The sequence below is a fragment of the Jaculus jaculus genome, chromosome 1 (genome assembly GCF_020740685.1).
Source record: "Jaculus jaculus isolate mJacJac1 chromosome 1, mJacJac1.mat.Y.cur, whole genome shotgun sequence".
NCBI classification, from domain to species: Eukaryota; Metazoa; Chordata; class Mammalia; order Rodentia; family Dipodidae; genus Jaculus; species Jaculus jaculus.
In genome coordinates, this window is record NC_059102.1 from 292,673,903 (window position 1) to 292,962,260 (window position 288,358).

Consider the following 288,358-nt stretch of genomic DNA (forward strand, 5'->3'; position numbering starts at 1 on the left):
CTCCTACCTCTCTCTACCTCCCAAGAGCTGGGATTAAAGATGTGCACCACCACACCCAGCTTAAATTTTTTAAAGACATGAACTCAGAAGTAGGCCTATTTGAAGTATGAGGAGACCCTGGGAGGGTAAAGGGGGATAGAATAGGATGATGGTGGTGTGTGATAATAATTGAAGTATATTATGTATACGTGTGTGAATACAGTATAAAACCCATTTTTTTTTTACACAAATAACCATACACTAAAAAATAGTTGCCAGACATTTCCACCATGTCCAGAAAGTTCCTGTGTTAGTCAGACTTTTTTGTTACTGTGACAAAAACATGAGTAAAGGGGCTGGGGAAATGGCTCAGTGGATCAAGCACTTGTCACTACAACTCTGAGTACATGAGTTCAGATCCCCAGACCCCCCATATAAGCCAGGAGCACATGTGGGCTTCTGTAATCCCTGTCGATCTATGACACAAGGGAGTGCAAAGACAGGAGAATTGCCCAGAAGCTTGTGGATGAAGCGGGATGCACTACAAGAGACCCAGCCTCAAAATGGGATGAACAGAACTTACCCAAAAGTTGTCACTTTCACCTCCACATGTGTGTTGTGGCATGTGCACACCTGCATTCACACACACACACACACACACACACACACACACACACACTAAATAAATAATAAAAATAATTAACAAAAATGACTACCTTAGCTGGGCCTGGTGGCATGAGCTTGTGACCCCAGCTGCCATGTGGGAGCCTGCACCCAGCCATAGTTCTCTGTCTCACCACAAGCCCAGAAACAACATGGGCAAAAACCATGAGCTAAAATAAACCTTTCCTCCTTTGAATTGCTTCTCTACCGTGCTGGCCACAGTGACAGAATGTCTATGAGCTTCTTGGTGCCCTCCTCCAGGTCCCTTCCTCTACAGGCAATCTTGCTCTGGTTTCTATCACTACCGATTAATCTGCTCTTGAACATCACACAAGACAGACAGTGCCACAAGTCGTGTGACAGCCTTGACAGAACCTTTTTTCTTCTTCTTTTTTTTTTTTAATTAAAAATTTTTTTTTTGGTTGTTATTTTATTTATTTTAGAGCGACAGGCAGAGAGAGAAAGAGGCAGAGATAGAGAGAGGGAATGGGCGCGCCAGGGCTTCCAGCCTCTGCAAACGAACTCCAGACGCGTGCGCCCCCTTGTGCATCTGGCTAACGTGGGTCCTGGGGAATCGAGCCTCGAACCGGGGTCATTAGGCATCACAGGCAAGCGCTTAATGGCTAAGCCATCTCTCCAGCCCTCTTCTTCTTCTTTTCCTCCTCCTCCCCCTCCCCCTCCTCCTCCACTTCTGGAGCGCTGGGGCTCCAGAAGTGTGTCACTGCACCTGGTTTATGGGGTGCTGGGGACCTTATACAATAAATAAATCTTCCGTCATGCTAGGCAAGCCCTGCTGACTGAGCTACGTTTCTATCTCCGACAGGAATCTTCGAAGCTGGAATGGAGCTATTTGGGCAGCAGGGTCACCCAGGCATGGAAAGGGATCCGGCGAGAGAAGGGTTCATCGTGGCCAATGCTCTCAAGCAGCTCCTGTGTGAGAAGAGTTTACCTCCTTGCTATGGCATCAGGCAGGGCTGGAGGCCCTGTTATCAGCGTGACCACTGGCCATGCTGCATGGTGGGCTCTCAGACCTGGTTTCTTTTCAACTTTTGCCCTTGCAATAGACTGAGGGAGCAAATGTAGGTTACCAAGAAATAAAAGTAGATGGTTTGGTTGAATTGCGGCGAATTTCATAGCTACCAACAACGCCACACAGGACTGCCTGTCTTCTTGGAAAAGACTGGAGGCGTTGATCAGAGTTGGGGAAGGGTGTTAACCTGGCAGTAGCTTTGGTGGGCATCTTGTCTTCTTTATCCATCCAACAAGACTTAGGCCACAGTGACACTTTCATCCACCTCTTGCTAAAGAAGGCTCTATCATTATAGACAGATCAATTGTTTTCTTTATTGTGTGAGGTCCTTTTTTTATTTAGCGATACTTCAAAATGGCTCTTTCTATTGCAGTTGCCATGGCGTTAGTATAGGTGCCTGATATGACTGGAGCAGGATGAAACAGTCCCTTGTTCCAAGGAGCCTGCTCCCGGTATAGACCTCCCAGCTCTGAAAGAGCGCCTCAGAGGGTACACTGTTCTCCAGATTGTATTTTATCCCTTTGCACTGAATGGGAGGAAGATAAAACGATTTAGTAAAAATAATAAAGTCAGTATGAAAAATAATAAAGTCAGTATGATTACTAGTTTTCCTTTGTTGATATTATTATATAGTAGATATTACTAATGGATTTAATTCTTCTCAGACAATGCCACTCTTTAATGAAAGAAAAAAATATAACATTTTTTCCTACTTTGCTGCCTATGGCCAATGCTACGGAAACAATAGTTTGTGTGTTCTTTATAAAACTTTTTTTGAAAAAAAAAATATCTTTTTGGTTTTTTGAGGTAGGGTCTTGCTCTAGCCCAGGCTGACCTGGAATTCACAATGTAAGCACAGGTTGGCCTTGAACTCGTGGTGATTCTCCTACCTTGGCCTCCCAAGTGCTGGGATTGAAAGTGTGCCCCACCATGTCCAGCTAAAATGTTTTTTTTTATATTTTATTTTTATTTGAGAGAGAAGAAGAAGCAGAGGGGGAAAGAGAGAGAGAGAATGGGCATGCTAGGGCAACCAGCTGCTGCAAATGAACTCCAGACACATGTGCCCCCTTGTGCATCTTGCTTATGTGGGTCCTGGGGAATTGAACCTGGGTCCTTAGGCTTTGCAGGCAGGTGCCTTAACCACAAAGCTATCTCCCAAACCCCTTTATAAAATTTAAATGACTTGTCATGGAATTCTGTTTCTAATATAAGTATATATATTTCCATGATAATATAGCCTTTTAGGGCTGGAGAGATGGCTTAGCGGTTAAGCGCTTGCCTGTGAAGCCTAAGGACCCCGGTTCGAGGCTCGGTTCCCCAGGTCCCACGTTAGCCAGATGCACAAGGGGGCGCATGCGTCTGGAGTTCGTTTGCAGAGGCTGGAAGCCCTGGCGCACCCATTCCCTCTCTCTCCCTCTATCTGTCTTTCTCTCTGTCTGTCACTCTCAAATAAATAAATAAAAATTTAAAAAAAAAAAAAAAGAGGGGAGACTTCCGGTAAAAAAAAATATATATATATATAGCCTTTTATACATGAGTATAAGTAAAAAGTAGCATTTTTAAAAATATTGAAAAAGAAACTCACATAATAATTATATATTATATGTATCTTTTAGTCTGCTTTTTAAAATTTTTGTTTTATTTATTTATTTATTTGACAGAGAAAGAGGGGCAGAAAGAGAGACAGAGAGAAAGAGAATGGTCACACCAGGGCTCCCAATCACTGTAAATGAATTCTAGACACTTGCACCCCCTTGTGCATCTGGCTAACATGGGACCTGGGGAATTGAACCTGGGTCCTTTGGCTTTGCAGGCAAATGCCTTAATTGCTAAGCCATCCCTCTAGCCCTGCTATTTTTTTTTTTTTTTTTTGGTAAGGCAGGGTTTCTCTCTGTAATATCAGGCTGACTTTGAATTCACCATGATCCTACTGAGTGTTGAGATTATGTACACCACCACACTGTGCCCAGTCTCTCTCTCCCTCTCTTCTCTCTATCAAATAAATAAATAATTTAATTCATCTAGTAGTTTAGAGATTTGTGGTTTTGCATGAGTACCATTTCATTTAGTTACTGTGTAATATCATTTGTATAAATATACCATAGTTATTTTTAATTCATAATCCTGTTGATGGACATTGGAGCTTGTTTCCAATTTTGACTATTAGAAATGAAGTTGCCATTGACTTTCTTTTTGTGAATATTCATTTTCATTTTCTTGGGTAAATACTTAGGAGTGGAACTGCTGACCATAGGTATGTGTATAGTGTGATAAGCTCTCCCCTTGCTATACCAGTTTAGGCCTGGAGAGATGGCATAGCAGTTAAGACACTTGCCTGCAAAGCCTAACAACCAGGATTTGACTCCCCAGTACCTATGTAAAACCAGATACACAAGGTGGTACATGCATCTGGAGTTTGCAGTGGCTAGAGGCCCTGGCACACCCATTCTCTCTGTTTGTCTCTCTTCTATCTCTTTCTCTGCTTGCAAATAAATAAATAAAATATTATTTATTGGGCTGGAGAGATGGCTTAGTTGTTAAGAAAGAAAAGAAAGGGAAAGAAAGGCAGAAAGACAAAAAGAAGAAAAGAAGGGAAAAGAAAGGGAAGAAAAAAAGTTTAATAAAATCCTCAAATAGAAAGCTTAATCCAATAATGTATAAAAATTATACTTGATAATGAAGTAGGATGTATTCTGGGTACATAAAAGTGGCTCATCATTTAAAACTTAAATTTTTTTAAAAACATTCTTTTTTGGTTCATTATTTACTTATTTATTTATTTGAGAGCGACACACAGAGAGAGGCAGATATATATATAGAGAGAGAGAGAACGGGCACACCAGGGCTTCCAGCCACTGAAAACAAACTCCAGATGCATGCGCCACCTTGTGCATCTGGCTAACGTGGATCCTGGGGAATCGAGCCTCGAACCGGGGTCCTTAGGCTTCACAGGCAAGTGCTTAACTGCTAAGCCATCTCTCCAGCCCTAAAACTTAAATTTTTAAAAACTTTGTTATTTGAGGGCTGGAGAGATGGCTTAGTGGTTAAGGCACTTGTCAGCAAAGCCAAAGGACCCTGGTTCAATTCCACAGCACCCATGTAAAGCCAGATGTACAAGGGGGTGCATGCATCTGGAGTTCATTTGCAGTGGCTAGAGGCCCTGGAGTACTCATTCCCCTGCTCCCTGTCTCTCTATCTGCCTTACTCTCAAACAAATAAAATATTAAAAATATTTATTTATTTATTTGTGTGTGTGTGTATGGGTGTACCAAGGTCTTTTACCACTGCAAATGAATGTTAGATGCATGTAATAGTTTTTGTGACTGGCTTTACATGGGTATTAGGGACTTAAACCCAGGCCAGCTGGCTTTACAAGTAAGCGCCTTTTAACCACCGAGCCATCTCCCCAGCCCTCTCCCACTTTTATCTTTTTTTTTAAAATTTTTATTTATTTATTTATTTATTTATTTATTTATTTATTTATTTATTTATTTGAGAGCGACAGACACAGAGAGAAAGTCAGATAGAGGGAGAGAGAGAGAATGGGCATGCCAGGGCTTCCAGCCTCTGCAAACGAACTCCAGACGCATGTGCCCCCTTGTGCATCTGGATAACGTGGGACCTGGGGAACCGAGCCTTGAACTGGGGTCCTTAGGTTTCACAGGCAAGCGTTTAACCGTTAAGCCATCTCTCCAGCCCCCTCTCCCACTTTTAAAATTATATATATTTTAAAAACTTGTAGTTAATTAATGTGGTGGTTTGAATAGAATAGATGGCCCCCAATATATTCAGTTGTTTGTAGTTTGCATCTGCTGACTACCTGGCTGAAGGCAATGTCACTGGGTGATCTTAAGGTGTGGTGATGGGTTTCTGATTTCAATCTAAAGATATGTAAAGTGTGCCTAGCTGGAGTCTCTGAAGTGTGCTCTGACTTTTGACCATTAGGCTTGTACTTCTCTCTCTGTCTGCTTGGGCCTGTGAAGGCAGGCCAGCTTCTTCTGACATTATGGAACTTCCCTTGGATCTGTAAGCTTCAATAAATCCCTTCCTCCATAACTGGTCTGAAAGTTCATCTCAGTGAACTGGAAGCTGTCTGCTACAATTAACTTAAAAAAATTTATCTGAGAGAGAGAAGGAGGCAGATAGAGAGAAAGAGAGAGAATGGGCATTCCAGGGCCTCTAGCCACTGCTAATGAGCTCCAGACGCATGAACCAACTCGTGCATCTGGCTTTATGTGGATACTGGGGAATTGAGCCTGGGTCATTTGGCTTTGCTTGCAAGTGCCTTAACCCCTAAGGCATCTCTCCTGGGTGCCGGGGCTCCATTGAATGAGCTACTTCCCCAGGCCCCCTACTATTCTTAATTGTCCCTGAGAGGGGTAAAGTTGGTTTCTGTACGTGTAGCCAAGTCAGAAACTAGAAAATCAGTGTTATATTTCCACTGTATTATTGTTGATTCTTCAGTAAAGCCTTGATAAATATGGTGATGAATCGAATGTTTATGTCCTTCATAATTCATGTGTTGTTATACTAACCCCAAATGTAATTAAGTTGCCTTTGGAAGGTAATTAACTTAGAAGAATCTAAGGCTCACAGCAATATTAGTGTCCTAACAAAAAGGACCCCAGAGCGCTCTCCCGCCCACTTTCTACCATGTGAGGATACAAGAAATGAGCAGTTGGCAATTCATAAGCATCTCCACTCGAACCTGTACACACGGGCACCCTGATTTCAGATTTCAGATTTCAAATTTCAGATTTCAGAGTTAGGATAAGTTTCTGTTCATCATAAGCCATCCATCCAGTCTATGGTTTGGTTTTTCTGTTTGTTTTTGAAACAAGGGTAGTAGTTACCCTCTCCTCTTGTTGCTGGGATAAAACCACCTGACCAGAAGCATGGAAAGAAAGGGTTTATTTCTCACTTAAAGTATGGGGGGAAGTTTCATCGTGGTGGAGGGAAAGCATGGCAAAAGCAGACAACTGGGCATCACATCTTCACACTAGCAAGGAGGAAGTAGAGAGTTTGAACTAGTTGAGGGCAGCAGACCTGAGCTATAATAATGCCCTAACGTCTGCTCCCAGCAACACCTGTCTCCCAGCAAGACTCTACCTCCCAAAGGCTCCACCAGATGGGGATTAAGTATAAAGCTTAGTCAGAAACATATGAAGCTATGAGACATTTTTACATTCAAACCTCCACACAAGGTTTCACTTTGTAGCATTGGCTGGCCCAGAACTCACCATGTCAATCAGATTGGCCTCAAACTTACAGCAATCTTTCTACATCTCCCTCAAAAGTACTTGGATTATAGGTACATACCACGATGCCCTGCACAGTCTCTGGTATTTGTTACATTACCCCAGCCTACTAAGAGAAGTATTATGACCTTCACTTAGTTTGTCCATGGAGAATAAATAAAAGAAAATATCTTAATAAATAATGGAAAAAGATATAATGAAGTTCACACAGTGGTTGCAATGGTTGGAAGATTAGGCTAAGTGCTCAGTTTTCAGAAAGAATTCTCTAAATGTTTCATAAGCAGGTCAAGAGAGGAAAATCATGAAAGGTCACTAGAAATTAGTGTGCCCATTGCAGCTCTGAGACAGGACAGAAGTTATACTGTGACCATGAATCAGTTATCAGCCCCAGGGAAAGACTTGAACCAAGATTTCAAACTTGAGCCTTGTACTTCTGAGACTGAGAGGTTGAATGGTTTATCAATTACATAAAAATGCTTTGCCATCTGTAAGGTCAAACGCAATGTTTGAAAAGAGAGAAAAGAAGCCAGGCATGGTGGCACATGCCTTTAATCCCAGCATTTGGGAAGCAGAGGTAGGAGGATTGCCACGAGTGCAAGGCCACTCTGAGACTACACAGTGAGTTCCAGGTCAGCCTGGATTAGAGAAAGACTCAACCTCAACGCCCCCCCAAAATAAAAAAAACAAGAAAAGGGAAAAAGGGGACTGGAGAGATGGCTTAGTGATTAAGGCACTTGCCTACAAAACCTAAGAACCCATGTTCAATTCCCCAGTGCCTGTGTCAGTCAGATGCATAAGGTGGCACATACATCTGGAGTTTGTTGCACTGGATAGAGGCCCTGGTGTGCCCATTCTATTTCTTTTCTTCTTTCTTTCTTTTGTTTTTGTTTTTGTTTTTTTAGGTAGGGTCTCACTCTGGCTCAGGCTGACCTGGAATTCACTATGTAGTCTCAGGGTGGCCTCGAACTCATGGTGAGTCTCCTACCTCTGCCTCCTGAGTGTTGGGATTAAAAGCGTGCACCACCATGCCTGGCTCATTCTCTCTATCTAACTGCCTTGTTCTCTCTCTCTCAAGTAAATAAATAAAAATAGAATGTTAAAAAAATTTAAAAAGAGGGAAAAGGGAATAAGAAATTCTCAAGTCCATAAACATTTTATGTTGAAAACAAAAATAGCACTGCATTGGTATATATTCTAATGGAGCTCACAAGTTTCTAAAGGAGATAAGCAGATGTGTGGCCTTCAGTGCAGCCATTCTGCTGCAGAGCATAAGTGAATTGCTCAGGTTGCTGAGAGGATGAGACAATTTCAGACAAAGGAATGTAAGTAAGCCTCAGACCTTGAAGGAAGTACAAGATTTTGATAAGGGAACAACAGGACATTTTAGAAGGGAGCCAGGTGGAAAGATAGCAGAGTTACATTGTATGGTTTATTTGGAGAGTTGTAGAAGGTCTACAATGGGTAACAAAAAATTGGTGAAAATATAACGCTGAAGAAGTTAATTACTATTATATTATGTGTACTTTATTAAATATGAGGCTAGGACTTAAATTTTACACTTGTAAAGTACATTTGAAGTTTTGGAAGAAATGGCAAAGTATTTCTTTTGTTCTTACTGTTTTAAGACAGGTTCTTGCGTAGCTTAGGTTGCCCTGTATCCAATACGTAGCTGAACTGACCTTGAACACTTGGTCTTCCTGCTTCTAGCTCCCAAATGCTAAGATTGCACTTACATGTTACCAGGTCCGGCTGCTACTCTACTTTTATATTGCACTATACTTGAGGTGGGTTAATGGCTCCTACTTAAAGGAACAGTAAAAGAAAGATGACACACATTTGTTAGAAGGGCTTTAGACTAGCTTAAAGTACTTTTCTTTTTTGTTTTTCTTTTCTCTCTTTTTTTTTTTTTTTTCTGAGGTAGGGTCTCACTCTAGCCCAGGCTGACCTGGAATTCACTATATAGTCTCAGGGTGGCCTCAAACTCATGGCAATCCTTCTACCTCTGCCTCCCAAGTGCTAACATTAAATGTGTGCACCACCATGCCTGACGATAAAGTTGTTTTTGTTATAAGAATTAATCATCAGAGGTAAAAAGAACATTGACAAAGAAATTAGAAAATCCTATAGTAGTAAGTAGAAAACATAGATATGGCCTGGAATGGTGATGTGCACCAGAAATATCAACACTGAGGCAGGAGGAATACAAATTTGAGGACACTCTGGGGCTACTTAGTGAGTTTCAGGTCAGCCTAGGCTATGAGACTCTGTGTTGAAGAAAAAGCAAGGAAGTGGCCTGAAGAGATGGCTTAATGCTCTTGCCTATGAAGCCTAAGGACCCAGGTTCCATTCCCTAGTACCCACGTAAGCCAGATGCACAAGGTGGCCCATGCATCTGGAGTTTGTTTGCAGTGGCTGGTGGCCCCGGTGCACCCATTCTCTCTATCTGCCTCTCTCTCCCATAAATAAATAAATATTTTTTAAAAATCTTAAAGAAGCCAGGTGTGGTGGCACATGCCTTTAATCCCAGCACTCGGGAGGCAGAGGTAGGAGGATCGCCATGAGTTTGAGGCCACCCTGAGTCTACAGAGTGAATTCTAGGTCAGCCTGAGCTAGAGGGAGACCCTACCTCAAAAAACTGAAAAAAAAAAAAAGGAAAAAGAAAAAGCAAGGAAGGAAGGGAGGGAGGGAAACAAAAGGAAAAGAAAAGAACAAAATAGACCTGAGCTCAGAAAAAAGAAAACTGGTCATCGGCTAAGAGCTGAAGAACATAAAGATCCTGATAGACAGAGGGCATAAAGAGACAAGGAGAGGCTACAGAGATGGCTTTGTGGTTAAGGCACATGCCTGTGAAGCCTAAGGACCCAGGTTCGATTCTCCAGGATCCATGTAAGCCAGATGCACATGGTGGCACATGCATCTGGAGTTCATTTGCTAGAGGCCCTGGTGTGCCCATTCTTAAAAATAAATGAATAAATAAAAATAAACTAATTTTTAAAAATTGTTGGGAGCCATAGAGCAAAAGCCTCTCCATTTTGCCTGGGCCTGCTCATAAGCTGACTCATTACTCAGAAAGCTGGTCCATCCAGCTTTCTGTTAGGTACTTCTGGAACCGGTCAGAAGACTGCTTACAGAATCTTATCTTTTGCAAAAGGCCAGTTTATGGTCAGGATGTGAAGCCTGGTGCAGTCAGGATGTTAAGCCAGTGAGGCAAGATTAGATGAACACCTAATTACATCCCCTCTAGGTTACCTGACAAGTCCTTGCCCTGGCCATATCCCCTTCCCCCTAAAACTCCTTGCCCTGACCACGTCCCCTTCCCCCTACAACCCTATATAAACCTACATGTAAGAATAAACTCTTGAGGCCGTGACAAACATCTAGCATGGTCTCCTTCTTGTGTCTGTTTGCCTTCTTTCATTCTGGTTAATTTTCCCCTCATTTCCTTGTTCTACTCCCCGCTGGCTGGGGCAAAAAAATTTTTTAAAATAAAAGAAAAAGAGACAAAGGGCTGAGGTTTGGGGGAGGTTTGCTTTTGTGCAGTGTGGGGAGGAAGAATAAATGGACCAGAAAATAAAAGACGTCACAAAGAAGATCTACATTAAGCTTATATACTTAAACTATATTAACCCATCACTCTGAAATATACTACCAAAATGTTAACTGAGAAAAGTGAAAGAAAGTAGTTTGAGTTTACTCAACCTTACATGCTAGAAGAAAAGTTTGCAAGAGAAACACTGAACAGGTATAATTTTTTTTTTTTTTAATTTGATGTAGGGTCTTATTCTAGCCTAGACTGACCTGGAATTCACTATGTAGTCTCAGGCTGGCCTTGAACTCAGTGATCCTCCTACTTTGGCCCCTGGAGTTCTGGGAATAAAGGCATGTGCCACCACACCCAGGAGAAAGAGAGACAGAATGAAAGGGTGTGTCAGGGCCTCTAGCTGCTGCAAATGAACTCGATGCATGTGCCACTTTGTGCATCTGGCTCTAAGTGGGTCCTGAGGAATAGAATTCACGTCATTAGGCTTTTTACCAGCAAGCACCTTAACCACTGAGCCATCTCTCCGGCCCAAGATGTGTAATTTTTGAATCAGATTTCACAAACTAGGGTTGAAAAGTGGGTCCCACAGCTTTCTCTGGAGTTACAAACTGTAGTGCGCTGTTCATTGACTGCCTGTGAAGTTCTGGTTGAAATACCTCAGATGTTCCTAGAGTACTAGCCCTAGCCACCATTCTGTCCTGACAGCTGTGGCAAATGCCAAAGAAACCAGTCCCCGGCTCTCCGCCACTCCCCGGTCACCTGCACCCCGTCTGTGCCCAGCCATTCTGGTAGAAGGCCCGTTGTGGAATTCACGAACAGTTCCATGGATTTGTGTTGCATGTTGGATCTGTCTTTTGACAGCTGGATTCTTTTCTTTTCTTTTTTAAATTTTGTTTATTTTTATCTATTTATTTGAGAGTGACAGACAGAGGGAGAAAGAGGCAGAGAGGGAGAATGGGTGCGCCAGGGCCTCCAGCCACTGCAAACGAACTCCAGATGCGTGCGCCCCCTTGTGCATCTGGCTAACATGGGTCCCTCAAACAGGGGTCCTTAGGCTTCACAGGCAAGCGCTTAACTGCTAAGCCATCTCTCCAATCCTGTATTATTATTATTATTATTTTAATTTTTATTAGCATTTTCCATGATTATAAAAAAAAATCCCATGGTAATTCCCTCCATCATCATTATTATTATTATTATTATTTTGGTTTCTCGAGGTAGGGTCTCACTCTGGTCCAGGCTGACCTGGAATTTACTATGTAGTCTCAGGGAGGCCTTGAACTCATGGCGATCCTCCTACCTCTGCCTCCTGAGTGCTGGGATTAAAGGCGTGCACCACCACGCCCGGCTTAATGTCTCTATTTTGATGTCATCATTTTTTTTTGCCTTCATATTATGCGGGTCTTCTGTCAGCCACTGTGAGTTCATGGATGCAGTGGCCACTTTGGGTCTGGAAGACATGTCCCACAGCATTCCTCATCTTTTGACTCTTCCATTCTTTTTGACACCTTTTCTGAAATGGTCCCTGATCCTTGGAAGATGTGAGAGAGGGGTGTCTCAGTGACAGCTTGATTCTTCATAGGTGGCAGTCAACACGGGTCCCCTGCTCCATCACAGCCGATCTCAATATGAACTCTTAATGCAAGCGAGAGGAGGGAAGTTGTAAAATATCGTTCATTCGTTGCTTTGTAGGGCTGCTCTCTCATGTGGACCCACTGTGAACTCAGCTGAGGTCACACATTCCAGAGAGACAGTGGCGGAGGTGTTTCCCGAAAACAGGCTTGTGGAGAAGCTGCAGCCACTGCTGAGACTGTTGTACGGCGGTGTCCCTCAAGGTCTGCACGCTGGGCACCAGGTCTCATCCTATTCCGGTCTGTCTGCGTCATGAAGCCAGGCTACCTTAGGCTTGTCGGGGCTGACCAAGGGCCCCCGCCTCTGCCCAGATTTAGGGCTTCAGAGTGTGTGTGCTGGGGGGCAGGGGGTTTTGAGTATGATCTCACTTCCTCCTGACTGCTCTTGAACATCTCAGTGAAAATGTTTTTCATCTCAGCTCATCGCTGCCAAATATACTATATAATTTATTTACTATATTCATTTTCTACTTTCCTTTGCTTCTCATAAGGGCAGGGATTTTTTTTGGTCTTTTTTTTTTTTTTGCTTCACTTTTTAAAATTATTATTATTTAGAATGATGCCTGTGGAGAGATGGCTTAGGGGTTAAGGTGCTTGCCTGCAAAGCCTGAGGACCCAGGTTCAATTCTCCAGGTCCCACGTAAGCCAGATGCACATGGTGGTGCATGCATCTAGAGTTTGTTTGCAGTGGCTAGAGGCCCTGGTGCACTCTCGCTCTCTCTCTCTCTCTCTCTAAAATAAATGAAAGAGAGAAATCTATTTGAAAACATGTAATTTAGTACAGCATTGGCATTTGCTTGGTTCAAATCACACAGTGGCATGGGTGGTCAGACATCCAGCTTCTGGATACCTTTGTCAGACCTGCTGCTTGGCCACTTCAGCATCTCCCCTAGGCAGAGTACATCTGGGGGTCTCTCTCACATCTCACATGCTTTGGGGCGGTACCCATTCAAGGTTGATGCCTTTGCCCTACAAGTTATTTAAAACCCTTTGACTATTATTCTTGCTATTGGTGGTAAGTAATCTGGCAAGAAATGAGCAGAGGGAATCGCTGGGCAGCGGAAGGGGCTCTGCTGAGGTGAAGAGTGAATCTTCAGAGAGCCATGTCAGCAGTTAACAGCTCAGAATGGCCGCCGGCAAGTGATAGCTGAACCGAGGTGATCAGAGAGAAAACCACGCGTGGGAGCATGGAGTGGCTCGTGTGCTGTGTCAGCACTAGTGGTATTTAACCAGGCAAACCGGTGGAAGGACTTGGGAGGGCTCCTGGGTGGTCACCACCTTACAACATATTGGGGAGAAAAACAAATTGGCTATTATCCTCATTGGTTCAATTTTGTAAAGCCCTGAAAATTAAAGTGATGAGAGATGAACACAGTGGACCAAGCTCTTTAATCCCAGCACTCAGGAAGCAGAAGTAGGATGATTAAGAGTTTGAGGCTAACATAGGCTGCATAGTGACACCCTGTTTCATGTTTTTAAAAACTAGCAAAAGACAGATTTAATCACTTATAGTTCACAGAAAAATGTGACTTAATGATTTCATTAGATTGCAATACACACACACACACACACACACACACAGAGGAGAAGAAAGAAAGAAAAGGCACTTACAGGAAAGCAAGTAATTTTTTTGAAAGGACTAATGGGCTCTTGGGAGATTAGATGGGAGATAGGACAGTTCTGTGACAATGACTGTCCCTGTGTGATATGGAGACCTGACAATAGAGTCAATCTTCCGTGATTGCTCCCAGGGAGGGATCTAGGGAGGCAGTTTATGAAAATTGATTTCTTTGCAGTTCTTTTGGGCATCTTTGCTTTTAGGCAGGCAATTCAGGAACTCAAAATTGTCTGCCCCAAAGAATTTTTATGCCACAGTGGTTGGTATCGCTTTAGTCCCTAACTCCTTTTGAGTGTTGGAAATAAAAGAGCAGAAAGATGAAGAGCTAAGTTTAATTACTTTTTCTTACCAGCTGACATGTAGCTTTGAGGACCTTGTCATTTCAATATTAAATTGAGATGATACTTATTTATCATGGATTAAATTGGAAAAGCCAGACTAGACATCATGTATGCCCTCAAGATGCTTATCATCTGGGGAGAGAGGCACAAGTAATGTTTGTCAAACATGTCACTTGTAAGATTATATATTAGAGGGCTGGATGTGTAGTTCAGTGGCAAGGCCCTGGGATTAAGCCCCAGCACTACAAAGGAAAATACAATAGATTACAAATGTAAATTAACTGTAACTTCTATGAAACCAATAAGAAATATAACATACAAAAAATATATAAAATAAAAAATAAAAATAGTAAGTCATTGTCAGCATTCTATCATTAGCAGGTATTATGGTTTTAACTTCCCTAGAGAATTCTTCCTACCAGTGAAAGGGTTACCTTGAGCTGGGTGTGGTGGGTCACGTCTGTAATCCCAGTACTTGGGAAACTGTGGAGGATCATTCGAAGTCAGCCTGGTATGTATCCTAAGATCCTGTCTCAAAAAAATTATATATACACACACACACACACACACACACACAGTGATTTCTGGAACTTGTGAAATGCCCAAACCCATTTCAAATTGAATGCATCTTATACTGTGTTGATTAGTGAACTCATGCAAGCTCCTAACCACACAGTTCCAAGTTTCCTTTTCAGAAAGAGACACCCTGATAGTATTTTTCCTTTGATCCACCAATTATTTCTATGCCTCCCTTTAATTTTTAAGAAATGTTATTTGTTTGGGGTTATGTTAGTAGCAATATGTAGCACACAGATCCTGCTTGATTTCTATGCTAAGTCATGTAGTATGTGTGTGTTTAACCAGTGGCTGTTTTTCAGTCTAGACACACATTGCCTTGTAATGACAGGTGACATCGACTCTGCATGGAAATATGCTTTCTAGACACTTGTGGTTGAAAGCACCATGTTTTGGTGAGGCACAATGTAAAGAGAGCTCTGTTTGCATGATAGAAGGTCACGGGGGAGGGAATGATATATTTCTTCCTTAGCTTATTATAATTAGAGATATTTGTATGAAAATAGAATCACTGTTGCTTAAGTGTTGCTCAGCTCTGTGATGGGTTCTCACTCACTGGCAGTGTCCTTTGTGATATAATAGTTAGTTGCTGTGGAGATGATTATCCTGTCATGGAGAAAAGAGACTTATGAATTTAAATGAAGAGCGAGCAGCAGGAGCAAGAGAAGCCAAGCACTTCATCTAATTTAATTTTCTCTTGCCTTTTTAATATATGATATATCATAAAGTTGGAGGTATCAGCTTAAATAATAGTTTCAGGATTAATGATGAATAACATCAAAAAGAAATTTCCAAGGAAAAGGCCAGATAGATCGCTGCCATCCTACAGAGAAGCAAGAGCGAGTTCAGATTATAAAAAATTCAGCAATGATAAACATTTGCTATTGAACCCATCCTCCAAGATTCAAATAAACAAGCTTTTTGGATAGTTTCATTGCAGTTTAATTTTTTAAGGGAAAAGAGATGTTTAGTTTGTTTTATTATTATTTTCTTTACTTTCAAGCAGAGAAAGCAAGACTGAGGGAGAGAGAAAGACAGAGAATGAATGGCTATGCCAGCACCTCGTGCCAACAAATTCCAGACATATGCACTACTTTGTGCATCTGGCTTTACATGGGTACTGGGGAATCAAACCCAGGCTGTTATGCTTTTTTTTTTTTTTTTTTTAATTTGAGAGTGACAGACACAGAGAGAAAGACAGATAGAGGGAGAGAGAGAATGGGCGCCCCAGGGCTTCCAGCTTCTGCAAATGAACTCCAGACGCATGCACCCCCTTGTGCATCTGGCTAACATGGGACCTGGGGAACCGAGCCTTGAACCAGGGTCCTTAGGCTTCACAGGCAAGTGCTTAACCGCTAAGCCATTTCTTCAGCCCTGTTATGCTTTGTAAGTAAGAACCTTTAACCACTGAGCCAACACTGAGTTAACTTGGGTGTCATTCACCAAGTAGGAAGCAGAGTGTTGAGCTAGAAAGGCAACAGGCTTGGTATCAAATAGCGCCAAATTAAAACCCTATTCTGCCATTTGTAAACTGTGTGTTAAGCAGGCCAGTTGATACTCCTTGAGATTTAGTTTCATTAGTTTTAAAGTTGAAATGAGGGCTTGGGATATGGCTCAGCAGTTAAAGGCACTTGCTTATAAAACCTGATGGCCTAGGTTTGATTCCCTAGTATACCCATAAAGCCAGATGCACAAAGTGGTATATGTACCTGGATTTCATTTGCAGTGGCAAGAGAACTTGGTGTACCTATTCTCTCTCTCAAATAAGTAAAATATATAAAAAAGGCTAAAAAGTTAGGGGCTGGAGAGATGGTTCAGGGCTTAAAGACACTTTCTGGCAAAGCCTCTACCAGCCCCAATTCAATTCCTCAGAACCCACGGAAAGCCAGATGCACAAAGTGCTGCATACCTCTGGAGTTCATTTGCAGTGGCAAGAGACCCTGGCACACTTAGTTCCTCCCTCCCTCTCTCTTTCTCTATCATCTTTATATCTATCACTTATATCTCCTTGCAAATGAACAAATAAAATATTTTTATGAATATAATAAAACTGGGATGAAGTTGTAAGTCATTTTTTTTACTTTTTTTTATTAATTAGTTTTGTACTCAGTGAATACAGTCAAGTTGGTACCATTGTTAGCCTCCTCCCTGTCCTGCCCCCTCCCCCCAGCCCCTCCTTGTTGAGATATATGGGTCATGCATTGTGGAGTTAGCCCTCAGTTATGGGTAGGAGGAAATGTCTCTGTGTATCATGACCCAAAGTGTGGCTCTGACATTTTTTCTGCCCCCTCTTCCACAAATTCCCCTGAGCCATGTTGGGTTCATTTTTGGTCTGCTTCAGTGATGAGGTGTTGGGAGCCTCTGTGTCTCTGGATCTCTGATTTGGAGTTGATTGTTTTCTGTGTCAATCTCCTTCACCCTTGTGCTGGTTCACCAAGAAAACAGCACACTGCTTGTTTTGCCAATTATTCTTAGTTTCATCTGGGGCCCTTTTGAGGTATGATGGGGTGGTTTTATCCTTAAGATCTGCATCTATCTGAAAAAGAGAAGCAGATTCTCCAACGGAGAGTAAAGTTAGCACCAGATAAATGGGATAACCCTTATTTTTTAGAGAGAATTTAATAGGTGTAGGCCCTCTTGTAGTCCATGATTAATGGTAGCTTGATAATGGAGAGCGGGCTCAATTTTGGATCTGGTTCTGACATGTTTCCCAGCTCCAGCTATGGGTCCCATTCCACTGAGGGGATCACTTAGCCAAATCAAGAGCAGTTGATTTCCCACCATGGCTGTGCACCACTATTGCACTTGTGTGAGCATCATGACAGGTTATTTGCTGCTAAGTAGGTTAGACCATGAGTTGCTTGGAGAGAGATATTGGTCATTTTCCCCCAGTAGCCCATGTAGCACCTTCTGGCACTAGATATGCTGACTGTCTGGGGACTGACTCTCTTCCAGCCATGCCATTCCATTTTACGTGTCAACTGCATATGGTGTCTTCAGCAGTAGGGTCTTACCACTAACCTTTGGTGGGTCATCAAGTACTCTGACAGAAATCTGTCTTTTAGTACTCTGATCAAAAGCTCATTGTGGATGATAGCCACCTGCTGGTACTGGGAGTTATAGGTCAGTGCCATGAAGAGAAGGAAGAAAAAGATAAGCAATATAAAAGAGTTAGAGAGAAGAGGGAGAGAAAGAGAGAGAGAGAGAGAGAGAGAGAGAGAGAGAGAGAGAGAGAGAGAGAAAGAGGCTGTAGAAGATTAAGGTCAGTCTTCATCGTAGCCTCTCCAGGGCCTTGTGACTCAGGTGATCCCTCTAAGTGCCTGGTGAAGGTTCAACCATTTGGTCTGTCTTTTAGGATGTAGAATTTTATGGTACCATTGCCATTTGGGTCCAGATTTGTGTCCCCCATCCCCTCCCTCCCCACCCTCCCTATTATCTGGTCCTCCAGATGCTTGCTGGGTATGTCAGCATCTTGGGTAGATTCAGGTTAGGTGCTGTAGATGAGTGAGACTATGCGGCGATTATCTTTCTGTGATTGGGTAATTTCTCTGAGAATGATCTGCTCCAGGTTCAACCATTTTTCTTCAAATTTCAGCTGCATGTGCCACTTTGTATATTTGGATTTACATGGACAGCAGGGAATTGCACCTGGCTGTCAGGCTTGTAAGCAAGTACTTTAACCATGGGGCCCTAGACTTCAATTCTTAGAGGTTCTCTCACCTCTCAATAATGCCAGCCTAGGGATTGAGCCTTTACCATATGGGTCCTTGGAGGGCAGTTGAGGTCTAAGTAGTGGTAGAGAAGTCAATGTATAAATGCAATACTATCTACAAAATACAGTTAATTTAAAAATAGAGTAACAAAGTGAGGTGTTGATTTTCAGTACCCATACCAACAACAACAACAACAAAAGAATGAAAGAAAAGAATGAGAAACTCTGTAGAACTCAGCAGAGTTAATTCTCTGTGGACAGTTAAAGAATGCTTTGGCTTAGGTTCAGGTACAAGATCACATTTAACTACAGAACTAGTTTTGGACACAGAAAATTTCCACACAGTTGCTTATACACTAGTACCAGGAGTAGTCTGGGTGCCATGGAATGAAATGTAGATGAGGAAAGATATGCTGTGGAGTTTCAGAGAAATGCCGGGCAAGACTGGGAAGGCAGAGCTCAGGCATTGCTGTTACCCCGTGAGAGCTAGATGAGGGAGACAATTACGCATTGCTGTGTTCATACCAAAAGCTTACATGTGCTGGGTGTGGTGGCACACGCCTTCAATCCCGGTAGGAGGACCGCCCTGAGTTCAAGGCCAGTCTGACACTCCATAGTGAATTCCAGGTCAGCCTGGGTTAGAGTGAGACCCTACCTCGTAAAACAAAACAAAACAAAACAAAATAGTTTACATGTGCCTTTGCATTACATTTACAATTTTAATCGTTATCTGTTTATATGTTATCTGTATATAGTTTAAGCATATATAAGGTTTTGTTGTTGTTTTTCAAGGTTGGATCTCATTCTAGCCCAGACTATCCTGGAACTCATGTAATTTTAGCCTGGCCTTGAACTCATGGTGATCCTCCTTCCTCTGCCTCCTAAATGCTGGGATAAGAGGCATACACCACCATGCCCAACTTTCTGTGTAAGCTTTTTTGAGACATAACATTTACATATGTTTATGGGATACATATATTATAATAATTCGGTACTTATTTAAATCTTAATATTCTAAGCATTTTCCATAATGTGAAATAATATTTAAAACACAATTTGTAAGAAAAATACCACAATTTGTAGTGTATAAAAAATAGTACTGGGCTGGAGAGATGGCTTAGCAGTTAAGTGCTTGCCTGTGAAGCCTAAGGACCCCGGTTCGAGGCTCAGTTCCCCAGGTCCCACGTTAGCCAGATGCACAAGGGGGCGCACGCGTCTGGAGTTCGTTTGCAGTGGCTGGAAGCCCTGGCGCGCCCATTCTCTCTCTCTCTCCCTCTGTCTTTCTCTCTATGTCTGTCGCTCTCAAATAAATAAATAAATAATAATAAAAAAAAAAATAGTACTGAATAAGATTTAATTAATGAAGCCGGGTGTGGTGGCGCACGCCTCTAATCCCAGCACTCAGGAGGCAGTGGTTAGAGGATGGCTGTGAGTTTGAGGCCACCCTGAGATTACATGGTGAATTCCTGGTCGGCTTGGGCTAGAGTGAGACCCTGCCTTGAAAAAAACAAACAAACAAACAAATGAAATTTAATTAATGGGATTTAGGGCAATAAAGGCATGACAGAGTGAAAATTTTCTTTACAGAAACTGTTACCAAATGAGTTTTTTCATGAATCTAGCATGCATGAAACCCTGGGTTTGAACCTCAGCCCAGCATAAACTTGAGTACATGCCTATAATCCCAGCATTCGGGAAGTGAGGCAGGAGGATCAGAACGTCATAAATTCAAGGTCAATTTTTTTTATTTTTAATTTTATTTATTTGAGAGAGAGAAACAGAGAGAGAGAGAGAGAAAGAGAGAGAGAGAATGGGCACAACAAGGCCTTCAGCCACTGTAGATGAACTCCAGATGCAGGTGCCACCTTGTGTATCTGGCTTATGTGGGTCCTGGGGAATCGAACCTGGGTCCTTTGGCTTCATAGGCAAATGCCTTAACTGCTAAGCCATCTCTCCAGGCCTCAAGGTCATTTTTGCCTGCATAGCAAGTTCAAGGCAGTCTAGGCTACATAAGATCTTGTCTCAAGAAAAGACAAAAAGAAATGAGTTAAAAAAATTAATTTGTGTATCACTATATGTTTTGGGAGAAATAAAAAACCTGCCAGGATTCAGCAAATGATGCTCACTAAATATGTATAGCTCATCAGCTAAAACACAAATATGATTATTATTTCAAAAATAGTTTAAATGTTTTCTGAAGGTAATAAAATTACTTTAAACTAATAGCACATTATAAGTAATGACTCTAATGTAGTCTAATTTATATGTTCAGCTGAGCCAAGCTATTAACACAGGAGCTGCCTTAATTTGCAATTTCCAATAAAAATACCAACTCTCCATGATTGTGCTAAAATGAAAAGCAGCTTAATACTAAGAGACACAATCTCACACTGTTAGTAGCATCTAGAGCTGGGCTGCAGCTCAGTGCAGTATATCTGTCTGGCATGTGCAAGGCCTCCAGTTCCACCTCTAGCACAAGAAAAAAGTATGAAAAGAAGAGCATATAGGCTTCTGAGTCAGAAAAAAAAATGAGTTTATAGCAAGTACTATCATTTTTTAAAATTAATTTACTTATTTGACAGAGAAAGAGGAAGAGAGAGAGAGAGAGAGAGAGAGAAAGGGCATGCCAGGGCCTCCAGCCACTACAAATGAACTCTAGACAGGTGCACCCCCTTTTGCATCTGGCTAACATGGATCCTGGGGAATCGAACCTAGGTCCTTTGGCTTTGTAGGCAAACACCTTAACCGCTAAGCCATCCCTCCAACCCAAGTACTATCATTTCTTAGCTATTATTTATTTATTTTTGACAGTCTCCCTATATAGCTCAGACTGACCTTGAACTTGCTATGTGGTAAGAACCCTCCCAGAACAAAGGGCCAGCAACTGTGTAGCAACTTTGAAGTGTAGAAAGTACCCTGTAGCTAGAACGCACATGTAGCAAGCCAGAAGTATAACATAAGCAGTCGGAATATATGTTACCATGGAGAGGAGACAAATGGGGGCTGGGATATACAGGGAAGTTAACGGAGGGTTTAAAAAACAAAGCCCTGCTGGCGGGGCTCAGCCCTTAGAGGTGAATCCGCTGAGCCTTTCCTGGCACAGACAATAAACGCTGCTTCCCGCTGCAAGCCAGCGTGTCCTGCCTCTGTTCGAGAAGGCTATTACACTTATATAGTGCAGGCTGCTTTGAAGTACAGCCATTTTGCCTCAGCTTCCCAGTAGTGGACTTACAGGTGTGGGTCTCCATGCTTGGCAGGGATAGTCACTGAGCTTTTTTCAGCTTCCTTTCCCAGAAGTATAAAAGTATAAAATACAGATGTCTAAATTTACTTTGAGATTTAGGACAATGAAGAAATGATGAAAATGAAAGTTTTCTTTATAACAGTAACTGCTAAGAGATGTGTCTTCAGGGGCTGGAGCTGTATAGAGGTTGTAAGAGTTAAAAGAGAATATATTTTTGGAAATGACAAGACATAGTAGATGGTGAGTAAATGTTACTGATCTCATTATTAAGTGTCTTGTTGGTAGACAGACTAGTGACCTGTATTTGTAATTATCTGGCTAGTGTGGACTCATCATAATTTGACTGTATACTCATATATTGCTTACTTGTTAGAAACTGTCATTCTCATTAGAGCATTATAAGGTGTGAAGTAAACAATCTGTATTTTGTTATTTTCTGCTAACCTTAATCTAAACCTGGCTCCAGATAATGAAAAAAAGAAAACAAAGACAAAAGGCCATTAGAATATGGAATAACTTTTAGATAATTTAGAGGAAACAGATTGTTTCAAGGCTGACTTCCTCTTGAAAATAAGAAAAAGCATTAGATATATACAGGGAATTTTGTGCTTTGCGTAGACATGGCTTAATGCTAAACCCTTTACTATATTTTATTTAACATCCTCGTATTCTGTGAAATGGCTAAGTGACTGGATTTTTACATATTTTGTGCAGCAAAATGAATAGAAATTTAAGTGATTTTTTTTTTTTTTTTTAGATAGAGTTTCACTCTAGTCCAGGCTAACCTGGAATTCACTATGTAGTCTTAGGGTGGCCTTGAACTCACGGCGATCCTCCTACCTCTGCCTCCCGAGTGCTGGGATTAAAGGCATGTGGCACCATGTCCAGTTTAAGTACTTCTTAATGTGTGAAATATTATACTTTTAAATGGCCACTAGCAAGTGTCCTTCATTTAGTTAATTCTCTTATTTTTCTCAGGTAGGGTTTCACTCTTGCCCAGTCTGACCTGGAATTCACTAAGTAGTCCCAGAGTGGCCTCGAACTCATGGCGATCCTCCTACCTCTGCCTCCCAAGTGCTGGGATTAAAGGCATATGCCACCACGCCTGCCATGAATTTAGTTAACTTTTTAAAAAATATATTTATTTTTATTTATTTATTTGACAGAGAAAGAGGGGGAGAGAGAGGGAGGGAGGGAGAGAGAAAGTGAGTGTGCCAGGGCCTCTAGCCACTGCAAAAGAGCTCCTCCAGACGTGTGCCCCCTTGTGCATCTGGCTAATGTGGGTCCTGGGGAACTGAACCTAGGTCCTTTGGCATTGCAGTCAAATGCCTTAACCACTAAGCCATCCCTCTGGCCTAATTTAGTTAATTTTTTAACAGAGTTTCATGTACCCTAGACTAGTCTCAAACTCACTACGTGGCTGAGAATGACCTTGAACTCCTGATCCTTTGCCTCTATCTCCTGAGTGCTAGGATTACAGGTGTACATCACCACATTGGGTTTACGTGGTGCTGGGGATTGAACCCAAAGCTTCCTGCATGCTAGGCAGATACTCTACCAACTGAATTCTCATCTCCTAGGCCACCTGTCTATTGACCATTTACCTCATTAATAAAAGAGCATATTTGGGGCTGGAGAGATAGCTTAGTGGTTAAGGCACTTGCCTGCAAAGCCTAAGAAACCTAGGTTCTATTCCCTAGTTTCCATGTAATCCAGATGCACATGGTGGCACATATATCTGGAGTTCATTTGCAGTGGCTAGAGGGCCTCATGCACTCATTATTTGTCTGTCTCTGCCTCTCTCTCTTTCAAATAAATAAAAAATAAAATGTTCTTTAAAAAGCATTTTAACTTTCTTATTAACAACTTCCATAATTATAGACAATAATCCATGATAATTCCCTTCCCTGCCTCACTTTCCCCTTCACAAATCCACTCTCCATCATATCCCCTCCCCTTCTAAATTAGTCTATTAGTTTATTTTGATGTCATCATCTTTTCCTACTATTATGAAGGTCTTATGTAGGTAGTATCAGGTATCGCAAGGCCATGGATATCCAGGCCATTTTGTGTCTGGAAGATTGCACTGTAAGCAGTCCTACCCTTCCTTTGGCTCTTATATTTTTTCCACTACCTTTTCTGCAATGGACCCTGAGCCTTGGAGGGCATGATAGAGATGTTTCAGTGCTGAACACTCCTCTGTAACTTCTTCTCAGCACTATGGTGCCTTTTGAATCATCCCAGAGTTGAAAATAGAAGGTTCTCTAATCCAAAAGTGAGAGTAGGGGCTGGAGAGATGGTTTAGCGGTTAAGTGCTTGCCTGTGAAGCCTAAGGACCCCGCTTCGAGGCTTGGTTCCCCAGGTCCCATGTTAGCCAGATGCACAAGGGGGCGCAGGCGTCTGGAGTTCGTTTGCAGAGGCTGGAAGCTCTGGCGCGCCCATTCTCTCTCTCTCCCTCTATCTGTCTTTCTCTCTGTGTCTGTTACTCTCAAATAAATAAATAAATAAATTTTTTTTAAAAAGTGAGAGTAGTGTTAACATATGAGTATGGACGTTAAGCAAAGTGCTTACTGGGCAGTTGGGTGAGCATAAGATATGAATTTAGCCAGATACCAGCAGACGTTACACCCCTAGGGCTCATGACCTCCCCCATCATAGGTTTTTAGTACCAGGCATATATTCCCTCCTATGGAGCAGACCTCCAGTCCAATTAGTAAGTGGTTGTTTTCCCCCATAACAGATGTACACCTGTTGGCTCATTTGGCCTGGCTGGCCCAACTCAAGTCTTGCAGTGTCCACTGTTGTTTATCTCCACTGATGACTTCTCTCTCCCCCATAGGACTGCATGCAACATAGCTTTTTCCAGGTTTCTGTCAGCTGGTCTACAGGGAGGAGCTCCAGCTGATTTCTCAGTGACCTTGCAGCCCAAGCATGTGGAGTCATCAGCAATAGGGTCTTACCATCTATTCCTGGTAGGAATCCAAGAACAAAAAGAGCATGTTTGCTTTTTGGTAGCCATATAATTTTGTGTTTGTCTTTTCCTCTCTGTGACATAAAGCTGGATGAAACAACTTCAAGGAGGAAAAACTTGCTTTGGCTCATGGTTTTAGAGGTTTCAGTTCATGATCTGCTGGCACCATTACTATGAGGAGCACATGGTAGAGCTCATCTCATGATGGGCAGGCAAGAGGGCGGGGTGGAGAAGTAAGGAGCCTGGGATAAGATGTATCATTCTAGGGCATGCATTCACTGACCTGCACCCCAAACTAGCTCCACCTATAAAGCCACCATATTGTGAAAGATAAATTATCAGAAATTAAGAAGGCACGTGTGTGCGTGTGTGCATACACACACACACACACACACACACACACACATTAAATATTTTATTTACTTATTTGCAATCAGAGAGACATAGACAGAGAGAGAGAGAGAGAGAGAGAGAGAGAGAGAGTGAGAGAGAGAGAGAGATTATGTGCACACCAGGACCTCTAGCTACTGCAAACAAGCTCCAGATGGATGTGTCACTTTGTGAATCTGGCTTTACATGGGTTCTGGGGAATCAAACCTAGGTCATTAGACTTTGCAGGCAATCGCCTTAATTGCTGAGCTATCCCTGCATATACACATATATATTTGAGACAGAGTCTTATTATGTAGCTCATGCCAGTCTCAAACTCAAGACAACCCTCCTGCCTCAGTCTCCTAAATGTTGGGATTATAGGTATTTGCCACAAGTCTCTGCTTATAAGGACATTATATATTAATAAAAGGTTCAATATATTAAGAAGATATAAAAACTATAACCATTTATACACTTTCTAGTAGACTACCAAAATATGAGAAGCAAAAATGGACAGGATTAAAGGGAGCAGTAGGCAGCTTGATAATGCTCAATGCTCCACTCTCACCAGATAGAAGTTACGTTAAGAATTAGGGGACTTCAGCAAGCAATGAACCAACTGGATGTCATTGACATCGGATTAGATTTCCATCACTGTAAAAGTAGCTCAGAAAAACGACTTAGATGGGTGGATTATTTTATTACGTCTCATGATTTCAAAAATTTCATCCCCAATTCTTACCCTTATTTCTAAGTCCATGGTGAGAGAGTGTGGCCGAATTTCCCTTCCTCACGGTGAACAGGAAGAAGAGAGGAGTATTCCTCACTACCTGTCTTCCTCTCTCTCTCCCGTATGCAATCTTGGCCTCTAGCTTATTGGACGGTGTTGCCCATATTAAAGGCAGGTCTTCCCCTTAGAGAATTCTCTTTGGGAACACCCTCAGAGACACACCCAGAAGAGTACTCCATCAATCTGTGTGTATTCTCAAGCCAAATAAACTTACACTCAAAGGAAAAACAAAAAACGAGCAGGAGGTAAAGTGCTTGCTGTGCAAACATGAGAACCTGAGTTTGGATTCTAGCACCAACTGTGGGACCCCGTGTTCAGGTTCAGGGGGTGGAAACAGGAAATCCCTAGGATGACTGGCTAGCTAGTTTAGTCAAATCAGTGATCAGCTCATCAAGAGACCGTGCATCAAAGAATAAGGTAGAGAGTAATCCCCCCAAGATGCCTGATGTTGAAATCTGGCCTTCATAGCAAGGGGGTACATGCACACTCACCCTCATGTATGAACATGCATGTACACACACAAAAATTTGGCTCTGCGCATTCAAAAATGTTTAATGGGCTGGAGGGATGGCTTAGCAGTCAAGGCATTTGCCTGCAAAGCCAAAGGACCCTGGTTCCATTCCCCAGGACTCACGTTAGCCAGATGCACAAGGGGGTGCATACGTCTGGAATTCGTTTGCAATGGCTGGAGGCCCTTGTGCACCCATTCTCTCTCTCTCTCTTTCTCTGTCAAATAAATAAATAACTAGAAACAAAATAACAATGTTTTATTACTGCATGGGGTGCTTAAGGGTGATTTTTTTCCATGCTCTGGACCTCTTTTCTCTTCACCCTCAAATTCTCTACCCCTTCAAGAATGGACTGTTGTGGTCAGGTTCACATTGCTGGCAGGAAACAACCTACCAAGGGCAGCTTTGGGGGGAAAAAAAGGGCTTTATTTTGTACAGACTCAAGGGGAAGCTCTATGATGGCAGGGAAAATGATGGCATGAGCAAAGGATGGACATCACCTCCTGGCCAACATCAGGCAACAACAGCATCAGGACAGTGTGCCAACCACTGGCAAGGGGACACTGGTTATAACACCCACAAACTCACCCCCAACAATACACTGTCTTTAGGAGGCATTAATTACCAAATCTCCATTAGTTGGGAGCATAGCAGAACACCCAAGTTTATGGGGGACACCTGAATCAAGACACCACAGTCACCTTCTTGACAAGGCTGTTAGCTCTTCTCTGTCTCTCTGGCAGAATAAGCTTTTTGTCCTTGCCTAAAGAAAGATGTCTTGGTCCATTCAGGCTGCCATAACTCAGTATCACAGACTAGGGGCTTATGAATGGCAAAAACGTATTTCTCATAGTTATGGTGGCTGAGAGTCCAAGATTGGGGTGCTAGCATGGTCGGATTCCAGTGAGACTAAGGGTCCTCTTCCCAGTTGCAGACTGCTGAATTCTGAGGGCACCATCACATGTGGATAGATGGTTAGAGAGTCTTTTACTCCATTCCTGGGTATTATACTCTCCTGGCCTAATCACCTCTCAAAAGTTCCACCTTCTGGGATGGAGAGGTGGCTTAGTGGTTAAGGCACTTGCCTGTGAAGCCAAAGGACCCAGGTTCGATTCCCCAGGACCCACTTAAGCCAGATGCACAAAGTGACACATGCGTCTAGAATTCCTTTACAGCAGCTGAAGGCCTTGGCACACCCATTTTCTTTCTCTCTCTCTTCCTGTTTCTCTCTGTCTCTGTCTCTTCCTCTTTCTCTCTCTCTCTGTCAAATAAATAAAATTTAATTTAAAAAACATTAAAAAAGTTCTACCTTCTGATATCATCACCCAGGCAGTTAGGATCTCAATATGGGAATTTTGGAAGAACACAAACATCCAGTCTATCATTGTTGCAGTTACCTTCATGCGGCTGGGACAAAACACCTGACCAAAGAGCAGCTGATAGAAGGAAATATATATATATATATATATATATATATATATATATATATATATATATATGTATGTATGTATGTATATGTATATGTATATGTATATATATAATAAATATAAATAATATAAATATAAATAAATGTAAATATATATATATTTAAATCAACTCTAACATCTGAAGTCTAAGGTCTTACCTGAGACTCAAGGCAATCTCTTAACTATAAGCCTGTAAAATTAAAACACAAGTTAAAAAATCATAATGGCACAGAATAAATAATTCCACTGCAAAAGAAGATGGAACCAATCAAGATCTAAAATGAACTGGGCAAGAATCAAATCCTGTAGCAACTCCCTGTGCGGTGTCTGGTATGAAGTTTCTGGGATTCCTATTCTGGCCCCTCCCCCGCCCCGGCAGGCCTGCGCACGCCTAGGGAAAACTCCATCCCAAACCCGCAGCTCCCCTTGTCAGCCATCTTCTGGCATCTCCAAAATCTTAGGGTCTGTACTGCAACAGATGGCTCCACTGGGCCTCTTAATTATCTATCTGTCTGTCTGTCTGTCTAATTATCATCTATTGAGAGAGATTCATGGCTTGTGTGATGAGGGATGGAAAAAAAATTTCAAATTTACATACAGGCTACAAGGCTGGAGACTCAGGCAAGAGCTGATGTCATCTTGAATCTGAAAGCTTTTGGGGCAAGCCAATAAAAACGTAGGCAGGATGCGCATGTTAAAGTTTTAAAGCAAAATTCCTTCTTTTTCAAGAACTCTTTTTTGGTGTTAAGTTTTTCAACTGGATGAATGAAATTTGCCTATATTTTGAGGGTGATCTTTACATGGAGTTAATTACTGATATCACACCTACAAAATTCCCTCAGAACAATGCTGTCGGGTACCACAGCCTGTCCCACATACACATGAAGTCGAATCATCACAGAGACTCTAGTGGCTGTGTTCATTAGCAGAGGATGGCAAGGGGTAAATTGAGGGTTTTACTGACAGTTTTATGTTCAATTGTGGAAAGGCTGATAATGTTGTCTGCAACCATCTAGTTATGAATGTTATAACTTGAGAAAATACAGCATATTAAGGTGGAAATAGAGAACAATAAATGATGACAAATGTTTTATGAGAAGATACTTGTTAGTTATTGCTGTTGGCATTTTAACATTCATCTGTTATATTCCTTCCATTACTGGAGATGGTCCAGCTTAAATGCTTTTTATGGATAATTTTGAATAACAAATTAAAACCCAGAGGGGGGGAAAAAAAAAGTCTTTTACTTTAAAATGTTGTTACCTCACTAGTCAGGACTGGTGAGAGCTAACCTTTAGTGAGGCTGCTCCTTGCTGGAGCACTGCCCTGCGCGCGCTCCTGCTTTTTTCATCCGAGGAAGCGCAGAGGGCGAAATAGCTGCGCCAGGTCCTTGGTGGGATCAGAGCCTGAACCCACAAAGCCCAATGCCAGAGCTTGTCCTCCTGCAGAGGGACCTTTAAAATGTCCTGAAATGCTGAGCCCTTACCACATGCATGCGTATGTCACATTTCAAGTATCAAAAATAAAGCCGGGCGTGGTGGCACAAGTCTTCAATCCCAGCACTGGGGAGGCCCAGGTCGGAGGATCCCTGTGAATTCCAGGCTACCCTGAGACTACATAGTGAATTCCAGGTCAGCCTGGGCTAGAGTGAAACCCTTTTTCAGAAAAAAAAAAAAAGCCAATATTTATATAGTTCAAGATATTTAAAGACATTCAAGCACGTATAGTGGAAGAAAACTTCTCTTGAAGCCTCATCCTCAGAGGACCAATACACTCGTGTGTATGTCCAATATACTTTCATGGGTATGTCCAACACACGTTCATGCATACGTCCAATACACTTTCATTGATGTCAGACTACCAGGTGACCCATTCTCTCACAAAAAATGTACCCTCAAGCCGGGCGTGGTGGCGCACACCTTTAATCCCAGCACTCGGGAGGCAGAGTAGGAGGATCCCAGTAAGTTTGAGGCCACCCTGAGACTCCATAGTGAATTCCAGGTCAGCCTGGGCTAGAGTGAGACCCTACCTTGGGGGAAAAATGTACCCTAGATACCTTTTCCTTTAATTTTTTTCTTTTTCTTTTTGGTAACAGTGTTTCACCTTGTAGCCTAGGGCTGCTTTGGCCTTGAATTGATTATCTTTCTGTCTTAGCCTCCTGTGTGCTGGGATTACAGGCATGCACCATAACACTTAGCTTATAAATCTTTTGATATTTTTAGTTTTAGATTTTTCTTTTTTTTCTTTTTTTTTTCGGTTTTTCGAGGTAGGGTCTCACTGTGGTCCAGGCTGACCTGGAATTAACTCTGTCATCTCAGGTTGGCCTTGAACTCATGGCAATCCTCCTACCTCTGCCTCCCAAGTGCTGAGATTAAAGGTGTGTGCCACCACGCCGGCTGTTTTCTATTTTTTAACATAAAATGTTTCATCATGTTCTTTTTAAAATGTTTGCCTAGTCATCCATTGTATAAATGTCTTAAATTTTATTTTATTTATCTGTCTAGTTAATGTGCATGTAATATTTCCCCAAATATTTGTTGTTTAGTATTTGTATTTCTTATACTGTATGTATAACAACAAATTTCATTTTCTTGTTTAATTTTGAATTTGTGCTTTTTATAAAAATACAACCATGTTTACAAATCATTATATTAAAGATGTTATGTTACAAAACACTTTTTCTCTCTCCCAATCTGTTCTCCAGCCTTCCTGTCACAGGCAACCAATGTTGTTTCTAGAATATTCTTCCAGAGGTATTTCTCCATATCCTTATTTTATGCAAATGTCAGCATAATACACATATTGAATCTTGCTTTTTTTGAAAAAAAATACTAAATTATGAAGATCTTTTCATATCAAAAGTTATAGGGCTGGAGGGATGGATTAGCAGTTAAGGCATTTGCCTGCAAAGCCAAAGGACCCAGGTTTGATTCACCAGGACCCACGTTACAAGGGGGCACACATGTCTGGAGTTCTTTTGCAGAGGCTGGAGGCCATGGCACAACCATTCCCAATCTCTCCCTCTTTCTCTCTGTCAAATAAATAAATAAAAATAAAAAGAAGCCAGGCATGGTGGTGTGCGCCTTTAATCCCAGCACTCAGGAGGCAGAGATAGGAGTGAGTTTGAGGCCATGCTGAGACTACATAGTGAATTCCAGTTCAGCTTGGACTAGAGTGAGATCCTACCTCAAAAAACCAAATAAATAAATAAATGAATAAAATTTAAAAAATAGGAAAAACGTTCCTTTTTAAAAAACAGTTACATGCTACTCAATTGTATGATCACACTAACATTTATCTAGCCAGATTAGCATTTACTTAGCCAACCTCTTCATGGTACTCTAATCCAATTAAAAAAATCTGTGTACTATTCACAACACCTAAACTATAGATCACATCAGCCTAGTTGCTTATCCAAGGATGAATGGACAGAGAAAATACAAGTATTATTCATCTACAAACGAGAATGGAATGATGTAATTTTAAAAATGAATGGAACCTGAGAACATTGTGTTAAGCAAAATAGGCTAGACACTGAAAGATAAGTATAGCATATTTTTGCTCATATATGGAATCCAGAAATGGCTGCATCCCCTTCTGGAGGCTCTAAGAGAAGGCAATTTCTTTGCTTGTTGGCGCTTGTGGTGGCATTCAGTTCCTTACGGTTGTGGCGCAGAGGTCCCCACTTCCTGCTGGCTGTCAGCTGAGGGCATCACCCGTTCCTAGGGGCACCTGCGTCCTTCTGCAGGTGTGTGCTCCCTCCACCTGCCAGCCCTCCACGGTCTGAATCTCTTGTCCTTCCATCTCCCAATCTTTTGCTTTGACCAATAATGTTACAAAACTAACTTTGTACAAATACCATCTTACTATTGTACAAATAACACTACAGGATGCATTCCTAAAACAGAATTGCTGTCTCAAGTGAGATGAATATTTTTAATGTTCTTGAATATTGTCAAATTACTCTGGCCAGAAATATATCAGAGGCCTATTTTCCCACTCTCCTCAGCAAAAGATTTGAAACAGAAAGAAAAAAATAATAATATCAGTGTGGCTTTAATGCTATATGCAATCTTTATGAATAAGTTGTTTTTTAAAAAATGTCTTATTTCTTTATTTGCAAGCAGAGAGCTATATAGACAGAGAAAAAGAGAGAGAGAGAGAAAAGAAAGAAAGAGAGAGCACACACAGAACGGCCATGCCAGGGCCTCTTGCAACTGCAAACCAACTCCAGATGGTTGTGTATCTTATGTGGGCATTAGGAAATTGAACCCCGACCATCATGCTTGGTAAACAAGCAGCTTTAACCACTGAGTCATTTCTATAGCCTGAATAAGTCATTTTTAAAGGCCTGTTTTGTACTATTTTCATTTTCTATTTTGCTGGTTGTACGTAAGTGTCTGCAAAGCCCAACGACCTGGATTTGATTCCCCAGTTGCAATGTAAGGCCAGATGCACAAGGTGGTGCAAGCATTTGGACTTGTTTGCAGTTTCTTGAGGCCCTGGTGCACCCATTCTACCCCCCATCTGTCTCAAAAATAAAATACATAAATAAATATAATCTTTAAAAGTAAAATAGATTTTGATATTCCCTATATGTGTTAGAGAAATAAGCCCTTCATCTCTTTTTTCAAATTACAAACGTTCCTACTTTTTATTTGCCTTTTGACTTGTTATAGGCTTTAATGAAGATTTTTCTTTTCTTTTTCTTATAACCTTGACTGACCTGGGACTTATGTAGCCCAGGCTATCTCTGAACTTGAATCTTTCTGCCTCTACTTTCTGAGTATTAGGATTACAGGCATGTACCATCACACAGGGATGAATGAAGGAGTTTAAGTATTTATATAGGTTTGTCAACCTGCCTTTTAATGGATTTTAGGCTTATTTATTTATTTTTTAAATTACTTGGAAGCAGAGAGAATATTTTGATACAATAAATATGACATTATGGTTCTAATGGCAGTGATGTGGATGCACTCTAGATTGGGGAACACTGTTTTCCCCTTTAGTGGAGTTGACCAAGACCACCTTCACTCCTCACCAAATCCTGTGGCTGACTTGTATCTGGGTCCAACCACCTGCCCTTCCCTTGAATAGTGGTGAATTCCACTCAATCCAAAGCCACGGCCAGTCCTGACACATGACTGCATCTCATCCTCGCTTGTCTTCTCAAGAGCTCTGAGTCTTGTCATCCCCATCTTTCTACTGGGTCATTTCATTAACAGTGTAAGGTACCTTCCTTAGTCCTCCAGCAGTATTCTACAATTTTTTTTTCAAAGTTAAGGTTCACTCTAGTCCAGGCTGACCTGGAATTCACTATGTAGACTCAGGGTGGCCTCAAACTCACAGCGATCCTCCTAGCTCAGCCTCCCAAGTGCTGGAATTAAAGGCATGCGCCACCATGCCTGGCCATGGAAAAAATTTAAAAAGCCATGTCTTCATTTCTATGCCTTCTCTCAACCTCATCTGAATGCACTTCAGTCAGCTTTTATTCTCCACTTTTCCATTCCCATGACAACAAGAACTGATTCTTACCATGGCTGCCTATAGACTCCCATGCACCCAGACTCATCTGTGAGGCTCTCTCAGGCGCCTTTCCCTGGAAGAGCTCACAGATGCCCCAGGCTCTGCCCTCAGTCCACTTCCCTACCTGCATTCTCTCCCTGGTGGCTTTAAAGGTCACCTAGTTGTCAATGACTTGCAGATTAGCATCTCCTCTCCTGACCTCTGGCCTGAGGTCAATACTTACTTATACAAATATCATTAGGCACTTCTGCTTGAAGATCTAATGGAAGTGTCAGATTTAACATGCCTTTTCCTGCCCTCCCAATTTGCTCATCTTCATGTCTTCTGGGATCACTGTAAGTGACTTCTTCATTTGTCACTTGGGCACATGCATTGAGTTCAAGACCTTTAGGTTCTTTCAAATGTGCCTGTGTCCAGCTGCAGCTCACTCTCTCTGCTGCTACACCCTCTTTCAAGTGATGGCCATCTCTCAGGGTCCTCTCTTGCCTCACCCCTGGTCTATTCTCTACTCACCTGAGTGACATTTCTAAAATGGAAACTCGGCCGGGCATGGCGGCATACACCTTTAATCCCAGTACTCGGGAGGCAGAGGTAGGATTGGTGAAAGTCCGAGGGCACCTTGAGACTACAGAGTGAAATCCCGGGCAGCCTAACTAGAACAAGGTACTACCTCAAAAAATAAAAATATTAAAAAAAGAAAAAAGAAAATTAAGGGCCAAGGATACGGTTCAATGTATTGCTTAGCAGATCTGGAATCTTGGCTGCAAATAAAAAATACAATGAAAATTAGATTGTATGATTCCTGTCCTCAAAATCTTTGTGTGTATGAGTGTGTTCATGTGTGTGCAGGTAGATACATGTTGCTTATGGGCACATATGTGTGCATGAGTTGTGGAGGCCAGAGGACAAGCTGGGCTGCCCCACGTGCTATTTATCCCTGTCCCCACCATACTAGAAAAGTTTTTGTTTGTTTATTCGCAAGGAGAGAGAATGAGAGAGAATGGGCGCACCGAGGCTTCTTGCCACTGCAAACCAACTCCAGACACACGTGCTACTTTGTGTATCTGGCTTTACCTGGGTACTGTAGAATTGAGTCTGGGCCATCAGGCTATGCAAGCCCCTTTAACCCCTGAGCCATTTCTGCAGCCCTGGGAAAGCTTTTGTTAAGATCCCATCAGCTGTGTGATGTGCTTCTGACATCAAGTGCCTTCTTCTTCGGCAATGTGGTCTTTCTTTAGTGACCCAGGAATCCTTTGTTCTCGTCACGATCTGGAAACAGCTGTGGCCAAACTTGGAGGCGGTGTCAATGGACTTAATGCCAGTCCTCACCAGAAGCCACCATTTGTTCTGCTCCATCAGGGGCTTGTGCGGGAGAGCACCTGCTTCTTGCTTCCCACCACACAGCCTTTCAGCATGACAAAGTCACTGGTCACTTCAACACAGGGAACAAAGTCAAGGGGGGGGGGTTAGAGCTCTTGTGAGACAGGTCATGGTTGGCAGGGGTGTTGTTCTTGATCAGCTGGTCATCCTTGGGAAGCAGCCTTGACCAATCTTGTAAATCTTTCAGCTGGCCTCGGTATAGCGATGGCAGCCTTTCTGTCTGGTTGGAGCCACAGAGATGACCACATGGACACAGTGCTAGGCTCCAATACAGGCAACCTTGCACAGCCCTCAGCGGGTTGCGGGGCAGCTCTTGGCAGCAGCTGGTGACTCCTTTGTAATCTTTGCCCTTGGTCACCCCCATGGCATCGGTTATCTTGTCCTGCTCAAACATCAGGTTCATGGCCATCTGCTGCGCTGGCCTCTCCTGAGCCGGGTCTAGTGTCTTGGTCCCAGTGTCCCTATCAACCCGGATCTCTATCAAGGGCCTTGAGGAAGCAGGTGTGTCTGGGGGTGGGCAACGATGCAGATGAACTGTTGAAATCTTTCTCCGGCTGCATCTTGTGTGCCATCCTGCTATTTCTTTCAGTACTTAGGGAAAGCTTTCCTCTTAGGTTTGTGCCTTCAGGGGCAGAGCAGAGTCGGGGGAGAGGCTGGGTGCAGGCCTTCATCACTCCTCAGAGAAGGAGAGGAAGGCAGGCCCCATCGCAGAACTTCTGCACCTGGAATTTGGACTCCCTCCCTCCATCTCTACATGTGTTTCTTTTTTATTTTTTGTTTATTTTTATTAATTTATTTGAGAGCGACAGAAAGATAGACAGAGAGAGAAAGATGCAGAGAAATAGAGAGAGAATGGGTGCACCAGGACCGCCAGTCCCTGCAAACGAACTCCAGATGCATGCGCCACCTTGTGCATCTATCTGGCTTACTTGGGGCTTTGGGAATTGAGCCTCGTACTGGGGTCCTTAGGCTTTACAGGCAAGCGCCTAGCCACTAAGCCATCTCTCCAGCTGACATCGTGTTTCTTCATTACGTTGTCATGACAGTTCTGGGTTGAGGAATGCAGTTAAAATTACTCGAGTCTCTCTCCATTGTGCAGTAATCTCTGCCTCATTGTTCTGTCTTTTCATGGCATCAATTATCAGGACCTGAAACCAACTTACTCTTCATTTTCCTGTTTCTCATCATTCAGCTTCTTGGGCTGGGGAAATGGCTCAGTGGTTAAAGGCTTTTGCTTGCAAAGCCTGCTGGTCTAGGTTTGATAGCCCGGTCAGGACCCATGTAAAGCCAGATGCGCAAAGTGGCACATGCACCTGGGATTAGTTTGCAGGAGCGAGAGGCCTTGGCATGCTAATTTACTCACTCTCTCATAAATCAGATTATAAGGTCCTTGAAGGCAGGATTTTGCCTCGTGCTCTGGTGAGTCTCCATTGTCTGAAATAGTGCCAAACAATGGCAACTTGATAAGTGTCTGTTAACTGATTTACTGCCAAACAGAAACCTGGCGTTCTTCTAGGCTCAATCAATAACGATGAAAATAATTGTGCATGTGGTAAAACAAAAACAAAACAAAACAAAAAACAAGCAACCAGCAACAGAACCGACATTACCACCACCACCGCCAGTGGGAGCATGAGCGATGTGGTAGACTGGCGCTGCCTCCCACTTGTTTTTCAAGGCAGGAACTCACTCTGTACCTCCAGGCTGGCCTCCAACTCACGATGACCCTTCCATCTCAGCCTGTCTAGAGTGCTTGGATTAAAGGTGTATGCCACTATGCCCAGGCTATCTCTTTTTAAATTTTATTTTTATCTTCTTTTTTTTTGGTGAGGTAGGGTCTTGCTCTAGCCTAGGAGGACCTGGAATTCACTGTGTAGTCTCAGGGTGGCCTTGAACTCCTATCTCTGCCTCTCTAGTGCTGGGATTAAGGATGTGCGCCACCATGTCTGGCTAATCTTTGTTTTTAAAAGCAGGTTTTCATACTGTCTTGACTATTTCTTCAACCTTACTTATTTTATCTACATAGGCTCTGTTGCAGTCAGGTTCACATTGCTTGTAGAAATCACCCAACCAAGAGCAGCTTGTGGGAAAAAGAGGTTTATTTTGGTTTACAGGCTCGAGGGGAAGCTCCACGATGGCAGGGGAAAACGATGACATGAGCAGAAGGTGGACATCACCCCCTGGCCAACATAAGGTGGACAATAGCAACAGGAGGGTGTGCCAAACACTGGCATGGGGAAACTGGCTATAACACTCATAAGCCTGCCCCCCAACAATACCCTCCCTCCAGGAGGCGTTAATTCCCAAATCTCCATCAGCTGGGAACCTAGCATTCAGAACACCTAAGTTTATGGAGGACACCTGAATCAAACCACCATGGGCTCCTTCTGAATTCAAGTTATTATAATTCTTATGGTAAGAATTCTAGAATTAAGTGATATACTTTATATGTTCTAGCTTTAATAATACTATGTTAAACATAGGCTTTAAGACTGCAGAATTTCTGCCAATGTAATTTATTTCAATCTCAAACCCTGCAGTGCTTCCTAATGTAATTGTACCGACAAGCTAAAACACAACTTTTTGAATATAATTTTTAAATGAATAAAATAAAAGTAAATTGAGACCATATATATATTCAGGTCATGAAGTGTGCAAGCACTGTTGGTTCTCTTGCCAAAATTTGAGCCAGCTGCCTTTCAGCTAGAATTAGTATATGCATATAGTCGATAACTAATCAAATGTCTAGAACAAAAACAAATCATTTTCCAACTGACTATAAAGAATGACAAACAACTATGAAAAATAAGTGGTCATGCATTGTGGAAACTGCCACTTGCTGGCTTATGCTGTAAATCCATTATAGAAAATGACATCTGCTTATATTTGCTTCAATCAGCTATATAAAAGAATAAGCACTATATTTAAGACATATTTGTCAAAGGGCTTGTGGTTGGAAAGTGTAATGGCTATATATTTATTTTGTGATGGCTAATCTTCACTGTCAACTTGACTGGATTTAGAATCACCATGGAAACACACTTTTGGGTGTGTCTTTGAGTATGTCCCTAAAGGTGTAAAGGGAAGACCCGCTGTGGATGTGGGTGGCGCAACCCCATGGACTGGAATCTGGGACTGAATAGAAACAAGCTTTCACCTGGCTCTGCTTCCTGATTGTAGACACAACAGGACAACTGCCTTGTGCTCCTGCTGCGCGTCCTCCCTGCCAGGGTTCCTGTACACTTCAACTGTGAGCCCGGTGGATATGCTGTGCTTTCTAAATATTCATGTTTACACCTTTTGGCCAGAGAAGCTTCTTTTTGAAATGGTGGCAACTACCGGGGAGACTCAAAAACCTGCAGTGTTGAGAATTATTGACTGTTGCATGCTCAGTCCCACATGGGACGTTTACATCGCCCCCTCCAAGGCTCAGGGCCTACTGTGGAAGAGGGAACGGACGTAGTAGAAAACCTAGAGGATGGGGTGGAGTGTTGTGGAATGCTATCTTCTGGACACAGCATGGTCGTTGGACTCATGAGCTCATAGTGGATTTCATTACCTGTGCAAGACCTGCAAAGGACTAGTCCCATTAACACTTTATCTTGGGTGGTGGAGGATCTCCTCAGGCCCCCACCTCTCAATGCAGACTTACTGGCAATTAATAGTTGCTGAGGAAGGGGGAGATATTTTTTCAGTGGTATAACTCCTGGTAAGTTACCCGTTCTCACGCAAGCAATACTAATTAACCTCCATGTATCTCTGTCTGTCTCTCTCTCACACACACATACACACAAACATGCATGACATCGAAGATCAGAGTGGGGGCCTGAGGGATGGCTTAGCAGTTAAGGCATTTGCCTGCAAAGCCAAAGGACCCAGGTTCGATTCCCCAGGACCCACGTATGCCAGATGCACAAGGGGCACTTGTGTCTGGAGTCCGTTTGCCATGGCTGAAGGCCCTGGCACACTCATTCTCTCTGTCTTTCTCTCTCTGGCTCTTTCAAATAAATAAATAAATAAATAAACAGAATGAGAAAACAGGAAGGGGTGAGAGTTTGACACAATTTATACAAAAAAAAAAAAGATCAGGGCTGGAGAGATGGCTTAGCGGTTAAGCGCTTGCCTGTGAAGCCTAAGGACCCCGGTTCCAGGCTCGGTTCCCCAGGTCCCACGTTAGCCAGATGCACAAGGGGGCGCACGTGTCTGGAGTTAGTTTGCAGAGGCTGGAAGCCCTGGCGCGCCCATTCTCTCTCTCCCTCTATCTGTCTTTCTCTCTGTGTCTGTCGCTCTCAAATAAATAAATAAATAAATAAATAAACAAATAAATAAATATAAAAAAAGAAGATCAGAGTGAAGTGAGATTAGCTGGGAAGAAGAGTAGGAGTAGGGGAGGAGGACAAAAGAAGTTAATGAGAGGTAATTGTGTTCAAAATACATTATAGACATGTATGAAAATTGTCAGTAGCCCGGTGTGGTGGCGCATGCCTGTAAACCCAGCACTCGGTAGGCAGAGGTAGGAGGATCGCCAAGAGTTTGAGTCCACCCTGAGACTCCATAGTGAATTCCAGGTCAGCCTGAGCTAGAGTGAGACCCTACCTAGGAAAAAAAAAAAAAGTCAGTAAATAAAATAAAATAAATTTTACAAAAACCTGTGAGCCAAAGTAAACTTTTCCTTCCTTTCATTGCTTTTGTCAAATATTTTGTCACAGCAAGGAGGAAAATAACCAGTACAGAAAAGAACACAGAAATCCACTTTAAATGTGCTTAAGAAAAAATTAAAAAAAAAAAATAAGGCTAGGTGTGGTGCTGCATGCCTTTAATTTGGGAGGCAGAGGTAGGAGTATCTCTGCAAATTCATAGCCATCCTGAGACTACATAATGAATTTTAGGTCAGCCTGGACTAGAGTGAAATCCTACCTCCTGGTTCAATTTCCCAGTACCCACCTAAAGCCAGATGCACAAAGTGGTGCAGGCATCTGAAGTATGTTGGCAGTGGCAAGAAGTCTTGGCATGTGTCTATTCTCTCTCTCTCTCTCTCCAAAATACATAAAAATATTTTAGAAAATCACCATGTGGAGAAATTCTACACAAAGGTACTGACAAGATGTCCTTTTTCATCCTGTTAGACCAGCCCTTCTGTTCTCAAATCCCCTTGAGGGTTTCCTCCGATTTCCCCATTCAAACACATCATATTAGAAGTCACAAACCCTGTGTGCTGACACCTGACTAGGAAAATTCACAAGTTGTTGATTTCCTCTGTGAAACGAAGAGGAGACTGGGGTGGTAAGAAAAACGGAAAATGCCATTCTTTACAAAATAAATTAAAATTAATATCAAAATGTATGTAATCCACAATAAATAAAGATGATTCAAAACCAAATAAAGGCTGTTACAGGGCAGTAATTCATTTGTGATCTGAGGAAACTATCTTGAATGTCAGTATTTGTACCTTGACTAATGGCCACTGCCACTCACTGGGGCACAGGCAGGTGAATTTCATTGGGACTGACTCCGCCTGGGGGCACTAGCCCGGCACAGAGCAGCACCGGCCGTCCAGCAGGTGGCGCTCTTCCCTTTGTGCACTAGTACCACAAGCTTCTCCAATACAAGGTGGGTCAGAACTTTGCCTTCCGGAGATCCAGTAGAACTTGGCTCCCCATGTCAACAATGTGGCTGTATCTCTTAGGTGTCTGTGCTAATCTACATCTTTCTGTTAAAATTCTCTTTCCCATCGTTAAGCAGACGTTGGCTAGTCTCTCCTACCTGTACCCTCTAGAAAAGACTGCAGGTCAACTTTCTATTTTTCAAATATATATATTTTTTGTTTTGTTTTTTCAACGTAGGGTCTTGCTGATCTGGAATTCACTATGTAGTCTCAGGGTGGCCTCGAACTTATAACAATCCTCCTACCTCTGCCTCCAACCTCTGCCCCTCGAATGCTGGGATAAAAGGCATGTGCCACCTTGCCTGGCCAAATAATATTGTTAATTTAATTTAATTTATTTATTTTAGAGAGAGCATGAGAGAGGGAGAGAGAAAGAGAGAGAGAGAGAGATAATATGGGTGCGCCAGGGGCTCTGCCACTACAAGTTCCAGACACATGCTCCACCTTGTGCATTTGGCTTCCGTGGGTGCTGGGTAACCAAAACTGGGTCCTTAGGCTTTGCAGATGAACGCCTTAACTTCAAAACCATCTCTCTAGCCTGACTTTTATTGATTGATTTTATTTTATTTTTAGTTATTTATTTACTTGACAGAGAAAGAGGGAGAGAGAGAGAAAGTATGCCAGAGCCTCCAGCCAATGCAAAGGAACTCCAGACGCATGCGCCCCCTTGTTCATCAGGCTAACGTGGGTCCTAGGGAATCGAACCTGGGTCCTTTGGCTTTGCAAGAAAGCGCCTTAACATTTGCCTGCAAAGCCAAAGGATCCCAGTTCGATTCTCCAGGACCTATATAAGCCAGATATACAAGGCGGTGCACACATCTGGAGTTCATTTGCAGTGGCTAGAAGCCCTGGCATGCCCATTCTCTCTCTCTCTCTCTCTCTCAATTTCTCAAGTAAATAAATAAATAAAGTATATTTTAAAAAAACAGAAAAAGAAGAAAGTGCCTTAAGCGCTAAGCCATCCCTCCAGCCCAAGTTTTTTATTTTTTAAATATTTTATTTATTTATTTGAGAGAGAAAGAGAGAGAGACAGAGGAAGAAGCAGAGAGAAAGAGAGAATGGGCATGCCAGGGCCTCTAGCTAGTGCAAATGAACTCCAGACTCATGCACCCCTTTGTGCATCTGGCTTATGTGAGTCCTGGGGAATTGAACAGGGCTCCTTTAACTACTAAGTTATTTTTCCCAGCCCTATTTTTATTTTTTATTAAGTAGAAACTTTGTTGGTACCATCCTTTCCCTCCTCCCTGCCTCCCCTCCACTGAGGGCCCTCCTTAGTAGGTTTCTTTTCACTTTTTGTTTTCCAAATATAAAATTAAAGACTAATAGATTTATGGCACTGATCACTGGGGTGACTCAAAACACACCGAAAGCTGGGCCTGGTGGCGCATGCCTTTAATCCCAGCACTCAGAAGGCAGAGATAGGAGGATTGCCATGAGTTCGAGGCCACCCTGAGACTACACAGTGAATTCCAGGTCAGCTTGAGCTAGATTGAGAACCTACCTCGAAAAAAAACAAAACAAGTATATGAAGAGAAACAATTGACATCAATAAAACCAGCCAGAGTACCTTTTCATGCCAGCTTCAACTACTGAATCCTAAATATACGCTAATTGTATAAGAAAAATGTGCATTATGCATATGATCTCAGCTAATTTTCACAGATACTCCTTTTGAAGATATGAAATTTGAGCCTTGGAAAAAACGGAGTTATGTTTTATATGGTGGTGACTAGATGTGTTGTCAGCATTTGGAAGGTGGAGGCAGGAGGATCAAGAGTTTAAGGCGATCATCCTTATCTAGAAACTTGGAGCCCAGTCTGAGCTATATGAAAACCTCTCAAAAAGTAAAATCAAACAAAAAAGCTCAAGGCCCCAAACAAAATAAAACAAAACAACCCCCCACCAACCAATCAAACACAAATAAAGCAAACAGAAAGAAATAAAACTGAAGTTATTTCTCAGAATCATCAAGCAAGTCATTATCAGAATCAGGATTGGTGCCTACTTTTTTTTTTTCCCACCCTGAAGCTTGTATTCTTAACAGAATTAATTAGATCATTACAACAAACTGTGAGGCAGCTGCTAAGTAGAGGAATTCCTTTAAAAAAAAGACATAAAATGATTTTCAATGCTTAATTTCTGTTGTATAAAAACCTCACGTACAACTTGTATGAGATAGTGACTATGCTAGGCACTCTTTAGAAATTACATAAAGAGAAGAGGGACACAGGAAAATGGGACGGTGCCAGGGACAAACTTAATTGATTTTTATAGTTGGCCTGTGGTGAGCCCAATATTCACAGGAGAAAATTCAATAAACAGCACAGGGAAGCTTGTTTTAATAAGAAAAGTATGTTTAATTGGCAATGTATGTTATAGCAAAAGTGTGAATGTTTTCAGTATTTATATAGAGATCTTCCAAGCCAGTAGAAAAACAGAAATATGCAAGATAAGACAATTCAAAACTAAGGAAAATGTGTAGAAAAATCAGCCATAAACTGGGTGTGGTGGTGCACGCCTTTAATCCCAGCATTTTGGAGGCAGAGGTAGAAGGATTGTCATGAGTTCAAGGCCACCCTGAGACTACATAGTGAATTCCAGGTCAGCCTGAGCTAGACCCTTGAAAAACCAAAAAGAAAAAGAAAAAAAAGGAAAAAATCAGCCTTTTCAGTCATCCAAATTGACACATACTAAAAAGAATAATGATAATGATTATAAACTAATAAAAAGTATATAAAAATGTGCAGCGTGATGGAGGAGTAGGAACAGGAGTGCACATGCATTGGTGGTGAGTGGATGAACAGAGCTTCTTCATTTATACAACAAAATACCATTGCTCTGGATATAGATATTTATCTAATTGGAACTATTTCAGACGTGAAATTATCACACAGATATCAGAATGTATAAAGAACACCATCAAAGCTAGCTGTGGTGCTGCACGCCTTTAATCCCAGCACTCAGGAGGCAGAGGCAGGAGGATAGCAGATAGCAGTGAGTTCGAGGCCACCCTGAGACTACATAGGAAATTCCAGGTCAGACCCTACCTCAAAAAACCAAAAACAAACAAACAAACAAACAAAACCCCAAAAAATCATCTATTTGAGAAAATAATTACTGTAAGTTTATGTGTAAATTATAAATCATAGTTGCACATACAGTTATATATAAATCTGAGGGAATTTATTTATTCCAAACTGGCAATTGGGATTGTCTAAAGATGCTGACATTGGGATTTGGGTGGTTCTCTTCCTCCCTCTTTTTAAAAATATATTTTTTTATTTATTTTCAAGGAGAGAGAATGAGGATGGGCACACCAGGGCTTCTAACCACTGCAGACAAACTCAAGATGCATGTGTGCACTCAGCTTTTTGTGGGTACTGGGGAATTGAATCCAGGTCTTTAGGTTTTGTATGCAAGTCTTTAATCACTAAACCATCTCTCCAGCCCTTCCTTTCTTTTATCTTATCTATACCTTTATTTTTGTTTTTCCAGGTAGGATTTCACTGTAGCCCAGGGTGACCTACAATTCGAACTTCGAACTCACTGCTATATGCTATCCTCCTACCTCTGCCTCCCAAGTGCTGGGATTAAAGGTGTGCACCACCACACCCAGCTTTATAATACTTTCTTGAGGTAAAACCTATATTACTTATGCAAATAAGAAAAGTCAAGATTCAGGACAAAAGCAGCCTCAGAAGGGTCAAAATGATGGACCTTGGAGTGGGACAAGCCTAGAGCAAGAGTGAACCTTAGGCACTCCTTAATTTTTTAAAATTTATTTGAGAGAGAGAAAGAGACAGAGAGAGAAAAAGTGGGAGGGAGAGATAGATAGATAGATAGAGAGAGAGAGAGAGAGAGAGAGAGAGAGAGAGAGAGAATGGGTGCACCAGGGCCTTAGCCGCTGGGAATGAACTCCAGATGCATGTTCCCCCTTGTGTGCATTGTGACATTGTGTGATCGCTGGGTATGTGTGACATGGAGATTTGAACATGAGTTCTTAGGCTTCACAGGCAAGCACCTTAACCACAAAGCCATCTCTCCAGCCCTTAAATTTCTTAATGCTGGTTTCTTATGTGTGGTAAATGGTAATAATAGTGCTTGCTTCAGAGGCTTTTGGGAAGAAGAAATTAGACAACTGATGTAACCTTTCACATTCACATACCAGTTAATCATGGGATTACAGTTTTCCTGTTCCTATATTAAAGGGCTGAGCAAGGTATTTAGGGAAGTGGCAGGTAGAGGCAATGACCAGAAGCTCAAATTAGAACACAGAAAATAAGGAGTTCATAGTTCAGTGACATGCAAGGGAGTCCTCAAGCTCACATACTTTCAAGGCATTAAGTATTTATTAAACAAGGGTTGGAGAAATGGCTCAGTGGTTAAGGTACTTGCTGGCATACTCTAATGACCTGAGTTCGTTTCCCCAGTACCCAAATAAAGTCTAATCCACAAAGTGGAGCATGTATCTGGAGTTCATTTGCAGTGGTTAGAGACCCTGGCATACTCCTCTCTCTCTCTCTCAGCTTGCAAATAAGATAAAATAAAAAAAAAAAAAATCTACTGAATGAATTTGCCCCTAAGGTAGGAAGATTGACTAGGTTTGAGGCCAGCCCAGGCTATAGAATGATACCTTGCCTCAAAAAACAACAACAACAACAACAACAAGGCTGGGCGTGGTGGCACAAGCCTTTAATTCCAGTCCTGGGGGTGGGGGAAGGGGAGCAGAGGTAGGAGGATGGCTGTGAGTTCAAGGCCACCTTGAGACTCCATAGTGAATTTCAGGTCAGCCTGGACTAGAGTGAAACCCTACCTGGAAACAAAAAAAAAAAAGATACCTGTAATGGGTGAATTTTACAGTATATGAATTATACCTAAATGGATATGTTAATTATTTTACAGTGTACAAATTAGTATTATATAGAGCATTTTCTAAGCTAGCTGATTTGAGTCATGTGAAACTGAATCTGGCTCACAAAGTCATTGAATTGCTTGGAGACTCATTTTAATGTGTAATTAATAAAATGATGGTCACATAGGACCTGCCAATGTTAAATACTATTACTAATATAATGAATTCTTTAATTTTTTCCTGTAAATGATTGGAGGAAAAATAACTTTGGCAGAAAGAAAAAAAGCACCAATTTTTTTTTTTCTTGATGTAGCATCAATGATGGTTACAGTCTAATTAAAATTCTACTTTCTTTAGACCTCAGTGTGGTGGTACACACCTTTAATCCCAGCACTCAGGAGGCAGATGTAGGAAAATCACCAAGGCCACCCTGAGACTCCATAGTGAATTCCAGGTCAGCCTGGACTAGAGTGAGAACCTACCTCAAAAAAACCTAAGGGGAAAAAAAAAAAAGAAAGAAAGAAAGAAAAAAAAAATCTACTGCTACAGAAAAAAGAATAAAAATGAAAGAAGAAAACAAGTAATTTTTTTACAAAACTCCAAGAGACAACATTAGCAATAAGAGAAAAGTCCCTGACCTTACGGAATTTTTCTGTCAGTGGGGGAAGAAGAGAAAGGAAGAGCTCGAGGGGGAGGATGCTAAATGGCTTGTGTAGAACCAGAGAGCAAAGGGCCAAGTGACGTGGCTGCTTGATGCAGGGCTCAAAGGAAACCTCTGAGTATTAGTATTTTCTTTTCCCTTTTTGAGACAAGGTCTCGTGTAGCCCAGACCGGCCTTCAATTCTCTGTGTAGCTGAGTATGACCTTGAACTTCTGATTTTCTTGCCTCTACTTACCTGCCTCAACATCTGGTTTATGTGGAATTGGGGATTAAACTCAGGGCTTCACCTATGTGAGGCAACACTTCTTTCTTTCTTCCTCCCTCCCCTTCCTCCCTCCCTCCCTCCCTCCCTTCCTCTCTCTCTTTCTTTCTTTTTGTTGTTATTGTTTTTCAAGGTAGGGCTTCATTTCCCACACAGGCTGATAGAGAATTCTCTAAATTGTCTCAGGCTGGCCGGATACAGCAATTCTCCTACATTGGTCTCCTGAGTGCTGGGATCCTGTTTAGGCAGACACTACTTTCTGAGCTGTAGCGCCAGCCTCGAGGTAATAGCATTTAAGTGGGGACATGAATGGCAAGCGGGGTGAGCCTCAGCAGAGGAGGGCAAGTGCCAGGGCCTGGACCTTGATGACAGCAAAGAAAGGAGTGGTGGTAGTTGAAGTGAGAACGTCCAGCCTAGGCCATGAGAGATTCCGTGACTTTGCTTTGTTTTGTTTTTTTCCCAGGTAGGGTCTCACTGTAACTCAGGCTGACCTGGAATTCAATATGAGTCTCTGTGTGGGCTGGAACTCATGGGGATCCTCCTATCTCTGTCTCCCGAGCGAGTGCTGGGATCAAAGGTGTGCGCCACCATGTCTGGTTTATTTATTTATTTTTAATGCTAAAGAAAGGAGATCAGTTGGAAAGCTATTATAATGGTCAAGATGAGAATTGACAGCAGTGGGTGGCATGAGAATTCTCTGGGTACTGGACATATTTTGAAATTAAACTTTGACAGAATTTACTGGTGGGCTGGAATGTAGGGTGTGGCAGATTGGGTATGAGGTGAGGGAAATATGTGTGGGAAAGTACTGGTTAAGTAACTTTAGAAACAGGGCTTGGGGAACCCTCAAAGTCCTTCCCAGGCTTGGTTTGGGTGTGTACAGGCCGTCTGAGCCTGGTTAAGCCAGTAGGAATTGCTAAAAATCTAACTCCCCAGAACAGAATGAGGTTGGTGGAGACCCCTTTTCCCAGGCTGCCAAACAGCTGTGGGAGAAGGACAGATGTGCTTTCGCTGTCTGGTAAGGACAGACTTCCTCCAGTCTCGGCACGTGGGGCATGAGAGTGTCACCCACACCGTTTCTTTCCCCCTTTCCCTTCCGTTCCCACCTTCGGGTTCAACTTCTGGGAGGAATCGCTCTCCTCTCCTTCCCGGAGACATGGGAATTCCGCAGAGGCCTTTTGAAAACACACGTCGTCGGCGGAGAGGCTGCATTTCCAGCAGACCCTTAGGTGGAAAGCAGGGGGCCCCCCCGCAAAGCCGGGGGGCTTTGATCCCCATCTGTTGGGACGGGAGTGGGGCCCCCTTCAGCGCGCAGAGCTTGACAGTCACCGGGAAAACGGCCCCACTCCCTGCCAGACGGTTCTCCGCCGGCTGCAAGCTGAAGGCGATGAGCCCCCCACGTCCGCAAAGAGAGGGCGCGGGGTGTCCGCGCGGGTCCGGGGCTCCGGGGAGCGGTGAGGGCGGGCAGCCCGGCCCCGGGCCAGCCCACACCCCTGGGCAGGGCGCGGACCTGGAGGAGGCGCCCCGGGTGGGCGGACGGCGACGCCTCTCGGAGGAAGTTTGCCATTTAATCTCGAAGTCGCGTCCACCTTCGGCGGGCGGCGAGGGCCGGTGCTGCGCCGGTGCGACCCCGCGAGCCCCCCGCGCTCCGCACGCCCCGCGCGGCCACCATGGGCGGCTCGGCCTCCAGCCAGCTGGACGAGGGCAAGTGCGCCTACATCCGAGGTACGCGGGGCGCGGGGCGCGGGGCGCCCGCTCGGGTGGGGGCGCGTGGGAGACGCAGGTGTCCGCGGGAGGCGGCGAGGGGGACACAGGCGTCCGTCCCCGGGAAGACCCTCGCCGGCTCTGCGCCCGGTCGGACCGTGGCCGAGACCGCCGGGAAGATTTCCCCGGGGATCCCTGGCCCACCGAGCAGAATCCCCCCCCCCCCCAGGACTGGTTTTGCTGACCTTCGTGTGCGCCACACCTCCATGGGAACTCCCCTAAACCTCACCTGCCAGGTCAGAAGCGGAAAAGGACGAGGCCTCTGGGCTGCCCCGGGTGGCTGGTTCGAGTCTCTCCCTAGAGAGGGCCGGGGAGCAGAAGACAGAGAGGAGGGCCACCCCGGGTTTTACCATTGCTAAAGTTGTAGATGAGACGAGCTCACTTTAGGAGATCCTCCGAGATAGGATGACAGTGTGTGTGTGTGTGTGTGTGTGTGTGTGTGAGAGAGAGAGAGAGAGAGAGAGAGAGAGAGAGAGAGAGAGAGACAGGCAGGAAGGAAGAGAGGAGGGAGGGAGGGGGAGAGAGAGAGAGAAGAGGCAGGGAGAAAGGAGAGAGGGACCCAAACCGAAGCTGTTGGAAGTCGTGACCATGTCCAGGTGTATCTGGTCCCCACCCCACCCCTTTCCAACCCTGCCAGCAACCACTATCTAATCTTTGATTATGTTGTGAGTTTTGCATGTGTTCCCCCACCCTTCTGAAATGCCTCTCAAAATAGATATCCTAACACTTTAAAAGAAATCGTTAACTTTTCTTTCCTCACACCTCCTTCTGGCCCTTGAACCTTTTCCTAAAAGGAAAGCATTTATTTGATGTATTTATTCCGTGTTTGTCCTTCAGCATTTTAGAAGGATACCAAATCAGGGCACTGGAAGGGCAGTGTGCTGTAATTGACTTTCCAGACTCCTGCTCTGTGCTTTCGGGGGCAGAGTCGTCAACCCATTCTGTCAGGGGATGAAAGTCAGTCACATACTGCCCTGTGGTTGTTTATTAAAGGGGGAAGATGGATGTTTCATTTGCTAAACCAAGCCTGTCTTTGTCTTAGACATTTGGCTGTGTGGCTTGTTTCCACCAGTGCAGGCTGAGAGATGGGGCTGAACTTCAGGAAAAGGCTCGTATTCTGCTGTGAGCAAACTTGTGTTTCTAGCAGTCATGAGATGCTCCCTGCAAAGTTTAGAAAGCTCAGGCATCGCTGTTTTACAGTAATCTCCTGATGTCCAGCAAAATGAGGGGTTAATCTGCTCCCACACATTTGGTGCAAGGAGTGTGCATGCAAGAAAAAGCGTCCCCTCTTTTGTTCTGAGTCGAAATGATTACACATTTCAAAGTGTCATGTGGAGCACGCGGAAGACTGTGTCACGAACATATTTAAAAACGTAAGGCTATGATAGACTGTGCGACAGTCATTGCATCCCCCAGCCTAGTTCAGTTTTACCTCCTTTTTCTATATTTGGGAAGGTATTTTCAAGGTATGTGTGCTAGGGGGAGGGAGGAAAAGAGTTAACGTTAGAATACCTCCAGAGAAAATGAGCCATCGCTTCATGTGACAGCACTGGGCTGGCCAGAAGAGAAAGAACCTTGGAAAAATGCACGGCATTGGGAATTGTTTGCGCATGAGCAAACGAAGATCTCAAGGCTCTGAATCCTTGGTGGTTTTGAAGCTTCAGGGCTCTGAGTAAAAGCATAATCCCACATTTACCCCTTGGTTCATCCGTTAGCACATAAATGTCCCCATGCTTTGATTTAATTTTAAGCAAAACAATGGAGATACGAGGGTGACGTTTAAATACAGTTTTTATGCTCTGCTTCTCATAAGGTAGCCACCAGTGAAATATGGTGGCTCTAAAAGCTCCTGTAGGTGAGGCAGTAATTTTTATTGGACACTGATACACGATGCTAAGGTGGACAATTACTAGCCCACGTGTTTTGAGCCTTTTTAACTTCTTTGTTATCTGTTTTAAGTAGCTCTTCTTCCAGTATGGTATTGACTGAATCCATGCTTACTTGTAGTTTATATTTTTGAGGCAGAATTTCACTCTAGCTCAGGCTGACCTGGAATTCACTATTTTCAGGGTAGCCTCAAACTCATGGCCATCCTCCTATTTCTGTCTCCTGAGTGCTGGGATTAAAGGCGTGCGCCACTGCACCCACCTGAATGCTTACTTTTAGACAAGTCACTTAACAAGTACCATTTGGTTTGTGAGCCCCACATATGTGTCCTGAAGCTGTTTTTTTTTTTTTTTTTTTAAAGGTAGGGTCTCACTCTGGCCCAGGCTGACCTGGATTTCACTACGTAGTCTCATGGTGGCCTTGAACTCTTGGAGGTCTTCCTACCTCTGCCTCTCAAGTGCTGGGATTAAAGGCATGTGACACCATGCCTGACCCTGTTTTAAATTTTTTTTTTTTTTTTTTGAGGTAGGGTCTCACTCTAGCTCAGGCTGACCTGGAAAAATCACTCTGTAGTCTCAGGGTGGCCTCAAACTCATGGCAATCCTCCTACCTCTACCTTCTGAGTTTGTTTGTTTTTGTTTGTTTGAATTCAGTTAGTCTTCAGGTAAGAGATACAGGATGTGTTCAGGAATTCTAACTGTGTCAGTTTTGATGATTACTACCACCCTCCAGTTCCCTAAAAGGGAATTAATTTTAGGATGGTTTAGAGGACTTTCAGGAACTTCCTGTAATAAAACATTTTTATTAATAAAGAATACTGAGGCTAACTTGTAATCACAATGCCATCTGGTAGACTTTAGTGATTTTTTTTTTCTTAAACATGAACCTAAATATATTTTCCTTTAATAAAGAATAAAGCTCATTCCATCCAGGCATCAATGATCAACTGAAGATGCTATGACTTACTGGTTAAGGTGCTTGTCTGCAAAGCCAAAGGACCCAGGCTTGGTTCCCTAGCACCCATGTAAGCCAGATGCATAAGGTGGCACATGTGTTTGGAATTTGTTTGCAGCAGTTAGAGGCCCTGACATACCCATTCTCTCTCTCTCCTTCTTTCTGTCAAATAAATAAAAAAAAATAAAATGTATTAAAAAAGTGTTCTCCTTTTGAAGCAATAACTTTATTGACTTTAATGACTTACTACTAAATTTTCTAAAAATTTGTTTTAAATGAATGTTCTTAACTTTTTCATTTTTGCTGTGTGTGTGCATGTATAATTTAGTGTGAGTGGTGCACGTGTAATGTGGTGTGGTATGTGTGTGTGTGTGTGTGTGTGTGTGTGTGTGTGTGTGCTCTTGTGTGTCCCATATGCTCCCCTGCTAAGGGAGTCCCTTGCCTGTGGTGGTCGAACTGGAACGTTACTGTACCACTCCATTGCTCCTCTGCCTAGTCTTGTTTTGAGCCAGAGTGTCTCTTCTCACTGTTTCCAGTCTCAGGACTCTGCTCTGGAATGGGGTTGCAAGTGTGTGTGGCCACCCCCAGCTGTATACATGGGAAATGGAGATTTGAACTTGGTCAGTCTCAGCCCCCTGAGACCTTTATGCTGGCTCAGGAAACACACCTAACCAACGAGCCATTTCTCTAGCTCGCTATTGATTGTTTTTTTGAGGTAGGGTTTTACTATAGGCCAGGCTGACTTGGAATTTACTCTGTAGTCTTAGGCTGGCCTTGAACTCACAATGATCCTCCTACCTCTATCTCTCAAGTGTTAGGATTAAAGGCATGTGTCACTATGCCCGGCCCCACTATTGAATTTTTTTTTTTTCCCTGAGGTAGAGTCTCACTCTAGCTCAGGCTGACCTGGAATTCACTATGTAGCCTCCAGGCAGCCTTGAACTCATGGCAATCCTTCTACCTCTGCCTCCTGTGTGCTGGGATTAAGGCGTACATCACCACACCTGGCTCCCACTGTTGAATCATAAAGAAAACAGATCTGAAACTTCCACATAAGGACTCTCATAGAGGATTGCAAAAGTGCTGGAACAGAGGTGCTATAGCTAAGAGCTGGAGGATTGATGGGACACTTGTAGACCTGTTACCAGTTTACTATTTAAGAAAACAATTCCTGGGCTGGGCATGGTGGTATACACCTGTAATCTCAGCACTTTGGAAGTAGAAGCAGGAGGATCAGAAGTCCAGGGTCAACTATGGTTATAAAGGGAGTTGGAGGCCAGCCTGGGCTGCATGAGACCTCATCTCGAGAAAAAAAGAAAAAGAAAAAAAGGCTGGGGCGTGGTGGTGCACTTTAATCCCAGCACTCGGGAGGCTGAGGTAGGAGGATCACTATGAGTTCAGGGCCAGCCTGAGACTAGCCCGGGCTAGAACAAAACCCTACCTTGAAAAACCAAAAACAAAAACAAGCAAAAAACCCCCAAAACATCAAACAACAAACAAACAAACAACAAAAAACCCCAACCAAACCAAAACAAAAACCCACCAATCAAACAACCTTGAAAAAATTGTTCTTCTGTTGAAATCAATATGGTACCATTAACCATAGCCCATGAAGGGCTCGAAACTTAGTATTGTACCATCAATCCTAGGCCATGAATGGTCAAAACTCAACATTGTACCATCAACTATAGCTTATGAAGGGCTCAATGGCTTCCTTTGAAATATTCAAATATTCATCAGTGATCTGATGCTTTTAAAGTAAGCAGTGAGTTTCAGTTCCAGACATTGATTTTTTTAGAGCTGGGTGTGATTGGCACATGCCTTTAGTCCCAGCACCCAGGAGGCTGAAGTAGGAGGATCACCATGAGTTTGAGGCCAGCCTATGGCTATAGAGTGAGTTCCAGGTCAGCCTGGACTAGAGTTAGATTCTACCTTGGAAAAAAAAAAAAAAAGAAACAACACAAATTAAATTAATAAAATAAGAAAAACATTGATTTTTCTCAGGGGGAATAGTATTACAGTTTTATCAAGGCTAATTTAGGTGATAATAGCTGAAATTTAATCTGACAATAGTATCTGGGGAGGTGAATGGGGAGGATGGTTCCTATTTAAAGTTTGTTTAATCTACATGTGTGCAGCTGGTGCACATGTCTGCTCATTCTTTTAGTCATACTTGGCTGGTGAGAGACAGGTCTGATTATCTGATAATTAGGGCAGTGTGGCCTCAGAGTCCAAGGTGTCTGGTTACTAATGGCAGTGATGGAAAAAGGGTGCAGAGTCTGAGGCTCACTGTCAGATTCCAACCCAACATCCCTTCTCCATCCAGACAAGATGTGACCACTGGTATAATAGTGGCATGACTCCTACGGGTGCGACCAACTGCTCTCTGGTTGGATTTGAAGTCTACTTTGTGGAAAAGAATTCATGCCTGGTATTGAAACCCAGTCAAAAGCCTATGTCTGGGAAGGTCATAGAACCTTCTTTGTGCAGTTGGTGGTGACTACTGGGGAGACCCGAAAGTCATCAAAGTGCTGAGGAGTGCTTTGAAAGGCTGTTTTGTGGACATGACGTGGCCATTACATTCATGACCTCAGGGTGACTATGGTTACCTGCCCAATCTTAGGTCCATCATGATTCTAGCATGGATGGCAGAGGAGAGTATGTGGCTCCTACCCTCCCTGGAGAGTTATTGGCCATTAACAGTTACTAGAGGAATGGGAGACATTTTTTCAGTGGTGTGGTCACTGGTAAAGTTGCACGCATTGTGCTAAATAACCTCTACCCATGCAGGCAACCCAGTTAGCTCAGTGGGACTCATAAGCAAACATGGGGGGAAAAAACAGCAAAGTAGCAGAGAGACTAGTTGAGAAGAAGGGGCTCAGTGAAAGGGGATGGGAAAGGGAGACAGGAGAAGGTAATAGGAGGGATTTTCTTCAAAATACTTTATGCACATCTATAAAAATGTCAATTAAATGGAAAAATTACTGATAGCTGTCTCACCCAGGGTCTTGGTACACACCTCAGTACTTGGGACTTGAGTCAGGAATATTGGGAATTCAAGGTCATCTTCAGTTACACAGGTTGGTAGCTACCTTCAAATATCACCTCTCCTGCAACATGGAACATCTGGTTTTTAGCTGTCCACACGGTCTGTATTACTTACTACTTTCAGAAAGTTTGCAGTCCAGCGGTGAAAGGGGAAGCATGTGGTGTTTTGTTTTGCTGGCTGGATGTGAGCATGTCTGGGATGTCTGGCTTGTACCATGATGTCGCCTTTGAAGGAGTTCACAAAGAGCAGAGTGGCAAGACAAAAGCAGCCTTTTTTGGGGGGTCCTGTGGAAGTCACCTCGTAGAACTCCATAGTCAGCCCTGGACTGCTTCCCTCTGGACTGCAGTAAGAAAGAAAAATCATCTCTCTTATGTAAGCCAATGTTATTATTATCTGAAGATGAAACTTATTGTAATTCACAAAACTGCCTTCTGTTATCTGTGGCCAAAAATATCCTAACCAATACACTAAATACTGCCTTATTGAGTCTCTTTTAAGAAAAATTGATATAAAGGCAGTGGAAAGTGGGTAATGATTTGTCTCAGGTCATGTTTTAGATATGAACGACCTTTTTTGCATGTATGCATGTGTGTGTAGTGTATATGTGTGGTGTGTATGATATGTGTGGTACATGCACATGTGTGTGTGCAGATGGGGGAGCCTCAGCACATGTATGTGGGGCCAGAGGAGAACATCAGGTGTCCCTCTCTCTCTCTCTTTCTCTCTCTCTCTCTCTCTCTCTTTTTTTCAAGGTAGAGTCTCACTCTGGCCCAGGCTGACTTGGAATTCACTATGTAGTCTCAGGGTGGCCTCAAACTCACAGCGATCCTCCTACCTCTACCTCCCGAGTGCTGGGATTAAAGGTGTGTGCCACCATGCCTGGCTCTCTCTGTCTTTTGCTATTAAGAACATACTTTGTATGGATACATCATGTGTTGATGCCATCTTCTTCCTCCTCCCTGACCCCGTTCCACGGGGGCCTCTCCTCAGTGGGGATGTAGGTATTCCCTATGGGGTTGTGGGTTATGTGTTATGGGAACAGCAGTCCATTATAGTGGGGAGGCAATGCCTCTGGCATGACATCCCAACCTGTGGCGCTTACAATCTTTTTTTTTTTGGTTGGTTGGTTTTTTGAGGTAGGGTTTCACTCTAGCTCAGGCTGACCTGGAATTCACTCTGTATTCTCAGGGTGGCCTCGAACTCATGGCGATCCTCCTACCTCTGCCTCCCGAGCGCTAGAATTAAAGGCGTGCGCCACCACGCCCGGTGCTCTTACAATCTTTGCAACCCCTCTTCTGCAAAATTCCCTGAGCTGTGGTGGGTGTGTTTTAAATCTACTTCAGTGATGAGCTCTTAGGAGCCTCTGTATCTCTGCTTTGTATGTGTTGAGTTTCCTCAGCATTTGCCTGTTCACCCTGGAGCTAATTGTCAGGCTCAGCATGGAAGCAGTGCTCTGGCTCATCTCCCCAATTCCTCTGTGGTTTCAGCTGGGCCTCGACTGAAATGTGAGGGGTGGTTTTTCTCCTTGGGTCTTGCTACCTTCCAAAAAAGAAAAACAAATTCTCCGATGGAGAGCGAAGTCAGCATGGCTAAATAGGATAAGTGTTATTAATTTGGGGAGATTTTAATGGATGCAGCCCTTCTTTTAGCCAAAGACTAGTGGGAGCTTGATGTTGGAGAGCATAATCTTTGTCTCCATAGGATTCAGACCTGGTTCCCAGTTCCAGATATGGGTTCCTTTCTACTGAGTGGATCACGTAGCCAATCCGAAAGCCACTGGTCACCCACCCAGGCTGTGTGCCACCCTTGCATCAGGCTGGTTGCTTCTGAGTAGCTTAGACCTCTGCTTGTTCCAGTGTCCTCTTATTGCTTGTCCACATGTCGTTTGAGATGAGGGTCTCTCCCTTGGCGAGATGAGGGTCTCTCTCCTAACCTGGAGCTGTTGTCTATCAGCAAGCCCCAGGGAGTTTTAGGTCTCCTCACCATCTCCCCCACTTCCGACTGAAGTTATAGACTTGTGTGACCATACCCAGGTTTTGATGTGGATTCTGGGGAGTCAAACTTGGCAGCCTCCAGTCTAGGAGGCCCTCATGCTTAAGTTAAGCCACACTAGCAATTAGCTGCTGAGCCATCTTCCCTGTCCCATGAAGACTCTTTTTTTTTTTTTTCAATATATCTTCTTTATTGAATATATTTTCACTGGCATATATCAATTTACAAAATACATCACTGTGACAATCATACATTCATATACCATATTTGTAATATGGTCATATTTAGCCCCACCATTATCTTCTCTTATTTCATCCTCCCTGTCTCCTCTCCTTTTCATATAATCTCTCTTACATTTTCATGTCACTTTAATTTATTTTTATTTTTTGCTGGCATACATAGATTGAGGTATCATTCATTTTGGCCTTTTCAAATTCAATTTGTTTTTGACTTCCCATCCTTCCCTACCTCCTTCTCCCTTCCCCCAATTCTCTTCCACCCTGTATTTCCCTTCTCCTATTTACATGTCACATATATCCTTTTGCTCTTCCCTCTCCCCTTTCACTTTATTATTTATTATTCACTTTTGGTTACAGTCTGTCTTTATAAATTTTATCCACATTTGCCCCCTATAAATGCATACTTACTATAAGCTAAGACCCATGTATCCGAGAACATGTGGTTTTGTCTTTATGAGCTTGAGTCACTTCACTTAATATGATTTTTTCATGTCCATCCATTTTCCTGCAAATGTTCTTTTTCCATTACTGTTTGAATAGAATTCCATTGTGTATATGACCACATTTTCATTATCCATTCATCTTTCAACGAACATGTAGACTGATTCCAATTCTTAGCTTTTGTAAACAGAGCCACAATAAACTTGGATTTGGCAAATGTCTCTGTAGTAGACTGTCAAGCAAGTCCTTATGTATACCCAGGAGTGGTATAGCTGGGTTATATGGAAGGCCAATTTCTCACTTTAAAAAAAATTTTTTTTGTTTGTTTTTCTTTATTTGCTTGAGAGTGACAGAGAGAAAGAGGCAGATAGACAGAGAGAGAATGGGTGTGCCAGGGCTTCCAGCCACTGCAAATGAACTCCAGACACATGCGTCCCTTTGTGCATCTGGCTAACGTGGGTCCTGGGGAATTGAGCCTTGAACCGGTGTCCTTAGGCTTCACAGGCAAGCACATAACCACCAAGCCATCTCTCCCATCCCTCACTTTTTTTTTTCCAAGGTAAAGTCTCACTCTAGCCTAGGCTGAGCTGGAACTCAATCTGTAGCCCTCAGACTCACAGCAAGCCTCACACCTCAGCTTCCCAAGTGCTGGGCCTAAAGGTGTGCTCCTCCACACCCGGCTTGTTTTTCCAACTTCCTGAGATACTTCATACTGATGTCCACAATGGCTGTACTACTTACCCCTCCCACCAACAGTGGATGAGGGTTCCTCTTTCTTAGTATCCTCACCTCTATTTGGTGTCTGTTTTCTTTTTTTTTTTTTTTTTTAAATTTTATTAACATTTTCCATGACACTGCAAATAAACTCTAGACACATGAGCCCCCTTGTGCATCTGGCTTACGTGGGTCCTGGGGAATCCAACTGGGGTCCTTAGGCTTTGCAGGCAAATGCCTTAACTGCTAAGCCATTTCCCCAGCCCAGGTTTTTTTTTTTCTTTTTTCTTTTGTAAACTGATTACTAGCACTTTGTCTAAAGTATAGGTGACGGAGATTTAAAGATTTCTCCCTTCTACGGGCTGTTGGTCTGCTTTGTTGATGGTTTATTTTGCTGTGTAGAAATTTCTTTCATTTGGGGCTGGAGAGATGGTTCAGTGGTTAAGATGCTTGCCTGAAAAACCTAACAAGCCAGGTTTCGTTCCCCAGTACCCACATAAGGCCAGATGCACAAAGTGGTGCATACATCTGGAGTTCATTTGCAGTAGATAGAAGCTCTGGCATGCCCATTCTTTCTTTCTTTCTTTCTTCTCTCTCTCTGCTTGTAAATAATTTTTTTAAGAGACTTTTTGGGCTGGGGAGATGACTTAGTGTTCAAGGTACTTGCCTGCAAAGTCTAAGGACTTGGGTTTAATTCACCAGTTCCCACTTAAACCAGATGCACAAGGTAGTGCATATGTCTGGAGTTCTTTTGCAGTGTCTAGAGGCCCTAGCATACCCATTCTCTCTCTCTGTCTCTTTCTCTCTCTCTCAAACAAATAATGCCCAGATGTGTCTTTATTACTCTATATTTTGATTTAACAAATGTTTTTAAGTTGCCAAAGTACTGATGAAGCTAATAGGGATTTCAAGAAGGGACTAGTGAAGATTTGGAATTTCTAGTGTCAATAATTACCTTGTGCTTCTTTTGGTCTTCATGAATAGAAAACAAGACGTTCGGAGTGAAAAGGTCTTTAGGAAGCCCCAAATCTAATGTTGCAAATTCAAGAAGGTTTTGTGAATTGAGACTTTAAAAAATTATTTATTTATTTATTTGAAAGAAGAAGAAGGAGGAGGAGGAGAAGAGGAGAGAATATGAACTCTAGATACATGTACCACTTTGTGCATCTGGATTTACATGGGTACTAGGGATTCAAACTCAGGCTCTCAGGCTTTGCCAGCAAGCACCTTTAACTGTTGAGCCATGTCTCCAGCCCTGAATTGAGAGTTTTTAATCCAATTAAAAAAAGAAAGAGCTAAATGAGCATTTTCTTCTGGAAACTTCTGATTTGTAGTCAAATGCGTTATTCATTGCGCCACTGGCCCCCCGGTAACATTTTCTTCTGTACTGGTCTCTAATACAAGTCTTGAACTACTGAGAGTCCCATGCTGAATCAAGACCTCATCCAAATGAAACATTTCCATTTTCTGTAGACATTGGCTGAGAGAGGACCATATCATCAAGGGTGTTCTAGAAATAACAATTAACAATAATTTATTGTTGTTTTGTTTGGTTTGGTTTTAGACAGGGTCTCATGTAGCCCAGGCTGGTCTCAAATTCACTATGGAGTAAAGGATGACCTTGAATTTCTGATCTTCCTGACTCTACTTCCCGAGAGCTGGAGTTACAGGAAATCACCACCAAACAGGTTTTGTTTATGTGCTGCTGGAGTGTGAACCCAGGGCATCCTTCATGTTAGGCAAACACTACCTACTGAGCTATGTCTCTACCTCCAACAACAGTAATTTTTCCCATTTGATTTTTATTGTGGAATTACTGAATGGATTGTAGTCTTTCTTCTTGTAGGTGCATATGCTTGTTTACACATGGGTATGCAGGTATGTGTGGTTGCCCACAGTGGCCAGAGGACAGTCTCAGGTGTCATTCTCTCAGGTGTCATTCCTTAGGACGAATTCCAGATGCTTGCGCTCCCTTGTGCATCTGGCTAATGTGGGTCCTGGGGAATTGAGCCTGGGTCCTTGGCTTTGCAGGCAAATGCCTTAACCACTAAACTCTTCCTCCAGCTCCACTTGTATTTTTTATATTTATAGTTTTATTGATTTTTTTGACAAAGAGGGAGACAGAGAGAGAGAATGGGTACGTCAGAGCCTCCAGCCACTGCAAATGAACTTCAGACATGTGCATCTGGCTAATGTGGGTCCTGGGGAATCGAACTTGGGTCCTTTGGCTTTGCAGGCAAATGCCTTAACCACTAAGCCATTCCTCTAGCCCACCTATATATATATTTTTAAACTAGGTCTTTCAACAGTTCAAGACTTTCCATGTAAGCTGGTAAACTGGTTGGCCAGTGAGCCTCCAGAACTTGCTTGTCTCTGACTCCCTACCACTAGAATTACAAGTATATGCCACCATGCCTAATTTTTGCTGATGTTTTTCGCTCTCATGTAGACTTTGGGCATCAAACTCAGGTCATAATGTTTTCAAGGCCAGCACTTTACTGACTGAACCATGTTCCCTGGCCCTCACTGTAGTTTTTCTCAGTTGAAATCTGTGGAAGCTCTGAACTGAATTCACAGGAAAGCAGTGCAACAGCAAGGGCACAGTTTGTAGCAGTCATTTATAATTTAATTCAGATACATGCACTGTGAACGCTTTACAGATATGCAGTGTGAATCATGGTGGCGAATTGTAATCGAATCAGAAACTTTGACTGTCAGTAAAGGTAGGTATCATCACTTGAGAAGTGAAGTGCATACTTGTACTGTGAAATGGGAAGTGACGTCAGATGTGAAGATACAGTAACATGGAAAGGAAGACAAAAGAACACACTGGCTACAGTCTGTTTGGGGCATTTTATTTTATTTTATTTATTTTGGTTTTTCGAGGTAGGGTCTCACTCTAGCCCAGGCTGCCCTGGAATTCACTATGTAGTCTCAGGGTGGCCTTGAACTTACAGTGATCCTCCTACCTCTACCTCCCAAGTGCTGGGATTGAAGGTGTGCGCCACCATGCCCGGCCATGTTTGGGGCATTTAGAAAACATAGAACAAGAAGGCTTTCTAGCAGTTCCAAACTAAAATGCATTCACACCCACATATGCACACATAACAAAACTCCAAATGCAATACAGATTTTGTTCTTTGAAACTGGAAAATTCATTTTGAGGAGACTGGTAAATGGCTGCCAATAAGAAAATGTGAGCCAGCTTTGAAAACACCCTTTTCTTTGGTGTAGCATGGTCTTTTCACTCAGAAGGGAAAACAAGAGGTTTAGAGATATGAGAGCAATTAATTCCATGTTGCAAATTGCAAGGTCCAAGACCCAAAGAAATTTTTATTTCTATGTTTGATTTTGAATGAAATGAGTCTATAGCATCAGAATAAATGAATGATTTCTGCTAGGATCCCAGAAATGATTTTTCAAAGGTCCATACCACAGTCTGAAGAAACTCTGGAAGAAGAGTCCAGGTCTCTATACCAAGCCATGTGGATATTTATTCCCTTTTTCCTTCTGAAATACTGTTTTCATTGTAAGATAAAACAGAGTCAGAAAGCCACACAAAGCAGATGCACACCTCAACAAATCATTGTAAGTCATAATATCCATGTAGCCATCGTCCAGGTTAAGAAACAGAAAGACCTCACTGGGTATTGCAGGAGTCACTCTATACTTTTATTCTCTCCAAAAATAACCACTGTTTTTAGCCATCTATTGTTACCCAATAAACTACTTTAAAGATACTGCTTCTTACAACACATTTATTTGCTCACAATTCTGCTAATTATACTGGGTCAAGCTGGGTGGTTCTACATTTTTGTTTTCTTTTGAGACAGGGTCTTATGTAGCCTTGACTAACCATTAACTTGCTGTATAGTTGAGTATGACTTTGAACTTTTGATCTTTCTACCTCTGCCTTTCAAGTGCTGGGATTACAGATGTATGAAACACACACCCTGTTTATGTGGTGCTAGGGATGGAACCCAGGGCTTTAATGAATGCTAAGTAAGCATTCAATCAACGCAGCTACATCTTCAGCCCTGGGTGGTTAGACTTATCTTCACTGGTTCCCATGGCTACATTCAGTTGGTATGTTGGCTGGAGGCCAGACTTACCTAAGAAGGCTTTCTTCTCTTTAGGTGACCTTTCCATATGGTCTCTGCAGTGGAGTGCTGGACTTAAATAGTGGGCCAAGGTTTACTAGAATGCCAGACCCCCTACAAGCTGCTAGGACTTCTTATTGCTTAGGCCTTGTGATGGTTAATCTTCACTGTCAACTTGATTGGCTTTAGAATCACCATGGATGCATACCTCTGGGTATGTCTGTGAGGGTATGATCGGAAAAGTTTAACTGAAGAGGGAAGAGCCATGCTGAACGTGGCTAGTACTATACCGTGGCTGAGTTCCCAGACAGAATAAAAAGGAGAAAGTTAGCGAAGCACCACCATTCACCTCTACTTCCTGACTATGCATGCGATTTGACCAGCTGCTGCATGCTCCTGCCACCAGGCATTCCTGCCATGATGGGCTGTACTTTCACACTAGGAGCCAAAGTAAACTCTACCCTCCCTAAGTTGCTTTTATCAGGTGTTTTGTCACAGCAACAAGAAAAGCAACTAATACAGTCCTGGAGGTGTATGGCATTATGCAGCCACTTTCTGTTGGCTAAGCAAGTCTCAGAGCCAACCTGATTCAAGAGTTGGGACAACACACAGTCAGGAGTACCAAGAGATGATTATTTAGGGTCTGCCCCAGTCACAGTTTACTAGGCCACTGACAGCAGATGTTACCATACTGACTTCTTCATACTTCCTTATGGCCTCCTCAACCCTACATTTTTTTTTTTTATTTTTTAAATTTTTTATTTATTTATTTGAGAGCGACAGACACAGAGAGAAAGACAGATAGAGGGAGAGAGAGAATGGGTGCGCCAGGGCTTCCAGCCTCTGCAAACGAACTCCAGACGCGTGCGCCCCCTTGTGCATCTGGCTAACGTGGGACCTGGGGAACGGAGCCTCGAACCGGGGTCCTTAGGCTTCACAGGCAAGCGCTTAACCGCTAAGCCATCTCTCCAGCCCTCAACCCTACATTTTTAAATACTATCATCTTACATACATATTTAAAAACACATCTTTTACATCTCTTAATCTAAAGTTTCCCCCTACATCTCTTTCTTTCTTTTTTTTTTAATTTAATTTATTTATTTGAGAGCAACAGACACAGAGAGAAAGACAGATAGAGGGAGAGAGAGAGAATGGGTGCGCCAGGGCTTCCAGCTTCTGCAAACGAACTCTAGACGCGTGCGCCCCCTTGTGCATCTGGCTAACGTGGGACCTGGGGAACCGAGCCTCGAACCGGGGTCCTTAGGCTTCACAGGCAAGCGCTTAACCGCTAAGCCATCTCTCCAGCCCTCAACCCTAAATTTTTAAATACTATCATCTTACATACATACTTAAAAACACATCTTTTACATCTCTTAATCTAAAGTTTCCCCCTACATCTCTTTCTTTTTTACTTGACAATTATCTGTTTTTTTTTGCTTTTATATACATACATAGGTATGTAGACACAAATATGTACACACACAATAAATAAACAAAATTCAAAAAGACCATTTTAAAAAAGGAAATAGTGGTTTTCATTCTTAAAATTATAAAGAGAATCAAACTGATCTTGAGGATACAATTATCTGCATCTTTGCTTTGTACACACATACATACATATATAGGTATGTATACACAATAAATACAATTTAAGAAGAATGTCTTTAAAAATAAAATAGTGGGGTTTCATTATTGAAAATATGAAAAGATGCAAACTGATCCCAAGGAACATTAATTACATGCCTGAACAAAGTCCACAGTTTTTTTAAAAATAGGCATACAACCAAACACCTTTTCAACAATCAAAATCCATAATGTCCATTATCCATTGGAAAATTACCAAATAAGAAATTGGAAAATATGCATAACTATAAGAAAAAAAACCAATAGGAACAAAGTCCAGAGTTATAAGCATGATGAATTTAACAAAGATGCTAAGGCAGTAATTGTAAACATGTCTCATGTGATGGAGGAAAACATAAATACCATGAGAGGAAAAAAACAAAGCTAGGAATTATTATGGACTCCAGTTTTTCAGAAAGAGCAATATTCACAATGTTTCTGCTGCTCATTCCCGCATCTGGGGAGAATGGAGCTGTTCTAACCTACTAGCTGCTAGCTCATAGGTCTGCAGAGACTGTGTGGGTATAGAGAGCTGGGGGACCAGGGCTCTTCTGGGGCTTGTGCTGGTGAGCAGGGTCAGGTCAGAAATGAAGGAAAATTTTGAAGATACATATATTTAAGATATGTTTTGAATATATATACATATATATAGTTTTTCAAGATAGTGTCTCACTCTAGCCCAGGCTGACCTGGAATTCACTGTGTAGTCTGAGGCTGGCCTCAAACTCTTGGTGATCCTCCTACCCCTGCCTCCCAAGTGCTGGGATTAAAGTCATGCGCCACTCCTGGCTGAATTTTTTAAAAAATTTTTTGTTTATTTTTATTTATTTATTTGAGAACGACAGACAAAGAGAGAAAGAGGCAGATAGAGAGGGAGAATGGGCGTGCCAGGGTCTTCAGCCATTGCAAATGAACTCCAGACATGTGCACCCCCTTGTGCATCTGGCTGATGGGGTCCTTAGGCTTCACAGGCAAAGGCTTAACCACTAAGCCATCTTTCCAGCCCTGAATGTTTTTTTTTTAAACAGTGGTTATGTTCCCTTAACTAACACAAGGCAAGTAACAATTACTATTATATGCTTCAAAGAATTCAGAGCTTTTCCAAATTTGGACTGAGCCTGTTTGTTTAAAGTTTTATTTCCTGTATAAGTCATGCTGAGTGTGTCAGATGATATGTTTGAATAATTGGACAAGCAAAGCAGTCATAGGCTTAGACTTATTGTAAATTTTATTAGTAACAGCAGTGAATCTGCAATACCTAGGATATAAATATTTAAAGTGGTTGTGTTGGAGAGAAGGATTAAATGAGAACTAGTAATTGAAATGTACTGTTTCAGAGTGTGACTAAGACCTGTGCAAATCAACTGAGATGTCAGTTCTTAATTAAAAGCAACACCTGGTGTAAGAAAGGAGGATAAAAATATTAAAAGCTCACACATATTGAATGCCTACTTGGTGTCTGTATCATAGAAAAGGGAACAGGGTATCAAAAGCTCTTCCAGAAACTCCAGGTCTCTTCTGGATAGCCCATGTTCTCATAGCCTTTTTCGCCAATGTAAAGAGTATTTGTCAAGCCAGGTGTGGTGGCACACATCTCTAATCCCAGCCCTCAGAAGGCAGAGGTGGGAGGATTGACGTGAGTTCCAGACCATCCTGAGACTACATTCTGAATGCCAGGTCAGCCTGGGCTAGAGCCAGACCCTAACTTAAAAGAGCATCAACTTGGTAGAATGTGAGCAGAGCCTTAGCCATGTTAGCTCTTCAGGTGAGCCAACCCTATAACAGCCCTGTGTATAAGTTAAAACATTTACTAAGCCTTTGATTTTACAGCTTAATTCTAATGGATTGATTGATTTTTGGAAGTGAGTATTTTTAGTGAATGAGGTGGTAGATTACCAGCAGTGTAGAGTGACCTCTTCTAGGGAGAAGCTGGCCAGTGCTTGCTCCTCAAGTGTTGCCCTTACCTTTGCGTTGCTGGCAGAAAACACCCAACCAGGGGCAGCTTGTGGGAGGAAAGGGTTTATTTTGGCTTACAGACTCGAGGGGAAGCTCCATGATGGCAGGGGAAAACTGATGGCATGGGCAGAATCTGGATATCACCTCCTGGCCAACATCAAGTGGACAAGAGCAGTAGGAGAGTGTGCCAAACACTGGCAAGGGGAAGCTGGCTATGACACCCATAAGCCTGCCTCCAACAGTACATCACCAGGAAGTTCCAGTTGTCACCAGCTAGGGACCTTGCATTCAGAACACATAAGTTTATGGGGGAACAATTGAATGAAACCACCACACCCAGGCAGGGCACCCCAAAAAACTAAAGTCCAATTCCCTGGCAAACCAATGAGTTTATTGGGTCTTCTTACAGAGCATGAGTGAGGGGCTACTTACAGGAGCATCAGTAGGTCTCGTGCCTCATAGCTGCATAGATGGAGATCTTTGTCCCTGGACCTTTCACCCTGTCTATCTTCTGTCCCCTTCCAAGACCACTAGACCTCCACATCATTGCATACAGCTGGCAGAAGGGGCGGCTGAGCTCTCAGATGTGGGGCTGAAGAGTCTCCCCATACTCCTCTGTGGATGGGGAACCTCAAGAGGCCTAATCTCTTCTGAGCCATCACAGCTGCTTCTGATAAAGATGGTAGTAGTTGTTTTTCTTCAAGCATGGGTCACACAGTGAAGAGCTCAATACAGAAATTAAAATTCATCAGCATGTTAGCAAATCAATGTATTATTTACAGATGGGTGAAAGGAGCATTGCAGGCCATTTTAATTGTCAAGAAAATGAAACCTTAGGCAACACCTTCATTTTTAAGAAAAATATTTATATTGGAAGAGCAAGGCACAAAAGACTAATTAATGGAACTGTTAAGTGTGCAAAACAGGTGTTCTAATCTTCGGAGGACTTGCTGCACCTGAGGCTGGATTCTCTGTTACTGGCTGCTTTCAGGTTCTCATATGTAAAATGGGGCCAGCAGTAATGCCCAGTAAATTAAAAAGGAACTCAGAAGCTGTAGAGATGGCTCAACTGTTAAGGTACTTGTCTGCAAAGCCTAAAGAGCTGCATTCAATTCCCCAGTACCCTTGTAAAGCCATATGCACAAAATGGCACATGCATCTGGAGTTCATTTGTAGTGGCTGGAGGCCCTGGCACGACCACTCCCTCTGTCTCTATCTCTCTGCTTATAAATAAATTAAAAAAATTTTTTTTTACAAAAAAGGAACTCAGGAATGAATACTATAATGCAATAAATATAGTGTGACTTCCCAGATTGCTCCATCCTATAATTATGCTGATCAATTTGTTTTACTCTCAGCGCTGGCTTTCAGGCCTTTACAGAATAAATAGTTGGCTTTCACATTCTGCCAAATAATATCTATCTCACACATTTGTTCTGCAGACTAATTAATATCTGAGTGTTTAAACACAATGTTTCTACAGAAGCAATGGCATTATAATGTGCAAGGACATTCTAGTATTGTAATTAGTGCTAATTAGATTCTTTCAACAGTGTGTTGAATTTACAAATTACTATATGTAAGGTATTCTGCTTTATTTATTCATTATGAAAGAGTCAGACACAATAGTTTAAATAGAAACTTAAGTAACCATTCTCAAGGTTCTTCACCAACCCTTCCCCTAAAGCCGGGGCAGGACATAGGAAGACACCTCTGGAGGAGCTCACGAGGCAGAGCCATCTGAGGGCTCTGCTTGCTTGGGCGCCCAGGCTGGAATTCCCTTCCCAACTCCGAGGTCTGGGCTATCACGATGCTGTGGGAGCTGCTCCCTCCTTTCTTCCCTCCCTCTCCCTCCCCTCCCCAGCCCTCCCTTCCTTTTCCCTCTTTCCTCCCTCCCTTCCTTTCTTCCTTCCTCCCTTGCTCACTCCCTGGCTCCCTGCTTTTCCTTTACCTTCCTTACGTCCTCCCTCACTCCTCTTATTCTTTTCTTTTGGAGCCCCTATTTGGTAGTATATCACTGCCAGTGCTCAACCCTTCAGTGCATAAATGAAGTAGTAACCAACTGGTCATGCCCACAACCTGGATTTCTGCTGTGCAAATGAGTTAAGAGCAGAAGAAACAAATATCCCTCAAATCTTAGTGATGCAATATAATCATGTGAAAGAAGCGATGTCATCTGGGGACCAAGATTCTTTTTACTAGTGCATTATAGCATGGACTCTTCCTGCAGTCAGATGAAAGTATGGACATGTTTTCAGTCTGACTGTTTTGAGACAGCATCTCATGTATACCGGGTTGGCCTTCAGCTGACTATGTAGTTGCGGATGACTTTGAGCTTTGAGATTTCAGCCCCCTTTTCCTTAGTGCTGGGATGACAGGTGTAAGCCACTATGCTTGGTTTATGCAGTGCTGAGGATTGAACCCAGGACTTCCTACATGCTATGCAAAAAACTACCAATTGAGCCACATCCTTAGCCCTCAGAATGACATTTTTTAAATGAAAAAAAGTCAACAATATAACAGGACTTTAAAAGGAAGAACCAATTTTAGTGAAATACTGTTATAAAAATGTTTTTTTAAATCCCCTGCTACAATAAGATATGTACTTCTTTATTAATATATACAATGACAAAGTCTTATGGTATTTAATAACTACTGTCACTTTGAAGAAGTGTTATTTTAAGATATGCACCAACTGAAATATGCTATGAAATCAAAGTGAACTCTATTGCTGATAAAGCACACAGACTGTTCAATTCAACTGTGATTTGTTGTCTTTATTCATCATCAAATGAAATGCTGAATTGGAGTTGGAGGTTATTAGAAAGAAAGCTATTATTTTTCCCTATTCAGATTTTGGAGCCCTTGCTTGATTATCCATAGAGCCCATGAGGGATCCTAGATCCCAGTATAAGGACCCCTGTGACTTCTGGTTACATTATTCTCAAGGCCACAAGGACCTTAAATGGACCCTGTGCACATACTTGCAGATAGGGAAGAGGGAAGGTGGAGGATCATGTGGGTAGGTTTTGTGGGCCACACCTATACCAGGTGACATATCTGTCTTAGCTTCCCCTTTAAAAAAATGAACATACTCTTTTAAAAAATTATTTTGAGAGTGTGCGTGCATGCCAGAGAGAGAGAGAGAAGGGGTGGGGGGAGAATCGGTACATCAGGGCTTCTAACCACTGCAAACAAACTCCAGACACGTGCACTACTTTGTGAATCTGGCTTTCTGGCTTTTGTGGGTATTAGGGAATTGAACCTGGATCCTTAGGCTTCATAGAGGCAAGTGCCTTAACCACTCAACCAACTCTCCAATACACCTTCCCTTTTTTTAATTTACAGAAAATGTTTTACTTTTATTTATATTTTATTTATGACTGAGAGAATATTAATGTGTGTGTCAGAGCCTCTAGCCACTGCAAACAAACTCCATATACATGCTCTATCTTGTATGTATCTGGCTTACATGGGTAGTGGGGAATTGAACCTGGGTCCTTAGGCTTTGCAGGCAAGCGCCTTAATCACTGACCCATTTCTCCAGCCCCCTTCCCTTTTGACAATGATTCTGTATGTTTCCAGAAAAACCTCTTGTGCTTTTCTTTGTTAATCAGTTTGCCCTAGGATCCCCCTGCATATGTGGAACATAAAGTTTCAAATGAATTTTCTGATTCAAGTAAATGTCTATAAGGGAAAGTAGGCTGTGACCCTGTACAAGGGAAGGTAGAGACCTGTAAGCCTGTCCTGTGATTTGAGCACCTGAAATATGGACATTCCCTTTAAGGTATGGTGTAACCTTGATGATTTGGTTTGGAAGCTATACCAATCTTTAAGATGCAAATTCAAGCTATATCAGCTGAATTAGCACAAAGGAAAAATGTAAATTACCTCACTAGTATTAATCAATAGCAATTACTTAGTGAAGTTATACTAGGTTGGTACTCTTGGGTCAAACATAGTATGTTAAAATGAATCTAATCAGGTTTTAAAAAAATTTAATGTAGCTATTAGCAAACCTAAAATTATACCTATTAACATGTTACTTCTTTTCATTATTATATTTGAATAAAGATTCATAGAGTTGCAAGGATTCTTAGAGATGATTATCCCTTCTGTTTGTTAGCTGAGAGCCCAAATAAGCTGTTTCCACCCGAATTTCTGATAATGACAGACTTAGGTCTGTCACATTTCTGGTACACGGCTATCTTCCTAATGCATGATGTCTAACCAAACTAAACCAAAGCAAACCAGACATTTCTAAGATGGAAATTATCAGTTCGAATCAGAATAATACTCTAATCCAGAGGTCTAAGAACTCTGAAAATGGCCTGCCTTTTTTTTTTTTTTTTTTTTTGGTCAGTCTGGTACATTCTTCAGTGTTAGATTTAAAGATTGAATATAACTTCCTTTCACTGCTGAAGATCTACAGGCACAAGCAGGCAGGCAAAGTGGCCAGCATGGGACTCCCTCTTAGAAGCCTGAGGGCACTCTCTTTTGAACCAGTTTTATAAATTTATCTTTATTAAATGCTTTTATCTTAGAAACAAAATGTAAGCTATCCTCATCTTTTTTTAAAGAGTTCAATGAGTGACTTTTTAGAATTTATTTTTGTTCTGTTGGGAAATAAACTAAAGCAAGAAAAGTGACTCAAGAGTTGTGGGCCTCTTGAGGTTTAAGGTGGAAACAAAACCAGGCACCCCATAGTTTGCTCATACACAGCTGACTTAGTGGTCTTGTATCAAGTTAAGAAGGATAAAAGTAGGAGATGGAAAACATCTACTACCCTTTTTTAGAATTTAAAGAGGGCAGTTCATGCTTTACATTTGAAACTATGGCAACAGTTACAATGTGACCACAGTAAATGTAGAGTGGGGATGTTCTTAACAGCTCAGACTCAGTAAATCTACACACATGGTTACATTTTGAAAGAAAATGCACAAAAACCAAACAGGAATTTTGAGATCTTTTTCATTTGAAGCTAATCTTCATGTTATCAAATTCACAAATAGGATAATTGATTAAGTATCCAATCCTAATTATTCTGAAACACACATTGCAAATATACAAATATCTACCCTCTCCACATGTTAGCATCTGTTCATATCATAGTTTGGGAGTAGGGAGAATACCTCACCCTTAAACTGCAAGTCAGTGGGTGTTTCTTTACAGGTAACTTTATTAAAATTAATACAAGCCGGGCGTAGTGGTGCGCGCCTTTAATCCCAGCACGTGGAAGGCAGAGGTAGGAGGATTGCCATGAGTTCGAGGCCACCCTGAGACTCCATAGTGAATTCCAGGTCAGCCTGGGCTAGAGTGAGACCCCACCTTGAAAAACCAAAAAACAAAAAAAAAATTAATACAAAATGCTAATTAACAAATATCTTCTTTACTCTTTCACTCACAAGGAAACACCTTCAAAATTACATTTTTTTTCTGTACTAAAATGTAGAAAAACTGCTACACAAATATTGAAAAGTTAAAAATTCCTTCTTTTAAAATTCCTGGTACCATTGCCATAATTTATAGGGTGGTATACCCGATGTAATAAAAAGTGACAAAGCTACAACAGTGAAGGACCTCAGGGATGTGCATCCAGCTGACGCGACGTTGGGTTAATCCACTTTCCCACTGTGGTCGTGACAGTCCTGAGCAAGGTCTCCCTGCTTAAGCCACAATAACTTCTGACTGTGGGTCATTGCTCCTTCTGTGGCAGATTAGTACAGTTTCTCTCGTGCATTTGGGACGACTGTCTCAAGTAACCTGCTCTTCTGACAACTTCTTGCTCTCTGTCCTGCTAAGAATTGAGTCCTTTCCTGCTATTTTGAAAACCTCCAGCTCCCACAGCCACCACCATATGGACTTCCAGAGCTTCTTTCCCCCAAGCTTCCCTCCCTTCTTGAGTTCATACTTTGACTGCCGTGGTTCACTGTAATTTTCAAAATAACTTCAGGTCCCACCTCTACACTAGTTACCACCACTGAAATTTCCTCTTTCATTATAACCATCATCTCTTGTACCTCCACCAATCCACCATCTTGGTTTTTATAACCCTGTCACCGCCACCATAGCTTCCTCTACTACTATAACCAGGGCCACCATCATAGCTTCTATCATCACCTCCCGATCCTTTATACCTATGATTACCTCCTCCATAATTCCCTCCACTGCCACTGCCTCTGCCACCGTGGCCACTGCTTCCATCAAAATTTCTACCACTGACAAAATTATCTCCACCATCTCCAAAGTTGCTTCCACGATCCACAGAGTTGCTAGATCCACTTTCACGACCCTTGGTGATCTACCATATTGCATCTGTTGTTTAGAAAGGGCCTGTTTCACTTCACGAAAAAGTGGGATATTTATGAGTGATGATTTATCAAGTGCATCATATTCATTGAGAATTACAAAAGGAGCTGGGCGTGGTGGCGCAGTCCTTTAATCCCAGCACTGGGGAGGCAGAGGTAGGAGGATCGCTGGGGGTTCAAGGCTACCCTGAGCTACATAGTGAATTCCAGGTCAGCCTGGGCTGGAATGAGACCCTACCTCAGAAAAAAAGAAAATTACAAAAGCACTGCCGTCATTCCATCATGGCTTCAAAAGCCCCTCCTCGAGGAGTTCTTGGCACTTAAGGATTGCTGGGGGAGGCCGAGAAAGTTTCTTCAGTGGCGTGGCCGCTGGCACATTGCTCACGCCCTGCTAAAGAATGCCCAGCCAAGCTCAGGCAGGCCACCCTCACTAAGCTCCAGTGGGCCACCAAAAAAGAAATGGAAAGAAAACGAAAGGGAGAGAGATCAAAGTTGAAAGGGGGCTAGTGGGAAGAAGAAAGGATTCCGCAAGTGTGGGAGAGGGACAAGAGAAGGTAGCAGGGGGGATGTGATCAAATGATCAAAATTCGTTTTCTACATGTATAAATTTGTCCAAAATAATAATTAATTTTTTTTGTTTATTTATTTATTTGAGAGTGACAGAGAGAGAGAGAAAGAGGCAGAGAGTGAGAGAGAGAATGGGCACGCCGGGGCTTCCAGCCACTGCAAACGAACTCCAGACGCGTGCGCCCCCTTGTGCATCTGGCTAACGTGGGACCTGGGGAATCGAGCCATGAACCGGGGTTCTTAGGCTTCACAGGCAAGCGCTTAACCGCTCAGCATCTCTCCAGCCCCAAAATAATTATTTTAATAAGTACTTCTTTGAGTCCTTGCTCTAATACAAACCATGTGATTTTGAGCTTGACTTTAGTTATGTATTAGTTCTCTTATTAGTAAAACATGCTTTAACTCACTAAGTCTTTCCAAAGAAAGTTACTATCTTAGTCCATTTTTTTCTCTTGCTAATTACACATTACCTGGATAAGTTATATAGAAATGAAGCTGATTTTGGATATATATATATATATATATATATATATATATATATATATATATATACACACACACACATACATACACACACACACACACATATATATGTATATATATATACACATACACACACATATATATGTATATATATACATACACACATATATATGTATATATACATACACATATATACCTATATACACATATATATACATACATACATATATACATATACATACATACACACGCACACGCACGCATGCACACACACACACACACACACACATACACACATATATAATTTATTTGAGAGAAAGAAGGAGAGAGAGAGAATGGGCATGCCAGGGCCACCAGCCACTGCAAACAAACTCCAGACACATGTGCCCCCTTGTGCATCTGGCTTACGTGGGTCTTGGAGAGTTGAACTGGGATCCTTTGGCTTTGCAGGCAAACGCCTTAACCACTAAGCAATCTCTCCAGCCCTGATTTTGGTTTTTGGTTCTGGTCCAAGGTAGAGAGCCCACACATGATGATAGCCTTCCTGAGGTGATATCCTGAGGCATCACGGAACCTCTCATGGGTAGAGATGGGGAATGTATGAGAACCCTAACCAAACTGCTATTTATAGAAAACAGTCTCTCAAGATAACCCATTAGCCCAGTACTCATTATCACATTAATTGTATGAATCGATTAATAGGTGCAAAGCCCTTATATCCCTGATCTCTTTTGAGACAGAGTCTTACTATGTAGTCAGGTTGTTCTTGAATCCACACTGTTTTCCAACACCCAGAAATCCTCCTGCCTCATCCTCCTGAGTATTGGTATTAGAGATGTGAACCATCAGGCCCACCTTCAAATGATCTCTTGAAGGTCCTACCAGGCTCCACGTTGGCGTTGCTCATACTGGGAATTACATTGCAATATAAATATTAACCTCAGAGGGGACAAACCATATTGAAACCATGGCAGCAGGTATTTAGGATGAACTTATAAATCTTAACTTGCAGCAGTAATTTAGTCCTTAAACCCCAATCTCCAAGGAACTCATTTACTTCTTATAGGGAGGAGTTTACTGCCTGCCGCTCACTGTGGTTACCAAATAGAATGTGCGCCCTATTTGATGAAATGTGAACAGCACTCTCATCATGCAAATGGTGGTGAGAAGGAAAAGAAGTAACAAGAGGGTCTGTGGACGTAAGCATTATGAAGCAAGGCCAGCGTGGAACTGTGGGCAGAGGGAGGCTCAAGGGATGTGGAGTCACACCCAAAAGGGATTACCAGGATTGAAGCCTTTTCTCTGTGCCCCCCAAAATAATCTGTGGGGAATTTTGAGCAGCCAAATAATGTAGTCTGATTTCTCTTGACTTCTTTCTATGTGGAGAATAAATTCTCTCTCTCTTTTAAGAGGTAAGGGTCTCAGTCTAGCTCAAACTGACCCGGAATTCACTATGCAGTCTCAGGGTGGCCTTGAAGTCATGGAGATCCTCCTACCTCTGCCTCCTAAGTGCTAGGATTAAAGGCATGTGCCACCACGCCTGGCTGAGAATAAATTCTTAAAGGGAAGGAAGCAGGTGAGTTAGGAAAAATCTGGAGCTATAACCCAGTCAGGGACTGTGCTGGTTTGGAGGAAGTGAGGAGTGCTGGTGTTATAAGTACATTTTGGACATAGAACTAACAGGGTCTGCTGAAGAGGCATTTGGGATCTAAAAGAAAAAGTGGCTTCAAGAATAACTCTGGGGTTCCTGATATGAAAGGCACTTTTTTTTTTTTTTTCGAGGTAGGGACTCACTCTAGCCCAGACTGATTTGGAGTTAACTATGTAGTCTCAGGGTGGCCTCAAACTCATGATGGTCCTCCTACCTCTGCCTCCCAAGTGCTGTGATTAAAGGTGTGCGCCACCATGCTTGGCCTGAACGGCATTTCTTGTGGCAGGAAAAGCTGGAGGAGTACACTGGAAGGTGAAAATGAAGAGCTCTTTTTTTGGTCATGATAAATAAGAACTTTATATGTATTACCTGGTTTAAATTCTCATAGTCACCCTCTGAGATAGGTACTGTTAGCCTCATTTTTACAGATGGCAAGACCAAGGCGTGTCTCATATGTAATGGGAGAAGTTCTCCTTGACATCAAAGGGAAGAGAGAGGGGGGGGGGGGAGAGAGAGAGAGAGAGAGAGAGAGAGAGGGAGACAGATATGGGGAATGGGTGGAAAATGGGCACACCAGGGCCTCCTAGTCACTGCAAATAAATGCCAGATGCATATGCCACCTTGTGCATCTTGCTTTACATGGGTACTGGGGAATTGAACCTGGGTCCTTTGGCTTTGCCAGCAAGTGCTTTAACCGCTAGGTCATCTTTCTAGCCCCCCCATGTGACTTTTTATCAGTTACATTGACTTCTTTTTGTCAAGTTGGTGTCTTGAAGGATATCATATCTCAGGTCAGAACTGCTGCTTACTATTTTAAGAGCAGAAAGAAGCTTCTGACATATATTTATATTTTTAGCCTAAGGATTACAAATATTTCTTAAAATATTTTATTTTTATTTATTTGTTTGACAGAGAAAACGAGGGGGGAGAGAGAGAGAGAGAGAAAGAGAGAGATTGAGAGAGAATGGGTGCACCAGGGCTCCAGCCACTGCAAACAAACTCCAGACGTGTGCGCCCCCTTGTACATCTGCTTTATGTGGGTCCTGGGGAATTGAACCTGGATCCTCTGGCTTTGCAGGCAGTGCCTTAACTGCTAAGCCATCCCTCCAGCCCCCAGGATGACAAATAATTTTTAGCACCACACACTATCATTCAAGAGAGCAGTAAACACTTCTTATCATGAAATTATTTTTTTCCCAAAGGAAATAGGGTTGGACACTGTCTTGTTGATAGTGGAGTTAGGCCTTTGGCCATTTCATTTCTAGCATATCCTCATCTGAAGCCAGATTCTTTTTAAATGTATTTTATATTTATTTACTTATTTGTCAGAGAGAGGTGGGGGGGGGAGATGGGGAGAGACAAGGAGAGAATGGGCATGCCAGGGCCTCTAGCCACTGCAGACGAACTCCAGATGCATGTGTCACCTTGTACATTTGGCTTATGTGGGTCTTGGGGAATCAAATCTGGGTCCTTTGCTTTGCAAGCAAGTGCCTTAAGTGCTAAGCCATCACTCTGGCCCTGAAGCCAGCCTCTTATGTGTGATGTTCCTGAGCAAGTGAAGTTTACCATCGATGGGACGATGGGACGTGATAGCCTTTTGATGAACATGCAAAAATAGAATCATAATGTTTTCATTTGCATAAGCATCTCCCTGACAGGTCATCAGATATTTTTATTGTTCTTGGGTACATTTCATGGGCTGTTGAAGGCATGCATAATGATCTCCAGCAATTCATCTTTTTACCTAGCTTAATGGCCCCTGTTACATTGCAGGAGAATGATGGAGTGAAAAGACGGTATGTCCAGGGCTCGGCTGTGTCTGCCTGAGAATGGGGAGTAAATCACTCTGGGGAAGAAATGGTATTAACTCTTTCTCATCATTCATTTTTCTTTTGTAAATTTCATCTCACTGGGCTAAATAATTCTGATGCCTGGGGGCACGGGGAAGTTGCCTTCTCACCATCAGGCTTAGATCTCTTGTCTGTGTCGAGATAATAGAGTTGAATTCTATTATCTTTACAGACCTTGGCTTGTAAAGTAACAAAGTATATTAGTGAACAGAACCAGTGCATTCATGTGGGTTTGGGTAGTTGCCATTCACATCATTTCACTTATTTTTTAGATGCAGTCTTGCTATAGCCCAGGCTGACCTATAACTATATAGTTCAGGCAAACCTGTGATTCTCCTGCCTCAGCCTCCTGATTTCCAGTATTACAGGCATGGGCCACCACACACAGCACAATAGATTGTTTTTTAATTTATTTTTGTTTATTTATTTGAGAGAGACAGAGAGAGAGGAGGAAGAGAGAGAGAAAGAGAGAGAGGGAGAGAGAGGGAGGGAGGGGGAGAGAATGGGCGTGCCAGGGCCTCCAGCCACTGCAAATGAACTCCAGAAGCATGCGCCCCCTTGCCCCCTTGTGCATCTGGCTAACGTGGGTCCTGGGGAATCGAGTCTCAAACTGGGGTCCTTAGGCTTCACAGGCAAGCACTTAACCACTAAGCCATCTCTCCAGTCCTAGAGTTGTTTTAAGTAAGTGCTTGATTGGATTTTCTCTTTATATCATGCTGGTCTCCACTCAGTAATGATTGTGGTGGTGATGGGTGACAAGTGTGTGGACGTCCTAGTGACACCTCCAACAGCTGGTCTGTGGAGTAGCAGGGACTGACCAGACCTCCTTCTGCATATGTTTTTTGTAGATATTATCGTCTTCAGTTTCCCAATTAAATTCTGAGACTTAATCCTAGTTTGTGATTTTTTTCCCTACTTCAACATATGAAATTTATGTCAGCACTTTTCTAATTTTTCCATTTTGATAGATACTCTGAAGGAACACTTCATAATGTTCATATCACGAAATTAGTAACTCCTTTTTAAGTGGGAAGTGCTCTGGGATATCCCTTATCCTTTGAACTTTCAGTTGGTTGAACAAAGAGAAGGCGGATGTACTTGGTGATGTGATTCACTGGAAAGGGAGTTACAAGTATCCACAGCCACCCATATTCTTAGAAAACCTTACACAAGTCAGTTTTTAATAAAAATATTTATTTATTAGAGAGAGACAGACACACACAGAGAGAGAGAGAGTCAGAGAGACAGAGAGAAGGGGGGGGAGAGAGAATGGTTGTGCCAGGACCTTTAGCCGCTGCAAATGAATTCCAGATGTATATGCCACCTTGTGCATCTGGCGTATGTAGGGACTGGGGAATTGAACTTGAGTTCTTTGGATTTGCAGGCAATTGCCTTAACCATTAAGCCATCTCCCCAGCCAAGAAGTCAGTTATTGAACCATCCTGTTCAATATTTAAAACAAGATAATAACAATGAAGTTTGTTTTTTCTGTGAGGATTAGGCCATGCCTGCACTGTGTTCTGTGGTTTGTTAGTACTAGAAATCAGTTTCTTTTAAGACATAAGAAATTACTCCTTCTAGGTACCATATATAAATAAAATATAAGTAAAGGACTCTTGAAAACCCATTCCTATAATCTTATATAATCATGACTGTCATTCTAAACAATTCCTTCTTTAATTTTTAAAAAAAATTTTGTTTATTTTTATTTGAGAGCCAGAGAGAGAGAGAGAGAGAGACTGAGATTGAGAGAGAGGGCATGGCAGAGACTCCAGCCGCTGCAGACGAACTCCAGATGCATGCACCACCATGTGCATCTGGCTTACGTGGGTCCTGAGGAATCAAGCCTCAAACCAGCATTCTTAGGTTTCACAGGCAAGCACTTAACTGCTAAGCCATCTCTCCAGCCCACATTTTTTTAAAAAATATTATTTATTTATTTAAAAGAGAGAGAGAATGGGCACCCCAGGGCCTCCAGCCACTGCAAACAAACTCCAGATGCATGTGCCCTCCCCCCTTGTGCATCTGGTTTACGTGGGTCCTAGAGAATTAAACCAGGATCCTTTGACTTTGCAGGCAAATGCCTTAACTGCTAAGCCATCTCTCCAGTCCCTAAACAATTCTTTTTTTCAAAGTAGGGTTTCATTCTAGCTCAGGCTGACCTGGAATTATACTATGAAATCTCAGGGTAGCCTCAAACTCACAGTGATCCTCCTACCTCTGCCTCCCAAGTGCTGGGACTAAAGGTGTGTGCCACCACGTCTGGCTTTAACAATTCTTATTCTTAAGGATTTTCCCTTTTTCTTACATATTTTAAAAAAATATTTTATTCATTTATTTAAAAAAGAAAGAGGGCAATAGAGAATGGGCATTCCAGGGCCTCGAGCCACTGCAAACGAACTCCAGACACATGTATCACTCACCTTGTGCACCTGGCCTACATTCGTCATGGGGAATTGAACCTAGGTCCTTTGGCTTTGCTGGCAAGTGCCTTAACCACTAATCCATCTCTCCAGCCCTCTTTCATAATCTTGATATACTAATTATGCTTCTTGGGAGTCATTTGAGTAATAAGTCATTTGAGCTCCTTTCCACCTCCCATATTTTTTCCACTTCACCATTTATGTGGGATATTTCTGACTATGTCTCATAGAGAATGTAGTTAGATATACATCACCTTCTTGCTCTTTTGGGAGTTTAAAGGTCATTAAAGGTTACCTCATGCTTGGATGCTCTTCCCAAGCAGATGACCCAGCAGCTGTAATGCCACCAGGAATAGGAAACTCATTGCCTCCTAAAGCCAGTCAGTCCATATGTGGGTAGTTATTTTTATAGTGAGTTGTGCCACGGTTGAATATTTTGCAGTTGCCACCCCTGCCATGTGCATCACACTTGGCTCTTTTGCAAGTTCTCTGCCACCCTGTCTTGCCCAGACACAGCCAATCCCCCTGGGTTTTAGCGCCTAGTCAGTACCAAGACTTCCATCTATATAGGCAGACAGCTCAGATGACAAGAATCTGGGATTTAAACCCAAGTCTGTCTGGTTTCTGGCCATAGTCAGACCTTTTTGTTTTATTTTTATGGAAAAATATACGTGACATAATGTTTGTCATGTTTGGATGTTTGGATTTGCAGGCAAGCGCTTTAACCATTAAGCCATCTCTCCAGCCCAACGCTTCATTCTTCTTCTTCTTCTTCTTCTTCTTTTTTTTTTTTTTTTTTTGATTTTTTGAGGTAGGGTCTCACTCTAGCCCAGGCTGACCTGGAATTCACTATGGAGTCTCAGGGTGGCCTCGAACTCATGGCAATCCTCCTACCTCTGCCTCCCGAGTGCTGGGATTAAAGGCATGTGCCACCACACCCGGCTCCAAAGCTTCATTCTTTATCAATAATGGAGTTTGTCTCTCTGACCTTCCTAAACCATGTTGTGTCCAAGAATTGCCACACAATTCCAGAGTTCTCAAGGGCTTGGACTACATATCATTTGTCCAACAGAGACCAAGGCAGGAGATACAATGCATTTCTTTGTTTGAAGTCTGTACTCCTTTAAGCAATGTCTGCTTCCTGGTATGCCAGATTCCTTCTTATAAAATTATGAAGACGAAAGAATAAGTGCCCCTCCACTCCCAATAGAACTCACTCTGGTTTCGATCCTGCTTTAAAAATAAATGTCACTATTATTTCTCTGATAAATTTGATAGCCACTATTAGCTTAGAAACATATTGTTTATGATCTATTTTTTAAAATCATGAATTTCCAAACCATCTATTAGCTTTAATTCCTAATCTTTCTTGGTCTTAAAAATAAGCTCAAAGGCTTAACTATATTCTGCACAAATCCCTATTCAGTCATTCCCCCTTTTTTTTAGAGAATCAGATTGATATTTGCCCATTCAACTCTCAGTGTCTCTCTTGGTTAACAACAGCTTTGTAACTTTCTTTTCTCAGCACCCTAGATTGTAGTTATTTTGCTCACTTTACTCTTTATTTGCTTCTATAAACATTGTAATTTCACATGTTAATGATGTGTAGTATGTTAGCTCCATTCATGGAAGAATTCTGCAAGCTTCCTTCCTTCCCTCCTTCTATCCTTTCTTCCTTCCTTCCTTCCTTCCTTCCTTCCTTCCTTCCTTCCTTCCTTCCTTCCTTCCTTCCTTTCCTCCCTCCTTTCTTTCTTTCTTTGCCTCATGTGTCTCATAGAACCTGGTACTCCCTGGGTTATGGCCATTTGAATCCTCCTCCTTTTCCCTTCTCACTGCTGGGGTTACAGGCTCAGCAAGGATCTCCAGTTATCCTCCTACCTCCTTCAACCTTAGCACTGGGGTTATAGCCATGCATGGCCATGCTTTTTTGTTTTAAAATATTTTATTTATTTATGTATTTAGTGTGTGTGTGTGTGTGTGTGTGTGTGTGTGTGTGTGTGTGAGAGAGAGAGAGAGAGAGAGAGAGAGAGAGAGAGAGAGAGAGAGAGAGAGAGAATGAGAGCATCAGGGCCTCCTGCCACTGCAAACAAACTCCAGATGCATGTGCCACCTTGTGCATCTGGCTTTTACATGGGTACTGGGGAATTGAACTTGGGTCCTTTGGCTTTTTTGTCAAGTGCCTTAACTGCTGAGCCATCTCTCCAGCCCCATGCTTAGCTTTTTACATGGATTATCGGGGTTGAACTCATGTTTTCATGTTACACAACAAGCACTCTTACACACTGAGCTATCTCCTGAGCCTTGAACTCCTGACCCTCCCACCTCGTCTGCTTCAGCAGCTGCCCACTGGCATGCCTCTAGACAGCTTGCTATTAGGATTCCTGTGCATTGAAAAGGGAAAGGAGAGGGTCTGGGGAGATCACTCAGTTGACAAAGTGCTTTTTGGACCTGAGTTTGGATTTTTAGTATTCATGTAAAAGCCCCTTTCCATGATGGACATCTGTAATCCCAGCACTGGGGAGACAGAGACAGGCAATTCCTGAGTTTTTCAAAAGATAGATCGTTTAGCCAAATTTGCGAGCTCTAGGTTCAGTGAGAAAGGTCATGTGTAATGGAATAAGGTGGAGAGATCATACCCACCCATCCTTCCGCTCTCCCTCCCTTCCACCTCCCAATCACTCATAATCATGACTCTCAGGTTGACTGTCTTTAGTTTCCACATAGAGAGAAAACACGCAGTAACTGTCTTTCTGCATCTGGCTTATTTCACTTAGTGTGATGCCCATTTCCATCCATTTGCTGCAAATGATAGGATTTCATTCTTCCTTATGGCTGAATAACAATCTATGTGTATATACACCCCAAATTCAGTTCTTTTCTTTCTTATTCCCCCATGCCCCTCCACTCCATTCTCTTCCTCTTCTCTTTTTCTTGTGAACAGGGTCTTGCCCTGCAGGCTGGCCTCAAACTTGTCTCAGCCTCTCCAGTGCTGAGGTTACAGGCACTAGCTACCAAGCCCAGCTCGCACCACCCTTTCTTTGTCCATCCATCTGTCTGGGTCTGTAGGCTGACTCCTAATGTGGACAGTGCTGCAGGGAATATGGATGCTGGCGTTTCCTTGGGGTCCTGATCTCCCTTCCCTTATGCCGAAGAGTAGGAGCACTGCCTCGCATGCTAGCTTTGTTATCTCATGTATGTCCCTCTTAAATTTTGTCTACCAATCTGGGACTTTCTTTTTCTTCATCTCAGTTAGTCCCCCTTTTTAAGATTTTTTAAAAATTTTATTTTATTTTATTTTTTATCTTTTCACAATTTTTATTAACGTTTTCCATGATTATAAAAAATATCCCATGGTAATACCTCCCCCCGCCGCACTTTCCCCTTTGAAATTCCATTCTTCATCATATTACCTCCCCATCACAATCATTGTACTTACATATATACAATACCAACCTATTAAGTATCCTCCTCCCTTCCTTTCTCTTCCCTTTATATCTCCTTTTTAACTTACTGGCCTCTGCTACTAAGTATTTTCCTTCTCACACAGAAGCCCAATCACCTGTAGCTAGGATCCACATATGAGGGAGAACATGTGGCGCTTGGCTTTCTGGGCTTGGGTTACCTCACTTAGTATCATCTTTTCCAGATCCATCCATTTTTCTGCAAATTTCGTAAGTTCATTTTTCTTTACCGCTGAGTAGAAAATATGTAAAATAATATGTAAAAATATGCCACATTAAGATTTTTTTTTTTTACATATGAGTGAAAGATTATTTAGAGGAGCATTGGACAATTTACCAGTGGCTATGCCAGAGAAGAAAATGTCTCCTCCTCCCCCAGCAGCTGTTAATGGCCTACAAATCCTTAGGGTTGGTTTGTGCCCTGTGAGCTCCTCCCTAGCCATGATGGGATGTTGCTAGATCTAACCTTGGGTAGGTCTTGTAGTGGTCACCAGAGAGTACAAATGCTCAGTGGCCATGACATGCTTGAAAAACTGAATAGTTTTGGAAGAGAAGACAAGAATAAAAGTAATAGTAGACTAGTTCTTTCACTCAGCAACAACATGCCATTGCCATCAGAAATATCTGATGTATCTTTTCTTGATATTCCCTCTTTAAAAACTGTGTGTGCATATCTGGGTGCATGATGCGTGTACGTGCACATGCAGCCCAGGGTGTATGTGTCAAGATTGACAACCTCCTGTTGTTTGTCCTCTCTCTCCACCCTTCTTGAGACAAGGTCTCCCTTGTTACTTTTTTGTTTTGCCACTTTGCTTCCTGTGCACCCGTCTAGCTGGCCCACAAGCTTCCGGATTCTCCTGCATCCATCTCCTATTACTGTAGTCACGTTAAGAATCACAGGCAGGTTTGCAAGCAGATGCTTTTAACCTCCAAGCCATCTCCTCAGGCCTTCCTATGGTTGTTTTTTATGAATTAGAGATCTCAATCTGTTGGGCACTATTTTTGGAGTGCCCAGCACTCTTCTTTCTGTTTGCTCTTGAAGAGCCTCGGCTTCTCTGTTTTTTCATTCCAGCCATTTCAAAAGCAGAGGTTATGGTAGAAATTCGTTGGAGCCTCTGTCATTTCTTCCTTGGTAGAATCACAGCTTGTGACTGACTCCCCAGGACTGTAGGCTGCATGGCGATGTCCTCATTGCCATTCAACCCTCTCCTACCTGGATTGAAAACACACACAACACACACACACACACACACACACACACACACACCAGAATAGAAGAAGCCTGTTGTGTTACTATTGGAATGGAGTTCGGCAATTAAGCAAAAAGAAAGTTAAAATAACAAATCATAAAAGGTACACATACTTTGAGATGAAAAATGTTTTTGTAATATTGAGTTAAATATATGTGCCTTAGATATTTTCTCTTCTATTTTCACTCCCCTCTTCTGTCTTTTTCGCTATGCTTTGGTGTTGGCAATCGAATTTAGGGCTTTGCACATGCCAAGCATGCCCTTACCAGTTAGCTGTATCCTAGCCCAGTACACACTCCCTTTTTGGGTACTGAGGGCTGGATCCAGCTCCTAGTGCATGCTATGAACACACACTGTCACTGATCTATAACCCAGTCTCTGAATATTTTAGTGTAACTTAAAAACATAAATTAAGCAAATATATTTATCTATCAATCTCTGACACAGAGTCAAGGTTTTTTTTTAAAAAGAATTCAAAGCTGGGTGTGATGGCACATGCCTTTAATCCCAGCACTAGGGAGGATGGCCATGAGTTCGAGGCCAGTCAGTGGCTACAGACAGATTTCTGGTCAGCTGGAACTACAGTGAAACTCTGCTTCAAAACCTCTCCCCAGTTCAAGTCTTGTGTTGTCGCTTAATGTAGACTTTTAAAAGTTGGGCAAGACTTAGTGAAGAAATGGGACAACAGACTCTTTCTACATATAAATTCTTAGTAGGTTTTGAGTTTTTGAAAACTTTTACAGGCCCAGGAAAATGGTAAAGCACTTGCTTGCAAAGCCTGCCAGCCAGGGTTTGATTTCCCAGTACCCACATAAAGCCAGATACACAAAGTGGCACATGCATCTGGAGTTCATTTACAGTGGCAAGGGGCCCTAGCATACTCATTTTCTCTCTCTCTTTCTTCTCTCCTCTCTTTTATTTTTATTTATTTATTTATTTTTGGTTTTTTGAGGAAAGGTCTCACTCTAGCTCAGGCTGACCTGGAATTAACTATGTATTCTCAGGGTGGCCTCAAACTCATGGCAATCCTACCTCTGCCTCTCGAGTTATGGGATTAAAGATGTGTGCCACCATGCCCAGCTATTTTTTATTTTTTGGTTTTTCAAGGTAGGGTCTCACTCTGGCCCAGGCTGACCTGGAATTCACTATGTGGTCTCAGGGTGGCCTCAGCCTCATAGAGATGCTCCTACTTCTGCCTCCCAAGTGCTGGGGTTAAATCTCCTCTCTTTTAAATAACCAGATAAAATATTTAACAACAAGACAACCTTTACACCAAACTTAATAGCAATCTGTTTAGTAGCTATCAAAATTCTCTAAACTAAAACATTCAACTTATAACAGCTTTTTTTTGCACCAATACTTACTTAGCTTGCATAATATTTAATTTAAATTTTGTATTCATCATATCCAGGACAACTGTTATGAATAGGTTGGAAGTAAACACAATTGGCGATTGATAACCCATAAATTGGCAGGTGGCATAGAGATACCAGAGAGTAGTCCCCCACTTTCTGGGTAACAGTGAGCATGTTTCATGAATGCAATGTGCATGGTGGATGGTTATGAAAGCTCTGCCATGGCTGTAACGATGTCATTGAGTCCATCTAGGCTTCGTTATTTCACTTCACTTGGCTGTCTCTTCAAGGAGCGGTACCCTTGGTTACTTCCTCCCTGTAGAGAAATAAAGTTGCTATTAATTTGAATACTAACTTGCAGACATTCTGCCTTCAGTTTACTTTCCAATCAAATGTTGTTAAAGTTCCCATCACAGCTGTTTCCTGCTTCTGTCTCAGCATTGTGAACTAAATTAGGAACATGTCGTTCATTTCTTCCATCTGGCCAGATGGGCTATTAATAACCAATTGAATCAATAGTATGATTCATTTTTCTGTCACTTAGTCCTCATTGAATACCTTTTCATCACCTTTACCATCCAGGCTCGTGGGATTTCACACAGGTGGTAGGTGAAATTTCTTTACCTCTCCTCCTTATTGTGCATTTGTGGAATATACTCAAATCCCAGTAATTATATGATTATAATTATCATCACATTTTCAAGTTCCAGTGCTCTATATGTTCTCACACAGCTCACAGAACTTTGAAAATATCATTTTAGGAACTTTTCTCAATATTTTCCTAGAAGAATTTCAGGGGTTTTCCTACATTATTCTTTTTCACACACTGTAACTATGGACCTTTATGATAACTGGCATTTAAGGTTTTGTATGAATACTAACTTTTTTCCATATTGAATTTAAAGACAAACTAATAATCTCTTTTTAAAAAAATAAGTATTTTGGAGGTAGGGAGAGAGAGAGAAAGAGAGAGAGAGCAAGAGAGAGAGAGAATGGGTATGCCAGGGCCTCCAGCCACTGTAAAGAATTCCAGATGCATGCGCCACCTTGTGCATCTGGCTAATGTGGGCATTGGGGAATTAAACCTGGGTTCTTAGGCTTCACAGGCAAGAACCACTAAGCCATCTCTCCAGCTCAAACAAACTAATAATCTCTAAGGCTCTCTGCTTCCCTACCTGAAGTTCACCATTACATTAACTAACAGCATCAGATAGATAATGACATCCTATTCCCTCCTCACTTCTTCAAAGCCCATCACTACTCAAGCAGTCTACATTTTAAGAAGAAAAGATTACAAGAATCCCACCTGAGCTCCTGGGTCTTTTAGTCTCCACCCTGTAACTTCTTAAGTATCAATGATACTCCTTTTGGTTTCTAGCATTCTCATGAAGACATAGGATTGAATTATGGGTAGGTGGGTTAGAATGTCTCAGTAGACTATTCTATTTCAAAAGCATCCATCAGAAAGATGAACAGCAAGTGTGGCTGCACAGAGCTCTTTGCCCTCAATAAAAAGTATTGGCCATCATCCGTATTCTTCTTCCTTACGTGCTACGTGGATGTCTCCTGGGTGTGATTCCGTGATGCTGTATGCACACAGATATGGCAATTAATGCAGGCAGCTGACCATTGTTCTTAGCATACCAGTGCATCAATGCCATTCTTTTTGTTTTTTTGACGTAGGGTCTCGCTTTAGCCCAGTCTGACCTGGAATTCTTTATGTAGTCTCAGGGTGCCTCGAACTCATGGCGATCCTCCTACCTCTGCCTCCCAAGTGCTGGGATTAAAGGCATGCGCCACCACGCCGGGCTAATCAATGCCATTCTTTAGAGAGACGTTTCTATCTTCTTAATAGAAGCAAAGAGGTTGCATTTGGAACTAGTCCATGTTAATCCTGAATGACAGAGGGAAAATGTCCATGTAGGTAACTGCCTAGCTGCTGCTGCCCAGTGTGTTCGGGCAGATGTATGTACATGGTCTTTCCAAATGTCCTTTCAGAAGATCATCTACCCACCCCACTGTTTTCTGGCATAGGCTTAAAATCCCAAGCTGCCTTATTTCTTTCTGGGTGTATTCCTTCTGGAAAATATCATTCTCTATGTCTAGCTTAGTGTGTTAGAAAATTTAGCACTTAATACATATCTTAAAGTTAATTAATTCATATAACTCATGATTAATTTATATAAGACCCCGCAAACTATATGGGTAAACATTCTTGGATAATAACTTGATGTTCGCTGTTGACCTACTGGTCTTAACTTGCTACACTGTATTTCCTTAGCACACAGTAAATGTTTAAGCAGTATGATACATGGTCCACTCGTATATAATGCATTTTTCTCTGTGTCTTTCAGGATTAGCATGGACTAGTTCCAAATGCAACCTCTTTGCTTCTATTAGGAAAGTAGAAATGTCTCTCTAAAGAAGGCATTGATGCATTGGTATATTAAGGTTGAAATGATCAGGTGCCTGCATTAATCTCCAAGAGTTGTCATTTTAAAAATTGAATTTCAGTCTGAACAAAAATACTCATAAAATTTAGATGTAATTTCCTCTTTTTCTTTATTGTTCCAGGCCAAGCCCACTGATTTTCTGTTTGTCAGCTAATGCAGGTGTGTCAGGCAGTTTTCCTTCATTGTGACAAAATGACTAAGGCAACTTACAGAGGCAGAAACACTATCAGAGATTTCGCTCCCAGGTTGCTTAGCCTGGCTGCTTCCAGGCCTGCAGTGAAGCAGGACAGTGTGGTGGAGATGTAGCTGAGGGAAGGTGTTCACTTCAAGGTAGCCAGGAAGGAGAGTGTGAGGAGGGAAGGAGGAATGGGAAAGAAAGGAGGGCAAGGGGAAAATGAGAGAAGGGAGAAAAAGAAAGGGGCTGTAGCTGGGCGTGGTGGCGCACGCCTTTAATCCCAGCACTCGGGAGGCAGAGGTAGGAGGATCGCCGTGAGTTCAAGGCCACCCTGAGACTTCATAGTGAATTCCAGGTGAGCCTGGACCAGAGTGAGACCCTACCTCGAAAAACAAAAACAAAACAAAACGAAACAAAAAGAAAGGGGCTGAATTCCCAGTTATACCATTCAACAGCACACAGCCCCAGTGACCTTCTTCTAACTATGCTACATCATAAAGTTTCCACCACTTCCCAGTAGCACTGTCAGTTGGGAATGTAGCCTCCAGCATAGGAGCTGTGGGTGGGGGGGATATTCAAGATCTAATTCATAGCATCAGGCTTCCCAGGGAATTCATCCTTATCCAGTTTTGCAGTTGAGAATGCCAGGCTTGTTTGCTGTTGTTGTGCAATGAGGTCTTCCAACAAAAACAACTACTGGGCTGGAGAGATGGATCACCTAACAGGCACTTGCTTGCAAAGCCTGACAGCTGCAGTTCAATTCCTAGTACCCACATAAAGCCAGATGAACAAAGTGCACATGTTTCTGGAGTTTGTTTGCTGTGGCAAGAGGCCCTTCTCTCCCTCCCTCCCTCTCTCTCTGCTTGCAAATAGGTAAAAATATCTTTTTTTTTTAATTAAAAAATACCATTGCCATCTTTATTGGAAGCAGCTGTAACACACAAAAGACTCTTTGAGATGGGGTCTATTGACATTCCCCCAAAGAAGGAGCCGGGTGGGAAGAGTAGTCAGACCCTCCCCTGAGATCTCAGGTTTGCCCTGGGCCAACTGCATGCAAAGAGCCATGTGGTCTGGTGGTCTCAGGAAAGATAGAGCAATTGAGAGGGTGGAAGGTCAAGGGATCATGAGTTCCATCCATGCTAGGATGAGATCTTTTAATGCCATGACTACAAATCCCTCTTTCAGGCTATAGAAGGAAGCTCAGTTTACTCATTGGCTCACTAGAGCAAATTCTGGTGTCTGTCATGAGAACTCCTATCTATGGCTTTTAAAAAAAATATTTGTTTAGGGCTGGAGAGATGGCTTAGCAGTTAAGCACTTGCCTGTGAAGCTTAAGGACCCTGGTTGGAGGCTCAATTCCTCAGGACCCACGTTAGCCAGATGCACAAGGGAGTGCACACATCTGGAGTTTGCAGTGGTTGGGAGGCCCTGGTGCGCCCATTCTCTCTCTGTGCCTCCTTCTCTCTCTGTCACTCTCAAATAAATAAATAAAAATAAATTTAAAAAATCTATTGTGCTGTGTGTTGTGGCCCATGCCTATAATACCAGAAATCAGGAGGCTGAGGCGGGAGAACTGCAGGTTTGTCTGAACTATATAGTTACAGGTCAGCCTGGGCTATAGCAAGACTGCATCTAAAAAAAAGGTGAAATGATGTAAATGGTAACAACCCAAACCCACATGAATGTACTGGTTCTGTTCACTAATGCAGTATCTTTGTTACTTTATAAGCCAAGGTCTGTAAAGATATTAGAATTCGACTCTATTATCTCTATCTGCCTCTTCCTCTCTCTGTCACTTTCAAATAAATAAATAAAAATAAAAAAATAAAAAATTACTTATTTTAGAGAGAGAGAGAGGAAGAGAGATTGATAGAGAGAGACAGGATGGGTGCACCAGGGCCTGTAGCCACTGCAAATGAACTCCAGACGCATGAGCCACCTTGTGCATCTGGCTTATATGGGTCCTGGGGAATCAAACCGGGGTCCTTAGGCTTCACAGGCAAATGCCTAAACCACTAAAGCCAGACCCCCTATCTATGGGGAGCAAGTCCTTGTTACTTCTCCTCAGCGAAGAGTTCATGTGGTAGTTATGGAAGGATTCTCCATAGGTAACTAAATAAAAGTGTATTGGGTTCAGGGTATTTGCATTAGTACAATTTTTGTCTACATATATTTTTGCCCCTAGTATCCAAAACTTTCAGCACATTATTAAAAGGACCCAAGACCCATTTTTTTTTTCCTGGTATCCAAGACATTTAGCAGATCATTAAAGGGGCCCATGATCCATAAAGCTGACATATTTTCTTAAATTACAAGAGATATTACTTTCTCTCTCAAATAAAACAAGACACATTGCTTACATTCTTATTGATTTTCTTATCTTCATGTGACTTTTTCCTGTTTGGACTGAGGATTTTTCTGAGACAACATTGATTGTCCAGTTGCATGAAGGTGCCTTTCTCATATTCGGTGCGACACTGGAGAGGGACAGGCTGACGTGTCTGTGCATAGAGTTACAATTGGTGGTTTCTCACCAGCCATTGCCTCAGTCCTGTATGTGGGCAGTAAGATAGCACTGGAAACTGCATTCTTCTGAAATTGGCCACCGCCAGCACGTTTCTATAGCACATATATCTGAGATTAAAGTTTGCCCATTAAATGTTAGTACAGATCTTCTTCAAGGCTTCTGTCAACTTCAGTTGTGTTCTTCCTGCTCTGCTACAGATTTGCTCCAAGAAGTGTTGTGTTTTAAAACTTGCAAAGTGGGCTGAAGGGATGGCTTAACGGTTAAGGCGTTTGCCTGCAAAGCCAAAGCACACAGGCTCGATTCCCCAGGATCCACGCAGGCCAGATGCACAAGTGGCACCTGCACCTGGAGTTTGTTTGTAGCGGCTAAAAGCCCTGGTGCACCCATTCTCTCTCTCTCTCCCTTCCTCTCTCAAGTCAATAAAAGAAATTATTTTTAAAAACTTAAGAAAATAAGTAAAACTGCAAAATGCATCTCTTCTTTCAAGGTAGAAACAACTAAATGGAGTAAACACATACACACACACCCACTCAAACATCCCTTTTGTTTGCATACAGGAAGTGGAAAGACATTCTCTTTCTCCTAGTTTGCTATAATAGTTCTTGGCTTGTACAGCTTTCCTTATGAATTCTTTTGGTTTCCTTCGAAACTATTCTATAGGTCAGTAATTTGGAGATATTTCAGTGAGTAACTCAAGACTTTAGTGCACTTTAAACTGTTTTGTTTAATTGGCATGTTAAAACTGTGGGTACAGCTGTGGGACTCTGCATCATCTTCATGCAGTTTGGTTGTTGAGCTGTGAGCTGTGCGAAGTTGCATCATGGTGAGCCATCTATTGTATCACCTGTCTTCACACTGTCTACACACCTTCCCTGCGGTTGAAAGCTTCCCACCTCTCCTGGGAACTGTGAACATCCTTCTTGTGGGGGACACCCTACTCTGTCCTGCATTCCCAGAGCAGCCAACTCCATCGACCCGATCAAACTTTAGCACCTTCAATTATAGGCAGGCCTCCCCTTTCTGTGGCCAGTGTCCGCCTTTCAGGTCCCACAGACAGAATTTGTGGTGAAAGTCATACTCTTAACACAAGTGGTTTCTTAAGGAGGACTGAGATGACAAGACTCGACTTATGCGTGAGGAAGTCAGGGTGCTAGAGAGCAAATGGTTGGAGAATTTACTTCCAATTTAGGCAAATAGGGCTGTTTTCATCTCTGAGCAGCTGACATAGTGTTTAACCCCAATCATAGCTGCGTCTTTGGGAATGTCACAGGAACATGCAATAGGCCTTAATCTTTAATGTCATTTAGCACAGTTTTTAACAAGCAGAGGAAAACAACTAGTGTGGTATAAGTTATGTGCTGTGCTCCCTACACCCCTACATGGAATCTCTCATGGATTCTTTAAGTGAAAGTGTTGACTTTTTAGAGATTTTTAGCTTTCCTTATTTAGAATGACTTGTTGGAGCTGAGAAGGAAAGAAATGCCAAATAGCTTCTGTTAGCTTTGGGTTTTTCTTTCTTTAAACTCCCACCTTTTCTTTTCCCCTTCTTCTGTGTACTGAATTTCCAAGTTGTTTAGATATTATAGCAGGTGATGTATCAATAAACTCTCTCTCAAAATTTCTCCGAGAGATGACTCAGTGAGAGCAAAGCTACACAAATTTGTGAGCCGGAGAGGGCCTAAGTCCTCCCAAGTTTGATTCTCCAGCACCCCACATAAAAGCTGGCTGGGTGTGGCCCTGCATGGTTACAGCTCCAGGCTGTGGGTGGCAACTGGAGAATCACTGAGTGAAAGACTGCCTCAAGAAAACACGGAGATGAGAGATAGATGGCACCTGATGTTTTCTGGCCTCCACACGTATGCCCACACACAACTGCACACACACACACGTGCATATGCCACACACACTTCACATCACACATACTCTGTATACACACACACACACACACACACACACACACACACACACCAAAAATATCAGAAAATAGTTGGAACGCAGTATAATCCAGAGTGAAGGGTGTCTGGATGTTTTTCTGTTGCATCAGTGTTTGTAGCATACTGACTGCCCAGCTTATGAAGGGAAGTCAGTGTACTCACTTAGACCATAGCATGCAGCTGGAGTGACAAAACGTGGATGATTTCAACATACTTCTGCTCATAAGCAGAAAGGGCCTCCTCAACCCCTCTGTAGCCCAGGCTAACCTGGAATTCACTCTGAAGTCCCAGGCTGGCTTTGAACCCACAGTGATCCTCCTACCTCGACCTCTGGGGTGCTGATGAAAGGCTTGCATCACTACACCCGGCTCCTCCTCACATTTTTACAACAATCTTATCTATTAACTGACAACGCATGTACCTGAGTGTTTTTACTCACAGAACAGGGAAAAGTTAAAAAGAAATTATTACACATCTGGTTTAACTTTCTTTGCCCAATGCCTACTTTAAAGGTTAATAAGGACTGTTACTGTCACAAGACTTAAAGACTATAGGAGCCCATTCTCCAGGTCAACAAAATAAGTTAGGTTTTGTCAATTTATACTAGTTAGGGAAGTCAATCTTCATCACTACTTTCACCAGTGAAATATTTAAAAGCAACTAATCATGAATTGTTTTATTCCCCATACTTTTAAGCCGCTCACTGCTGAGAGGTGTGTGTGTGGGGGGGATGTCTGTGGTATTTCCCAATCTGAAGAACTAAAAGAGCTCCAAGTTCTTGCTGGACCTGCTGAAGTAATTTAGGGAAATGTAACTTCCTTGCTATAACTTGTGAACACTGATTTCTTTAAAACCAGGTATCTTGGGCTGTAGAGATGGCTCAGTGGTTAAGCGGTTGCCTGTGAGGCCTAAGGACCCCGGTTCGAGGCTCCATTCTCCAGGACCCATGTTAGCCAGATGCAGAAGAGGGCACACGTGTCTGGAGTTCGTTTGCAGGGGCTGGAAGCCCTGCCGTGCCCATTCTCTCTCTCTCTATCTGCCTCTTTCTCTCTCTGTATGTCACTCTCAAATAAATAAATAAAAATGAACAAAAAATTAAAAAAAAAAAACAGGTATTTTAAAGTGGGCATAGAGACTCGTGTCTATCTCTGAGGTCTAGTTGCTGGTTCCTCATGTCAGAAGGTGTCTGGAGAGCCGCTTGCCCATACAGCCCGTTTTCAGGCCAGGGGCATCTTCCCATAATCCAAACTAGCCAAGGTCCTGGTTTCTTCACTCATGACCTCTTATTCTGTGTCTGGAGCCCATCCGGTGGTCTCTCCTTATGTAGAGTCTGTGCCACCTCACACATACCATCCACTCCCTCTGCCAAGAAGTCCTTCCTTTACTTCTCTGAGTTGCTACCCACTGAAGATCATTCCAGATCAGGATTTTATATTCATTATTTTTATTCTCATCCCTGCCTCCACCTTCTCTTGCCTACCAACACTACTACTTTCATATAATTGATGTCTTCTGTTCATGAAATCCATTTTCACACTCTCCCTCTGTCTCCAGTATCAGCCTTTTTATTCTAAAAATTTTGTTTGTTTATTTGGCAGTGACAGACAGACAAAGGAAGAGGCAGAGAGAGAGAGAGAGAGAGAGAGAGAGAGAGAGAGAGAGAGAGAGAGAGAGAGAAATGGGCGCGCCAGAGCATCCAGCCACTGCAAACGAACTCCAGACACGTGCGCCCCCTTGTGCATCTGGCTAACGTGGGTCCTGGGGAATTGAGCCTCAAACTATGATCCTTAGGCTTCACAGGCAAGTGCTTAACTGCTAAGCCATCACTCCAGCCCCAGTATCAGACTTTATAGAGACGAGCTCTTTCAGCGGAAGCTCGTGCTCCCTGTGCTGTCCATGAATGGGGCTGTTCTTCCTTTGCCCACGTGGCTATCCCACTTCTGCACCTTCCCTGCCTTTCTCTGTCCAGATTGGGAAGTGTGAGACTCATCTAGGCTCTATTTTCTGTTCCTTTAATATTTTTAATATTTTTATTATTTATTTATTTATTTGACAGAGAAAGAGGGGGAGAGAGAGAGAGGATGGATGTACTAGGGCCTCCAGCCACTACAAATGAACTCCAGACACTTGTGCCCCCTTGTGCGTCTGACTAATGTGGGTTCTGGGGAATTGAACCTGGGCCCTTTAGCTTTGCAGGCAAACGCCTTAATCACTAAGCCATCCCCCCCCCAGCCCAAGTCTGTCTCTTTATATCACTACACTGTGCATGGCTCTCAAATCTGTGCATCATTATGCATGATTTTATTTGGAGTTTAAATTTGAAATCACATCTGCTCATTGAATATTTTCTAAAAATCGTCCCTAAGACACTTTCAGAGCCAACCAAGTTTAGTTGAATCAGCATTTTCCAAGTACCATACTGGAGTCTAGAAATATAAACATAAAATGCATTTTATCCACATCCACCAGAAGTTTACAACTCAGAGTGGGAGACAAGACTTCTAAGTATGCAGTAATAAGGTCTATATGGTGCTAAACCTTTGACATAATTTATCCCTCATGGTTGTGAATCTACCCAGTCTCATCCAAACCTCAATTTCACAGTGAGAAAACGTGATTATAGAAAAGTTATCTTGACCAAAAAAAAGTTGATTTGACCAAAGTACTTTGGGTGACAAGTGGCAAAGCAGGGACTTACAACATACCAGCCATTCTTAAATATTTAATGATAAATGTGTTTCAAATGTATCCTGAAGGTGTATTGCGAATTCCCCAAAGGAACCTTTAAATTCCGGCTGGAAAGGTCAGAGAAGGCTTTCTAGAGGAAATGACCTCTGTTGAGACCAGCAGAAGGAAAAGTGAGCAGTGGAAGGAAAAAGGAGAACAAGCACTTCAGGCCAAGGAGCCTGGGTGAGAAGGAGTGTGTTCTCCTGCTCAACAGTAAGAAAAGGAGCAGTCTTGACCTTGGTGCTTTTGGCTGTTCTGTTCATGTGGTTCTTTCTGCCCAAGATTTTTTTTTCAACCTGTGTCTCTGCCTTCAGGTACTCCCCGTAGAAGCGTAAAGTCTTCTCTGAACTCCGAGAGCCTGCAGTACAATACTGTTTTGGCACCTAGTGCATTCTGCCTTTTAATGACATGCCATCTTTCAAATGTGCTTATCAAAGTCTGCCTTAGAAATCTGTGGCTTCTAGTACCGTTGCATATAAGAACAATTCAATACTCACTGAATGTTGAATGCTGTTAATCAGAGAGAGACAAGCAAAATTCTCAGAAAAGTAAGTCAAAACAACTCATAATCCTTCCCAGATGGAATAGTAATCAATTTGCTTCAGAAGAAAAGTAGCCAACGAGTGGCCAATAATGTCTGAGTAACTGCTACAGCTAATTTTTTTTTTTTTAAAGCTACTTCTTTAAGATACTGTTTATCTGCCCACCATGGGATATTAGAGCAAAACCTGAAACTCTCTCTTTAAAATCTTCTGTGTATTCTTATTGACAAAAAGTACACCTTAATTTGAGAACTCGCTCAGAGTGGCTACATTTTCTGAATGTAAAAGCTTAACAAGACTCAAAGACACTTTCATAGTGGCTTCATGATGTCAAAGCAACTGCTTGAGACAGAAAAATATGTCCTGTGCACTCTTTGGTATTTATGTTCCAGTATGATTTTCTTTGGGGATTCCCAAAGAGTGGGCTTGATTAGAAAGATGGAAAGAGAGAGAGAGAGAGAGAGAGAGAGAGAGAGAGGGAGAGGGACGAAGAGGAAGAGTGAGGGAGAGGGAGAATAAGAAAGAAAGATACATGAGAACAGAATACTGGAGGCTGATTCTCAGTGGGCTTGCGCTAGCTATAACTTGAGCATCTGGAGCCCCCTGTCTCTCCCTTCTGCATCCCTGCTACAGACAGCTCACGGTGACATACAGCTTCCAACTCTGGAAGTCCTCTGCTAAGCCTTCCTTTCACCCATTTCTGTGCTGCTGCCCTACTTGGCGCTTTAATGAACTTCTGCAAAGGGTTTAAAGTAACTGACCCTCCATAATGCTCATTTTTTGGTGATCCCCAAGCCATACTTGACATTACAAAATCTGATACCCCATTAGGAGGCCTCCAGTGGATCCCTATTAACCTCCAAGAGCGAGTCCTGCCTGCCTTGCAGCCTCAGCCTGTGAGCTTCTCCCCAGCCCCTCATGCGCTTAGCCTTTGTCTGGGCTGCGGACACAGGTATGTGCTTGCTGGCTTCCACTTCAGCGCTGACTGTCAAGTTTCCCCGTGGCAGCTAGACATCCCTCATGTCTGCCAGGTCCCGGGGGCTTTACACCTTCATTCTCACAATAACTGTTCACAGTGAGCTGTCTGCTCTTCACAGGTAAGAACAGTGAAGCTCAAAGATCGTAAATGATTTTCCAGAAGTCACACAGTATAGAAGTCAGTGGTGAGCGGGGATTTGAACCATATTCTTTCTGTTTCAAGAATCGGACTTCATTCTTCAACATGTTGCTCAACTGCTTTAGCATCTCCCAGAACCACCACCGTGGTGTTCCTCATCGATTGTACTTGTGGTTTTCCATTTATACCATACTCGTGGCGGGTATCAGTCCTACCTTGCCTTTTTACATTTTCCACTATTACTACAGTGTCTGGTCCATGAAAGGTAGTTAAACATATTTGTGGAGGTCATTAATGAGTGAAAAACATTCAAATCTTTTTTTTTTTTCATTTTAGTATTTTTTTAAATTAATTAATTAATTAATTTATTTATTTTTTTAAATTTTTATTAACATTTTCCATGATTATAAAATATATCCCATGGTAATTCCCTCCCTCCCCACCCCCACACTTTCCCGTTTGAAATTCCATTCTCAATCATATTACCTCCCCATTACAATCATTGTAATTACATATATACAATATCAACCTATTAAGTATCCTCCTCCCTTCCTTTCTCCACCCTTTATGTCTCCTTTTCAACTTACTGGCCTCTGCTACTAAGTATTTTCATTCTCACACAGAAGCCCAGTCATCTGTAGTTAGGATTCCCATATGAGGGAGAACATGTGGCGCTTGGCTTTCTGGGCCTGGGTTACCTGACTTAGTATAATACTTTCCAGGTCCATCCATTTTTCTGCAAATTTCATAACTTCATTTTTCTTTACCGCTGAGTAGAACTCCATTGTATAAATGTACCACATCTTCATTATCCACTCATCTGTTGAGGGACATCTAGGCTGGTTCCATTTCCCAGCTATTATAAATTGAGCAGCAATAAACATGGTTGAGCATGTACTTCTAAGGAAATGGGATGAGTCCTTTGGATATATGCCTAGGAGTGCTATAGCTGGGTCATATGGTAGATCAATCTCTAGCTGCTTTAGGAACCTCCACACTGTTTTCCACAATGGCTGGACCAGATTGCATTCCCACCAGCAGTGCAGAAGGGTTCCTTTTTTTCCACATCCCCGCCAACATTTATGATCATTTGTTTTCATGATGGTGGCCAATCTGACAGGAGTGAGATGGAATCTCAATGTAGTTTTAATCTGCATTTCCCTGATGACTAGTGACGTAGAACATTTTTTTAGGTGCTTATATGCCATTCGTATTTCTTCCTTTGAGAACTCTCTATTTAGCTCCTTAGCCCATTTTTTGATTGGCTTGTTTGATTCCTTATTAGTTAACTTTTTGAGTTCTTTGTATATCCTAGATATTAATCCTCTATCAGATATATAGCTGGCGAAGATTTTTTCCCATTCTGTAGGTTGCCTCTTTGCTTTTTTCAGAGGCTGGTGGTATCACCATACCTGATTTTAACCTATACTACAGAGCCATAGTAACAAAAACAGCATGGTACTGGCACAAAAACAGACATGTAGATCAGTGGAACAGAATAGAGGACCCAGATGTAAGCCCAAGTAGCTATAGCCACCTGATATTCGATAAAAATGCCAAAAATACTCATTGGAGAAGAGACAGCCTCTTCAGCAAATGGTGTTTTGAAAACTGGATAAATATCTGCAGAAGGATGAAAATAGATTCTTCTCTCTCGCCATGCACAAGAATTAAGTCCAAATGGATTAAAGACCTTAACATCAGACCGGAAACTTTGAAACTGCTACAGGAAAAAGTAGGGGAAACCCTTCAACATATTGGTCTTGGCAAAGACTTTCTGAATACAACCCCAATTGCTCAGGCAATAAAACCACAGATTAACCACTGGGACCTAATGAAATTACAAAGATTTTGCACCGCAAAGGACACAGTGAAAAACATTCAAATCTTAAACACTCTGGCCTAAGCATTTCAGGCAAGGGAAACTCAACCTATACCCTACCTTTCTGTGAGGGGAAATATGACATTCTCTTGGTGGTGGTGTGAGGAGGCAGAAAGGGGGAATTAATGAGTACACTTTCTGGAGCAGAAGTGTGACCTCCAGAATCATGTTGGAAGAATTTTAAAGTCATCCCCTTAGAAAAATTGGGAATAAACAACTAGATAATTTTATTAGATCATCTTGAATGTTTGTGTTGTTTAATATTTATTGCGTCCTTAGATTAGTGTATAGTCTATGCCTTATAAATAAATACGCCTGTGTCCAGAGAAAGGAGCCTAAGAGAAACAGATAGTGGATGGAGGAATATCACGTAAGAGCTGTGGTTTCTTGACTTAAAAATAGTTTTATATTAACATGATACAGTAGGCTGAAGAAAGTCCCCCAGAGACAATCTTTATTCCTAGAGCCTCTGGTGTCGTACACCTATCAGCCTAGCACTGGGGAGGCAGAAATTGGGGATTCCTGGGGCTCACTGGCTAGCTGGTCTAGCTGAATTGGTGAACTCTAGGTTTAATAAGAGACCCTGTCTCAAAGAATAAGGCGGATGGGTTGACGAGATGGCTCAGCGTGTAAAGTTCTTGCTGCACAAGCCTGTAAACCTGAGTTCAGATTTCTAGAATCTATGTAGCTGTGCCTCGTACTCCCAACACGGGGGCCGAAGAGGCAGGAAGATCCCTAGGGCTTGAGAGCCAGCTAGTCTAAGTGACTCTGTGAGCTTCAAATTCAACGTGAAACCCTGTTCCAAAAACAAGGTGGAGAGTGCCTGAAGAAGACAGATGACATTGGCATCTGGCCTCCACATGCACACACATGCATGTGTACCCACACAATACACACACTCATGCACACTGCACACATGCAGAACAAACAAAAAATCCAATAAGGTGGGGAGAAGCTTGAGAAAGACACGTGGCATTGACCTCTGGTCTTGACATACACATGTACACATATATACACCCATACTGTGTATGTCTGTACACATAGAAACATGCACATACATATAAATGCATACTACACATTGACACATGCCAACACAGTGCCAAAAAATTAGCCTCTTGACTCATTTGGTGTCACTAGATTTTGGCCTTGACATCTATCCTGGTAGTCCTCCTCCCCCCAGGTATTATGTTTCCTCCAGAACTCAGAGAAGAACCCGACAGAGTCAGTCTGAATTCTTTCCCACATGTTTAAAAAAATTTTAACTTATTTATGAGAAAGAGAGAGAGAGAGAGAGAGAGAGAGAGAGAGAGAGAGAGACAGAGAGAATGGGCACGCTATGGCCTCCAACTTCTGCAAACTAACTCCAGATGCATGTGCCACCTTGTGCATCTGGTTTACATGGGTCCTGGGGAATCGAATCCGGATCATTTGGCTTTGCAAACAAGTGCCTTAACCATTAAACTATCTTTCCAGCCCTCTTTTCACCATTTCTAGATTGCTGCTTGCTTTAGACCTTCCAGTCGCAATCTAATCAATAGTTTGTGCTTCATCTTTGATCCCATGATACTCATCTTGAAATCCTTCACCGCTCACGTCTTCTGTCCCATCCTAGTCCGAGTTCCTAGGGTGCCCCACCTTACACAATGCCAAAGAGGCTGCTTAGTCCTCAGGCTCCCACCTCTGCCTCACTGTAAGCCAGGATTAGGATGGAGTTCTTACTAAATGCACTTTGGAGGACTAATATAAATCAGGTATTTCTTTCTTTTTATTTTTTTTTCTGGTTTTTCAAGGTAGGGTTTCACTCTAGCCCAGGCTGACCTGGAACTTACTATGTAGTCTCAGGGTGGTTTGAGCCTCCTTTCTCTGCCTTCTGAGTGCACCACCACACCCTGATTATTCAGGCATTTCTTTTTAAAATTATTTTTCAAGTTAGCTTACAAAGTAGTAGGTTTTGCTATGACATTTTCATACATGTGTGTCATTATACTTTGTTCTAATACATTTCCCCACTCCTGCTGCCCTCCCATATCTCTCCTGTGCTCTGGCTGGTCCCCCCCCCCCCCCATAGTACCCTATCTGCTTTCATGTCACAAGTATTCCATTACCTTTAAAAAAAACCTACCCTGCCTTAACATCTCTTCTTCTCTGTCATGATTTCCCTTCTAACTTCATCACACACACACACACACACACACACACACACACACACACACACACGCACACAAATATATACATAACTTTAAGTCTAGTTTCTGCATGAGAGGAAACATGCACTATTTGTCTTTCTCAGTTTGTCTTCTTTTACTTAACATAATGATTTCCAGTGTCATTTTCCTACAAATGTCATACTTTCATTTTTTTGCTATATATATGAATAAATTTCTATTGTGTATGTATGTGTGTACCACAGTTGCTTTATCTGTTCGTCTGTTGAAGGACAGCTAGGCTAATTCCAGTTTGTTGGCTATGGTGAATGGTATGGTGAATAGCAGGTGTAACAATGGATGTTCACGTATCTCTGTCATATATTGCTTTAGAATCCTTTGGAGATATACCAGTGCCAGCTGTGGGTCCCTGGATCCTCGGGGTTGCACTTCCTCGAAGATGTCCAGGCAACCGTGGAGAGTGGGGTCTTGAGTGGTGATGGGAATACACCAGGGAGATGACTTCAGGGAGTAGCTTGGTTTATTCAGTAGGGAAATAGGTTTATAAGCAGTTGAGGGAGTAGGAAGAGGGTCATAAGGGGATTGGTGGTCAAAGGCTGCTGGCCAATGCCAAGGGGCATTTAGGTGATCTACATAGTGGCAGAAAGAGGGTCACAGGGGCATGGGCTGGGCAAAGGCTGCTGGCTGATACCAGATAAGGAGTCCCCTAGGCAACTGGTCAAAGGTCATGGGGCTATGAATGAAGCCTAAATGTCAGTACGTCCATCCAGGTGTCCCAGGCTGGAGGGGGGGTGGCCTCCTGTAGCCCAGGGGCAAAGGGCCCTTAGTCGTGCCTGGAAGCTTAGGCCTGTTTCCTGAAGCCTCCAGCCTGTGCCTGGCAGTGCCCAACACCCAAGAATGATATGGCTGGGTTATATGTAAACCAGACATTTCTGAGTAAATATTTAAACTATATGTTACACAGAATAATTTTCAAGTCTTATTATAAAATGCCAATGTACTAGAGATCCAAATATAATACAATTAAGTTTGTACTGCTGAAATATTGATGGAAGTATCCCAGATGCAAAAGTTAATAAATCTAGATTATGGTCTCTAATGGGATGCTTGCCATTAATGTGAATTTATAAGCATTAGTGTTTTGTTTTTTTTTAATATGCCTGGTAGGTATTTGGAGACCCTTCTTTGAAAAACATTTGCATGAAATGATGCAAATGCATGTGAAAGTGCCCAACGTTATTCCCCATTCCTTGTAGGAGATGGTCAGAGGTTCTTGAATGTCAGAGAAGAGGATTTAGAAGGAGGGATCTCCAGTCATTGAGAAGGTCCGGGGGTCTTTGTGGGAAATGTAGGATCTGAGAGAGGTCAGATGGGGGATGCTTTAGGTGTCATAGTTCTGAATTAGGTTTTGTTATTCTTATTGTCTGTTCCTGGGCTGTGATTGCCATGTGTGGATTGACTAGATTCCGAAGGGCTGGGGAGAGGGTGTTCCCACAAGGGAGCAGGTGGTGTTGGTGGTTTGCAGGAGAGTAGGGAAGAGATGGGAGGATGAGGAATATGTAAACTGGAATATTAGGTGAGCATTGACATCGCTTCTGTTTTAGACTCGGGGATTTGTACTTAATCAACTCCAGTCACTCTTTACTTTTTCTTCCTGCACTCACATGTGGAAGAGGGAGGGTTTTGTTATGCTTTTTGGGTTATTGAGAGTTTATAACTATTTTTACATTTTCTATGCATCTCCTCGTTGGAAGAGTTGTAGGCAGTCTGTGGTAGTAATAAAGAGGTAATTTTTCTATATGCTGAAGAAGAAAAGACAAAGCCATTCTTTCTCTCACACACACGCTGCATCCCCCACCCACCCCCACCAAAAAATACCCAGATGTAAAGGGATGGCACAAAAGGAATGAAGGCAGGTACATTTTTATTTATATCCAAATCATATTTTCCTCAAGTACTACATTGCATATGGCTACTAAGGTTATTATTATTATTATTGGTTTTTCGAGGTAGGGTCTCACTCTAGCTCAGGCTGACCTGGAATTCACTATGTATTCTATGGGTAGCCTCAAATTCACGGCCATCCTCCTACCTCTGCCTCCCAAATGCTGGGATTAAAGGCATGGGACACCATGCCCAGCTTAGATTATTTTTTTTAAATCGTGAAATTTGTGGCTGGGAGATGGTTCACTGGGCAAGAGCACTTGCCTTGCAAGCACGAGAGCCTGAATTTGATCTCCAGCATGCATGTAGAGAGCCAGGTGAGGTCATGCATGCCTCTAACCCCAGAGTAGAGGGGGTGGAGTCGGAATCACTGCGGGCCACTAGACAGCTAGAGTAACCAACAAAACAGCAACTCCGGGTTCAATGAGAGACTCCTTCTCATTGAAGCAAAATGGAAGAGCCACAGAGAATATCTAGTGACCCTACTCTGGCCTCTGTCTGCATGTGCATGAGGTGTGTGCTTCTGCAAATGCACATGCACACATTATGAACACACACACACCACTCCTACCACCAGACAAAATAATAACAGAAGCCACATATATAAAAGGGGGGAAGATCAAGACTTTTTAGGTAAGTTGATACACTGTACCGCCACTTGTGGGGTCACATATACTTCAACCTGATTTTCCATGCATTTTAGATTGTCTCAAGACATAATGCACAACAGTTTTACAGCTTGCACTAATCTCTTCATAGCTCATTTTATAAAGAGATGTTAAGTTTCAATCCCTGAAAGTGGCAACACTGATGTTCAGAAATAGCTAGGGAGTCTATCTGAAAAGATATCTGAGGGGAGAACCAGGGAGAGGGAGCTAAAGACAGAACCGGCCATGGAATTCCGTTAGCTTAACTATGACCTTGGTTGTGAGCATTCCAGCAATTCGTGTTCCATTAGGAAAGAATTCTGCTGCTTGTGTTTAATGATCATCCTGCTGTACCCTCAAATGACCTCACCAATTTGGTCTTCCTTGCATTTCTATTTATTTATTTATTCATTTATTAGAGACAGACAGAGAAATAGGGAGGGAGAGAGAGACAGAGAGAGAGAATGGGCACACCAGGGCCTCCAGCCACTGCAAATGAATGCCAGATGCGTGTACCCTCTTGTGCAACTGGCTAACATGGGTCCTGGGGAATTGAGCCTTGAACCAGGGTCCTTAGGCTTCACAGGCAAGTGCTTAACCACTAAGCCCTCTCTCCAGCCCCTTCCTTGGGTTTCTTTTGACATATTCCGTACCTTATCTGGCTTTCCTAGAATGCCTGGCACGAGACCTACCGTCTAGGGCATGTATCTCTGTAGCAGAGAGCACCTCAGCTTCCTCTGCCTGTTGTTTAAACACTGTGAAAAAACAAAAATCAATTCAGGGGCTGGAGGGATGGCTTAGTGTTTAAAGCATTTGCCTGCAAAGCCAAAGAACCCTGGTTCAATTCCCCAGGACCCACGTTAGCCAGATGCACCAGGAGGCGCACATGTTTGGAATCGTTTGCAATGGCTGGAGTCCCTGGCACCCCCATTCTCTCTCCCTCTCTCCCTCTTTGTCAAATAAATAAATACAAATAAATTGATTGTGGCTTTGCAGTAAAACCAGGAGCTGTGTATACTCCTCCTAACTTATTCCACAAATAATTTAATTTTATCCTATAAGGCCAATTTTCATACCTTTCTTCTTACACAGTATTTTTTTTTTACTTTTTTAAAAATTAATTTTATTTATTTGAGAGTGGCAGACAGAGAAAGAAAGAGGCAGGTAAATAGAGAATGGGCACATCAGGGCCTGCAGCCACTGCAAACAAACTCCAGATGCGTGTGCCCCCTTGTGCATCTGGCTTACGTGGGTCCTGGGGAACTGAGACTTGAACCGGGGTCTTTAGGCTTCACACAGGCAAGTGCTTAACCACTAAGCCATCTCTCCAGCCCTTGTGCTACTTAAAAAAATATTTTTATTTATTTGCAAGCAGAGAGAGATAGGGGGAGAGAGATAGAATGGGCACGCCAGAGCCTCTAGCCGCTGCAAACAAACTCCAGATGCATGAAGTACTGTGCATCTGGCTTTACGTTGGTCCTGAGGAATCAAACCTGAGTCATTAGGCTTCACAGGCAAGTGCCTTAACCACTGAGTTATCAATCCAGCCTTTGTGCTATTTCCTTCCTTCCTTCCTTCCTTCCTTCCTTCCTTCCTTCCTTCCTTCCTTCCTTCCTTCTTTCTTTCTTTCTTTCTTTCTTTCTTTCTTTCTTTCTTTCTTTCTTTCTTTCTTTCTTTTCCATCTGGCTTACCTGAGTGGCTTGGGAATTGAACCACAACCAGCAGTCTGAAAATGAGCACATTTAACCACTGGGCCATCTTCCCAGCTCCATCTTCTTTTCTTTTCTTTTCTTTTCTTTTCTTTTCTTTTCTTTTCTTTTCTTTTCTTTTCTTTTCTTTTCTTTCCTTTCCTTTCCTTTCCTTTCCTTTCCTTTCCTTTCCTTTCCTTTTCTTTTCTTTTCTTTTCTTTTCTTTTTCCAAATTTTTATTAACATCTTCCATGATTAGAAAAAGTATCCAATGGTAATATCCTCCCTCCCCCCACTTTCCCCTTTGAAATTCCATTCTTCATCATATCCTTCCCCATCTCAATCAGTCTTTTATTTTGATGTCATGATCTTTTCTGCCTCTCAGGGTGGTCTTGTGTAGGTAGTGTCAGGCACTATGAGGTCATGGATATCCAGGCCACTTTATGTCTGGAGGGAGCACATTGTAAGGAGTCCTACCCTTCCTTTGTCTCTTACATTCTTTCTGCTACATCTTCCGCATTAGACCCTGAGCCTTAGAAGGTGTGATCGAGATGTTACTCAGTACTCCAGTCACTTCTTTCCAGCACTGTGATACCTTCTGAGTCGTACCAAGGTCACTGCCATCTGAAAAGAGAAGATTCTCTACCCAAAGTGAGAATAGCATTAATATAAGGGTGGGAATATTAAGAGAAGTGCTTACTGAGCAGTTTGATAAGCATAGTATATACATTTATCCAGACATCAGCAGATGTTATACCCCTATGGCTCATGACTACCCCTATTTTAAGTTTTCAGTATCAGGCATGTATTCCCTCCCATGGAGCGGGCTTCCAGTCCAATTAGAGGGCAGTTGGTTTCCACCATGATAGATGTGCCCCTATTGCACCCATTGGCTCATTTGGCCTGGCTGGCCAATTATAAGGCTTGCAGTGTCCACTGTTGAGTATCTTCACTGGTGGTATCTCTTTCTCCCATTGAACTACATGTAGAATGGCTTCTTCCAGCTTTCTGTCAGCTGGTCTACATGGAGAAGGTTATCAGCTTGGTTCCAGTAGGATTTCTCAGTTACACAGTAGTTTTTATCTCAGCTTGGAATATGTAATTTTAAAAAGACTTATAAAATCAAATACTAAATCTAAACAAAGCTTATTTAAAATTATTTTATTTATTTATTTATTTGGTTTTTTGAAGTAGGGTCTCACTCTGGAGTGACCTGGAATTCACTATGTAGTCTCAGGATGGCCTCGAACTTATGGTGGTCCTCCTACCTCTGTCTCCCAAGTGCCGGAATTAAAGGCATGTGCTACCACGCCCCGCTAAGATTATTTTTTTAATTTTAAAAAATATATATTTGTTTGGGAGGGAGAGAGAGAGACAATGGGCTTGCCAGAGCCTCTAAACACTGCAAATGAACTCCAGATGCATGTGCCACTTTGTGTATCTGGCTTACACATGGGTACTGGGGAATCAAACCTGGGTACTTAGGCTTCGCAGGCAAGCACCTTAACCATTAAGCCATTTCTCCAGTTCAAAATTGTTTAAACTAGAATGACATTCCCTTGTGACTCTGGTTTTGTTTTTTTTTTTTTTTTTTTTTTGACTCTGGTTTTTTGATGTACACTAGCATGTGTCCTACAACCATAATGTATGCTTGGTGACACTTTCACCTTAGCAAAGGACCCTGCCTGGAGGGAGGCTGATGTGCTGTGCATCCGTACATGTAAACTTGTTTCTTCTAGTTAATACACAAAGAAGCAAGGTCTTTCCCTTGTTCTCTCCCATCTGTTCAAGCACTGGTTAGGAGTTGATTTAATGAATAGTTTTATGATATTCTTGACTGGTGTACTTCTTTTTTCTTTTTCTTTTTCATTTTCTTTTTTCTTTTTTTGGTTTTCCGAGGCGGAGTCTCACTATAGCTCAGGCTGACGTGGAATTCACTATGTAGTCTCAGGGTGGCCTGGAACTCATGGTGATCCTCTTACCTCTGCCCCCTGAGTGCTGGGGTTAAAGGCGTCCACCACGCCCGGCTTGACTGGTGTATGTCTTGATGGTCCATATTTGATAGGTCATGTCTTTTCATAGTAAAGTCACTTAACATAGCCTTTGTGAGTCAGTTTCACTCATATCATTTTGAACATGCTTACTTCAGAAATCCCTGAACTGGGGAGTGTGCCCTACAAATAGAGATGTGGGAAATCTGCCAACAGAAATCAAACTGTCTCCTTATCTTCTCCACTGAAGGGTGAGAGATGCCTCTGTCTGTGTTTTGGAAGCCTTCGTTCTGCATTGAGCAGATTTCATTGCAGACTTTCTTCTCAGCAGAGAACCTGGAGTTTAATCTCTGAAGGCTTTGTTTTTCCCTCACAGCTCATCGTTTACAAGATGGGTAGGTTTGAGTTGTCCCCTACCTCCTCCTCCTATTTTTTAAATTTGTTTCACAGTTACTCTCTGGGGGAAAAACCAAATAGGAAGTTGTGAAAGAGGATAAAGAAAAGCCCAGTAAACAAGGTGGCCCTGACAGGTCTACAGAAGGAACTACTCGGGAGAGTAACCGCACTGGTTGCTTCTGTTTCTGGCCGTCAAGGTCATCAGAGGACAACCTCAGCATGCAGCTGGATGAACTGATCTTTTGGGAGTGCTCGTGGGCTGAAAGATCTCAATTCCTAGTTTTGGTCTTAACTTTATTACCATCACCAGACATAGCATCTGTTATAATCTGTGGGGTGTAGTCTAACAGCAGTTATACAACCAGTGGGGTGTAGTTTTACAGCTGGATCAATGATAAAATGTGACAGGTTCAAGACCTCAAGCCCAATGTGCAGTAACAGGTAGACATAGGTTTCTCTTAGCATTTTATGATAATTTGATCATCAAGTATGATCTTTAACATTTTGACTTTGTGTTAGTGGAAGTGACACAATCATCCAGTCCTTGTTTTATTGTTATATGGGCGAGGGAAGCAATCTAAAAGTAAATGTATGGTCCATTTGATGGCCAATAGGACACACTTCCAGAAGGAAATTCTTATACAAGTGAGTTTTATTTCTTAAGGATAGTACCTCAAATACATTTGTTTTTTTTGAAGAGAAGGTTGCCATCTACAAAAATAAAGTTGGAATTGGCTTTCCTGTCAAACTTCTAGCAAATGAGACTTAATAAATTCCATTATGTTAAGTCAAAGGACAACACTGGACACATTAAAAATATTGAGCTAGGCATGTTTAATTCCAGCACTCAGGAGGCAGAGGTAGGAGGATTGCGGTGAGTTCGAGGCCATCCTGAGACTACCTAGTGAATTCCAGGTCAGCCTGGGCTAGAGTGAGACCCTACCTCAAAAAAACCAAAAAAAATAATATATATATACATCTATATTTAAGATACTTAAAATTAGGTGCATGCAGTAAATATCTAAATGCAGGAAAAGATAATTATTTGTTATATATCCTGAATTGGTTGTCACTTTTTTTTTTTTTTGGTTTTTCTAGGTAGGGTTTTTCTAGGTAGGAGTCTCAGGGTGGCCTCGAACTCATAGCAATCCTCCTACCTCTGCCTCCCGAGTGCTGGAATTAAAGGCGTGTGCCACCATGCCTGGCTTGCAAATTGGGTTTTGATATGACAAAGTATTTTAAATCATAATTATGTGCTATTTGTAAAATTGAGTATTTATTATGACATACTGAGTTGTACTCTTAAAATTGGTGTTTTTTTCTTAGTACAAATAGTATTTTAGAAGAGTCTGACAAAAGTAAAATATTTTTGGGCTGTAGAGATGGCTTAGCAGTTAAGATTTGCCTATGAAGCCTGGGGACCCAGGTTTGATTCCCCAGTACCCACATAAGCCAGATGCACAAGGTAACACATGCATCTGGAGTTTGTTTGCAATGGCTAGAGGCCCTGACACACCCATTCTCTCTCTCTCTTTCTGTACCTCTTTGTCTCTCTCTGTCTCTCACATAAAGAAATAAAAATAAATTTAAAAAAGTAAAATAGTTTTGAATCTAGGAAAGGACTGGCTGCTTTATGGCTATATCATCACGAAGTGCCTGATCTTATCTGATCTCTGAAGCTAAGTGGGTATCCGGCCTGGTTTGTCCTTGGGTGGGATAAAAGGACTGGCTAGATTCCAAGGAAGGACAATTTTGTTTGTTATTATTATTTGTGTGCATGTGCATGTGTTTGTGTGTGAGCGCAGGCCTATGCAGGCCATGTTGTGCTTCTGGAGGTCAGAGGGCAAGTTTTGGGTTGGTCCTTACCTGTCCACATCATTTGAGGCAGAGTTTCTCGCTCTAGATTCCTGTTCTGCGGTTCTTTTCTGGGTTCCCTTGAACTTCCAGGAAATTCTCTTATCTCACCTTCCGTCTGACCATCAGTATTAGTGTTCTGGGATTACGGAAGCCTTCCATGGCTTCCAGCTTCTTATGTGGGGCCTGGGAGTTGAATTCAGGTATTTTAGCTTGAGTGATGAGTACTTTATCCACTGAACTGTCTCTGTAGTCCCCAGGAAGGGAGTTTTTTTTTTTTTTAACTATTTTATTTATTTGTTAGAGAGAGAGAGAGAGAGAGAGAGAGAGAAGAAAGAATGGGTACACCAGGGCCTCTAGCCACTGCAAATGAACTCCAGACACATGTACCACTACGTGCATCTGGCTTACATGCGTCCTAGAAACTCGAACTTGGGTCCTTAGGCTTCGCAGGCAAGTGCCTTAACTGCTAAGTCATCTCTCCAGCCCTCCTTTTTCTTTTAAAATACTTTTACTTATTTATTTATTTGTAGAGAGAGAGAGAGGGAGAGAGAGAAAAGTTGGTAGCACCAGAGCCTTTGCCACTGCAGACAAACTCCAGATGCATGACGCATGCACCACTTCTTTGTATACCTGACTTTACATGGGTACTGAGAAATCAAACCCTGGCTGTAGGATTTGCCAGCAAGTGCTTTAAACCATTGAGCCATCTCCCCAGCCCCAGAATGGGAGTCTTAGTGGATAAACCATGATATCAAACTATGGGAACAAAAGTTATTTTAATCTGAATCCAAATGTAGTGAAACTTAGGAAAAATGAGTATATATTATGTTCATTACACATCCTACTATGATTAGATATTTTCCCCACATTCATGTAGTCATTTGTATGCAAGAAGGGGCAGTGGGACAGAGCAAGGAGTACGAAGAGAGGTTTGCGTCTCGTAACAGTGAAGGGGATGGGAGCGATGGCTCAGCAGTTAAGATGCTGCCCATCAAGCCTAACAACCAGAGTTTGATTCCCCAGTACCCACGTAAAGCCAGATGCACACAGTGGGACATGCATCTGCATTTGCAGCAGATGGAGGCCCTGGTGTGCCCATTCTCTCTCTCTCTGCAGGGCATGGCAGCTAAGGTAGGAGGATCACTGCGTTCAAGGCCACTCTGAGACTATATAGTGAATTCCAGGTCAGCCTGGGCTCATAAAACAAAAACAAAAAAGCGAGGGGGAGCAAAAAGGTGAGGGAAGTAGTGGGGAGGGTTATCCGTTTTAATTCCATCAACTTGCTGGAATTAGGTGTATGCAGTAAACATTTTGTTGTTGTTGTTGTTGTTTTTGTTTTTTGAGGTAGGGTCTTGCTCTAGCCCAGGCTGACTTGGAATTCACTATGTAGTCTCAGGGTGGCCTTGAACTCATGGCGATCCTCCTTCCAAGTGCTGGGACTAAAGGTGTGCGCCACCATGCCAGGCCAGTAAACATTTAATATAGTTTGAAATGTCATATGCCATCATTGTAATACAATACAAAATGGAGAAGAAGCAGAAGAGCCCATGTTGGCATTTGTGTTAAGGTTTCATCATTGTGACAACTACTGGGGGAAGGGGCACAATTTAAAATTTTTTATTTATTTATTTATTTGAGAGCGACAGATACAGAGAGAAAGACAGATAGAGGGAGAGAGAGAGAATGGGCACGCCAGGGCTTCCAGCCTCTGCAAACGAACTCCAGACGCATGCGCCCCCTTGTGCATCTGGCTAACGTGGGACCTGGGGAACCGAGCCTCGAACCGGGGTCCTTAGGCTTCACAGGCGAGCGCTTAACCACTAAGCCATCTCTCCAGCCCAAGGGGCACAATTTAAAGGAAGACATATTTACTTTGCTTCGTGGTTTCAAAGGTTCTTGCCCTTGTTCACAGGGCTCTGTTGTTACTGGGCCATGGCATGCGAAGGTAGAACCAGAGGGAGGGGAGCAGGGAAGAGCAGAGCTGGTCATGTGAGGTGGGAAAGCACAGAGAGAGCGATAGGAAGAAATAAGATCTATCTTTCAAAGATATTAGCTTAGTTAATTCCATATTTCCCTATGCAAACGTATATGCAAATATTTGCATATTATATACAGTAGTTACTTGCATTTTTAATATTTATAAAAACAGCAAATTTTCAACAAATCCACTTATGTTTCACGAAAAAAGATATATCTTTCAAACATACCTCCACAGTGATCTACTTTTTCTAACCACATCCCACCTCCTATTTTCTACTACTTCCCAATAAGGTCACCAAATTATGAATCTATGAATGAATTAATCTAGTGATTAGATCAGAGACCTCAGAGCTCTTAATGATTCACTCTGGGGATTAAGTTTTCAACACATGAGACCTGAGGAATGGTGGGGGCCTCATATCCAAGCCATAAACAGTATTATTATGTATTTCCTGTTCTTTAAAATCAAGACCATATGCTTAAAATAATCAGAATACAGAATCATAATTTAGCTCATTGATTCCTTCTTAGAATCATATGAATGTTCTTGATAATGATGGCAAGTAATGGTGTTATTGATTTGAGCATTTCCATTGTTTTTTTATTACTGTTGAAATTATTAGATTGATTATGCCATGCTCCATAGTTAATAAACCATCCATTTGCTTTAAATATTAATTTAATGATATATAATTTTTTTAAAAAATACCATGTATTTTCTAAGCAGAGTACTACATTGCTGTATAATTACTTTCAAGAAATATTCTTGCTCATTATGAAATACAATATGTCTAGAGTGTAGTTCTTTTCTTTTTTCAAAAAAAATATTTATTTGCACTTGTCTATGTCTGTGGGCATGCCAGGATCTCTTGCTGCTCCAAACAAAGGCCAGATGCTTGTACCACATTTTGTATCTACCTTATGTGGGTGGGTAGGGAGTTGAACCTGGGCTGGCAGGCTTTGCAAGCAAGTGCCTTTAATTTCTGAGTTATCTTACCAGCCCTAAAATGTACTTTCTCATGAATATGGAAAAAGTCATCTATAAGCTTTGACACATTTTTATTCCAATCTCTTTTTTTTTGTTCAACTTGGCTTTGCTTCTTTTAGTTTTAGTTTAGTTTTCTCTTTCTTTCTTTCTTTTTTTGGTTTTCCGAGGTAGGGTCTCACTCTAACTCAGGCTGACCTGGAATTCACTATGGAGTCTCAGGGTGGCCTCGAACTCATGGCAATCCTCCTTTTTCTGCCTGTGATTAAAGGCATGCACCCCCATGCCCAGCTTGTTTAGTTTTATTTTCTGAGGTAGGGTCTCACTCTAGCCCAGGCTGGCCTTGAACTCATGATCTTACCGCAGCTTCCTGAGAGTAAAGCTGGGAGTAAAGACATGCGTCACCTCACCTACTGACTTCTTTTATTTCTTTGTGAGCTCTCCCTATAAAAAAGTCCATGTTTAGCTGGGTGTGGTGGTGCATGCCTTTACTCCCAGCACTTGGGAGGCAGAGGTATGAGGATCTCTGTGAGTTCGAGGTCACCCTAAGACTACATAGTGAATTACAGGTCAGCCTGGGCTAGAGTGAGACCCTACCTCAAAAAAAAAAAAAAAAAAAAAGCCAAACAAAAAGTCCATGTTCATGCTTTGTTTACTTTGATGATGAAATTTTATATGCTCTATTTTAAAATAACTTTTTTATGAATATTTTTTCATAAATTTATTCAATTTAAAATATACTATACTCCCCCAATCTCATCACTTATGCATATTAAATCAAGAGATTTTATTTCTGTTTTTATATATTGGCAGGAAAGACAGAGAGAGAGAGAGAGAGAGAGAGAGAGAGAGAGAGTATAGGCATGCCAGGGCCTCGTGCCACTGTAAACAAACTCCAGAGGCATGTGCCACTTTGTGCACTTGGCTTTACCTGTGTGCTGGGGAATCAAACCCAGACTATCAGGCTTTGCAAGCGAGCACCTTTAGCTGCTGAGCCGTCTCTCCAGTCCCAAGAGATAATAATAATAATTATTATTTTTGGTTTTTCGAGGTAGGGTCTCACTCTAGCCCAGGCTGACCCAGAATTCACTATGGAGTCTCAGGGTGGCCTTGAACTCACGGTGATCCTCCTACCTCTGCCTCCCAAGTGCTGGGATTAAAGGCATGTGCCACCATGCCTGGCTTCTAAGAGATAATTTTTTGATGTGATAAAATTTTTATTTTTCAACTTTTATGTTACAACTTTTATATTCAGTGTATGTGGTGTCCATGTACCGTGGTGTGTGTGTGTAGATCAGAGGATATCCTTAGGGTGCTGGTCCTCCCCTTCCACCTTGTTTGAGACAGGGTCTCTCATTGTTTGCTGCTGGGAAGGCCAGACTAACTGGCCTGAGAGGCTCAGAATTCTCCTAACTCCATTGCCCATTGCTGTAGGCATGTGGGGATTATGGACACGTGGGGCACTGAACATTTGCACAGGTGCTGGTGATCTTGGCAAGCTTATGGAACAAGTGCCTGTAACCACTGACCCGTATGCCAGTGTATATTACAACACTAAAGCAGTGAATAAACTGCCAACTTTATTTATTTATTTATTTTTTGGTTTTGTTTGTTTTTGGTTTTTTGAGGTAGTGTCTCACTCTGGCCCAGGCTGACCTGGAATTCACTATGTTGTCTTAGGTGGTCTCGAACTTTCAGTGATCCTCCTTCCTCTCCCTCCCAAGTGCTGGGATTAAAAGCCTGCGCCACACTCTCAGCTTTGCCAACTTTTATAATTAAGGTATCTAAGATCAATTTACTGGTCTCAGATAATTGTATAAATAAAATAGAGGTTGTTCCCCTTTTCATATGTGAAATGTTTTCCCCCTCGATTATTATTTGATGATTTATGTGTATTTGATGGTCATCTTTTGTTTTTTCTTCTTGGTCTCTCTTATTTTCTTTTAGACTATTTGGATGCATTGATGTCTTGTGATAATGCATTCACAAGATCTGAGTTTCTTTCTGTAGATGAGGCCCTCAATTTTCATTTTAACACATGTGGGTTTCCTCCTGCTTCTGCCCTCTAGTTGCAAGCTCAAAACCACTTCCTCCTTAGCATTTGCCTCATTTCCTGAACACTCTTTTCCCTCACTTTGGTTGGCACATCTTATTTACTTAAAATCATAACACAGAGGCATTTTTTTTCTTTCTATGCCTTAGTAATTGAATGAAATGAAGCTTTCTCTCCTTTCTCCTTATAAGGAATTTCCTTCAACCTGAAGATTGCTTTTGAGTATGTGATTAAAACATTTTGGTTATTATTTAGTGTTTGTTTTGTCCATTCATTTACTTCTCTGGAGAGTATTAAAGATCCCATGACTCAGAGAAAGCATTGTTCCTTCACATATATTTCATGCGCATTACTAAGGACATTTACCAAATCTCCTCCCTGGGGAGTTTTTATGCATGTAGTTGCTTTTTATTCCTGACCTGCTGTCATTACCCAAATATAGAGGGACTCAAAGCACCCCAGAGACCACTTCTGCAAACAGCAAAACCGATGAGACAGTGGTTCCCTTCTTTTCTTCTTAAGGATGTCTATTTGTCAATTATTTCCACAGTCAATTTGAATCTTACCTTTTTTCCAGTAAGTAAATAACTTCTAATACTTGGACTGTTTAATCTTGATTAATTTCCCCTCATGCTGTGCTGGGTTAAATCATCTAAGCATTTTGGGGACACATATGCATAGTCTTACCTAAATTTTCACCTTGGAACTTTTTTTATACATGTGTAGTTTTGATGTTTCATTCCCAGGGGGACGGTGAGCTGTCACTGGGCTTGAGCAAAAAGGAATACTGTGCTTGCTGGGAGCTGTTCTCCTGAGCCCAGGGTACTGCCAGTCAGTCAGTGGGATTCATCCACAGGTCAGGACAATCCTGTTTGTCCTAGATTTTTAAACACTTATATTATAGATCTGCTCGCCCCGGTTTGTCTCATGCTAAATGACTGTATAGTTAAACTTATGCCTTTAGGATGAGTTTTTCCAAGAAATTATTTGAAAATTTTCTGGTTCTTTAATGTAGGGAAAATAATCTCATAGTATGTAAGGAATAGAATAGTTTTGGAATTGATTGTTCTAAAGAATTTCAAAGGGAACTAGAGAGGTGGCTTAGCGGTTAAGGCACTTGCCTGTGAAGACTAAGTACCCATGTTTGGCTCTCCGGGTCCCACATAAGCCAGATGCACAAAATGGCACAAGTGTACAAGGTCACACATGCGCACAAGGGGGCACTTACGTCTGGAGTTTGATTGCAGTGGCTGAGGCTCTGACACACCAATTCTCTCTCTCTCTTTCTTTCTGTCTCACTATTGCTCTTTTGCACACACAAAAAAATTCCAGTTAGTTGGGTTTGCCTTAAAAAAAAAGGAAAAAAAGAATTTCAAAGGTGGGGCATCTAAGATTAAGTGTTGGCATACAGGTTACTTACACTTGTGTGGCAAATCAATTTTCATTTACTTTCTCTTAAATTCTATGGAGCAGGAAGGTTAGGGGGTTATGCAAGGAAAATGCACTTGATATAGAACTGATATGTACAATGTCAACAAATATTTATAAAAGCAGACCATGTGCCCAGTGCTGACCTCTTGGGCTCAGGAGCAAAAAGACAAGAAATGCAATTTCCATGAGCTGCTGTACTAGAGGAAGGGCACTTGACAGTACACTGGGAATTTAGCTAAAAGGCTGCATAAATGCAAAAAATATAGAAAAGGAACAATTAATTTTGATTCAAGTGGTCGGTGACAGGAAGTCAGAAGAACCTTCCAGATAGATTTTTTTTTTATCTGACTTTGAAGATGAATTGAGTTCTGTCTGGGTGGTTTAGACAGAGGGTCAGAGGTATGCTGTGTTCAACAACCACTAGAAAGATAATGTTGCTAGTGTATCCAATGTTGTCAGATATAGGAGGACCTAGAGAGGGCAACTGGAACATTCTGGAAGAGCCCAAGGTGATTTGGATCAGAAGAGACCTGATTAGCTATGCAAGGTACCATGGTACCTCTGCTGGTGGGGTGAAGGTAAGATTTGTTGTTTTAGTTAGTTATTTTGATTTTTTGAGACAGAGTCTCACTTTTGTAGTGTAGTCTGACCTGGAACTCACTGAATAGCCCAGGTTGGTCTTACACTTGTGGCAGTCCTTCTGCCTCAGCCTCTCAAATGCTGGGATTGTGGGCTGGAAGACCAGATTTAAAGGGTGGAGGGTGAGCGTAGAGGCAGGAGAGAAGGCAGAAGCTCACTGCTACATTGTTTCTTATAAGAAATGCAGGTTTGGGGCTGGAGAGATGGCTTAGCGGTTAAGTGCTTGCCTGTGAAGCCTAAGGACCCCAGTTCGAGGCTCGGTTCCCCAGGTCCCACGTTAGCCAGATGCACAAGGGGACGCACGCGTGTGGAGTTCCTTTGCAGAGGCTGGAAGCCCTGGCGCGCCCATTCTCTCTCTCTCCCTCTATCTGTCTTTCTCTCTGTGTCTGTCGCTCTCAAATAAATAAATAAAAAATTAAAAAAAAAAAAAAAGAAATCCAGGTTTGAATAGATCAGTGGTAGCAAGGCTGCATTAAAGCAAAGTATCCAGGGCCAAATGAGCAGGATTTGGTAAGCACACCACCAAAAGGAAGACAGAAAGAGGGGAAAAAAAGTGATTATTTCTTCTGCAGGCAACCAGGTGATGGTGAATATTTTCACCAAGGTGGAGAGCAAGTTTGCAGCGCCTGGAAGGACTTCTGTAGACAGCAGGAAGGAGATGTGAGGCTTCCTGAGAGGCTGCAGGAGCAGACATAGGTGACATGGTTTGCCTGGCTTTTCAGGGAGCAGTGGCTGAAAGTAGAGGACAGAAGTCATGGGCCCGGGCACAGCGGGTTGAGAATCCTGTCTCAAGAGTATTTCAAGTATGAACAATTGAACGTATTCCTTTCAATTACGACGGGAGAAAAAGAGCACAGACAGCGAAGTCTTTTTTTTTTTCTTCTTCTTCTTATTTAGGACTTGAGGGAGTTTTTCAAAACCAGTGGACAGTAAGAAAATGATGATCTAAGACAAAGGAGATAATTGATCTGATGACTTTTGGAAGAAACTACTGAGATGTTTTCCTTTTGAGGCAAGCAGGGAGAAGGAATGTACCATTGAAAATTAGTTGAACTTGGAGCTGGGGAGAGAGAAATGTGTCTTCTATTGCCTTAAAAATGGAAGAAGTCTCTCCTGGGAATAAAGAGAGGGTGCAGATCGGGGTTTGAGGGTACTTAAGAAGTGGGACAGGGAGCAACTGGGATGAGAACAAAGTTGGATGAATGGTGATGGTCCAGCCAGGGCTGGCTCGTTTGTTGGTTGTGGAGCTAATGGCTAGCTTGCGCTGTTTTCTGCATGGGCAGACAGGTTGGTCCAGAGTTATACAGTGGGAAAATTTTGAACAAGGTAATTAGGAGAAAGGAAATTGAAGCTATTTTTGATTGTGATATTTAAGGCTAAATGATGGGATCACAGCAATCCAGGATGAGTGGTAGAGAGAGGGAAGGAAGGAAAATGAAGAGAGAAAGAGAGAAAGGAAATAGGGAAGGAGAAAGAGAAATAGATGATGGCGTAGGCAAGGAAGTGGTATTCTCATAATTCATGCATGCACTCATTCCTTCAATAACAAAATATTTACTTTTGTTATATCGTTATAAATATAAAACATATACTTTTGTTGTATTAAATGGAAATTTAAAAAGATAACCTTCATTTTATCCTGAAAATTAAAGTTTTATTTTAAAGTGTGTGGTGTGTGTGTAAATCAGTTATGCAAATGGAATAAAAGAATGTTAATGTGTTTCTGTTTGCTCGTAGCTAGTTTACCTCTCACTTATTGTAGTAGCAAAATAAGAACCAAGTATTCATAGCTAATTTCATGCTTTTAGGTACAATGTTGCAATTAAAAACATTGGATCTTAAAATGGAAGCTCCAGTGCACTTCCTACCCTAAGCTACTTTTAACTTCTTGTGGAAGTAAGTCATTTATTGCAGCTTCCTTTCCCATTGCCATTTTTTTGTATTTTTTATGAAAAAGAGAGAGAGAAAGAACAAGAAAGAATTGGTATGCCAAGGCCTCCAGTCACTGCAAATAACTCCAGATGCGTGCGCCATCTTGTGCGCATGTGCAGCCTTGCATCACCATGTGTGTCTGGCTTACATGTGATCTGGAGAGTAGAACATGGGTCTTTAGGCTTCGCAGGCAAGCGCCTTAACTGCTAAGCCATCTCTCCGGACCCCGCCCCCCATTGCCATTTTTGTGTTCCTCTGTTCTGGGATCTTTGTTTTGAAGCATCCCCAGTGGTATTTGCTTTTACTACGGCAGATCGGCTTTCTGGAAGAGAAGAACCCAAAGCAATGCTTTTTAGCATTGAATATTTCTGCTTCTGCAAGGTATAACCTTTCCTATACTGCTTACATCTGTTACTGGAGAGCTTTGTGAACTGTGAGAGAATCTTTAAGGACAACATATGAGCAGATGGCTTATACATCTGCAAAATGGGAATGTTCATGGATTTCTGAAACTCTACTGAAGCTTTAGAATTCTCTGGAAGTTATATAGTATGCTTGTAGAAACAGCACCAGATTCAGGAATGGACTAGGACACAGGCCATTTGCCACAAAACCACTCTTTGATCCTGCTGAGCTATTTTTTTTTCTCCATCTCATAAGGCAAACTGTGTGACAATAAGTAAGTCTTGATAGACAGAGCTTTTCTTTCAACTTCTGTCTCTGTCTCTTTCATTTATATCTATTTTTAAGATTACCTGGACCAGATGGGCATGGTGGTGCTTGTTTTTAATACCAACACTTGAGAGGCAGAGGTAGGGGATCTCATGAGTTCTAAGCCACCCTGAGACTACATAGTGAATTCTGGGTCAGCCCGGGCTAGAGTGAGACCCTACCTTGAAAAACTGAAAAACCACAAAAATAAAAAATAATTACACATTAGTAATTTTCTCTTGTGTCCTATTCAAAGTTTCATCTGATCTAAAGAGAAATTTACCATATCAAGTCAAGAATAGAGGCATGTGGCCTGGAGAGATGGCTTAGTGGATAAGGTATTTGCCTGGAAAACCAAAGGACCCAGGTTCTATTCCCCAGGACCCACATAAGACAGATGCACAAGGTGATGCATGCGTCTGGAGTTTGTTTACAGAGGCTGAAGACCCTGGCATGCCCATTTTGTCTCTCTCTCTCTTTTTTTTTCTCCCTCAAATAAATAAAAAATATTTTAAAAAGAATATAGAAGCATGATCACCTATTCTTTCAGTCACCCTCAGTTAGCTATATGTTATATTGTCCTACCCAACCATCACAACAAACGCGGGAAGACTGATGGACAGAGAGCCCCCAGCACTCTGGTACATGGAGTATGGTGACCCTGCACCCTTTCCTTACATACTCCTTAGAGTTTTGAAGTGAATATTCTGATACTTGTGAGCAGGCATGTTAGTACAACTAATTTCTCCAGAAGCCTTCTCCCTGTGGGATACATATGCTTCCAGGCATCTTCATGATGCCTACTAAAGTCCATTTCCATACTTAATAACAATGTTCCTAAGTACACCAGAGTGGCCTGGTCACAAGAACCCACAGGAGACATATTATCAGCAGATTCCTGGGCCGCTCTCAGGCAGACTCAGTAGGTCTGAGGTAGGGAGTAGAATTTTCTACTTTTTATCAAATCATCAAAGAGAGCCTTATTACCAAGAAGATAAAAGAGACCCTGAGATAAGTGACCTTTAGTATTTTTTTTTTTAAGCTGAAAACATGAAGGTTTTCTATAGCTGCACTGCTCAGTATGATAGCCACATGTGATGATTGGGATGAGAATTAACTACAACTAGCTAGAATACTAATCTAAGGCAAGTAACTGCATGTGATGATAGATCTGTTAACCTGCTTCATGGACAATGCTTCTATTAGACAGCCCATTTATTAGCATGCAATGTTTCTGCCTCTGCAAGTAATTACCTTTCCTGTAATGTTTGTATCTTTTATTTGGAGAGCTTCACGTATTCTGAAAGAACTCCATTATATTCCCCTGAGGAAGGTGAATAAGCAGATGGCTTCCACATCTGCAAAATGCATTCCAGGGATACAGTAACTTGCTTTAGGTTGTATAACTAAGAAGCAGCTGGACCAGCTTACTGGGGATTTGGACCTGCAGCTTCCTGGAGGCTCCTGTGCCACTGCCAGCCCAGGTCATTAATTGGGTACTGAATCTTCTCGAGGAAGTGGACCAGGAGCCTAAAGCCAGTCCTTCAGCGATACATCTGCAGTTCCAGAATCCTTCCACTTAGAGTGGCAGTGCTGATCCCACTGGGCCCTGAGAGTGGTATTTTGGAAGCATCCAGTGTGGACATACTTGGAGGCCACCTTCTGATTGATTGCACAGTGAGTCACATGTCACCCAAGCAATCCACCTATGTTCACCACAAAAATTCACCTAGCCCAAGAGCAGACCAACTTTTAAAATGTCCCCCCTTGAGAAGTGAAAATGGTAATTTCTTGACATTCAGGCTGTCCTTCATATGCAATAACAATTTCTGATTTATAGCAGCGATTTGGATTTTGGAATACTTCTTCTTCTATAGACAATATCATAAATGTTAATTTGAGCTGGGGCTGGTGAGTCATGTCTGGCAGAAGGATTGCTGCAACTTTGGGAGCAGCCTGGGCTACACAGTCAATTCTAGGCAAGCCTAGACTACACAATGAGACACTTTCTTAAAACACCAACAACAACAACAAAAGCCCTAACGACACAATGTTGCCAGCTTGTTTTATAGGCTAGCCTCCAAAGTCTGCAATGCACACAGAAGAAATCATGTGCCTGATTGATACATACAGACCCATGATACAACATTAGTTATCTGTAACTGCCTTTTACATCTGTTCTATGCCTAAACTATAAATATACATTGTAAGTCTATGTTAGAAAGAATTCTTAGTGTTTACTGTTCATTGTTTTATGGTGGGCACAAGCTCTGGCAGGTGAGATGATATTCCTGGGTTCTTTATTAACTGTACATCTACATAACAGGCAACTCATTTGTTTTTTAAATTGAAAACTTCCATAATTTTAGACAGCAAAGCATGGTAATTCCCTCCCCTCTCCCACTTTCCCCTTCACATATCCACCCTCATCATATCCTCTCCCTCTTTCAATTAGTCTCTTTTTTTATTGTGATGTCATTGTCTTTTCCTCCTATTATGAGGGTCTTGTGTAAGTAGTGCCAGGCACTGCAAGGTCATGGATATTCAGGCCATTTTTGTGTCTGGAAGATTGCATTGTAAGTAGTCCTAGCCTTCCTTTGTAACAGGCACTTCTTATTGGCAAAGGCTCAGTGGCTTGAGCACACTGTTGGGTAAATGACAATCTCATAGGTTACAGCAGCCGTGCAAGGTCCTGTGATTCCCACGGAGGGAAATTTGAGCACCTTAATTAAAACCGGTCATGCACTTATTTTGTTTAAGTATTTCCATTCTTCTAACAATTATTCATTTTTTTCCATTTGACTTTTTTTCTTTGCTTTTTGAGGTAGGGTCTCACTCTAGCTCAGGCTGACCTGGAATTCACTATGTAGTCTCAGGGTGGCCTCGAACTCATGGCGATCCTTCTACCGCTGTCTCCTAAGTGCTGGGATTAAAGGCGTGAACCACCACGCCTGGCTTTCTTCTGATATTTTAATGCAGGTATGTAATGCACTTTGACCTTATTTCCCTAAATTACCTTCTCTTATCCCACACCCACTTCCCTTGACTCCTTCTTCTCCTTTATCCCCATTTTACTCACATGCATTGTTTTTAAGGTTACAGTAGATTATTTTTTTAAAACAATATTTATTTATTTGTGATCAGGGGGAAAGAGAACGGGGGGCAAAGAATGGGGTGCATCAGGGCCTCTTGCCACTAGAAACAAACTCCAGATGCAGGTGCCACTTTGTGTGTCTGGCTTTACATGAGTACTGAGGAATCAAACTCAGGCCAACAGGCTTTGCAAGCAAGTACGTTAAATCACTGAACCATCTCCCTATCCCTTGTGCATTTTTAAAAATATTTTTTATTTTTATTTATTTGAGAGTGACAGACAGAGAGAGAAAGAGGAAGGGAGAGAGAGAGAGAGAGAATGGGTGTGCCAGGGCCTCTAGCCACTGTAAATGAACTCCAGATGCATGCGCCCCCCTGTGCATCTGGCTGACGTGGATCCTGGGGAATTGAGCCTTGAACCGTGGTCCTTAGGCTTCACAGGCAAGTGCTTAACTGCTAAGCCATCCCTGCAGCCCCCTTGTGCATTATATAACCCACTGAGTTAAATTAGGGGTGCTTGTATTATCATGGGTGGACAGGAGCGGGCGGCTTACCATGGCTGCACCACTGGTGAAGCTCACTTCTTCTTTCCCAGCCACCATTAGCTTCCCTCTGGTTCCCTGGGTGGTCTGGGACTCATGTATCCATCCTCCATCACTAGTGAAGTATTAACAGGCTCAGTCTTGTGCTAGAGACCACAGCTGCTGTGAGTTCAGAGTGTAACAGCCACGTCTTATCCAGAAGACAGCATTTTGCAGCCCTCCTCCCCATCCTCTTACATTCTCTCTATCCCCTCTTTCTTACAACTTTATCTCAAGTTTTTCTTCATACACATACACGAAGATGCAAGGCGTCCTTAATCTGGTTTATTACAGCATTGCTTATAATAGACAGAGGACTCTGCCCTAGCATAACCAGTAGGGTATTGATTCAATCAGTATTTACAAATTTTGGCCTGCATCTTATGATTTGCTCAAACAGAGAGGGCTAGTGTGTATCCAGTTTTGGAGATCAGGGGCTCGAGGGCAAGTGGGGCCGAGTCCAGCCTGTATGGTGCTCTTCATTCATATGACTCTGCCTGCATTGGCCGGCAGTGCGTTTTGCTCGTTCACACCTAAGTGCTACGTGGGCTGCCAGCAATCCTAGATTGGAATGCTGGATATGGAATGTTGTGTATAAAACTGTCAGCCTCACAATAATCACAAGTTCACTGTTATTCTCATAAAAGTGTCTGCCATGCTTTTCCATGGGTCTTGAAATAATTTGCCCTCAATTCATGTGGAGAATACCTAAAAAAATTTGGAAAGTTACCGTGTGAGAAGATATTTATTCTCAGATATCAGAAATGAATCGAACACTATAGTGATTGCCTATGGGAATAATAGTACTAAGATCAGCATTAGGCCACTGCAACATTAAAGAGAGCTCTAAACAAACTATTTACACGTGAAAACTTCTGTGTGTGTGAGAGAGAGCTGGTTATGTGTAAAATATGGCTTTCCAAATCATATTCTATATAAAAATAAATTTTAGGTTTTAAAAGACCTTCATGTCCAAGCACTTTTAAAAGAAAATATAGAAGATTGTCTTTATGAACAAATCCAAATACTAGTTCAATTTTACTTCATTAAGCTTTAAAACTTTTGTTCAAGAGAACATTATAATTGAAGTCAGATTGGGAAAAGATACTTGCAGTGTTTATATCTGAGAAGGATTCATACTTGAAACATAAATAATTCTTATGCCATAAAGGGTGACGATATGAATTTATGGAATTAGAAGCCAGTACATATGTGAAAGGATGATCAACTTTGCTAGTAAATGCATATTAAGTCATCATTTTTGCCCATCAAAATAAATAGTACCAGGGCTGGGAAGATGGATCAGCAGTTAAAAGTGTTTGTTTGAAAAGCCTGTTGGCCCAGGTCCACTTTGCCAAAACCCATGTAAATCCAGATGCTAAACATGGTGCAAAAATAGACACCAAGATTTCTGAGAATTTGGAAGTTAAGAATTCTGAAGCTCTGCATGGCATTAGAGTTGCTGGGGAAACTTGGAGGGCAGTTTGGCAATGTCAAGTGCCTTGTACTTTTCCCCAGTGTACTAGATGCGTGCTCCAGAGAAACTCACATTTGCACTGCAAGATCCATGCACTAGCGTTCCCATCAGCACAGCAGTGTGTGGACAAAAAGAGGAAATAGTACGAGGCTAAGGAACTAAGCTGCACTGTTTGAATTATAGATAGCAGTGAAAATGAATAAAGAAAAATTAAGACTCCTGTGCATGGGAGAAGGAAGTGTGTTGTGATGTGTTTATAAGTCTTCTATTGTATTCCATTGGTCTTTTGTTAAACCTAGTGCTATCAGTATTATACTGTCTTGGTTCTTATAGTGGTAGAAATATTTATATATACTTGCTGATACATACTATATTATTATATTATATTATATACGTGTTAACATACACTGTAATGTAGGCTAGAAAATAAGCCAAAATTGGAGGTGAAGTTAAGTTTGAAAATATGCATAACAATTGCATAATACAATGTTATTAGTGATGGGTGAACGCTACATATGAGGCAGGAACCCAAAATGATTCACAGGAAAAAACACTAGTTTTAGCATAACTGTGCTTAGTAACACTGTGGGGCAGAGTAGATGGGCCTAAAGATGTAAAATGTCATCTTGCTTAAAATTTCTTAGTGGAGGGCTGGAGAGATGGCTTAGTGGTTAAGTGCTTGCCTGTGAAGCCTAAGGACCCCGGTTCGAGGCTCGGTTCCCCAGGTCCCACGTTAGCCAGATGCACAAGGGGGCGCACGCGTCTGGAGTTCGTTTGCAGAGGCTGGAAGCCCTGGCGCGCCCATTCTCTCTCTCCCCCTCTATCTGTCTTTCTCCCTATGTCTGTCGCTCTCAAATAAATAAATAAAAAATGAACAACAACAAAAAAATTTTTAAAAAAATTTCTTAGTGGAGCAGGGAAGGTGGCTGATGGATAAAGAGCTTATTGCACAAGTGGAAGGACTTGAATTCGGATCCCCAGGATTCATATAAACCAGACGTGGAAGGATTAGCATCTATAATCCCAGCACACCTAAGGTACAAAAGGAGGCAGAAACAGGAGAATCAATTGTCCAGAAGCTTCAAGACAACTAACTAATGGTGAATGTAGCCATGAATAAGAGACCCTGCCCCAAACCGGGGAGAAGGTGAGGAACAACACCCAGAGATTTCCACACGTGTGCCATAGTACACATGTGCCTACGTGGGCACCCCCTCCTCAAATAAAAAGATTATTAAGCTGAGTATGGTATAACGTTAACATTTAAAAAATATTTTATTTATTTATTTATTTTGAGAGAAAAAATGGGCATGCCAGGGCCTCTGGCCAGTGCAGATGAACTTCCAAACACATGTGCCACCTTGTGTAGCTGGTTTACCTGGGTATTAGGGAATCGAACCTGGGTCCTTAGGCTTCTCAGGCAAGTGCCTTAACCACTAAGCACCTCTCCAGCCCACAGTGTTAACATTTTATGGATCTGGGTAGTGTGTATTTAGCACATTATTATTCTGGAAACACTGCATAATTAAAGAAAACTCATAAATACAGAAACACTTTATTATTAGTCTTACTCAACATATCTCACTTTTTTGCTCACGTAAAGTTGGATATAGAGCAGAGACAAGAGAAACTTCATTATAGGCATTTCAAATATGCAAATGACAGGGCTGGTCCATAGTCATCTCTTAACTTTGATTTTGTGGAAAACAAATCTATAATCATTAGATAAGAAAATCTACTTAATTAGTACCTTTCCCAGGAGGCCTTATCATAGCAGCCAGCAAAGACTGAAGCTTTAATTGAGATGGTGGTGCCACTTAATTGGAACACCTGAATAGGATTAAGGGGCACGTCGATAAGGTCATCTGGTTTCCCAGGTGCCCAGAGCTTTGCTGGGCCTCAGCTTTCTTTATGGAAACCTCTGCCAACTGGAATGAACCTGAGCCAAGTGCTTTAAGTCTCTTTCACAGATCACTTGATGAAATGTCTTAAATACGGAGACCATGTATTTTGGATTATACTTTGAACCACTGCCATGCAGATTCTACTGACAAAGTTTAGAACTCATTACATGGAAGCACTAGACCCTTGCATTGTTTCGAACTTGTTATTGATCTCATAGCTTGATATATTAATGAAATAAACTGATGATCATGTTGGAACTCAATAATATGCTGTGATTAAGTTGTGTGTTATGAAGAATTCACTCAAGTAATTACACAGGGTAACAAGTCCCATGCTGTTTAGTTGGCAAGGTAGAGGCCCAGGAGAGCTGAAAGGACAGTTTTAGTCTGAAAGCTGAAAGACCGGAGATCTGTGTCGAGCTCATCTTCCATTTAGAGACAAAGGCTGGAAAGGACCAATGTCTGAGCTGAAAGTAGGCAGGCAGGCTGGCTTCCCACTCGTGCAGGCCTTTGTCTGATTGGATGATTAGATGAAATCTACCATATATACAGTCCTTCTAGCTCAAAGGTTTCAGAGGGCTGAGGATGTGGGTCGGTGGTCCTCTACCACTGAGTAACATATAACAGGTCCTGAATTTTATCACTAGCACTTCAAAAAAGTAAAAAAATAAAAATAAAAAATAAAAAATAAATCCATGAACTTATCCAGAAAACCTTTCCAAACACATTCAGAATAGTGTCTTGGAAATGTCTGAGTGCCTTATAGTCCAGGCAAATCAACCTAAAATTAACTATCACATCCTTTTACCCAAATTTAAAATAATTTCACAAAACTTCCTGACAGCATTGGTTTTATTACCAAGATTACTTATGTTCTTTCATACTTAAGGGTGTTTGAATTCATCCATAAAATTATTGTAGTAATAGCAGAAAAGAAAATTATTTTAAAACCTTGACAATGGAGGTTAGCAAGACGGCTCAGTGGCTAAAGGCTCTTGCTTACAAAGCCTGATGGCCTGGGTTTGATTCCCCAGTACCCATGTAAAGTCAGATGCAAAGTGGCTCATGTTTCTGGAATGCCTTTGCAGTGGCTGGAGGGCCTGGTGCACCCATTCTTCCCCCCCCCACCCCCGTGTATGCCTCTTTCTTTCAAATAAATTAAGCAAATGAACTTGATATTGGGACTTGAGAGATGGCTCAGTGGTTAAAGGTGCTTGCTTGCATTGCCTGATGGCCCAGATTGACTCCCTAGGTCCCATATAAAGCCGGATGCACAGTGTCACATGCATCTAGAGTTTGTTTACAGTGGCAAGAGGCCCTGTAACACCCATTTTTTCTCTCTTGTTCTGCTTGCAAATAAATACTAAAAATTATAATAAAAAGCAAAAACAGTATTTATTTAAAAAAATTCATAGATGCTCTTTTACTAACTAGTTTTGTGAGGTTGGGAAAATTAGTGTCTTTATTTGTAAATTGGAAACCATTTGAGATGACCACCGCGATCCCACGCAGCTCTAGAGATCTATAGACATCTTTCCAGCAATATTTGGATGTTGGCATGTGATTGGCAATGTTGTGGGTGTGCTGCTTCCAAATAAGCTCAGCTTGCTTTTTCTGTGCACTGTGGAAGGCAGTTCTAGTTCTTTTCATTCTCCATGTCTAGTCCTCTGGATTAACAACTTGCTATAAGTGAATGAATTTCACCTGGGAGGGCTGGACTCCAAGTTGAACTAATGTCACAAAGACCTGCACATTTATTATCATGTGAACTTACTTTATAGAAGAATAATTACTAAAGGGAAAAAAAGTGGCGACTTTGAACTCCAGAAGCATGGTCCAACTTTTGCATCTGGCTTTACATGGGTATTGGGGAATCAAACTTTGGTCCTTAGGCTTTGCAGGCAAGCACCTTAGCAGCTGAGCCCTCTCTCCAGCCCTTCTGTCTACTTTTAGAGTATCACATACAAAACTTTTGGGGCAGTTTTTCACTAACATGTCACTCAGTAATTTAAAAATTTTCCAATTAATTGATCCAGTGATTTGCAGCTATTGAGTTTCCAAAAGATAAAATTTGTCTTTATTTTTTTTCGAGGTAGGGTCTCATTCTAGCCCAGGCTAACCTGGAATTCACTATGTAGTCTCAGGGTGGCCTCGAACTCTCAGCAATCCTCCTCCCTCTCCTTCCCTAAGTGCTGGGATTAAAGGCGTGCACCACCACACCCGGCTCAAAATTTGTCTTTTTGATGAGCTGTTCTTTAAACTGTTGTCAGGTTTTATTTGGGGGATATTGGGTTGTTGTAAAAACAAACAAACAAACAAAAACCCAAAAAAACTAAATACAGAGAGACTTGGTGCCCAACTAATTCAAGTGGACAGTGGGTCAGAATCATGTTGGCAGTTCTCAAAATCTTATAAGAATAAGGCATGCAAAAGTAATTTTCACTAATGAGTACTGTATCAACATTGTAAGTGGGTTTTTTTTTTTTTCTTCTGAAAATCAGCTGGGGCTGGAGACTTGGCTTAACGCTTAAAGGCCCTTGCTTGCAAACCCTGACAGGCTGGACTCAATCCCTACTACCCAAGTAATGAATGCACAAGGGAATGCATGCATCTGGAGCTCATCTGCAGTGGCAAGAGGCCCTGGTGTAGCCATTCCCTCCTTCCTCTCTCCTTGAAAATAAATAAAATATATTTTTTAAGAAAATCAGCTCGTCTGCAGGTATGTTGAATAGTTTAAGCCTGTTAGTATTCCCTCCTTGTTGTTACCCCTTGCCCCAGATGAAGAAACTTTAGCACACCGGGGCCTCTGCATTTTTTCCTAAAAATACATTTTTTTTTAAAAAATTTTTATTTATTTATTTGACAGCGACAGACACAGAGAGAAAGACAGATAGAGGGACAGAGAGAATGGGCACGCCAGGGCTTCCAGCCTCTGCAAACGAACTCCAGACGCATGCGCCCTCTTGTGCATCTGGCTAACGTGGGACCTGGGGAAGCGAGCCTCGAACCGGGGTCCTTAGGCTTCACAGGCAAGCGCTTAACCGCTAAGCCATCTCTCCAGCCCAAAAATACATTTTTTACATTAATAGCATAAAACCTTTTGTTTTTTTTCTCTCTCCCTCTCTCTGTTTCTCTTTGTGAGTGTGTGCGTTCATGTGAATGTGCAGGTGTGTGCACGTGTTCATGCGCATGGGTGCAGGTGTGTGGGTGCCAAGGCATACCTGCAGAAGTCAAAGGACAACTTTCAGGTGTTACTCCTTGCCTTCCTCCCACCTCATTTTGAGGCAGGTTCTTTTCTTCTCATTGTTCACAGGCTGCATTTGTTAGGCTAACTGGTATGGAAGCTTCTGTAAAATTCTCCTGTCTCATCTCCTACCTTGATCTTGGTGAACTGGGATTGCAGAAATGTGCCATAGCTTCCAGCTTTTGGAGTCTGGGGATCCAAACTTAGGTACTGAGGCTTGTGTAGCAAGTGTTTTACCCAGAAGCCATCTCCCCAGACAAAAATGGCATAAATTCTTGAGAGAGAAGGACTAGAAAATAAAGTGTTTCAAACAAATACACTTCTGTGTGGACAGGAAAAAAATAAAATAAGTGAAATAAGGACATACTTAAGAAAGTGTGTGAAAGACAGAAACCTGGAGGATACATTTAAGAAGTTCATGTGCTACAAGGGGACAACAGGAAAATTCCTATGGCTTGGAGCCTTGTTAGTTTGAAGTCTGGTTTAACTTCTTTTAATGAGCATACTCTGCTCATGTGCATGGTTGCAATCCTGAAGCAAGGAATATCTTCAGGATTGGAAATAATTTGAAAACCTATGATAAAATATGTGCAGAAAAGATTTAATGACTATAATTAGACTCTAAAAAAGTGAAGAAAGTTTCATTATTTCTGTTTCTGAACATTAGTGGTATGTTGTCCTCAAACCCAGAAAAGGTTGTCTAATGGGCCAAAACATTGTTCTTCGTGTGGAACAATGGTCTGAAAAATCAACTGTCGGATTAGTTTAAATTTCCTTTTCACATTGTTCACTCCATTTTTTTAATAGAGAAAAAGACAGGCAATCTCTAGCTTCCTTGGAGGACATTAGACAGATTAGAAAAGTAGACAGTAAACAAGATTTATTCTTATCAGATGTGTCATGAGAAAATTGGAAGCATGCTGTGAGGTAATGGCAAAGTAATCTTGAAAATTTCCAACTACTTTCTCCAAATGAAATGGGAAAGGATTTTTTTTAATGCTACTTCTATCTAATTAGGGCTAGGGAAAGCCAAATATTTTGCTTTAAGCTGGCAAGTCTGGCCACAGCAGGCTCTGTATTTTTCTATAGAATAAGGTAGTATGAACTGAAACATAAAATGGTAGCATTTTTCTTCTCTTTCCATTTCTCTTGTGGAAGGAATGTTCTATGTAGTGCAGATAGAACTTCTTTCAGTGACTGGTCATTTGTGAGAATGCTGTCTTTGCTCCTGCTTATCCTAGCTCCCGAGCTGGGGGTCTCCTAAACCAGCAACTCAGTGCCTTTAAAGGACGAAGCCTTGCAGCCTTGCTAAAGACACAGGGCTTGCTTTGTAGACAGGGCTTGTGAGAAATTTAGGGTCTCAGTGAGAGGGCAAGCACAATACAAGCTTTCCTCAGAGTTTTGGATCTCTGACTGAGTGTGACTTTGGGAACCCAGCACACTGTGTTCTACTGTTTATTCCCAAGAGGCCTGCTTTCAATCTAGATGTCTGCTGAACCCCAAGTGGGTTCTGGTGTGACTTTCGTACACTTAATGTGAACTTTTGGGATCCTAAGTGTTTGCATATTTCTCTGTGTGGATTAATATCCAGAGTAAATCACAGAACTTATGTTGGTTTATGTGTCATTCATTTTAAACTCTAGGGACTTTCGGCAAGCAGACTACAGGCTGAAGAATCAAGGCTGCTCATGAATCATTCTGCCTTTTCCTAGCGGAGTCTGTTCGAAAACTTGATACTTGAGTGCAGATAATAAATGTGTTTTACACACACACACACATGCATGCACATGCACACACATACCCTTTGGTTCAATTATGGAGAATCCAATTTATCCCTATTCTCTAAGGCATTTACTGGAAGAAGAAAAGAGAGTCCTTGGGCATCATTGTATGTAATTAGATTTTTGCACCTCTGTATTGTGAATTGGGATTTTCAATTTTTCCACCCTAAGGTGTAATGAGGGTGCTTAGCAACCCAATATCATAGCTATTGCTATAATTCATTAGGACTTATAAAATTCCTATAATTTGAGAAACCTGTGGGTAGTATAAACAATGGTGGATATCATACTTTATAATTATTGAAATTTTTGAGAGGCATCTTTCTTGTTTCCCAAAATCAGTCTTCACCTGAACCTTCAATAGGTTGTGAGAATCTGTACCAAAGGCTCACTTACTCTTCTCATATGTGATTTAACCTCAGTTCCCAGTAAGGTGGCCAATTTGTTAAAATAAGATGCTTTAGTTTGTGTATTTTTATTATTCATTTTTATTTATTTATTTTTTTTGAGGTAGGGTTTCGCTGTAGCCCAGGCTGACCTGGAATTAAGTATGTAGTCTCAGGGTGGCCTCGAACTCCTCCTACCTCTGCCTCCCCAGTGCTGGGATGAAAGGTGTGCAACACCATGCCCGGCTTGTATTTTTATTTTTAATAACAACAGATATGCAACATATGAACGTTAACATTTTTTTTGGAGGGGGAGAGTACATGTGTGTATATGTGTTTGCATGCCTGTGGGCACAGGTGTGTGGGAGGTGTGTGTGTTCGAGTATGTGGAGGCCAAAGGTTAATGTTGGGGGGTGTCTTCCTCTGTCACTTCTATAGTACATTTTTATGAGACATGGTCTCTTACTGAACCCAGAAATCACCAATTATACTATACTAGCTAGTTAGTAAGTCTCAGAGACCCTCTTGTCTGTACCTCCTGAGGTCTGGGATTAGAGGTGGGTGCCCTCACCCAGCATTTTACATGGGTGCTAGATTCTAAAGTCAGGTCCTCATGTTGCAATAACAAGCACTTTTCCTACTGAACCATCTTCCTCAACAATAAGTTTTTTGTCATGTCACAGAAAAGTCAAAGGTGAAATAGTAGATTAAGTAAAACTGAATAAAATAACCTAAAAAGATTAAAAGTGAATATAGCAAAAATGACATTTGTATTTTTTGTATCTTGATTTGTTTATAAACTAGTTTTTAAAAATAACTGCAATAGGAAGGCACCTGCATTTGTTAGAGCAGATTTTAGAATATTTCATAGCTGTGACACCAAGAATAATGGGGAAATAGGAATAATTTATTTAAACAGTGTCTTTCAAGAAATACTATTGATAGATTTGAAGGTGTGGGAACTGGCTTTAAAAAGAACCTTCTAGAGCTGGGCGTGGTGGCGCACGCCTTTAATCCCTGCACTTGGGAGGCAGAGGTAGGTGGATTGCCCTGAGACTACAAAGTGAGGTCCAGGTCAGCCTGAACTAGAGTGAGACCCTACCTCGAAAAACCAGAAAAAAAAAGAACCTTCTAGAATGATAAAATACACAAATTCAGGTTTGGTATGTAAATTTCAACAAGGCCATTACACACTTCCCATGTTTCTAGACTAGTCAAGAAAAATACAGAAGGGATAGTAAATATATCCCCATAAATATTTTCGTGGACAAAACTCATTGAAAAGCTAAAGAGAATGAACCTGTCCTAGTCTGGCTTTTGTCAACAAATCTGCATTGAGCTTCACAGGTGTATATTTCAAATAAATATTCAAGCTGAAAACTGTACCTTTCTCCTTTCCTGACGTGTTAGTATTGTTTTCATTCTTTTTATGCAATATAATTTGTTTTAGTCTTAAATACTTACTCAGCCATTCTTTCACATATTCAACAAATATTTGCTGAGTTGATAAATATGGCATACCCTTGGAGGAGAGATAAGCTATATTTAAACAGCTGTAGCAAAAGTAACAAACAGTTTTGGAGACTGCAAGATGGTGAGTGAGATTGTTTCCAGCTGGCCAGATCTGAAAAGGTTTCTTTGGGGTTGGAATTGAGCTTTGGGCTTAAAGGATATGCAAATGTCTGGGAGGGCACTTGGAGGAAAAAAAAAATGAAAGCGAGAAGGTCTGGGTATGTATAGGTTAAGGTCTGATGTGAGCCGAAGTGATGGGGTATGACAATTGGAGCTGTGGGCAGTCAGGAACTATTGAGGGTTTTTACACAGGTAGTGACATGACTTGGCATCACTGTATCAAATGAATTTGGCAGGCCAGGACGCAGATTCATGCTTCCATGACCAATGAGGTCTACCTCTTACGCATAGCCTCAATGCCAGCACTTGGTCCTACAGGACAGCTCCACACTTTAGCCTCTGGGTCTTAGTAACTCAAAGCAGCTCCATCTTGCATAGGTCCATATGACCAGGCTAGCTTTGGCCTCTTATTCTGTCCCAGTGGAACTCTGGTCCTTCTGAGAATCCGCCTCTGACCCCAAACCAAGCACTGGCGTGGTCTCCACAGTTCTCTAGGATTTGAATGAGGATGGGCATAAAAGAGTCAAATGAACATGGACTTTTTTGAGCCTATAAGGATGAAAATGATTTTCAAGGGGTCAGCAAATAATTTTACATTTAGAAAGTTGAAATAAAGCTAAGGTTTGTGGATAAAACTGTCAAAGGGGCTTTTTTTTTTTTTTTAGTTTTGGTAAGAATTGCCCAGAGGCATTTATGAACACCCTGGCAAAGTAAATTGTACCAACACAAGGCCCAGGGTGGGCTGGCATCAATGAGGAGGGTTAAAAGAAATGTGCATGTGTCAAAAATGCTGATGTGTATCAAATCAGAGAGCCAGAGACCTAGAGGCCCCCAACACCTCATCACTGAAGCAGACCAAAAATGAACCCAACATGGCTCAGGGAAATTTTTCAGAACAGGGGGCGGAAAGAATGTCAGAGTCACATGTTGGGTCATGATATGCAGAGACATTTATCCTACCCATAACTGTGGGCTAACTCCACAATGCATGACCCATATACCTCAACAAGGAGGGGCCTAGGGGAGGGGTTAAGTCATGGATGAGCCTAATAATGGTTCCAAACTGACTGTGTTTGCTGAATACAAAACTAATTACTAAAAAAGGAAAAAGACAACGCTGAGGTGTCAGAGTATGGAAGACCCCTCCATTGGTTCTGTTCTTTCTACTGCCCATCACCCTCCATGTAGTGGAAGACTTGGCTCTATGTTTTACAAACACTTTAGGAAAAGGAATTTCATACTAAATTTGGGGGTGGGGGAAGAATCTTGAAAACTGTGGAAGACAAGTTGGATTCAGATGAACTTATTTTCTGTGTTGGCTGTGGACCAATCCACTTATTTATATGTCTTCACCAAGAATAGTCTAATAGTAGTTAAAATCTATGTAGCTCAGGCTGGCCTTGAACTTGTGATCTTTCTAGCTCAGCCTCTGAGAGCTGGGGTTACCGGGGTGGGCATTATGTAGTTGATTTTGAATGAGGATGCATGGTGCTGAAACATGTATGTAAACACATGATACTTGTTTCCAGCCTGCAGTGGGCAGGGTGGCTGCTCTGCATGCAGCAGATTAGAATGTCTCCAATTCAAGAGTGACAGTTGACAATCTGTCTTTTGACTTCTTGAGTCATTAATTCAGCTTGACAACCATCTCTTGGTGCTTGGCTGGGAGCTCCAATACCACTATTACCCTCATTCTGCTCACGGACACATTGAACACTTTCTGAGAGCCAGCAACAGTTCTGAGCTCTTTATTGCATTATTATTATTATTATTTTTGAGGTAAGGTCTTGCTCTAATCCAGACTGACCAGGAATTCACTATGTAGTCTCAGGCTGGCCTCAAACTCATGGTGATCTTCCTACCTCTGCTTCCCATGTGCTGGGATTAAAGGCATACACTGCCATTCCCAGGTTTTTGCATTTGCATTTGTGTGTGTGTGTGTGTGTGTGTGTGTGTGTGTGTGTGTAATCATTACAGCAACTCTAACAGGTGGTTACTCTTGTCTTTAGTTTGCATGTGAGAAGAAAGAAAATGTAAGCCCCGTGAGGTCCTACGGCTGACAAGTAACAGAGATGGGATTTGAACCCATGATTATCTGATTCTAGAATATCTTTGCCCCAACATCACATTATGTTCTCATCATCGAGGTCCTTCCTTACACTGAGTACTTCCTTATGTGGGTTCGGATAGATTTGATCTAAAATCCAGATAGAGTTTGAGGCCAGTTGTAGTTTCTTATCTTCCTAGACCTTGGGATGGTAGTGGCTGTTTTATTCACACTTTGCATCAGTCATTATCAACTCAGCTACCTAAGGAAGTTAGCAATCCCTTCTTTCTAATTGTGCCTCAGTGGGTTTGTGTTGGTGGAACCACACGCAGATATTCAAATCACAGAAGCATTCTTCTCATGCATTGGAAGGGCGTCATGGCGTTGCGGCACCTCAGTACAAGCAGGGCAGACCTGTGGGAGGCTTGATGACGTGGCAGCAAGTCAGCCTTCAAAGCTTTGTGGAGACCATCACAAGATGACAGCCACGTCCTTGCATTTCATTCTAAGTTACTGCAAGAGTGCAAAAATTAGCATCAGCAATTAGCAGGCTGTTCTTCTGATAGATCAAACAGTGGTTAACTTGGAACTAAAGGGCAAGGTTTTGTTTTTAATCATTTACACATCTCAGTAAAGTGAGATTCATTTTCATTGTGGGAATTCTCAAAGATGTCCTGCTCCTATGTTAGAAAATTATAGACAAGGATATAGAATTTTACTGCTTATGAGCTATCATAAATGCTAATAAAATAATGACCAATTAAATGGCTATAAAGCCTGAGTATATTATAGTCTTATGTAAACAGTGATTAATTGTAATACCATAAACTCATGCAGCAAGCAAAAGCATGCCTGATTTAAATTATAGGGGCTTTTATTTGCGTTTCTACAGAATCTGTTATTAGTGAGTCTCAAAGGACCTTACAAGTAATAATTACTGGAGCCCATAAATGTAACCCACAAATGTCATTTTATTAAAGGAACACAAAAGCACTCCCCTTTATCTCACACATATCGTTAAAACTGAAATGCCAAAGCAAGAGTAGGTGTGCTCATCTGCGGAGGGTATTCATACACAAGGAGGTTTGGCTGTGATTTCATAGGCCTGGAAATAGGTAGCTATGGCTAAAATTCTTCACTTGTTTCTGAAATAGTACACATATAGAAGACCTGTGTAAAGCTTGCCAGTATGCTATATTTCAACATTTCTCTGTTGGCTATACTATAAAGTTTGAAAGATTAAAATTAACTCAGGTTCCCATGAAGTATTTAAAAATATATTTTGCTTTGTTTTGTTTTTAAAGGTAGGATATTACTCTAGCGAAGGCTGACCTGGAATTCACTATGTAGTCTCCTGCTGGCTTCGAACTCACAACAGTCCTACGACCTCTGCCTCCTGAGTGCTGGGATTAAAGGCATGCCACCATGCCCAGCGTTGTATTTAAAAGCATTTTCGAATGTCATGACAAGTTTGTTTTTCATCAAGCTAATATCCTAGTCCATGGTTTGACTGTCAGCTTGATAGTGAAACCAATTTTTATTTTTATACTCAGAAGCAAATAACCAAAATGCTGGAAGGATTTCCAGTTTACTTCAGAACTCTCTTGTGCATTTCTCTTCCCAGATCCCTTTCTCCTGTACTCCTCAGAGCTAGGCAGGCCTTGGAAGACATGAGAGTGTTTCCCCTCCTCCTCCCCCTCCAGGCCGCATAGGGTTGATACTCAGCTTAATTCACCTTTGGAGCTGAGAGGCCGTGATGCCATCGCTGGCCACTATTGTGAGGTAGCCATGTTTTTATTAGTGTAGTTCAGCGTCACAGAGAATTGAAGGACTGTGTGGGCTCATGTCCATCCCCTGAACAGTCAGGGTTGCCTGGTCTAAACAGGTAAGCAAACTGGCTGAGGTCGGACAGGTGATTTTGTCTCACATTTAGAGCTGGGTCCAGATCTATAATCTCTTCCACCAGTATTTCTGTGTGCCTCATGGAATTATATAATACTTTTCATACCCAAAAGTCTTCTAAACCAGAAGCATTGGTGCACAAGTATTTTTCTTAGCATGTGTTTTTGTCCAGGAATGTGATAGCAAGACTAAGGGTATAGCACCTAGGATGAAGAAAATTGCAAAAACGTGTGTGCAGAGTTGAAAGCATGGACCGTGGGATTGTAATTGGGTTGAAGGGTGGAATACCTGGCAGTCAAGAATAAAGAGAAACCGGGCATGGTGGCTCACTCCTTTAATCCCAGTGCTCGAGAGGCTGAGGTAGGAGGATCGCTGGGAGTTCGAGGCCACCCTGAGAGTACGTAGTGAATTCTGGGTCAGCCTGGGCTAGAGCTAGACCCTACTTGTAAACAACAACAAAAGGAAGAAAGAGAAGGTGGAGGGGCAAAGAGGTAGGTGAATACTCTGAGAAGGATGGGTGAGTTCATGGCCATGGCGATGGGTGCAACGTACACTGAAGACCACTCCTGACTACTGAGTGGAAGGTCCTGGCGGGTCCCTGAAATACCTCAGTGTGCTATCAGAAGGTTAGGGAGAGGACAGAGAGGGGCTGGCAGCTAGCAGCATTCCCGGGGCTCACGGGCAGCTAACACATCCCCGTCAACAGTGGTGTTAGGGAGGTAGGTGGGATATTGAAAGAATTATGGAATCTGATATCTATTTCATGCGACGTGCTGCATCTCAGCATTCTAATTTTGTGTGTGTGTGCTTGTGTGTGTGTGTATGCGTGTTATAGTGTGTGCAAATGTATGGGTGTGCAATGCCACAGTGCGAAGGTAGAGGTCCAGGGACACCCTAGGGGGATTAGTCCTCACCTCCCACCGTGCTTGAGATGGGCATTCTCCTGTGTGCTGGTTGGCTCACAAGATTCCAGGATTCCTCTGACAACGCCTCCCATGGTCACAAGTGCACGAGGGTGACAGAAGCCTGCGCTATTTGCATCAATCAGGCTTTACATGGGACCTGGGGGTCCCCACCCAGTCATCAGGCTTGCATAGCAAGTGATTTTAACTACCGATGTAGCTTCCTCAGCCCATAACACTCTAACTTTTTTTTTCCCCAGGGAAAACCGAGGCTGCTATCAAAAACTTCAGTCCCTACTACAGCCGCCAGTATTCCGTGGCTTTCTGCGATCATGTGCGCAGCGAGGTGGAGCAGCAAAGGGATTTAACGTCACAGTTTCTGAAGACCAAGGTAACACATGGGCATTGGTTTGGTTTGTATATTGCTCTCACTGGGGAAAGGCTTTTTTTCTAAGTTTTTAAAAAATATTTTATTTATTTATTTATTTGACAGAGAAAGAGGGAGAGAGAGAGAGAGAGAATGGGCATGCCAGGGCCTCCAGCATCTATCGTGGGTCCTGGGGAATAGAACCTGGGTCCTTTGGCTTTGCAGGCAACTGCCTTAACTGCTAAGCCATCCCTCCAGCCCAGGCTTAGTACTTTAATAGTGTGGGATAGTTCAGAAGTAAGCAGTGATTTGATTTCAATTTCAGTTTTAAAACTCTACACTGAAATCTTTTTATGCTAAAAAAAAAAACCTGTTTGGGCTAAAGAGATGGGTAAGTGGTTAAAGGCACTTGCTTGCAAAGTCTGACAACCCAGGTTTGATTTCCCAAGTACCCTTGTAATGCCAGATGCACAGAGTGGTGCATGCATTTGGAGTTAGTTTGCAGTGGATGGAGGTCCTGGCGTGCCCATATTCATTCTCTCTCTCTCTCTCTCTGTGTTATTCTCTGTCTCTCAAATATATAAATAAAAATATTTTTAAAAGCCTGTTTGCCTGAGAAAGAATAATATATACAATTTCTTGTTGATGATAAAATCTATATAAAAAGAAAACTAGCACAATTACAGCTTTATTATGTGCCTTTTCTCATTAATACATTTTAAACTTTTCTTTGCCAGGTGTGGTGGTTTATGCTTTTATGACACAGAGAGAGAGAGAGGGAGAGAGAGAGAGAGAGAATTGGCACCCCAGGGCCTCCAGCCACTGTAATTGAACTACAGACATGTGCACCACTTTGTGCTCATGTGCATCTGGCTTACATGGGATCTGGAGTCAAACATAGGTCTGTAGGCTTCACAGAAAAGCCCCTTAGCCATTAGGCCATCTCACCAACCCACATTTTAAACTTTTTATTGACAACTTCTATACCTATACACAACACACCATGATCATAATCCCCACCCACTGTATATTTTTTGAGGTAGGGTCTCATAACCTAGGCTGGCCTCAAACTTGCTATGTAACTGAGAGTGACCTTGAACTCCTGATCCTCCTGCTTCTGTGTCTCAAATGCTGGAATGTCAGGTGTGTTCCTGGCTTCTCCCTGATGCTTTGATATCAGGAAGTTTGATTTGCTACAGTCAACTTCTGTCTAAAAGAATTCATGATTTAGCTCACTTTGGTCAATGATCAGAAATGATTTTCTCTTTGAATTCCCTTTGATCTGCTATGTACATTCCAATAATTAGGAAGTAAGGCAAATTTCTCCCTTCTTGGAGTTTATATTCTACTGTAGCAGACAGGCAATAAACAAACCTTGGGTGCTACCAAAGCAACAGTAAATGCTATTCAGGAAGTGATCGAAAGAGCCTGGTCTGGTCCTAAGGAACTCGGCGGGGGAAAGGAGCCCTCTGTGAAGATGGCGTTTGAGTATGGAGCGGAATGAAGAGCAGACGGGTGGCAGCCTGTGGGAAGAGCATTGCAGACAGATAGAAACGCAAGTGCAAAGATCCTCCAGCTTGCTACTTTGGGGTGGCTGGTCTGCCGGGAGCACTGCTCAAGGGAGAGGGAAGAGCAGTGGCTGCAGGTATATGGAGTGAGGATCGAACCGTGGACCCAGGCCACCTCAAGGCTTTGGAGTTCAAGTGTGATATTAAGTCCTACTGGAGAGAACTATATGCAGAGTTTTCATCCTCTGGCCTTTCTCTAGAGAATAGACCATGGGAAAGCACCATGGGAAAAGAAAATGGCCAGAAGGGTATGGTGACCATCCAAGAGGAAGAGGGTGGCAAATCAGATTCGGGTGGTGATGGTGAGCATGCTTGTGGGAAAAATTCTCAAAGAGCTGGTTGAACTTGCTGTGATATATTAGAAGGGAGAAATCTGATGATTTCTTGATTTTTGAATCTCACCAAAATAAGCAAATGGAGAGTCTGGTAAGTGGGAGTCAGGAGTTCATTTTTGGCATGTTAAGTTTGAGACGCATCATTGACATGCACCCGTGGATGTGAAGAGGCAGTTAGATGCTCTGACCTGTAGCTCAGCAGGCAGATTGAGACTGGGGTTGTTAGCTTATAGCTGGTAGCAAAGTCATGGGATGACATTGAAGGAGGAATAGAGGTGGGAAAGGAGAATGGTACTGGCCTCGCTCAGCCTTTGCAGACCCAGAAGAGGAGGGGAGATCAGCCCTAAGAGCTAAGGAGAAGCAGCCGGCAAGTGGGAGGAATCGGGACAGTGAATTGTGTCAGTGAAGAAAGGGTTTCAAGAGGAATGAGTGAGTCCTCACATGGGCCAAATACTGCTGAGAGACAGAGTTAAGCAAGAAGAAAAGCAACATGGGTACTTCATGAAAGTCATTCTCAAAATAGAAAGAACTTGCTAGTTTTCTGTATGCTAGCTAAAATTGAAAACTACAAGTTCTGGCCAGGTGTGTTGGCACATAACTGGTCCCAGGCCTGGAGAGGCAGAGGAGGGTAGAGCATTTGCGTCCAGAACTTTGAGACCAGCTTGAGCAAAACTGACTCTTGTCTTAAAACAAAAATGCAATGCAAATTCTGGTTCATGTACCCAGAGACTCTGACACAGTAGGTCTAGCATGAGGTCACATGAAACCTTTTTATGGACAACCTCCATACATATGGACAATATAACATGATCATAATCCCCTCCCACCACTCTCCCTTTACCTCCTCACAGATCAGCCCTTTCTTGAATGCTTTCTTCTTTCCAACTAGCCTGCTTTTATTTTGATGTCATCATTTATTTTCCTCCTACCATGCAGGTCTTGTATAGGTAGCATCAGCCCCTGTGAGGTTGTGAATACCACAGCCACTTTGTATCTGGAAGGCAGTATTGTAAAGCACTCCTTCTTTTCTTTTTGCTCTTACATTCTTTCCACAACTTCCTCCACAGTGGTTCTCGAGTCTTAGAGTGTGAGATAGAGATGTCCCACTTAGTGCTAAACGCTGCACTGTCATTTCTTTCCAGCCCTGAGCTTAGTTCTGAGTGTGCCTAGTGGCTACTACCACCTGCAAAGAGAAGCTTCTCTAACCAAGAGTGATAGTAGCATTAATATGTGGGTATAAACATAAGTATTTAGAGGGCAGTTGGTGGACATAATATATTTATTTGACAGACAAAAAAAGTAATTTCCGCCCTAGGGCTTCTGACCTTCCAAGTCATAGGCTTTTGCTTAGGTTTTCAGTACCATGCATGAATTCTTTCATGTGGAGAGGGCCTAAGTCCAATAAGAGAGAAGTTGGGTTTCCCCATAACAGACATGCCACCATTGCTCCAGTTGGTATATTTGGCCTGACTGGCCAGCTCCAGCATTTGCAGGGTCCACTGCTGGTTAAGACTGCTGATGACCTTTCTCCCCCAACAGGCTGCATACCTCTTTCCAGCATCCTGACAGGCAGCCAACAGGCAGCTTCCAGCTCAGCTTGAGGTTGAGTTCTCAGTGACCAAGGCTACATTTTTGATTATGTGCTCCAGGTCTGAGATAAGCTGAATGTATGAACAATAAATGGACTCAGCTTATACTCCTTTTTTTGGGCAGGGGTTCGAGGTAGGGTCTCACTCTAGCCTAGGCTGACCTGGAATTCACTATGTAGTCTCAGGTTGGCCCCAGACTCACAGCAACCTTCCTACCTGTGTCTCCCAAGTGCTAGGATTAAAGTCGTGTACCACTGTGCCTGACTTATACTCCTTTTTTTTTTTTTTTTTTTTTTTTTTGCTTCATTTAAAAAGACAAGTGAGGTCCTTTTATCTTTAATGGGGTAAGGTAGGAGACTGCCTTAAAACAGAGAGAGAGAAATTCCTGAAGGCAGCTTAATTTTTAAAAATATTTTATTTATTTGAGAGGGGGCCAGATAGAGACAAAATGGATGTGCCAGGGCCTCCAGCCACTGCAAACAAACCCCACATGCATGCGCCACCTTGTGCATCTGGCTTACATGGGTCCTGGGGAATTGAACTTGGGTCCTTAGGCTTCACAGGCAAGTGCCTTAACTGCTAAGCCATCTCTTCAGCCTGGCAGTATAATTTTTTTAATAACGGGAAAAATAAGTGTAAATTCAGTGACATATAAAATAAAAGTTCCATTTCCACTGTACCATTTACCTTTTCATTGCTGGGACAAAACAACCAACCAGAGCAACTTGTAGAAGAAAAGGGTTAATTTTGGCTTACAGTCTTGGGGGTGGAATTTCATCAGGTGGGGAGAGAAAAGTAAAAGCAGATGGCCAAGCATCGCATCTTGCCACATCATGGAAGAGGAAGCAGCAAGAGTGAACTAGCACTGGCAAGGAGAACTAGACTAATAAACCTCAAAACCTGCCCAAAGGGACATGTCTCCTTTAGCAAGGCCCTCCCTTTCCACTAGATGGGAATGAGTATGGTGCTTATTCATAAATGCTTGAAGCTGTGTGTGTGGGGGGGGCATTTTACATTCAAACCACCACACCTACATTTTGAAATAATATGGGGGCTTTGGGATGTATCTCAGTTGGTGGAGTGCTTGCTTAGTATGCACCAGACAAGGCCTTGGGCTTGATCTATACCACTGCATAAAACATGGTATGATGGTGCATGTCTATAAGCCCAGCACTTGGGAGGTAGAGGCAGGAAGATCAGATGTTCAAGGTCAGACTTAACCATATATAGACTTTGAAGCCAGCATGTGCTAGAGACTCTGTCAGAAAGAGAAGGCGGGGGTGGGATAGAAAAGAAGGGAGAGAAGAAGGAAAGGAGGTAGAAGAGAATATGAGTTTCACAGCAAGGCAGTTTGGGAACCCTCCTTACATTGTGAACCCAATGGGGGATCTAATGAGGGATTTAATGAAAATTCCTCTGCAGCGCATACACCATCAAGGTTAATGAGAGATGCTCATTAATAGGAGAGCTGGGACTGTTGTTTGCCTGCTTGCTCTTTAACCAAACATGGTCTCCTTCAGGATCAGAGGGATTTGTGGTGAGCAGCCTGTGAATTCTGCTTTTAGGAAGCAACACCGAAGCTTGCCAGAATTGTGGTAGATGCTTACTGCTTACATTGCCCTTCCTCGTGCCTTTTCTTCTACAGCTTAGCAAGCGTTTAAGTGCCATATACATGCAAAGCTATTTCTACAAGCTCTTCTACTATATTTTCCTATTCCAAAAGCATAATAGAGGGAAGTAAAAATCATAAGTACCAATATGACATATATTCACAGTTTCTCTGGAGAAATAGGAAGGGGACTTTGTCACAGAAAAGAGAAAGCACCAATTTCCCTAGGATCTCTGTGCACTGTAGTTGCCTAAATTGTTCCCTGAAATGCCACAAATAACGTAGTAGCAATGAGGCATGTTATTCCTTGTGATAGATAATTGTATGCATCTTCTTTCAGCCGCCATTGGAGCCAGGAACTGTTCTCTACGAGGCAGAGCTCTCACAGTTTGCTGAAGACATAAGGAAATGGAAGGACCGATACATTGTGGTTAAAAATGATTTTGCTTTGGAAAGCTACGAGAACAAAGAGGTAAGACGCCATTGGTTCTTGCCATAATCTTCAACACTGGCTGTGTTGATTGACATGGCAATTGATCCACTCAGGAAGCACTCATTCATTCAGATACTCATTTCAATGACCAGATACTTATTGACTGTCTAGTGTATGTTAAGTGTTAGACAAGGTTCTGGATGAATAACAATTGATCAGACAAATACTTGCTGTCCAGGGAGAAGACAGTCTCGGAGCAAGTGGTGGCTGGTGAGGGTGAAAACAGAAGCCTGTGCTGAGCGGGGACTGGTATCTGGTGTAGAAACCTTTCCTCATTCAGCCCCAGTTACTGCCTTGCTTTGGTTCCCTCCTTGCTGTCTCTGTGTCTTCCCAGTGCCTTTAGATGGAACGTGGCTGCAAACTGATTCAATAAGTAGTGATCGAGTTTTCAGTGTGTCTAGACGTTTAGACCATTAGAGGTTTCATTCCAACTGTAAGTATGGGCTGTCTTCAGTTCATTTTTTTCCTGGTTATTTTTCTTGTTTGTACACATGGTGAGAAAATGAGATAATGTATGTAGAACATCTGTACTTGGAGGACTTCAGCCTTCATTTTTTTTCCATTTCTTCCCCATGGAGGGAAGTAATGGCTAGCTATTGAAAAAAAAAAAAAAAATCTTAGGCAGTGAATTTAGAAAACTAGTTCAGGTCAAGTTGTACCATTAACTAGAAGTGAACTATGGTCAAATGACTTAACTGTCTCTGGACCTCAATTAAACTGAAGAATTAGTTCAAATGATCTCACTGGTTCCCCCAGATCTCAAATTCTATACATGTTCATCCGCCTAGAGCCTCTAGCACCCTTTGGGACAGATGGATAATGCCCAGGTATCAGTTAAAGATCAGAAGAGGTTTCAAGCTCTGTTAGTGTGAAGTTCAAAGACAGGAAAGCACTACAGCATTCTCTGAGCAAACCCTGAGGCTCAAACAGTAGTAGAGGGTTCCAGAAAGATACTGTCTGAGTTCCCTTCACATCACTGTGGAAAATAAGAATAAAATATAGCACCGACTATATCTGTCTGTCTATCTATCTATCTATCTATCTATCTATCTATCTATCTATCTATCTATCTATCTATTATCTATCTATCTATGTGTATGATGTATGTGTGTGTATGTAAAAACACACACATAAATATCTACATATCTATCTATCTATCTATCTATCTATCTATCTATCTATCTATCTATCTATGTTATAGGCTACTGGATCTATCTCTTAACATTGGTATTTTCTCTGCTTATCACATTAGGATTATTTCTCAAATTTTTATTAACAACTTCCATGAAAAAAATATCCCATGGTAATACCCTCCTCCCCCCCCCCACTTTCCCCTCTGAAACTCCTTTATCATATCCCTTCCCCTTCTCAATCAATCTCTCTTTTATTTTGATGTCATGATCTTTTCCTCCTCTTATGATGGTCTTGTGTAGGTAGTGTCAGGCACTGTGAGGTCATGGATATCCAGGCCATTTTGTGTCTGGAGGGAGCACATTATAAGGAGTCCTACCCTTCCTTTGGCTCTTACATTCTTTCTTCCACCTCTTCCACATTAGACCCTGAGCCTTGGAAGGCGTGATAGAGATATTGCAGTCCTGAGCACTGCGGTTACTTCTTTCCAGCACCATGATACCTTCTGAGTCGTCCCAAGGTTACTACCATCTGAAAAGAGAAGATTCTCTACCAAAAGTGAGAGTAGCATTAATGTCAGGGTATGAACATTAAGAGAAGTGCTTACTGAGCAGTTTGATAAGCATAGTATGTACATTTACATTAGGATTTTTTTTTGAAGAAGTTTTTATACATTTATTTATGAGAGAGGGAGAGAGAAAGAGAGAGAGGGAGGGAGGGAGAGAGAATGGGCACACCAGGGCCTCTAGACACTACAAACCAATTCCAGACACATGCACCACCTTGTGCATCTGACTTATGTGGGTACTACAGAATCAAACCTGGGTCCTTAGGCTTTGTAGGTAAGTGCCATAACCACTAAGCCATCTCTCCAGCCATACATTGGGATTTTATTCAACCCTTAATTTGCACTCAAATTGTCAGATCATTACAAATCATACTAAAAAAAAATCACCTTATATTTGCTTGGACATTTTACAATATCCTCTCAGATGTCTGAGGAGAGGCAGGGTAGCTTAAAGCATAGTTAATATTACGGACTTTGAATCACATCTTTGCCAGTTACTAAATACGTGTCCTTAGTTAAGTCCCATACTTCCGTTAATCTAAAGTTCTGCATCTAGAAAATGGTGAACATGATCTCTCTGGCAGGTATTGTGTGAATTAAAAAGTGTGTGGAATAAAGCACTTAGCTATGGCTGGGCCTGAGGTTTAGTCCGATACAGAGCAGCTGCTGACACGCTCATGACTGACTGATCAGGAGAGCTTGTTCTTAGACCTACTGAGGCTTTCACTACACTTAACAATGAGAGAAATTTCCTTGTGATTTAAGTGTTGGTGTTTTCTCCCTTCTTCACTTAATTTTTTTTTTTTCTCCACAACTTGCATTGTATATATTATGTTACTTCTTTTTCTTTGTTCATTATTTTCCATCTAACCTGTTTAGGCTATTAAGATATGATGACTCAATTTGATGCCAAATATTTCTAAAAATTACTTGAGTATCTAAAAGAAAACTACATGCAGTTTGGTGCCATTGCTTAATGTTTTTACAAAATCCTGTTTATTATTATTATTTTATTTTTTTTGGTACTGGGAATTGAACCTACCACCTTAAACATGCTAGGTAAATGTTGTATCATTGAGCTATATCCCTAGCCCCCCAAATTCATTTTTTTTTAACTTAGAGAAGTATTTTTTTAAAAAACCAAATCTGGGCTGGAGAGATGGCTTAGCAGTTAAGCGCTTGCCTGTGAAGCCTAAGTACCCCGGTTCAAGGCTCGATTCCCCAGGACCCACGCTAGCCAGATGCACAAGGGGGCGCATGCATCTGGAGTTCGTTTGCAGTGGCTGGAGGCCCTGGCGTGCCCATTCGCTCTCTCTCTCTATCTGCCTCTTTCTCTCTCTGTCACTCTCAACTAACTAAATAAAAATGAACAAAAAACTTTTTAAAAAACCAAATCTACCAGCCTCAAACTCATGGAAATCTTCCTATCGCGAGGCAGACCTGAGACTACACAGTGAATTCCAGGACAGCCTGAGCTAGAATGAAACCCTACCTTGGAAAACTGGGAAAAAAAAAAATCACATCTGTCTATAAATTGCCCATTGTCTTATTGAAAGCCAAACTGGTGGTGAGTGGAGAGAATCACTGCAGCCTCCTTGTTTCATCTTATAATCCATCCTGTGTCTCACACACTTGCGCCCAGACTGGGAAGACTTGAGGATGAATCCTGAATGTGTCACTTACCACTGAGCCCCTACAAGTCAAATTGAGTTTCATTTTCCTCACTTGTCAATGGAGATAATATCTAATTCATAATGTTGTCTCCATCAAATGATATGTTACAGAAGCCAGTATTGAGGCTTGTTATAACTGAAAACACATTTTCGTTTACATTTGAATCCAGTCTGAATCAAATGACTTCCAAACTATCTCAAAATCATACAAATACAGTTTCTTCTGTTAGGCTCTGGGTCCCCAGTGTGTTTAAGCAACCAAGTAGTGGTTCTCACGAGTATGAAAAATAAGCTTTCTCTGCAATCTGAGGCGATGTTTTGTTTGGGTCTCTTCAGTCCCTATCTTATAGATGAAGAATGTATTATTGTTACTCTGAGCTTGTTGCCCAGATCAACAATATTTCAGTTATTCTCAAAAGCACACCCAAGATTCTGGGTCCCAAAGTTTCTTGGCTTTCAAATTCTCCACTTGTTTTCAGGTTATAGTTTTCAAAATTTTCCATCTTGACACAAGCCTGCCCGTGAGATGTATGTACTTTCATTTCATCTCATCTGCATGCCCCTGTTGGTGCATCTGCGTGACTGCTTTCATGGTGTGCAAGGCCTCTTTCGGCTTTCTCAGACAGCATAGTTTCTTGTCTGCCACCCAGAATTTATTCTGATGTCATGGAACTGCACTTCCATCCCAATCATTTTCCTATCTGTAGAACATTTGCGCTTGAGGTAGTGTGTTTTATGATGGTCACGTTAATGTTTGATAAAACTCCATGGTAACCATCATTAGAGCCTCATTACACAGAGCCTCATACATGGCCACATCAGCCAAGCATTTTGTGCCGCATTTGTGTGAATATCCCCCTTGTGGTTAACAGAATGACTTGGGTGTTAGCGCCTGGGATGGCAAGTGAGATGCAGACTACGTAGATATGGCTGAGCAAATGTGTTCTCCATTTGAGAACACGCCCACTGGGAATCTCCCTGATGTTATGGTTTCTTGATTACCTTACTGAGCATGTATTATATTAAAGCATTAAATACTACCTTGTAGCAACAGGTATGTAAAACAAATGATCATAAGTAATGTAATGTGGAGGTTTCTATCTCTGGGTATATGTGTCTGGGCATATCTGTTTTTAATATTTCTGACATTGAAAAAAACAAAGATGGGGAAAGAACATGCATTTATGCTTTTTCTTCTTCTTTTTAGGCCTATCAGAAAGGAGCTGCTCCTAAAAGCCGAATTTTTCCAGCTGGTGGCAAGGTGTTAACCTCAGAAGATGAATATAATCTTTTATCTGATAGACATTTCCCAGATCCCATTGGTGAGTTGCTGAGCAGTCTACTCCAAAACAATAATTACTTAACTTGTTTTGTTTAGGAAGACCAGTGACCCTCAGTCCTCCAAGGGGAGAGCAATCTTACCTTGCGGGCACTGAGCAGTATATGGAACAGTTATGATTGTCACAATTCACTGTAGGGAATTTCATTTAGCAATGCTGCTAAACATCCCACAATGTAAGGACAATGCCTGGCAACGAAGAATCATCTGGCTGTGAGATCAGTCATGGTGAGGCTGAGGAGCTCTGGACCAAACCACTGCTCCAAAGAGAAATAGGAGATAGAATTTCTTTAACTTAGGCAAACATTATACCACACACACACACACACACACACACACACACACACACACACACTCACACACACATATAATTTGACAGAGAAAGAGGGAGAGAGAGAGAGAGGGTGTGCCAGGGCCTCCAGCCACTGAAATGAACTCCAGACATGTGTGCCCCCTCTTGCATCTGGCTAATGTGGGTCCTGAGGAATAGAACCTGGGTCCTTTGGATTTACAGGTAAACTCCTTAACCTCTGAGCCATCCCTCCAGCCCCCATTGTACCATTTTTAGTAATTTCTCATCCCATTTAGTAATGTAAGTCTGTTACTGTGTTACCAAAACCTAGAAAGTGTGCCGTTGGATGGGTGTCGTAGAGCTGTGGGATATATTGCAGACTTTGGGGTAACACCAAACAGGGCAGCAGTAAGGCTGCATCTGTGACATGTACAATTTAATTTTTAAAAAATTTTAATCATTTTATTTATTTATTTATTAGATACAAAGAGGTGGAGGGGGAGAGAGAGAGAGAGAGAGAATGGGCATGCCAGGGCTTCTAGCCACTGTAACTGACCTCCAGATGCATGCCCCACCTTGTGCATCTGGCTAACATGGGACCTGGAGATTCAAACCTGGATCCTTAGGCTTCGCAGGCAAGTACCTTAACTGCTAAGCCATCTCTCCAGTCCTACAGTTTGGTTTTTAAGTAAGGAAGCCTGGATCTGATGGGGATTGTTATCTAAGTTTATAGTGATTTGCAATAAAATATCTTAAATGGAAAAAAAGAAAAAACTCTCTAAGCAGACATTATTGTGTAAAAGCAGCCATAGTATTTGTTTACCTGTCAGTATGAAAATAAAGTCTGGGGCTGGAGTAAGAAGGCTTAGTAGTTAAGGTACTTGTCAAAAAAGCCAAAGGACCCAGGTTTGAACTCAAGCACCCATGTAAAGCCAGATGTACAAGTTGACACATGCATCTGGAGTTTGCTGGAGGCCCTGGCGCACACATTTTTTTCCCTTCCTTTTTCTCACAAATAAATAGATAAATAAAATATTTTTAAAAAGAAAGCCTCCAGAGCTGCTATGGAAAGAGTGTTAACCCAAGAGCTGGGAGATGGGATTTGATCTGGTTCTCACTGTGCCGCTATCAGATGTTTCCCATGTAGCAGCCTCCAAGTCCTTCTGGGTTCTTTCTACTACTTTATTTTTATTTACTTATTTATTAGAGACAGAGAAGGAGGGAGAGAGAGTGTGGGTGAGAATGAGAATAGGTGCACCAGGGCCTCTAACCACTGCATACAAACTCCAGACGCATACGCCATCATGTGCATATGGCTTACATGGGACCTGGAGAATTGAACCTGGGTCCTTAGGCTTTGCAGGCATGTGCCTTAACTGCTAAGCCCTGTTTTGACTACTTTAAAATGGGGCTCTGAGCTTGAAAATCTGGAAGCAGCTTTCACATTCTTTCATTCTTACTCATTCTACTTATTATGTAGAGAATGTACTGGGAAGTATATAGGCTAAAGAGGGCAATTCATAGGGAAATTCATGAAGTATAGATAATGCTGTAACTCCATCTGGCTTCATGTAAATCACACCACGCAGTAATTACTTGGTTTCTTGAAGAAAGCACTGGCTTTTACTAATGAGTATAATCATTTCATTAGAATTTATGGAGAAAATATAATTATTTCATCAGTTGTTATTTTGGTGTTGATTGCTTAGTATAGCACTTTGAATTAACACAATTATAGAACTAGCACATGGATCATAAACATAGATTAATAAACTATTACTAAGTCATTTAGGCTAAAACAACACTTTCCGTGCACTGTACCTCTTATTATACATTATATTTTCTTTCAGTATTAATTATCTGCCATCCTGGCTGTGAAAATAACACTAGGCATGGTGGTGCATGCCTTTTCATCCCAGCACTTGGGAGGCTGAGGTAGGAGGGAGAATCTCTGAGAGTTTGAGGCCAGCCTGGGCTAGAGCAAGACCCTACCTCAGAAAACAACAACAACAACAAAACTCTTGAGACTCTTCCCAGAATGTTCCAATGAAATAAGTTAGAACAGACAATATATTTATTGATGCATTAATGAAATCATATCAGAAGGAATGAAAAGCACACAGCTTGTGTGACTAATACCAGTCAGCCCAGAGCTTAACATGGAACAGTTCACTGACCGTTTTTATTGCATGGTGTGCCCTGCTGAGTTTTAAAAATAGAAGGTTTTACAGTAGATCATTTGTGATATCATTGTACTCAACTCAGAAAAAATGCAGCCTGGTGACATCTGGAAAATTGTTATGAAAGGTTAAATGGGAGATAGCTAGAGGTTAATAGGAGTGAATTTTATGAGATTTGCTGATGCTTTCAAATGTAAAGGGTTAGTGTTGCTTTTGGTTGTTTGTACAAAATTGTGACCTCATGCAAAGGGCACAGAGAATGGCTTTACAAAACCATGTTAATCAGATTCACTGTGTGATACTTTTTCTACTAAAGAATGAATTTAACAGAGAAGAACATAGGAATTAATCTTGCTTTAGAAAAGACTGGAGGCTTATGAATAAATATGTGCTCTTTGTGGAGTGTTCTGCTAGGGTGATATGTCAAGAAAATAGCTCCATGTTTTGTCAAACCTATTTGGTATTTTATTAGGTAGAATTGGGTTTGCTTCACACAAAACTCCAATTAAGGGGCTACGGAATATAGCTCAGTGAGTAAATACTTGCTTCACAAGCATGAGGATCTGAGTTTGAATCTAGAACCCATGTAAAAATGCCTGGCATGGTGGCGTGCACTTACAATCCCAGAGGTGAAGAGGTTGAGATAGGGGGATCCCTAGGGTTCACTGGCCACACAGTTTAGCCTAATTGGTGAGGCTCTATTCCAGTGATAGGCCCTGTCTTGAGGGAAAAAAAAAAGGTGGGTGGCATTCTCAAGGAATGAAACCTCAGGTTGTCCTCTGGCCTTCTCTCTCTCTCTCTCTCTCTCTCTCTCTCTCACGCATATGCATACATGTGCATCACATACAGGCACACACAGACACACACACACAGACACACACACACACACTTAGGTTCACTCCTGTGTGGTTATGTTCTAGGCACTGTGCCAGACCCTGGTGGGCCATAGCTTCTGCTCCCAGGACATTCTGCTCTGTTGCGTTTAGACTCCAGGACATGGGGGCAAGGCTCCTGTATACACTCCCAAACAATCCATTCTGAAATTAGTTTATTAATTTGCCAGTTCTATGGCCTCTGTTACGGTTCCGACCCATTTCCTGCTATGCCAAGGCTTGCAGCAGCCTCCAACAGGGGTCCATTCTCCGTCTTGCCTTAGAGATTGGTATCTAGTCTTTAGGTAAGGAACACAGAATTAACTGTGCCTTCCTTGTGCTTTCTGTGCCTCTGAAAAGCTGTGACCTTTTACAAATGCAATGTCATCTAGTAGGAATGCAAGAAAAAAAATGTTGGGATTCTGAAGATTAGCATTGATTCTGAAGGAAGTGGCAAAAGTCTCATTTGTGTATGTGCCTGCGTGTGTGTGTGTGTGTGTGTGTGTGTGTTGTATTGGACTTTGCTCCTGGATTCTCACGTATGTTAGGCAAATATGCTACCACTGGATTACAGTGCTAGTCCCTCAGTCACACTTTATTTAGTGATTCTAGAATTTTATAGGCCAACAGAATGTATCTCTTCATTACACATGCTGAAGTTGAATGTCTCCTGACTTCCATGACTGTGTTATGGGCTGAGGAGGAAAGGACATTTGAGAGGTGTCTGCATCCTCTTGTAGCCCACAGTCTGGCTCAGGGGCTCTGCTTCCTGGGAGAGGAACCCATGAGAATCACCGCAGGGCTCATTTCATTCTCTAGTCTGTCTTCCACCCTGAGTGTGAATCCAGCTGTAAAAACAGGTGATTGCAACATTTTAGGAGAACAGGTAGAAAAAAACATCCAGTTCTGTCCTGGTAGCAGAGCAGATGCCTGTGTAGACTTCCCAGAGGAGGTGGACTTTGAACCAACTTTTAAGAGGATGAATGAGGACTTTCAAACAGGAAATGATGAAAGGAAGGAGGACATGGTATTATGAATGGAGGGAACAATATAGAAGGTCATGGAGTGGATAGACACACTCTGGGAAGGCATAGACTGAGAGCTGAGTGGAGACCAGTGAAGAATGGAGAAAACACCAATACTTCACAGGGTGATTGACAGGCAGCAGAAGAAGCAATAGGGTGACAGAGAAGACACAACTTTTTCTTTCTCTTCTTTTCTTTTTTTTTTTTTCCTTTAAGATAGGGTCTCACTCTAGCCCAGGCTGACCTGGAATTCACTATGGAGTCTCAGGGTGGCCTCGAACTCACAGCAATCCTCCTACCTCTGCCTCCCGAGTTCTGGGATTAAAGGTGTGCACCACCATGCCTAGCAAAACAACTTTTTTTTTTTTTTTAAAGGCATGAAGAAACCTGGATGGAAAGACTCCTGGGAGTCAAGGGGAGAGAACGGTTTTGAAAAGCAGGGTCCGATGTCAGCGATGAGACTAAAAGAACAGTTGAAAAAGAAGTCATGGGGAGGTAGTCAGGATGGCATCTGTGACTGTAGGGTTCAGGGGTAGGTGGGACAGGAATGGGACTGAGGTAGTGCTGCTGGGCTGTGCCCTGGAGGAAACAGGAGAACCAAAACCTTCAGGGAGCAAGTGAGACCCGCCCCCCCACGACCTCCCAGCAATCAGTGGAAGAGAAGCGCTGTCTGCTTGTGTTTGGTGGGGAGGGGGTGGTGACATCAGCAAGGCGAGGAAGATGTGCCACGAGCGGAGCTGTTCCTATGGAGGAGCAGGCTGCGATCCGCCAGAGGGAAGACCAGGCTGGTGGAGGGACTGAGAGGAAAATGAACCCCTATTTCCTCACTTCTTGTCATCCACGGCTGTTCTACATACTCTCATAGATGGAAATGAATTATTTGAAATAGAAGACATATGCTTGGGCTGGAGATGTGGCGCTCAGCTGGTGGAGTGCATGCGTAACAAGCCCCTGCGCTCCCTCGCTGGCATCGCATAACTCAGGTGTGGTGATGCAGACCTGTAATCCCCGTACTTGGGATATAGAGACAGGAGGGTCAAGGAGTTCAAAGTGATCCTGGACTACCTGGCGAGTTTGAGGCTAGTCTGGGCTACGTGAGACCCTGCCTCCAAGAACAAAAGGCTCATGCTCTAAAATTGCTTGTGTTTCTGACATCTCTTTAGCCTCCAGTGAGAAGAATGCCCAGCCCTTTGTGGTCCTGCCCACGGCCTTCCCGGTGTACCTGTGGCAGCCTTTCCTCAGACACAGCTACTTCTGCTGCTGCGAGGCTGCCGAGCAGCGGAGGTTCAGCACCCTCCTGAGCGACTGCATCCGACACCTGAACCACGGTAGGGCTCGGCTGCCTTCCTTCCCAGGGCCTGCCTTGCCCGAGTTGCACTGGTCATTGAGCGCATGGTTCTTGGACGGAGCCACTGATGGTCCTGGAGGAGAGGAGGAGTTAGGGGCAGTGAACTTGGAACGCAAGGACTGAGGGATCTCGGTGGAACTGGGTGTACTCAGTTACCCAAGTGGCAGGTGCAGACTTGCTCCAGCTAGTCTGTACTTCCTTGCGCATTTCATCCCGCACATAAATCCTCCCCCTTCTTCCTGGTACTGTTGTTTTTTGTCATTGTTGTTGTCTGACTTTTAAAAAAATTATATATTTATTATGTATTTATTTACTTGTTTACTTATGAAGAAAGAGAGAGTGATAGACAGAGGGACAGATAGAGAGAGAATGGGCGTGCCAGGGCCTGCAGCCACTGCAAATGAATTCCAGATACATGTGCCACCTTGTGCTTCTGGCTTATGTGGGTCCTAGGGACTTGAACCTGGGTTCTTAGGCTTTGCAGGCAATGCCTTAACCACAAAGTCACCTCTCCAGCTCCCTGTTGTCAGATTTTTTGAGAGAGGGTCTTATGTAGCCCTGGCTGTCTGGTACTCACTGTGAAGTCCAGGCTGGTCTTAAGTCCTCCTGCCTTAGCCTCCCAAGTGCCAAGATTATGGGTATGTGCCATCCTTCCCAGCTCTCCTAGTATTTTATTTAATTTATTTATTTTTATTTTATTTGGGCTTCTAAGGTGGGGTCTTTTTATAGCTATAGGCTGACCTGGAATTCACTATATAGTCTCAGGTTGACCTTGAATTCACAGTGATCCTCCTACCTCAGTCTCCAAAGTGCTAGGATTAAAAGTATGTGCCACCATGCCCAGGGGTGGGGAGGAGAAAGAGAGGGAGGGGGGGAGAGAGAGAGAGAGAGAGATAGAGAGAGAATGTGGGCATGCCAGGGCCTTCAGCCACTGCAAACGCACTGCAGACATACGCACCACTTTGTGCATATGGCTTTATGTGGGTTCTGAGGAATTGAACTCTGGTGTTAGGCTTTATGGACAGGTGCCTTAATAGCTGAGGCATCTGTCCAGCCTTCTCCCAGTATTTTTAATCTACATGACAATAAGAAAGTGCCAGTTGACCCTAATGAGACCCTAGCTTCAATTATGCTGCTTTTCATTTATTTCCACATGACATAAACTTCTCACTCAGTATCAGAGGCACAGTTCATTGTAACCTACTATTTGTTTCTGCCATGGTAACAAACAAGGGGAACGTTTGCTCACAAATTGGGAGTTTTACCCATGGTGGATGGGTCACATGCTCCAGGCCTGCTGCAGACAGAAGCATAACAGCCACTACCCTACAGATGGACATGAGAGAGAGGAGACTAAGATCCCACAGTCCAGCGAGGGCAGCCTGCTAGGTGCTTCCCACTATGACCCACCTCTTACAGCATGAAATTGGGGACCAAGAGTTTAACACATGGCTCTTTGGGAGACTCATCTGAACCATCACAGTGGTGTTTTAAAACTCAAGGGTATATATGAATCAAAAAGAGAACTATTAAAATACAGGTGCTTGGACTCCATCAGACCCTGATTCACTAAGACTGGGAGGAAGACGGGCTTGGCTTTGCTAATCAACTGTCAAGTGATGCCATTGAAGAGGCATTGTTTCAGTATGGATGCAATTCATAATCCATGTGCAATAAAAGAGGCTTTTCATTCCAATAGTATATGGAGGTTTTGATATTTTGACATGAATGCTCATTTTTCAGGACTCCCTGAAGCCTTTGGTTGCAGATAACTAAACTCTGTGTTCTTTGGCAGTTGGAATGAAAGTCACATGCCTCCATGGGGCTTAGACTGTGCCAAGTGCTGCATGGGTGTTAGGGGCAGAGCAGTGAGGTATGCGAAGTTCCTCTCTTTGGGAATCTAATTCAAGCAGAGAGGGGAACAAATACCCTGTGAACTTTGATAGTTACCAGGTAGTTATCAAAGATAGCGTGTCAGGAGTAACCAGAAGGCACTGCTGGTGAAGGAGGGAGCATAGGCCCCCAGGACTGCAATGGCTCAAATAGGAAATTTCCAGTTTACGGTGATACAAAAGCAATACCCATCCCGCCTAGAGAGCACACTGTGATGCTGGACATTGGTGGCTCCTGGCAAGCCATGTGATCCCCAGGAATTTTTGGATATTTATGTCATGCAGGTTTGCAGCCCAGTGTATATACAAAATACCCGTCTATGAAAGTACGTGGAGAAATCCCACACGTTATTACAGAATAGGCTTTGCTGTAAATGAGTTGGCTCAAGTGTAGGGTAAATCAAGAGCTCTGAGCATGTTTAAGGCCGACTAGACTAAGCTGTGTTGCACACTATGATAGGTGTATTATATAAATGTTCAGTTTGGGATGGTGTTACAGTTCCTTCACACTGCTGAGACATACAACTGACCACAAGCAGATTAGGGGAAGAAAGTGTTTATTCCAAGCTAACAGATTCCAGGGGAAGCTTTATCAGTGTGAAGGAAGCTGGCTCACTCCATCATACATCCATAGCAGAGAGACAACAGCACCAGCAAGCATGAACTGACTATGAACAAACCGTAGGGCCGGACTCGAGATCTGCCCCCAGCAAGGCTCTGCCTGCCAGAGACTTAAGTAGGAAGCCTAAGCTTAATCAAAAGTATCTGAGGCTATGGGGACATTTAAAATCAAACTGCCACAGATGGGTTTGAGATGTATCCCCATGGGAAATCAATTTTAGTGTGCTTGTGCATGCATGTGTTTGTGGGTGTGTGTGTGTGTGGGGGGTGGGTGGGTGTGTATGATGCTGGAGATTGAACACAGGATCTTGCACATACTTGGCCAGTCCTCTACCACTATATCCCCAGCATAACATAGAACTTTAAGCTTATTGGGGAGGCTGTTTGGACAGGTGCCATTTGAGCTGAGTCACATTAATCAAGTGCCATTTTACCCACTACAGCTAATTCTTTTGTAGGCTAATTTTCAAGTTTGAGGTTCTTTGAGATTGTCTGTTCCACTGATGGATAGTCACTTGGTGATGTAGCTCACCAGTTCTTGGTTTTCATTGTGTCAGTAGGAGGCAAATGGAAAAAGATGTCACTGTTTTGCTATAGCAACTTGGAGTAGCATTCACAATATTGACTCTTAACTAGAGACTTTATGAAAATGATACAATTACTGGTGTCTTGCTTTGTGGTTTTGATGTTTTAGAGATAGAGACTTGCCTAGCACTGCCTGCTTGATCTAGCTCGTTTTCTTAAGTGCACTTAACACCCCTGTGTTTCGGCCTTAGTCGAGTAAAAACATGAAGTTGGCACCAAACCCCGGGAAGCACAAAGTTGCACTGAACAGAGAATGTACTCTGCCCAGCCAGGAGGGACTTGCTGCATTCCCTCATCCTTGAACATAATAGGAATTTCTCTGGGGTGTTTTGGACACTGTGGAGCCTGCTCTTATATACCATTTATGGAAGATTTCAGTCAATTCAGTATCCCAGCGCTGCTTTCCAGGATGTTATCAAAGGCACTGAGACAATGCGATCTAGTAATAGTTCCCTGTTCTTGTGCCACGTTCTTCACTGCAGAGACCTTTGTTCCTCACTAAGTTTTCATGAGCACAATTTGGCATGACTTTAGCTCGGACAGAACCACAGCCCCAGATAGCCTGTCCTCAACTTTTGTGGGCCTGAGCTAGTGGGTCTTTCCCATCAGGCCACCATCACCTCTACTGAATCACATTTGCTGTGCTAGCCTCTGTCTGATATTTGTTGGATGATCTGGAATAAAACTAGTGATAGGCTTTTTCAAGCTGCCAGCTTGTCATATTTACCAGGAGAGTTTAAAGGGGGATGTAACATTAGGGCTGTAATTAGGAGCAGAAGTTCTGAGGGGGCTGCTGGGAGCCTGCTATTTTCCATCCCAGGCAAGTCAAATGGCTTAGTCTGCTGTTGCTTCACGGGCTCTCAGGCTACCACCTACCTCTGTTTAGACCCAGGTCCTAGGCATTCCGGCAGGTGATGTCATCCACTATTGATCCCACAGTGTGTTATGAAGATACATTTCCAAGAGCCTGAATGCAGCTATACCTAAGCCTACTTGTCCCAGTAGTGTTGGGTTCAAATTATCCTAGACATCCTGTCACTTGCTTACTTCCTTCATTCTGAATCCAGAATCACTGATCCTATTGGTATTCTAGTAGGTGTGTTTCCTATTTAACCCTGATAAAGGACCTGACTATACCCTTTGCTTAGACAGGGTTGGCTTTCTGAAAGTAGATGAGGTCAAGTGGAGAGAACTGTGGTCCTCCCCCCTTCTAGAGAGGGAACAACACCAGGAGCCACACAGATGTGCATTGCTTTGGTTTTAGCACCTTTTCTTAGAGCAGGCAGGAGACTTCACAAGATTAATCTTTGGGAGAACAGATGATGTCAACCCACTGGGCTAAATATGAAGGCCCTTGCATGTCATGTATGTGCAGCAGCCACTGCTCTCTGTCCCTTTGAAATCACCTCGCAGTCTCCTCTCTCTGACCAGAGAAGGTCAAGGAGCGGAATGCCAGCTGCCGGAAAGTGGGATTTGTATTAATCTAAGATGCTCTAAAAGAGTCATTTTCCTTTTTATACCCAAAATTCACTCTTAGGCTTTAGAATTTTAGTTTCCAAAATATGTTCATTGTGGTTTTAGGGAAATAGTTAAAACTTCTGATAAATGTAGGAGGCTGAACACGAACCATAAGGAATAATGATTAGTTTCAGCGTGAGCCTGCTCATCTGGCTCGGGAGTTGCAGGACAGGGAGAAAGTGTTCTGGCAGGAGGAACACGGTAGGTGACAGTCAGGAAGCAGTGCAGAGCACAGACCATTAGAGGAACTGGAAGAATTCCGTGTGACCAGGGCTTAAATTAGAGTGAGGAGTCATGGAGAAATGGAGAGATGGATGAGATCCAGGCTGTAAAGTGCTTCTTGATACTTAAGACTGGACTTCATTCCTAGAAGCCACTGAGGAGTTTTAAGTAGGTAAGTGACAGGATCAGATATCCACTTTGGAAAGGTCTCAGTGGCTAGAGTGTAAGCAGCATGGATGGGAGAGAAGCATTTTTGTGATACCAGGAGGCCACTTAGGAAGCATGGGCAGGCACCAGATGCTGGGAGCCTGCACCGGATAGGGACATGAGTGTGTGATGAAATTCATCAGCAGAAAGCCATCGTCTTTAGCCAAAAGATCTGGAGAAGATAGGAGGGGGATTTTAGAGGGCTGCATTGGTGAATGAATGGTGATTCTGTGGTACAAGGGGAAGGATGGCAGATTTGCTCAGTGGGCAAAATTTGCAAGCCAGAAGGACAAGCCAGATAGCCATTATACAAATGCATGGGTTCATATTATTGGTGGCACTAAGGAGGAGCAGAAACTAGAATATCTGGGAAGCATGAGTGCAGTAGGTTGAAAGAAAATAGAAGAACCCACAGGATTCAAGCCAAAGCATCACAATAGGTGATTATGATAGGGTGAGCCAGGCTGTATGTGGTATTGTAAAGCGATGGGGTGAGCCCGGCTGTATGTACCTTTGTAAAGTGACTACATTTTGGAATTGGTTACGATGTCAGTGTTGTATGCCTCCAGCTCTTCTCTAGAAATCTCATATGAAATCAAACAGTTTCATTAAATTTGATTTTGTCACTTGTACATTTTAGGTGTTCAATATGTATTGCTGAATTAAATTGGATTTTAGAACAGAAGGAGACCTTACAGCCCAAATCAGATACAGCAAATCCTGTTACAGTGCTTATTTCAATGTGACGTTTTATGTTCTTAGGCACTGAGCATCAGATCTCAGGCTTGTTTTCACCAAGTTTATTTCTACTCAGAGTCTAGTATCACCTATGAAATAGAGTTCATTACTGGAGAGACTGTCTGGTGTGGTCTTCAATCAATTCTAAAGAAAATATACAGTGAATTATTTTATAATATATGAAAACATATGTTTGAATTTTGTGGCACACATATACTAATAGGCAAACATATATATGAATTGGAAAATTTTAACTTATGTTAAGTCTCTTTTGACCACTTTGCTACCAATGAATATTATGTGGAGATGGCAAAATAAAAATAAGTTGGTTTTTTTTTTTTTTTTTTGGTATTTTTGAAGTAGAGTCTTACTTTTATCCCAGGCTGACCTGGACCTCACGCTATAGTTTCAGGCTGGTCTTGAACTCACAGTGATCCTGCTATCTCTACCTCCTAAGTGCTGGGATTAAAGGCATGAGTCACCACACCTGGCTAAAGATAAATTTTTTGTGAACATCTCTGCATGATTTTCCTTATGGAAATTCCACAACATGCTTTTGTTGCAATGCATAAAACCTTTTGCATTGTAAACAAAACGCTTGAGAACCATATCTCAAAAGAGCTAGATATCAATTTCTGGTTTTAGCAGGATGATTGTAAAAACATTCTAGAAAATGGTTCTCTCTGCTTGGACCACATGCTTCCTCTAGAATCTCACCTGCCTCTTCTCAGTCTGAGGTTTTTCTTTTAAGAAGCTGTTACTTCCTCTCTTCTGTCCCTTACTGATTAGTCATAAGATCCTAAATACAGGAGAGAACTTTGTGGTTACCTATTCCATCCCCCCAGATTTTTCTATGGTAAGCTTAAATAGGCCATAGCTTGTTAGTGGCGGAAGGCCAGATGTTCTGTCACCTGATCCTCAGCATGTGTATTTTAGGTACACGCATCATGTTGATCCTCACATGGCTTGACCAGAAGCTCATTTCCTGGGTATTTTAACATGTGACTTTTAAATAAACTACTCTTGCTACGATCAGAGTGACACAAGACTGGAACTATTTATATAAGGTCACCCGAGACCTGGGATATGTGAGTTTCTTGATAAGTCGTATCTAAGCTGACTGGAATTTTGCCCACTGACTAAATTTGACCACATCATGTAGTTTAGATATGTCCTGAAGAAAAAGTACTTCACAGTGTGGTTTGTTTGCTGGTTAATTTTATCTAGTTAATGTCTTTAATCCCAGCACTCAGGAGGCAGAGGTAGGAGGATCACCATGAGTTCAAGGCCACCCTGGGACTACATCATGAATTCCAGGTCAGCCTGGGTTAGAGTGAGACCCTACCTTGAAAAATAAAAAAAAAAATAAAAAAAGATACAAATCATACATCATGTTACACAATGTTTATTTTAGCAACTGACATGTTTCATACATGTACATAATGTATTTTTTTTATTATAGTCACATCTATTACCTTCCTTTTCCCCCTCCCACTAAACACTTTCTTCTTCCCAACTAATCCCCTTCCTTTGTTAGGGTCTTGTTTTTCTTTCTGAGTTCAGGTAGGGTTGCATGCATGAGCATGGGTGGGGCATATTTACCAGAGCATGTGCAGTTTATCAGTGGCTATGCCACTGAAGAAAATGTCTCCCTGCCCCCCAGCAACCATGAATTGCTAATAACTCCTCAAGAGAAAGAGGCCTCATGTTCTCCTCCACCACCCACCATGGAATGTTGATGGTCCTAGCGTGCAGGTTGCAACAGAGGCTGTAAGGTCACAAACACAATGGTCATGTCATGTCCAGGAGACAGTGTTCCACATGCTTACTTCCCCTCCTCTGGAGCTTACATTCTTTCCAGCTTCTCTTCTGCAGTGTTCCCTGAGCCTTGGAGAGGGCAATATGGATGTCCTCTTCAGTGCTGAGTGTGCAAAAGTCACTTGTTCTCAGTACTTAGATAAGGTGTGAGTTTCTTCAGTCACCACCACCAACTCCCAAAATAAGCTTCTCTGACCATAGGCAGAGAGCAGCACTTATCTATGAGCATAACCATAAATATTTAGAGGATGATCCTAGTAGTGTGAATGGACGGGCCCCAACATATTCAGGATTTTATTAAAGTTTGTGATTTAGATCTGCAGCCACCTGGCTAGAGGAGGTGTCATCACTAGGCAGATCTTAGGGTCCAGCCCTATGGTATGATAATGGATTTGGAATTCAAATCTAAAGATATGCAAAGTGCTTGAGCTCTGTCTGGAGTTCCTGAACTTGTGTGTGTGTGTGTGTGTGTGTGTGTGTGTGTGTGTGTGTCTGTCTGTCTGTCTGTCTGTCTGTCTGTCTGTCTGTGTGTCTGTGTGCGTGTGGCTTTTGGGTTTTGGGTTTTGGCTTGTGGCTCTTCTCTTGCTCTCTGCTTGGACCTGTGAAAACAGGCTAGGTTCTTCTGCCATTGTGGAACTTCTCCTGGATCAATAAATATCCCTTTCTCCATGACTGTGCCTGGTTTGGAAAGTCATCTTAGCAACCTGGGTTGTCTACTACAGTGATTTTATGCAGTTTAAATAAAAACACTTTACATTGCCTATGAGTACATGGGTTGGAATCATTTAGAAAATCATCATAAACATGCTTTATAGTAATTAATACTAATGTAAGTAGAACTTCTAAGTTCACTTGGAGCAGGAATCAGAAGACCAGGTCTCCACCAGAGACGAGAATAAAGGGAGCTACTGCCTTCCTGCAGGGTCATTGCCTCCAGCACAGGTGTCGACTTAGGTTCATTTTTGCCTAAAGCTATGATGCCATGAAATGACATTTGAATACTTCTCTGGCTTGTCAAATATCATTTCAGCCAAACCACTGATTCCTATCTCCTTTCCCACATCTACTGAACTAAATAATTGTTTGGGTGTAAGGTCTAAGAATTATGTGATTATAGTGGCTAAGGGTGACTGATTAGACCAATGATTAAAAACAAAAAGATTAAATTAAACCATCAAATAACTGAAGTTAGGTCAAGCACAAAAAAATTCAATCTGTGTTTAAGATTGAGTCTATTCCCAAATCACTAGACAGTTTTTAATATTATTATGAGTGTCTGTGGCAGAGTTGGAATACTTTCTAAGGTCTTTTTCTAACTCATAGTTTAGATGTGTTAAGGCTGAAACAAGCTCATCAGAATGACAGAGCAAACGCGGTGTCTGTGTTAATATGTGAGGCAGTCAACATTATGAAAGACTCCATTTGGCAGCTATCCCTGGATTTAAAAGTCAACATCCTGGGGAACTTTGAGAAAATTCTAGAACGTGAGCCATATGTCCTCTTCCCACACTGTGAAAGGGAAGAGCCCATGCTAGGAGCTCTGGCTGATTCTATTAGTTTTCTTTTATGTTGTTGTTGAGTTTTATTTTTAAGTTAAATATTGAGTAGAATGAAAAGAATGCTTATGACATTATATTTTTGTTACCTCTGAAATTCCTTATGCATCCTTCCCACATCCTGTTATCTTTCCTCTTGGAGAGGTCTTGTATTTTGATTTTCTTTATAGCTTGATCCCATATGAATAATCATTTTGTGTATTTTCAGACATTAGCCCATGGAATCTTACCGTGTGAGGTCTTCTGTGATTTTCTTTTTGAACATATCCTGGTGTGTCACCCATATGATTACTTGTAGTTGGAATCTATTGATTTCCAATGCGAAATGTATCCCACTCTATTAATCTGCTATGATTTCTAATACTCGACTTGCTGCTGACAGGGCCCTGGGTTGTTTCCATTATTTATTACTCACAGTGCTACTGGGAGCAATTTCTGTTAGTTGCTAGTTTATAGTAATTTGATTTTGATTTGGTTTGCTAATATCTTAAGGAATGTTCATTTCTATGTTAATGAGTGTATTTGGCATGTCATTTTCCTAATTTTCAGTGGCATTTTCTGATTTTTTTTTCCTACTAAGGTTAGTCATGCTTATGAAATGGGTCAGAGGGCTGGGATTATAACTCTTGCCTAGAATGCGTGAGGACTGAGTTTGATCCTGTGCACCTCTCCCCACCAAAACAAAGAATTAAAGTATTTCCTCTACTTTCTTTTTTCCTTATTAATAATTTAGAATAGTTTATGTGAGGCTAGATTTATTTAGATGTTTCAATATTTGATATAGCTTTTGTGTAAAGGCATGGGACCCCTTTTCAGGGAAGATGTTGCTGACATATTTATAAATTATAACAGGATGGTAATAGGATTATATTTCTTTTCATTGTCTATAAAATTTTGAGGTGATCATTACTTCTTTGTCACGACATTGAAGACTTAAAAATGTTTTATTGACAACATCCATACATAAAGACAACATCCCATGATCATAATCCCTTCTCACCCCACTCTCTTTCTCACCTCCTAAATGCCCCTCCACTAAATCCCTTTGTTCCCCAACTATCCTGTCTTCTATATTGACATCAACATTTCCCCCTCCCTATTATGCAGGTCTTATGTAGGTAGCCTTGGCCACCATGAGGTTATGAGTCCCTCGGCCACTTTGTGTCTGGAAGACAGCATTGCTTAATTCCGTGATTGGCTCCAGAAGTTGATACAATTGCCATAAGCCTAATTTTTTGTCCTTTTGGAATAGTTTGGTTTCTTTCAATAGCATCCTATCTCAATGTAGTGCTACATTCTGCTAATCCCAGCATTTGGGAAGTGGGAACAGGAGTTCAAGATCAACCTTAGCTATATGATAAAACTCATTACTTCACATAAAAATTTATCTACAACAGTCAGGCAGGGCTGGAGGGATTACTTAGTGGTTAAGGCACTAGTCTGCAAAGCCAAAGGACCCAGGTTCAATGCCCCAGGTCCCACGTAAACCAGATGCACAAGGTGGTGTATGTGTCTGGAGTTTGTTTGCAGCTGCTGAAGGCCCTGGCATGTCCATTCTCTCCCTCTCTCTCTCTCTCTCTCTCTCTCTCTCTCTCTCTCTCTCTCTCTCTCTCTCTGCCGCTTTCTCTCTCAATAAATAAATAAATAAATAAATACACTACTGCTCTCTATCTCCTTGCAAATAAATAGATAATTTTAAGATGTCTTGTATAGTTTTGCATGCCTGCAATCCCAGTGCTTCCTAAGAAGCAAGGATAGGAGGATCAGGAGTTCAAGGCCATTCTTGGCTTCATAGTGAGTTTGAAGCCATCTTTAACAATGTGAGACCCTGTCTCAAAAAAACCACAAAACAAAAACAAAGCAGAAACCATCTTCTCTTTAATAGTCTTTAATAGGTGGTGACTTCAACACTGAAAGCTTCTTGTCTCTAGTTCTAGAAGCTGAAAGTCAGGGCTGTTCTCTCTGAAGCTGGTTAGGGGAAGGCCTGCTGCAGGCTTCTTTCCCCGGCTCTCTCCCCAAGTTTCCCACTAACCGTCCTCGACTTCACACAGCATTTTCCCTAAGAAGCATCTCTGTGTGAATACCCCTCCTCCCCCTCACCCCTCTGCCTTTCATATTGGGTCAGGCTTACCCTATTCCAGGATGACCTCATCTTCACTAATGATATCTGCAATGACTTTGCTTCCAAATAAGGTCTCTTCACAGATTCTGGGGAGCAAGACTTCAACATAAGAATTTTGGAGAGCATGCAGTTCAATCTATAGCAGGGTCCCCACTTACTAGCAGTTTAAACATATTCTGGGAAGTGAGGCTGGGCGTGGTGGGACACCCCTTTAATTCCAGCACTTGGGAGGTAGAGGTAGGAGGAGCGCCGTGAGTTTGAGGCCACCCTGAGACTACATAGTGAATTCCAGGTCAGCCTGAGCTACAGTGAGACCATACCTCAAAAGCAAAACAAAACAAAACAAAATTCTGGAAAGTGTACTTTATCCAGCATACCTTTTTTTCAGTGACAGGATTGGTTAAGATAAAGCACACCATGTTGCCCTGTACCCACAGGCAGACATGGAAGGGTTCTGGCGAAGTATCATTAATGTGTTTGAAATTAATTTATTTTGAGACAGGGTCTCATATAACCCAGGCTGATATCACCCTCACTATGTAGCAGAGGATAGCCTTGAACACTTGATCTTCCTATCTCTGCCTCTCAAGCACTGGGATTACAAATCTGAGGCACGAGGCCCATCTTGTTAATAGAATTATTTATTTATAAGTGGAGAGACAGATGGAGAGAAAGAATGAGAACAGGGATGCCAGGGCCTGGTGCTGCTGCAAACGAACCTCACATGTGCTGCTTTGTGCATCTGGCTTTATGTGGGACTGGGGAATCAAACCCAGGCCTTCAGGCTTTGCAAGCAAGCACCCTTAACCGCCAAGCTATCTTGAGTCTCCAGCCCATTAATGGCTTCTTACATTGTTCTACTGCTGCTGCTGGGATTTTTTTAAGTCAGGTGGTTAGTTTGGCATGAAGAGTAATCAGTGGTGTCATGGCATCTTCATACATGTGTCATTAGACTTTTTCAAACCATAGCTAAGAATGGGTACAGATCTCAGAATGACTGATTTGGAGACTGGTAGAAGCTGTTTTAGCATCCTGTCAAAAAAAAGAGGACACAGGGCTGGAAAGATGGCTTAGTGGTTAAGGCGTTTGTCTGCAAAGCCAAAGGACCTCAGTTTGATTCCCCAGGACCCACATAAGCCAGATGCACAAGGGGGTGCATGCATCTGGAGTGGCTGGTGGCCCTGGAATGCCCATTCTCTCTCTATCTCTCTTTTTCTCAAATAAATAAATAATTTTTTTTTTTTTTAAAAAGAGGGAACATTATATCAACTGGGCAGCAGGTTGGTGCAAGGGGATGGTCAGGAAGAAATTTCAGAGCCTACTATATTCCATCTCTAACCCTCCCAGAACGTTCACAGAAATATATGCTTATAAAATATCTATACCCTTGCAGGGTATCTAGATGGTTTTTCCTATTGAGAATGGTTTGGCATATGTGGCCCTGAGACAGGCTGACTTGCATCCTACATTCACGTGAGATCTATCTGTGCTCAAAGAGACTGTGACTCCTTATAGAGCCTGATGCTCTTTGTGACAGGGATTATCTCTTTCCTCTCAGTACCTTCCACCTCTGTGGGCAGTGTGAAGAGGAGAGAGTCCAGGACCACATGGAGCTTCCTGGCTTTCCACAGTACCCACGGAATGTCCGTGGCTAGACTTGGTTCTCTTCTCATTAATTCTCCTCCTCTGCTGCCCTTCTCCTCCTCCTTGCCCTCCCCAGCTCATTCCCTCCCTCCCTTCCTCCCTCCCAGCCAGCCCCCTTCGGCTTTCTTTTTTTTTTTTTTTAAATTTTGTTTATTTTTTATTTATTTATTTGAGAGCAACAGACAGAGAGAGAAAGGCAGAGAGAGAGAGAGACAGACAGACAGACAGACAGACAGACAGACAGAATGGGCTTGCCAGGGCCTCCAACCACTGCAAACGAACTCCAGACGCATGCGCCCCCTTGTGCATCTGGCTAACGTGGGTCCTGGGGAATGGAGCCTCGAACCTGGGTCCTTAGGCTTCACAGACAAGCGCTTAACCGCTAAGCCATCTCTCCAGCCCCCCTTCGGCTTTCTTATCACAGGTATTACGCCACCAATGGTCGTTTTACACAGGCTGCTCTGGTTTCGAAGTGTCTGCTCGTTCTGCAGTGATAACAGAGCCCACGAGGCCCTATGGCTATTCATGTGCCCTTGGGAAAAGGCCCCAAAACCAAAACCTGACAGTCAGAACTGGAGACTTGGCCCTGGCTGTAGAGCCCCTAAAGTGTTTCGGTGAGCTCTGCATCAAGCCACAGCCATCTACCTGAACGGCAATAAGGGAGCCCCGTGGTCAGGATGAAGGGGTACTCTGTGTGCGGCAGGGAGAGAAATGAAGCGTGCAATACCTTTTAGGAAGCCTCCCACTAAAACTACACCTGGCCTACTATAATAGATTAAGTCTCAGGTCTGCATCCTTTGCTTGATCCTGTGGTATGCAGTAAGGTTATCTGCAGACAAAGATTTTTAGCCATCTTTTTCAAAATGTGACCTGTCAACTGCTTGCTTTTGGATGAGCTGATGTGGGCCCAGGGTGGATGTAAAGCTACTTAACATTTCTGATTCCCTGGCTTTATTCTAGACATGGTGAATTAAAACTTCTGAGGAAGGAGTCCCTAAAGTCTCTATCTTAAACAGCAAACCTTTGAGGTAGAAAATGGTCTCTGCCTGTGCTCTTCCTCTCAAGCACATGGAATTTTGATATGTCACTAAGTCTCTTTTTATCCTATGTTATATCACTGGAGAGTAACTATGGTTTCATGATATTAAATTGACATTTGGAATGACATTCCACAAGTTAGAAAGTAGTTGAAGATGGGTGTAGTGATTAGCAATTATGAGATAAAATTAATCCACTCATAATATTTCAGCTAGGGTAAGAAATATGTTTCCTTTTTACCAACTTTGGCATTTCAGGGTACCTCTCTTTCTCCTTATATCCCATGTTATTTAATTTTATGTAAAAGTTCCCACCAGGAGGTTTGTCCTTGGATCTGATGGGTTGTATCTCTGGAAAGATAAAACCTACTTTTTCTTCTTACTCAACACAACTTTCCAGCTCCTCTACTTTACAGATGGCTGTAACATCACAGAGAAAAGGCAGGCCCCATCGGCATTTGCCTAATCCCCATGCTAGAGCTTGACCATGCACTGGAGCTCTGGGAGAGCCTTCAAAGCAGATGCTGGGTGTGGTAGTTTGAATAGATTGCCCCCAATATATTCAGCACTTTATTAGTTTATACTTTGCATCTGCAGCCGCCTGCCTGGAGGCTGTTTTACTGGGTGGGTCTTAGGGTCGAGCCTTAAGGTGTGGTGGTGGGTTTGAACTTCCAATGTAAAGATATGCAAAGTGCTCAGTTCCACCTGGAGTTCCTGAAGTGTGCTTGGTGGCTTTTGGCTTTGGGCTTGTGTCTTCTCTGTCTCTCTGCTTGGTCCTGTGAAGGCAGGCCAGCTTCTTCTGCCATTATGGAACTTCCCCTGGATCTGTAGGCTTCAATAAATCCCTTCCTCCATAACTGTGCCTGGCCTTGAAGTTCATCTCGGTGAACCTGAAGCTGTCTGCTACACTGGGCCGCTCTCAAGAGTGTGTGGTCCAGTAGGTCTGGTGTGTGGGGGGTATTGGGGAATGGATCCTAAGAATGTACATTTGCTGGTGGGTGGGGTCCAGAAGTAGGGAAACTGCTAACTCAGAGAAGGACAGCAAGCCTGAGGGGCAGGTGATTCGCCTTGTATAGCTGAGATCCTGAAGGAGTAAGTTGAGACAGATTGTCACAGTTTTACACCCAGGTGGTTTGACTCCAAACCTCATGCCTCATGCTCTGTGTACTACTGTAGCTCCTAGACGGAAGTCCACTTCTGTCCCAATTCTGCAAGGCTGATTGATGGGTGGGAATCTTGTGGGGAGGCTGGAATGCTGCAGAACCAGAGTCATCTCAGGTCATCTCCAATCCCCCAACAGCCATTCATTGCCCACAGTTGTGTCTGACCTAACATCCTTGTGACTATCATGTGAACCCCTTTGGAATGTACTAACTTACAAGGCCACTAGTTTCCACCAACCCAAAGCCAAGAATGCTATGAGATGGCTTCTGAGACCTACGGCAGAGACACCCCCATTTGCTGTCACCCATCTGTTGTAGAACTATGAAAAAAAATCGGGCTGGAGAGATGGCTTAGCGGTTAAGCGCTTGCCTGTGAAGCCTAAGGACCCCGGTTCGAGGCTCGTTTCCCCAGGTCCCACGTTAGCCAGATGCACAAGGGGGCGCACGCGTCTGGAGTTTGTTTGCAGAGGCTGGAAGCCCTGGTGCGCCCAAACTCTCTCTCCCTCTATCTGTCTTTCTCTCTGTGTCTGTCGCTCTCAAATAAATAAATAAATAATTTTTAAAAAGTCACAAAGCTGTTTTCATGTCTGAATATATTATATGGAGCAACCTGAATCCATGTTCTTGGGCCATGGCACTCAGATTTGGCTAAAGAATAAACTCTTATACCCTTTGAGATGCAAGCTGTGTTTTGTGTCCATACTCCAATCCACTTTACCATGTGGCTTCTCAGCCAGGATGCCCTACAAGCTGAGAATTTAACTAGCTATTATTTAAAAATAGAAAAGAATCCAATTCCTAGTCAGGGTCACTTAATTTGAGGTTAGTCACTTCTTTTTAAACCAGACATGGATAATTTCTTACTATCAGTTTAAGAGGAAAGTGAATTGCTGTACATCTGTTGAAATTTAGGTGGCAATTGAGATGCAGAAGTCAAGTCCTATTTCACAACATGAAGTTGTGCCTTAACTCAAATGGGTGTTTTGTGGTCAATTGCATACTGCAAAATTTCTCTCCAAACTAGAATGTTCTGTTTGTGCAAATATACAACTGAGAATTATCTTGTGGGATATTTGGCAGGGGTGGGTTAAAAATTCATGGTTCTGGTGTTGACAGGTTTTTTTAAAATATTTTAAATAATTAGCCTTTATTTTGTCTTCTCCCCTCAGAATTTTCTTGTTGTTAACTGTTTTCATTCCTTTTTGTTGTTTGTTTTAAGACAGGGTCTCATGTAGCACAAGCTGGTCTCAAACTCCTAATTCTCCTGCTTTAGCATCCTGAGTTCTGAGATTACAGATCTGAGCCACAACACCTGACTTATTCAATGGATTCTTTAAAAAAAATTTTTAAGATTTATTTTTATTTATTTATTTATTAGAGACAGAGAGAGATAATATGTCAGGGCCTCTAGCCACTGCAAACAAACTCCAGATGCATGCGCCATGACCATGATTTGCATCTGGCTTACGTGGGACCTGGAGATTTGAACTTGGGTCCTCAGCTTCACAGGCAAGCATCTTAACCACTAAGATATCTCTCCAGCCCTACATGGATTTTTTTTTTTTTTTTTTTGAGGTATGGTCACACTTTACACACTGAAATTCCCTATGTAGTCTCAAGGTGGCCTCAAACTCACAGCAATCCTCCTACTTCTGCCTCCCAAGTGCTTGGATTAAAGGCATGCACCACCATGCCTGGCTCCCTAAATGAATTTTTATATTGGCTGCTGCTGGGAGGCTGGTGGGGTAATCTTGGTTTAACCTGGTGTGTGTGTATGTGTGTGTGTGTGTGTGTGTGCTCTGTAGACCGTAAGTCATGCTTTAAGTCACCAACATCTAGCAGTTAATAGACATTCCTATTTTATGGGGCTGATAAAGAGGAGTACAAGAGAATGAAGTCGGGAGAATCAGTATCATAATACCCACTTTCACATCTTACCAGCTCAAGCCACTCCCTACCAAGTTCCTTTCCTGTAGGAGATGAGAGCATGGGCTATATAAGGACCAGCTGAGAGAGGAACTGAAATGTCTTACTTCATTTGTAGTTCTCTGTTCCTTCTTAACTCTCCGTAGGAACTGGAGGATGCCCACACTTCCCCTTCACCTGTACTGGACATTACCACTTTTCTGCTAGCTTTGGACTTGTATATCCAGGGGATAAATAACACTTTAAATGACAAGAGAGACAGAAGTCTATGCAAAAGAACCTTTAGTAAGGGCATATTATGTCCAGAATATTGTCTTAGGTTCTGGGGGCAAAACAAACCAGAAGACCATAGTTTATAGGTAAGTCTCTGTGAGGCTAACCCAGTCTATTGGAAGTGGAGAATTTTTTGAACTATTCTCTCCTGATGTTTAGGGAGAGATGGGATAAAAGAAAGTAGGCCAGGGATGTCATTTTAGCCCATGTCACGCCTAATTTCATGTCAACCTTTGGCCAACCCCAAAGGGCTCTGTTCCAGAGAACATGTTGAGTCAGGCTGAATGTGCTTCTGGGACACCTGACCATTGTTCTGGCCTCCTTAGATCACATTCGTTGTGCTACCCTTTTGTCTTCTTTTCTCTCCAAGCCTCCCTCCACAGTGGTACGGATTGAAGCCAGGGCCTCACGCATGTTAGTGCTCTACGAAGTTAAGCCTGTAGCATCCCTCTTTCCAAGATGTTTGATTAAATATTTTCAACTTTGAGAATTAGCAGCCTCTCCATTTAGCAATTCTTTTTTTTTTTTTTTTTTTTTTTGGCCACAATAGCAAGTCATCCTGTGTGAGATCACAGATAGTTTGCATCTGGGTAGCACTTCTTATCTGAAGAAACAACCCAGGGGAAGCTATGTTTCCTGGCACTATACTATCTAGTCACAAGCCACAAAGTTTTGCAAAAGACTGTTTATTCAGGGCATTCAATATTGCAACGGGACAACTTTTGATATGTGTAGAGTGTGTGTGTGTGTATCGTGTGTGATTGAGGCTGTACCTCAGCTTCCTAGCTGGTCTTGCCTAATGCTTCCCAATGTCATGGCTCGAGTGTTGGTAATAAATTTCACATCTTTTGTGCAGATATAAGTCATCATCAGTGTTTGACTTTAAAATGAACCAACTTACTGACATGGGTGCTGATAAACGCATGGTATTAGAAGGGCAAATAAATGTTGGATTCGGGTTGTCTGGAAGAGCTGTGAAACTTCCATTTTTAACAAATTATTTATTTATTTGTAAGCAGAGGGAGATAGATGGAGAGAAGAATGACAGGGAATGTGCATGCCAGGGTCTCCAGCTGCTGCAAATGAACTCCAGATGCATGCATCTCTTTGTGCATCTGGTTTCATATGGGTACTGGGGAATTGAACCCAGGTCATTAGACTTTGTAAGCAAGCTCCTTAACTGCTAAGCCATCTCTTCAGCCCCAAATTTCCAATTCTTAAAAAATATTTATTAATTTATTTGAGTGAGAGATAGTATGGGCGCACCAGAGTCTCCTGTCACAACAAACTGTAGACACATGCTCCACTGTGTATATCTGGCTTTATGTGATTACTGGGGAACCAAACCCAGGCCATCAGGCTTTGCAACCAAGCGCTTTTAACTGTTGAGCCATCTCTCCAGCCCCTCATCTATTTTTTGTTTTGTTTTGTTTTTTTTAATCTGTAGAGATGAGACTTTGTAAGCTATAAACTTCCTAAAGCTGCCAGGTAAAATTCTAAATAGCATTGTTTTTAAGGTGGGTAGATTGATATTTATAGTTGGATTTGGTTATGATGACGTATAGGGAAATCCCCAGCACAGATGTTACTTGCCATTGGCCATGTCTAGTTTCCTTTCTGATTTCTAGTTTCATTTGTGGTGGTTTAAAATGTGCAGAGTACTCTTCCCTTTGTCAGATCAAGAATCTCAGTAGCTTCCATGGCCTAATTAAGATGTCTCTGGAAATGGGAGTTTCATAACTGAAAAGAAGGAAGCAGATTTAAAATTGGAATATTATAATAGGGGGCTAACATTTGTGCTAAATGAACTGTTACTCATAATAATCTTTAAATTATACTTCCTGACTTCTGAATTTTACTTTAAAGGGTATATTTTGGAATTGTTACACCACTTTCACTACCCTTTGCTTCTTTTTTTTTTTTTTTTTTTTTTCACTTAGGACTCAATCGTGGGCCAGTAACTTACTTTAGGGCCCTTTACTTACACCTTACAGGTGTTTCCAACCTTTTGACATTGTAACATGCATTGTGATCTCTCTTCTTTGCAAGCTCACATTTGACAACTACACATAATCATAAAACAATCTTAGAATATTTTTAAAAATATTTTATTTTTATTTACTTATTTGAAAGAGAGAGAGAGAGAGAGAATGGGTGCATCAGGGCTTCCACCCACTGCAAACAAACTCCAGATGCATGCACCACCTTGTGCATCTGGCTTATGTGGGTCCTGAGGAATAGAACCTGGGTCCTTTGCCTTTGCAGGCAAGTGCCTTATCTGCTAAGCCATCTCTCCAGCCCCTAGAATGTTTTAAGTTAGAATATCAGTTATCTTCTTTTTTTTTTTTTAATGTATGTATTTGAGAGTGACAGACACAGAGAGAAAGACAGATAGAGGGAGAGAGAGAGAATGGGCACGCCAGGGCTTCCACCCTCTGCAAATGAACTCCAGAGGCGTGCGCCCCCTTGTGCATCTGGCTAACGTGGGACCTGGGGAACCGAGCCTTGAACCGGGGTCCTTAGGCTTCACAGGCAAGCGCTTAACCGCTAAGCCATCTCTCCAGCCCTCAGTTACCTTCTTATTACTAGGACAAAATACCTGATAAAAATTAGTTTAAGGGAAGAAGGCTTTATTTCAGTTTACGGTTTGAGGCTACACTCCATCTCGGCAGGGAAGGCATGGCAGAGGGATCTTGAAGCAGCTTACAGCAGGGCCACATTGAGGAAGCCGAGACCAATGACTGCTGGTGCTCAGCCAGTTCTGTCCTTTTTATATCGTCCAGGACTCAAGCCCATGCTGTGATGCTGCCATGGTTAAGATGGGTCTTCCAATCTCAATTAATCTAACGAAGATAATCACTCTAATTGAGGCAATCTATGGCCTGTCAAGTTGACAATCAGTATAAACCATCATTTAGTTTACAATTTCTGTGTTGGGTTGTGTTCATAGCTATCCTGGTCTGTGGGTTAGACACACCTGAATGCCATTTCTTTGAAAGCCTTCTTCAGTGTACCAGGGTTAGGTGTCCATTCGTCTACCCCCTTTCCTCTTTATTACTTCTGCTTGGTTATATGGCCCCTACAACTGGAAGCTCCTAAAGGCTAGCTATGCCTTCCTGCTACTGCATCTCAGTGCTTAGCACAGGACCGAAGACACAGCATGTGCACGCTTTCTTTTCTAACCATATAGATGAGAAGAGTGCACAGGCCATCATTTGACAAAATGTCTGGAAATGGTAACAACAGAGAGTAGAAAACCTCAGATTGTTTGGGCGCATGGTGGATTTTACTTGTATCAACAGCAAAGGTTCTTTGGAAGACTCAACTTTCTTTCCCAACTACCTATGCACTTGTTTGTTTTTTCTCCCCACTTTTCCAGTGGTGCATCACCTTTCCAACTTCTTTGTTTGCAGCAGCTGGAGACCCTGAGACACCCACCGCAACACATGCAAAATAAAGAAATAATTAATAAACAAATAAAACTTACAGAAGCGGTTCTCACATCATTTACCAAGGAGTGGTTTATAGGTGGTGACATAAAAACATGATCTCAGACAAAGTTTGTGCTGAGAGAGCTCACAGGGTGAATTCCTACTAGAGGCACACTCAGCTAAAGGGGCAGTGTGTCTTTACTAGGGAAACTACATGTGTTTATTGCCAAGGTTACAGGCAAAAAGTTCAAGTAGCAGGCAACTAATTAAGGAACTTAAGGAGAGCACATCTGGTGATTGATTTTTTTAAATTTTTTTTTTTCTGATTTATTTATTGTGACAGAGAGAGAGAGAGAGAAAGAGAATAGGCACACCCGGGCCTCCAGCTACTGTAAACAAACTCCAAACATATGTGTTCCTTGTGCATCTGGCTAACTTGGGTCCTGGGGAATCTAACCTGGGTTCTTTGGCTTTGCCAGCAAACACCGTAACGGCTCAGCCATCCTTCCAGTGCTGGTGATTATTTTTGAAAGCTAATCATGAAAGGAGCTTAAACATGAAGAGAGCATTGAACTTACTCTATCTAGTGGAAGAGCAGAGAGGAGTGAGAACAGTCAACACCTGTGTAGTTTTGGCAGAATGAGGCTTGTAATGAGGCAGCTGACATGTCAACTTCAAAAGAAAATAACAGAACAAAAGGCCTTTCTCTATTCTCTCAGAAATATAAATACTGTTATTTTTTAATATTAAAAAGAAATTCAATATAACTTTTAACAAACACTGTGGACATTAAACCATATAGAAATGTAGTAACTATTTTTTTAATTCCAAGTTGTTTTTTGCTTTTTTCTTTTAAATATTTTCTTAATATTTGTCAGATTAACTAGATGAATGAATAAATCTATTAACCACAGTATGAATTAAAAATAATTTTGATTTAATAAAAGGGATAATATGATTTCCAATGTTTACTGTAGTGTATCTTGTATAGATAAGATGTATTTTTAAAGGACAATAGAAATGGAATTGAAGCTATTTTTTCTTGTATTTTTAATTGACCTGAGGAACATTCCATTTGAAATGTGCTGAAGTTGCAGTTTGTTTCTCAGTTATGCTTACAATGCTTAAATATCTAACAATTAAAACAGGCAATTGAAAAATGTTATGCATGTTATTTAAAAAAGGTGTTCTTTTTATTTTGACAGACAGTTCATTTTATACTACATATAATAAAATTTCCACATGGTGCCTTGTTGGTGAAGAAAAAGAAACAGAATAACAGAGAATATATGGAGACAGCAGATAGAAAATTAATGAAATTATATACTGCTGGGATTAGCACGATGCCAGTAAGGCAGGTGCAGAGTGGGCTAAAAAAATTCAATTTTGAATCCCCCCAAAACTACTGATTTTATATAGATCCTTGAGGAAGGAAATAGAAATGAAATGGTTTCTCTCTTGTAGCATGACATAGATGTATTTGGCAGCCATTGTGATAAAATTCTCGCCTCCTTTGCTAACATTCACTAAGCACTTACTATGGGTCAACCACTGTTGCCCATAGCTAATAATTCTTTTGATTAGACAGCTTGAGGAAACCAAGCTAAGGGAACTTCTGGAGATACAGTTATCAAGGTTTGGATTCAATAGTTCAATCCTAGATGTTTGAGTCTGAAGCTCAAGTTCCTAACTGCTGTGGGTTAAACAGCCCAGCACCTGAAAGCTTATATTTACTTTTCCTTGACATATTTAAAGGATTTTAGAAAGTAATGCTACTAACAACCAATTATTGAATACCTCTACAGACTAAGCACTTCACATCTGCTCTTCAGTCTGTATGACATTACTAAGAAGAATAGATTAACCCTTCATTTTATAGACATAGCAGATGCTCATGGAAATGATGACATTTAAGACCATAAGCTAAACTGGGCGTGGTGGTGCATGCCTTTAATCCCAGCACTCAAGAGGCAGAGGTAGGAGGATGGCCATGAGTTCAAACCCAGTCTGACACTACATAGTGAATTCCAGGTCAACCTGCAATTGAGCGAGATACTCTTCCTTAAAAAACAAAAGCAAAACAAACAAACAAAACAGGGAACATTGGCTAAGCTGATTCATACCTGGATCCCTCATTTGGCTCTATGATATGTGTGTATGTGTGACAGGACATTATTATCTACAAATGTGTTGGGCCACATTCCTATGTCTCTTGGCATACATGGGGCCTATAGGCCACAGGTTGGGATCACCTGTTAAAAGGTGTTCAGACAGAGAGGTCTGTGAGGTCTGGAAACCAGACTATGTGATTGAGAAAGCTAGGTATGTTTAGTTTAATAATGACTGAGGAGAGGAAAAAGTTTTAAAATACCATTATGTTTGTTCCCAAAGGTGAAGTTTGAAATCACCAAAGCAGTTCTTGCTTTTTGGGATTTCATTTAATTAAAAGCAAACATTGGATAACTCAAAATTAGGAAAGATCAAATTTGAACTTTGTTAAGCAGCCCAGGTGGGATCTATTACGTGCATTTTCAGAATGTGCCATCTGTCCTTTGATGTTAGAAGGAATAATGCTTCCAGAATACCTGTGAGGAGGACTCAGGTCCATCCTCCTTCCACCAGAATGAAGGCTGAAACATCTTTCTCAGTCTTTTTCTCCAAAGAATAAGGCGTTCTGAAGGAAGATGGGGTCAGGGGTGTTGGAGAGGGGACTCACCCTGGTGTGCAAAGCTTTCATCATCAAGCAGACAGCATTGGACAAGCCGTCTCGTGACACTACCACAGCATTGTGGAGAGGGGGTGAGATGGCAGTGTTAGACCAGTACAACCTGAAGTGAGTCCTCACTAGCAAAGTGACTGGAGGAGAATCAAGAGACTCAGGGTTAGCAGGTAACTTTCTGTCTCAGTACACTGGCCTGGGCAGGATGCAGTTAGCTTTAAAGATAAATGAAGGGAGGTCAACAGAAGTCAGTAGGTAATTTCCCATTACCTAGTCTAATATTGACTTGTTGCAAGGAAAAGACAAGGTAAATTTTATCATTTTTCTCCTTTCTTTGAATGGTACAATAACTGTGGGTAATCCCGTACCTGGGAAGAAAATTATTTTATATGGAAGGACATTGGTACACTCTGTCCCTCCCTTCCTTCCTTCCTTCCTTCCTTCCTTCCTTCCTTCCTTCCTTTCTTCTTTCCTTCCTTCTTTTCTTTTTTCTTTATTGAGGCAAGCCCATAGTCTGGCCTTGTTTTTATGTGAGAGAGAGGGAGGGGGGAAAGAATTGGCACACTAGGGCCTCCGGTCAATGTAAATGAACTCCAGCCACATGCACCATCTTGTGCACATGTGTGACCTTGCCCATTTGCGTCACCTTGTGCATCTGGCTTACGTGCGATCTGGAGTCGAACACGGGTCCTTAGGCTTTGAAGGCAGTCGTCTTAACCATTAAGCCATCTACGCAGCCTGGCATATTTGGCTTCTAATGGTACTGTAAGTATGCACAGCAGCACTGACAGAGGCGCTGGACAAAGTGGCTTCCTAAACGCAAAGCCCGTTAACAATAAGGAACTTCCTCCCCCTTTCCTTCCTTTTTCCCTTTTCTGCCAGCAAATACTGACTGAACATCTTTTGCATCCTAGGCATTTGCTGGGAGTCCAGTGGTGCGCAGAACAGATGAGACCTCTGCTTTCCTGGTATTACAAAGTAGTAACAAAGAAAAGCTACTGACTGCCCAAACTGAGTTGTGTGTAAAAATGCACCAAGGAGTTATAACCCAGAGTGCTGATGTAGACTGGTTCAGGGAAGGACCTTGTGAAGGAACAGCATCAAAAATTAGCCCAACGCCTTTAATCCCAGCACTCGGGAGGCAGAGGTAGGAGGATCGCAGTGAGTTCGAGGCCACCCTGAGACTCCATAGTGAATTCCAGGTCAGTCTGGGTTAGTGTGAGACCCTCAACCCTCCCCCCCACCAAAAAAAAAAATTTTAGCCTGAAGATTACGTTTCCAGAGCAAGAGTTGACACATGTGATCTATGGGCCCAATCTGGCTGCCACCTGTTTTGTCTGGAAGTTCCCCATACATTTGCTGAGGTGTTCCTAAGAGCTTTTGTGACTCGGGGGTAGAAATGAGTAGTCTCGATAGTCACTATAAAGCCAGCAAAGCCTGGAAGACCATTTGCCTGGCACAGTAAAAGCTTGCTGACCTCTGGACTGGAAAACACTTGAAAATAAGCACTGTGTGCCAGGCAGGGGAGCTCCTGCCTGTTATCTCAGCCCTTGGCAGCCTGAAGCAGGAGGATTGCTGTGAGTTTGAGGCCAGCCTGGGCTACATAGTGAGTTTTAGGTCTGCCTGAGCTATGCGGTGAGATCCTGTCTCAACAAACAGCAGTAAAAAAGAAAAGACAATATTTAATATGATATTTAGTTTAATCCATGGTTTTTTAGTCAGAGTGAGCCACTGACTTTTTGTGACTGAGACTCTGTGTAGACAATTTGTTTGGGAGTGGTAGTGCAAGTCTGTTCATTAAGTGAACTTTAGATAGGCAGAAAGCTTTTTTCTGAAACTCGAAGGTACATCTTCTGTTTGTGGAGAGAGATATGTGCATATAAGCCGCGTGTGCGGGCTCAGGCTGCTCTGCACGCCAACGCTGGCTCTTGAACTCAGGACCCGTGTTACCCTCGTTCCTCCTGAGTGCCTCACCAGCAAGACAGAGACACTCAGGGCCCACCCCATATGGTTATGGTGCAATTTGCATAAGATTAATGCAAGGAAGTCTTTAGCACAGTGACTGACATACAGTAAACACTCTATATAAAACTGGCCTTGCCGGGTGTGGTGGCGCACGCCTTTAATCCCAGTACTCGGGAGGTTGAGGTAGGAGGATCACCGTGAGTTCGAGGCCACCCTGAGACTCCATAGTGAATTCCAGGTCAGCCTGGGCTAGAGTGAGACCCTATCTCGGAAAACAAAAACAATAAAACTGGCCTTATTACTGACTATAAACATAATTTTATAAAGCACCTCACTTTATGTGGTGTCATCCTGTAAGCAGTTTTCATAGCTTCTGTTCCATTTTCTGTCCTAATTTAACATTTTTTTTAATGTCTAAAGACAAAAGTAATGGTTTATAAGTCATGAATTTAGCATCTTTTGAAGGTGATTTTATGATATTTTCTAATTTTAGCATGTGTACAAGATTAATGTATATTTTTCCTGGCATTTTGAGGTGTTTGCCCACCACACCCCGTTCCCCACTTGGCCAGTGCCATGTGTAGGGGAGCGTGCTGCCCCTGATTTTGCTTCCTTATCGCCTGCGGCCCTGAGCATCGCTGGATGACCATTAATGCATGCCTTGTTCCTTGTCACCCTCTCAGGCTGTAGAACAATCCTGTAGCCTTAGTCCAACCCCAGGCTGCACCCCAATTCTGGGATTCTTTTTCAGCTGCTCTTTTTCTCCACATTCCTTGAATTGCCTTGACCTCTTCCCCATCCCCTCCCTCTAGTCCACTTTTCCCTAAAGCTCTGTTTCAGTTGCTATTTCCTCTTGTTCTGATTTGAAGAAGTACATGGTTGCTGATGGATCATGATTCAGAGAGCTGTGGGGTGACTGGGGGCAAGGGCAAAAGCTGGCTGTCTCATAGGCCTGCTAGTAACTGTCCCCTTTCCTGTCCCAGGCCTCAGTTCCTTGTTGAGCAATGGCATTCTCACCATGAAACTGGTACTCGGGCCAACTGGATGGCCAGCTGTCACTCAACAGTAATTTGGTGGTCACTGTGGGACACACAACAGTGCCCAGAGGACGTGAGTCTAATACACTGTGATGATGTCACAACACCATGAAACTAAGCCCTGGCCAGGCCAAGAAAACAAAACTCAGAACGGGGGAAACAGAAATGAGCCAGTGGAATGGACTCCACTCTGCTTTCACATCCCTTTGGGTTTGTTGCCATGGGATACACGGTTATCGGGAAACAAATATCAACCTAGGGTGCTCTGGCCCCAGTGTCTAAGGAAGTGGAGGCATCAATAATGGCCCCAGGGCGAGACAAATTTTGTAGATAGGCTTCTCGGCCTTCGTTTGATCGATGGCAGTGAGGGGCAGGGAGGCTGAGTGACTTCCCCAGGGTCACATGAGGGAAGATGGTTTCAATAAGTGCAAGTAGGCTGGAACCTACTTGTAAGAGATACTGAGTTTTGATGAGCCAAGTGATTTTTTAGTCAAATATTTTCCTCTTTGTTTTATATTAAAGTACCATATATATATATATATGGAGAGAGAGAGAGAGAGAGAGAGTCTTATATGAATATAAAGCTTAGGTCATATAAACAAAGCTAGCCTATTTTTGTTTACTTTTTCCTTTCATTCTGTAGTTAATTCCTCCATGAGCAATATTGAAATTTTGTATGTATCCATAATCTTTGTGTGTCAGGGGGTGTATGTATGTGTTTGTGTTTGTGGGTATTTGTATGCATGTATATGTCTGTGCATGTGGAGGCCAGAGGTTGATGTCAGATGTATTCCTCAGTTACATTCCACCTTGTTTTTTCAAATATATTTTATTTGTTTACTTATTTGAGAGAGAAAGAGAGAGGGAGGGAGGGAAAGAATGGGTGTGCCAGGGCCCCCAGCCACTGCAAACTCCAGACAAACTCCCTTGTGCATCTGGCCTATGTGGGTCCTGGAGAATCAAACAGGGGTCCTTTGGCTTTGCAGGTAAAAGTCTTAACCGCTAAGCCAACTCTCCAGCCCTCTGCCTTATTGTTTGAACTGAATCTAGAGCTCATTGATTGGACTGTGCTAGGCAGCCAGCAAACCCCTGGATCCTCTTGTCTCTCTCTCCCAAGCACTGAGTTTACACGCACATACTGCCATACCTGCCTTTCACAGGTGGGGGTTATGAAACTAATCCTCATGTTTCCCCCTCCACATCTGTTTTTCATTTGCATACATGCATGACAGGTTTTTATTGTTATTGCTTTTATTTGGTCACTGGTTAAAAATAAGATTTTTACACGATGCCATCTTGACCAGTTAGGAAGCCATGAGACTTTGTATAAAACGTTGGAACTATTTGGTGCAACCCTGTTGATTTAGTTTTCCAAAAAGTAAAAAAATAAAAATATTTATTTATTTGAAAGTGGGAGAAGGAAAGAGAATGGATGTGCCAGGGCCTCCTGCTACTGCAGATGAACTCCAGACACCTGAACCACTTTGTGCATCTAGCCCTATGTGGGTACTGGGAAATTGAACCTGGGTTGGAAGGCTTTGTAGGCAAGTACCTCTAACCATTGAACCATCTTTCTTTACGGTCTTTATAACCATGCTATCTCATATCTGCATCTTACACAAATCAAAATCTCTACAGATAGGGCTGAAAAGCTTCATAGTCTGGGTGTTTAAAATAGGAAATGCTACTTGGTGAAGACATAGACATACTTTGTGTGGTTTGTCTCAGTGTGTTGTCCGGAATAGCTGCCATTTGTCACAATTCAACCTGTACCTGTCTAGTTAGCACCCGGTTCCATAATAATGTTCATATCCCATGGCAGAATACCAGAACCCTCTGCATTATCACCTGACAGTTCACCCCACAGGTGTTCCAGTGTAGGCAGTTGAACTTTTGTTTACTATTACTGATTGAGCACAGTTGCATTGTGGTTGCTGGTGTCCTGGGGATACGATGGTGATAGACAATGGATTTATTTCCTACCTTCTTAACCTCATTCCCAGCAAGGCATTCTTGTTCCCTCCTAACCAGAAAACCCCCCGCAGTAAGTCACATGGAGAACATGTTCCTCTGGCATCAGGGGAGTGCCTCCATGGTAAGCACTGGGCAGAGGGGCCGCAATGCTGATTGAAGAATGATTTTTCTCCCTTTTCTACATCAGTCCCTTATCACCTTTATCCTGCCTTCAATTCCCACCTTCCACGTTCTGAATATCCTCTATATGTCATTTTAACGTAAATTTCCAGGGTAAGAGTTTTCAAAGCTTGCCAGAATTAATTTCTCATTAAAATAAGCTAGTAGTTTCAGAGCTTTACTGTGTCTGCCACCATAGTAGACACTGGGGAGGAGATGATACTAGGAGCGGGGTTGCCATTATAAGAAATGAAAGTTGGACAGAGAAAAACCAACTCCTACCAAACCAGAGAGCCAGAGCCTCAGAGGCCCCCAACACCTCAGCACTGAAGCAGACCAAAAATGAACCCAACATGGCTCAGGGAAATTTTGAGGAGGAGGGGGCGGAAAGAATGTCAGAGTCACATGTTGGGTCATGATATGCAGAGACATTTATCATACCAATAACTGTGGGCTAACTCCATAATGCACGACCCATTTACATCAACAAGGAGGGTCCATTGGGAGGGGGTAGATCATGGATAAGCCTAAACTATGGTACCAAACTGCCTGTATTTGCTGAAAAGAAAACTAATAAATTAAATAAATAAAAAAAAAGAAATGAAAGTTGGGTCAGTTTTCTCCAGATAGCATGTAGTCATAATTTTTAAGACTTAAAAACATGCAGTACAACTTATAAAACAGCTCAGGAGCCTAAAAGAGATTTAATATTTGATGCTTAAATTGAGAAGTAATCAAATGTAAATGAAGCCTGTGAAATTGTAGACTCAGTATTTATAGCTAGAAACATATGGGAATAAATCCAAAATAATCAACATCTCCAAGCATATATATTCAAGCATAATACACATTTTACTTTTATTCATTTATTTTGTTTATTTATTTGAGAGCGACAGACAGACAGAGAAAGAGGCAGGGAGACAGAATGGGCATGCCAGGACCTCCAGCCACTGCAAATGAACTCCAGATGCGTGCGCCCCTTTGTGCATCTGGCTAACATGGGTCCTGGGGAATCGAGCCTTGAACCGGGGTCCTTAGGCTTCACAGGCAAGAGCTTAACCGCTAAGCCATCTCTCCAGCCCATAACACACATTTTAAAGAATGAAAGCTCTGTGTGGTAGCACACACCTTTAATCCCAGCATTCAGGAGGCAGAGGTAGCAGGATTGTCATGAGTTCAAGGCCAGCCTGAGACTACATAGTGAATTCCAGATCAGCCTGAGCTAGAGCGAGACCCTGCCTCAAAAAAGCAAAACAAAACAAACAAAAAAAGAATGAATACTTTTGTGACTGTTGTAATGCTTGTTCTTAATGTACACACTTAGTATTATCTTGCCTAATACACTTATTATTCAACTAGAAATACAGGTTTAGAGCAATAGTTACATGGTAATTTTATTCTAATTAGAAATTCAAGACCTACACTGATCTGAACAATGTCTGTTTAGCCAATATTAATTGAATGTATGTAGTATGTGACCAGCATGAGACTATCCTAGGCACTCAGAAGATAGTAGGGAGCAAAATGAAGGCTCCTGTCTCTGGGATACTATACCAGTTAGGGACCAATGGTAGAAACAGACAGTAAACTGTAAACACAATAAATAAGCTAGCCAGGTGTGGTGGGGCAACGCCTTAATCCCAGCACTAGGAAGGCAGAGGTAGGAGGATCACTATTAGTTCGAGGCCACCCTAAGACTGCATAGTGAATTCCAGGTCAGTCTGAGCCAGAGTGAGACCCTACCTTGGAAAAAAAATAAATAACCTAATATGATAAGTTAGACAAATGTTGTAATAAATGCTGTGGGAAAAAGCAGAGTAGATTAAGGGGGCCCAGGTGTCCCAGGGTACAGGAGTGAGGGTAGGCTGAGGTATTAAAATAAATTATAGTAAGTATTCACAGAGTTAAATAACAGCACTATAGCCCCCCTAGAACTTGAAAGAAATATGGGTAGAGTTGCACATTGCTATTGGAAGAGATTTTAAAAATATGGGAATGAAGTTGAAACATAACGACGCTAAGGTAGGGCTGGAGAGATGGCTTAGTGGTTCAGACACTTGCCTGTAAAGCCTAAGGACCTAGGTTCGATTCCTCAATACCCAAGTAATCTAGATGCACAAGGTGGTGCCTACGTCTGGAGTTCGTTTGCAGTGGCTAGAGGTCCTGGCGTGCCCTTTCTCTCTCTCTCTCTTCCAGTCTGCTTCTCTCTCTATCTCTCTCAAGTAAATAAATCAAATATAAATTTAAAAACTCCAAGGAATACCAGAAGCACATGTACTACTGAGTGTGTTTGTCTACTTTCTGTTGCTAATAACATAATATCACAGACTGGCATATCCAGAAGGGATGCTTTTTGAGGAGAGAGGAGAGTAGTTATGGTTTCAAAGGCCCAAGGTTGGGGACTGCACCCGGAGTTCACCTCCTTGCTGGCAGAGTCCTTCTGATGCCAGCGGCGTGTGTGCTTGTGCGTCTTCCCAGCTCTCGCTCCCTCGTCTTACAAATCTCCAGAATCCCATAGGACGGCTTTGTACTAATGCCCATCTAATCCTAATCCCTCCCAAAAGGCTGGACCTAAACACCATAGTCAATTAAAGACCTTAACGTAAAGCCAGAGCTGCTGGAAATACTAGAGGAAAACAGGCCGTCCCCTGGAAGTTGTGTGTCCAGGCGAGCACTTTCTAAAGAGGACTCCGATAGCGCAGGAGGCAATCCCAAGAAACAACAGTAGGGACGACATCAAATCAAAACGTTTCTGCACAGCAAAAGAAACCATTAGCATAGAAAAGAGAAAGCCCACAGAATAGAAGGAGAAAATCTTTGTCAGCGATGTCCTCAAACAGGCTGATATCTAGAAAATATAGAGCACTGACAAAAAAATGAAACATCAAAGAATCCACAAAACTGCCGGCCAATAAATGGGCCATTGAAATGGGCAGCTCTCAAAGAAGAAATACATATGGCTGAGAGAGAATTTTAAAAAAATGTTCAACACACTTATCTGTCAAAGAAATTCAAATTAAAACCCCTTTAGATGTCATCTCACCTCTGAATGGCTATCATCAAGAAAAATAATGACAGCAAGTGGTGGTGAGGATGTGGGGAGAGGGGAACTCTCATTCACTGTTGGTAGGACTGGCAACCAGCGCAGTCTTTGTGGAAATCAGTGCAGAAGTTTCTGAAAAAGCTAACCGTTGAACTGCCACATCGCCCGGCTGCACCATTCCCGAGCACATACACAAAGGACTGTATCTCATCCTACAACGAAGACACTCGCTCGCCCGTGTTCATTGCTACTGTTTTCACAACAGCAAGGAAATAGAATCAACCTAGATGTTCATTAACTGATGACTGGCGCATGAAAACGTGGCACGTATAATGGAATTAGGGAAGTTGCAGGACTATGGGTGGAATTGAAAAGATTATTCTAAGTGATGTAACCCGAGCCCAGAAAGACAAAAATCTCATATGCAGACCCCAACTTTTCATGTTTGTACGTAAGTAAGGGGATGTGAAGAGTAAGTCTAAACTATGAGTCAACATAGATTGTATGAGCTGAACAGTGATGCGAGAGGAGCAAGAGATGACGAGAGGGTGGGGACAAAAGGAAGCACGTGCGACCGTGGAAAGGAAGCTGTGGTCGGGGAGAGCACAAGAGGGCGGGGAAGAGAAACAAAAACAAAATTTGTTTGAAATACTACATAATGACCCCTAATTCTTTGTATACTAATGAAAAATAAACTAAAAAGAACCCACCATAGTTGGGTTAAATTCCACTTTTACTTCCACACAAGGAAGATTACAATTCATCAAATGCATAGCCTTGAGGGAACCACTCAATTCCTATCCAGACTACAGCACTCAGCTTGGAAGAATCCTGGGAAGATATAATGATTTTCCAGGGACATGTCTTACTGCTTTCAAGATGCTACTTGTAGAAATGCTCTTAATTGGAAAGTAAGAAATGTCAGTCACGCAGAAGGGAGAACCGTCTACAGTGAGGATGCTCATCTTCCAACGTGAAATATGGAAGATTTGAGGCAGTATCTTCTTAATGACTTAATGTGATTAATTTTAATCTGTAAACCTACACTATTTAATACACAGTAGCTTTTACAATTATCAGTAATGATAATGGGCCTGGAATCATTTACATGCTATTATAGTTATTTAATAAATAAACACTGCTGTGTTGCAGAGAAATAGAGCAGACATTAAAAGCTTATTCCCATTCAGTGATTTCACTTGTGTCTTCCTTAATCACAAAAATACCATTAGGAATGGAGTACCTAAGAGGCATTTACTTACTTAATAACATACTAATATCGGAAACACCCCCCACCCATGTACTTATCCATTCAAGTCTTTGACCTACCAAAAGTAACTGAGGTTTTGTTTTTATTTCCTCTTTCTGTTTTGCCATGAGGGAATTAGATCTTAGATTAGTTCTTTTAAAGAATTCCATGGAATTGGGGCTGGAGAGATGGCTTAGTGGTTAAGTGCTTGCCTATGAAGCCTAAGGACCCTGGTTCAAGGCTCGATTCCCCAGGACCCACATTAGATGCACAAGGGGGCGCACACATCTGGAATTCGCCTGCAGTGGCTGGAAGTCCTGGTGTGCCCATTCTCTCTCTCTCTCTGCCTCTTTCTCTGTCTGTCACTCCCAAATAAATAATAAAAAAAACCAAAAATTAAAAAAAAATTCCATGGAATTAATTACATCATGTAATTCTAGGCTATAGCCGCTAGTGAGATAGTCTACAGTAGGTATCAGGGGCATCTAAATTCATGAAATATTTTAGCATTTTTTTTTTCTTTTTGAAGGAGGGTAGAGTTGAGTGGACAATTTGTTGCTATAAATAAAGCAGATATCCTGTTTGGAAATGATCTCATCGACTCTGTCTGTTGGTGGTTAGCAATTCTCTACCACACTGAGCAGGGCCATTATGATTTGGCATTGTTGGAGAGCCCTCAAAGTTAAAGACGCAAGGGTTCGGCACTGCCCACCAGGCAGGGTTTATAAGATCCATTCAATCGTCAAAGATCTTCAAATTTAATCTACATAGGGACTAGTTACAACTCATTTTTTTCTTCTTTTTGTTTGATGAGGCAAACTGTGCTCAGTATAATGATGAGTTAGAGATAAGGCCAGGTCTCTCCTTTCTTTATTAGTTTAGAACAGATAGGTTCTCTCTGCAGGAGCTGTTTGAGCCTACTCAGGTGAGCCATGGCAAGCTCTCTTTCATTGCCTTCTTTTGTCCCTCCTATAATAAGTAACTACCTCTTAAACCATGAGTCTGCCACATGTCACAGGTGAGGCCTCCACTAGTCACATGTGGCCACTGGTTGTATGAAATGTACTGAGTCCAAATTGAGACATGTTGTAAGTGTAAAAGGTATCTCAGGTTCCAAATATTTCATTGATAATTTTTTTTAATTTTTTTTTGTTTATTTATTTATTTGACAGCAACAGACAGAGAGAGAGAAAGAGGCAGAGAGAGAGAGAGAATGGGCACGCCAGGGCTTCCAGCCACTGCAAACGAACTCCAGATGCATGCGCCCCCTTGTGCATCTGGCTAACGTGGGTCCTGGGGAATTGAGCCTCGAACCAGGGTCCTTAGGCTTCACAGGCATGTGCTTAACCACTAAGCCATCTCTCCAGCCCTTCATTGATAATTTTTGCACTGTGTGTCAACCATACTCTTGTGTCTATGATGAAATAGCTAACAAAATAAGAAAGCATTTGTTTTGCTCGTGGCTTTCGTCCCATCATGGAGGGGAGGGCAAGGCAAGGCTGAGCAGCTCACATCGTAGCAGCAGGAGGCAGAGGGGCGAGCGCGTCTGTACCGCCCGGCTCGCTCCTCGCCTCCTCTTTCATTCTCTGTGCAACTTCAGCCTTTGGTATGGAGTCACCCGTGCGCAGTGCTGCTCTTGCCCTTCAGCTAGTCATCCCTGGAAATGCCCTCATGGACACACCCAGAGGTGGGCTTTACGAATCCCCAGGAGCTTCTCAAGCCAACCGAGGTGACAAGGTTAACCGTCATATACTGATTACCTATGGTAGATATTTGGATTTTAGTCAATATGTTAGTAAAGTCAATTTTACCTGCCTCTGTTTATGATGTGGCTATTGCTAAACTTAAATTTGCATAGTGGCTTTCATGATATTTCTATTGAACAAACAGTATGCAAGAGTGGCTTTACTCTCACATCTTCCCTGCTATTGCCCTCCCTATGGAAAGCCTTTAAAACCAAGTACAGATTATTCTTTGCAGCCCAGAAAAAGATTGTGTGTGTGTGTGTGTGTGTGTGTGAGAGAGAGAGAGAGAGAGAGAGAGAGGTGGGGGGGAGGGAGGGAGGAAGGGGGAGTGGACGGCGGCTCCATGAGGAGTGAACAAGGCAAAGGAAAAAAAGTAAGTTGTTGGGCCTGTTGGTCTGAAAGGCCCTTTTCACTTTAAGTAACAGATGAAGAATATGTACAGAGGACAAATGAGCTCCCGGCAGACAAGTTTGCGCTTTGATTTACTATAGGTGGAATCACTGGAAAAAAGAGTCAGTTGCATTCAAAGGTGAATGCACACACACACACACACACACACACCCCTTCCGTATAGAACCAAGCACGAAGTTTTAAGTGGTATTGCCATCTCTTTGCTTAGTTTATAAGGATAAGCAAGGACTGACTGTATCCCTGCTGATATTCCTGATTTGCACAAAGGGTACACTCTATATCATTTTCTGAAAGAAATTTATCATTGTGATAAACTCTTTGTGGCCTAATATTTATATGAAAACACCCAAACAAATGTGGTAGTTTTAATGTAGAACAGGATGAACTTCAATGCTTTTGTTAAATAAGAGCTTATTAGACAGTCTGCTGTTTTGGCATGTGCATGTGCGTGGTATACATGTGTGTGAACACATGTTTGGTGTGAGTTCATGTGGGGAGGCAGAGGTTTACATCAGTTATCTTCCTCAGCCACATTACGCTCTATTTTTTTTTTTTAATATTTATTTATTTGCAAGGAGAGAGAGAAGAGAGACAGAGCAAATTGGCACACCAGGGCCTCCAGCTGCTACAAATGAGCTCCAGACACATGTGCCACTTTGTACATCTGGCTTTACAGGGGTACTAGGGAATAAAATCAGGTTGTTAGGCTTTGCAGTCAAGTACCTCAATGACTTAGCAAACTCTGCAGCCCACCATCTTGTTTTTCGAGACAGGGTCCTTCTGAGTTCCTATTTTTGGCTACATGAGCTTGGCCAGTGAGCCCCAAGTATCCTCCTGGCCCTGCCTTTCCAGTGTTGAGATTACAAGTGGGCACTGCCATACCTAGCTTTTACGTGGGTGCTGAGGATCTAAACTCTGGTCCTCATGTCTGCATGGCAAGCACTGTACTCATTGAACCCCCTTCCTCCCAGGAAAAAGAGGCATTTTAGAAACCCAGCTCATGTGATGAAGTTAATGATTTAATGTTCCATATGTTAGTTTTACTGTAACCTTGTCACAGAGCATAAAATGGCAAAGTGACAATATTTTTTTGTTTTATGATTTTAACTAATTAGATTGCTCATTTGTTGAGGCCAGTGAAATGAACACTACATAAACTGTTGCTCAGGGAAGTGGGAGGAAAATCAGAAGACAGAGAGATCAGACAAACTATTAGAAATATTGCAAAAGGTACAACTGACATCTAATGTATTTTTACAGCTACATTGATGATTTTTACAGCCCAGAGAGAGATGAAGATCTGGAGAGAGAGAGAGAGAGAGAGAGAAAGAAAAGGTTAGGAATAAAAGGGGAATATGGCCTTAAAGCTGGAACATTCTGTCCTCAAGTCAGAATAGTATTATGAAAAGCACTATCCAAGTATTAACAAACTAGCTGTCCTCTAAGATGATCCTAGAACTCTTTCATAGTGGAAATGCATAGCTGGAAGTCAGCCTGTCATTTGAAATAAATGAAATCAAGCTCAGAGAAGCAAAGCAAGTCACGTCAGAAGTGGTAGTAGATGCTGTGCCACAGAATAAGGGCACTGAATAATTAGGACAGTCCTTGTCCCTAAAGACAGAGTCGTGTGACAACACAGAAGCCCAGCGGTGGGTCGCAGATGGCATCTTCGCCTTCTGATGCATGCAATCCCTGACCTGGCCCGAGCTTGGTGGGAAGCAGGAGGTGGCAGTACTCTGACAGACTTTGATAAGAAGGCCCAAGGCGCTCCAGGATGCCACATGTCTCCTTTGCTTAGCAAAAGCTATACCGTCTCGTCTGAGTAAATCCCACTAAACAGCATTTTTTAGAGGAGGAGACAAGAATTACCTCTTCAGTTAAAATCACTCTGGAAACTGCTGGGTGGGCCAAATGAGGGGTTGGGCTCCAGCTCTGCTGGCCTTGAGGAAGAGGAAGGCTGGCCTCATGTGGTGTGATGAGAGAGACAAGGCTGTCCTTGCATGTGATGAGAGAGGAAGACTGGCATTATGATAGGAGAGAGGGTATCGGACCTCCCCAGGCTGATAACGATGAGGGAGAATAAGAGTGTGTGCACCAGGACCTTCAGCCACTGCAAACCAAGTCCAGATGCAGGTGCTACCATGTGCATCTGGCTTACGTGGGTTCTTGGAATCAAACATGGGTCCTTAGGTTTCACAGGCAAGTGCCTTAACTGCTAAGCCATCTCTCCAGCCCAGATTTTGAGACAGGCTCTTACTCTAAGCCAGCTGGACCTGGGGCTCACTAAGTGGCTCATAATGGTCTCCAACTCTTAGCAATCCTTGTACCTCAGCCTCCCGAGTGCTAGCAGTATAGGTATGAGCCACCTCACGTAGCATGTTTTAAGAGCTATTAAATCAGGGCTGGAGACATGGCTTAAAGATTTAAAGGCTTGCCGGTGAAGCCTAAGGACCCAGGTTCAATTCGCCAGGTCCCATGTAAGCCTGATGCACATGGTAGCATATACATCTTGAGCTCATTTGCAATAGCTAGAGGCCCTGGCACACCCATTCTCCCTTGCTCTCTCTGTCCCTCTCTCTGTCTCTAATAAATAAATAAATAAAGCAGAAAAAAGTTACTAAATCAGAATGTTTTCTTTCGATGATAATTAATATTACACATAACACTATAAATGTTGAACCATAAACACGAAAACCCCACAGCTCCCCTTTTGCTCTTTCTATATTTTCATTAAATTGATGCTTAAATTTGAGTTCATATTTTACATTGCTGAACCAGGAAAGATGTATAATTTTATAATTTCTGGCAATTAAAATTATTCCAGACTACTTTTCCATAATATTCTACTTCATCACCATTATTACTTTAGTTATTCTATTCTATTTACTAATTCTGTCCTGTTTTTTTTTTATTTTATTTATTTATTTGACAGCGACAGACACAGAGAGAAAGACAGATAGAGGGAGAGAGAGAATGGGCATGCCAGGGCTTCCAGCCTCTGCAAACGAACTCCAGACACGTGCGCCCCCTTGTGCATCTGGCTAACGTGGGACCTGGGGAACCGAGCCTCGAACCGGGGTCCTTAGGCTTCACAGGCAAGCACTTAACCGCTAAGCCATCTCTCCAGCCCTGTCCTGTTTTGCTTAAACTTGTTTTAAGGGAAGTTGTTTAAGAAGGTGCTCCTTGGCCTTTACTGGAAATAACTGTGAGCATCTTAGAATTTTCATGGAATCACCGTGCTGAGCACTAATGCAGAACCACATTAAACGGGTTCTTTGTGAGAAAACATGTCTGACACAGGACCCCAGGCCTTCTACCACCCCAACACCACATGCTTTCCAAGTGTCTTTTGGCTTAAAGCAGTTTTGCAAAATTGGTATACTTTGTGGAATCAGCTAACCCAGAAATTACAAAAGAGCTCTGTTGGCAGTGCTATTCCTTCTGGTAATAGTTTGGGAATGTAGAAACTATTTTTATTGGTACATAATTGCTGGGTTCCTGTTTTAAAAGATGATCCAGTCCCTAACAACCTCAATTGTATACTGCCCTTCCAAGCACAAGGAGGAGGTCATGAGCTTAGCCACCGTCCTCACCTTCCTAATGTAGGTAGGTGCTGGGTTTCCAGGAGTCTGTAGTTGCCATTCTTACAGTCTGTGAAGAACATCAGACCTACATTTTTTTTAGGTCTTTGGAAAAGAAGTTATAACTAGGGAACTATTAAAGAGGTATCACCCTAGATAAGTATTTACCATGGTTAGAAATTTTAAATAAAGCTAGTCCAATTTTGAAGTTAAATTTACATCACACTAGAAATTTATTTTCTGACTATTGTTTTTATTCTTATTTCATGGTCCTGTAGAATGGGTTATTTACTGATAGTAACTTAGGCAATGATGTAAATTTATTTGATGTTCAGTTTCCCCCCTTTTCTGTCTAGAATGGTCACATCTGACTTACCTGACTCATGAGATTGCTGTAGGAGTCAAATGAGATATTGTGAACATACGAAATCTTCCACTAGTTCAAGATCCAGTGCTGCTTTTAATCATTGGTAATGATGATGATTGAAATTTCCCCGAGGGCCTCCTTAAACAGTGCTGTACCTGTGGGTGTTTGGGGCGAGGATACGATACAGCTGTTCTAATTTATGTCTGCAGTTCATTCTTCACTGTCTACTTGGTCCGGCCATTATACTACTGCCTCTTGTGCATATAGAAAGTGTATTCTCACAGATGTGGGTGAGTCTAATATGTTCTGGGGTCATGAGTTAAGGCTATCCATAGAACCAGCTAGAAAGAAGCCCTTCAATATTTTGTGCGCTACACTGACACATACCAATTTATAGGTAGCTATTTCCAAGAATCAGAGCAAGTGCCAATAAAAATGAAAAAACTCCGGCTGAACAGATGGCTTAGTGGTTAAATGCTTGACTGTGAAGCCTAAGGATCCCAGATTGAGGCTCGATTCCCCAGGACCCATGTAAGCCATATATACAAGGTGGCACATGCATCTGGAGTTTGTTTGCAGTGGCTAGAGGCCCTAGCATGCTCATTCTCTCTCTCTCTCTGTCTGTCTGTCTGTCTGTCATTCTCAAATAAATAAATAAAAATAAACAAAATTTAAAAAATAAAAATAAAAACCTCATCTGTGACTAGAGGTGCATCTTTTCTATTTATATGAAAACTCAGGTTGGGTCCAGATTGTTGTAAAGTTTTGACTCTGAATAAGCCACACCCTTTTCACAGTGTCATGGAGAGGCAAGTGACCCAGTTTCTGTCGTTATAGCTGAAAGGTGACCCTGGTATGAGCATTCCCACAACTGTCTATAAGACATTTTATGGTTGACACTTTAAATTTTTTTTTGGTTTTTATTTTTATTTATTTGAGAGCAACAGGGAGAGAAAGAAGCAGATAGAGAGAATGGGTGCGCCAGGGCCTTCAGCCACTGCAAACAACCTCCAGATGCATGCACCCCTTTGTGCATCTGGCTTACATGGGTCCTGGGGAATCGAGCCTTGAACCGGGATCCTCGGGCTTCACAGGCAAGCGCTTAACCACTAAGCCATCTCTCCAGCCCAACACTTTTAAATTTATAATTTAGACAGGAATTAGATCATTCTACTGAGGTTCGCAGGTGTCATTCTCTCTCCTGAGCATGTTTCAGCACTATCTCCACACACAGTTGTCAGACGATTGGAAGACTGTCCTGTACTTACCGTTTTAGAACAGAAATCTGCTCATATAAAGCCACATGTGTTTGTTGTGAGCAAATGGGAAGTTACTGATTCTATCATTATCCTCTTGGCCTGGCTCTGCCCAGACAGCTAAGTTGCATAGAGTGATGAATTAACTCAAGACAGTGGATACATTTCAGTGAATCACAGTTGCAGGCCTCAAAGTATTTTTATGATATTCAGAAGGAACGGCACCATCCTAATTTGGGGGCAAGACTAGACATGGGTCATTCTTATGTTTTGTTTTTTTTTTTAATGATTGAAAAAAAAGTAATGCAAAGGAAAATGAGATCATTATCTCAGAGAAAACAGGCCATCACATACAAAATAGTGACCCCATATCTCTTTGGAGTACCAACAGAAGGAAAGCGAAATCAACCAGGGCTATATGGGCAGACTTATGTGTAGTCAAGGACTGCTTCTGAAAGGAGAGGAAGGGTGCTTCTCCCAAGCTCAGAACTGTGTCCTTGGAATCTGCCCAAAGGGCTGCCTTCCTTCATATACTCTTACACAACGTTTCATTTTCTTTTAAATAACATGAGGAGTAACTACAAGGTTTCATTTGTGTTGATGGATGAGCAGTTGACAAAAAGGACATTTCTTAACTTACTAAAGAGGGAACAAGTTCATCAAGACCATAAATATTCTAGTGCCTGGTTTTTTACAATCTCTTTCTTCTGTGTAATTCTGCCACCCCCCATATGTGGTCTGCAAGCCACCACAACAAAAGCACCTGGGAAGCTTGTCTAAATGTGATTTCCTGGGTCCAATCCCAAACATGCTGGCCTAAGACTGGAATTATTAACAAGCCTCATTGGTGAGAATCACTCCCCTAATGTTGGGTGGAGGAGTGCTTCTCAAGATGTGTGCCAAGCCTACAGTATCAGTACTACCTTCAAGCCAACTAGAAATGCCCGTCCCAGGTCCACTGAATCCCACACTGTGGGGTGGGGTTGCCTGCACTCTGTTTAACTAGCCATCCTGGGGAATTTGATGCTCTCACACGTCTAAGGAGCATGGGGTAGAGCTATACCCATCAAGTCGCTTCAATAGCTCTTTATAGCTGCAAGGAAGAGAACCATGAATATAATCAGTTTCATCGATAACACTTGGGTTTTATTTGTAGCTATGAAATTTCAGATCAGAAGGAACTTTATGGGAGATTTAATTCAGTACTCTTTTCACCATTTTGATCCCTCTCTTCCTCTGTTTTTGCTTCTTTCCTCTGCTTCTCCCTCCTTTCCTGTGTTTGAACATCTGATAAATTCTCTGTACTAACAATTGGAGAAATAGTGATGAGTACAAACAGTGGCCCCTCATCCTTTTGACTTGTACAGTCCAAGGGAGAGTCATTGCTGACATGATCATACTAGCTGTAAAGTTATAATATCTGTAAGTGCTACGATGCCCTGAGCAGGTTTGTCCTAAAGGGATCCAAGCAAGTCTGTATAGCTTCTGCAAGGTAACTCTGCTCTGATGCGGTACTTCCCTCTTGGGGAACTTTTACCATTTGATTGGAACCCATTTCACTTGGAGATAAGCCTAGATGTTAGAAATCTGCTCTTTGTATTGAGTTAAGCTAGTATGTCACTGTCTACTTGAAACCTCATGCACCTGACTGTAGATCTGAAGCTAGTCTGAACAAGCCCTGCGGCCCTCTCTGCCACAGTTCTTAGGTTCGTGAAGAGCCCTTCTTTCTGTTTTTGGTTTGTTTTTTTTTTCCTAAGATTGTGAGATTCTTCATTCTTGTAGTGGAGTTCAGGAGCACCCTGCCTTTTTTCTTTATTTTAAAACATTTGCAACATACTTGAGCACTCTGTAGGAGCTACACTATGGAATGGTAAGCTTCGAAGAGTAAATCTCAGAATCCTTAACGACTGCCCTTATAATACACACTTCTGAACGGTCACACTCTGCCTCACAGGGTTCACCCTGACCTCACAGGTGCACAAAACCCCAGGAGTCTTCAAGTTCTGTGCCTTTATAATTCACTTACCAGTCTTTTGTTGTAGATTTTCTGTTTTGGGGGCACATACTATGTAGTATTGTGGTTGTATTTTAGAACAATGCTAGATTCATTTATCCTTATTATACTTTGTTTTGACTCTTGATTCTGTAACCCAGTAGACTGTGAAGAGCTCAGAGTTGAAAACTTTCTGGGATTTTTTTTTTTTTTTTTTTTTTGCTTTATATTCTTTGGGCCTCCCTCAGTTTCTTGTATGTAGGCAAATAAAATTTGGTGGGAAAAAAATATGCCTCTCTCTCTCTCTCTCTCTCTCTGAGTGTGTGTGTGTTTTCTGAGTAATTGACAATATTTTAAGGGTAGTATCCTACTGATTTCCCTCTGTGATGTCAATAACCTTAGTCTTTTAACCAGCACCCATCATTTGTTTTATTTAACTATTTTGCTATGCCAGTTTGTATTATCAGCCTATTTAAACTTCTTCATTGTGTCAATCAAAGTCATGTAAGACATTGGTAATTGCTTTGCTAAAGTCTAGATACAGGATGTCTCCAACAGCCTTTTAATCTACCAATCTGATATGTTTATCTAAAGGAAACAAGGACAGTCTGTCTTCACTTGTTCTAGAAATCACCACTTCCTTTGCTGTATTGACAAGCAGTCTTGGTTTTTGTTGACAAGTCAAGAACTCACTAGATGATTGCTTTTGGCTGGATGAATCTGAAATATTTTTCTGTGTGGTTAAACGCTTTCTCCAAACAATTTTTTCTTCACTAGAAATGCTTTCATTTATTTGAGAAGCATTTTCTGTTTTCTGAAGGAGTTCTTGTATCTTGGCATTTCTACTCAGAACAACCGTTGCTTCACCTCCATAAGGTACACATACACTCTTCCGTATATTCTTCTCTATTTCTGCCGGGTCTGTGTGCGCTAATACAGAGATGGGATTTGGATACCGGGTGTAGACTTCAGTCCAGGGGTTTATAGCGTAAAGTTCAGGTACTTCTGACAAGTTGCCAGTTTCTTCTCAGTGCCTGGAGTTAATCCCCATGAGAGCTGTCATCTATAATTAGTAACAAGCATTTGCTTGAGTTGGCCATTTATAAATAGGGCATTTTTTTACTTGTTCAAGGTATATTTTAACTTTAATCTGTGTATGTGTGTGTGTGTGTGTGTGTGTGTGGTGGTGTACACACGTGAATGTGCCCAGGTAGCACCCACACACTTGCCTAAGGTGGTAGAGAGGAACATCAGGTGCCCTGCCCCATCTCTCCTCGGCCTGTTCTTACTTGAGCCAGAGTTTATTTCTGACACTGACACTTGCTACTTTTTCGCAAGTTCAGTGACTCTCGTCTCGCTGCTCTTCTATGGGACTTGGCTTACAGATGCACATGGCCAAGCCCAGCTGTTCGCGTGGGTCCTGGGGTCCTGTCTGAGCAGTTCTCAGGCCTCCTCTGGCCTCATGCTGCTCACATGGGAAGTGCCCTAAACTGCTGAGCCATCTCTCCTACCCATATGCAAGTTTTAAAATCAAAAAGCAGAATGGACATCATCCATTATTAATTCTAGTGAAATTTTCATTTGCTTTGCTTTATTTTTTAGTAATGTCATGTTAGTCTGGCCCTCAATCAAGTTTGAATTAGATAGCTCCTATTAAACCACAATACACACACACACACACACAGAGAGAGAGGGGGGGGAGGAGAAATGCATATAATACTAGTAAAATCTGAATGAGAAGGCTGGTTTTATCTGTTTCAATTTCATGTAGGCTTGAATAATGTTTCTTTGGTGTTGGGATGGGGAGACTGGATAAAGGGTATATGACATATTTCTGTATTTTTTTACAATAATGTGGGCCCCAAATTATCCTAAAGTAAAACATTTTGAAGCATAGTACAGAATGTTTGAACAGGATTTGGAGGTAAGCTTACTTTTACCACATGAAAACTTAAGAAGCTAACTTGAAACTCAGTTTCCTTATCTTTTTTGTTTTGTTTTGTTTTTTGAGGTAGGGTCTCACTCTAGCTCAGGCTGACCTGGAATTCACTATGGAATCTCGGGGTGGCCTCAAACTCACAGCATCCTCCTAGCTCTGCCTCCCAAATGCTGGGATTAAAGGTGTGCAAAGTGTGGAGGTTAATTCCTACCTCATGGGACTGTTGGAAAGATGAAATGCACATGGTTCCTCCTCCATACTAGTGACTGGATAACTCGGTTCCCATCAGCGTGTGCCACCCGTCCTTGTTCTAGAGGAAAAATGAGGCCAAGCCGCCTCACTGGGGCACCCCCAGGAAGACTGCACAACCTCCATCAGTAAGAAAGGCCCATAGCAGTGTGGTGAGTAATGCTGTTATATAACTTCCACAACGCGCCAGGCAGATCAGCTAACATGGCTTGGCACAGAGGAGCCGTAAACTAGAATAACAAGGCAGCTTCCAAACCCAGGCCCAGCACAGCAGCCAGAGTCACAGTCTACGGTGACTCCACAGGCCTGGGATCTTTGGGGTTTCAGTTGACTCAGACATGTTATAAATTTGTAGAAGTGGAAAAAAACAAAAGTGATGCCTCTCTGGCTGGCCTCCTGAATAACTCTCCCCAAGAGGCCCACATTGCTTCCCTTGCAAAATCCTTAATCATCTCTCCCAAACATGAGTTTTCCGTGCAGCTGCACGGATGAGGGCCTTGGGAGAGACCATGGAGAACAGCGCATTCCTAGACGTTTCTTGCCTCTGGGGATGTGAGTGTCGAATAAATGGCTACAATGTGTCTCCCACACGTCCTCTTCTAAGATGCTGATACTTTCTTGGGGCTCTGTCCCTGCCTCTGACCTGGGGAATACTTAGTGAACAGGATCGTAACAAGACAAGCTGCAAATTCCCTAATGACCCCTGGGTGAAAGCGGGTTGGGACAGAATTATAATTTCTGGTAGGCTGGGTTTATCACAGTCAGCTGTAGTTGAATGGGGACAAGGTTAGAATCTGTGCTAAGGTCAAAAGTAAAAATACAGGTCAGAAGGAGGTTAGTTTGGCAAAAATGTCACATGAAAAAGGTTTGGGAATTTTATTGGACCACAGGAAAGATGTGAGTCAACAGGATCATGTGGTGATATTAAAAAGAGATTAGAGATCAGTAAAAGGTCAGAGAACACCCAGTGTATTACAGTTCTAGAGGTCAGGTTTTAGGAAGGTGATGGTAAGTTTGAGTGGGTCATGGTGAGAAGGCAGAGTGGAATTAAAGAGCCAAAAGATGCATCGTTTAAAGAACTGGTGCAGGAAAGTAAGTGTGTCCAGCTGATAGCTGGGTTTTCAGAACCACCAGATGGAAGAGGAGTAATGACAACTATTTTGTTCTGAGAGGGAGAATGGAATTAGTAAGAGAGAGAGAGATCATGGAAACAGACATTGGCTCGATAGAAGGAAAACATTTCAAATAATTAGATCAGCTCAGTGATGGAAAGAACTATTTTATTAAATTAAAAGCTTTCTGTCACTAGAAATATTCGAGCCAAGTCCAAGAGAGCATTTGTCCAGGGTTCTGAAGGATCCCAACATGGAACAAGAGCTCAGGGTAGATGACCTTTAAGATTACTTCCAACTCTCAGGCTAGAGAGATAGCTTAGTGGTTAAAGCACCTGCCCGAGAAGCCCAAGGACTCGGTTTTGATTCCCCAGGACCCACGTAAGCCAGATGCACAAAGTGTCACATGCTTCTGGAGTTTGTTTGCAGTGGCCCTGGCATGCCCATTCTCTCTGTCTGTCTACTCTCCTATGTATTTCTCTTTGCTTGCAAATAAATAAATGTTAAAATAAAATTTTAAAAAAGGATTACTTCCAACTCTCATATTGTTTGATTTAAGTAAGTGTGAATGCCAAGGCCACTTATGACATGCCAGAGACACTTTTTCAGCTCTTGGCTCTGATTCTGACCAGCTGTGGAACCTTCAGTTAAGAAATGAACTATTTCTTTTGCTCCAGTTTCTTCACCCATAAGATGAGGAAGCTGAATGAATTTAATGATGCCCACATTCCTTGCCTTGAGCATTATTGTAATTACAGAACACAGGAAACCAAGAATCTAGGCTGTTGCCTGCCATTTTTCTATGTCTGCCTGCAAGGAGAAAGTTTTGTGAAGGACCAGAAGCCATTGTTGGTTCTGCAGGCCAATGAACTGAACTCTCAACTTGGTTTTCTGGCAGGAGAGAAGGTTGATTTGAACCTCCAGTGTGCTCTTGAGATCTGTAACAGGAAGTTGATCAAATGACTAGTAATCTGGTTTTTATCAAACACCTGAACTGGGTTCAGCAGTGCTTTTGAGAACTGAAGAGAAATGAAGGTCATGTTCCCATGACAGTATAGCTCTGTCTTTGGCAAAGCAAACCCTTGTTCTTGATTTGCTTAATGACCTGTCAGTCACTGTTAAGTTTTGTTTATAACCAGCAGAGTAAACGTTCATAGAACACGTTACCCTGTGGCAGATTGGGTCTGAAAATTTTGCACAAATCAATTCACATAATCAGTTTATAAGCTGAAAAATCTAATGATGGGTTAGGTTTTCATTACACTATGGAAAGGGAGGGGGCAGTTAGAATCTAGTTTTCCCTAATAGGAAAGAGCTTTTCTTCTCCCAGGTGCCATTGCCCAGTGACTTGACTTGAACTTGTTTTGTGGTCCATATGACTACTGATCCCTTTCTGCAGACATGAAAGGACTTCTTCTCCAGCACTACCACATTTCAGTTCTCCTTCCAGTCCTTTTTCGACTTCAGTCTGAAGCCCACATCATTGTCTCCAAATTCTTTTCTTCAGTTATTTTTTCCCAAAGATTTTTAGTAATGAATTCATCAGTACAACTGTCATTTGCTTTGATGGAGATATAGAAGGGTGTAGGCAGGATGTAAAATACCTCCTCCAGTCAACAAGTCAAGAAGAAAGAAGGAAGAAGAAAAATTATGCTGCTGGTGATGAAGGGAAGAGTTTAAACCTTCATTCCTTGGCTGGTGGGTCAGGCCATATTCACTCCATCCAAACACAGAACCACAGTTTCTCCCATCTCTTTATTTCCTCAGGCTTGAAATGAAGACAGCTGTTAAAAATAAGAACACATGAGTCAATCTTGAATCTCCACGTGGTAATTACAGTTTCCATCTCATTTAGCATAGTCCTTACCATTGTGCTGGGCCCATATTACCGCCCCTGTGGAGAGAGCACTGCCGCTGGTGTTGGCAATTTTATAGCAAGACCCTAATTTTCATTTTTTAAACCTCTGAGGTTAAACACTAAATCAGCTGCCAAGGCAAGAAAAATAACAAGACAGAAAATAGTTCAATTTGAAAGCTTGATTCTTAGGACATGCCTTTTCTGATTTCTGATTTTGACCAAATGTCTATGTTGATATTAGAAATGTCAGTTCTGGTCCACATTTTTGAAGGAATAGATGTCGGCCTTCGTGGTAGCCTCAGTTGTGGAGAGGAAGAGTTTTGCTTGAACTCTTGTGATTTCTGTGGGTTGAGATGTATTTTCTCACTCTCAAGGGCCCGAGACTTTGAAAAGAGTTTTTCCACACTCTGTTAGTTGGTTTTCACCTTTCAAGGCGGATGATCATTAAGGTCAGTGATGCCCCCAAATCAACTGTTTAGTACTTGTCTACATAATCCCACTGTCTAAGGCTATGTTGCCCCCCACCCCAAGTGAACCAGCTGCTTTCAACTGACCAGTCTACTATTATCCTACAAGTACAGTTTATATGCTACTAGTAAGGGCACTGTGCACTGGAAACTCGTCCCTTTTATTCATTTCATTTCTGTTTGCTAAGAGTTGATTCTTTTTTAATTTCTTTTTTCATTGACACTTTTCATACATGTAGTACATAATGCATTTTGATCACAATGCCCTCCGGTTACTTCTGCTGCCCCTTGCCCCATGTGCCTTCCAGTGAAGCCCTTCTTTCTAATTAGTCCTGCTTCTATTTTGACTTTTATTTGAGGCAGGGTATCACTGTAGCCCAGGATTACCTGGAACTCACTCTGTAGCCCAGGCTGGCCTCCAACACATTGGTGATCCTTTTACCTCAGCCTCCCGAGTGCTGGAATTAAAAGTGTGTGCCCCTCTGCCAGGCTCAGGTTTCTATTTTCATGAGATGTTTTCCCCTTAGAATTGATTCTTTATGGTTCAATTTGATTTTGTTTACGGTATTAGGTATTAAACCTATCAAACTTAGGGCTTCATATCTGTTAAGTACATTCCAGCACTGAGATATATTCACAGTACCTTGTGAAATTATTTTTTTTAATTTTATTTATTTGCAAGGGGAGAGAGAGAGAGAGGGAGAGAGGCGGGGGGGGGGGGAGAGAATGGACATTCCAGGGCCTCTAGCCACTGCAAACGAACCCCAGATGTATGTGCCCCTTGTACATCTAGCTTACATGGCTCATGGGGAATCAAACCTGGGTCCTTTAGTTTCACAGGCAAACACCTTAACAGCTAAGCCATCTCTCCAGCCCTTAAATATTTTTAAAGTTCATTTTTCCCACTAATATTTCTACAATTGTGTTGTCACTTCATCCTCTAAGAGCTGGTTTAGTTGGTCATGGTGGCCCATGTTTGTAGTCCTAGCACTCAGGAGATTGAGACAGAGGATCACGAGTTCCAGGCTAATCTGCACTACATATTGACACCCTCAACTAACAACTAGTTCTATATGTTACTAAGAAATATACTTTGAGGCAGAGTATTGTGGCACATGCCCTTAATCTCAGAACTTGGGAGGCAGAGGTATGATGATCACTGTGAGTTCAAGGCTACTCTGAGACTACAAACTGAGCTAGAGTGAGACCCTACCTTGAACCCCACCCCCCCAAAAAAAGGAAAGATACTTTAAGGCGGAGTGTAGTGGCATATGCCTTTAATCTCAGCACTTGGGAGGCAGAGGTAGGAGAAATACTGTGAGTTTGAAGGCAGCCTGGGACTACAGAGTAGCTTCCAGGTCAGCCTGGGTTAATATGTGACCCTACCTTGAAACCTCATCCCTTCCCCCCCCCAAAAAAAAAGAAAAAAGAAAGATACTTTAAAGTCCCAGCTCTAACTTTCATACCCAATATACCATCAATAGATAGTCATTCCTTTACTGTGAGATATTATTTAACCAATATACTGCCACTTAAAAATCCAAATTTTGGGAAATGCTGGAATGTGAATCCAGGACTTTTTGTACATGTTAGGAGGCTTCTCTACTACTATGCTACTTCCCAGCCCCTAAAATCCAGTGTTGTGGGAAGGAAATACCCATCCCACTAGCATATGAGACAGTGCAATGCAAAACTAGGAGCAGGCTTAGAGTTGGGCTGCCTGAGATCTCACTGGCTCCCCCACTCACCACTTCTATGACCTCGGGCAACCAATTCATTGTTCGGTGCTTCGCCTCACCTATCAAATGAGAGTGAGAACTGGACTTTCCTCCAAAAGGTTTTCCAGTTCTCAGTTATATTGGTGATAACCTAGATAATCAGAATCCTTCTACATGTCAGCACCTTTCATTTGCATGAACTAGCATATTGTATAGATGTGCTTTTGACAAGAAGCTGATGTCAGCTGACAAAGAAATTGGATTTTGTTTGTGACAAGGAGAGGGGGACCCTCTGGGCTCAGAGGCACTGCTAATGTATGGCTGGTGTGAGAGGTCACTGTGGTCACATGGAGTCACCAGGTGCTTGGGGGCAAGATGGGAAGCATATTGAAGAAATGGAAGGGGTGATGTGCTGCTGCTGGCAGTAACCAGTGTACTCAGTAACTGATCGGCTTAGTCATGTAATGCACACCTAGACATGAACTTCAAATGGATGCGTAGCTTTTTCTGTGTCTTGCTGTTTCCTGCTATATAGTTGGTAATGCTACTTCTGTGGCTCATCACACTGGCAGCACTTCAACAACAGGTGATATAGAACTCTGTGTCACTAAATGCCTCCTCTTCTTTCTTTAGATTACATGAAACAGACAACATTCGAAGCTCAAGCCTTTCTAGAAGCTGTACAATTCTTCCGACAGGAGAAGGGACACTATGGCTCATGGGAACTGATGACTGGCGATGAGACCCAGGTAAAACGAGGCTCAGCATTTCCAGTCCTCTCTCCATCTGTGTGGTCAGGTCAGGACCATTTTAGTGAATGACCAAAATAAAAGAAAGAGGTTGAAAGAATGGAAGGTGTGGATCCAAAGCCATTTCTCTAGATTGTCTAGATAGAGGCATTTGGTCAGCAAGCTGTTGAAAACTCAATATTGAAGACCACCAGACTGGGCATTCAGTCTTAGTGCCATGGCTGCAGAGGGCAGAGCTGTGCCCACTGCCCCCTATTTAAAGGTTTATTCTTGGGCTGGAGAGATAGCCTAGCAGTTAAAGGCACTTATCTGTGAAGCCTGAGGACCCAGGTTCCATTCTCCAGGACTCACACAAGCCAGATGCACAAGGTGATGCATGCATCTAGAGTATGTTTGCATTGTCTAGAGGCCCTGGTGTACCTATTCTCTATTGCTCTCTCTCTCTCTCTCTCTCTCTCTCTCTCTCTAATAAATAAATAAATAAAATATTTTAAAATAAATTAAGTATTTAAAAAATACTTACTTGGGGCCTTGGCAGGTGCTCAGTGGATAAAGTGCTTGCTAAACAAACCGAGTGCCTGAGTTTGAAACTTCAGAGGCCACAGAGGGCGTCTGCAATCCCAGCATGCTGAGGGCAAGCAGGGAGGCAGACACAGGAAGGTTTCTTGGAAGCACATGGGCCAGTTTACCTGCTGAATACAATGTGGACATCAATGAGATCAAAAGCCTCTGCCTTATGACAAGGCAGAAGGTGAGGACCAACACCCAGATTGGCCTCTACCCTCCACATGCATGCCATGGCACACACACATATGCATATACACATACATGCACATTTATATACACACACTAAAAAATAAAAGTAAGTTAGAGACTTATTCTTTGAAATGACAGCATGCTTCTCTGCTAGAAACAAGTATGCTAAGTGTGGCATAGGGCACGTGTGACATGGGGCTATAGGGTCATCTATAGTCCTTTAGTCGCAGGTTATTCCTGTGTGTGGGGGGGGACATGGGAATAATATGTACCTAGTATTTGTCATACAGCTAGCTCTATCTGGTACGAGGTATAAAAATGAAATAATGAACAGAAAGAAATGTATAAGACATTAACTGGTGTTCTATGGTTCATTTACCTTTTCTGTTTTTCCGTGCTCTGGGTTGCATGACCATTTCCCATGATCCTGATGAAAAGCCAATCATAGCCTTAGCACCTCGTGGGCTTAGCTCTCAGGGACAGTGTTACAACTCTGCAAAGGACACATGTCATGATGTGACCTCACATCTGTGACGACACCGATCCCATAGTCACTTGGGCCAGAATGAGACTGGTTGTGGGCATTGTTCAGATATAAGAACAGACTCTCTTTTGTTTTTGACAGATCTCCCAGAATACTTCCTTTGCAGGGGTGCTGCTGAAGTTTTTATTAGGGAACAATATTTGGAAGATGCCAGAGGGTACCTGGTTCCTGGTATGGTCATTAAACATGTCAAGCCAAAAATTTTCTCATAGCCAAGTATGGTGGCACAGGCCTTTAATCCCAGCATTTGGGAGGCAGAGGTAGCAGGATCACCATGAATTCAAGGTCATCCTGAGAATACATAGTGAACTCCAGGTCAGTCTGGGCTAGAGTGAGACCCTACCTCAAAAACAAAAAACAAAAAACAAAAAAAACCAAAAGTTTTCTTATGATGATGGAGCTTTTCTTTGTTGTTTTGCTATAGGAACCAGGTAAACCAGAATATCTTCTCTCTTTCTTTTTCTCCATATGTGTGTATGTATGTGTGTGTGTGTGTGTGTGTGTGTGTGTGTGTGTATGTATATATATATATATATATTGCAGTGTGTGTGTGTATGTATGTGTATATATATACACATATATATATACATGTATATATATACATACATACATACATACACACACACACACACACACACTGCATACCAGGCACTTGCTGTGTGCTGGTGACCCAGAGCTGGACAGGATGGAAGCATTCTGATAGTTCCAGGGTTACATGTGAGTGGACATTTGGCAAAGGAAATGCTTGTAGGGGAAGGCCAACATTAGCCTTGAAGCTAAATTAAGTCACACATTTCTTGATCTCCTGGAATTCAACTATTCCACTTGCATAATTTTCTTCTTTCACTTGAAGTCTTACATCAACTCACCTTTCTTCAGGAATCCATTGATGACTTGATAAATCCTTTCTGGGAGGGTTTTTTTTTTTTTTTTGGTTGCTGTTTGTTTCCTTTTATCACTTATTTTTAAATTTTATTTTGTGCTGTGTGCGTGTGCGATGTGGTGTGTGTGGTGGATGCACATGTGTGTGCCCTAGGGGTGCCTCAGGAGCTCGCCTGCAGTGGGGGTCACCCCCCGGCGGAGGCTAGAGTGGAACATCAGGTGAACCACTTTGTGATCTTCTGCTTGGTCTTGTTTCTGAGCTGGAGTCTCCTTGTACCAATTCCAGAACTTGAAGAATTTTAGGTCTCTTCTCCCCTGAGGGCCTGGGGTGACAGGAGTAAGTGGCCATCTGGGACCTGGATATTTCAACAGGGCCGGTCTCAGGCTCCTTCAGGCCTTCATGCTTGTACAGAAAGTGCACTTAACTGCTGAGCCATCTCTCCTGCTCAGTTTTTTAAAAATGTTTTCTTTTGTTTACTGTCTGCATTTCTTTTGAGGTGTTATGTGATAATTGCTATATAGGGCAAGAGAGCCAAATGACTCCTCATTGTTGTGTTGAGCCCAAACATACCTAGAAAGTATCTTTAAAATAAAACCGTGTGTGTGTGTGTGTTCTATACATATGTGGGCCACATAAGGCATTAATGCAAAGTAATCACAGTAAGGTGTACATTTTTCAGTATAAAAATACTGCAGGGCTAGGGAAATAGGTCAATCATTAAGAGCACTTGCCTCTAATCAAGGGCTGGAGAAATGGCTTAGCAGTTAAGGCGCTTGACTATGAAGCCTAAGGATCTATGTTCCAAGCTCCAGATCCCACATAAGCCAGACACACAATAGTGAGGCAAGTGCAAGGTTGTTCATGCCCACTAGATGATGTAAGCATCTGGCATTCAGTTTCAGTGGCTGAGGTCCTTCATGCCAATTCTCTCTTTCTGTGTTTCTCTCTCTCTTGCTCTCTCTAAAGTAAATAAATATAAAAAAGAGGACCACTTAATCCAGAAATCACTGAGTTTTACTCCCCCAGAACACATTAGAAGCTGAGTGTGACCATGCACATGTGTAACACCAGTCCACAAAGCAGAGGCCAGAGAATCGCTGGGACTCATTGACTGATGGCAGCTTGGGGTTGAGAGAGAGATCCCATATAAACAGAGTACGCGGAGGCTGGGGAGATGGCCTTGCAGTTAAGGTGCTTGCCTGTGAAGCCTATGGACCCAGGTTCAATTCCCCGGAACCCATGTAAACCAGATGCACATGGTGGCACATGCGTCTGGAATTCATTTGCAGTGGCTAGAGGCCCTGGTATGCCCATTCTCTCTCTCTCTCATAAATAAGTAAATAAAAATATATGTATTTTTTTGTTGTTTCTTGAGGTACGGTTTTACTCTAGTCTAGGCTGACCTAGAATTCACTCTGTATTCTCAGGGTGGCCTCAAATTTGTGGTGATCCTTCTACCTCAGCCTCCTGAGTGCTGGGATTAAAGGCATGCACCACCATGCCCAGTTTAAGATTAAAAAAAAATTAAAAAGCCAAATTTAGTGGAGCACACCTTTAATCCCAGCACTTGGGAGGCAGAGGTAGGAGGATCACCATGAGTTCCAGGCCACTCTGAGACTACATAGTGAATTTCAGGTCAGCCTGGGCTAGCATGAGACCCCACCTTGAAAAACAAGCAAACAAACAACAACAACAACAAAAAAAAACAACACAAAAAGGGAAATATATTTTGTTTATTTATTTGAGAGAGAGAGAGTGAATGAGACAGAGGCAGATAGAGGGAATATGGACACGCCAGGGCCTGTAGCCACTGCACAAACTCCAAATGCATGCACCACCATGTGCATCTGGCTTATGTGGGTACTGAGGAATTAAACCTGGGTTCGTAGGCTTCGCAGACAAATGCCTTAACCACTAAGCAATCTTTCCAGCCTTCTACTATGTCTTAATGTCAACACTGTCTTAGCCTCTTTGACCTTCGGGGCCTTGATGCAATAGACTTCCAGCCTTGTTATTATTCTCTTTGTAGTAATGACTCACATAGAGAATTCGGAGGCCCTGTGGTGACAGCTATGTTAGGCAAAGGTCCAGATTAAACAGCACCTCAGAATAACCCGACTGACAGACCACTAAGGTGAAAATATTTGTGTACCAGTTCAAACATCAACACACTGCCACTTGTCAGTGTATCAGATGAGGTCATGAAGAGAGTCTGCACAGTGAAAAGTACTTTCAGCCATTTCGTATGGTTTTCATTTGACTTTCCATTAGCCTGATGGGAGAGGGAATGGCTCCTAATTCCCGCAGAGCTACACGATTCCAAGACCAAAAAAAAAAAAAAAAAAAAAAAAAATCCCACATTTTAAAGCTGTCTTCAGTCAAGTATGACCTTCTTTAAGTCTGTCATGTCCCCAGCCTTTTGGAGCACAAGGGGTCTAGGTTCAATAGCCTGGTCTGACATGGGACCTGCCTTAGGAAGGGGACATTTTGTCGGGAACTCACCCCTCCTCACAGCTCAGGTCTGAAAGGCAGCACGTGGCAGTGGCGTGGCTCAAGAGTGAGCCTGGGGTTGTTGCAGGCTAGCCTCAAACTCAGTGCTCCCGCCTCACCTTCCTTAGTGGTGAAATTCCAGGTGCAGAACCACCTTACCCAGCTCAGGTGGTTGGTTTTGATCAATCTAATAACACATTTGGTTTTTTACATGTGTGATGAAATTCTTAATTTTCCATATCCCAGAAGTTAAATTTTTCCACCTTCACACACACACACACACACACACACACACACACACACACACACCACATATATATGTCCTTTTATGGTAAAACTCAATGAATCTTGTTTCATGGAGGGTTAAAGAACATTTTCATTATTGTGATTTATTTATGAAGTCACTGACTTTCTCTCAAAAATCTCACAGGTGTAGGACCCTGCTTACGGAGAGCTAGTCAGGACATGAACCCCAGAGTAGGCCTTGGACAGGAGAGGGGCAGTACAGAGACAGGGTGTCAGGGCCTGAGGTTGAAGGAAGAGAATGGTGTTGGCATGAGTCACAGTTAGGCTTTGGCACCATAGTCTTTGCCTGCCCCAGGGTTGTTCCCGAGCCCCACCTCACATACCACCCTTGTATTCCCCTCCCCCTCCTTTTTTCCCAGACATATTTTGTTTTTGACTCCCTAAGTTGTAAAATAGAAGCAAATTTCTTGGAACATTCTGTGGGAAAGACAAAAATAAACTATAAGCCCACCCAAATGGAATGTTCTTTTTCTTTGGTATAACATTTGCATCTTTTCAAATCCATTCAGCTAATGCTCAGATGCAATCCAATATCTGAAAAAGGATGAATTAGTGTAACTATTAGGACTTTAAGACTTTTTAGCCAAGACAGTTGTAGCAGACAGCTTCAGGTCACTGAGACGGAGTTCCAGGCCAGGCACAGGTTTGGAGGAAGGGATATTTATTGAAGCTAACAGATCCAGGGCAATTTCTACAACAGCAAAAGAAGCTGGCCTGCTTTCACAGGTCCAAGCAGAGAGAGAGATTGAGACAGAAAAAGAGAGAGAGAGAGAAGCCCTAAGCTAAAAAACCCAAAAGCCACACCTCACTTCAGGAACTCTAGGAGGAGCCCAGGCCCTTTGCATGTCTTCAGACTGGAACATCAAATCCACAGCACACCTTAGGACTGGACCATACGATCAGTCCAGTGACACCTCCTTCAGCCAGGTGGCTGGAAATCCAAGAAGTTTTTAATAAACTCCTTAATCCACTGCAGGGCATCTATTCAAACTGTCACAATGCTGTTGCCCATTGGTTATATCCTGCCTTTAGTCTCTGTCTCTCTTAGCTCTTTCCTCAGGCCACAATTGGCTCACCTTCAGGCATCTGTTCCAAATAATAACTTATTGCTTTGAGCAGGATGGGGCCCAGGAACTGTTAATTACTTATTAAATCTAATTGTTGGACCTGGTGATCCTCATGAAATTTGCACTTGTCAATTTTCTCTTAAGATTCCCAGAAAATGGTGATTTGTCTCTTGACTGGTGCCAGAGAACAGTTAAGGTGACCACAGCTCCATAAATGGGTTATCAAAAGTAGTGGAAATCCTGTCCCCATTTTTATCTTCATCACTCGAGGCAGATGCATGTTACAGGTGAGAGGCGCTCCGCTGGCTGAGCCAAGCAGCTTCTCTCCCCAGGGCCCACAGCCCAGGGGACCTGCGGCCTCCTCCACTCTGCAACTATTCTGTTTAGTCCCGCTAGTTATGTCTTGACACAGCAGAGCCCTGGAGACAGGCCAAGTCCGATGAGCTCATGAGGGCTTCCACTAGGATGTGGCTGACCAGTGACCTCAGAGAAAATCTTCCTTAATTCCCAAAGTGTAATTTGAATTTTTATGAGAAGTGAGAAGGAGGAGGTCAGTTGCTTTGGGTAAATATTATTTCAACCTCTGAGAGCAGATGTCTTGAGCGTGTCTCTACGTTCCTGCCTGCTCCCATTCCCTGCACTGCTCTTCCCCCTGTGTAACTCTTAACCAGCAGCCTACTATTGAAAGTCGGGACACTGAGAAGACTCTCGGTAAAATGACCGAGCAGCGTTAGCCCAGTCAGTGACTGGGAACACAGAATCATGGCCAAAGTATCATGGGCAGAGCATTGCAATGAGGGATACACAGAGTCCTTCTCAGAGCCAAAGAAAGGTTTTCACTGATCTGTGCAAAATTTTAGGAGAGGGCTGCAGACATGGCTCACTGGTTAAGGCACTTCCCTACAATGTCTAACAACACAGGTTCAAATCCCAAGTACCCATGTAAAGCGAGATGCACAAAGCGGTGCATCATCCGGAGTTTGTAGTGGCTAGAGGTCCTGGTGCACCCATTCTTTCCTTCTCTCTCTCTGTCTCTTTGCAAATAAGTAAAAATAAAATACTAAAAACAAATTTTAGGGTTGAAGAGATTGCTCAGTGGTTAAGGCACTTCCCTACAAAGCCTAAGGACCCAGGTTCAATTCCCCAGTTCCTATGTAAGCCAGATGCACAAGGTAGCACATGCATCTAGAATTTGATTGCAGTGGTTAAAGACCCTGGCACACCAATTTTCTGTCTTCCTCTCTGTGTCTGTCTGTCTCTCTCTCAAAACATTTAAAAAACCAATTTTAGTAGAAATTTGGTATCACAAAAAAATTCTGAAAACTTTAGATACCTTCTCTACAATTCTACTTGCCCCATAAATATCCAGTTGTTTCAAAGTATTTGCTGTTGATTTTTCTTCCTTTTTTTCCCCCAAGCTGTGTCCCAATTTATTAAGGTCTCTTTGCAATAATAATCATGCCATTTCATGCAGGGCATGGATAATTAAATACCTAGCTACTTTACAAATCCTTTATTCAGTGGATTACTAAAATTAGTAAAAGCCAGTGATGTTGTCCTTTGATGCTCTGGACAGGGAAAGTTCAGAGTGAAAGTTGACATTTCACATTTAGTTTGTTGTTGAACAACTTGCCAACAGCCAACACTGGCTTTCAGGAAATGACAGGGGAGTGGATCACATTATCTGTCTGATGAACCACAGTCTAGAAAAGGAACTGCTCTTTTGAGGGGTGCCATCTTAATGGTCTTGCTGCCATTTTTTGGAGAGTTAGTTGCTAACAGGTCTCTGGACTTAAGGACATTGAGTCGATGCTAAGGGTAGAGAGGGAGAAAAGAACATGAAGATGAATTTGTGCATATGTCCAGGTAGCTGTGTGTCACCATCAGGAAAACCCTCTTTCTGGGAGCCATGAAGGAGCACCTCAAAACTATAAAGCAAAATTATTTCTCTCACAGCAATCTCTGGAGATATTTTTATTTATTTGTTTGTTTATTATTTTTGCTGGGCATGGTGGCACACTCCTTTATGGGAGAGAGAAAGAGAGAGGCAAGAGAGAGAACTGGCATGCCACGCCCTCAACCACTGCAATTAAACCCCAGATGCATGTACCTTGTACGCACGTGTGACCTTGTGCGATTGTATCACCTTGTATGTCTGGTTTATGTGGGACCTGGAGAGTCAAACATGGGTCCTTAGGCTTTTCAGGAAGCTCTCTTAACCACTAAGCCATTTCTTCTGGAGACTTTTATCAATGAACTCCAGATGCATGTGTCACCTTGTGCATCTGGTTTTACATGGGTACCAGGTAATCAAACCTGGTCCTGGGACTTTGCTGGCAAGCACCTTAACTACTAAGCCATCTCTCTAGCCCCTCCCTCCTTTTTGTAAGCATCAGAGGATGGAAATAGTGTTCAGAGGACAGTAGAGTCAAAGAATGAAGACACCTAGATTATGAGACTAGACTCAAGTTATCAAGACCAAGCCTGATTCTTGATTTTTTAAGGAAGTCTTATCTACTATTGAAGTCACCCCTTTCCTTCTAAATCCATGAAGTTCTTTTAGTTTGAGCATAAGAAGTTTGAATTTGGGGGCTGGGCAGATGGCTTAGCAGTTAAGGCACTTGCCTGTGAAGCCTAAGACCCACAGTCTACTCTCCAGATCCCATGTAAGCCAGATGCACAAAAGTGAGACAGTACAAGGTCACGCTCTCTCTCTCTAAAAAAAAAAAAAATTGAATTTGAGAAGTTCTATCGAGAAAACAGCAGTGGAGAAATTTCAACAGCCATTACTATTTCTTGTGGATGTTTACCTCTGAGATTGTCTTAGTTGAGAGTCTCCTGGCCTCAGAACCACACTTACACATTCTCTCAAGTGTTCACTGCCAGCACCAACATGCACACACACACACAGTTACACACCACTGACCTCAGAGCTCACATAGCCCAGCGCAGGGCCAGCATCATGGGACCTCTAGCTGACACACTGTGGAATTCTCTTCCACTCTGCAGGTCCTGAGTAAGCTGGTGATGGAGGAACTCCTCCCCACCCTTCAGACCGACCTGCTGCCTAGAATGAAGGGGCGGAAGAACGACAGGAAGAGGGCCTGGTTTGGCGTGAGTGACGATGCTGGCTGGCCAGCAGGAATGTTCCCATCCCTTTTGCTTTGAATTCATGCATTGGAGCTTTTAAGTCATTCCTTCTTGAGTGCTGAAATGCCTGGCTCAGGCCTGTTCAATCTCACTGACATAAGAGCTGATCCAGGCCGACTTGTACTTCGCATGTGTGCACATTCTGTTAGTGTCACGAGAGTGCGCAGGGGCCTCCTCCCCGTGTCTGAGCTTGCTGGCACACAGCGAGCCAAGATTCATGTGCTGTTCCCTGTTGCAGCTCCTGGAGGAGGCCTACAACCTGGTCCAGCACCAAGTTGCAGAAGGATTAAGTGCCCTGAAGGAGGAATGCAGGGCGCTGACAAAGGGCCTGGAAGGAACGATCCGCTCAGACATGGATCAGATCGTGAACTCAAAGAACTTTCTAACCGGAAAGATCAAAGGTGGGTGGCGATGCCGTATGCTCCTCCTGATTAAATAAGCCGTCCTCTCAGGAGTCCTCACACGGTAGAGTGTGGTTGGCTGTCTGTGTCCCTGGGCCTCACATCTGTAGAGTCAATCAACTACAGATCGAAAACATCTGGTGTAAAAGTTGCTCTCACTGAGCATGTGCAGACTGCTTGTCTTTCTTTCCTAAGCGATGCAGGATGGCAACTGGGGAACATTTACACTGTACACAACATCCTCAGCCAACTAGCCGTGACTTAAGATCTATAAAGTGTGCGGATGGATGCACAGAGGTGATATTCGGATCCTGCTCCATTGTATATCAAATTTATATTCGTGTGTTTTTGCATCCTCTGAGGTGGGAGTGGGTGAGTCTTGGAGCCAATGCCTATAGATACCAAGAAATAACTGCATATGGTTGCAGAGAATTAAGGCGAGGAAATTGAGAGGTGATGACAGCTATAGTAGGTGCATGCCACAGGTACTATTAAAACCTACATTTTTCCATCAGGACACTTTGTGGGAAAAAAATAGAGGAAGCATTGCTTCCTGCCTTCTGCTGGTGCCTTGCCTGCACCCCTCCAGGTATAGGATTCCCTAGACTGATGACTTCTGCTGTCAGCTCTCGAAGAGCTGATCCAAGAGGCTCTGGGGTGCTTAAGCAAACCCTGTGCCTACAACCACGGCTGATTTTCAGTGAAGAAGTGAACAATAAGGTTTACTTTGATAGCAGAGCCACCTCTGTTGGCTCAGAGTCCATAAATCTGGACAAGTAGCCCCATCTACAACATTAGCCATTCCTATGTGTTTGAGGAGGCCACGAGGTACATTTGCTTCACTGTCCCTGCCTGGATGCCCCTGCCTCCCGAGTACTGGGATTAAAGGCGTGCGCCACCACGCCCGGCTTCCCGAGTGCTGGGATTAAAGGCGTGCACCACCACGCCCTGCTTCCCGAGTGCTGGGATTAAAAGTGTGCACCACCACGCCCAGCTCCACCTGATGTTTTTAATAAAGTCTTATGTCATGCTACAGCATCAGAAGTGAGCAGTTGGAACAAAGACCTTCGGTACTGCATATCCACACATATTTATTATTTGGCTCTTGACAGAAAGAAGGTCAGTCCATTTCCAGAGACAGGCCTCAGGTGACCTTGGAGTGGTCCTACAGGACGCATTCTATGGTCTCTATTTTATGTGCATTGCCTATGACACACCTAATGTTACTTTGGGGGAAAAGCACACAAGCTCACCTCTGACTGTTTATCGACAGTGTTTTTGGTAGTCGGTTTCCTAATTGCCTTCAGAGCAAGGTTGATGGCACTGAGCACTGTGTAAGGGATCCAGGCTCTGGTCCCCATGCTGACAGCCTAACAGGATTGTCTGCCTGCACGCTTATCTCAGGCCTTCTTCATGCCTCAGCCCAGTGTACTTCAGAGCTCTTAGAATAGGATCTACAGAGAAATTATTAGAAGCCTAACTAGAGCTGGAGAGATGGCTCAGTGGTTAAAGTGCAAAGGCTGATGGCCTGGAATCAATTTCTTTCTTTCTTTCTTTTTTTTTTTTAGTTTTTTGAGGTAGGGTTTCACTCTGGTCCAGGCTGACCTGGAATTAACTCTGTCATCTCAGGGTGGCCTTGAACTCATGGCAATCCTCCTACCTCTGCCTCCCGAGTGCTGGGATTAAAGGCGTGCGCCACCACGCCCAGCTTTGGAATCAATTTCCCAGTACCTGCATAAAGCCAGATGCGCAAAGTGTTGCGTGCGTCAAGTTCATTTGCAGTGGAGAGAGGCCCTGGCGTGCTCATTCTCTACCCCACCCTGTCTCTCTCTCTCCCTCTCTTTCTCTCTCTGTCTGCCTCCTTCTGTCTCTCTCAAATAAAAAATTTAATTAATTAAAATTAAAGTAGAAGCCTAAGCCAGGAATGGTGGTGCATGCCTTTAATCCCAGCACTCAGGAGGCAGAGGTAGGAGGATCACCATGAGTTCAAGGCCACCCTGAGACTACATAGTGAATTCCAGGACAGCCTGGGCCAGCGTGAGACCCTACCTTGAAAACCAAAATTAAAAAAAAAAAAAGTAGAACCCTAACTACCACAGCATGGTATCTGTGTGTTTGTGTCTGTTCACACACGCCTTCCTAAACCCGATGTAGATTAACTTGAGCCTTCTGTTTGGTATTATCTGGACATCATCTGGAGTTGAAACTCTCTGTACAACCTAAAACCATCAGCACCATCTCCTGTGCCAACATTCTGTTCTCTGAAGCCCAGCTGGACCTCACTGCAGCCATCTTCATGGCTAGAATTCTATCATCCTCTCTTGCCTCAGCTTCTGTGGCTCCATGTCCTCAGGATGGAAACAGAATCTGCCCTGAACTCATACTTGTTTCCCCAAAGCAATCTTGGAAGGAAATAATGGTCAGGTGTTTTTAGAATGAACTATCAGCTAGGTACAGTGGCATTCAAGAGCACTCAGAAGGCTGAGGTCAGTAGGATGGCAGAGTTCAGGCTAGTGTGGGCCACACAGTGAGACACTCAAGCAAACAGAAAGAGTGTGTGTGGGTCGTGGGGGATAAGAGTGAGAATAGATCACGTATACTTTTTTGGTGTTTAGTATGTCTGGTCTGTATGTGTGTGCATGTGTGTGTGCTGATGTGTGTGCCTCACGCACATGTGTATGGAGGCCAGGCCAGAGGAGAATGTCCAGTGTCCTTCTCCATCATGTTTCCACCTTATTTCCCTGAGATGGGGCCTCTCACTAACCGTAGCGTTCCCCATGTTTTGGCTAGACTGGCTGACCGGTAATCTCTTGCATCACTCCTGTGTTTGCCCCACTCACCGCTCGAGTTTCAGGTATGCGCAGTCATGCCTGGCTTGCTACCTACTTGCTAGAGATTGAACTTAGGGTCTTGGGCTGGAGAGATGGCTTAGCGGTTAAGCGCTTGCCTGTGAAGCCAAAGGACCCTGGTTCAAGGCTCGATTCCCCAGGACCCGCGTTAGCCAGATGCACAAGGGGGCGCACGCGTCTGGAGTTCGTTTGCAGTGGCTGGAGGCCCTGGCGTGCCTTTTCTCTCTGTTTGTCTGTCTCTTCCTCTCTCTGTCTGCTGCTCTCAAATAAATAAATAAAAATAAATAAATAAATTGAACTTAGGGTCTCATGTTTGCAAGGTGAGCACTCTTACCCACTAAGCCACCCCCCCCCTCACCCCAGCTACCAGACATGCATGATTCTCTGACTTTAAAATAAGGAAGGACACTAGGCTGCATTGACTAAAAACTTTGAATTTTGGAACAGAACAAAACACTGAGTATTAATTAGTGATCTCTCCATCTTCTCCCTCATGACTCTCGGGAATAATGCCATTGATCTTTAGTTCTGGTCCACAGTTCTATACGAAGTAAGATTTGCTCTGCTTGTGCTGAGCATAAGAACCATGAGGACTCAGGAGAGCATGGTGTCCCAAGTCGAAGAGGATGTGCGGCGTGCTATGGACAGTGAGCAGCAGAGAGGATATGCTGAATGTCCCAAGGGAGACCAAACGAAAAGGACCAGAGCCCCACTTCAGGAAACCACGGGTGCCTCTTAAGGAGGCACTCATTTAGTATTGGGTGATTAGAAAGGATCAGAGTGCCAGCACATGCAACAGTCAACACTTACTGTTTATTCCCAGACTGCCATGTCCATTCTAAGCCCCTTGAAACTGGTCAACTCATTGAATCCTCATCATAACTCCAAGAAATCATTACTTTTTTTTTTTTTTTTTTTTGGTTTTTTTGAGGTAGGCTCTCACTCTAGCTCATGCTGACCTGGAATTCACTATGGAGTCTCAGGGTGGCCTCGAACTCATGGCAATCCTCCTACCTCTGCCTCCCGAGTGCTGGGATTAAAGGTGTGCACCACCACGCCCAGCAAGTCATTACTCCTATGATCTCCATTTTACAATAAGAAAACTGAGAGAAGATTAAGGAACTCTCCCAAGATCCCAAGGCTAGTGTGCTGTAGGCGGGCTCTGACCCCAACCCCAGCCTTCCAGGCTTCTCAACAAGGAGGCTCCTGGATGAGGATGTCACAGTACCGTACCCATCACAGCGGTATCTCTGCTTGCTTGAGTAGGGCATTGAGTACCCATGTGGGCTGCGGAGTCTCTTCATTCTGTAAGGAAGCACCTGCAGGCTGCAGCTCAGGATGCTGGGTGGCGGTGCCAGCAGGCGTTAGGCTGACCCGAGTGCACAGCATGTAAAATGGGCCCTGGAGATGGAATGAGGAGGATGTTGACCAGCAGAGACGGACAAAGACGGGCCCAAGTGAAGGAACACTGAAATACGGCATACAGTGGGACTTAAGCACACTGTGGTCTGTGCAAGGCAGGGAAAACAGGCAAAGGGGGGCATCTCCTCTCTCTGCCATTCCCTCCCAGGCCCGTCTCCACCCCCACCTCGTGGGCGAATCACTGCTGTGTATTGCCAGTGCTCAAGATTACTCGGAAATTTCAATTGCTCTTTCAAATAGTTTCCCTCACAAAGTTAATTAACTGGCAGTTCGTTCTGGCAAGCATGTTTGCAGTTTGGTACCAAATAGGTCACAGGTCTCTCTCTCTCTTTTTTTTTTTTCACAAGAGTCATAAATTGTTTCATATTTGAATCACACAGTTATAAGGGCTTCCCTCTCAGTGTTTTATGATCTGCGTGTGTAATACCTTATGTCCCAAATATTTGTAGCGCTGGTGATCTCAGATTCTCAGAATTGGAGACAACAATCTCATCTTCCATAACTGTAAACTGAAATAAAAGCATGGCCTTTTATCTCACTGTAAGCAAGTTTTATCTGTGGATAAGAACTTCTAAACATACTTGAATTGTAGTCCTGCTTTCGCAAATTAGACTTGACCTTGGTAAGGTTATCTAACATCTCCAAGACTCTTTTTTTTTTTTTTTCCATCTGTAAAGTAGAGGAGTTTGACATTATGGTTAGTCTTCCCTTTCCAGTTCTGTGATAAATGTGACAGAGCTGTGACCAAGTCACCACGCTGGCCTTCCAAGGCCATGGAGTGAGGGCTGGAGAGATGGCTTAGTGGTTAAAGCTCTGGTCTGCAAAGCCTGAAGACCCAGGTTCAATTCCCCAGTACCTACGTAAGCCATGAGCACAAGGTGGTGCATGTGTCTTAAGTTCATTTTCAGTGGCTAGAGGCCCTGCTGCACCCATTTCTCTCTCTCTCTCTCTCTCTCTCTCTCTCTCTTTTTCAAATAAATAAATAAGCCAAAAACAACAACAACAAAAAACAAGTTCATGAAGTGAGCTTGGTCTTGGCCACTTCACAGCTTCCAAACCTGGCTGTCCTTGTGAATGTCCCTCGTACCCAGGCCACATGAATTCCCCATGCTATTCAGGCTCAGCCAGGATCTGTACTGAGTGCTCCATCCTGCCCTTTCCTTCCTTTCCTTCCTTCCTCCTTCTGGAGGGGGTTAGAATTGTAGGGAGATGTTTCTCATCCTTGCTATTGTGTGTCATACTCCATACGCTCATGCCACTAACCCTGCCATCTATATTAGAAAACAACGTATCAAGCTTTTTGTTTCATTTTATTTTAGTTGGGGATGGCGATGGAAGGTGGATGGCAATCTGAGTAGAACTTGGTGCCATTTGCCTGACATTGTACTTGAATGTTTAAAAAGTCAAGCCGGGTGTGGTGGCGCACGCCTTTAATCCCAGCACTTCGGAGGCAGAGGTAGGAGAATCGCTGTGAGTTCGAGGCCAGCCTGAGACTACATAGTCAATTCCAGGTCAGCCTGGGATAGAGTGAAACTCTACCTCGAAAAAAAAAAAAAAGTCTCTTGGAAGTGGCAGAAGGAAAAAATTACATTGACTGAGTTAGTGCTAAGAGAAAGGAATGAAAACTAGTGAGTTATGCATGTGGAGGGCGAATGGTGCACCTGTGGTGATGGCGCTGGGCGGGGGAGATGCAGGTCTGTGTTTTCTTCATCATGGGCACGGCTTGTTCACAGAGATCAGACAGGGTCATCCATTCCTCCCCAGGCCAAGCGAACCTGGGGAGCGCGCCAGTGCTCCAGGTCCCACGGCATCCAGTGGTTTCCCATGTGGGCCAGGCTGGCACAGGCCCAGTATGCTCGTCCGTCTTGACCACTGGAACCACCAGGGCTATAAAATGGCCCCCAGGGGCACCGTGCAGCTCTGGCCTGGCTCCAGTCTGAGTGCATCTTTCCCTGAAGGAAGCCATGCTTTCTCCCGGCCCTTTCCTTCCTCAGCGATGGTGGCCCAGCCTGCCGAGAAGAGCTGCGGGGAGAGCGTGCAGCCGTTCCTGGCATCCGTTCTGGAGGAGCTCATGGGGCCAGTGAGCTCGGGCTTCAGCGAGGTTCGTGCCCTTTTCGAAAAAGAAGTGGATGACATCAGCCAGAGCTTTCACACCTCCCAAGACTGCGGCCAGCTCAAGGAGGTAGGACACCAAGCTGAAGAGCCAAATCCCTTTCCTGTGACCCGTTTATTGCCTTTCCCCATTCTCCTTTCATTTTTGCTTCTGTTTTTCTCTCCTCTCTTCTTTCTTTTCCAACCACTGTAGACAAACTTCAGATGCATGTGCCCCCTTGTGCATCTGGCTTATGTGGGTCCTGGAGAATTGCACGGAGGTCCTTTGGCTTCGCAGGCAAATGCCTTAGCTGCTAAGCCATCTCTCCAGCCCTCATCTGGTATTTCTGCCATCCAATCAACTCATTCATCCATCCATTCATCAGTCCACCTAATTTTCCTTATTCATGCTTTCATGTTATAGAAATAATGTTTGTACAAGTAAAACAATATGCTCAAATACATGATAGATATTGTATAGTCATATAATGGAAAATTAACCAAAAAACCTGATTCAATTTAATCCTAGTCCTCCATCTTCATTCCCAAATCCCTGGTTAACTAATAGAAATAGTTGGTATGTGTTTTTCTATGTTTTTGTTGTTGTTGTTCATAGAAATATATAAGCACATCTCCTTATTTGCAAAATAACTTTTTGGGGGGTGGTTTGTTTGTTGTTAAAAACTATAGCTTTCTAATAGAGACAGTGCTGTTCAAGGTGTGTCCCTGAAGGCACAGTGTCACCATCACCTGACTTACAAATGCACAGCCACAGGCTGGGGAGATGGCCCAGTGGATAAAACCCTTGTAGCACCAGCAACAAACACCCAAGTTCACATCCCCAGACCCCACCTAAAAGCCAGAAATGGTGGTGGTAGGCTTCTGTCCTGTAATCCCAGCATGCCTAAGGCAAGATGGGAGGCAGAGACTGGAAAGTTCTTCTGAAGCCAGTGGGCCAACAAGCCTGGCAGCCAGAGTAGTTAACAAGAGACCCTAACAGAAGGCGAGGACTGACCTCAAAAGTTGTCCTCTGACCTCCACATATGCACTGTGGCACACATATGTACTTGAACACTCACACAGGACCACACACACATCACACACAACACATCAAAAAAATGTACCACCTCAGGCCCCACTGCGATATGTTGAACTCACATTTTATTATGCAAATGACTTGTAAGGACGATTCTGTTTCTGGCCTTCCTTTGTTTCTGCCCCTTCCTCTATTTCTGCTATAATCTAAAAGCTGTTTCTAATGGAGGCATAGTAATGTGACACACTCGTGCGATGTCGCGTGACAGTGTTCCCAGAGCCCCTGCAGGCTAGGCTCTTCCCCCCGCCCCCAATATTTCAGTTAAAGAAACAGTAGTGGTGAGACGCTCCCATTTAGAACAGGGACAGAAAAAGAAGTTGAGTCTCCAAGTCTGTCTTTGTGGTACTCACTGGGGCTTTAGGCTTAAACAGAGGAAGAACTGGGACAAGGAACAGTTATGGAAGTTGTCAATAAAAAAAAAATAAATTGGGGCTGGAGAGATGGCTTAGCGGTTAAGCGCTTGCCTGTGAAGCCTAAGGACCCCGGTTCGAGGCTCGGTTCCCCAGGTCCCACGTTAGCCAGATGCACAAGGGGGCGTTCGTTTGCAGAGGCTGGAAGCCCTGGCGCGCCCATTCTCTCTCTCTCTATCTGCTTCTTTCTCTCTCTGTCTGTCGCTCTCAAATAAATAAATAAAAATTTTTAAAAAATAAATTAATTAATTAAAGGGCTGGAGAGATAACTTAGTTGTTAAGGCACATACCTGTGAAGCTTAAGGACCCAGGTTCAATTCTCCAGGACCCACGTAAGCCAGATGCACATGGTGGCACATGCGCCTGGAGTTTGCAGTGGGTAGAGACCGGGTGTGCCCATTCTCACTCTCTTTCTCTTTCTCTCCCTCTCTCTGTTTCTGATAAATAAATAAAAATAAATTTAAAAAGAGTTAAGTATACTCACCAGCCCTGGTCAAGGTGTGGTCTCCGTGATCATTGTCTCAGCTTCTGTTCAAAGCAGTCCTTGTCGTTGTCATTCTTGGGGAGGGTCAATTTAGCTCCTACAAGGTGATCACCTCTGTTCCAGCTACAGCCTCAGCCTTGTGGGTAATTGTCCTCATGTGGATGGGATCTGTCCTGAGAGGCAGTTTGAGGACAATGACTCATCTCTGTGCCTTTAGCCAAAGTAAAGAAAATGGACATGCACAAAAAGGAGGCAGAGATTCTGTGAGATGCCTGGGGGCCCAAGTGAGTTGTCAGTGCTTTTTAGCAAAAGCAGCTCTAAGTGCTGATTCAATAATTCAGTGCGTGTGGATAGTGTGCAGTGGTCAAGTCATTAACTACCATCTCTGTTCCCCCAAACACTTGCTATTTCTTTGTACTGGCAACTCTTAACTTTTCTATAAAATACTTGATAAATTTTGTAAGATATAGACTCCCTGCATTTCTCCCCTTTCTTTAACCATAGAGCCATCTCTTCAACCCATTTTTCTTTTCTTTTTTTTGTTTTTTTTTTTTTTTGAGGTAGGGTCTCACTCTAGCCCAGGCTGACCTGGAATTCACTATGGAGTCTCAGGGTGGCCTTGAACTCATGGCAACCCTCCTACCTCTGCCTCCTGAGTGCTGGGATTAAAGGCACCACCAAGCCCGGCTTTCTTCAACCCATTTTTAAACTACTTTGTTTATTTATTTGAGAGAGACAGAGAGAGAATAAATAGAGAGAGGGAGTATAGACACACCAGGGTCTCCTTCCACTGCAAATGAACTCCTGACCCATGTGCTACTTTGTGCATCTGCTTTACGTGGGCACTAGGGAATTTAAGCTGGGCCGTCAAGTTTTGCAAGCAAACGCTTTTACCCTTTCTTATCTGCTTATGCAGACAAGCACATCTATCATTGTACAAAAATAAGACCATTTCATACATGCTTTGGGTTTTTTATTTTTTATATTTTTATTTATTTCATATGTTTCCATTGAATTGAAAAAAAAAAAGATTTAAATTTTACATTGCACTGATTGTGTGGGGCCATTTTCCCAAGTTGTCAGCTGTGATGGGTGTTATCCTTTGTTGAAACTTTCAACAATTTCATAAGAGCAAAGTGGTTATCCACTTTCCTTTCTTGCTTGCTCAATTAGTAATTTTTTTTATTTTTAACATTTTTTTGTTCATTTTTATTTATTTATTTAAGAGTGACAGAGAGAGAGAGAGAGAGGGAGAGAACGGGCGTGCCAGGGCCTCCAACCACCGCAAACGAACTCCAGACACGTGCACCCCCTTGTGCATCTGGCTAACATGGGTCCTGGGGAATCGAGCCTAGAACTGGGGTCCTTATGCTTCACAGGCAAGTGCTTAACTGCTAAGCCATTTCTCCAGCTCCCCCCTCCCTTTTTTTTTAAAAGGAAATATCTCTTGTTGTAGGACAGAAGCAAACATTGTGCTTTGGGTCACTGGTTCCATTTCAGTGGGCCTCCCCATCATCCCTCCTTAAAAAATAGAGTCTTGGCCAGGTGTGGTGGCATACACCTTTAATCCCAGCACTCAAGAGGCAGAGGTAGGAGGATCACTATGAGTTTGAGGCCACCCTGAGACTATGTAGTTAATTCCAAGTCAGCCTGGACCAGAGTGAGACCCTACCTCAAAAAACAAAAACAAAAACAACAACAACAAAGAATCCTGTGGGCTGGAGAGATGGCTTAGTGGTTAAGACATTTGCACACAAAGCCAGAGGATCCTGGTTCAACTCTCCAGGACCCACGTAAGCCAGATGTATAAGGGGGCACATGGATCTGGAGTTTGTTTGCAGTGGCTGGAGGCCCTGGCATGCCCATTCTCATTCTCTCTCTCTCTCCCTCTCAAATAAATAAATAAATAAAATTATATTAAAAAAAAGAATCCTGTGCTGGAGAGATGGCTTAGTGGTTGAGGTGCTTCCCTGTAAAGCCAAAGGACCCAGGTTCTATTCCCCAGGACCTGCATAAGCCACATGCACAAGGTGGTACATATGTCTGGAGTTCATTTGCAGTGGCTAGGGGCCCTGGAATGCTCATTATCTTTCTCTACCTACTCCCCTCAAATAAATAAATAAATAATAAAATCTTCAAACTAATGTAATCCTTTCTGTAGCAATGGTATTCATAGTGTCAGAGTACCTTGATAGCACTTGAGGGCTTCAGCAGACCCAGTTCTTGCCGGGGAAGCCTGTGGCTTTATTGACTCAGTTAACATTGTACAAACTAAGTAGGAGGAACTCTGCCTTTTAAAGCTGGATACCCCTCCCATGCCAAGCACCTCCCTTGAATTCATGCCCTGTAGACTAGCATCATGGAGTGAGTGTTGGCAGAGGGGAGCCCTGTGGGCACTGGTGGAGCCTCCTAGAATTGTGAGGAACCCAGGCTTCCCTCCAGGAGTCTAGAAGTCCAGGGAGCATCCCAGTCTCCCTGGACACCACTTCTTGAAGAAGGTTTTGCAGGGTCTCAGGATCTCCAGCAATTCTAGCTGCTAAAGAACCTGTTGGGCTGGTTGTTGAGCTCTGGAAGTGGGAGTTTGGAGTCCTCCGAGGACATAAGAGGACCAGAGCTCCCCTCTTAGTGACCCTCTGGGTCTTCCTGCTACCTATTGTAGATGTCCCAGAGGTAGTGGATCAAGTAGTAAGTCATGCTAATAACACATACTTGTTTCTAACTTAGGAATTACGTAACATGTAGGAAATAGAGTTCGCCAATGCAAAGACATTTCATTTTTCCCTTCACCAAAATGCAGCATCTAGACCAGCTTATGAAACTCCCTCTGGATTCCGTGAAGATGGAACCTTGTTACAGTAGAGTAACCCTGCTTCAGGAGCGCCTGCAGGATCTCAACAGCCGCTTCCGATTCCCCCATGTCGACTTGGTGGTCCAGAGGACCCAGAACTACATGCAGGAGGTGGGTGCTGCTGGGCATCATGGTGGATGAAGATGGGGGGTGTGGAGGGACTGGCAAATAAGGAGTGGTGCTCCTGAGACCCAGGGAAATGAAGCCCATTTCCATAGTCAGGCTGACTGAGGGCATGTTCTGTCCTTTCAGCTGGCTTCCTCTGTCCACCATACTGTTGAACATGTAGAGAAGAAATATCTGGGGAGACACAGCAGCATTAATTGATAATTATTTGACTGTTTGACTCAGTGCTTTAAACCTGGGCTGCACATTAGAAATACCCAAGGAGATGCCAAGAACTACTGATGTATATACCCCACCCCAGTGACATAGCTTTTAAAGAACTTCCCCACCTTCATTCCCACCATTATTATTGTTGCAGTCCGGTTCACATTGCTGGTAGAAATCAACCAACCAAGAGTAGCTTCTGGGAAAAAGAGGTTTATTTTGGCTTACAGGCTTGAGGGGAAGCTCCACGATGGCAGGGGGAAACGATGGCATGAGCAGAGGGTGGACATCACCCCCTGGCCAACATAAGATGGACCACAGCAACAGAAGGGTGTGCCAAACACTGGCATGGGGAAACTGGCTATAAAGCCCATAAGCCCGCCCCCAACAATACACTCCCTTTAGGAGGCATTAATTCCCAAATATCCATCAGCTGGGAACCTAGCATTCAGAACACCTAAGTTTATGGGGGACACCTGAATCAAACCACCACAATTATTATCAGCCAGGATTGAGAATTGCTGGCTTCCTTCCCTAACCTAGTTATCCTGGAAGCAGGAATGCATACTAAAGGTTCTTTTCATATGATCATTTTTCTAGATAGAGGAACAAGGGGACTACACAGAATTCTATTTCACAAATGTTCTTGGAGGAGCTCACACTGTGCTAGATTCCACTTCAGAGATCCAGAGCGAAACCAAGGCTTAGATAAATTCAGTAGAGTATGGGAAACATTGCAAAAAAGGTGTGTGTTATTGAAGGCTTTGAGATTAATGACAGCCTTGAGAAAGCACAATATTTTTCTACTTAACAGTTACTGGCAAGATTAGTGATATGTATTGCCTAACCTCCAAGTTGTGACAGCTTAGCGATGAACAGTAGAGCCGGGTGTGGTGGTGCACACCTTTGATCCTGGCATGGAGGAGGTGGAAACAGGAGGATCATGAGTTGAAGATCACCCTCAGCTACTTAACTAGTTTGAGGCCAGCCTGGGCTACATGAGACTGAGACCTTCTCTCATAAGACAAAAACAAAACAAGATGCACAAAATGAGGCAGGAGTATAACAACAGTCCCTTGGTAACACCTGATGTTACTGAATCCCAGACAAACACACTGGTTCTCTGGCCGATATCTGCATTACCTCGGTTTCCTTATTCCTTAGCTACCATCCCCACTGTTACAGCCACTGATCCCACACACCTTGCCTCTCTTCCCACCTATATCCGAAACATTTTTCATTGCTGTGACCGAGTACTTGCCAGGAACAACCCAAGGGAGGAAGGCCTTATTTTGGCTCTTGGCTTGAGAGGGAGCAGTCCTTCATGGTGGAGAAGGCAAGGGGGAGCTCTTCGGGGCTGGAGCGTGCAGCTTGGGTTCCTTAATGCCTGTGGACCAGGAAGCAGAGAGGGCTCAGGCTGGAAGCTGTAAACCTCAAGGCCTACCACCCACCAACCTGCTTCCTCCATTGAGGCTCCGCCTCCTAAAGATTACAGACTCTCCAAAACAGCGCCACCAGGTGGAGACCAAATATTTAAACCTAGGAGCCTGGGGGGAGGGGGTATTTCACATCCAACTGGTAACGGTAGCTTTGCAGAAGAGAGAAGGGGTGTGGGGTGGCAGGAAGGAGAGGGGGGGGTGCATGCACCACCTGAGGGCGGGGGAGGGGAATAACTGCAGGAGAGCCCCCACTCTCAGTCTCTCCTGGGCTTTCCCACTCAGAGGTGGGCTGATGGGGAGGATGCTACGTATGCCGACAGACAGACTGACAGGCATATACAGACCTGCAGATGTTTCCCCACCTCTTATTGTCCCTCAAGGGCTGCTTGTTTCACAGCCCAGAGGAGTGGAAAATGGCACTGTGGCCCTGGGTCACCCCAGAGCCTTGTCTGGGTGACTCTGACTGCTTAGGTCCTCTGCTTTCTGAGAGCCCAGGCACGCAGGCCCCGGGCCAGGCATCGCCATCCCAGCCTGACGCCTGTGTTTCTGTGTTGCTTTGGTTTCCAGCTCATGGAGAATGCAGTGTTCACCTTTGAGCAGTTGCTCTCCCCACACCTCCAAGGAGAGGCTTCCAGAACAGCAGCTGCCATTGAGAAGGTTAAGCTCCGGGTTTTAAAGGTAAAACTCTTACTTTGATTTGTGGGAAGCGTCCAACACGATTGTGACAAGCATTCCTTTCATGGAGTGGGGGGATCCTTTTGCCACCTCTCCATCCCTTCTGAAGCGTGGAGGACCATTGTTCACAAGTTTTCCCAGCGTGACTTTCATGCCTCTTCTGCCACCTAGTGGCTACTTCAGAGACCACAGATCCTCAGCGCTGTTCCCCAGACTGAAGTGGTCTAGATTACTTTGCTTTGTTAATGACAGATTAATGCTCATTGGCTGCCGCAGCAAGCATTGTGACAGACACTGCATAGTGTATGAAAAATAGTCCAGGTATAGCCTCTGTCTTCGGAGCTTACAGTACCGTAAAATTCATTAAATTAGCCAACATTTTAAAGAAAAAGAAAAAAATAGAAAAACCTAGAAGGAAAGGAAATAACGCTAAGGAAAAGGTAACTGCCTCACGAAATTGTTTAAAATGAGCTTTGTGCATTTTTAAATGGTTGTAATGTGGCTCGGGAGATGGCTTGGTAGGTAAGAGTGCTTGCTGTTTTAAACATGCGGACCTGAGTGTCATCTCCAGTATCCACTTGAAACCCATGCCTGTAATCCCAGTCCCTGAGAGTGGTGGGGACAGGAAGATCACTGGAACTCCCTGGCACAGACTGACCGAAAGGTAGCAGTCACATGCCCAGTGAGAGGCCCCATCTCCAGGAAAGAGTGCCGGGGAGCAGTAGAGAAGGATCCTTCTCATGGTCCTCCGGTCTGCACAACTGCACATGTGTGTCTACACTGTACTTACCCACAGTGCACTTATACATACATGACATATATTTAAAACTTTGGAAAACCTGCCCTATTTCACACAGATGAGGCAGTCAGAGTGACTTCCCTCAAGCTGCGTAGGGTAGTCAGTGATGAGCTTAGAGCTGCAGCTATCCTTAACCTCATCGACCAAAGGTGACTATTTGCTGCTTCCCCTAAGTAGTGCTTTAAACACAAGCTCAAGGCCCCACAGAACCGAGCAGGGGCTTTCTGAGTGTCAGACCTGACCTTGGTGCCTCACAGGCGGGAGGAAACTCTGGAACCCGTCACCGGGGTTAAAAGCGATGCTGCAGAAGAAGGTAGTGTCACGTGCTGCGACAGAGGACAGGGAGAGAGCAGACACCAGGTGGACCCCGTCTCCTGGCCTCAGCGTGGAAGGACTGGAGCTCCTCCTGCTAACGTCATGCCCCGTGCCAGGGGCGATCCTTGCAGTGCCCAGACACCTGCACAATCAGAACAGCTTTCTTTCTGCTAAGACAGCCCACTCCATGTCTGGCACATTTTTCTGCAAAGGCATGGTTTCCGACCTCTGACCGAGGCTCTCATCGTAGGTAATTCTAGTCCTACCACGTTTCCCCATGTCCTTTCCCCACATGGTAGCCTCGGATTATTTGAACAGAGATGTAATTTTGCTCTGTTATCGTCCCCAGTATAAGTCTCTCTTCTTGTTAACCATTCTCCATGTGACTGGAGCATTGCATTCACAAGCTTGTAATGACTCTACAGATTGTGACCTGCTTGAGGGGACATCTACAATCAAACCATGGTCCCCAAGGTTGGGTGTCCAGTACAGAACAGAGAGACTCATCTTTCTCATTTTAGACAATAAACTTCCTTGATTAGGAGTCAACTGCAGGGCTGGAGAGATGGCTTAGTGGTTAAGGTGCTTGCCTGTGAAGCCTAAGGACCCAGGTTTGATTCTGCAGGTCCCATATAAGCCAGATTCACAAAGTGATGCATGCGTCTGGGGTACGTTCGCAGTAGCTAGAGCCCTGGCATGCCCACTCTTTCTCTATCCCCCCCCCCTCTCTGTGTGTGTGTCTCAAATAAATAAATACATAAATATTTTAAAATATTTTTTAAAAAGAGTCAACTGTATCAATGGAGTTATAAGCCAGGCCCGCCCTTCCCTTGTGGGAGTCATTACAACCCACTGACTCTGCTTGCAGGATGGAGAGTAACAGATGACCAGAGCTTCCATGTGCCTATGGGACAGGGGCAACGAAGTACCAACTTACTCTCTAGTTTGATACTCAGCATCTTTACAAAGCATGTGTCACTTCTTTGTTTTGTCCTTGCCTCGGTGTCCATACTTGTAAGAGGGGAGGATGAGATGGACCAATGGACCATGATGTCACAACCCATAACAACTTGTGTGGGAATTACCGAGAAAGCTCGATGAGACCTTAGAACTGCAAGAACCCTCAGAAATTAAGGAGAGGGAAATGAGATGGGTGGCATTGTGTGTGTGTGGGTGTGTAAGTAGCAACTAACAGATATGCTTCTTTACCAACAGCAATATGATTATGACAGTAGCAGCACCCGGAAGAAGATCTTCCAGGAGGCCCTCGTTCAAATCATGCTTCCCACCGTGCAGAAGGCACTGGCGTCCACATGCAAACCAGTAAGGGGATTGCTTGCTCTAGAGAGCCTGTTCTTATTGTCTGTGAAGTTCAAATGTGCTCTTTTGCTGTGTTGTACTTGCAAGGGGTAGTAGGGAGGGGCTGGTGAAATGTGCTGCAAGTAGTCAGGGGGTAAATATTTCGGGTGTCACGAGCCTGTTTCTGTCGTAGCCCCTTGTCAGCTGTGCCCGTTTCCACGCACCACAGAAGTGCATTGCGCCCAATCCGTGATGCTTTTAATAGTTTTGATGGATGAAGATTGTTTATAAAAGAGCTGTGATCCTATCTTTTCAGGATACTGGATCAGTGTCAAGAGCATTTCTAAAACTTGGATTTGTGGACCAGATTCACTCAAGGATTATCTGCTTCACAGAAAGTCTTTCTTTTCCTCAAACACAGTTTTTGTCAGTTTTTTAAGTAGCAACTTCCAATTTGTGATACTGAGTCCTCCCTAGCTGGTGGGGAAACTGGGGAGTTTTTCTAAAAAGTCTCCCAAGTTCCACTGTCAGTATTTTAATGTAATTGATCTAGCGAATTAAGCATATGACCCAGTTCAATCAATATAGCATAGAAAGCAGGCTTTGTAAAGTTGGGGACTTCATAGCAATAGAAATGTCCCTTGATTATCTCTTCCCATAGAGTTAGTCAGGTGGTTGAAAATACAGTGGTTTTCTGTTTCTTCAGCAAACATATCTTTAAAAGGTACCAGGCACGATCTGGGTATTGTGCCACATATCAGGCTTGATCCTGGCCACAGTCCCTGCTGCCCTGGAGTTCAGGTAGTGGCTTCAAGGAGAGAAGGAGCTGAGCTCTGCCCAGGGAATCAAGGGGGATTTGCCAGAGTGGGGCTCTCACTCAGAGCTGGTGGATGAATGAGGGGGAGCAGGAGAGAGGGCATTCAGTCTGATCCTGTGCTCTTCTAGCGTTAGAGGAAAAGGCAGCAGCTCAGAGTGGGGTGTGGCTTGCCCCCGGGTCCCATGGGCACCCAGTGCTCCTTCATGCCTTTGCATCCTTCCTGTTTGCTACATGCTCTAGTGGTCACCTCAGCTCATGGCTCTTCAGTCCTTTCTCCTCCCAGGTGAGCATCAAGGTACCCATTATTGCCCACTGGCAGTGCCATGGAGTCCTAGGTCACAACACCCCTGGTCTTACGAAGCACTGAAAACTGTTGGAATCTGGTAGCTAGCTGCCAGTCACCTGTCCCAATGCTGACCTTCAAACCAAAAGTTCCCGGCCCGGTGTACTGGCACACTGTTTAATCCCAGCACTTGAGGCAGAGGTAGAAGGATTGCTGTGAGTTTGAGGCTACCCGGAGACAACAGTGAATTCCAGGTCAGCCTGGGCTAGAGCAAGAACCTACCTTGAAAAGCCAAAAAAAAAAAAAAGTTATCAAATCCCATTGCTAAGTGCCTGGTTCTCCAAAAGCTGCATGCTGGGAGACTTGCCCAGCACCAAATGCCAGGATAAGGAGTTTATCACTGGGATAGGATTCAGAGTATTTTGTTTCCTGCCTGGTCCTTATGCTGATAACAGGAAAGCCACTTGGAACATCTTGGAAAACAGGGACGATTAAGGAATGTTTGCAGCAAGCCTGGGCTGACATGCTATCACAGAGCGTTGGAGCCAGTTGGTGGGGAAGCATCCTTGACTACAGACTGTCCAGTTGGAATAGATCCCTGTGCGAGTAAACGTACTTCACTTCTAAACATCTACCTAAGATAAATGGGTCCTTGAGCACATATAAGATGAAATGTGGGGGTTAGGGGAATGGCTCAGTGGGTAAAGTGCTTTCTGAGCAAACACGAGGCCCTGAGTTGGTATCTCCAATACCCATGTAGATGTCAGCTGTGGTGGTACATACCTATAGTTCTGAGGAGTCAGAGACAGGCAGATCCTTAGGGCTTACTGACTATCTAGTCCAGCCGAATCAGTGAGCTCTAGGTTACTGAAAGGATCTGTCTCGAAAAAATAGAGTGGAAAACTACTGAAGAAGACATCCAATGTTGATCTCTGGATTCTGCATGCAAAAACATATACCTATACATACCATAAATCTCAGTCAAAACAAAAGGTGTACAAGAATGTCTGCAAAGTGGTGATATTCAAAGCAATAAAAAGTAGTAAAAAGCCAAGTGTGGTGGCGCACGCTTTTAATCCCAGCACTCAGGAGACAGAGGTAGGAGGATCGCTCTGAGTTTGAGACCACCCTGAGACTACATAGTGATTTCCAGGTCAACCTGGGCTAAAGTGAGACCCTACCTTGAGCCTCCCCCACCCTAGGAAAAAAAAATAAAGTAGCAAAAGCTCAATGTCAGATGAATGTGGATGAACATCGTTAGTGTATCCATATAGTGAATGCTGCTCATCAATGAAAGGAGTGGGCAGCAGGTCCCTGAAGCAATGTGGGAAAGTCTGAAAAGAAAACAGAAGAAGAGACAGTTTCATTTATGTAAAGTTCATGAAGAGGCAGAAATGGATTTATTGTGACACATATCAAATTAGTGCTTATCTCCTACAGGAATGTGGGGGTGTCTGGGATATGGTCACATGGGTATATTTATATATTTAATGTCACTGAGGTGTATTTTAAAAGTCTGTGCATGTTTCTATATATGACCATGGTAAAGTGCTATGGCACCAAATAAAAAAGGAAGGCGATAATGTGGTTATTATAGGGAGAAAAAGAGGCCTCAGACTCACTATAAGGCCTTAAGATGACTTTTCAAACATCTTTTTTAGTTTATTTATTTATTTGCTAGCAGAGAGTGATAAAGAGAAGAGAGACAGACAGACACAGAGAGAGAATGGGCATGCCAGGGTTTCCAGCTGCTACAAGTGAGTTCCAGACACATCCACCATTTTGTGCATCTGGTTTTATGTGGGAACTGGGGAATCGAACCAGGGTCATTAGGCTTTCAGGCAAGCACTCTAACTGCTGAGCCATCTTTCCAGCCCCATTAAGAGGATTTCCTAAAAAACCTCTCTGCTGTCTTCCTTTTGAAGGGAAACATGAGATACTCCCAGCACAAGAAAAGGTAAAGGAACAACCATTGGCTGAGTGCCTCTAGGCTATGTGAGGTGCTGAGCACAGCGCATGCCGAAGGAGCACAGTCAGAGAGCGCCGAGCTGTCATCCAAACGTCTTTTACCTGTAGGCGACACTGCTGTCCTCACATTTTGAGGATGGGAGCATGAGTGGACCTCGTCCTTTCCATGTCTCTCCTGAGAATAGGCACCTCATGCCTTATCTTCTTTTCCTTTTCATTCATTTTTGTTAGCATATGTTCATTGTATAATAGGTTTCATTCTATTTCCATACATGTATAAGATGTACTTTTATCATGTTCAGCCCCATTACTCTCTTTTTCTTTCCCCCTCCACTCCCACCAATTTGCTTTCTTTCTGCTTTCATACCTTTTTACATTTTTGTTTGTATGTGTTGTGGTGTGTGTGTTCACACATGTGCAGATGAGCCACACATGCCTTCATGCACAGCTCCATGTTGCTGGGATGAACTTCCAAACAAGACACGGTTTATGGGAGGAGTGGGATATATTCAAACTTACAGATCCGGGGGAAGCTCCATAGTGGCAGAAGAAGCTGGTCCCCTGTCAGAGATCCACGCAGACAGAAAAGCAACCTCACTCCAGGATCCCTAGCAGAGCTCAAGCACTGTGCATACCTTAGGCTGGAATTCAGGTCCACCCCCACGTAATCTTAGGGCTGGAACCCAGGGTCCGCCCACAGTGACACCTCTTCCAGCCGGGCAGCTAGAAATCCAAGTTACAGCTTTACTAAAACATTTGAATCTACTAGGAGAAGTAAATTCAAACTACCACAACAGCCAATGCTCAGCTTTTATGGGTGTTGATCTGAACTCAAGTTCCTACGCTTACCCACTGAGCCAACTCCCCTTGGCTTTTTCTAAACTGTAGAGTCTACTCATGAGAGAAAATGTAATATTTCTCATTGAGTCTGGCTTATTTAATTTAGTAGAATGGTGTCCAATTCCATCTGTTTTCCTGCACATGACTTAATATCATTATGGCTGAGAAAGTTCATTGTGTAGATATAGTACACTTTCTTTATCCATTCATCTCTTGGTTGGCATCTAGGCTGCCTCATATCTTGGAAGCATGAGTAATGCTGCAATAAACATGGATGTGCAAATATTTTGGCACGCTAACTTAGATCCTCCAGGTTCATATTTAGGACTAGTATAGCTGGCTCACAGGACAGTTACAATTTTAGTTTTCTGAGGACATTCCTGCTGATTTCCATAGTGTCTGACTAAATTACATTCCCACAAGCAGTTCATATTTGCTGTTTGTTTTCTTGATGCTAGCCATTCTGACTGGAGTTAAATGGAATCCTAGTGTAGTTTTGAGTTGCATTTCCCTGATGTCATGACTTTTTCTTTTCATCTTCTTTCCACTCATTTTCCAGGAACTTCAGAAGTATGAGCAATTCATCTTTGCAGATCATACCAACATGATCCACGTGGAGAATGTCTATGAGGAGATTCTACATCAGATCCTGCTCGATGAGACTCTGAAAGGTAACGGGGCTTGCCAGGCACTGGAAGGAAGTGTCAATAGAGGCGGCAGCCCTGAGGGGCAACTTAGAAGGGCAATAAGGTCAGAAAGAGGAAGTGTGGAGATTGGCTTTAGTGTTCTGGAAGACAGCAAGGAGAGGAAAGGATGCCAATTTCAACTGGGCATTCATACCCAGTGTACATTGCAAATGACCAGTTATGATCATCCTCTCTCAACACAAATCTGAATTCTGTGAGATGAGAATGAAAGCTTTATTTACAGAGGAGAAAATGAGGCTTGGCGGGGTTTAACAGAGGCTCTGCCCTGAAGATCTGTCCTCACTGCCCTGAGATAGGCAGAACAAAGGGAAAGCGTGCTCAGGCACAGGCTGAAGACCTCTCCCAGAGTCAGGAGATGATTCCAGCAGTGTGACCTGACCGCTGCTCTCAGCACATTCCTCGCTTCCATTCACCCAGACGGAGCCACAAGACAATGGCATGGTGCCCTGCGAGCCTTGTTACGACACTGGCATCCAGTGGGCTATGTGACGGGGCCTGTCATGGGATTAGAGTATGAGCAGGAAAACTCTGATGAAAATACAGTGGAGGGAAGCTGCCGTTATTCTCTGGGAGCCAAGCTTATCTTGTATTACTGAAATGCTTCCACAGAGAAAACTGGCCGGGCAGGAGCCCCAGCTCACAGTAGCTAATCACAGGGCTCCAAGAAGGAGAATGCAAAGGTGTCAGCGCTGGGTCTGCACAAAGGCAGGGTTCAGTCAAGGCCATGGCCAGCTCACCAAGGGCACTTCTGGGTTAATTGGACAAAGATTTATTTCCTCTAGACACTTCCCTCTTCCTGAAAATTGCCAAAATATACTGGCAGACCAGGACACTTCTGCTGCTGGCAGCTGAAAAATTATTCTGAATGCCTAAACCTGTGTGGTCGCTACCACACATTCAGGACCACACTGAGAAAATGCGGGAAAGTAAAAGTCCATCCCTGCCCTACAGGACTTGCCAACTAGCCACACATCTTGGCAGCCAGTGGCATTGATACACAAGAGCATGATGTACTTCATGAGCTCCTTGAAAGCAAAGGCCATATTTTCATCTCCTCTGGATTCTTGGTGATGGTCCCATAATAGATACCTAGCAAGTGTTTCCTATGTAAACTCATGAATAAATGAACACTACCAGGTTGAGAGTCTGGGAATGATTTGAGGTCTTTGGCCATTAGAGAAAGTTACCTGGAAGAAGGTGGATATAAGATAGATCTTGAACTGGAGAAATGGCCACAGGGACTGACAGGAATAGTTAAGATAAAAAACAGAAAACCCAGATTTTGGGGTTAGAGAGATGGCTTAGCAGCCAAGGCACTTGCCTGTGAAGACTTAGAACCCACATTTAATTCCCCGGTATCCACATAAGCAAGATGCATAAGGTTGTATATGTGTCTGGAGTTCGTTTGCAGTGGCTGGAGGCCCTGGTGCACCCATTCTCTCTCTCCCTCTCTGTCTTTCCTGCCTCCCGCCTCTTTTCCTCTTCTCTGTAATAAATAAAAATTAAAATATTGGGCTGGAGAGATGGCTTAGCGGTTAAGCGCTTGCCTGTGAAGCCTAAGGACCCCAGTTCGAGGCTTGCTTCCCCAGGTCCCACGTTAGCCAGATGCACAAGGGGGCACATGTGTCTGGAGTTCATTTGCAGTGGCTGCAAGCCTTGGCGCGCCCATTCTCTCCCTCTCCCTCTATCTGTCTTTCTCTCTGTGTCTGTCACTCTCAAATAAATAAATAAAAAATGAACAAAAAATATTTTAAAAAAATTAAAATATTGAGAAATCCCATGTTTGTTTGACAGAATGTGAATGTCATTTTTTTTTTTCTGGCATCTCTCAGTGATAAAGGAAGCTGCTATCCTGAAGAAACACAACTTATTTGAAGATAATATGGCTTTGCCCAGTGAAAGTGTGTCCAGCCTGACAGATCTAAAAACCTTCACAGGGTCAAACCAGACCAACGCACCCAGCAGAATGTCTGCCGTTCTGCCAACAGCTCCAGATAATGAGCCCCAAAGCAATGACGTGTTCCAGGAACCAGAAGAAAAGAAGCCGCCTGAGGTGCCTGGCCTGCTGGATGGAGAAAGCCTTTCTCTCCCAGAGCCCCAACCTCCTTCAGGTGGGGATGGGCAGAAGATCGCATCAGGGGTGGAGAAGCCTGCTGTGAATTCGGGGACTGCAGAGGCCACGGCAAGGCCCCTGAGCACACATCAACCACAGGCGGAGTTTGGAGGAACCCCTGAGCATGAAGAACCCACCCATGAAAAGCCAGCATCTGTTGTTGCCTCAGGATCCTTGAAGGAGCTGAGGGAGATGTTGACCGTGGCCACTGAGGTACCAGTGGAGCTTGCCACAGATGAGAAAGAAAAGGGTGAGGACCAAAGCCACCCGGAGTCCCATGAGGCAGCTGCCGCCCAGCAGGACAAGCATGATGGCAGTGAGGTCAGTGAGAAGCAGACCCAGCCTTCCCCTCTGGAAGTCGAGGCTCCTGGCATAGACTTGGCAGCATTTCCAGAGATGAGCAGCCCTGTCACTCAGCCCGCTGGTAGAGAGCTCACCGAGGATGCCAACTGTTCCGGTCCCACAGCAGAGCCCACTGGGGGCGCGCCCTCAGCCGGAGCTTTCACACAGGACCCCCTTGAAGGAGACGAGGCTGGGCACCCTGTAGATGGCAAGGCTGGGCTGCAGGAAGAAGCCCCTTTAAGTTCGAAGGCCACCTGCCCCGTGGAGAGCAACGAGATGCCTCGGGGTTCTGAGGAACAAGAAGCTACAGAAGAGAAAAGCGCTGAAACCCTAGCTGTGGCTGCTGAGGAGGTCAAGGAGGCCCCTGCCCACGAGTGTCAGTGGGTGGTGGAGAATGTGCCAAGCACTGACATGCCAGCTGCACAAGATGATGTGAAGGATGCAGAAGGGTACCAGGAGAGCGCCCCAGAGCAGCCTTCAGAGGAGTGACAGGGACAATGTGCCAGTAGTTCTTCTTGGAATGTTGTCCGTCGAAGGGCTACAGTTATGGGTGTACATCGGGCTTGCATTGAATTGGTATAAAAATTATGAAATATGTCCAGAGGAAACACATGCAGGGCATGAGCACAAGGCCGACGTTAGAAAGTGAACGGCCTGCCCTGTGAATTATTGCTTTAACATTTTAGTAGGAATAATAAAGGCACTGAAGTGTTTGGGGTGAAAGGTAGCTAAGGGGGTCTCGGAGAGGGAGACATATTGCAATAGAGACCCGAACATAAGGAGCACATTTCTTGATATTCTGTGCACATGCCAATGTTACAGCTCTCTGCTGCACTTGAAGGCTTTCCCACTTTTAATAAGAAGACAGATGCAGGCTGTAACTGCAGCCTTGCCATCTGTTCTATTGACTTTACTTTTCTGAGGGAGCATTAGTCCACAGTTAGGCTACAAGAAAGGGAAGGTCATGTGCACCAAGCACCCTTGCCATGTGTAGTTCCCAGAGCCAGTCATGCCCTGTAGGTCTCAGGAGATGCTGCGTGGAAACCCACAGAAGAAAAATGTGGCCTATGGGACTCTCTGAACATATTTTCAATTCAGCTATCAATTTCTTATCAATTAATCTTGTGGGATTTTATTAGTGAATCACCTCTTAAGGAAACTCAGATGAGGCAAGGAAACTTCATTGGCACATGCAAACTTGAAGGTCTTCTAAATTAGCTTTATTCTGTGCAAAGTGTTCAGCTATAATTAGTCAATGAAAAACCTACCAAAGGCACAGACATTATTTGAGCAGCCACTGCATGCCATGTTAGGCACAAAAATAAAAATAAGGTGCTCTGTCTCTAAATTAAAGGGCTTATGAGAATTTAGAATAGGAGGAAAAATATTTTCTTCCAACTTTCAGTTTTTGAACCATTTAAGTTTTCTCTCTTTCTCCCAACAGAATCATGGCTTGTTTTCAGAAATGAGTGAAGGAAATAGCCAAAGTGTATATCGTTAAGTTCCACAGATGTTATGAGAGGTAGAGATCATTTTGTCATTTAGCAAGTTAGTTGAATCCCTTCTAGGTGTCAGTCATTTGGCATCCCATGCCAAAAGGCTGCAGTTCCTTCTTTCTGAAAGGAAATGGAAAGAAATACATCTTTTAAGTAGATCATAATCTTTAACTGTTAATATTCAAGATTGACTACCAAAAGATTAAAAATATGTATCCTCCCCCATCTGTAATCCCGGCACTGGGAAGGCAGAGGTAGGAGGGTCACTGTGAATTCGAGACCAGCCTGGACTATAGAGTGAGTTCCAGGTCAGCCTGGGTTAGAGGGAAACCCTACCTTGAAAACAAACAAACAAACAAAAGCGAGCAAAAATTGTGTGTTCTGTTGTCCTTCAGAAAAGTCACATATTTCCTAAAAATTTCAGCCCCACATAGGTAGTACTGAAGTATCCTTCCAAAAATTTTAATATTTGAGCCCAAATGTCCCAAAGCTTGCTCCATTCATCAGCAGAAGTACAGTCTTTAGAGAAGCTGAGACAGGGTGCAACCATTTCACCAGCTCTCCCATGAAGAATTTCTAAGATTTATATCACAAAGGATGAATAATAGTATTAGCTCATATTGAATCATTTTGCCTTTTCCTTCTTTCTTTCTTTTCTTTTCTTTTCTTTTCTTTTTTTTTTTTTTGGTCTTTCAAGGTAGCATTTTGCCTTTTCTTAAAGAGTGTGTGGGCCCCCATTCTCTGTGAGAGATCCCATTGTAGGTAAGGAAGGGAGAGGCTAGTCCCTTGCGGTTTTGGATTACCCAATGCTCACTCACACCTGGCCTTCAGCATGCTGTATTGAAATTGTGTTCACTTCCTGTCTCACCCTGAAAGCTCCTTTCTTCAAGGACAGAAAGTGGGAATTAGTCATCATGGTGCTTCCTGCTAGGAATGGCACAGCCTTGAATAATGGTTTCTTGCATCCCAAGTAGCTTTAACGTTCCAATGCCTGGTTTGGGAACTGGCATGCATCAGGCTGCTCAGGAAATGTGAGAACTGAACATCCAGCACACTGCTGGCTTACTGTCTCTTAGAGCTAATGTGGGGCTTGCTGTTAGCAGGGAGATGTTTTTAATTAGGATTTCTGACCTTGTTGAGTCTTCCCATAAATAAAGTCCAAAGTCCATGGGGCAGATGGCCAAATGGCCAGAAGCACTGCCCAGTAAGGCAGGGACCCAAAAGAACAGTGCTCGGCCCCACAAATACTGTCCTTTCTGGGAGAAACACGGCTACGATGGAGTCCCAGCTCAGGCCGACTTCACTTCAGAGTTCTCTAGTCCCTCTTTACCTTGCTCACCTCAGGACTCCTTGTGTGTGGGAAGCTACGAGGTGTTTCTAACTGTAAACGAGAGTCCATTTCACTGAATCGTCAGGATGAGTATCAGTGCCAATCCTGAAGGACAGAGAAGACTGGGCACTAAGTGGCAAGGTATCCTGGACACCACAAAGAACTCTCCTGTATATATTCCACACAGATGAGCTCTCTGGAGCAGTTAGCAAGCATTAAGTCAGAAGATGGAACAGGAAACTGAAGTGTATTACAAGACTGACTATTTGTGGTATCAGGTTGAAGAGGTAGCTTCATGTTACTTTGTGCTTGTCTCGCTTTTTGTAGGTTTGTATGCATTGTTCTAGTGGATGTCAAGGCGACTGTGGTCTACATGACCAACAACATGCTGTCTTTGGGAGCTTTTGCCCTGTGCAAGACCATTAGAGATGCATAAAACCTCCAAAAAAATTTTTTGGCAAAACTCCATGACTTTAAACCAGTTATGTTACTATTGACCTTTAACAAAGAAACTTCCTTGACATAACTGACCTGTCATTTTCCCTGTGTAGCATGCAGCATAGCAGTGTGTTGCACAGTGTAAGGTTAACTTCCTTTAGAGAAAGGGTTTGGAAGGTCACAAAGTTAAGATTCCAATTTGTCTTATGAAAGGGCTCGGTGTGAAGGACTGTCGGCTTTATGTTTCATTATTAGAAAGATTATCAAGGGCTGGGATATGGCTCAGTCAGTAAAGTGCTTGCCTTGTAAACATGAGGACATGAGTTTGATTCCCAGAACACACATTTTTTAAAAGCTAGGCATGGAAACAAATGCCTGTCATCCCAGCACTTGGGAGATAGAGTCAGGTGGATCTCTGCAGCTTGCTGGCCATCTAGCCTAGCCTAATAGGGTGAGTTCCAGGCCAGTGAGAGACACTTCTCTCAAAAGTGGACTGCTTATTGAGAAACAATACCTGAAGTTGTCTTGCCTCAACACACATATGCATACACACATACATATGCAACACACACACACACGTGCACATGCAACACACACGCACATGCAGAACACATGAGTTCATGTAAAAGGAAGAAAGAAGGAAGGAAGGAAGGAAGGAAGGAAGGAAGGAAGGAAGGAAGGAAGGAAAAAAGAAAGAGAGGAAAGATTCTGTCAAGTTTGCTTTGTAACTCTCTGGGTTAGAGCCAGTGATTTTAATGCTCCTAGCCCAAATGATTTTAATTCATTATGGTGAAATTACTGCTAAATGAGCTTGGGGTGTGATAAGTGCTTGCCTAGCATACTAGAGATCCTGGGCTCAGCCTAATACTGTAAAAAAAAAAAATAGAAAGAAGGAAGAAAGGAAGGAAGGGAAAGAGGAAGTGTATATGACAAGAAGAAGGGAAAAGAAAAAACTCTACATGGTATGTGCGAGGATAAGTAATGACTTTTAATATGCAGAAAGGAAAGATATCACTGGCCTAAACAGTAACACAGTTTCACTAGGTGAGAGAAAGTTGGTAACATGTCTTCTTTACCATAAACACACAGGGGTGGGGATGACATTTTAAAGCCTGAATCTTAAAAAAAAATCTACACTGTGGTTTTATTTTTGTGCTCACTCTATAAAGCAAATAAACTGAAAACACTTTGTAACCATGTATTTACTCTGCCAAGTGCCTATATTCCAATAAAACTCTCATCCTTGAGGAGCCGTCCAGATGTCATTTGGAATGGGGCTGGTTTCATCTTTTAAACCAATGTCATCCTTGAGCTGGGAGGAACGGTCTTAGTAAGGAGAACCACTCTTTCTGTATCATGAACTTTTTCTTTTCTGCTGTCAGGGAGAGATCTGCAGGACACCACTTAATGTCAGGTGAAACTAGGCTTTGGCAATGCACATGCTTATTTTTCTGGGAAAATTGGATCACATCCACAACACACCAATGGGCAGTTACTCTTGATGTAATTGAACGGCTGTTCAAACTTAACATGGAGCAAAGCATTCACTCTTTATCTAATTATAAATAAAACAGAGTTCACTTGCCAATATTCATAGGTGCTCACTTCTCCAGGAATATGCTCATCCAAATAATAAAATAATAATGACTTATGTGTCTGTTATACACAGAAACTGCAGTGAGTGGCGGAGAAATCAAAATGCCCATAGTAGTCAGGATACCCAACATGCTCAAACTCAGATTCTCAGGGTGGACATGGCTAGGGGACCCAGAACAGATATTAGCTTCCTCACCGGACATAAATCTCATCTATAAATAAAGTCCATCTCTCTATACCAACAGCTTCGGTGAAGAAAGAAAGACACACGGCGAAGCCAAGCCCAGCAGGGATGGAGATTTTCAGAAAGGCATGCACTTAGCACTCTCTTTCCTTCTGATTCAAATGTCCAGTGTGCAGGAATCATTCAAAGTGTCCCTCCCGGCCTTCTACTTAGGGACAATGATCAAATTGGAATTGTGGGTAAGAGAGTTGGCTGAAACTCTGCAGGTTTTCTTTCTTAGATTGTACGGTTATTTTTGCCATAGCCTCAATTCCTCAAAATCATCTGGCTGTCCATTCTTCATCAGAACAATTCTTCCTTCTCGTGAGAGCATCAGGACAAGCCAGTATATGACACCCACTCTATCCCAACACTGAATAACATGTTCTGGACTCTCGCTCTAATTTACATTCCCAGCTTTGGTCATTTTCTCTTGACACTTCAGCCATCAACCTTCTCTGTACCTTTGTGTGGAGACCATGCCTTCAATCCACGTGTCCCTAGCAGAAGAGGATCCTGACGCACAGCAGATGTTTGACACGTGTTGAATGAATACAGGTAAATACCACCTGTCCCAGATGCAGGAGACAAGAGGAGATGTGACAGGTGATCCTTTAGCACATCCTTAGATCCTGGATCACTTCTGCATTCTCAGCTTCTGAGATTTGTGTTAATGAGGAAACCTGACCATGTGTTTCTGCACACCCATACCTCTAAAAGGGAGTTTTAGAGCCAAATTATTTTTATAAAAATCAAGCCAGGTGCTATACATCACCCCTGGTTTTCAGGACAGGAGCCACTACTGGATGTTCCTAAGATTCCTTTGATATAAATTATCCAAAAAGGTTAAGAACTTCACACTTGCAGTCAACCAAGTGTGCAAACCACAAGCTAAAGCTCATAGTTCTGGTCAGCTCCCTTCTTGTAGTTGGACAATCAAGAACTAGATTCAAGTGATGAATCTTCAAGAAGAGGAGGAAGGGAACTGGCAATAAAAATAAAGAATAGCTTGTGATTCCAAGAAATTTTGAATTTGTTTATTGAACCTATTCTGTCTGCCCTTTGTTCTTGCCTCTTATTTCTTCTCTCTGCTGTGCACTAAAATCCTCAATGCAACTTCTTGAAGAAGCCTTGAAGAGAAACTTTTACCAGGATTCCTTTACCCAGCCCTGGCATGCTCTTTCTAGGAACCTTGCGTCTTCCATGGGTACAGTTCCAGACCCTCTGCAGACCTGGCCGTGCTCCCCTTTCCTGTGCTCTACACAGATTATATACTGTAAACTGTGTGTGCGTGTGTGCGTGCATGTGTGGGTGTGTGTACATATATATGTATATATGATTTTGCAGGGCTCTCTTTGTGTTAGCAATTCCAAAAGGGGTGGGATCTAAGACACAACTGGGCTAGGAAAGTGGATTTATATGTTGTAGAATTCCTTCAATACACTGAGGTGACTTGGATTCTAGTAAGACGTCAGCTGTTCAGTGCCCACTTGCTTCCCAGTCTGTTCTGCTGCCTGTATTATACGAGGAAGAGGTTTTCTGCTCAGTGGTCTGCGGAAGGGAGAATATGTCAGAGGGAAGGAAGTTATTTTTGTTTCTGTCCCCTTAAAGGATTCAAGTTTTGAAGCCTTGATTTTTCTTTTTTAAAAAATATTTCTATTTGGGGCTGGAGAGATGGCTTAGCGGTTAAGCGCTCGCCTGGGAAGCCTAAGGACCCCAGTTCAAGGCTCAGTTCCCTAGGACCCACGTTAGCCAGATGCACAAGGGGGCATATGTGTCTGGAGTTCATCTGCAGTGGCTGGAGGCCCTGGCGTGCCCATTCTCTCTCCCTCTCCCCTTCTTTCTGTCTGTTGCTCTCAAATAAATAAATAAAAAATTTAAGAAAAAACAAAAAAATGAAAAAAATATTTTTATTTGAGGGCTGGAGAGATTGCTCAGTGGTTAGGATTCTTGCCTGCAAAACCTCATGACCTGAGTTTGATTCCCCAGTACCCACGTAAAGCCAGATGCACAAAAAGGGCACATGCATCTGGAGTTTGTTGCAGTGGCTAAAGGCCCTGGTATGACCAGTCTCTCTCTGTCTCTCAAATGAAAAAATTAAAAACTTGCCTAAAAATATTTTTATTTGAGAGAGAGAGAGAATATGGCTGTGCCAGGGACCCCTGCCACTGCAAAGGAACTCCAGACACACGTGCCTCTTTGTGCATCTGGCTTCACATGGGTACTGAAGAATTGAACACAGGCCATCAGGCTTTTCAAACAAGCACTCTTAACCACTAAGCCATCTCTCTAGCCCTGTAGCCTTTGAATTTTACATTTGGACCTCACATGCTTTTAATGTACCATTATTCAGTCAGGAATCATTCCTAGATTATCCTTTCAAAAATTTTTAAGGCCTGGAGAGATGGCTTAGTGGTTAAGGCACTTGCCTGGGAAGCCTAAGGACCCATGTTTGACTCCCCAGATCCCACGTAAGCCAGACATAGAAGGTGATGCATGCACAAGGTGGAGCATGTGTCTGGAGTTCAATTTCAGTGGCTCTAGGCCCTGTGCACCAATTCTCTCTCTCTCTTATAAAAAAATACTTAGTGATCTCTACTAACATGCTGCATATTCTTCTAGGTCCTGGGGATAGGGTAACAAACAAAACAATCACCCATTACCACCCTCTCCATTTTTAAAAATTTTTTGGTTTATTTTTATTTACTTATTTGAAAGCGACAGACAGAGAAAGAGGCAGAGAGAAAGAGAGAGAGAGAGAGAGAGAGAATGGGCATGCCAGGGCCTCCAGCCACTGCAGACGAATTCCAGATGCGTGCACTCCCTTGTGCATCTGGCTAACGTGGGACCTGGGGAATGGAGCCTCGAACCGGGGTCCTTAGGCTTCACAGGCAAGCACTTAACCGCTAAACCATCTCTCCAGCCCCCTCTCCATTTTTTTTTCTGCATTCATAACTAATTTCAATTATTCCACACCAGGGAGCTATTAATAGAAAAGAACCACTCCTCCTTTCAAATTCCACTTTGGAGCTCATCACCGTTTGCTTGTAAACTCATATTCCTTCCTCTGAGGGCCTTTGTGAGACACTTGTGTAGCTGTCACCTCGTAAGACAACTTGGACTGGTCACTTCACCTTTGTAAGATTATCTTATTTGTAAAATAGGAACGAAATAGTCACACCCTAAGATTATTGTGAGGACTTAAACAGATGATTCATAATAGATATTTAAATGCACATGAATGAAATAGGGCTCAGAGACAAAGAAACCCTCCTGAGGGTTCTTCCAGAAGTGACTCCTGAAGGTCACAGCTAGTAACTAGTTGGACCAAGGGTATCATCTAGCCACCTCTACAAAACAAGCCACTTCAGAATTCCTTCGCTTAAAATAGTAAGCATCTGTTACTGCTCAGTGCCCTACCAGTTAAGTGTCAGGTAATCACTTCTCTGATTGGGGCTGTTTCTCTCAACACGTTTGGGAGTGGGCTGGCTGTATGCTGGTCTAGCACACACACTACCTGTACAACTGAGTAGTGCTCCGGTGGTCTCCTATTTCAGCACACTAGCCATAGTTGGCAAATGAGGGAGAGGGAGAGGGGGAAAGAGGAAAGGGAGGAGGAAAAGCAGGAGGGGAAAGGGAGAGATAGAGAAGGAGGAGGAGGAGGAGGAGGAAAAGGAAAAGGCAGCAAAAGTCTTTTTGAGCCCTTGGCTCAAAACCGTAGTACCACTTCCTCTATAATCTATTGACCATAACAAGTCAAAAGGCCAGCCAAGTTTCAAGGGATAGGAGAACTGCAAAATTATATCACATTGGGCATGAATCCAGGAAGCCATTAACCACGGCCATTCATGCCCATCTTACCTTACCAGAATCATATGACTCTAAAACCCACATTCTTGCACTAACCCCACAGATTCTCAGCCAACTATGGCCACTCCCCTCACTTTTCTTAAGGCCTATTTATTTATTTATTTATTTTAGAGAAACAGTATGGTCATGCAAAGGCCAGGTGCTCCTGCAAACAAACTCCAGGTGCATGTGCCACTTTGTGAGTCTGGTTTTAGGTGGGTACTGGGAAATTGAACCCAGGTCAGCAAGCTTTGCAAGCAATGACTTTAACCACTGAGCAATCTCCCCAGGCACCCAAAGCCAATTTGCTACAGCAGTCACAATCACTGCTGGAGGAATATCATTTCCAACTCAAAGCATTTGGTTTACCAAAAAATTTTCATGTTTGCATTAGTTCGAAAATGAATTGCCTATTAAAATGTCTTCTACAATATATAAACCTTATAAGCAAAAAGATCTAAAGAGTTGTTTTTTTTTTTTTTTTTTTCCATTTGAACATGGTGGCAGGCACCTGTGAATCCCAGCTGCTTGAGAGGCTGAGACAGGAGGATCACTTGAGCTCAGATGTTTAAGGCAATCTGGGCTCACAGGACCCAACTGGAAAGAAAAGTGAAAGGTAAACAAACAGGGCTGGAGCCCAGTGGCCCTGGTTCAGTTCTCCAGTGCCCCCATAATGGCAGGTGCATAAAGTGGCACATACGTCTAGAGTTCGTTTACAGCAGCCTCCCTTGGCACACCTAGACTCACTCTCTCTGTCTGCCTCTTTCTCTCTGTCTCAAACAAGTAATTTCTTATTTTGGTTTTTCAAGGTAGAGTCTCACTCTAGCTCAAGTTGACCTGGAATTGACTCTGTAGTCTCAGGTGGCCTTGAACTCATGGTGATTGTCCTACTTCTGCCTCCTGGGTGCTGGGATTAAAGAAGTGTGCCACCATGCCTGGCTTCAAATAAATATATATTTTTTAAAGTAAACAAGCAGTTTGGGATGGCATGGCTTATTATCCCAGTACTTGGGAGGTAGCGGCAGGAGGATTATTCTTCAATTATATATTGACATTCCAGACCAGCCTAGGTTACATGAGGAGGAAACTATCTCAAAAACAGAACCTCCAAAGCAAAACAAATAAATAATAGATGTTCTCCCCACCTCTCTCTCTCACACACACACACAATTTTTTTTCTTGTTTTTTTTTTTTGAGGTAGGGTCTCACTCTAGTGCAGGCTGACCTGGAATTCACTATGTAGTCTCAGGGTGGCCTCGAACTCATGGCAATCCTCCTACCCCAGCCTCCCAGGTGCTGGGATTAAAGACATGCGCCACCACACCCGGCTTCACACACAATATTTTTAAACTAAGAGATTTACCTCTCTAACTTAGCAACAAAATTCACATTGCTTAGATTAATCATAAGAAAATCTGTGGTCATGGCCAAAGTATTAATTATGTCAAGATGAGTGACAGAATGTCATCTGTGACAGTTTATAATTTCAGGTAACCGAGCACAATTTGTTCTCTAGCCATGTGTTTCCAAACAGACATGCTTTTCTACGGCAAATTATCACAGTGCCTTAGTCAAGGTCCTCTAGAGGAACAGCATGAATAAAACAAATCTATATTCTAAAGAGGGTTTATTAGGCCAGCTCACAGGATACAGGCTGTGCAGTTCAACAGTGGCTGTTCACAGGCTGGAGAACTGAGTACCTGCTACTCAGTCCACAAGGCTGAATGCCTCAGTCGTCCCAATTTGGGATATGTTGAAAGGTCAATGAGGCAGGCTTCTAATAAAGTAGACACATGCACCAGGGAGTTACATGGGCAACCCGGTGAAAGGTCCTGTGTTCTCTTACAACTGCTTTTTAAAAAACATTACATATATACATATATGATATTATTTATTTATTTGATAGAGAAAGAGAGAGAGAATGGGTATGCCAGGGCCTCCAGCCACTGCAAATGAACTCCAGATATGTGTGCCCCCTTGTACATCTGGCTAACGTGGGTCCTGGGCAATTGAACCTGGGCCCTTTGGCTTTGCAACCAAACACCTAACTACTAAGCCATCCCTCCAGCCCTAAAAACAGATATTTTTATTTATTTAAGACACAAAGAGAGAATAAGCATGCCAGGACCTTCTGCCACTGCAAATGAACTCTAGACGCTTCTATCACTTTGTGCATCTGGCTTTACATGGATCTTTGGGAATCGAACCTGGGCCATTAGACTTTGCAAGGAAGTGACTTTAGCCACTAAGCCATCTCTCCAACCCTCAGAACTTCTTTATGTACAGTCTAATACCAGGAAGGCTGCCTACTCTGGTCTTCCTCCCTCAGTTAATCCCTCCTAGAAATGCAGTCACAGACTGCTACTTGATTCCTAATCTGATCAGGTTGATCAAGTTGACAACAAAACTTAACAATCACACATGGTTTTCAGAAAAGGCTACAGCCCTTGGAGGATAACAACATGTAGCTAGTTTGAAGGAAACTCTTTTTTTTTTTTTTCCTTTCTTGAAATTAAATCTCCCTGTACTCCAAAATTCTAGCTAGAAACTCAATTTCCTATCAGCAAACAAGTAAGGATTTTACTTGGTACCTTTATCCTGCCTGGTTCATAGTCTTTCTTCTTTGTAACCCTAAGGCAAAATTCACTTCCCACTTCCTTTATTTGTGGAAATATGAGTCCCAGATATAACATTCCTTTTTAAAAATGTACGCGTGTGCATGCGCATGCGTGCATGTGAGTGTGGAGGCTGGAGGCTAACTTTGGGTGTGGAGCATCAGGAAGGCTGCAGAGATAGCATTTTTGAAAGAGATCTCTCACTGGTCTGGAATTCATTAGTTAGGCCAGTGAGCCCCAGAGAACTTCCTATCTCTGCCTCCCTAGCACTGGGATCATAAGCTTCCACCACCCTGCTTGCTCGGCATTTGGGTTTTGGGGATCAAACTCAGGTCCTCATGCTTGAAACTGAGCTGTCGCTCCATCCAGGTCTCTCTCTCTCTCTCTCTCCCTCTCTCTCCCTTCCTCTCTCTCTTTTCTTTCTCTCTGTGGGTAAGAACATATGCATGCCATAGAATGAGTGTGCATGCTTGTGCGTGTGCGCATGTGCGTGTGCGTAGGTCAGAGGACAGCTTTGGGCACAGCTCCTCATCTTTTACCTCATTTGTGGCAGGGTCTCTCGTTCACCAATGTTTTTGCCAGCCTAGCCTGCCCTCACGTTTTCAGACAAGTCTCCAGTCTCCACCTCTCTTCTCCTCCTGAGTCCATTGAGATTCCAGATGTCCATTAATGCGTCCAGCTTTATGTGGGTTCTGGAGATCCAAACTCAGGCATTCATTCCTTTTTACATGTTGTTAGTGTTTTCACATGTGTGTGGAGGGCAGTTCTCTTGATGCAAATGAATGGCAGATGTTTATTCCACTTTTTGTGTGTGCCTGAGGAATTGAACTTGGGCCAGCAGGGTTTGCATGCAAGCACCGTTAGCCACTAAGCTATCTCCCCAGCACCCCATAAAATTCTTAAAAGCACTTGGCACCAATATTGTTCTTCCAGTTTTCTCATTAGAATAGAGTTGTGCTTAGCAAATCGTAGCTTTATTTTAAATAAAAGGTTTACAGTACAATTCCACAACTTTTTTTTTTTTTTTGAGGTGCTGGGAATTGGACTCGGCCTCAAGAATGCTAGAAGGACTCACCACTGAGCATATCCATGCCCCATTTCCACATACTGACTATGTCGTCTCACCAAGAGCATTCTGCTCCCAGCACCACCTCAAGCTTCCTTTTTGTGAATTCCTTTGGCTGTTATTGCTGACAACACTGATTTTGGCATTTAGCTATGTGCCAATTTAACTAAACTTTAATTATTTCCTATGTGTTTTGACTCATAACCAGGTGGTCAGCTTTTAGAAGAGAATGTTTTCTCTAAATGTCTAGACACTCAATGTATTCATAGAATCATACACTCATAGGGTTAGAAAATACAGTTCACCCAATGAAAAATGCATCTATTGTGTCTTCATCATGGGAAAGTCACTATCTCCCTTAGGAGCACATTTCATTTCCAGATAGTTGCACAAAGATATTCTTTACATGGGGTACCACCACCAATTATAATTCCCACTTACAGGTACAAGTCTGCCCCTTGGGGCTGTACCCAATATTCTAAGTCCCTTTCCTCATGCCAGCCTTCAAACATTTCCAAACTCAGATCTTTTCTCCCGGGAGAAGAGTCCCAAGTGCTCTCACTCTCTCCATCCCTCCTCCACTCCTCTCCCGTTCCCTCTCTGTCTTATGTGGCATGGCTTTCAATTCCTATGTTGAGTCTTTTCTTTCTTTCTTTTTTTCTTTTTACTCAAATGAGTCCCTTGTGGCTTCCTCTCCCCTCTCTCATTCCCTCCACAGCCCCTGCCTGCTAATCTCCCTCTTTTGCTCTTAAGTCTCTTCTCTCTCCAACCTGATCTGCTTCTATTTCAAAAGAACTCTTCAAAGGAGCAATTCTCCATCCTTCTTGTTAAAACTTTTGCTTCCAAACACTATGGGAAGATAGGTGGGGTAAAAATATTTTAAAACCTCCAAAATTATGAAAATAAAAACTTATATTTATATCTACAAATCTACTGTTAGGTTTTTTACTCCATTTCAGAAAGTAAGGGGGAAACTTAATGGTTTTCAGTCCACCACTTACTTCTAAAGGTGGAGCTCACCATTCATACCCTTTTGATTTCTGGCCCCAGATTGTGGGAATCCATTATTTTCATGAAAATACCCCTTCTCAGAATACAACTGAGAACAAGCACGTGGTTTGATGTGTAGTGTTACCTAGAAGAGCTTTCAGGCTGCAATCACTGTCCATTACATTTGTCTTATTAACCTCCTTTTGACACTTTCTGTTTCCTTTGGAGACTTTGTTTCTAAACAGGCATTTCTTGGTGGAATATTTGACCCTCCATTATTAGACACATGGAACAAGACTTTTAAGATGAAGCTAGAAATAAGGACTTGGGAGTCAGAGGCAAGAATTTGGTAGTTGCAACTATGGGAATAGAATCTTTGGAAAATATACAGAAAAGTGAGCTAAGAAACAAACATCCTTTTTGGAGCACAGGGAGAAAAATAGTTCTTAATAATGTGTAAGGATGAGGACTGGAGAGATGGCTTAGCAGTTAAGACGCTTGCCCGCAAAGCCTTAGGACCCATGTTCGATCTCTTTCCAAATTCCACATTAGCCAGACGCACAAAGGTGAGGCAAGTACAAGGTCACACATGCCCACTAGGTGGCCCAAGTGTCTGGCATTCGATTGCAATGGCTGAGGCCTTGGTGCACCAATTCTCTCTCAGTCTCTGTCTCTCTCTCTCTATGTCTCTCTTTCTTTCTCTTTCTCTAAAATTAAAAAAAAAAAATGTAAGGATGAAAAGCCAAACAACATAAGTTGATGGAGGAGCAATCAATGCATCAAATGAGGAAGAAAAGCTCAGGTATGATAAGATAGGAAATGCATCCATCCCTTGTAAAAAAAAAAAAAGTCACCAGAAGCTTCAGAAGCTTGGTAGGACAAAAACCAGATTGAAAGGGAGGAAGATAAGCTCCTTTACCTGTCTGTCTTCTCTGCCCTACACAAAGTGAAGCCTATCTTCTAAGTGTGGCTGGCCTAGAGGAGTGAGCCAGGATCTCTCTACTCACTGTTCATGTTGTGTGATGTGGCTGGGCCAAGTGAGCTGAGATCTCTCCACTGTGATCTCCTTTGTGTCTGTTGATGGAGCTTCGTGCCATATGAAAGTTGACAGAGGTTGGATTTTTGCTATTATTGTGTGTGTTTGTGTATGTGTGTGTTTTAATTTGAGAGTGAGAAAGAGGCAAGGAGAGAGAGAGAGAAAGAATGGGCATGTCAGGGCCTTCAGCCATTGCAAACGAACTCCAGATACATGTGCCCCCCTGTGCACATGTGTGACATTGCACATTTGTGTCACTGTACATCTGGCATATATGGGACCTGGAGATTCGAATATGAGTCTTTAGGCTTCACAGACAAGTGCTGTTGCAGTCAGGTTTGCATTGCTGGCAGAAATCACCCAACCAAGAGCAGCTTGTGGGAAAAAGAGGCTTATTTTGGCTTACATGCTCGAGAGGGAAATGACATGATGGCAGGGAAAATGATAACATGAGCAGAGGGTGGACGTCACTCCCTAGCCAACATCAGGAGGACAACGGGAGAGTGTGCCAAACACTGACAAGGAGTCACTGGCTATAATATCCATAAGCCCGCCCCCAACAATACACCGCCTCCAGAAGGTGTTAATTCCCAAATCTCCGTCAGCTGGGAACCTAGCATTCAGAACACCTAAGTTTATGGGGGACACCTGAATCAAACCACCACAAGTGCCTTAACCACTAGGCAATCTCTCTAGCCCTATTGTGTATCTTTATTTTAAGGTTCTAAAAGTAAGCTCAGAATTCCACTCAGCTATAATGTATTCTGGTTGGTGTAGTAATTTGTTCCAGCCTATGGAAATTTTTATCCCAATTCTGTCATCCAATATATTAGTTCTTCTTTTGGCTTTGTAAAGCCATCTGTAATTTGATTTACTTATCATCATTTTTTCCATCAAAGTTACCAATAACATCAAGTCCCTCACATTCAGGCAAGAGTTAGATGGAAAGTGAAGATATGACTGGGTCTGAGGCCAATAACAATAGTAAAAATGCTGACACCAGAAGTAGTTTTATACTAAAAGTTGTTCAAGGATGGTAAGGGAACTGGATAAAGGTTGGCATAAAAACCAGAAATCATAACCTAAATGAGCAAATTTAATGCAAAGGACAAACATAGAAGCTAGAGAAATTAAAGGATTATCGAAAGATAATGCTCAGTGTGGGACATGCACATATTGATGCTAACTTTTGAATATCTAGGTGACTTTTATTTTTTTCTATCCATGTGCAAAGGTCCTTCAAAATTCAAAGGACTTTTGGATAAATAAAAACATGATACATGACAGGTCTTCTAGTTCTTCTCTAAGGATTTTATGCCTTGAAGAACTTTGTTTGTAGGAGTAGCCAGAGACCAACTCCTCACTTACCTAGCTAGTAATGTCTACTTCAGTCCTATTCCTGTTGTAAAGAGATGATGTTTTATAAGGAAAGCTGTGGGAGAGGGCATGACTTCATTGGGGTTCTCTTGTTGTGTTTTATGGTTTTCTTTCTTATTCTGGAATTTCATCCAGGGTTAATGCTCTAATTTTCATTAATTTATTTTTTTACTTTGTATGTGTGTGTGTGTGTGTGTGTGTGTGTGTGTGTATTTGCATGTGTGCAGGTGCATGCAGAGGGCAGAGGAAAACTTTGGGTATCATTCCCACTTTTTTTTTTTTTTTTGAGACAGGGTCTCTCATTGGCCCAAAGTTCACCAATTAAGATAGGCTATCTGGCCAGCAAGCCACAGGGATCCTCCTGTCTCTGCCTCTCTAGTCCAGGAATTGTAGATATGCACCACCATGCCCAGCTATGTTCATGGAAGTTTTGGGTATCAGACTCAGATCCTCATGCTTGCAAAACAAGCACTTGACCACCTGAGCTAGCTTCCCAGCCAACTTTTGTTTTTTTAATAGGATTTTAAAAATATTTTATTTTTAATTATTTATTTGAGAGAAGGAAAGAGGTAGAGGGAGAGAGAGAGAGAGAGAGAGAGAGAGAGAGAGAGAGAAATGGAAGCACCAGGGCTTCCAGCCACTGCAAATGAACTCCAGACGCATGCACCACCTTGTGCATCTGGCTTATATGGGTCCTGGGGAATCGAACCAAGGTCCTTTAGCTTTGTAGGCAAGCACTTTAACCGCCAAGCCATCTCTCCAGCCCTCACAATAGGTTATTTTTTTTTAATATTTTTTTGTTCATTTTTTATTTATTTATTTGAGAGCAACAGACACAGAGAGAAAGACAGATAGAGGGAGAGGGAGAGAATGGGCGCGCCAGGGCTTCCAGCCACTGCAAACGAACTCCAGACACATGCGCCCCCTTATGCATCTGGCTAACGTGGGACCTGGGGAACCGAGCCTCGAACCGGGGTCCTTAGGCTTCACAGGCAAGCGCTTAACCGCTAAGCCATCTCTCCAGCCCACAATAGGATTTTTTTGATTGATTGTTTGTTTGTTTCTAGTAATTGGGGGAAAATTTATCAAATCATGAAAAGGTCATTCACCATACACAAACAATAAATGAACAAAATGTAAAATGGAGTTTATTTCATTAGGAACTAAATAAATACACATTAATAGTGTATTAGTTAACTTATAGACAAAGACATACAGACAGGTACAAAACATAAACCCTTTTTTACAACTCAGAACTCATTGTTCAGTATGAATTCTAACACACATGAGGATTATCCCCAGCTAACTTTATTCTCATTCCTATAATTTGTAATGCTAGTATTGAACCAAGGGTCTTGCGCATGCTAGACAAGCATCCGACCACTAAACCACATTCTCATTCCTCAGTTTTTGAGACAATATTTGTTGCCTAGGCTGGCCTCCAACTCCCAATCCTCCTGTTTCTGAAGCCGGAGTTCTGGGATTACAGAGTGTGCCAGTATGTCTGGCTTATCATCAATATTACTTTAAACATATATCAACTGTAGCTAAAACTGCAAACAAAGCAGCACTCATGAGGGGCTGTAAACCTACTGGTGGAAATGCTGCATACTAAGAAGGTTAAACTGTCTAAAAGGGTTCATTTTTTTCTTATGCAAATTATGTCTCAGTACATCTTGATCAAATATTAAAAACATGTCAAATGGCCCAGCAACAAAAGAATTATTGAATAAATTATGAAAAGTGTATGTAATCTCACATTACCTAGCTGTGCTGGATGTGCTATACTCTGTCTGCCCAGCAACTTCGGAATGAATAGTCTTTTTGTAAGGTGGGGGAAAAAATCTCACTGTAAAAATCTATGTGTTCTAGCCAGGTGTGGTGGCGCATGCCTCTAATCCCAGCACTTGGGAGGCAGAGGTAAAAGGATGGTCAAGAGTTCAAGGCTACCCTGAGACTACATAGTGAATTCCAGGTCATCCTGGGCTAGAGTGAGACCCTACCTCAGGAAAAAAAAAATATCTACTGTTCTTTTCTTTACTTTTATGTGGTTTTTCATTATTCTTGACTTGAAGTCCAGCCTGACTTCAAGTTCTTCTCTGATCCTCTTGCCTAAGGCTCCTGAGTTCTAGGATTGTTAACATACCACCGTGCCACATAATCTATCACAATTATTATTATTTTTACTTTATTTATTTATTTCTTTCCAAGCAGAGTGCAGCAGGGGAATGGATGCACCAGAGAAATAGAACCAGGGCCACTGTGCTTTGCAATCAAGTGCCTTTAACCACTGAGCCATTTCTTTAGTCCATCTATCTGTTGTTAAATTAGAAATCCTCACCTTACTTTTCCATGCTCCTTTGGAGATAAAGGCATGGTTATTTTCTACTAATCAGACTCATTTGTGAAACTTCAATTCAAAGGTCTATAACAATAAGGAGTTAGTTACAAACAAACAAACAATCCATTATGGGGCCTGGGGTGGGGGGGGGGTGTGGCTCAGCAGTTAAAGGCACTTGCTTGCAAATTCTGATGGGCTAGGTACAATTCCTTAGTACCTACATCAGGCCAGATTCACAATGGGCCTAGATTCATGTTTCTGGAGTTCATTTGTAGCAGCAAGAGACCCTGCTATGTCCATGCATCCTCTCTCTCTTCCTCCCTCTCTCTGTCTTTCTAGTAAATATGTAAAGATAATAATAATAATAATTGATAATGATCTATTCTGCTGAATGTAGTGGTGCACAGGAAGATATGCCACTCTACAGTGGTGGTGACGAATCCAACAGCAATGTCCCCATCAAGAGGTGGTGGTGACAACTCTTCAAGCCAGGTCCTTGGGATTTTCAAGAGAAGACCAAACTCACATAAATTTAATTTTAGCCAGGAGTGGTCACATATGCCTTTAATCCCAGCACTTGGGAGGCAGAGGTAGGAGGATCGCTGTGAGTTCAAGGCCAGTGTGAGAGTACATAGTGAATTCCAGGTCAGCCTGGACTAGAGAGAGACCCTACCTCAAAAAACAAACAACAACAACAACAATAATAATAATTTTAAATTAATTTATAGGGTCTAGGAAACATACAGGTGTTGCTATCCTAATATCTGATAAGATAAACTTCAAACCAATATTAGTGAGGAAAGATAAAGAAGGTCACTTTATATTGATTAGAGGAAAAATTCAACAGGAAGACATTATAATTCTAAACATATGTGTACCTAACATGGGTGTTACCAATTTCATAAAACACTATTAGACTTAAGGTCACAGATAACACCAAGCCCAGTTGTAGAGAGTGACTTCAATACCCCACTCTCATCACTTGACAGGTCATCCCAGCAAAAAATAAACAGAGAGATATCTGGACTAAATGATGTCCTGGTACAAATGGACCTAACAGATGTCTACAGAATATTCCATCCAAATGCTGCAGAATATACATTCTATGTGGAACATTCTCTAAAATAGACTATATGTTAAGACTCAAAAAAAAATCTTAACAAATCCAGGAAAATTGAAATAATTACTTGTACTCTATCTGATCACAACGGGGTTAAATTACAAATCAGCAACAAGAAAAACTACCAAGTATACACAAACTCATGAATACTAAACAGTATACTACTGAATTATGGATGGGTCATTGAAGAAATAAAAAAGAAATCAAAACATTCCTAGAATAAAATAACACAACATACCAAAACCTTTGGGATACAATGAAGGCAATCCTGAGAGGGAAATTTATAGCTTTCAGTGCCTATATTAAGAAATTAGGAGCTGGGCTGGAGAGATGGCTTAGTGGTTAAGCGCTTGCCTGTGAAGCCTAAGGACCCCGGTTCGAGGCTCGGTTCCCCAGGTCCCACGTTAGCCAGATGCACAAGGGGGCGCACGTGTCTGGAGTTCGTTTGCAGAGGCTGGAAGCCCTGGTGCGCCCATTCTCTCTCTCTCCCTCTACCTGTCTTTCTCTCTGTGTCTATCGCTCTCAAATAAATAGATAAAACTTAAAAAAAAAAAAAAGAAATTAGGAGCTGGGGAGATGGCTTAGTAGTTTAGGCCTTTGCCTGCAAAGCCAAAGGATCCTGGTTTGATTCTCCATGACCCACGTAAACCACATGCACTAGGGAGCACATGCATCTGGAGTTCATTTTCACTGGCTGGAGGCCCTGGTGTGCCCATGCTCACTCTCTCTCTCTTTCTCTCTCATAAATAAATAAATAAAATATATTTAAAAATAAAGTAGAAAGTTTGCAAGTAAAAAACTTAATGTTTCACCTTAAGGCTTTTGAAAAAGAAGAACAAGACAAACCAAAAATCAGTAGATGGGAAGAAATAATAAAGATTAGGGCAGAAATTAATGAAATGGAAACAACAACAACAAAAAAAAACAATACCAAGAATCAATGAAACAAAGAGTTGGTTTCTTGAAAGGGTAAATAAGGTTGATAAACCCTTAGCAAGTCTTACCAAATGAAAGAGAAAAGAGATACAAATTAATAAAATTAGAGATAAAAAAGGTACCATCAGAACAGATACTAGAGAAATTCAAAAAATCATAAGGGCACACTTTAAGAATATGTACTCCACTAAGTTTGAAAATCTGAAAGAAATGGATGATTCCATAGATTTATATGACCTACCAAAATTAAATCAAATGAGATCAACTATTTAAATAGGCCTATAACAAGTATGGAGATGCAAGCAGTTATAAAACAAAATCTCCCAACTAAAAAAATGTCCAGACCCAGATGGATTCACTGGTGAATTTTACCAGACCTTCACAAAAGAACTAACAGCAATCCTTCTCAAACTTTTCCATAAAATAGAAAAGGAAGGAATTCTACCAAACTCCTTCTATGAAGGCAGCATTTCACTGTTACCAAAATCAGACAAAGACAAAAAAAGAAAATTACAAACCAATCTTCCTCATGAATATAGATGCAGAAATTCTCAACAAAATATTGGCAAGCAGAATACAAGAATATACCAAAAAGATCATCACCTTGACCAAGTAGGCTTTATCCAGTGATGCAGGAATAGTTCAACATATGCAAATTGATAAATATAATACACTATATAAATGGACTGAAGGGCAAAAATCACATGATCATCTGAATAGATGCAGAAAAGGCATTTGACAAATCCTTCATGGCAAAAGTGCTAAAGAAACTTGGAATAGAAGGAACCAATCACAACACAGTAAAGGCTATTTATGACAAGCCTACAACCAACATAATATGAAATAGAGAAGAATTTGAAGCTTTGCCACTAAAATCAGGAACAAGACAAGGGTGTCCACTGTCCCCACTTTTATTTAATATAGTATTAGATATCTTAGCCCCAGCCATAAGGCAAGAGATGCACATAAAAGGGATACAAATTGAAAAGGAACAGATCAAATTATCATTATTTTCAGATGATATGATTCTACATATAAAGGACCCTAAAGACTCTACCAGAAAACTGTTAGAGCTGATAAACACTTTTAGCAATGTAGCAGGATACAAAATAAGCACACAAAAATCAGTAGCTTTTCTATATACTAATAACAAGCATGCTGAGGATGAAATCAGGGAATCACTCCCATTCCCAATTGCCTAAAAAAAAGAAAGAAAAAGGTAGGCACGGTGGTGCACACCTTTAATCCTATCACTTGGGAGGCAGAGATAGGAGGATCCCTGCAAGTTCAACACCACCCTGAGACCACATAGTGAATTCCAGGTCAGCCTGAGCCCGAGCAAGATCCTACCTTGAAAAACCAATAATAATAATAAAGTACCTTGGAATAAACCTAACCAAAGAAGTGAAGGATATCTACAATTAAAACTTTAAAACACTCAAGACAGAATTTGCAGAAAACATTAGGAAATGGAAAGACATTCCATGTCCTTGGATTGGGTGAACCAATATTGTGAAAATGTCAATCTGAATGTCATTATACACATTTAATGCAATCCTCATCACAATTCAATGGCATTCTTCACAGAAATTTAAAAAAATCCTGAAATTCATTTAGAAACAAAAAAAAATCTCAAATAGCCAAAACAATTTTGAACAAGAAAAATAAGGCTGGCAGTATCACCATACCTGATTTTAACCTACATTACAGAGCCATAGTAACAAAAACAGCATGATACCGGCACAAAAACAAAAATGTAGATCAATGGAACAGAATAGAGGACCCAGATGGTGATACAGGCAGCTACAGCCACCTGATCTTTGATTAAAATGCCAAAAACACTCAATGGAGACAAGACAGCTTCTTCAACAAATGGTGCTGGGGAAACTGGATATCTATATGTAGAAGGATGAAAACAGATCCTTTTCTCTTTCTATGTACAAAAATTCAGTCTAAGTGGGTAAAAGACATTAACATCTGACCTGAAACTGCTAGAGGAAAAAGTGGAGGAAGCCCTTCAACATATTGGCATAGGCAACAAGTTTCTGAATATAACCCCAGTTGCTCAGGAAACAAAATCACTAATCAACCACTGGGACATCATAGAATTAAAAAGCTTTTTTCAATGTGTCTGGGGGTAGCAGCTTTGAAGAGAAGCATTTACAAGTTATGATAATGTTGGAATGGCTTAGCTGTGGTTTTAAGGAACATAGTCACAAAAAGATTGAATATAAATAGATAGATGCATAAGCAAAAAATAAAAATAAAAAATCGGGGCTGGAGAGATGGCTTAGCAGTTAAGCACTTGCCTGTGAAGTCTAAGGACCCCAGTTCGAGGCTTGATTCCCCAGGACCCACATCAGCCACATGCACAAGGGGGAGCACACGTCTGGAGTTTGTCTGCAGTGGCTGGAGGCCCTGGCATGCCCATTCTCTCTCTCTCTCTCTCTCTCTCTCCCTCTTTCTCTCTCTGTCTGTCATTATCAAATAAAAATAAATAAAAATGTATTTAAAAACTCTGTCTAGGAAAATGTTGCTGAAATGAAGAGTGGCTTGGGAAGTGGGATATCAAATGGTCATTACTGTTGTCTGCACCTGCCACGCTACCCCTCATATTTCTAAATAGAGATGCACTACGATCAAATCTGAAAAAAGACTAGTGAAATAATTAGAATTTACATGGAAAAAGGGCTCTCTGCTTTCTCGGGAACCCATAAGTTGCGCACTGGTGCATTTATCTATTCTTAGCCCCACTAACAACAGTACATAACTGGGAATGGTGTATAAGCAAAAGCAAAGAAGTCACCAGAACTCTGCAAGTTAAAATGGGCATGTCGGAGTGGGAGTGTAGTTCAGTGGTGTGGTACTTGCCTAGGATGCAGGAGGCCCTGGGTTAGATACCCCGCATCCCAAAGTAAACAAGCAAACAAATTAATAAATACTCCTCTCCCCAATGATTATTAGATAAGTACTATTGTGAAAAGGCTCCACTGATTTGCATTTTGAAATTCTGGTCTTACCTCTCATTTTCTCTGGGAGAATTACCGTGTATGTGTCCCGTCAGGCCACTTGGTTGGCAGCTTTCTTCCTTGGTGGGAAGCCAGGCATCTGAACATAGCATGATGTTCTGCCCACTTGGGAAAAAGAAGCTCACAAGTTATATTTTATCTGTTTATTGCTGAGGATTCCCCCAAGTGGCCCAACATAAAGACAATTTGGCCCCTTTTCACTGGCAATATGCTTAAAGAAGTTACAAATATTAAAAAGATCAAAATCATTAATGCATGCCATGTCATGCTGTGAAAAACTCAACATATGGCCATTTGAAGTCTGAGAAGCCTACTGAGTTTTAATTTTTCACCTGCATATTCTTTGATATAGATACATATTTTTTTAAAAAAAATTGCCAAATAGTGTTTTCTAGATCAAACCCACAGACCAAAAACTCCTTCTTGCTGGGAAGAAATTGCCTGCAGATAAAGTTACTAGACTCCATTAAGGAGAGAGAATTAAACATATGATCATAACGTGTTGTGAGCACATTTCCATGAACAGAAACAGCTCACAATTACTCATTATTATTTCTTTCTCCTCCAAGTTTTATAATACTTATCATAGAAACAGTTCCTTTGCTCCACTTAATTAAAACTGGTGACACCTTATAAATTATAAACAACTATTACTGAGTCTCTATTTTGAAACAAAAATCTAGAATCAGTAATGTTACAGAAAATTCTTGAGAGTAGAGAATTGAATTTTATGTTTATCTTTTTTGTATAGTTTGGTTCTGAAATGTCCACTCAAAAGATGAAATGTTAATGTCTTAAAGGTTTGGTTTCCAGCCTGACACACTACTGGGGAGGGGTGATGCTTTTAAGAAGTGAAGACTCCTGGGAGGAAGGTAAGTCATTGAGGGCATGGTCTGCACCAGACTGTTGGGATCCTAGCCCTCACTTTTGTTGTTGTTGTTGTTTTGAGGTAGGGTCTCACTCTGGCCCAGGCCAGACCTGGAATTCACTATGTAGTCTCAGGGTGGCCTTGAATTCATGGCGATCCTCCTACCTCTGCCTCCCCAGTGCTGGGATTAAAGGCGTGCCCCACCATGCGCAGCTGCCTCACTTCTTAAAAAAAAATATTTTATTTTTATTTATTTATTTGAGAGAGAGTCAGACAAGGAGAGAGAGAGGGGGGTGGAAAGAGAGAGAGATAGAATGGGTACGCTAGGGCATCTAGCCACTGCAAATGAACTCCAGATGCATATGCTATCTTGTGCATTTGGTTTACATGGGTCCTAGGGAATTGAATCTAGGTCCTTTGGCTTTGCAGGCAAGTGCCTTAACTGCTAAGCCATCTCTTCAGCCCCCTGCCCCTCCCATTTTTGCTCTCATGAAGTGAGAAGCTTGCTCCATAAGTCACTTCCCACTATAACATACTGATTCACAGGCCCAAAGTAATGGGGCCAAAAACAAATTCACAAAATACAGAATAAACTCTGAAAGACATTGAAGATTCTTTAATTACTAAAGTATTCAATATCCAGATTTAATTCTTTATGTAAAAATAAGCAAGCACATCCATCTTATTAGTAAGAAATTTTGTTTTTATCTCTAATTAATTATAAATTATACCTATACCAAATAGTTATTTTAAAATAAATTTTGTTATGATTTATTAGTAAATGTTTGATTTGTGTACTATTACAGTCGGGTTCACATTGCTGGTAGAAATCACCTGACCAAGAGCAACTTGTGGGAGAAAAGCTTTATTTTGGCTTACAGACTAGAGGGGAAGCTCCATGATGGCATGGGAAAACGATGGTATGAGCAAAGGGTGGACATTAACCCCTGACCAACATAAGAAAGACAATAGCAACAGAAGAGTGTGCCAAACACTGGCAAGGGGACACTGGCTATAATACCCATAAGCCCGCCCCCAACAATACACTGTCTGGAAAAGGTGTTAATTCCCAAATCTTTAGCAGCTGGAAACCTAGCGTTCAGAAAACCTAAGTTTGTGGTGGACACCTGAATCAAACCACCACATATACCCAAGTGAAAATTACTCATGGGAAAGGAGACTTTGAGAGGAAATAGTTTAAGTAGCCCTCATAGAGTTAATCCATGGTTGTGAAAAAAGAATAACTTGATCTAAGTTAGTGAGCTTTGGGATGATTTGGAATGCACCAATGAATGACTTAGAGAACAAGATTCAGATGAAAAAAACATTTTTAAGTTCAACCAAAGTAGGGTCTCACTCTACCCCAGACTGGTCACAAACTCATGGTGATCCTTCCATCTCAGCCTCCCAAGTGCTGGGACTAAAGGTGTTCACCACCAAGCTTGGCTTTATATTTTGATCTTTTTATATTATTTATTTTTGAGGGGAATGGGCACACCAAGGCCTCTAGCCACTGCAAATGAGCTCTAGAAGCATGTGGTACCATGCACATCTGGCTTACGTGGGTTCTGGGGAGTCAAACCTGGGTCCTTAGGCTTTGTAGGCAAGTGCCTTAACTGCTAAGGCATCTCTTTAACCCAATATCTTGATTTTATAATTGTTAATGCTAAGAATGCCACTTTTCATAAAAACAGTACGAAATGGCAAAAGTATGTTTTGAGCCATTTCAAAAGTTATTAGACACTGTTCTAATCCCAAGGCAAAGAACACTTAGCGATTTAAAAAACATTTTATTTATTTGCAAGTAGAGAGAGAGAGAGAAGAGAAACAGACAGAGAGAATGGGTGTAGAGTTTTTATCTCTTAGTTCATACAAAATTATGATAATTTGTACAGTTCTTAAAAACCTATTTCATTAGTTAAAAATGAAGTAAGTAGATTAATTTTATTTGACATTTTTTCAAGGTTTCCTTTCCTAGCTAATTTTCCCAAGTGGAGCATAACATTAAATATTATCCTGAAAATTTACTTTACATATTTAGTTTAATAATGCCAGCATATTTATGTTAGCTTCAAAAGCATGAGTTAGAGTCATTATAGACTTTGAATTTCCAATCTTACCAAGCATATGAACCTTAAAAAATTAGTTTACTCTTTATCAAATAATAGTAACATTTCCCCTAAAGTTTTTGTGATAGTAGTACTAAACGATGGTGTCTAGCATTAGCTTGACCACTATAATAATTGATGGCCCAATAAGTATAGGAATCTTCAGAGCAAGTTCTTTGTGAACAGGAGTTATGATGTTGTTTTATACAGAACATTGAGTACCATAAAGCATTTATAGATTTTGAATGAATGCTTTATAAACAATATCAGATAAATATATTTTCATATAGTCACCAGCTGGAGCAAAAGTGATGTCCAGCCTCTGCTTTTGCCATGCTTTCCCCTGCCATCATGGAGCTCCCCTTGAGCCAAAATAAAACATCTCCTCTCATAGCTGCTTTTGGTGGGGTGATTGGTCCCAGCAATGAAATGATAACTACAACACAGGTGTTGAACATTTCTGTCATGTTCCTATAGCTATTTGTTACCTTCTCATTTGTTTTGAGTAATTGATTCAATTCTTCTTTGTCTTCAAGGTCTGATATATTTTCTACTTGATCTAATAGCTTTCCATGGAATTTTTATTTAACTTATTTTATTTTTCATTGCCAGCTTGATTTCCGTTTGGTTTTGCTTCAGGACTTCTATTTTCATATCCTGGTTAGACTTCCTCATTTCATCCAGCTGTTTGTGCCCACTGAATTTACGCAGGAGTTCATTCATGTGTTTATTTGTGTCTTTTTTGAGTTCTCAGTATATATTCATAATCCTCCTTTTGAGCTCTTCAGAGTGTCCTCTAGCCAGCTCCCATGGTGGGGGGGGGGTCATCTGTTACAGTATTGGCATTTCTTGAGGAAGGATTATTGACTTGATTTTTCACATTACTTTGAGATTTTCCCAACTGGAGATAGTCCATGGGTCAGGGCCTGCTGGCACACCTGTGTTAATTGAGGACTTAAAATAGTGTTTTGTGCTTGTGTTCTCTGGGCTTTGCTGTGCTTGGTGGTGCTTGGAGTTCAGTCTTGGCAGTCCTCCTTCCACGGTGGCATAGGTGAGGTGATCTCAAGTCAGTTGTGGCTGTGCTGGAGCTTATACTTGGGTCCCCAAACAAACAGGAGATCTTTAGTGCCCATCCCCTATAGTGTAGGGCAGTGAGGGATGGGGAAGGATTGCTGAAGATGGAATCTGGGTGAATCTGAGCACAAGTTCTTGCTTCAGTGGCTGGTTTTCATCTCCCACACGGTGGAGTTAGAAGGATTCTGAGGACAGTCTCAGTGTGGAACTTGAATGCTGACCCCATTCACAAAGTTACATTGTGTGAACACATGCAGGGCAAAGGGAAGAGGATTCCTAAAGAGGACCTGGGTGTTGGAAGTTACTGCACTGGTCCCAGTCCAGTCCAGATCACTGTGTTAGGTGCTGTGAACACCAACAAATACAGGACTAGAGGGGAAAGTATTCACACCTGGCCCGATCCAGTCCAGATCACAATCGTCATAATTTAACTCTATATGTCTAAAATAGTCATTTAATGTCTAATCAATGTTAATCATTAGTTTGCACTTTATTTTTATTTTGTTTTGTTCTTACAAGGTAGTATCTCACTCTAGCCCAGGCTGACCTGGCACTCATTCTATAGTCCCAGGCTGTCCTCGAACTCATGGTGATCCTCCTACTTCTGCTTCCAGAGTGCTGGGATTAAGGGTGTGTCCCACCATGACTGGTTTACTCATTATGTTGCCCTTTAAACAAGTCTTCAAAATGCACTTAGAAGAAAATCTCAGTCTATTTACACTTATTAATTTACCCTATTTCAAGTGCTTAATAGCCACATGTGGCTGGTGGCTACTGCATTAGACTGCATAGTTTTAACATGCAATTCATGAAATCATTAATCAGCTTTGTAGGAGTGAAAAACAAAACTTCATAAGTGTGACCTGGGGGTGTGGCTCAGTGGGGAGAGCGCATGTGTAGTTTGCTCAAAGTCCCAGAGTTGATCTCCCATGCTGCATAAACCCTGGCATGGTAAGCCTGCCTGTAACCCCAGGCTCTTGTGAACTAAAGGGAGGAGAATGGGAAGTTCAAAGTCATTCTCAACTTCCTAGTGAGTTTGAGGCCAGACCATATTGCAAAATTAAATAAATAAGTAAGTAGCTTCATAAAAGCATGAAATAGTTTGTACAGTCCAGGTGCTCTTGCATCCTGGAGCAATGCATATGATCAAGAATGACTTCTGTTGAATATACAGCCTCACTTCCTTGGGTAACATCTTTTACAATTGCCTTGCTTTCTCACCAAGCCCATTATTAAGTGAATCAAATCATTTTGCAAACTACTAAGCTTTCTTGTCAACTTCTAATGAGCTCCCCCTCTCCAAAGATAGAGCAGTAAGTAGCTGTCCTTTAGGCTTTTTATGCTAATATATTCACTTTTTAATTTTATTTTGTAAGAGCTCATGCAATTTCTGATATGAGTGCTTTTATTATTTACTAGCTACTCCTCTCATTGCCTTGGGGATTAAACTATTCACGGGGGAAGCTGCCTCTCACCACTTCCAGTACATATGATATCCACGCACACCACAGGCAGAGGAGAAAGGATCAGGGTCACACTCACACACTGTGTTCTTGCCTTTGCAGTGTAAAGTCCCCAGTCAAACTATGAGTTTTTTAAATGCCTCTTCAAGGAGATCCCACTATTTACTGAGGGTTTCAATTCAAAAACTATACATAATGGCTAAAATTAAAAGAAAAATGAGATTGAGTTCTATAGATAACCCATTTTTAAAGTAGTTTTTCATTTTTTTTTATTTGAGAGAGAGAGAGAGAGAAAATTGGCATGCCAGGGCCTCAGTCACTGAAATCAAACTCCAGATGGTTGTGCCACCTAGTGGACATGTGCAACCTTGCGCTTACCTCGCCTTTGTGCATCTGGTTAACTTGGGATCTGGAGAGTAGAGCGTGGGTCCTTAGGCTTTGTAGGCAAGCACCTTAACTGCTAAGCCATCTTTCTCACTCAATGACCCATTTTTAGAAAACATCTACAAATGTATCAAAACATCCTATTTGTGCCTTCTCTGTAAGCATAGTGAGCACAAGGAAACCAAAGCAAGGATTTGGCATAGACTACCTCGTGACTCCAGCAGTTGTTATGCTCTTCTTTCTAGTTACAGAATCCCTTGAGTTTACGCTTGGAAATGTGTCTGCTGCTCACTTAGAATTAAAATTTCAGCCTTGTAGCTAGGCGTGATCAATTCAAAAGTGAAGATGTGAGTGAAGAGCTATGTTCACACCCTTTACAAAGGAAGCTGCTTGCTTTCCTTCCTCTTTCTACCTTCAGACAGATTCAAAGTTATCTATTTTTCGATGAACCAGTTCCTGACATAGAGCTGCCCATCCATTGATAGATCAGCTACCTGAGTTCCTGGATGACAATGGTTTAGACTTACCCATCAGCTCAGGAGACAAGTACCTTTCATCTGTATGAGCTATCATATTGAGAACTTCTTTCTTCCAGAACTTTTACTTATTTCTTAACATCATCGACACTATCACTTGTGCTATTAGGTTCAAATGCTTTGGTTTTTTAAATCATTATATACATGCATAGGCTATCACCTTAAAAACCTAGGACTTTTTTTCTGACTGCTTGCTTTAGGCAAAATGTTAACATTAAGTGATACTATATAAAGTATTTATGAAATGCTCTTTGTAATTTAAAAGCATTACAAAAAGACATTATTCTCAAGCTAATACTCCAACATAGTTGTGGGTTGATATTTCTGTAAATATTGAGCTAGCTAATTTGGCCCACATCCCAGGAAACGTAGTCCAGGTGACATGACTTGCTTCCAGAATAATTGGTCCTTCACACCCTGTACTACACAGCAGTAGGAACAATGGTGAAGAGATCCACATCTTTCAGCTACCCCATGGAAATAACTGCCTATTTTTCCTGGGTATGATATTTGCTTTATTTGGAAAATTGGCCAGCTCACTAATAAAGTGCTACTGTATGGTTTTATTCATATTATTCAATATATTATTCAAATTATTCGCTGAGTATCTGCTGTACCCAGGCTCTATCCCTGAGGAATATGTTAGTAGGATAAGGATTTTTGTCCTTATTTAACAATTTTGCAGCAACAGACACTATTGAAATGTTTTCATCATTTGACTTGCATAAGGCTTTTCTATAGTTTGCTTCTGAACTTTCACCCTTAACATTTTCTTTCCACATTCATTCTCCTTCTTCTCTATTGAGCCTTAATCATCCTAGAGAAAGTGATAAAATCCAGAGAGCTTCTGGAAGGAAGGCTTGCTGAATACAATGAGTAAGATATGATTTTAGGGTTGCTTGGACACACTGAAGTAACATGAAGTTAACCTCCTTAAGGGTCCTAACCCCTCAAGTTCAGAACCCCTGTCCATGGTTGTAACTACGAGGTGTGGTGGTTGATGACCCTCAAGTCTTCTGTATATAGCCTCTCTCTATCCTCAGACCACACATCCAACTGCATATTTTATTTCCTTGCTTGACTATCAAAAAATGCAGCTCGGGCTGGAGAGATGGCTTAGCGGTTAAGCGCTTGCCTGAGAAGCCTAAGGACCCCGGTTCGAGGCTTGGTTCCCCAGGTCCCATGTTAGCCAGATGCACAAGGGGGCACACGCGTCTGGAGTTCGTTTGCGGAGGCTGCAAGCCCTGGCGCGCCCATTCTCTCTCTCTCCCTCTATCTGTCTTTCTCTCTGTGTCTGTCGCTCTCAAATAAATAAATAAATAATTTTTTTTTAAATGCAGCTCAAAAATCACCATATTTAAACTGTACTCATTGCCCCCCCCTTTTCTCAGTAGCCCAATATCTTATGGTTTCCATTGTGGTGAATAGCACCACCACTCAATCATTTTTTCAAGTTATAAAGAAATAATGGCATAATCAGTCTGGGTGTGGTGGCACGCACCTTTAATCCCAGAACTCGGGAGGCAGAGGTAGGAGGATTGCTGTGAGTTCAAGGCTACCCTGAAACTACAGAGTGGAATGCCAAGTCTGCCTGGGCTAGGGTGAGACTGTACCTCAAAACAAACAAACAAACAAAAAAAAAACAAACAAGAAATAGTGGCATAATCTCAAATTGAGAATAATATAGGGGAGTTTATTTTTTAATGTGCAAACTTTTAGGAATTTATTAAATGCTTATTAATTCTAACACACTATGCTAAGTACACATTTCATGAAAGATTGGAGTTTGACAATATTTTCAGGAAATTAAGGACCATAGTTTTTCAGAAAATAGTATTTGAAGTTGGATAAATGTTATTTATTGAAACTCAATTAATCTTACCTTATGACCAAGAAATGCTCAATTACCAATAACTTCTCTAGGGTCATGTTCCTTGTTATGTCACCTGAAAGATCTCACCATGACTTATACACAGTGGGGATTAGAAAGGGTACACAGGAAAAGGAATTCTAGGTCATTAAATCTTGCAGTTTTGGGCTGGAGAGATGGCTTAGCAGTTAAGGCACTTTCCTGGGAAGCCTAAAGACCCAGATTCCATTCCCCAGTACCCCTGTAGGCCAGATGCACAGGGTGCCACATGCGTCTGGAATTTGTTTGCAATGGCTAGAGACCCTGGTATACCCATTCTCTCTCTAATTGCCTCTCCTTTAATCAATAAATAAAACATATTTTTTTTAAATTGGCAGCTTCATCTCCCTGAACTTCTTCAGCTCTTTTTTATTTTTACCATTTTACTGACAACCTCCATACATAAAGACAATACACCATGATCATAACCCCCGCCACCATGCTCCCTCCCTCCTCCATTGCCTTCACTCCATGAAGCCCCCCTTTTTTTCTTTCCAACTAATTTCTCTTTCATTTTGATATTATTTTCCCTCCTACTATGCAGGTCTTATAAGTAGCATCAGCCACTGTGGGGTCATGAATGCTATGGCCACTTAGTGTCTGGATGACGGTATTGCAAAGCACCTCCTCCTTTTCCTTTGGCTCTTACATTCTTTCTGCCACCTCTTCCATAATGGTCCCTGAACCATGGAGGGTTTGGCAGCGATGTCTAACTTAGTACAGAATACTCCACTGTCACTTCTTAGCACTTTGATGAGCTTTGAGTCTCCCCAAGGGTCACTGCCATCTGAAAAGAGAAGCTTCTCTAATTAAAAATGCAGTAGCAGTAATATATGGGCATATACACAAGTATCTGGAAGGCAATTTTCTGGGTATAACATATCCACTTAGCCAGATAAAAGTAGTAGTTTCCTTCCCTAGGGCTTATGACCATCCCAGATTTGGATTTTCAGTGCCAAGCATGAATTTCCTCCTGTGGAGTAGAGCACACCACAAATCCAATCAGAGACTAATTGGTTTTCTCCATAACAGACATGCCAGTTGACACATTTGGCCTTGCTGGCCAGCCATAGAGCATGTAGGGTCCACTGCTGCGTATGATTGTTGATGATTTCTTTTCTCTCAATAGGCTGTGTTGCTGTTTCCAACATCATGAGAGCTAGACAACAGGGAGGAGATTTCTAGCTCAGCTCCCAGCTTGATTTCCCAGTGACTTTCAGTGTAAGCATGTGGAGTCTTCAACAATAGGATCTTACCATCTAGTTCTGGTGGGTGACCAAGAGCCTTGACAATAGTGTGCAATGTTTGGGGGGCATCAGAGACCTCCCTGACCAACAGCTCAGTGGGAGATATCTCATTGCTGGCACTGAAACTTCCTTGTAATAATCTATGGCTTATGGGCACAGTATTACCCACCCTCACAAAGGACTTCTGCTCAAACTCACTTTTTTTCTGAGAGAGAGAACAAAAGAGAGAGAATTGGCATACCAGGGTCTTCAGCCACTGTAAACAAACTCCAGCTGCATGTGCCACCTCGTACATCTGGCTTACATGAGACCTGGGAAACCAAACCTGGGTCCTTAGACTTTATGGGCAAGTGCCTTAACCACTAAGCAATCTCTCCAGCCTCACCTTTTAAACTTATATATTAGTGATTAGTAAAGAAGTTAGGTTTCCATATTGTTTAGTTGTAATTTGGTTAGCCCTCCTCTTATAGCCTTCCCTCCTCCTTCCCCTCCCCTAACCCTACTTAGACCATTGCACCCAGATATTCTGCCCCTCTACTTCTCTATTATACCCTCCACTTTGAACCCTCTCTCCCTCATAGTTCCTTTTTCTTCAGCTTATTTATTTGCATTTTGTGGATGGCATTTATTGACTGCATTTATGATTTCCATGTATATCTTTTCTTTTCTTTTTTTTTAATTTTTATTTATTTATTTGAGAGTGACAGACACAGAGAGAAAGACAGATAGAGGGAGAGAGAGAGAATGGGCACGCCAGGGCTTCCAGCCTCTGCAAACGAACTCCAGACACGTGTGCCCTCTTGTGCATCTGGCTAATGTGGGACCTGGGGAACCGAGCCTCAAACCGGGGTCCTTAGGCTTCATAGGCAAGCGCTTAACCGCTAAGCCATCTCTCCAGCCCCCATGTATATCTTTTATCTCCTACCAGAGTTTTTCTCCTACATATTCCATGCCTTATAACAGGTAAGAAGAGAACAAATCATTCATAGCCAAGCTAATAAATTACTAAAAAAATTATTTAAAGGCAATTTAAATATCCTGTAAGTCAAGTCAATATTACAAGAGGTATAAAGTTTGTATTGTTTTCTAAGATAAGAGTATCATACTGAGTATTTGAATGTTTTTTATTTTTTTGGTTTTTCCAGGTAGGGTCTCGCTTTGGCCCAGGCTGACCTGGAATTCACTGTGTAGTCTCAGGGTGGCCTCGAACTCACAGCGATCCTCCTACCTGTGCCTCCTGAGTGCTAGGATTAAAGGTATGCATGCTACCAAGCCTGGCTTGAATAAGTTTTTGATATTTGTTTATTTGCAGTAGGGAATATGCTAACTCATCTTAGAATGTTATTCATGAGGCAGGAATTGTCTAGCTGAATGCTGCCTTGAAGGCCAGATTGCAATGGTTTGAAACCTAGCTCTGCCATTTCATTGCTAAAGACTGAAGGCCTCATGGGACCTTCCTTTCCTATTCTGGAAAATGAGATTCATAATAGTCCTCAGAACTGTTAGAGATGAAACTATAGGATGCACATAAGTAGCCAGAATCCTTTAGAGTTCACTATATATAAGCCATCATTTTCTCACTATTCTACAAGAAGAAATCATGAAGGTGCAGGAATTGGAAAATGTGATAAAGATGACAGTTGTCTTATCTTTCCAAGTTAAAACATTCCCATGAACCCATCTTGTCCGTGACACCACAAATACCTAGTGGGGATGTTCTCTCTCCTTGTTAAGAAATATTTTCAGATATATTTTATAATCATGGAAAATGTTAATAAAAATTTTTAATTAAAAAAAAGAAATATTTTCATTTATGTGTTTACAGAGAGAGAGAGAAAGACAGAAAGAGTGTGGGTACACCAGGGCCTCCTGCCTCTGCAAATGAACTCTAGACACATCCACTACTTTGTGTGTCTGTTTTTATGTGGGCACTGGGGAATTGACCCCGGGTTGGTAAGCTTTGCAAGTAAGCACCCCGTGGTTGAGCCATCTTCCCAGCCCCTTCTGGATATTTTTAAGATGCTCAGTGAGCACATTGCATTATAAATTTTGGCAAGATTTCTGTACACTACAATAGGGGATGTAAATTTCTCACATCTCTGTTTTTCAGGAAGGCTAGTTATTCAATAATATTTATTTATTTTGTATTTTATTTAATTTCTAGGTCCTGGCTGGCCTAGAACTCACGATATATACCAGGCTAGCTTTGAACTTGTAGTGATCCTACTCTTCTATCTCTTTAGTGCTGGGGTTATAGATATGAGTCATGATGCCTAGTTTAATAAATATTTATTAAACAATTGATAGATATACTGAGTATTTACTTCATAAGCAATAACTAAATGTTATATTTTATTTATTTTTATTATTTATTTATTTATTTTTGGTTTTTTGAGGTAGGGTCTCACTCGGGTTCAGGCTGACCTGGAATTAACTATGTAGTCTCAGGGTGGCCTCGAACTCATGGAGATCCTCCTACCTCTGCCTCCCAAGTGCTGGGATTAAAGGCGTGAGCCACCACGCCCGGCCTGAAAGTTACATTTTCATAGCTATTTACATTGAAGTGTATGCCATAAAGTAATGCCTGCAAAAGTCTTTATTTCTACCCTTAGAAACAAATAATAAGTTCATTATCATTTATTATGCAACAAGTCACCAGTTTTACTTGAAAATGTTTTCTACTTCTTCATCTTTGGATAGGATTTTATTATGAAGATTTATGACTTAAAATCAGATATCAATGTCACACCAAACAGTGCTGTACAATTTTAGCATTTTCTACTCTAGTGACGTATTTTCTCTTCCAGACCATGGTAACCAATTTTAATTTGTGTTTTTTTTTCTTTTTCTTATATCCCCTGGCCCCTTCTCCATACTATCCTACAACCCCTTCCTGGAGTTTAAAGGAAGAAAAGAGGTCCAAGCCAGGTTGTCTAGATGACCTTGTTGGTCTCTTCAGATGTTCTTGGTCTCTGTTATTGCCATCACTATGAAAGCCTACTTTTGGCAAAATCTCAACTAACATTAGCAGTGGGAAGAAAACATCAGCAGCTGTAAGTTAAGCTTGGTGCTGAAAATCAAAACCAAATGAAAACAAAATTCAGTTAAGCATAAGAGAGGAGCCCATGGAAAACAATGGCTCAGTAGCCTCTGCTTGATATAAGTAGAGTCAGCATTCATGAGGTACATGACTGAGGGCTGTCCCTGTCTTATCACACACTGGCACCCCAAGTTCTGGAGGCCTGCTTATTGTGGGGTCACAAGGCAGCATGTCTGTCATAGTGGACCCTCAGGTGAGAGAAGGCCAGCATCTCTCCATCCATACACACCCATAGATAGCTGTCTTCATCATTCAGGGAAGGCTCTGGCAGCAATAGGAGTTTTGGTTGTGCCTGGAAAGGAAACACTCTCCGAGTAAATTTTCAGTGCACTCATCAGAGACAGGCATCTCAGTCCCCACAACTGAAGATGTGACATTTATACCTAATATGCTGAAAGTTGGGTACAAAACTTCCCTGCATTAGCAATTCTGGTTAAGAATAAATAAACATAGAAGAATAGATTAATGGGGGTGAAAAGGCCCAAGTGAGGTCAGGGTAAGAGATTGAATAAAGGAAAGGTGGAGGGAGGGCTAATCAAAATCTAAGAGGAGCCAGGCATGGTGGTGCATGCCTTTAATCCCAGCACGCAGGAGGCAGAAGTAGGAGGATTGCCATGAGTTCAAGGCCACCATAAGACTCCATAGTGAATTCCAGGTCAGCCTGGGCTAGAGTAAGACCCAACCTCAAAAAAAAAAACAACAACAACAACAAAAAATCTAAGAGGATATAAATAAATCATATGGAAACCTACATTTTTGGACAATGGAATACTCAGGAACTGTAGGTTGTTGCTAGAAAAGTTTCAGTGCCAGGGATGGGATGCCTTCCAGTGAGTTGTTGGCCAGAGAGGTCGCTCATGCCCCCAAAACATGATAGGCCATTGCCGAGGCCCTTAGTTTCCCACCAGGAATAGATGGCAAGACCCTATTGGTGAAGACTCCACATACTTGGGCTGCAAAGCCACTGAGAAATCCTCCTGGAACTGAGCTGATAACCTCCTCCATGTAGACCAGCTGACAGAAAGCTGGAAGAAACCATTCTACATGCAGTTCAGTGGGAGAGAGAGAAATCACCAGTGAAGATGCTCAACAGTGGACACTCCAAGCCTTATATTTGGCCAGCCATGCCAAATGAGCCAACTGGTGTGATAGTGGCACGTCTGTCATGGTGGAAACCAACTGCCCTCTAATTGGACTGGAGACCAACTCCATGAAAGGGAATACATCCCTGATACTGAAAACTTAAAACAGGAGTAGTCCTGAGCCCTAGGGGTGTAACATCTACTGCTGTCTGGCTAAATGTATATACTATGCTTATCAAACTACCCAATAAGCACTTCCTTTAATGTTCATACCCTGACATTAATGCTACTCTCACTTTTGGTAGACAATCTTCTCTTTTCAGATGGCAGTGACCTTTGGATGGCTCAAAAGGCATCATGGTGCTGGGAAGAAGTGACAGAGGAGTGCTCAGCACTGCAATATCTCTATCACACCTTCCAAGGCTCAGGGTCCATTGCGGAAGAGGTGGCGGGAAAGAATGTAAGAGGCAAAGGAAGGGTAGGACTCCTTACAACATGCTCCCCCCAGACACAAAATGGCCTGAATATCCATGACCTCACAGTGCCTGACACTACCTACACAAGACCATCATAATAGGAGGAAACGATTATGACATCAAAATAAAAGAGAGACTGATGGAGAGGGGGAGGGGATATGATTGAGAATGCAGTTTCAAAAGGGAAAGTGGGGAGAGGGAGGGCATTATCATGGAATTATTTTTTTTTAATTTTTATTAACATTTTCCATGATTATAAAATATATCCCATGGTAATTCCCTCCCGCCCCACCCCCACAATTTCCCAATTGAAATTCCATTCTCCATCATATTACCTCCCCATTACAATCATTGTAATTACATATATACAATATCAACCTATTAAGTATCCTCCCCTCTTCCTTTCTCTACCCTTTATGTCTCCATTTTAACTTACTGGCCTCTGCTACTAAGTATTTTCATTCTCACACAGAAGCCCAGTCATCTGTAGCTAGGATCCACATATGAGAGAGAACATGTGGCGCTTGGCTTTCTGGGTCTGGGTGACCTCACTTAGTATAATACTTTCCAGGTCCATCCATTTTTCTGCAAATTTCATAACTTCATTTTTCTTTACCGCTGAGTAGAACTCCATTGTATAAATGTGCCACATCTTCATTATCCACTCATCTGTTGAGGGACATCTAGGCTGGTTCCATTTCCCAGCTATAATAAATTGAGCAGCAATAAACATGGTTGAGCACGTACTTCTAAGGAAATGTGATGAGTCTTTTGGATATATGCCTAGGAGTGCTATAGCTGGGTCATATGGTAGATCAATCTCTAGCTGTTTTAGGAACCTCCACACTGTTTTCCACAATGGCTGGACCAGATTGCATTCCCACCAGTAGTGCAGAAGGGTTCCTTTTGTTCCACATCCCTGCAAACATTTATGATCATTTGTTTTCATGATGGTGGCCAATCTGACAGGAGTAAGATGGAATCTCAATGTAGTTTTAATCTACATTTCCCTGATGACTAGTGACGTAGAACATTTTTTTAGATGCTTATATGCCATTCGTATTTCTTCCTTTGAGAACTCTCTATTTAGCTCCATAGCCCATTTTTTGATTGACTTGTTTGATTCCTTATTATTTAACTTTTTGAGTTCTTTGTATATCCTAGATATTAATCCTTTATCAGATATATAGCTGGCAAAGATTTTTTCCCATCCTGTAGGTTGCCTCTTTGCTTTTTTCACTGTGTCCTTTGCGGTGCAAAATCTTTGTAATTTCATTAGGTCCCAGTGATTTTCTGTGGTTTTATTGCCTGAGCAATTGGGGTTGTATTCAGAAAGTCTTTGCCAAGACCAATATGTTGAAGGGTTTCCCCTACTTTTTCCTCTAGCAGTTTCAGAGTTTCCGGTCTGATGTTAAGGTCTTTAATCCATTTGGACTTAATTCTTGTGCATGGCGAGAGCGAAGAATCTATTTTCATCCTTCTGCAGATATATATCCAGTTTTCAAAACACCATTTGCTGAAGAGGCTGTCTCTTCTCCAATGAGTATTTTTGGCATTTTTATCGAATATCAGGTGGCTATAGCTACTTGGGCTTACATCTGGGTCCTCTATTCTGTTCCACTGATCTACATGTCTGTTTTTGTGCCAGTACCATGCTGTTTTTGTTACTATGGCTCTGTAGTATAGGTTAAAATCAGGTATGGTGATACCACCAGCGTCATTTTTGTTGCTAAGTATTATTTTAGATATTCGAGGTTTTTTGTGATTCCAAATGAATTTTTGGATTGTTTTTTCTATTTCCATGAAGAAAGCCTTTGGAATTTTGATAGGGATTGCATTAAATGTGTAGATTGCTTTAGGTAAGATTGCCATTTTCACAATATTGATTCTTTCAATCCAGGAACAAGGGATGTTTCTCCACTTTCTAGTGTCTTCTGCAATTTCTCGCTTGAGTGTTTTAAAGTTCTCATTGTAGAGATTCTTTATTTCCTTGGTTAGGTTTATTCCAAGGTACTTTATTTTTTTTGATGCAATTGTGAATGGGAGTGATTTTCTGATTTCATCCTCTGTGTGTTTGTTGTTAGCATATATGAAGGCTACTGATTTCTGTGTATTTATTTTGTATCCTGCTACATTGCTGTAGGTTTTGATCAGCTCTAACAGCTTGCTAGTAGAGTCTTTAGGGTCCTTTATGTATAGAATCATGTCATCTGCAAATAATGATAACTTGATTTCTTCCTTTCCAATTTGTATCCCTTTTATGTGTGTCTCTTGCCTTATTGCTATGGCTAAGACTTCCAAAACTATATTAAATAGAAGTGGAGACAGTGGACACCCTTGTCTTGTTCCTGATTTTAGTGGAAAAGCTTCCAGTTTTTCCCCATTTAGTAATATGTTGGCTGTAGGCTTATCATAAATAGCCTTTATTATATTGAGATATGTTCCTTCTATTCCCAGTCTCTGTAGGACTTTTATCATGAAGGGATGTTGGATTTTGTCAAATGCTTTCTCTGCGTCTAATGAGATGGTCATGTGATTTTTGTCCTTCAACCCGTTTATGTAATGTATTACATTTATAGATTTGTGTATGTTGAACCATCCCTGCATCTCTGGGATAAAGCCTACTTGGTCAGGGTGAATAATCTTTTTGATATATTCTTGTATTTTGTTTGCCAATATTTTGTTGAGAATTTTTGCATCTATGTTCATGAGGGAGATTGGTCTGTAATTTTCTTTTTTTGTTCTATCTTTGCCTGGTTTTGGTATCAGGGTGATGCTGGCCTCATAGAAGGAGTTTGGTAGAATTTCTTCTTTTTCTATTTCCTGGAAAAGCTTAAGAAGCAATGGTGTTAGCTCTTCCTTAAAAGTCTGGTAAAATTCAGCAGTGAATCCGTCTGGGCCTGGGCTTTTTTTAGTTGGGAGATTATTGATAACTGTTCTGATCTCCATGTTTGTTATAGGTCTATTTAAGTGATTAATCTCATTTTGATTTAATTTAGGTAGGTCATATAGATCAAGGAAATCATCCATTTCTTTCAGATTTTCATACTTTGTGGAGTATATGCTTTTATAATATGTCCCTATGATTTTTTGAATTTCTCTGGAATCTGTTGTGATGTTACCTTGTTCATCTCTGATTTTATTAATTTGTGTCTCTTCTCTCTTTCTTTTGGTCAGATTTGCTAAGGGTTTATCAATCTTGTTTATCCTTTCAAAGAACCAACTCTTTGTTTCATTAATTCTTTAGATTGTTCTTTTTGTTTCTATTTCATTAATTTCTGCCCTAATCTTTATTATTTCTTCCTGTCTACTGATTTTTGGTTTGCCTTGTTCTTCTTTTTCCAAGGCTTTAAGGCGAAGCATTAGGTCGTTTACTTGCGACTTTTCTAATTTCTTAATATAGGCACTCAAGGCTATAAATTTACCTCTTAGAACTGCCTTCATTGTGTCCCAGAGATTTTGGTGTGTTGTGTTCTCATTATCATTTGACTCTATAAATTTTTTGATTTCCTTTTTGATTTCTTCATTGACCCATTCATCATTTAGTAGTGTATTGTTTAGTTTCCATGATTTTGTGTATGCTCTATAGCCTTTCTTGCTACTGATTTGTAGTTTAATTCCATTGTGGTCAGATAGAATGCAAGGAATTATTTCAATTTTCCTGAATTTGTTAAGATTTGCTTTGTGTCCTAATATATGGTCTATTTTAGAGAATGTTCCATGTGCTGCTGAAAAGAATGTATATTCTGCAGCCTTTGGATGAAATGTCCTTTATATATCTGTTAAGTCCATGCCTTCTATGACCTCATTTAGTCCAGATGCCTCTCTGTTTATTCTTTCCCGGGATGACCTGTCAATTGATGAGAGTGGGGTGTTAAAGTCACCCACCACCACTGTGTTTGGTGTTATCTGTGACCTTAGTTCTAATAGTGTTTGTTTGACGAATTTGGGAGCCCCCATGTTAGGTGCATATATGTTTAGGATTGTAATGTCCTCCTGTTGGAGTGTGCCCTTAATCAATATAAAGTGACCTTCCTTATCTTTCTTGACTAACGTCGGACTAAAGTCTACCCTGTCTGATATTAGGATAGCAACCCCTGCTTGTTTTCTAGGCCCATTTGCTTGAAACACCATCTTCCAACCTTTCACCCTAAGATAATGTCTATCCTTTGTAGAAAGGTGAGTTTCTTGGAGACAACAAATTGTAGGATCCTGCTTTTTAACCCAGTCTGCAAATCTATGTCTTTTCGTTGGGGCATTGAGGCCGTGGATATTAAGAGATATTATTGAAAGGTGTGTATTTTTGTTTGCCATTTTTGTGTGTGTGTGTGTTTCTGGTTCTACCTGCGCTCTCTTCTGTTAACTAGTATTTGAGTATAGCTTGTTTTTTCTAGGTTCCTTATATGTGTGCTTTTCCTTTTGTTCAGCATGGAGGATTCTATCAAGTATTTTCTGTAGAGCTGGTTTTGTCTTCAAATACTCCTTTAACCTGCTTTTGTCATGGAATGTCTTTATTTCTCCATCTATTTGAATGGATAACTTTGCAGGATAAAGTAACCTTGGTTGACAGTTGTTATCTTTCAGAACTTGGAATATATCACTCCAAGCCCTTCTGGCTTTAAAAGTTTGTGTTGAATAATCTGCTGTAATCCTGATGGGCTTGCTTTTGTAGGTAACTTGATTTTTCTCTCTAACTGCTTTCAATATTTCTTCTTTGGTGTGTGTGTTTGGAAGTTTGATTATAATATGGCGAGGAGAGGTTCTTTCCGGGTTTTGTCTGGCTGGGGTTCTAAAGGCTTCCTGTATCTGCATTGGCACCTCTTTCCCAATTTGGGGGAAATTTTCTTCTATGATTTTGTTGAAGACGCCTACTATGCCTCTGGAGTGGAGTTCTTCTCCTTCTACTATGCCCTGAATTCTTATATTGGATCTTTTCATAGTGTCCCAAATATCTTGAAATTCCCACTCATACTTTTCTATAAGTTTGTCTTTCTCTTTGCTGGACTGCATTAGGTCTGCCACCTGGTCTTCTAGCTTAGATATTCTGTCCTCTCCCTCATCCATCCTACTGGTGAGATTTTCTACAGAGTTTTTTATTTCATTAACTGTGTTCTTCATTGCTAGTAATTCTGACTGGTTTTTCTTTATTATTTCTATTTCCTTATTTATGTCTTGTATTGCCTTCTTTATTTCATGAAATTGGTGTCCTGCATCTTCTTTGATTCCTTTGATTTCCTCTTTAAGTTCCTCTTTGACTCCTTTGATTTGTTCTCTGACTTCTTTGAACATATTTACAATCATTCTTTTGAACTCTTTCTCAGGCATTTCCTCTAACTCTTTCTCACTGGAGGACATTTCTGATGCATTAATACTTTTAGGTGGATTTATATCATCTTGCTTTTTAGTGTTTCTTGTGTTATAATGTATATATTTTTGCATCTTGGATTAAGTTAATGCTTGGATTTTCTAGCTAGCTGTGTATTCTTAGCTGTATCAATTGATTTGATGTAATATATTTTCAGGGTAGGACCTTAAGGTGTTAGGTGTGGCTCTTAAGACTCTCAGAGTATCTACAAAGATGTTCTTAGGGGTTGAGTTTCCCTGCTATAGGAGTATTCAAGCAGGCTGAGTGGAATAAAATACAGGTAGATTCTAAAATTTAACTAAACACTGTACACATTCAATCAAAAACAGCCCCAAGTATGTATGCAAGAGTAGTTATTATAACGACCAGATCCTCTATCAACAAAGAGGTTAAGATTTCTGGTCTGTTGAGGGATCCAAGTCAGCTTGCGACCAAGTGAGACCCTTCCCTGGTGCAATCCCAGTTACCTTGGATGATTTTGGTCTCAGTCAAGTTGCTGCCTGGGTCGTCGGGCTGCTGTTCTGATTTCTGGAGCTGGGCACTTGCTTTTCCTGTGGGGCAAACCGAGCCTGGCAAGTGTGGCCCTGCAGATCAGCACCCCTGCTGCTGGAACTGCTGCTGCTCAAGCTGCCCCTGCTGGGACTGTAGCCACTGCTGCTGAAGGTGTTGCTGCTGGACCCACCGCTGCTGCTGCCTCTGCTGCTGCTGTAGCTGCCACTGCTGGAGCCACCACTGCTGCTGAAGCTGCTGCTGCTGTGTGCACTGCCGCTGCTCCCCCTGAAGCTGCTGCTGCTGAGTCTGCCGCTGCTGCCACTCCTGGGTCTGCTGCTGCTGGGGCCGCTGTTACCGGTGCTGGAGCCGCTGATGTTGCTGCCGAACTCTGCTCCTGCTTGGGTCCCGCTGTTGGCGTGGCCGGTCCCGGGCTGCTGTTCTGTTCGCCGGAGCTGGGCTCAGGCAGTGGGGGAGGGGAGGGAGCCGCAGCTGCTCTGGTTGTCTCGCTGCTCCACGTGTTGTTCTACCTCGCGGTCTGCTCCTCCGCTGCTCGCTGCCGCTCTCCCCTCACGTTTCCCGAGTTGCGGAGAGCGCGGTGTGAGGGGAAAATCCCGCACCTGGCTTTTCCTGCGGCTGGAGCTAAGTCTGGCGGCTTTCTGGTGCGCTGCGGCCGCGGCGGTTGGCCGAGCTGCTGGAGCTGCTTTTCCCGCCTGTGCAGGCTCTGGATGCTCTATAACTCTTCTACTTCTCTGCTGCCGCTTCAATTTCCTATACACCTCACTTTTTAGTAAAAGTGTGTATTTTGCTGAGTTTTTTTGGTCTTTTTTCCCCCCTAGGCTGCTTTGGCGTGGTACCTACACCGCCATCTTAACCGGAAGTCCATGGGATTATTTTTTATCATTATGGAATTTATTTTTTTTTATTTTTTCATTTCTGATATTTTATTTATATTAGAGAAGGAACTTCAAGATTAATTCAAATATGTATCCATTAAATGCAAAAATGTTATCATAATATTAAAAATGAAATTTAAATGAAAGAAAGGAATATCACATTAAGGTTCCCATGGCAACTATATTTTTCAGCTTCTGAATTGTAATTTGGTCATTTATTATAGGCTCATATAAATTATCATTTTGCAATTATTTAATGATGCATACGTAAATGCATGTCAACCCAAGACTTCAGGTGCAGGGCAAAGTAATTCATCACACTAAGAATACCCCAGGTATGACCCTGAATTCTTAACGGAGAGATATCCACAGCCAGATGCGGACTTCCTAAGCTCTGAATGGTTTGCTGGCATACACGAGGACCAGCGTTGCCCATCACAGCTGAATCTGAGTCTTACGTCACTGAAATACTCTATAGCAGAACGTGAAAAGCCAACAGCAGCAAGCATGAGGAGCCAGAGCTTGAGCAGGATTCAAGATCCACCCCAGTGACTCACCTCCCACCAGGGCTCTGCCTGCACAAGACTAAGCAGGAAGCTTAGTCACACGTACCTGAGGCCACAGAGACACTCATTTGCATTCACACCATTACGTTCTGCTCCCCTCATAGACTCCCGATCACCTCACAATGCAAAATACACTCAGGGCAACTTCAAAAGTCACCACAGACTTTCCCCTATGACAATCCTCCCACATCTTATCATTATGGAATTTATTAATAAAAAATTTGAAAAAAACAACATAAATAAACAAATAAGAATACAAATAAATAAATAATAAATAGAAATGGCATCAAATTTAGCCAATATGAATTTCTTGGGCAAATATGGAAATATAGCTTAATTTCAGTATTAGTTTTAATTAGTAGCAAAGACCATCCTATTTACACCAAAATGAGTTTTCATTGTTGAAATTATTGGCTTGTTTATCATCATAATGTCATAAGTAGGCTTTCAAGGCCAGTATTGATGACTTTTAAAATACATGGATTTGTGCCCAGTGTAGTGGCACACACCTTTAATCCCAACACACAGAAGGCTGAGGTAGGAGGATTGCTATGAGTTTGAGGCCAGCCTGAGACCAAGTCCAGGTCAGCATGGGCTAGATCAAGACCCTACCTCTAAAAACAAACAAGATATATGGATAGGCTAAGATATTTTTTAACTTATTCATTTATTTATTAGAGACAGAATGAGGGAGAGAAAGAGAGAGAGAGAAAGAAAGAATGGGTGCAATGTAGACATTGCAAACGAATTCCAGATACATGTGCCACCTTATGCATCTGGCTTACATGGAATCTGGAGAATTGAACTTGGGTCCTTAGGCTTCACAGGCAAGTGCCTTAATCACTAAGCCATATCTCCAGCCCCAGGCTAAATTTTTTTTGGGGGGGTTTTCAAGGTAGGGTCTCACTTTAGCCCGGGATGACCTGGAATTCACTATGAAGTCTCAGGGTGGCCTCGAACTCACAACAATCCTCCTACCTCTGCCTCCCAAGTGCTGGGATTAAAGGTGTGTGCCACCACCAGGCTAAATATTTTAAAGACATTCCCACCCTTGCCTGAACAAACTGTTCTGAGCTGGATTATTAGGTATGATGTTCAGTTTAGAAGCCTTACAACTGTATAATGCTTACTACAAGGGCAAGAGGATCCTAGCTCTGGCACAGTGGTCCATCTGTCTCCAGGGAATGTTTCATGCAAGGTCGTAGTTACAGACTGTAAGAGTATAGAACCTGGAATTTAATCAAAATCCCAGCATAGGGTTATATGCATTACCTGGCCTCCCCAAACCAACAAATCTGCAATAATTGTATGTACAATAGAAATTGGCCTGAGATTTAGCTTGTTAACTAGTTATGAGACATCTAGGGAATTTTAATTATCACTCACCTCCTGTGATTTGGCTGCTATAACTATCTGCTGAAAATAGATTATGATTAAATTATAACAGTATTCTCCATTTTAAACTCCTAATCTGATTTCCCATCTGGAGCCTCTGCTCACTTCCTTTGGCTATATAAATTGAGAAAAATAAAACAAAACTCAAAGCTGAGTCTTTGAGAAACTGACCTGTATGTCAATGGTAAATCTAGATCTAGGACCGACAGCAATCCTTCTACCTCAGCCTCTTGGGTGCTGGGATTATGTCTCAGTCACTACTCAAAATTCAATGCTCAGTAGTAGACATAAGGTACATGTGTGTGAACACTCATGTCCTGTAAGTGGAGTATGGGCTGAAGTGACACAGGAGAAAAACGTTGGACACTAGTGTGCAGGATCCTGGGAACCCAAATAAGATGCTGAAACTAGATGCAAGCCTCAAGAGAAGGCCAGGAAAGGTCTGGAGATAAGATGTGCTGAGCAGCTAATTCTGTACAAATAAGTAGTGTCCATCAAACTTTAGCCATGGGTTGACAATCACACATTTTCACGCACAATGTTACTGTGTTTACCTCACTACCTGAGACCAAAAAATATGATGAGTTTCAAAAGTGGTTTCTAAAACAGTATATCTCAGTTTTAAATATAATTATGTATTTGGAGGTTGTACACTGATCTCACAAAGAGAAAATTCTGTGAATAATTTAATAACTATGTGGTTTTTTTCTTTGAGACAGGGTCTCACTGTAGCCCAGTGTTGTCTTTCAAGCATGATGGTCGTTATCATATCATTTATTTATTTATTTTTGGAGAGCGAATGAGCCAGGGCCTCAGCCACTGCAATAGAACTTCAGATACTTGCACCACCTAGTGGGTGTGTGTGACCTTTCGCTTGCCTCACCTTTATGTGTCTGATTAATGTGGGATCTGGAGGGTAGAACATGGGTCCTTAGGCTTCGCAGGCAAGCACCTTAACGGCTAAGCCATCTCTCCAGCCCACCATTATCGTCTTAATCAAAGTGGCTGTGATTACCAACAGATCCTCACATGATGGCCCTGTTGATGTTCCCTCCTAGAAGAAGTATCTTTTTGTAGTGGGCCACAGAGACTCCTAAAGAACAAGAGACTCAGCCTGGAGCAGGACATCTATAGCTCTCCTTCCAAGGCTCAGGGAACATTGTGGAAGGGGGGCTACAGGACTGGAAGTGTCAGAAGGTGGGGAAGAGTGTTGTGAAACACTGTCTTCTGGATACGACATAGTCATGCCATCGCGCTGATGAACTCACAGCAGCTGCGATTACCTGCTCATGATCAGTTCTGTTAGCATTCTATCGTGGATGATTCCACCCTTCTCTAAGGAACTATTGGTAGTTACAGATTCTGGGGGATGGAAGGTCCTTTTTGGCAGTTGTGGAGCCACTGGTAAGTTGCCTATGCTGCAGTAAATAACCCATATGCACGTTCACATAAGCAACCCCAATTCATCTCAGTGGAACATACAAACTCACACACATGCACACACCACACACACACACATACCACACACACATGCACACACACGTGTACACATACCCACACACACATGAAGGTAGAAAGGAGACTTTTGGGAAGAAGAAAGGATTCAGTGAGGATCATAGAAGGATAAAAGGGTAATGTGGTGATTATGAACAAGGTACATTATATAAAGCCAGGAAATTGTCAAAGAATAAATGAAAAGATTGAAAAAGGAGGTGGGTAGAAAGGGTCATCACTTTCACCTCTGTACCTCCTGCACACTTTCCTGGCTGCATGCAATTCTGTGCCAGCTCTATGTGGTCTTCAGACATGCTAAGGTATATAGAAGGTAGAAGGCTAGCTGGACAGATGGATTTCATTTGTGCAGTTTTGTGGAGGTTCCTACCTATGTTAGGTTGTAGTGCTTTGGTGATGCGGCAGATTGGGGTCACCCACACTCCTGAAAGTAAGTAAAAATTCATTGGCTTATCACTCTGGACTTGGATAGAATCGTTCCTTTAGTCTGTTGCTGTTGCCCTAACTGGGATGCCCGGATGTTTGTTCACATTTCCCCAGAAATAGTGACTGCAACACCCAGGCTGTCCTGGAATGTACTGCGCAGCTCCACTTGCCTCAAACTCTTGGCATTCCTCTTGCCTCAGTCTCCAGAGTTCCAGGATTATAGGTTTGAACTATTATGTCCAGTGTTGCTGTATTTGAACCATGACAAATCTTCCATACATATGGCTATCACCTAAAATACTAAAACACCTTACTTAGGTGGAAAAAAAGAGTCTGACAAAATAACCCAAACTTTTAAATTAATTAATTAATTAATTTTTATTTATTTGAGAGTAACAGGCAGAGAGAGAAAGAGGGAGATAGAGAGAGAGAATGGGTGTGCCAGGGCTTCCAGCCACTTCAAATGAACTACAGACACATGCGCCCCCTTGTGCATCTGCCTAACGTGGGTCCTGGGGAATGGAGCCTTGAACTGGGGTCCTTAGGCTTCACAGGCAAGCACTTAACCACTAAGCCATCTTTCAGCCCCCAAACTCTTTAATATGTATTAAGAAAGAAAAACAAAGTGCTATTTTTATACCTTTAAGCTGGAGAAAAAAGTTCTAAGATATGTATTTTCAAATATTTAAGTATTCTAAGCACATATTTCAATGGAAAGCAAACATTTGAGATTAACAGATAATATTTTACAAATCTATATCACTCTGTTTGATCACTCTCTGTTTGAGATTATGAGCTAGGAAGAAGAAAGCCTGAAAAGTATTAACTGCGTGTGTACGCACACACACAGAAATTCAAATGCAAAAGAAATTTCTAGGATGTGAAGATGCTGTACTTAACTACCTTATTTTAATTCTGAAGTGTCCAAATGCTGAGATTGCTCTAACTAATGCTCTTTTACATGAGCACTTTCACCCTGAATTTCAATATGATTAGATAACATGTAAAACTCTCTAAATCCCATGGATAATGAAGGTTAAGATGTGCATTTATAAAAACAGACTGAGAAGAGTCAAGCAGCAAAAAAGCTCACTTGATTTTCTGACTTTATTCCACAACTTTTGTAACTTCAAATGCCTTAGAGATGAAGCTACTTTTAATTGATGTTAGTGTGCACTTGTATGTTGCATAGATAGCTGCGGAGGCCAGAGGACAACCTTGGGTGTCGCTCAGGAGTTGTCCACTGCAGGCCGTCACAGCAAGCATCTTTATACATGGGTTCTGGGGTTGAACTAAGGTCTTCATGTTGAGAAGCAAGCATTTTATCACTGAACTATCTCCCCTGGCCTAACCCTTTTACTTATTTTATGATGGTGGCCAATCTGACAGGAGTGAGATGGAATCTCAATGTAGTTTTAATCTGCATTTCCCTGATGACTAGTGACGTAGAACATTTTTTTAGGTGCTTATATGCCATTCGTATTTCTTCCTTTGAGAACTCTCTATTTAGCTCCTTAGCCCATTTTTTGATTGGCTTGTTTGATTCCTTATTATTTAACTTTTTGAGTTCTTTGTATATCCTAGATATTAATCCTCTATCAGATATATAGCTGGCGAAGATTTTTTCCCATTCTGTAGGTTGCCTCTTTGCTTTTTTCACTGTGTCCTTTGCGGTGCAAAATCTTTGTAATTTCATTAGGTCCCAGTGGTTAATCTGTGGTTTTATTGCCTGAGCAATTGGGGTTGTATTCAGAAAGTCTTTGCCAAGACCAATATGTTGAAGGGTTTCCCCTACTTTTTCCTCTAGCAGTTTCAAAGTTTCCGGTCTGATGTTAAGGTCTTTAATCCATTTGGACTTAATTCTTGTGCATGGCGAGAGAGAAGAATCTATTTTCATCCTTCTGCAGATATTTATCCAGTTTTCAAAACACCATTTGCTGAAGAGGCTGTCTCTTCTCCAATGAGTATTTTTGGCATTTTTATCGAATATCAGGTGGCTATAGCTACTTGGGCTTACATCTGGGTCCTCTATTCTGTTCCACTGATCTACATGTCTGTTTTTGTGCCAGTACCATGCTGTTTTTGTTACTATGGCTCTGTAGTATAGGTTAAAATCAGGTATGGTGATACCACCAGCCTCTTTTTTGTTGCTCAGTATTATTTTAGATATTCGAGGTTTTTTGTGATTCCAAATGAATTTTTGGATTGTTTTTTTCTATTTCCATGAAGAAAGCCTTTGGAATTTTGATAGGGATTGCATTAAATGTGTAGATTGCTTTTGGTAAGATTGCCATTTTCACGATATTGATTCTTCCAAGCCAGGAACAAGGGATGTTTCTCCACTTTCTAGTGTCTTCTGCAATTTCTCGCTTGAGTGTTTTAAAGTTCTCATTGTAGAGATTCTTTACTTCCTTGGTTAGGTTTATTCCAAGGTATTTTATTTTTTTTGATGCAATTGTGAATGGGAGTGATTCTCTGATTTCATCCTCTGTGTGTTTGTTGTTAGCATATATGAAGGCTACTGATTTCTGTGTATTTATTTTGTATCCTGCTACATTGCTGTAGGTTTTGATCAGCTCTAACAGCTTGCTAGTAGAGTCTTTAGGGTCCTTTATGTATAGAATCATGTCATCTGCAAATAATGATAACTTGATTTCTTCCTTTCCAATTTGTATCCCTTTTATGTGTGTCTCTTGCCTTATTGCTATGGCTAAGACTTCCAAAACTATATTAAATAGAATTGGAGACAGTGGACACCCTTGTCTTGTTCCTGATTTTAGTGGAAAAGCTTCCAGTTTTTCCCCATTTAGTAATATGTTGGCTGTAGGCTTGTCATAAATAGCCTTTATTATATTGAGATATGTTCCTTCTATTCCCAGTCTCTGTAGGACTTTTATCATGAAGGGATGTTGGATTTTGTCAAATGCTTTCTCTGCATCTAATGAGATGATCATGTGATTTTTGTCCTTCAACCCATTTATGTAATGTATTACATTTATAGATTTGCGTATGTTGAACCATCCCTGCATCTCTGGGATAAAGCCTACTTGGTCAGGGTGAATGATCTTTTTGATATACTCTTGTATTCTGTTTGCCAATATTTTGTTGAGAATTTTTGCATCTATGTTCATGAGGGAGATTGGTCTGTAATTTTATTATTTTGTTCTATCTTTGCCTGGTTTTGGTATCAGGGGGATGCTGGCCTCATAGAAGGAGTTTGGTAGAATTCCTTCTTTTTCTATTTCCTAGAAAAGCTTGAGAAGCAATGGTGTTAGCTCTTCCTTAAAAGTCTGGTAAAATTCAGCAGTGAATCCATCCGGGCCTGGGCTTTTTTTAGTTGGGAGATTATTGATAACTGTTCGGATCTCCATGTTTGTTATAGGTCTATTTAAGTGATTAATCTCATTTTGATTTAATTTAGGTAGGTCATATAGATCAAGGAAATCATCCATTTCTTTCAGATTTTCATACTTTGTGGAGTATATGCTTTTATAGTATGTCCCTATAATTTTTTGAATTTCTCTGGAATCTGTTGTGATGTTACCTTGTTCATCTCTGATTTTATTAATTTGTGTCTCTTCTCTCTTTCTTTTGGTCAGATTTGCTAAGGGTTTATCAATCTTGTTTATCCTTTCAAAGAACCAACTCTTTGTTTCATTAATTCTTTGGATTGTTCTTTTTGTTTCTATTTCATTAATTTCTGCCCTAATCTTTATTATTT

General features: G+C 42.4%; 1 protein-coding gene, 2 non-coding genes and 1 pseudogene across 3 annotated transcripts; 2 read left to right on the forward strand and 2 right to left on the reverse strand.

The window, feature by feature from the left end:
- Positions 1–34,585: 34,585 nt before the first annotated feature.
- On the reverse strand, positions 34,586–47,617 carry LOC105944032 (annotated as a pseudogene).
- Positions 35,233–35,287, reverse strand: LOC123457942. Its single transcript, XR_006635290.1, has one exon. It is a non-coding gene; the product is annotated as a small nucleolar RNA U82P (small nucleolar RNA).
- An 89-nt stretch (positions 47,618–47,706) lies between the features above and the next one.
- Niban1 (niban apoptosis regulator 1) lies at positions 47,707–238,455 on the forward strand. Its single transcript, XM_004658858.2, has 14 exons — positions 47,707–47,775; positions 137,103–137,233; positions 142,651–142,782; positions 147,383–147,497; positions 153,047–153,211; positions 203,460–203,575; positions 212,631–212,735; positions 213,010–213,172; positions 219,438–219,625; positions 224,322–224,483; positions 226,709–226,819; positions 229,146–229,253; positions 233,697–233,808; positions 235,677–238,455. Exons 1-14 carry the CDS (start codon positions 47,721–47,723, stop codon positions 236,786–236,788), a joined length of 2,775 nt encoding a protein of 924 aa, XP_004658915.2. The 5' UTR covers positions 47,707–47,720; the 3' UTR covers positions 236,789–238,455.
- Positions 238,456–253,487: 15,032 nt separating this feature from the next.
- Positions 253,488–253,612, forward strand: LOC123457913. Its single transcript, XR_006635265.1, has one exon. It is a non-coding gene; the product is annotated as a small nucleolar RNA SNORA40 (small nucleolar RNA).
- Positions 253,613–288,358: the final 34,746 nt, after the last annotated feature.

Excerpts from the sequence above, each read along its gene's own strand:
- Niban1 (XM_004658858.2), top strand. The coding sequence starts at position 47,721 with ATGGGCGGCTCGGCCTCCAGCCAGCTGGACGAGGGCAAGTGCGCCTAC. Across the intron at positions 137,234-142,650 it reads CACAGTTTCTGAAGACCAAG|CCGCCATTGGAGCCAGGAAC; the intron begins GTAACACATGGG and ends ATCTTCTTTCAG. Across the intron at positions 224,484-226,708 it reads CCCAGAACTACATGCAGGAG|CTCATGGAGAATGCAGTGTT; the intron begins GTGGGTGCTGCT and ends TTTGGTTTCCAG.